Genomic DNA, 288,358 nt, shown 5'->3' on the forward strand with positions numbered 1-288,358 from the left:
GAGCTGAGGTCCTCACACCTTATGAGACAAACACTCCTAGTGGAGCCACCTCCTCGCTCCTAAGACATCAGACTCTTCAGTACCTAAGAGAAGGAATGGAGCAGCCTCAGAGCTGGTAATCGAGTCTGCTGTTAGTCAGGAGATCTGATCTAGGCCTGAGCATAGTCGCATAGGCCTGTAACCTCAGGAGCCTCAGGACTGTGGAGGCTTCAGGGCCAGCCTGGGCTAATCCAAGATAATTCTAGTCCAGGAGCTCAGGAAGTCAGCCCAAGTGGCATTTGAATTTTGTTCATAAGAAAATGGAACAAACTGCTGATTGCAGTAACCCAAGAGGACCTGGAGACGGCCATGTCCATGGTGACAACGATTACAGTGCAAGAGCTCCTACCACATCCACATTCTTTCCTCCCGATTTAGCTCCAGAGCTGGATGGAAGCTGCTGAACTTGGAGTGTCACAGGGCTGAGGCTGGCCCTCCCCAGAAGCTTTTGTGGTCCCCAGGTGGGATGGGCCTGCTGCCTCAGGGTCACTTATAGTCCATGACACACGGATTTGCCTTATCTCTCAGCTATAGCTGACTCCATTCAGGAGGTGTGGGCATCCCAAAGCACAAAGCAGGCCTCCCCTCAGTGCTGGCACCAAGCCAGAGCCCCGAGGGCAGCCCCACACTGTGATAGAGGCCTGAGCCCAGATTGCAGAAGGACAAGACAAAGACAGGCCTGGCAGGTGTCTGGGCATCCACAGAACAGTCCCGGATGCCCTCCAGGACTGGCAGGGCAGCTGTTGAGCCCTGGCTCTGTGGGCACAGTATCTGAGCCAGTCCCAGCAGCTCCCTTCCTGGGCCCAGCACAGCGACCTGGCCAAACCCACAGCCTTTGAGAGCTGGGCAGAGTTTGCCAAGGAAGGCTGCCATTTCTGAGCAGGTGTTCTGGCTGCACTGGAAAGAGACTTGACAGAGCAGGGTGGGAAGGGATCCGGGGATGGTAGGGGCTTTTGAATTGCTCCAGAATATGCCTGGGGATAGAAGAAATGGCTTGGGCAGGTGCACAGGACAGACCAGTTGTTGCCAGGTAAGTCTGAAGGATAATTGCACTGAGGAAAAGTCACAATCTAAAGTCCCTGACTGCATGATTGTGCGAGGGTTAAGGGGACCGGGAACCAATGCCAGCATGTAGTGTCATGGTTTGCTCCCAGGACAGATACTTCTCTAATCCTTGTAAAGGTTGCCAGGCCAGGGTAGGTGGAGGAGAGTCAGCAAAGGCCACAGATAAACAGAAAGGAAAATGTGTGGAGCTGGAGGCCAGTGCAAGGGCAACCAACAACCAAGGCTGTTGGGAACACCCACAGTGGTAAGCCCTCTTCCCCGAGCCATTGTGATGGGCCTGGAAGTCCAGTTATGTCATCACATTTGCTTCTAGGTTTGTGGCTTCTCCATGACTGGTCTATAACCTCTAAAGACCGTGCCTGGGTTTCATCAGTTCTACCAACGCAACCTAAGGTGGTATAGAACTTGTCATTGCCCGTGGGAGGAGCTCTCTGCTCCCCAGCACTCCCCACAATGCATCCTGCTTTAGATGTCTACTACAGTCAGAAACACGGCCAGAGAAACCCCTCTCCTGCTGGTGGTGGGGTGGAAGGTTGGACTTCATTCTCCCGAAGGGCCTCAAAGCTGAAAGTGAAGAACAGCATCCCCTCCCTGTAAAGGTCAGCAGATAGGGTGGCACCACTGCCTGCCACTGCACCTCTAGCTTGAGGCACGCCTCTTGTGGCCCATCCCTGCACACACACACTTGGGTCCAGTGTGCATTTGCCTTGGGTCAACTGTAGCCTGCATGCCCCTCCTCCACCCCAGGCTGCCCTGGTCTCTCCTACGGTACCTTTCCTCCATGGGTTCTGCTCACCTGCCTCTCCCTCAGCCTCCACTGCACCGTCCTCCAGAGCAGACTGAGCTCTTCATGCAGGCCACTGTGCACAATGCTGTGATGTCCCCAGCTGGCAGGAGCAAGCCAATCTATTAACATTCTTCAGTGGCCAGCCTTGAAGGTGCTGCAGCTGACAACTAGTCTGTCACCTGCCCAGACCCGCAGGGACACCTGCCTGGTCGCACCCTAGTCTGCTGTTGTGTTTTAGGATGTGTACCAAAGCTGCAGCAGAGCTGCCTGTGGTTGGCTGGCAGGGTGAAGGTCACTCACCAGCCACAAGTTCCATGGCACACCTGTCTTGTCTCCAAGGTGAACCCAGCACCAACAGTGCCTGGCGACGGAAATCCTGCTCCCAACTCCTACCAGATCCTGTGCAACCTTAGAGGCACACCTTAGAGGTCACCCAGTGTCCCCTCCCTAGAAGCAGAAGCGTGGCTTGACTGAAAATAGTGCCTTCTGCGATCCCCTGCAAACTCCACCCATCCTTGCCCCGCAGCCCCTTAGGAGATCATGCCAAAGTTGGTACTTTCTGTTCTGTGGTCCCCAACACCAACCGCTTTCTGTGGATTTAAGGGATGTGGTTATTCAAGGGGAAATGCACATCTTTGCACAGGCTAGGTTTTGTTTGTTTTTTACGCCTGAGCATCCTTGCTCTCACTAAAAATTCCCATTCACTTCACAAAGCCACGCTTAGGAGCACCTTTTCCCTCCTCACCACCATACCTCTGGCTCTGCACCAGGCTGCACCATGTCCGACACTGCCGCACTGCCCAAATGGTGTGGTATTCTTGCCCCTCCTTGTTCTGTATGTTGATGGAGTCTTCCTCATTTCTCCCACCCCTCCAGCCTGCACCAGACCAGGCTCAGGGCAATTAACTACATTCTAGAATGTTCTGATGGTGCAGTATCTGGAGGAGGGCTAAACCACACCAGTAGCTCTCTAGGTAAAGCAGAGTACAGAGACCGGGCCAGATGCTGGAGAGAGCAAAGTGCTCCCCTAACACACGCATGCATGCCAGGAACCACAGCTTTTGCCTCAGGGGAAAGCAGAGGCCACAGGGGTGCCTCAGATCCCAGGTCAGAGACAGGAGGGACTATTACCCTGCACATTCTTTCTCACATCCCAGTTCTGTCCTTTTCCACCACTGAGGGAGGAAAAATAGAGGAAGGCTAGAGAAGACAGGTGAGCCTCACACCAGCAGACAGGGATGGGGAGCCTGATATCGGCACTTGCACCAAGCTGGGTTTCCCACCTCTCGGAGGACAAGAAGCAGGACACTCCTGGTTGGCCCTGTCTAAAGATTAGGATACATCAGGAGCCAGCAGAAACTTCTGCCACTCCAGCCTTTTCCTGTCCTCTCCCAGTCCCAGCCCTGTCACTGCATTTCTCCAGAAGACAAGTGACCTTGCGATACAGAAAGCAGAGGTGACTTTTGCTACTGATGCTTTTTCCAAGATGAAATTTCTTCAGCGGCAGCTCCAGGCTTGGGGACGCCAGCAGGGCAAGGTTTTTCAACCTTCCTAACGCTGTGACCCTTTAAGACAGTTCCTCATGTGGCGACCCCATACTATACAATTATTTCGTTGTCACTTTAGCACTGTAGTGGGCCTACTGTTAGGAACTGAATGTAAACATCTTTGGAGACAGGTTGAGACCCACTGCTGTAGTAGGTCACCAGGATTTCCCTTTGGCTGTGGCTTCTGCAGGAAAGGGATGGGGCAGATTCATCTCTGGGGTGCTCCAGTGTCCTCTATTCCCTGAGGTTTCATGCACTCGATATGCTGGACACTCTACCCACCTACTACACCCCCCCTTCTGCTTTTTCTCCAGCCTGGGGCAGCCCTAGCCATCCAGTCCTGCACTCTCGGGGCTCCGGGACACTCCCCCACTTCCCTTCCTCTCCCCAGCCTCTGGGTTTTAACTGAATTCTGGTGCAAATGTTCCAGTCTCCTCCCCAAACAGGTTAGTTTCCTCTGTCATCTCTCAGCAACACTCAGTGGCTTCCTTGTCTGATAAAAACTGCCCATGACACTCGTGTCAGCCCAATCCAGATGAAAGATGTTTTGTTTTGTTTTTTAACCATAGCTGGCACTGTGGCAAGTTCCAAAGCAGCTGTGCCCAACACCACCTAGCCCAAGGTTCTTAGCTCTGTTCTCTCCGATCTCAGCCTTGCCAGGGCTCCTGTATGACTCAAGTTCTGCAGGGCCTTCTGCAACTACCCTGGCCGTGACCCTACCCTTGCAGGCCTCCTTGCATGTCCCCTCCAAATGTCCCCTGGCTATACCTGTACCCATCTGCGCCTGCCCTGCCCCAGACCTCTTAGGGCTGGTAGAGATGAAGTGGAAACAGAATCCAGCAACTCCAGTGGAAGCAGCTTTGGCTTTTTAATAATTTAAGACTGACACCTGTCCAGGCATCTAGAGTCCTGAACCCTTGAGCAGCGTCTGAGCTGAGCAGACTGCCCTATGCCTAGGTGGGATGGCCACCCCCCACCCCCCGCTCACAGCCTCCCTACCTGCTGCCCACCCACAGCTGCCACCAGGGAGGTCTGGATAGAAACCCTGCAGCTGGGGGACAGCCAGACACCAGCTGCAGCCCTGTCTCCAAGCTGGACAAGAGAACAAAGACCAAGGCCCGCCCAGGCCAGGCCACAACTAGGCAGGGGTGGAGGCAAAGAGTGGGCTGGGCTGACCCCCCACATCCTTCGTACCATGGCCATACTTGCTGCAAATGGCAATAGTTTCATTTTTCAACTTTGTGTTGGTCGTAAAAATTCCTAGTAATTCTTAATACTCTGGCTCCCAGATTCTTTCAGAAGTTCGCATACCCAGAAGGGGCACAGAGCTCCTGACAGGCCATACTTCACAGAACACACAGTTAGGAATGTGTGCTCCTGGCTGTCAGGCTGTGCCAAGACACTGAGCCCTTTCTGGATCAGAAGCAAAGTGTCATATGGGAACCAAGCAAGCTACGGCTGAAAGAGATGGGGCGCAAAGCCAATGTGGCCACGCTGTGTCTGGTGTGCTGGGGGCTGGGGAGCCTTTTCAGCGAGTGTGGCCAAAAGCTGAAGCTGGCTCTCAAGGGCCAGCTTTCAAGGGCCAACTCAAGGATTAGTCAGTTGCTGTCCTCTCTAGCTCCAACAAAGGAACATGGCAACTTCTGTGAAGGAAGAAACCAGTATTCCCTGTCCCCAGACCTGTATAAATTAGTATCCTGAATGGGCACAGGTACCTCTTCCTACAGGTGGCCCATCAGAACAGCTTCTGCCACACCCAGACAGAGGCTGATCTGTGAACTGCATTTTACATTCATGGTATCTCTGGGTGGCACGTTTCTAGCCCCTCCTACTGTGTGTGTGGGTCAGGGGTCCTGAAGGAGCATCAGCAAGAACAGCAGTACTTCTGGGTCACTGGGGGACAGGCCGTTGTCTCAAGACACGAATCGACAAGCTCTCCACACGCACCAGCAGCTCGTTGATGTGAGCCAAGCCCAGCCCAGCAACCTTGGCCCCGTTCATCTCCAGGATCTCATCCCCTACCCCAAGGAGCCCTGAGTACAGCTTGGCCGTATCCAGGTCAGCCATGTCCTGCACATACAGCCCTGTAAAGGAAAGGGAGGCGGGATGAGAAATCATGCAGAAAACAGTGACATGCCCCTTACAACTGATATCATGTGTCCCCTGTAATCCCCTACCCCACACTTAACCTCATTTCTCTGTGGCCTCTTTCAAAACAGCAAAACCCATGCAAATGATGCTTGAAGACGTTATCCATCTTCTGTTTAGTACGAAGGAACTAATCTTACCCTTTTCTGATAGCAGCTTTTCGGATAGCAGTGTGCACTGTGCTGCTCAAGTGACCCAGGCCCAAAGGCCAAGGCAGGGGACACGTCACTGGAGTATGAAGAGACCAAATCTGGTCCAGAGTCCCTGGCCTCAGGGTCACTCAGTTCCTCACTTGGGCTTTGGTGGCATGTGGCCAAAGTCCATGGAAAATAGATGCCCACATCTACAATGTACTTGCCTGTTTCTTGCACCCTTCGCTCTACCACTCCAAGAGGCTCACCCTGGCCAGCATGATCATTTCTTGGGTTGTAAAATGATCAAACCTGTCAGGGACTCGTGGCTGGCTCCCAAGAAAGCCGTGTTGTAGGAGAGGCCATGGGGGCTTGGGCTGACAAGGCAGGTCTCCAGCCACTGCTGCCACAGCAGTGTCCACCTGAGAGCTGGGCATCTCTGGGGTTCTCCGTCAGCTGCCCTGAGCTGACAGCATATATGGGAGGTTCCTCTGGGGAAAGCTGGAGCCCACTACCATTCTCTCTGTGCGAGCACAGCCAGCCGCTAAGGACAGAGGGGGACAGCCTTTGCGAGTGGCTCTCCAGCAGCTGACAACACAGTGGGGTCTGGGGACAGGTGAGCAGTCCTGACCCCTTCACATAGTGGCTGTCCACATGATACCTTCTCCCAGGCCTTTCCCTAGTCAGGTGCTTGGCACTGGCAGGATGTCTGTTCTGGTGCGTCCATCTCTGGCTTGCAGCATCGTGGACTGTGGGAGGTGGTACCTTGCCTTATGGACCCAGAGGCTCCCCCTTCATTGTAGCCCTGGGTCCCAGAGAAGCCAGCCTCTGAATATGGAGTCTACAAGTCCTTTACTAAAGGTCTGTGGCTATTTGACCCATTTGTCTGAAGTGTGGCTGTCCCTTTTGGAGCCTTTCCATTGAGGCCCCGTCTCCAAATAACCAAGTGCTTACAGTTCTTTGGCAGAAGGCTTTCCCAGTGAGATCCCACCCTGTCCTTGGTCTCCTTTCGTGCTGCTTGAACAGCTAACCTGCTGGGTCTACAGGCTGGTGGCAGGGAGAGCAGAGCCACCCCTACCTCCCATGGGAACCCACAGGAGTGTTTGGTATGCAGCAGGAGAGGCAGGTGGGGAGGAATGACAAAACCCAAAAGAGTGTAGCCACCCAGACCAGACACTGACGTCACTGCAGCCATTTTAGGGAGACCTGGGTAGGCTTCCCAGCTGAAATCGTGACTGGGAGGCAACTCTGGCACATGGTCTGCTGGAGACAGCCTTTGTTAAGGATGTTAGACGCCTATGTGGTAGCTGGTTAGAAGCAGAAGGCAGGGCCTGCTGTTTTCGTGGGTGTGGTGTCAGATGAGATACGTGCCACATTCCTGACTCAGCTTAGCAAGGGGCCAGGGCAGCCCCAGACCACGGCTCCTCTCCTCCGAGGCACAGGGAACTGGCCTAAGCAGGTAGAGGAAGGCCTGAGGTAGAGTGCCAGCAGCCACCACACTGCCTAGCGTGAGACCCCTGTGTGACATATGGTGGCCAAATACAGCAGCAAGAGCGGCGCACCACCTAGTCAGCCTGGATGGCACTCAGTCTGGCTTCCTAAATGTCAGTTCCCTGTTTGCACTGACATCTGACTCTCCCTAGGTCCAGACTGGGGAGGCCCACACCATTCCCAACCACACATGTTTCCTCCCTCCCTCCCTCCCTCCCTCCCTCCCTCCCTCCCTCCCCCCTCTTTCTGTCTCCCTCCCAACTCTCCCAGAAAGTTCAGGTCCCACTAACTGCAATGCAGTCAAATTATAGGCTCCCCCCCCCCACCATCTCCATGGCGACCCTCATGCCATCTGCCATTTGCTCTGTCTCCTGGACTCTAGACATCAGGTCAGTGCCCTTTCCTGTCCCGTTGTGTATTCTCAGCACAGCTAGCTAGCACCTGTCTGTTCTAAAATCTCTTCCAGTAGATGAAGGTGGATCCTCTCCCACTCGGTGAGAAAACTCCAGGTCTCTTAGGACAGGACAGCCTGCAGCCTGCAGCCTCTCTGAGCTCAGCTCCCAGCCAACCTGGTTTCCCTAATGGCAAGGACCATGGCCCTTTAGGACCTTCACACTTGGTTGCCCCTCTCCTCGACTCTCATCTCCTGACCCCACATAGCTCCCCCCTTCTTCTGTCCTGCCTCCACTCGAGTGTCATCTCAAGCCTGTCTACCCAGTTCCGGCCATGCCTGTTTTATTAATCTCTGCTTTTGGGTGCCTTTCACTATGCCGCGCCTGTGATAGAAAACATATGAAACAAACATGTAGTTCTGGCCTGGCACCCTTGCTGGAGTGCACACTTGTGAGGTCTGCTGCGCTGTGACCCCGGCATCCACGAGCCTTACAAGCAGGCACCTGGCACATTCACTGACAGAAGCTGAGTGGTGAACAACAGGGCAGGGGCTAGCACACACGCTGTGCTGCAGAAGCGGCAGCAGGAGGGCTTTCACAGTTAGACAGCCTTGGCCTAGGAGACAGTCGAGCAGGAAGGACTACCTCCCCTCGGCAGGGCACAGCAGCACAGGCTCCTGGGCTTCTCTTCTCAAGTCATCCCTCCCTCCTCTGCCCAGTCTCCCCGAAGCTAAGCCTACCCTGGGGATAGCTTTCAGGGGTTCTTGTACCCAAACACATTCAGGACCATGGGCTTAGCCTGGGCAGGTCAGGTTGCCATGAAGGATTCCTGGATGTAGAGGGGCCAAGAAGTAGTCAGAACTCACCAATATTGCTATTGAATTATCTTACAGTGGGCAACCGAGCCAGGCACCTGGAGCCACCGTCCATGTGAACAAAGCCTCCAGGAGCTGGGGAGGGAGGACTGTGGACAGGACTGCAGACAGGCAGGCCCACTCCACAAGCCCAGACACACCAGCTGGAGGACCGGACGGTTGGAATACATCAACCACATCAAAGCAAAAGCAGAGAACTGGCATGCACAGACAGTTTTCCTCTGCCCCTCTGGAACAGCCTTGAAGGCGCTGATCTCAAGATGTCACAGGGCGGCTGGGGGACATTGGAGTCAAATCTGCCAGCTCCACCCCCTCAGCAGGGGCGGCTCCTGGGACCTGGCACCCAGGAAGAACTTCTGGAAGGACAAGGGGAGCTTTTCCCCATTGCCTAGAAGGAACTTGACCACACCCCAGGTACTTTGCTGAGGATCCCCACAGCATACCTGAGTCTCGCCGGCCACTGCCATAGGCCACACAGAAACCAAAGGTGCCCTCTGGGGGTCGCTGCAGCTGCAGCTGGCTTGTGCCATCTGGGAACACCTCCACCACTCTGCCCACAGTACGAGCCAGGCTGGGGGCACCCACATCTTCTACACTGAGGGCACGACGGGGAAAGGCCTTGGCTGGCCTACAAGGAGACCAAAGACAGTCACGATGGGGTTAGGTAACAACAGTTTTTCTTGTCCCTAAGGTGACCCACATCTCTGATATAGGAGCCTGACACTAGAAGCTGGTTTCTCTGACCTCAGCCAGCAAAATGAGCTCCCTGGGATGGAGACAGGCAGTTCCCACACCTGCTGGTGGCTCCTCAGGCCAGAGAGACTTGAAGCAAGGACGGTGGTCTCTAACATCTTAGAAAGAGACCTCTGAGAACCTGAAGAAAGCTGTATTTTGATACAATGTTTTCAGGAGCCCTTCCCCCACAAAGTCCTTCCATGAAGCCCTGAGTAAAAGCAGATAGCCAAGAGGGCCTGATGTCAAATCTTTGGCTGTGTTTAAACTCTGAACACTGACTTCAGGATGTCATCGGACAAAGGAGAGAGGCTTCAAGGCTGCCAGCACCACCTTCCAGCAAACCTGTGCCTCTCGGTGCTCACCGCACATGGCAAGGGCACAGAGGTGTCATTCTGAGATGTCTGTGTCACTTTGTCTCTCCATATTAGAGATTTGTGGAGGGCAAGACTCAGCTACTCTGCTTCACTTCCTCTTAAAGAGACAAACGGGCTCAGGGCTATGGTACCACTCCAAGTTTATTCTTTGGGTCACTTGTGCCACGCTTACCTGCTGGGTGCACTGCTGTCCCCTGACCCTTCTACCAGGTAAAGGCTAGACCGGTCTCCCTTGCCACCTAGCAGAGAATGGAGGTTCTGGAAGGAAGTTGTTCTCCGATGCTGATGGGAGGGTGACACCTAGTGGGGAAGGCCCAATATTACAGGTGAGAAGAAAAGCCTGGGAAGGGGATTTGCTGGGAACCATAAACCCGAGGTCACTCTAAGAAAACACTGTTTGGTGCCAGCTTTGGTGAGCACACCCGGGTGCCTAGCAAGAGTCAGCAGGTCCTGCTCATGGAGATGGGACTGCACAGGCATCCAAAGCATTCAGCACTAAGCTTGTGCTTATCTTACAATGCAAACTTAACTAGCACTCAGAAGCCTCCGCTGGAGGCTCAGGAGCTTAAGACCAGCCAGAGAGACACAAGGAGATCCTGTCCAAAGGGGAGGGGCTGGGCACGTGGCTCTCTGGTAGCACACTTAAGACACACCCTAGAGCAGAATGCTTTCAGCTGGGAATAGGGTGAGCTAGGTAACGTGATAGCTCCGGGATAGCGCCAGGAGCTTATAACTGGGAGCAGAGAGGCTTTGACCCAGAAGGTATGCGGACAGAGGAGGAGCTGGCCCAGAGAGAGGCTGGAAGCTAGAGCTCACTAGCTGAAAAAAACAGGACAGGTGCCCAGGCAAAAGAAAGACAGCACCAGAGAAGGCATGGGATACAGGAAAAGGCATGGGGACACGGGAGGAGGCATGGGGACACAGGAGAAGGCATGGGACATGGGAGGAGGCATGGGACATGGGAGGAGGCATGGGACATGGGAGGGAGCATGAGACACGGGAGAAGGTGTTGTATGTGCTGGTTAGGGGTGAAGGCTCAGGCATTTGTGCTTCTGGGAGAGACTGGTTTTTCTCTTAGCTTGATTTTTCCCCAGTTTTTGCAAGTTTCTGTGCCATCCTTCCTGCATGTTTTAGCCTTTTTTAACCAGGCTGCTCTCTGCCTTCAGCCACTCAGCTTAAACTACAGCAAGACCTTGGAGACCCAGGAGACATTGTCGTTTGCCTTGAGGGGCTTATGGAGAAACTCCTGTGATAAGAAATGCAAAGGCCACAGCTCACAGCTCCACACCTGAGAGGTCTAACGGGAGTTCCCAGAGGCACGAGGTCATGCTGTGCTGTCTTCATTCCCAGCCCACCCTCGCTTCTCCAGTCAGCTGACACTCACCACACAGGACTTCCACTCCTAGACACTGCCCTGAGTGAAATCAGTCCATGGACTGCCATTCACCCTGCGTTCTCTCCCCTCCTCGGCCTTTGAAATGAAAGATTCCAATGCCTTAGACTAGCAGCTCTCACCCTGAGGGTGGAGGCCCCTCTGAGGGTTGAACAACCTTTTCACAGGGGTCGCATATCAGATATCCTGCATATTTTCACACTGACAGTTACACTGTGATTTGTAACACTAGCAAAATTAGTTACAAAGTAGCAACAAAAATAATTTTATGGTTGGGAGTGGACACAAAATGAGGAACTGTATTAAAGGGTCGCAGCATTAGGAGGGAGTAGAGAACAGAGTAGCTCCGAGCATGGAGCAGGCTTGTGGAAGCCTGGTAGAGGAGAGTGTGCTGAGGTGATTTGCTAGGCCTGGCATGCAGAAGGAGAGATGTTTAGTGCCTTGTGTTCACTGAACCTGAACTGGGTCCACTAGGTACTGAGACAGTCCTGGGGGCAGAGACATCATATTCCAGTGAGGGGAGAGAGGTGTGGAGGAATGAAGCACTGTGTGAGAAGGCAAACAGCAGAAGCCCCTCAGCCTGAGGGCTGTGGTGACTTCTAAAGGAGGCACACCTTGAATACCAAGGAAGGAACTGATAGATGTCATCAGGCAGAGACAGTAGAGGCAGTCAGGTGCAGATTCAGTCAGACTATGTGATCTGACTGCAGAAGGGCAAAGGGGTCTATTCAACAGAGGCCGAGAGTGTTCTGGGAGACTGAGGAGAGGTAAAAGCAGCAGATGGCAGGTCCCCTCACAACACTGGTGGTCTCAACTCTGTTCTGACCATGATAAATGACCAGGTTTGTGCATCCTCAGAAAACCCACTATGGAGGCCACCCGGAGAAAGACCAGAACAAAGAGGCCAGTCAAGGCTTGCTGTGACATTAGAGATCGTAATTGTTGGGGTTGGAAAGATGGCTGGGCAGTTAAGAGCACTGCCTGCTCTTCCAGAGGACCCAGGTTCAATACCCAGTACCCACACAATAGCTCATAACTGTTCATAATCCAGTCCTGAGGGGATCTGATGCCCTCTTCTGGCTTCTGTGGGTACCAGGCAGCACAAGATGCACAGACATATATGAAGGCAAAACACACAGAGAAAATAAATCAGAAAGAAAGGAAGGGAAGGAGGAAAGAAGGAAGGAAACAGGAAACAAAGAGAAAAAAGAAAGCGCATTTGGACTTAAGAGTCACTGTGGCCAAGGAGTAAAGAATGACCAGGGCATGAGCTCTGCAGGAAACAGGCAAATTTAAGGGAGAGAGAGAGAGGACAGTAGGTGGTGGGTGGGAAAACAGAACTAGGGGGAACTCATATACGGTAAGCACAAGCCCTGTGAGCCAATTGTGAGGACACTAGGGGCTCCCCACTGCTGTGACCTGGACGTGCCTCCCCTTCATTCCGTAAGACCGCACCACTGGGGCCACACCCTATCGTCCAGGGCCCCAGGACTCACCAGATGCTGTAATGATGGGGCTCTTTTCACCGCGCTGGTCTGCGGAGCCAGTGCTGAGGGCTGCAGCTGTTCCACACTGAAGCTTCTGGATGTGCCAAGTCTGGGCCGGGGCGTGTGGCCCAGGGCTGAGAGAAGCTTTTTGAGCCCCAGGGTGGAGGTAATACTACCCCTCCTTTTCTTGTTCCCTTCAGAATGAGCAACTGAGGGTGGCTTATGCCCTGCACTGGCCTCAAGAGATGCTCTGAAACACAAGGAGGAGAGGGAGGGCATGAGGTGGTTGGAGAAAGCTTCAAGCAAGGCAAGAGCTGCCGGCATCCTGAATCCTAGGGTTCCACAAGCCCCAAATGGACCAGTACCTCCCTCAGGGAGGACCTAACAATCAGGCTGTAGCAGGGAGAGCCACGCAGACTCTGCCAGGTGCTCTGTGAAAGTAGCTTTGGGAAGAACAGTCTGGGATAGCCCCTGTCATAGCACGCAGGCGTGGGGAGAATCATCCAGGTTAGCCCCGGCCATGGGCTGTCATAATTCATTCACTCCTCTCCTTCATAGAAGCTTAACAACAGACCACATGAAGAAGAGAAGCCATTCGCAGTGATGTGTGGGGTAAAGCAGGGTGTGACTAGGTTCTTGTTTTTAATAGTTTCCAGGGAAGATCTCTTTGGCAGGAAACCATCTTTATACCAAGGGTCAACGACTGGAAAGGATCAGGCCATTAAGCCTGAAGTGAGAAATGCAGGTACACGGGACAGCGGCGGCCTCTGTCTGGGCAGACTCAGGTTTGATATGACAGCAATGACAGCAGCCAGGTATCGAGCAAAGCAGGATGAGGTGCTGTGAGGCCAGGCGGGCAGGCAAGTCCCACCACACCAACCAAGCACTGTCAGCCTCGGAAATGAAGGAGAGGGGAGACTACTGTGGGGCTTTAAGTGGGACAATGATACCATGTAATTGGGTTTTAAAGAAAATATTCCCTCGTGCACCTAAGAAGTGAGGCAGCTTAGACCAGAGGTAGAGAGAGAGGCTGGGGGCTGGAGAGGACTACTGGTGGGTAATGGGGTAAAAGCAGGAGGAGGCGGATTCAGGGTCTAAGCTGTGGGGACAGCAGCATGGCTGCTGGGAAGGGGGTATGGGAAAAGCAACTATGGAGTTTTTATTGAGGGGACAGCTAGATACTTGGGAGAGATGTCCAGGAGAAACTGGCCAGACGGACCTGGCATTCTGGCAACCATCCACCCATGTCTGTGTGTGCCATGTGGTCGCAGGGTACAATCTGGAGCTGGGGAAGCCCTTACAAGGGCCAGGTTTACCTAAACTTTGAACTTGGTCCAAGGAGGTCCTAAGGCAAGGCCTCAGATAGTTAGGCCCCAGCTGATGCATAGAATGGGATCCGTTTGCATCCTCGGAGCACCTGGAGGGCTGTGGTTCTCGGCCATATCAATAGTAGCTGGGGCTCAAGGGTGGGCAGATTCCTCAGTGCCTCAGTGAGGTCCATCAGATAAGAGGAATGGAAAAGGTGGGGTGGGGAGTAGGAAGTGCCTGGCATGTACACCTGAAGACCTGAGTTCAGAGCCCCAGTACCCATTTAAAAGCCAAGCCATGGCGGAGCATGTCTATAACCCCCGTCTGGGACAGAGACAAGTGGATCTGGCGTTCAAACACAAGGTGCAGAGCAATGTAGTAAGGTCCTAATGTTAACATCTGGTCTGTATACATACTTACACCTATGTGTCCCCAGATACTGGACCCGCTCCCCATGAACATATATCAACAACAACAACAACAACAACAACAACAACAACAACACACACACACACACACACACACACACACACACACACACACTAGGAAGGGTGGTTTAGGGTACCAGGATGTGGTCTAGGGACCCTTCAGAACTTGGAAGAGGAAGGTCAGTGATGCAACTGCTGCAGGTGGTACACCCCCGTCCAGCATGCCCTATGTAATCAGGGCTTGCTCCTGCCACTCACCCACTGGGCATGTGGCCTCCAGAGCTACAGTCCATCCTCTGTGGACCTCCTCCCAGCTCCTGGCTGCGCTCAGGCTCCTCTGAGGTGAGGGAGAGGGTGATAGCTGTAGGATTGACAGTGGCGACATCTGCTAATTGGAGAGAGTCCTGGAGCGTTCCTGCAACAGTCACAGTGCCACCCTGCTACACCCCACGGGTCACAGTGGGGGGCGGGAGGGGAAAGGCCTGTTTCTCAGCCTGAGGGGCAGGAGACAATGGGGAGAGGAGGGAGCCATAGATAGGAGCAGAAACAGTAAATGCCCCAGGAAGCACTCAGTGAAGGTAGCCAGGGCCCACCCTGGAGCAGTATCTTCTAAACTGGAAACTCTGAGGACAAGGGTGGGTTATGGACCACTGTTCCCCCTCCCCCACCACCCAGCAGAGCACCTAATAAGTATTTGTTCAGCGGGAAGTTACTTGTGAGATGTCCATTCTATGCCAAGGGACACAGTCAAGAACTGGGGAAAAATCTAGAATTGTCTCGGCTTCTACCATAGCTTCCATTTTAGGACCATTTTATGCACTGGGTGATACGGAGGAAGACTGAGCCCTTCGTAGCCTTGCCCTTGTGGCCATGGGACAGGGTGCACCTTAACCCTCCCTGTCTAGATGAGTGTGGAGAGAGGAAGTGTTCACCCAGGGGTCCTGTCACTAAGAGAACCCTCACTAAATTCTCAAGGAGGTGCAGACCCAGGGTTTCCAGAAAGCCCACTGTGTCTCAGAGGGTCTGCAGGAAGTGGCTGGGTTCACGCCAGCCGCCAGCCTGGAACCCACATGAGAGGGAGCCACAGCTGGGCACGGTGTGGAGGCAGAACACCTAGGGGAGAGGGGCTTTGCCTCAGCGACTTCACTGCTGTCCGCTGGGATCACAGCGGTGGGGATCAGAGCCTGGGTCTGCAAACACAGAATCTGCCCACGGCATGACTCCTCCTCCCAAGGACAAGGGGCCTTGGCAGCCTCAGGATCTACCTGCAGGTCAGGCAGCCAGGGCCGAGCGGGGCTCCGAGCAGCACCTTGCTGTAGCACTCCCCCTGCTGGTCACCGCATCCCACAGACAGCATTAAGGGCAGGGACCGCTGGAGTAATTTTATGCATACCCCACAGTGCCCAGGGCAGGTACAAGCTTGTCCCAGGAGCCTGATCAACAGTGAACAGAGCAATGCAGGGCATAGAAGAGAGATGGTGGGAGAGGCCGGTGATTGTCGGGTAATTACCCTTCTAAACAACAGTTCCTCTCAGTTTACAGAGTCAAATTCCCACACAGCCCAGCCTCTAGCTGTGGACTGGAGCTTCCCTGCGTACCTCAGAGTTCCATGCTCCCCTACCTCCTGCACGCCTGCTGCTGCTCTGAGGGACCCATAGGTGCTGGGGAGTGGGGGGTGGAGGGTATGGGCCTTATCTGAGGTGATTAGGAGGGAGAGTGAGTGACAGCAATCCTTACCATCTCCATTGCTCTCCAGAGGCAGCCCAGGCTCCTGATAACATTGGTCCTTGACAGATCTACCCCTGTGGACAGCTGCTCCTGAGGGTCCCTGCAGTCCTAGAGGGACACTGCTGTTGTAGCTGTTGTTGGACAGGTCCAGCAGTGGATGCTTGACCTGGGGGCTGTAGGGTTGGGTTTGGGGTGGGGTGAGAATCACAGTTCTTGGAGGGGACAGAGGCAGGGGGCTATCCACCTGGTGCTCCTGCCTGTGATTTCCAGTCTGGACTGACCTCCTTGGAGGCATGGGGCAGAGGGATTTCCTTGAAGAAGGAGGGGTTGGCACATCAGGGGGGAGGGGCAAAGTTGGCTGCAAAGCTGGGAGGGGTGCAGAGGGCTCTTCATGGCTCTGTTGGTGGGGTGAAGTGCAGAGAGTTTCCAGAGGCTCATGGCTTTCAGGAACTTGATCTGGTTGGCCTGATCCTGAGGACCCATGCTTCTTGGAAAATGGCACAGCATAAGCTGTCCTGCATGGAGTCCTGCAGTCCTCGGGGTGGGCCCAGTGACTTCCTAACTGTAGTCCAAGCTGCCCCTGGGACCAAGGACTCTTAGGTTCCACGGCAGCTTTAGGCACAGCATCTTCCTTTAGAAACAAAGTCCCCTGAGGTATGGGTCCCCTGGCTTCTGGTACCTCCCCTACAACCACATCAAGCTTGGGCAGGTGAGACCAGGCCTGAAGTCCACAGGGCAGCACCGTCTCCTTTCTGGACCACCTGGGACCTCCCTGGGGCCTAGACCCATGCTGCCACACCCGTGGGCTGCTGGCGTGGATCTGCTCACCTGCCCTGCTGGGCTGAGAGGTCTTGGCATCCTTATTGTCTGTCTGGCTGTCTGAACTGTGGGTGCTGTCCGGGGCAGAGTCCTCCTCAGGGTGTGTGGCAACAGTGTCTGTGATGTGTGTTTCCCGGATCCATTCTGTGTGGAGCCCTGGGAATGGGGAGCTCAAGCCATGGGAATTACAGGGACCCAGCAGTACTGCCTCGGCCTCATAGGCAGCCTGGAGACTCCGGAGGACCCTCAGGTCAGAGGCTGCTCTCCCCTCAGCAGGGCAATGGTCCTTGAGGCAGCTGCCACAGGCTGGACACTTCCTCTCATTGTCCCATGTAGGTGGTGGTGCAGGGACGTTACTGTGGTCCAGGCAGCCCACAGCCCTGTGAAATGAGACATTTCCCACGCTGTGGTTGACGTAGTTGGTCAGGTCCGGTTTGGAGCGTAGAGGTCCTTGGTCCACAGCGTGTAGCACTGCGCTTAACACTTGACGCTGGCGCTGCTGAAGCCGGTCCAGGTACCGGAATTCAGCCTCGCGGGCAGACTCATCTTCAAAACGGACATGAGACAGGGGCATTCCTTGTTTGGGCCACTGCCCATTGCTGGACTCTACACTGGAGGGGTCGTTCAAGTTCCCATTCTGGAGGCTTTCTCTGGAGGCAGAGGTGGTCCTCACATCCGGGGCTGGGCTTCTCTGGCCATTTCTAGTGAAGAGACAGGAGAGAAGTCACATGCAGGAAGGTGGAGAGGAAGCAGCACTGCCCTGGATGTGTTCTGGCCCGGGCCTCACCACTCTGGGGCACACTGTGCTCAGTGGTACTGACATCCACAAGTTTACCCCGAGTCAGCCTCTTGGGAAGACATGGGACAAGCCCCAAGTCCTGCAAGATGAGAACATCTCAAAACATCCTAGGACACACTGCTCAACAAAACTGAGACAGCTTTCTTTATTTTTAACTCACACTCTGCTGCTGGGGCCCAGCATGAGTTAACAAGAAAAGCTACTAAACTAGGAACTGTGCAGAAGAAAGATATGTATATGTGCTGTGTGTGCATGTGTGTGTGTGTGTGTGTGTGTGGTGTGTATGTGTGTGTGTGCGTGCGCGTATGTGTATGTGTGTGTGCACATGTGTGTGTATGTGTGTGTGCATGTGTGTGGTGTGTATGTGTGTGTGTGGTGTGTATGTGTGTGTGGTGTGTATGTGTGTGTGGTGTGCGTGCGCGCATGTGTGTGTGTGTGTGTGTGTGTGTGTGTGTGTGTGTGTGTGTGTGTGTGTATGAGGGGGTGTGAGGTGAGGAAGTAGCTGACTGGGCTGTGATGGGTTGCATAAACATGTACAGTCAGCAGATTTGACCAATCACATAATAAAAATATTTGAAAATAAAACCCTGTATCTGTGTATCTGTACAGAACATGTAGGGACCTTATTCTCTTTGTTACCCCTTAAAAGCAGTAGTTCTCAACCTTCCTAATACTGCGACCCTTTAGTACAGTTCCTCATGGTGTGGTGGCCCCTACCACAAAATTATTTTATTGCTACTTTATAACTGTAATTTTGCTACTGTTATGAATAGTAATGTAAATATCCAATATGCAGGACATCTAATAGGTGACCCCTGTGAAAGTAATTCAACCCCAAAAGGGTTAAAGCCCCACAGGTTGAGAAACACTGAACAGTACAAAATAGAAGAGAGGCCCTAAATACTACGAAGTAGCTACCAGTACGAAGCACTTGTATCACATTGAGGGGTGTGGGTAACCTAGGGATGTTTAAGGTGCACAGAAGGATGTGGCTAATTGAGGTGCAAAAGCAACACTCTTTTATGTCAACAGCTTGACCATTCATGGGCTCTGGTATCCAAGGGGAGTCCTGACCAACCTCCTGTGAACCATGAGGAACAGTTTTAAGGTCAAAACCCTTGTAGGAAGAGGCCTCCATGGCTATTCTGTGTGCCTGGAAGTCTGAGACTTGGAGCATCCCTGATAGGAGATTCCCACTCAGGATCCCTCGGGCCTTGCTGGGATGGACTGCAGACCCTGGTGCCTCTCCTAGGACAACTGCAGAGTTCCTGCTCTAGTCCTACCTCACACACCCACATCTGCCTTCAGATTGCTGTGCTGGGGAATCTTGTGTACCTCTTTTAGCTTTGGATCTGGAAAACACTAGCTGGTGGTCACATCCTGCTCAGCTGCCCACAAGTCCTATCTCAGGACCCCAACAGCCAGGTAACAGAGTTATGTAAATGGGCCCAGACCCAAGGCCCACACTTCCTTTTCTCTCTGGAGCTTTCCCCACTGACCCATGGACTAAGTCTTTGGGACTGACTTAAGTGCAGTGGCCCCTTATCCTGTTTCCCCCAAATCTCCTGACTTTGTTCCTCATGCAGTACAGCCAGTGTCACAACACCCACAAACAGGGCACGGTGACAGCCTTTGGGCTAAACATTCAAGGCCTCTGCTGCTTCCCTGTTTCCTCTCCAGCTCTGGCTCCTGTCCTTTGTAACTTCAATGGCCACAAAAGCCACATGCCTAACTACTGATGGGACACTTAAATACGTGCCTCTCTCAATGGCACACTCAAACCTGTCTCTCTGAGCACGTGCCCTCCTTCCTTTAATAAGCTCCACTTTGCTTCGCAAAGGCTTATCCTAAAATCCTTTTCTACAGAGTAAGTCAAGAGCTTGGCTGAACCTGGGTGGAGATCTCTGAGAAGTTCTCAGATTGTACCGACTACAGGCAGCATCTCCATGGCTGGAAACACAATGGCTGATCTAAGGCCAACTTGGTAGGCTCCAGCACCTAGATACTTGGTCAAACATTGTTCTAGCTGTTACCACAGAGGACTTTTTTTTTTTTTTTTGCAAAATTAACGTTTAACCTGACAGATTTTGAATGAAGCCGATTACCTTCTGTCATGTGGTAGGCCTCATCTGGCAGTTGAGGGCCTGAGGTAAACCAAGGCTGACCTCTGACCTCTCTGGAGCAAGAAGGGATTTTGCCTGCAAGCTGACTTTGGCATCGAACTGCTGGCCTGTCCTGCAGGTTTGGGATTACCAGGATTCTACAAGTCTGGGAGCCAATTCTAAAAGCAAGCCTCCTCATATACAGACACAGCCTATTGGCTGTGCTTCTCTGGAGAACTCAGAATAAATACCTCCTGATGATGTGTCCCCACTCTGAGCACCTGTGCCACCCACTTTCCGTCTGTCACAGAGTCAGATGTTAGTGTTGGAAGAACTACAGCAAACACGTGCTATCCCACCACAGAAGTGGTAACCCCAGCACGCAGGCGGGGTAAGCTGGGCAGTCAGGTCTCTACAGCACAGCATAGCTCACTGAAGAATCTGCACCCGGCTCAGAACCACCCCTTCCACCTCCTGGGATCCAGGGCCAATGCCCTGCTTTGCTGGAGCAAAGTGGGCTGTAAGTTCTGGTAAAGAAAAGCAAGTCTGGGGCTGGAGAGATGGCTCAGCGGTTAAGAGCACTGACTGCTCTTCCAGAGGTCCTGAGTTCAATTCCCAGCAACCACATGGTGGCTCACAACCATCTGTAACGGGTTCCAATGCTCCCTTCTGTGTGTCTGAAGGCAGCTACAGTGTACTTATACATGATAAATAAAGAGATCTTTAAAAAAAAAAAGGCAAGTCTGTTCTCAGGGCGATACAGTAATAGTCTGTATTCCATGAGCCCCCGCCTTAGCCTTAAGTTTACACACAGATGCTGAACTGAGCCATCTCAGAATTCATTTCAAAGAGAGATATTATTTTTTATTTTAAATGGAAAAACAATAGCTGTGTGTGTTGATACATATCCCCAATCTTAGCGTTCAAGAGGTTGAGGCAGGAGGACTTTCTGACTACAAGAGAGCCTAGTCTACAGAGTGAGATCCCATCTTATAAGCAAGACACTGATGGACAAGGTGGTGTCCACCTTTGATTCCAGCCCTTGGCAGGCAGAGACAGATGTAAATGCCTGTGAATTCAAGACCATCCTCAGCTACGAAGTGAGTTCCAGGCCAGCTAGGACCACACAGTGAGAATGAAACAAAACAAAATCCCACAAAACCTACCTCATCATCATCATCATAAGAATAAAATAAAGATCTAATCATGAAAGCCTGCAATGCAATAATTCAGATTCCAAGGCCCTAGGCAGCCACACAGACACAGGCACAGGGAGGGGAGAGGCCTCGGGACACATGCACTTAAGGCAGTGACACCAAGAGCTGCTTTGCTTCTCAAGGGGAAGCCCCGGAAGAACAGGATTCTAGCTGAGCTCAGAGCCTCCGCTGTGGTGCTGAAGGTGCATGGCCTTTGGGAGGAGAATCCCTTCCCTCATGTCAGTGACAGTGCTATCCTGGACACACGATTGATTTGCTGGTTGCCAGCTCTACAGCCACACACAGCCTCTGGTCACACAGGACAAACCTCCCAGGACACTCTCTCAGGATTAATACCAACCTAAGTCTGCCTTTTCCCCAGGTGGCGATGACTTACACTTCCAGGAGCTGCTCAATTTCTATTTGAATTGGCTTCCGGACAACACATCTGTTTCCACCCCTCCCTCCTGGGAAAGGCCAGGATCCAGGCTCCTCTAGGTAGTCCTAGGCTGAAGAGAGTAGTCTACAGATTGGTCTGCCTGCCCCTCCTCCCTCCTCTTGTGCCAAGCTGTTTTTTGGAAGGAGTGGTAAGGAGGGGCTGGGGCAGGACCTTCTGCTTCTAGCTGAGGCCTGGGAGCCTGCACGGCATCCCCACGTTAACTCTGCCTGCCCTCCAGGGTGAGCTGATGGAGCGTAACCTTTTGAAGCAGCTACAGCGAGCCATCTGGTGCAGATTTTTCAGCTCTACCCTCTGAGGATTCACCAGCGCTGCCAAGTCATAGTAATTCTTTTCTGGACACAGCAGCTGCTGAAGTAGGTCACCTTGCATTTTTATAGCATTTTCAGAGCCAGGAAAGCGGGAACCTACTTCACAATAGCTCCTGGGGTGAAAGAATAGCCGGGATGAATTAGGGAAGGAGGTTCCCAAAAGGACAAAGCACATGGAAGTCTGCTTTGCAGAGTCTTGTCTATGTGTGCCTCACCACTCCACCACTCCAGTCTAATTCCATAGAAAACCGGGCAGGAGTACCTTGGCTGTCTAAGACTTCCCTCTGGATATGTGGAAAAGAAGCCGCCATCCCAGTGAGTCCTCTCTAGTTAGAGGGAGACAAGGCACACTGTGGAAAGGAAACACTAGCCTGAAAGGCACACTTACTAGGATTTGGGGTCTCTTGTTCTCCTCTCTTAAGAGTCACAGTGACATTGAATAGAGAGGCCTCTACTTGCAAGGGAGTCGTGGTGGCTCTGTGAATGTCCTGAGCCTTTAGTAAGCAGTTCCAGCATCCCCCTCCCCCGTCAAAGAGCACATGACTCGGTTTTACTAAGAGCCCTCCTTAAGGCAGAGTGATGAAGAAGTCAAGCAGACCCAATACGCCCACCATACCTGTGAAGCCCTTTGCAGAGGTGGGCCTGCTTGGGTCTGGCAAGACATGGCTGCGTTTGTGTGGGGGGAGAGAGAATTCCACATGTAAGCAGTTCTTCAAGGGGTACCATAAAAAGAACAAGCAGGAAGCCGGGGACAGACACGTGGCATGGGCAGTCATATAATGTGGTGCTAGTCCAAGAATCCCGAGCCTCTTCTCTTGGTCTCTCCACACTGGATGCACTCGCCCTTGCAGCTCCAGCAGGATGCATTCACCATAAGACTCACATCTCCAGGTCTGGCCTCACCTCTAATGATCCTGTATCCAGCGGCTCAATAAACATCTCTGATGGCTGCTCTGGGACCCCTCCCCTCTAAAGCCTGAGCCTGAACCTAGGCATCACCCTTTGGCTAGGGGCCCATGAACACTCTGATACAAGTCAGAACTCTGGGCTCTGTCCTGAATGCCTCCTCTTCTTCTGCCCTCCAAGCTGATTAATGAGGTGTTGGGAACCTGGAGCTGGCAGCCCATGGGTCCACAGCACTTAATATACCAAGTGGGCCTTTTGTACATCAGCTCAGGTAACCTCTCACCCTGGAAGATGATCGCTAATAATTCAGAAGTCTCCCTAAGGCACACATGAACTACTGGCAGGGCCAGATCTCAATGTGGGCAGTGTTTGTCTGCTGCCTGGTGAGCCAGCTTGGCCCTGGCTTGTGGGCATCTCTGGGAAGTCACCATGCCTGTCTTCTTGAACCTTCCATGAGTACCATAGTCACAGCCTTTCTCTGTCAGATCCCACTGCTCACGGCCAGAAGGGCACCGTAGAAAGGCACGCTACGCTATCGTGTTCTATCTGTTAACTCCCTCTTTATCCATCTCGGTAGCCCCAAAGCAGTGCAGGAACCTATGAGTGGTTGTTCAGTGGATCTGGAGGTCCTCCACAGCCGGCCTCTATGACGCTCTCTAGCCTTCATGATTTACCTCATAGATTTCTCTCTTCCAAGCTGCCTGGGTTCTGGAGCACAGTGCCTCCTCTCACAGCTTCCTCCCCGAATCTGTCCAGTGAATGTTTACAGCTCCCGTAAATCCCATCTGGGGAGCTACCTCCTTCAGAGCCTCACCTGTCCCTTCCAGGTGCAGTGACACATTTGCCACCTCTGCACACACGCGTCCCTCTTCCCCACGCTAACACACAGAACTGATTAGGTGTTGGTCTGTCGCTCTCCCTGGAGACTGTGATCTCTATGTCCCAGAGAGCACGGGTCACACATTTTATTTACCTTTATATCTCAACCTATGGCACTCCACTGTGGTGCTGACTGACTAAACAACCACACTGCAGATGCTCAACACACAAGTGTGCACACGTGTGCACATGCACACACACACACACACACACACGCATGCGCACACGCACACACAGGAGAGAACAGAGGCATTCTGGCCTTATTTCAGCTATTTGTCCCACTGACCCTTCCCTGCCACAAGCCCTCCCAGGTCAGCCTGACGTAAGCCTCACTCACCGGCTGCCCTGAGCAATGATGGGCACAATATCATGGCTGGCTCGGAGAGGTTGGGTCTTGGCCTTCATGCGGGCACGGCCGAGCAGATGCTTGGCTTCCTCATGCTTGGCGCTCAGCACAGGTTCCAGCTTGGGAACAAAGGTCCTGCAGGGTAGCACCGGCCAGGATGGACAGTGGGGGATTAGGAGAAAATAATGCAGCTTAGGAGGCTTTAATGGTGTCAAGCCGAGCTCTGCCAGGAAAAGCTTTCTACACACAGCCTTTCCCTTCTTACTCATGCACAAGGTTTCCTCTCCCCCCACTCACCCCACCCCGAGGCTGGGAAACACCCTGAGCTCAGAGAGGAGCAACCTGACCTTGGACCTCTGCTCAGGGGCTGGAAAACGGGCATGGTGGTCTGATTATTCTATTTTGGCTCCCCGGGCAGAAGCAGGAGCTTTGAGGAAGAGGGAAGGAGAAGGTCCCGAGGTTATGCATCTGGGCCTGTGCCCAGACAGATGGTCTTTCCATGCATGGCCTCCCTGTCTCCTTCTGTCTCACAACACCTACACAAGCACCCACTGGAGCCCACACAGCACTGTCCCCGGCTCCCATCTTAGCCACGGGGCCAAGGCACCGCCTGTTATAGTCTTGGTCCTTTGGGGGATAACGTTTTATAAATCCTGGTGTTTTCTTGTCATGGTCTCAATCCAGACTTGTCGGGAGGAGTCGACTCGGGCCTCACAGAGTCAGGGCGAGAGAAATTAAGCTGGACTCAAACCAAGCCAACATATGGCTCGACTTTCATAATAACAAGGGTCCTCTGGTGCTGACCCACTAACCAGATGCATTGCCTCCCTGGTCAGCGCACAGCTGCAGAAATGACAACAGCCTCTTTCCAAAGCTGTATCCCAGACGTGACACCCGAGTTCCAGGAGTAAGGACAGCCCACATGTCCCCATGACAAGATGGCTTTCTCCACAGAGTCCCTCTTCACCGCCAGGCTGGACAGGGCCAGGTGTTCCCTGAGCCTGACAGATGAGAGTGTCAGGACTGGAGGGGAATGTGGACACATTTGAGAGCTGGGCAGTGATGCAGACGACAGCCAACCCCATCCGCTCCTAACCCTATATTCCATGTCCTGTTCTCTCCCTCCATGGGTGCCGGGGTGGGCAAGGATGTCTGTGGCTGAGGTCAGACAGGCTTTGATGTAACTCCAGCATCCACATGTGCTTGATTCTGCCTATAGGGAGGGTCCCCAGAAAGAGAACTTAGCCAAAGGCTTAGGAGGGCATAGATCTCACTCCTGGTATACCCCCAAATCCCTCCTTACGCCACACCCTGATCTCAAAAGGTCCCAGGGACTCTTAGGACAGGAGTGGACAAAGCCTCCAGGCTCCTTGGGACATCCTTAAACTGGCTCTGAGCAGATGATGTGGGTTTTTTTTGTGTTTTTGTCCTGTGTTTTGAACATTGCTGTGGGCCAGAGGGGGAAAGGCTGCTAGATAAAGGCACCGTCTGTGCCATGAGCTCTGGCAGGGCCAGGCGGGCCTTCGGAAGGAGGGCTTCACCACAGTGATGCAAAAGCACTTCTGCAGGCCTGCTGCCCCACGAGGCCTCCATTGGCAAGAGAGGCTTCCCTGACATGGCTTCCAGAGAAAGCAGCTCCCCAAACCACAGCTGTGCTCCCGAGGGCTCCAGTTCCAACAGCAGAGATAATGAGGTCACCATGCACAGAGGTGCCCCTGCAGCAGTGGGCCTCTGGCTTCCAGCCGACATGCTCACAGCCTTCCGGTGACAGCTGTGCTTCTGCGACTGTCGGAGGGCATTTGTCACAAGGCCTGGTGGGCAGGCAGGAGGGCCCCTCGGCAGCTGGCCAGATGCTGCCGCCGAGATCAGCCTTGCCCCCAGCTTTCTAAGCCATTTCTAGCCTCGCCGTTTCCTTTTAGGAACAGCTGTCCACCACCCTCCCCCCTTCATCAACTGCCCTGCTTTAGTCTGGCAGACAAAGCTAGTTTCTCTCCACTGATTAGAAAGGCAGGCTTTCTGGCTGCCTGGAGGCATCTATACTGCAACTTGCCAAGCAGGGAGGAGAGTGGCAGCCACCTTCACAGACTGCAGCCAAGGTCAGCAAAGCAAGGACCCCGCCGTCACTGTGCACCCTGGAGACGGTGGCCCTGTCAGCTTGAGAAGGGTGTACCCCCCCTCCCAGTCTCTGTCTCTCTCTGTCTCCCTCCCTCCCTCCCTCCCTCCCTCTCTCCCTCTCCCCACCGCCTCAGTGAAACAAGCTGGCAGCACTATGGGATGCCAAGTCTGCTCCTGCGATCGCCCACCTCCTAACACCACGCCAAGGGTTGCCCACCACTCTAGAAAGATAGGTTCAAACTCTCCCTGAGGAAGACCCCAATCTGACCCTGGACTAAAGAGAGAAAGAAGGGCCTGAGGGACAACCTTTCTTATCATGAACTGAAACCCACAATCCAGTTCTTCTTTTTTTTTTTTTAAACTAAATTGCTAATTTAATAGGATTTACAGAATGTGGGCTTTTCTGATTCTCTTGCTTTCCATATTCTTAGTCAACAGTCTTCTATACAGTAGAACAGCCATCATTTGGACCTATTTGGCTTCCTTAAGATACATTTTTAGGAAGATTTTGGGAAGTTTGGATGTTTAATTTGCTCCTCAAACACAATTTTCAAACTAGGAAGTGAGTGTTCTATGACTTCAAATGAGAACTCGCTCAACAGATTTTTTTAAAAACGCTTTTGAGTCATTCAAAAGCTGTTTCTACCTCCTTCTTTGCAGGTCTCAGAATTCCTGGGAGGCCTTTTGTTTTCCTAATGAGAAATGGTGGAGCAGTGGATGTGCTGACACTGTCTCTCCTCTTGCTGTGCCTTCCATGCAGATGCCTGAAGCCTTGGAGGAGCTGAATGGTAGAGTTTCCTGTGTCTTCCAGTGGAGAAGAAAACACCATCCAGAATCCTTGCTCAATCACAGATGAGTGCTTGACACAAGTGTCATGTTGTCTGTCATCTGACCCATGGGGGCTTCCTCCTCCCTTCACCTTCTTTCCCTGATGTCGGAAGTCCTGGGGTGCTAAACCCTGCCTGTGCGTCTTCTGCCAAGCTGTTGACTGTTGGCATCTTTATTCACCACCAGCCCAGATCTTTATTTTTCTTTGCACGTGCTTTCAATTCCCATGATCCTTCTGTATCCTGCTTACTGAGGCCTTTAGTGCCCCATTTTCCCCAATATGTCCCACAATCCAGTTCTTTAAAGTCCTTTGGAAATTTCCTGGCAAAACCAGGTAGTATAAAGCCAGGCACAGGTAATATCACCTATAAGTGAACAGTATTTATCAGCATCTTAAAGCCTGAATTTCAGTAGCCCATTACTGCTGGGACAGGATGTAGGAATAAGGCAACCAAATACTTTTCCTCCAGGCTAGCAGTTTCCCACCTGTAAGCACGAGCCTTCAGGAGAGAGATGGCTCACATTGCTCTCCTGTGAGTCTGGGTCTTGGACCAGGCAGGCTATGGTGGGGCGGTGGGGGGCTTGGAGTTGCCACCTAGGGGCCATTTGAATGACAAGACTGGCTCTTATGGAGTGACCACCAAAAGAACTACTTATTGGGGGGAAGCTAGAGATCCACCGGTGTGTTAGGCCCTTGCCTCTAACCCTCACACCACCTGCATCCTGAGGACCGAGGGAGCCTGTGACCTCTGCCCTCTGTTCTTGCCCAGGTTCTTGGAGTGGGGACAAGTTTAACGATGACTTTAGCACCCCTCCAGCTAGGCAGGTTAGGAGATTCCAATCTCTCTCACAGCCAAGGAAACCAAGTGGGGAGGGATCTTTCTCTGCAGCTACATAATCCTGGATTACAGTGATAACCCCTTCATCTCAGGTAAACGGATCAAGGAAAAGGACTGGAGACAGACCTGACAAGCTCTGGGCTGCAGGCAGGGAAGGGAAAGTAGGCAGCATGCAAAAGGGGTCGCTTTGACAGTCAAGGACAGACATTACTACTGCTGCCCTGAGAAGTGTGGAGGAAGAGTGGGTCTGAACTGGCTGTAGATCGAGGGTTTGTGAAGGCACACCCTTCTTCAGTCCATAGGCCACCCACAGAATGAAACCTAAAGAAGGGGTTTGCAGTGTGCTCCAGGAATCCTCACCCCTGGACTATCCCTGCCCACAAGTGTCATCTGGTGAGTGCCCTCAGGGGTAAGTCTCAGTTTCTTCAAAGGCTAACAAGGGCTCAGCTGTTAGAAATAGTCCCTCCAAAGACAGTAAATTCCACAAATGTTAGCCCGCATTACTGTTGTGTCTATTATTAGTCCTAGTGTTACTCCCACCCCTTCGCTCTGGGTCGGGGATCCCTGCACATGAACTAAGGTCATCTGCCAGTGAGGCTACACTGCGGCTGGCAAGGAGAAGCCATGGATAGAAGTGAAGTCGGGGGGAGCTTGAGAGGGCTTACTGGGTTTGCTCCAGACCTGCAAAAGCCTTTGATGGGCTCTGTGGAAAAGGTGACTCCCACAGCACAGGGGGCAGGAAGATGCTGGCAGGGAGCAGAGGAAAGCCAATGCCCTTCTCTACACAGAGGAGGAAGAAAGGGCTCCTAAGAAAAGGCCATTGGCAGGTCAGAACTTAACACCAGTAATGTATCCTTCCAGAGAGGGCAGACCAGCTTTGTGCCACGTTCCCAAAGAATGAAGATACATTCCTCACTGAGGCCCAGGACACGACCAGGTCAGCATGGCAGGGGCTCAGTATGGGGCACAGGGATAGCTGGCATAGCAGATGTCTGAGACACTCCCAGAAGGGACTTTCCTTGAGCTCAGCTTAGCTCCCTCCCACCTTGAAGATGTTAACTTCTGTGAGCTCCTCCCAGGTCAGGCAGGGCTGAGCCAGGAAGGATTCGCTGTGTGGAGTGAGTGTGAGTGCAATGGCAAGCTCGACACACATACAGAGCACTTGAACCTTCCGAAGCACTGGCTTTGTGTGGGGTCAACCCAGGGAACAGAATCCTGGACACCATGGAAGTGGTTAAGTACTTAAAGGCTTGATGTGTTGCTTTGCCGGGTTTTTTGCTTTTTTCCTTTGAGCATCTTTCTTTGTGTCTCTGTATCTGCATGGCTGATGCAGGATAAGGGCAGTGGTGAGATGGTGGGTAAGCCAGCAGCATGGGGCACAACCGCTCCAGTGACATCTTGCCCTGGGCACTCCTCAGTGACCTCTGTGACCCCAAAATACCCATCCCCAAGTTTTGCTAGAAAGCTTCTCATAACGAAATCCCTGACACTCTGGGTCCAAAAAATACCAAAAAATGGCCAGTGACTCAAGATGGCCTCCAAACCCTCTTCCTAGGCTCCTCGATGCACCTAGCCCACAGGACTCACACAAACCCACGTAACCAGGAGCTAAAACTACCTTTTGTGTAGGAGGAGGCAACTGGAGCAGGAAGGAGACCGTTGGATGCCTCTGCGTCCAAACGAGATCTCAGTGCCAGGCTCTCCTCGGGCAGCTACCCTCCACCGATTACCACACGTCCCACCTCAGATGCTCCCAAGCATGGCCACAGCTTCCTTCACCCATCTGGATGCTCCTTCTGCCCCGATCCAGACCCCTGCAAGCCCACACAGGCTCCAGCTGTCGGGGACCCCTCTGTCAGCTCTTTCCTGCCTGCCTCTGCCAGACACGTTCTGAGTACCTGTCCCAAAATGGCACAGCTCCTGCCTCCAGGAACTCAAGAAGAAAGACACCAGTGAGCATTGGTGGCAGTAGGGGCCAGCGGGCAGAGCCATGAGAGCAAAGCGGGGTGATTCCGTGTGAAAGCACAGACACACGCAAGCCGGCTCGAATGTCTCTTCCCTCACAGCAGAGAGCAGATCAAGCTGCAGGGATGTAGAAGGCCCCAGATGCCCAGTCCAAGGGGTTGCTCATCTAAGGGATGACCCGTGGAGGCACAAAAAGGGTGGCTCAAGGCAATGTCCCACAGCAGTCAGAGCATAAGCCTTGGGACCTGAGTGCAAGTCCTGACTCCAAGCCCCGGGCAAGTTACCCGGCCTCCCCTAGAGAGCTCTGTCAGCAGAGCGAACACAATGGCTAAGATCTGTCCACAGACTAAGTGAGATGTACACTGCTCACAGCACCTGGCATATAGCCGGAGGACGAAAATGGCAGTGGCCTCTTTCAACAGGCCACAGTGTCTTAGCCCAACAGGGCCGAGCAAAAGCCTGACCCGTGTTAGAGAGTAGGGGACCAAGGTCTCCTGTAGGATCTGAGGTCCTGAGTCTTTTCATGGCTCACCTCCATGGCTGACTCCTTAAGGTCACCTTGGAACAAGCTGGCCCAGATACAGCAGGCCCAAGCACTGGGTTCTGCTATCAATGCAAACTTGTCCTGTCGTCTTGTAGAAGAGTGACAATTGGGAGCCTTTGGGTTAACCTGGCTGTCATGGCTCTGTGATTGTAGCACGGTTTATTCAGATTCTAAATTTGACTGAACGGGAAGCAGCACCTTTTGCTCTTCAAGCCCCGAGAGAGTTTGCAGTGCTCAAAGAACGAAGTGTGGCAGGTACTGATGGGCAGCCACTGAGACAGACAGCTACAAGCACAGACCACTCTTCTGCTTCGGGTCGTCCGCCCCTTAGCACAGGCTCTGAGCCCAGGACCTGAGTGCTCTCTGGCACTCCTGGGGCATGAGCCAAGGGAAGCCAAGACTCTGGGCATCTGTAGCTGTAGCATCCCTAAGTCCATCTCACTGAGAGGGGAGCCCTGGGGCGTATCCAGACAACACAGCAGGGCTGGACTTACGTTCCCTGGCCCTTCAGCCTAACTGTCTACCTAGCAGGGACTTGACCTTCATGCCTGTGGCTCTATATGCCAGGCACTCTAAGGGGACATTTTATTAATCTTGGAACAGAATCTTAAAACAAGCCTATGTCTCCCCTCAGACACATAACACCAATTCATCATATATACACATACATACACACAAATACATATGAGAATCATACAATCTATATGCACACATGCCATTTCTGAGATCTGTCTGTCTATTTTCTAGACAAGGTTTCACTAGGTAGCCCAGGCAGCCATGGGACATGTACCTCTGTTTCCGCAGCCTCCTGAGTGACAGATGGGCTTGCTGTTATGGGCCATCGCACTGGGCCCTCATATTTGAATTCTGATAAAAAAAAACCCCAAGGCTACAGACAGCCTGTCAGGTTAAACCGATCTAGGAGTCTAGTCCTGAGAGCTCTAAATATCCTCACAGGCATGGGTGGAAGTCTTTCTCTAGCCCTGATTGAGCGGCTCCTTTAAGAGAACCAGGTTTTGTTACTCATTTTCTGTGAGCAGGCCAGGGGCTTGCCTTCTTTCTACAAGGACTCTGAGCAAAACCCCAGCAGCTGTGCTTCCTTGTGGTCACACTGGAATGGGCTGGAAGCTGAGGCTGGGAAAGCACAGCAGCTGCAGGGAAAGGGACCCTCTCCATAGCACCCAGGAGCCTTTACAAGGCTCTCTCAGAGGGCTGCAGGTAGAGAGAGCATAGAAGGAGCAGAATACCACCGAGTACCACAGTGGCGGGGTCAGATAAGGATGTGGTCAGAGGCTGAAAACAGCAGCCCGGAAGGCAGAAGAAAAGTCAAGTTAGACGTACATCTCTCCACCTGCCCCCCAAGCTGAGCACAACCCCGACACTGGGCACCCTCGTTTTGCTAAAGCAGGCTACGTTTCCCAATTTTTGTATGGTGACATCTAACCCCCAGTGTGACGGGATCAGAACAAGGGGACAAACTGCCTCCCATATAAAAGGTCCGCCAGAAAACCTTCTTGTCCCTTTCTACACGCGAGGACACAGTAAGAACATGCCGTCTATGAGGAAGCAGGCCCTCACAAACACTGAATCTTCTGCCTTCTCACTCTTGGATTCCCAGCCCCCTAAACCGCAAAAATGGCGACTTTAAGTCGTTATAAGATGCATTCTGATGGGGTTGGGAATTTAGCTCAGTGGAAGAGCACTTGCCTAGCAAGCACAAGGCCCTGGGTTCAGTCCCCAGCTCTGAAAAAAAGAAAAGAAAAAAAAAAAGATGCATTCTGTTGCAGAGGTCTGGCCCGTGTATTGGGCAGGATGAGTCGATCTTAGTGAGATACACAGGGAGTGGCCTGATCAGGGAGAAGAGACAAAGCTACTACTGTGGGCAGACATCATGAGACTCTTCCCAGACTGATGTCATGTGCAGCTGTGGGAAAAGGAGCCCCTCCCAGACCAAGGCCTCTCGGCCTCATGTCCCAACAAAGGCGTAAGGCTGCCAAAGGCAAGGGCCAGCCTCTGAGCGGGCACCAGCAGAGGCTCAGGCTCCCATGGGGCCCCCACCACACCTCAGGTGTGTATTCTCGCTCACCTCTCCCAGCACACTATCTGGACACCAGCGTCCCTAAACCAGAAAGGAAGGGGCTAGAAAACAGTCTGTGGACCTGCTGAGAGGCTGGGTGGGAAATCCTTGGCCCTGAGCCCTGCACACTCCTCTGATTAGGAAAAAGAGCAGGTCAAGTTCAAATGTTGTGTTCCAGGCTGGAGAGATGGCTCAGTGGTTAGGAGCACTGACTGCTCTTCCAGAGGTCCTGAGTTCAAATCCCAGCAACCACATGGTGGCTCACAACCATCTGGAATAAGGTCTGATGCCCTCTTCTGGTGTGTCTGAGGACAGCTACAGTGTGCTAGTATACATAATAAATAATTAATTATAATGATAACATAATTACAAATTATTAATAATAAATAATTCTTTTTTTAAAGTTGTATTCCTGTACTACCCCCAAGGAGTTCCACACCCAAGCCCAGTAGCTTCACAATAACCCTATGGACTAGAAGGTAACTATGACGTCTCCATTTCTCCTGTTAAAAGAGGTAGAAGCCTGCGCAGGGGAAGAGGCCTCCAGGACACTGAGCAGGTAATTGGAAGGCTTTGCTGCAGACCTCTGCACCCAGTGGCCTGGCCCAGACGACAGGCAGGCAGCAGCCTGATACCTTCTATGGGGCCTCAGGAACGATGGCTGGCAGCAGCCACCATCTATGGTGAAGGTCTGCCTTTCTCCACTGGCCTTTGCAAGGTTTCCTACTGCTCTGGGGTACAGAATATGGAGGAACGGTGGTAAGGAAGAGCCCTTACCTGCTCTGACCTGAGTCCTGCTGGGGGTTGCCCGAGTCCCAGTCCACGTCTCCCGCTGGTCGCTCTAGGGCCCAGAGCAGAAGCAGAGATCAGGGCAGAGCCACCAACTGGTGAACACAGAGGAGAGATGCTCTACCCTCCATGTGGGCCAACTGCCTGTGCTCCCCAAGTCCACACACTAGAATCTAATCTGCACTGCGCTGGGATTAGAAAGCTCTGATCTGAGAAGTGGAGGCGCAGGCTGTCAGGCTGTGGGTGACCCTGGATTGGTTAGGAGAACCCATACATGCCCTCGGGTAAGGGTGTCTTCTGGAGTCTCAGTGCACACCTCCAGCAGGGTTCCTGTGGTCCTTGGCCCAGTGGGCAGGACGCTCACCCTCTCGGGGATGTGCTTCTGTCTGCTAGCCCACCAGAGGGCACTTTGCCACACTGGGGATGGCGTGGGACAACATCATTAGAGGGAGTGCAAGCAGCTGCTCTACAAAGAGCTACCAGGCTCAGGGCCTCTGTCCCTAAGCTCAAAGACTAGCCTCGCACTGATCCGATCCGGAGGGCCACAGGATTTGTGGGGCAGTTAGGGCTGCATGTGCCTTACAAAGGACCCTATGTCCCAGATGGACAGTGATTATGTGGGTGACATTACTGCGCAGGTCCTATCTGCTCCAACTCAGGTAAAGTGAGGCTCACCTGATGCATCCTTGTCCCAGGATCGAGTCCGTTCTGGGCTCCCTGTGGTGGGAGGTCTCTGTCTGCAAACCTTCAGCATCTCCTGCAGCAGGAGGCGGTTCCTCTCTACCTGATCAGACAGGGACAAAGCATTTGCAGCAGAGCCCAGAGCCTCCAGGCTGCCAGCTCTCCAGAACATCTCTGGCTGGTCTGTCCTGGGAACTAAATCCTCCTTGGAGGTTAGGGCTGTGCTGCCCAGATCTCCCTTTGTGTTCAGACCATCTCCAAGCGGGTACGGCCTTCCCTTCTTCAGGTTGCTTAAGTGGGTGGTTTTGCAGGGACCAGGCCCCTGTGGCTCTCCCGCAGAAACTTGGTTGTTGGGACTTTCTTGTAAAGAGCCAGCCCCTGGTCCTGGGTCCTCCTCATGATCGGCCAGCATCCACACTGCTTCTGGAGTCCACCAGCTTTGTTCACTCCAGCTGTCAGGAGTAGATGGCTTGGATCCACTGTTCCTGGCAGGTTTCTGCTCATTAACATGGCTGGCCGGATGTCCATCATTAGGGTTCTGAGCATGGGGGACCACAAGGGCATCTGGTAGAGTAGAGCCCTCTGGTAGGCTCCAGACCGCTCCAGGCTTGACATGGTGGCATTTGGATTTTGTGGTGGATGGATGCTCACAGGAAGTGGGACGGGGATTTGTCCCCTGTTTCTCTGCTGTCATTTTCTCCTTCAAGGCCTTCACCTTGGACTCCAGCACAGAAGGACCTTGGTTCTGCAGCCCCCATGTCCTGGGAGGCTTGGGGGGCATCAGGTTAGATGGTCGGTCTTCCTGGGGGCAGAGTGAAAGTCTCTGGAGAGGTCGACTGCTTGGCTGCTCAGCACCATGTCTGGCCATAGCTGGAGTCACTCGCTTGGGGCTTGGGGTTCTGCTCCCTGACCTGGACGCTCTGCAGGAAAAAAGAGAAGCTGAGACCCCGAACCTGGTGGGCTCCAGTAACCTGCTTGGTCTCTACAGTGCCCTGATATAGACCCCCTGCTCAGATGGTATACGTCAAGAAGAGGGGGTGTCCTCTATATAATGTGAACATTGGAAAGGACAAGTCACAGTACAGTAAAACAAGTTACTAGCAAGCTTACTTTCTGCTGGCATGAGTAATGAATGTTCTTTCCAGGGCGTGAGGGGACTGGGGAGGGTGACTACTGGAGCATGGTCAATAAACCCACCGAAGAAAACAATACCAGTTTTTCTATCCCCATCTTTAGGGTGAGCAAAACAGGGCCTCAAGCAGTCCAATGCAAAATGTGAACCGTGATGAAAAGCAGTGTAACCAATGCAAAATGGTGAAAAGCAGTGTAATCCACCGGCCCTGGGCTAAAAGAGGCTCCAGAGGAGAATGGCAGTGTTGGCTAATGGTCAATACTGAGCCAACCCCAGTGCCTTAGACTAGAGTCAAGCTGTGCTCAAAAGGAGATACTGACAGTCACAAACTATAAGCTATCTGCTCTATGTGAAGCAGAGGCTTTCCAAACCTTTAGACGTTCTCTAAAATAATTCCGACATGTCCATGCTAGAATGCTATTTTATATAAATAAAGATACCATTTATTATATAAAATTATTATGTATTATATAATATAGAAATAAAATATTGTTTTTAACAGATGGGGAACTGAAGCATAGAGAAATTACATCACATAGATGCCACAGGGGGAGCCAAGTTTGTAACCAGAACCTTGCCATTCCAAGCCAGGACTCTTCAAGGACAGTGAGCCTTTAACTGCACGCCCTGGTTCTCAGGTAAGAGCCCAGTCCACAGAGATCGCAAGATTCATTAGTATTATACAGCCTTTTGGTGGCTGGGCTGATTCCACTAACTTTACAGAGAATGAAGTGACAACTGTTTTCATCATTGTATAAGCTACTGTGTCTTAACAATTACTCAGAACACTCAGAAGTCTTCCTAGTCTACCTGGGTCCCATATGAAGTAAACTCGGTGTATAAGAATGTGTGCGTAGACGACACATTAGAAGTTAATCATTCCCTTCTTGCAATGGGGACCCACCATAAGATGTTCTTGAAGGCTAAGTCCATTACAGCCATTTACTATAATTCAATTTATATGCTTTTCTGGATATACCTACTTTATCAAGCAAGATACATATATAACGCAAAATTTCACAGCAGTAAATCTGTGAAGTTTAAGAATTATAGAAGTCATCTTTTCTACTAGATCATCTGGAGCAGCGGTTCTTGGCATCACAGGATTTCATATCAGACATACTGCATATCAGACAGATATTCATATTACGATTCGTAACAGTAGCAAAATTACAGTCATGAAGTTGTATCGAAAATAATTTTGTGGTTGGAGATCACCACATGAGGAACTGTATTAAAGGGTCGCAGCATTAGGAAGATTGAGAACCACTGATGTAAAATGTACTAGGTTTCTCTTTGCAGCCCAGCTACCTCTTCTCTGAGATCCAATCCAGAAGCCCAGGTTGTAATATGAGCTTTCAGAAAAATTGGCGGGTAAACTCTGGAACTATGCTCTAGAATTGTCCGTAGACCTTAAGGAGTGAGATCGTCCCCCTGAAGGCCTCCGGACGATCTTCCTGGAAGACCTCGTATCTCCTAGCACGGATGCTCTAACTCAGAAAAAACCTGGAATAAAAATGGACGGGGAGGGCGGGCCTCCTCGACCCTTCCAGCTCTGTGGCGGCGGGAAGTCGGGTCTCCCTGGGTGTGCCCCGCCAACCCGCCCGGCTCTTCACCGTACTTACTGAGAGCGGTGCGCGGGCTTGGTTGCCGCCTCCATCCCCTCCATCCCTCGGAGAGGCGAGGCCCTGCCCCGCTCTCCCTGTCCGGGGCTGCTGCAGAGTCCCAGGCCGGACCTGCCCTGAATCCGGGCCGGCGGGAGGGCGGTAATATGGCCCGCAGGCCTCGCCCGGGGAGCGCGTCCCGCCCCGGGTCCCGCTGGGCGCCAGGAGCCGCAGCGCCCGCTACTTCATAGCTTTGCTTGAAGGTGAAAGGCCCAGCCCGCGGCCTCACGGGCCGACCAGAGAAGAGAGGGCGAGGAAGGCGAGAGGAGGGGCGGCGGAAGGGGCTGGAGGAGCCGCGACCTCGGCCTGTCCCCACCCCCAGCCTTCTGCGGCCTCCCAGGGTCGTGGCCGCTCGACCGGGGCGCACGCCCGGAGCCCAGAGCAGCCGCGGCTCCGCTCCACTCCCGGAACGAAGGCCGCCTAGACGGCTGGAGGATACACCCTGCATTTGGGGCGCACCGGCCGCCACAGGGCCGTGTCCCGGGCGCCGACCAGATCCCGAGGGACTCGGGCGCGAAAGCGGAGGAGCGCTCTGGTGCCTGGGGGGGCGCAGCAGGAGCGCAAAAGGCGGCGAGCTTCAGCCGACTCCACCCGGCTTCGGTGGAGCGGGAGGCTGAGGAATGGCCTTTGTATGGATGGGTTTCGGGATGCATCGGTGGGCTTCTCAGGGCCGCCCCATCACCCTTGGGCGTCCTCTTAGGTCAAGATCATTGGCCGTCGCTCTTTGAGGCAGCAGGGTAAGCTGACTGCTCATCGGGTCCACCAAAAGCAGGGCCTGCATTGCCAACGGAATTGGGAAGGAACCGCTTCTCTGGGAGTGGAGGATTCCTGAACAGACCTGGGTACATGCCTGAAAGAGAGACCTGGCAACTGTGTTCCAAATTCATGGAGCTTTCTAACCAGAAGGAGGCAGTGGCCAAATCTCTACAGGGTCCAAGCCCACGTTGACAGCTCTCCACCACCCCCAAAGGAACAGGAAGAGGAACTAGGGCATTTCAGACATCTCTGAAAAGAGAAAGTGCTCACCCTTCTTTCTTTGGCCAACAAGTTTCACTTCACGTACTCTTTTGTGCTGCTAGAAGGCGAGTATAGCTACTGGAAAGGCTGCGCAAAGCTAAGGTCTGAGCAGGGCACAGGAGGGAAACAACAGTTCTGGCCCCTGTGCTGGTATAGTCCTGTAGTCCCGGTTGTTCCAGAGATTAAAGCAGGAGCGTCTTGCTGCAAGTTCAAGGCCAGCCTAGGCAATTTAGTGAGACACTTTCTCAAAATGAATAGCGAAGAAACATAGTACTGGGCGTAGAGAATTTATCGCGCAAGACGCCCTGCGTTCAAACTGAGTACTATGGAAACGGAAAAGAGGTCTATCTCCCCTTAAGTGAGCAGAATGGGGGAGGGAGCACCTAGGCAGGTAATCCAGCCCACATCTGAGAGGGACTCTGGGAAACTGATTGGCCCAGGACCAATTTAGGAACCAGGAGGTTGTCCAGGGCAAACCCTGTATAAATGAGCAGGTCCAAGGCACACAGCTCTGCTCTGGTGAGCAGGAGCTGAAGCGTCTTCCTGCCATGTTCACAGAATGAGTTCCTCAAGGCACTTTCTGCTCTGGCTTAGTGCTGGTCATATCACATACACTGACAACTCAGTCCACGGAGCGTCTGTCTCTCTGCACAGACACTGCTCTAACCACTGCACACTCATCTTGCGGCAACCTCAAGATCCAGACTATTGTCCCTTTGTACGAATAAGGTGGTCAGACAAAGCTGGTAAGTGGCAGGTCTTCGAGGACCCCTGATCAACACGGCGTTCAGCGTGGTTGTCGGCATCTGCAGCGTTGCATGAAATATTTAGTTTTTGAAAACTCAAATCGAGGGGATGCTTCAGCTTTTAAGAGCACTTGCTCTTGTAGAGGGCTGAAGTTGGGTTCCCAGCGTTCGTGTGTGTGTGTGTGTGTGTGTGTGTGTGTGTGTGTGTGTGTGTGTTGGAGGCAGTCGGCTGGGCTTCTTGCTCCGGCTTCAGGGAATCTGATGCCCGCTTTTGACTTCCAAGGGCACTTCCACACACATGGCATATATACACACAAATAAAAATAAAGATCTTAAAAACAAACAAAACCCCCTTGAATTAGGTGGTGCTTCATGCCTTTAATGCCAGCACTTGGAAGGCAGAGGCTGGTGGATCTTTAAGATGTTGGTTCTGGGTAGCCTGGGTTCCCCTAGCAAGCACGAAGCACAGGTTTGGGTTTGATGCCTGACACCACACTTGAATCATAGCACTTTAGAGGCAGCCAGGCAGTGGTTGTACACACCTCTAATCCCAGCATTTGGGAGGCAGACACAGGCAGGCTTCTGTGAGTTCAGAGACAGCCAAGGCTATACAGGGAAACCCTGTCTCAAACAAACAACATAAAACAAAAATAGGAAGAATCACGAGTTCAAGGTCATCCACAGGAACATAGGGCAAGTCATGGTCAACCTTGCAAATGTGAAACCTGTCTCCAAAAACCAAATGGCAAAACCTCCAATCAGGGCAGGAAAGGTGGCTCAGTGGTTAGGAGCACTGGCTGCTGTTCTGGAGGACCCAGGACAATTCCCAGCAACCATTATGATAGCTCACAAGCATCTGTAACTCCAGTCCAGGGTATTCCACACCCTCTTCTGGGCTCTGAGGGCACCAGGCATGAAGTAGTGCACAGACACACATGCAGGCACACACATAAAACAGTTGAATAATAACAGTAAACATCAAATCATTTGGGGAACAGGGGATTTTTTTTTTTTTAAGATTTGTTTATGAGTACACTGTAGCTGTCTTCAGACACACCAGAAGAGGGCACCAGATCCCATTATAGATGGTTGTGAGCCATCATATGGTTGCTTGGGAATTGAACTCAGGACCTCTGGAAGATCTGTCATTGTGCTTAATCACCGAGTCATCTCTCCAGGTCCAGGATAAACTTTTTAATACCCAAAATGTGCTGTCGGGTGGTCCTACCTGTCTTACCTAATTCCTAATGTCCAAGGTAAACCCTGAAAACGGGTTAGCCCCCTTCCTGTGTTCCAGGGGCAGTGTCATAGATGCTGCTCTCTGTAGGGACCTACAAAACTAAGGCACTTCATAGGCTCTCTTAAATCTCTACAGAATTGGAGGGGGGTTGGCTGGAGAGATGACTCAGTGGTTAAGAGCACTGACTCCTCTTCCAGTGGTCCTGAGTTTAATTCCCAGCAACCACATGGTGGCTCACAACCATCTGTAATGGGATCCCGATGCCACCTTCTGGTGTGTCTGAAGGTCTGAAGCCAGCTTAAATAAATCTTTAAAAACAAAACAACAACAACGAAAAATCTTTACAGAGGGGAATAGTGTGCCTCCACCTTGGTGATGTGGAAATTCAGGGTACAAGAGACATTGGCATGCGCTGGGCCACAAGCTGGCGTAGCTAGAACGTGAACCTAGTCCTATCTTTCTGGCTCTGAGGTGGTCTGCTTTGCTTCTTCCCATAGGTAATTCCCCAGGATTCCTGGTCCCTTCCTTCTGAAGAAGTTAATGATCTGTAAGGCAGATTTCTGAACATTTCAGTGAAGGCTTAATGTTTAAAGGAACCCTGCCTTTCCCAGGGGCCTCTAAGATGCAAACAGTCACCTTCAGTTTACTCATTAAATCTGTTCAGGGAGAAAGAGGAGGAGCCTCCAATCTTAATGATACCAAAGAGCAAATTCTTAAAATGCTATGTTAAATCATCTCATCACGTGGGCACGACAGTGCATGCCTATAATCCCAGTACTCAGGATCCACAAGCAATGGGATTGCTATAAATTTGAGACAACTCTGGGCCATATGTAGCAATTACTAAGGCCTAGCCTGGGCTATATGTAGCAATTACCAAGGCCTGTTAGGGCTACACAGCAACCCCTGCCTTCAAGAAAACAAGCAAACCTTCCCCATGCTATCCCCACTTCCGAGGGAACCTCTCTGTTTGTCTGGGTTCTGCTCATTTCCACAGATATTTGTTGACTTCCTCTGCTGTCTCAGGGACTCGAAGCACCACAAACTGTGAGCCTGAGGAATTTCCACCAGCACTGAAGCGGGAGGGCACAGGCTATACACTTCTGTTGGAGCTTCAGGTCAGTCTAGCACTTAGCATGTAGATTGTTTGCAGGAAGAGCTGAATGGGGGGAAGGCGTTGTGTGGGAAGGGGTATCACTGGCAAGCTGGAGCTCAGAATGAGCAGAGGGTAGCAGGAGGACAATGCATCTGAGAAAGAGTAGTGTGTGGATGTGTAAATGTGCCTGGTGAAACAAACATAGCCCCTCACCACTCTCTAAGAAGTCTTTGGACAGAGCATAGTGCCGTTCCCTTCAGCACCTCCCCTCCCCCGCAACCCAAGATTCTCCACTGTGCTCGGAACCCCTTGCTTCAATCCACTCAGTCAACGATCCTGCCACTGACACCTTCCTTCATGCACTGAAGCCTCGATCTTTCTTATGAGCCTGTTGGGAGATAAAAGCTCTTGGGAGGTAATTAGGTCACAAGGCTGGGTCCCCATGATGGTGTGATAAATGAGAGTAGATGTAAACCAGGAGCAGAGTCCTCACCAGACCCCGGTCACACTGCCTCCCCAATGTGCAGCCGTCAGGACTGTGAGAAAGAAGTGACTGTTCTTCAGCCATACAGTCCATTCTACCTCTTTTTTGTTTGTTTGTTTGTTTGTTTGTTTGAGGCAGAGTCTGCTATAGCCCAGGTCGGCCTTTAACTCTCATGAGTTATAGACATCCTGCTGCTACCGCACTGGTGGTGCAGGGGCGCTCCATAGCATCCTGCATCTGCCACACTCATCGGAAGCATCCTGCCCTTGTCCTAACATCCTGCTCAGTCTGATGACCACACAGGTTTTCCCATTAGAAAACCCACAGTGGTAGCATTTGTCTGATCCTTGCTGTGTCCCTGGCTACACAAAAGGTGTGGATGGCTAAGAAAGGAAGGAAGGATGGATGGATGGAAGGAAGGAAGGAAGGAAGGAAGGAAGGAAGGAAGGAAGGAAGGAAGGGCTGGCTGCTTGCCAGGTAAGCTTGGGTTGCTTTCAAGGGCTTTGAGTGTCCGTTGAGAATAGCCAGTCCTGCCCTCAACTCTGAGAATGGTCAGGGTAGGCATTCAGGTTCTGACTGATATGCACAGGACCCTACCTACACTTGCCTGGGACTTCTCACACTGTCCCTCTCCCTCACAAGGCCATTGAACATAGACAGCAGAGCTGAACTCACATCCCAGTTCTGAGATAGGCTGGAAATTCAGAGATGAAACAGATATCAGGTAAGACAGGAGAGGGAGACGAGGCAACGAGAGAGAGAGAGAGAGAGAGAGAGAGAGAGAGAGAGAGAGAGATGAGAGATGCAATGACAAAGTAGAAGACACCACAAAGGAGTGTGGTCAGCAGTGTGGCCGGCCACTGGGCATCTCCAGATGCCACCATACTTTCTGCTATGTCCCCCTATACACTGCATGTGTGGTGAGAATTCTGGAATTTTGGTTTCTTAGAAACAACAACAACAACAAAAGTATTATAAATGTTTTCGTTTTAATCCCAAGTGTGGGTATATGGGCTGCTTCACAGTCGCTGACTGTGATTTGCCTCATGCTCCAGCAGAGCCATGGTTTTGTGAGCTGCACAGTTTCTGTGACTGTGTGACATTTGGAATTCTGGGAATTTTTCAGGGTTTATATAAAGGCTAGAGCTCCAATAGGTGGGGTGGTTGGCTGCGTTTTGTTAGCAGTTGTGCTCAAAGAAGAAACAAGAAGAAAGAAGTTAGATTCAAGGATCTCTCTCTCTCTCTCTCTCTCTCTCTCTCTCTCTCTCTCTCTCTCATCTGCATCCCTTTCCCCTCTATCCTTCTTTCTCTCCTATCTAGTAATAGGGGGTAAAACATAGTGTGGAGGGGATAAAGGGTGGAAAAAAGAACTCACAAAGTAGCAAAGACCACCAGCTACACGCAAAGAAGAAACAAGAAGAAAGAAATTAGATCGAGAGATAGCTATCTCTGTCTCTCCCTTCTATCCTTTCTCTCGTGATAAAAGTAAAGGTGGGGGGTAAAGGGGTGAGGAGCAGAATTCACAAAGTAGCAGAGATCAGCTACAGCATGCACGCACACACACACTGAGCACACTCTTGCACACTCATGCACCGACTCTCCCATGCCACAATGGCTGCAGCTAAAACCCACGGAGAGCAGACAGGTGGTTCTTACCTGCCCACTGTCAGCCTCTCCTGCTCCCCAAGATTGTCAGGCCAGCAGCTCACCCGGACAGGATCCTTTCCCAGAGACTTTAACTCCAGACCTCACTGGCTGGAATGCTTCTCACCCTGCCTGAACTGATGCTGTCTTTACCAGGCAGCTGCTGCAGAGCTGGAATCCAACTGCAGATTTTTATATCATAATCCCAATCACAAGGGAATGGCGGGGATTAGGAAAGCCTTTTACTGCTCTGCCCCTGGACTCTGCACAAGGTTGTCATTAGCATAGGGAAAGGATCTTTGACCCCTGGGCTGTCAGTCAATAGTCACTGTCTCCAGTCTCAGCTGTGAACAAAAGACTCAGGTAGAAGTGGGTGACACGGAGGGTGACTGAGGGTGGAAGTTGTTACTATGACGCGTTTGACCTTGAGAAAAGACGGGAAAATGCTCTGTGCTGTATTGCTAATTGGCTTAATACATCGCAGAGGCTATGAAAAAAACTATCCTGGCAATGTTCTCACAGCAGCAGTTCAGTAAAAAGCCGGGGCTATTTCAGGGAAAGCTAAAAAAGGTATTTGACAGGTTTCAACACTATGCTGAGTAGAGTCTGCCTAAACAGGATAAAAATATCTTTCTCAAATCCTCCATGCATCAGCCAACATGCTACTAAACGGTGCATTCATCGGTGGCCCCATCAAAGGTGGAAATTGGCTGAGGGCATTTGGAACCACCACAGTCATTTACTGTGGTTTATAAAAAAAAACAAACACATGATCACTTAGAAGGTCAAAATAGTTATACTTCTCAGTGGATAGTGAATTGGATCGTACTTTTTACTTTTTAAAGTTGATGTGAAGTTTTGAGTTTTTATATGTGTCATTCTTTCTACTCTTATTCCCTTTCCTCTCCCTCCTATCCTCCTTTCCCTCCTCACCCCTCCCTCCCCTCCCTCTCCATCCCTTTCACCTTCCCCCTTTACCAGTCACCTACTTCCTCCCAAATAATCCTCCTTCTTTATGTGATTTATACCCATTAAAAAAGGACGCAAACTGAACACAAGATAAATGTTTAAAAATGTAAGTTACTTAAATACAACACTTATCAAACAGAATCAAAAGAAAAAATATCTTAGGCAAAAAAAAAGAGAAAGAAAGAAAGAAAGAAAGAAAGAAAGAAAGAAAGAAAGAAGAAAAGAAAAAAGCAGCAATCAATCCATTAGGAGTCAGGTTTTTTTTAGGATTTATTTATTATATGTATATGAATACACTATAGCTATCTTCAGACATCAGAAGAGGGCACTGAATTCCATTCCAGACGGTTGTGAGCCACCCTGTGATTGCTGGGAATTGAACTCAGGACCTCTGGAAGAGCAGCCATTGCTCTTAACCTCTGAGCCATCTCTCCAGAAGTCAGGTTTGTTTGTGCACAGCTGTAACACCAGGTACTCCAGAGGCTGAGACTGGAGGATCTCAAGTTCAAGGCCAGTTGGGGCTACATAGTGGGACCCAATCTCAAAAACAAATAAATACAAGATAACTGGAAACAACTCAAATGTCCATTGGTGACAGGATAATTAAGGCATAAACATAAAATGAAATGTTGGACAAATAATGGTCGCAATCAAACATGACCGAGTCTTACTAACGTTTTGTTGAACAAAGGAAGTCGAAAACATAAAAAGTTAAATAATGTGTAAAAGGCTAGGGAGAATGCTCAGTGGGTAAAGTGCTTGCCATGTAAGCAAGACGACCTGAGTTTGGATCCCCAGCAACCATAATGGAAGTTGGAAGAGGCAGAAAGGTGGAGACAAGAGATTGATAGACAGCGAGTGTAGCCAATAGGTGAGCTCTGGTTCTATGAGCACCTCTCTCTCAAAAACAACCAAGGGTACTCATAAAATAACACATTAAGGTGGGGGATTATGAGGAAGGCACTCAAAGACAGTTTTCAGCTTCTGCACTTGGATTCATAAACATATGAACCCCCCCACACACACACAAAAACTTAATACATTCCTTAAAGACACATGTGTGTGGGGTACAACTACTGTGGAAAATAAGAGAATTAATTAATACAGATCAAAGTGTCATTCTCAATGGGAGAAGAGAATGTGGGGGTGGCACTTGGCAGAAGCATTAGAGAGTTCTAAAGGCAAAGGTGGAACTGGGGGTGTAGCTCAGAGAGTGTCCAGGGTTCCATTTTTAATCCGTAGAGACACACACACACAAATTGTGAAGGTGATACTTTGTAACTGTGAGTGGTGAGTGGGGTGTTACTCTATGTTGTAATACATCTGTGTATCTGTTTTTCACAATTTAAAAGTGTGCTGAAGCCATGTGGAAGAGCCTTGGGGTGAATACAAGCTCTCTCCCTCTGCCTTGCCTGAGGGTGCTTCTTCTGACCTCCTCTGCCTGCCCGGACACGCCTCAGGCTCTGACCCAGCCTCACATTGCAGAGTTCCAAAGGGAAAACCATCTAAGCCTGGTTGTTCCTGCCATTCCAGCCCTGCTCCTTAGTACTGGCTTCAACATGATGACCCCCAGTGTGCTTTGAAGCTGTGAAGCCAGGCAGGTCTGCTCTATGGAAGTTGTCTTACCTGGAGAAGCTTAGGGGTGGCTAAGTTTATCCATCTGTTCAATCACTACTCCAGTCCATGCTGACTCTTGACCAATGCTCACCCCCATTTTAAAGACAGTACAGGGAGATTCCTCTGGCCACCAGGAGACCAGGGGTAGAAATGACAATGATGACAACAATGACGATGACGCTGGTGATGATGATTGATTGGTTGATTTGTTTCCTGTCTGTGATTTCTTTTTGAATATGTTGCTTCTTGTGGCCTAGGCTAGCAGAATCTGGCCTTGAACTCGTGATTTTCCTGTGGCTCCTGAGGCCAAGAGCATTTATGGCAGAGATTTTAGAGTGGCTGGATCGTCAGGTGAGGGTCCCAAAACCCTCAGGGCACCTTCTGTGAGGGAGCAAGCTCACCTGTGAGCTTTTTTAAGTAGGCACAGCTGAACTCATGAGGACAGTGACAATTTAAAGGACAGTCCCATACCACACTCAATTCCCCTTCTCTTCTGGAAGGTTGCTGTGCCCTGGAGGGGGTGTCATAGGTGGTTTACTATTCTCTTATGAGAATGAGGTACCAAACTCTGGTGCTCTCTCATTAATCCTTCTGTCTCCAGAACATGGCTGTTGGCAAGTCTCGGGCATTCCTTCCACTACAAAACACCGCAGGAAAAGGATGGGAAATGGGAAGTAAAAAAAAAATCAAAACAGACACGGACTGTATGAATAGGCCAGGACTGGAGACACAGATGTGGGGAAGAGCCTTAGCTGGTGCGCCATTTAACCAAGCAATAGCCGGTGCATCTTCCCTGGGCTATGGCTCCCCTGGTCACATGCTTTGTCTAGGTCCCCAGTATTGAATGTGAATGTCTCCCTGAGGAGTGGGCCTTACGTCCAATCAGAAAGTTGGTTCAGTCCATAACCATGTGTGCCAACATTACACCAGCTGGCACATCTCACCTAGCACTTCTAGGACTCCGCCTAAATTCTCTCCAGCATCCTTTGTAGCACATTCCAGCACTGTAGGAGCTGGCAGACAGGGAAGAAACAGTTCCAGCCCAGTCCCAGATTTGTTTTTCTAAGTCCCCAAACCAAAGCATTTATCACCCATAGCTCCAGAATGCAGTCAACCAAGACCTCTGCGACCACCGTGGCCAACAATTCTCAGGGAGGTGACCCACTCCCTAGCACGGGGATTCCTAACAATCCCAGTGCTTCTGGGAGCATCCGTCATTACTCTCACAAGATTTGTGTTTACTCTTTAGTGTTTACAGGCCAAGACTGTTGGAGACTTTCCCTAATCACCTTGGTGGGTAGAGTGTGAGCCTTACATGACCATCACTCTCCCAGGAGCACCACAGCAATACCTGGTTTCCGTATCCTTTCTGAAGTAATGGGCCATGCTCACTCCTACAGACATACTCTTTTCTCTAATGGGTTCCCAAACCTGCAAAACGAGCAAAGGTTGCTCTTATGCCCTTTTCTACAGATGGACAGGACACTGATGTATATCTCTGATCCACTGTTCATCCCGTGACAAACAGTGGCGTTACGCAAACTGAAAGCCTGTTGTCAGTTGCCCTGAACAAGTATCAGGTGACCACAGAGGTTCCCACAAAAAATCTTAAGCCAAACATGAACAAACAGGCCCTCACACACCATGGAACGGTTCTGTCCATTTGCAGCCGTTGCTTTAACAGATCCATGTTGGGTACAGCAGCATGGACAAGAGGCACTAACTTAGCACCCTGGCCATTCTCTCTGAGCCATTCCATGTTCATGACCCAGAGCTCAGACCCAGACCCATGGTGGATGATCAATCCCATGAGACCAGTCAACTGGGCACTATCTGTTGCTTTCCTCACAGCTAGCTCTCTCAGTAGTGCCTGTCACCCACAGTCCTCCAGCTGGAGATAGCTATGGGGACCTCCAGCGGTGATGACCTCTAAGGGCTCAGATAAGCCAGTTCATCAGGGACTGATACCCCTCCCACTGCCTCAGGTTATGTAGCCTACCTTGAGGGTGGATGTGTGGTTGTGTCACTCAGCTTGTGTGTCCACAGCTCTCAGACCTACCCTGTCTGCCCATAGCTCCCACAAGCCAGGCTGTGAGACACACTTTCATGGCTTGTTTGAAGCTTTCCCCAAGTTCCAGGAATTCCAGCGCTGAATCTTCACCGTCACCTCTCACAGCGAACCATTATTAAGAACATGCCTCCCCAGATTTCCCTTTCTCTGTATCAAAGGTCACACCTGAGGGGCGTCTTAGTTACCTGACTCTTCTCATAGATCCCGGATTTGGGGGTTGCAGTGAGGGCTCACTAGTGGAAATCATTTGCATTCACTTTACCCTTCAGCCTCCTGGGAAGGGTAGCCAACACCCCCATCTCGTTTACCCATTAGTCTTTTACCCCATTCTCCTGCCCCTGCAGAGGCATATGTGGAAGAGGCTGTTCCTTCCTTAAACACACAAGCTAAGTCTGTAACCTAGGGTTTTCTATCTCTAGAACCCTGTGAGCTCAGAGTTAGACAGAAAGGAGAAAGTGGAGCTATGGGCTTGGAAGGTAAGTAAGCAGGGCTGAGTCCACCTCCTGATCTTGGGGCCCCATGTGTCCCTTTCTTGAGGGCACAGTACCAGATCTGGGCCTTTGTTTCAAAGCATGTCTTATGTCCTGGAAGATGTTCTCATGCTGATGGAATGTGCTTGTGACCTGGGCACTGTAGGTGTGTCCTCAGTAGATCAGTCCAATACTCATTCGACTGGAAGCTTCTGGATGGTGCCTCTGTGCTACCGTCAGTGAGTGTCGCAGCCATGGCCCTGCTGCAGTTCTTCCTGTGCTGCATGGCTGGCTTTCTGGCTTACGGTGATGTTGTATGGAATCCTGGGCAAATAGATCACTCTCAAGGCAGGGTCATGGTGATAGGCCCGCAAGTCTTTTTCTTTTTCTTTCTTTTTTTTTTTTTTTTTTGGTTCTTTTTTTCCGGAGCTGGGGACCGAACGCAGGGCCTTGCGCTTCCTAGGCAAGCGCTCTACCACTGAGCTAAATCCCCAACCCCGCAAGTCTTTTTCTATAGATTGTATGCTGCTGACTGGCAAGCAGCCGGTCTCCTCTCTACTTTGATAGACACTTCAGTCCTGTTGCTATTGAATCAACGTGGGTGGCCAGTGACAGAGGCTTCCAGAGCTCTGTGGGCTATGTCACTCACTGGACCTGTGTCTGTTTTGTTGTAAATGATAGATGTTGTTTTATGGGAGACTTCCAAGTTCACACCCACTTCCCCAAGTCCACCTACACACTCCTCCCCTCAGTCCCCTTCAGATTGATCTTTCTGGTTTTCTCTGACCAGCTGGTCAGACCATCTCCTGATAACCCGGAGCTGCTGGTCTTTCCTTGATAAGCAGATGAACAGGTGTACTACCCAAAGCCTGCCCCCTACGGGTTTTCAAGGCTTCCGTGTGTGAGTCCGCAGTGCTAACCAGCTGGACCTGCTAATGAGAACCTGGTGAAGAATGTCCAATCACAGGGTCAAAAGGGACTTTGTGACTACAACTGCCCAATGCATGCTGGGTCCTATCAGACAGGCGTAGCAACATCCCATTATAAGACACAAAAGATGTGTGCTCCAGGACTGAACACAAGCAAGCTTCAGGAAGCAGACCAGACCTCTTTTGTGCTTTGCTCATAGCCATGAGTGTGTGGGGATCCTGTGAGACCAGCTGAAGCAAAAGAGAAAGGCCCAGGATGGGTTAGTTCTGCCTGTGGATGACGCAAGCTACCATGAGAAGGTAGGTACATCTCGACCTCAAGGACGACCTGTTGTTTGGACTCACTTAAGGATTGGCGAGCTGGTTGGCGACGGTGCACGCCTGTAATCACAGCACTGAGGAGGCAAACAAGTGGATCTCTGTGAGTTCGAGGCCAGCCTGGTCTACAGAGTGAGCTCCAGACAGCCAAGGCTACACAGAGAAACCCTGTCTTAAAAAAAACCAACAACTAAAAAACGGTATTTGTTCGTCTTTAATTGTTTGGTAGAATTCACCAGTGAAGCTACCTGACCTAGGCTTTTTTTTAATTCAATGGAAGGCTTTTAAGTACTAATTTATACAATTTCAATAATTTTTTCTTGGTTTGCTCAGGTTTTCTACTTCATTATGATTCAGTCTGAGGGAGACATGAGTGTTTAGAAATTTCTTCATCTCTTTTTACCTCCTTTGGCACAAACTGATCTTTTCTCTCTCCGTAGCATCAGTCAAATGTCTCTGGTTCCACATTAAAAGCTATCATTCTTTTAGAGTTATTTATTTTCACTTTATGCGTCTGGACATTTTTCTTGCTTGTATGTGTATGTCCCGTGTTTGAGCCTGCGGTTGGTGGTGAGCCGCCGTGTGGGTGATCGGAACAGACCCTGGGCATTTCGTAAGAACAGGAAGTGCTCTTAACCATTGATATCTCTCTCTAGCACTTTTGTTTTTATTGATTTCTATCTTATTTGTTTTTGTTTATGAGACAGGGACTCACTGTGCAGCTCTGGCTGTCCTGGTACTTGCTCTGTAGACCAGGCCGGCCTCAAACTCACAGAGATCTGCCTGCCTCTGCCTTCTAAACGCTGACATTAAAGGTGTGCACCACCGCTGCCTGACAACGCCCGGAACTGAATTCTGGCTCTCACGCATTTTACCTCCTGAGCTTTCCCCCCACCTCCGTTTTCATCTCCCAAGTCTCTTTTTAGTAATTAACCGAGCAAAGCAATTGTCTCATTTTATCTTTCCAAAGAGCTAACTCTGCTTCATGGGTATTGCATATTTTTGTCTCAATTTTATTTGTTTCTGTCTTGTTCTGCATTTCTTTTACCCACTCCTCACCTCGTCCCCTCATTCTTTCTTGTTCTTGGCCCCCGAGATAAGCTCATGGCTCAGTCTGGTCTAGCATTCACGGCTCCTGCTTCTGGCACCCCCCAACCCCCTGCCTGCCAGAGTTTCAGGAATGGATGGCTGTGCTTGGTACCTCATCTAAACCTGAAGTAGAACGATCTCACTGACCTGTCACTACATTGCAAGGCGTGTAAGGCTGTAAACGTCCATCAATACTGCTCTGTCTGTGTGCCATATATTTAGTATTAGTGTCCCCATTTCTGTTTAAAAACAGTTTTAACCCCTTTGCTCATTTCGTCCTTGATTGACCATTTGAAAGTAAGTTATTTTCGTGTATTTGGTTTTATTTCCCAAGTTTTTATTACTGATTTCTAGCATTTGTGTTTTGAGACCAGGTATTGCTATGTTTCCCAGCTGACCTCAAACTCACAGTCCTCCTGCTTCAGCATCTGGAGTACTTGGAATTACAACCATGCTTCACCACATCTCACTTTTGTCTGGGGTGTTACATCGTCATCAAAAACCACAACTGATGCACAGAAGAAAAAGATATCCCAGAAGAAATGGAAGAAACAAATACTCCTGAATGGGAATAAATTCAGCATAAAATAAATGCAGATAAAGTAAAAAAAAACCAAACAAACAAATGAACAAAAACAAAAACAAAAAACACCAAAAAATGCAACCGATACTATTTTAGTTTCTAAAATCTCAAGAATTGTTTTTATGAACCATGGGTGCCAAGTTTGAGTCCACTAGGACTGTCCAAAGCCTCAGGCTCATGACCAAGGACTTAGGGTGATGAACACTCAGGACCCCTAAAGGTCGACCTGGACGGTGGTTCTGAGTTCACTGTCTCACATCACTTTAAAGATGCAGACACTCATGGGGGATGAAGTAGAAGTAAGCTTTGTCAAGAAGAATTATAGAAAAGTTAAAAGCCGAGGAAAGGGAGATAAACGTAGAGGGGGATTAACAAGAGAGGAAAGCCTTAAACTTCTTTGCCTTGTGTTTCTATAGGGCTAGTGCAGAACCTGGACAAGGCTGAGGCCATTGCTATGCGATTGGTTCGTGGGCTCTTGTGAGCTGAGTCTATGGCGGATCCTCGCTCTATGTCTGTTTGCCATGGCTCTGACAGGTGGATGCTGTTTGTGCTCCGCTTGTCCGCCTAAGGCTGTCTGACTTGTGCTGTGCTAGCTGCTGACCGTGACTGTATGCTAGTGCGAGCCCTGGGCTGACCTTGCAGGTGTCTGCCTGTTAAGTACATTCTGCTTTCCTTGTTCTCCCGTGCTCACGATGAGCTTGGAGCTGCACCACGACCTACCGAGAGTTTCTTCTACCACAGTCGCCAACATGTCTCTGCGATCTTTTTCCGTTACCCCAGCTTTAGCGCCTGGTCTCTGGAGGCCTCCGACGGAGTGTTTTACAACTTGGTCTGTTACAACTGATCGCATTAGAAGCAAGAATATATGAAAGCAGGCTCGGTGACTAAGAATGCTTGTTGCTCTTGCAGAGGACCCAGCACCCACATGGCAGCTCACAATCATCTGTAATCCAGTTCCGGAGGACCCAGCATCCTGTGTGGGTGCCTGGCACACACATGGTACGCATGCAGCATAGGCAAAACACGTAAAATGCAAATACATTTTAAAACGAGAGAATATATGAAAGGATAACAGTGCCGTGAGGGCTCCAGGGTGGAGGGAAGTTGGCTCACCTTCGCTGCCCAGAGCTCTTTTCTTCCCCTCACATGCATAGCTTTGTTGTCTCATACCCGGTGTCGAGCCCTCTTACCCACCTTCCTTTGCGCTCACCTTGCTGTTTTAAGCCCGGCCTCTGCTTGCACTGCAACCTATGTGAGCAGTCTGCAGTTTTCACTACAGGCCCTTTCTCTTGCTATGTACGGAGAGCTGGATCCTGCGTTGCTCTCTCCTGATCTAGTGTAGAGGATGTTCCACGAGCCAATGCTATGTTCCGCGCACTGACATATAGCCCGCGGCTGTTGGACCGGATGTCCTGCAGGTGTCTGTAAGGTCCATTTGGCCTGGGGACCAATTGTACCCTGGAGTTTGTTGCCTTTGTGCTTGTCTGACTGGCCCATTGATGAAAGTGGGTTGCTCACCTGCTTTGTATGGGAGTCTCTCTCTTCCCTTACGTCTACTGATACACGCCTCATATCTGATTGCTTTCTTCATCCCCTAGAGTGGTGAAGTAATTTACTCTAGTAGTGTGTTCTGATTTATTGTGATATTTGGGTTGTCTCCTATGGCTTTTTGCTTTCTGGTTACTATGAGGCTGACAAGGACCTATGTGGGTAGCAATACAATTTTTTAAAATAAAAGTTTAACATTACCATAAAGACCGAAGCACAGAACATACGCGTGAGTTCAACGTCTCCATTTCTCCTAGCGTTCTGAATTGTCTTCCTAGAGCGCCTGTGTGTCATGAGTATCTTTTAATTTTCTTTCTGAAGCTAAAGGTATGGTTTATGCAGTGTGCTTGGAACACTGGAGCACGTTTGCACAGTTACACCCGCTCAGTCAGCAGCATGGTTTCTGTCACTTTGCAACAGCCTCATTAATGATTTATTTATTTTATATGAGTATACTGTAGCTGTCCTCGGACACACCAGGTGAGGGCATCAGATCCCATTACAGATGGCTATGAGCCACCATGTGGTTGCTGGGAATTGAACTCAGGACCTCTGGAAGAGCAGACAGTGCTCTTAACCACTGAGCCATCTCTCCAGCCCTGACCCTGACTTTCTTTTACCCAGCTTTGGGCTCCTTTTCTGTTTGGAGGACTTTTCTGTTATTCCTTTGGATAAGCTTCCTATGCCTTTGGCATTCTTTTTTGTTTTGATTTTTGTTTGCTTTTGAGACAGGGTTTCTCTGTGTAGCCCTGGCTGTCCTGGAACTCACTCTGTAGATCAGGCTGGCCTCCATCTGAGAAAGATCTGCTGCTTCTGCTTGAGTGCTGGGATTAAAGGCGTGAACCCCCTCCCCATTCTCTTACCCCAGAAACCCAGATATTTTTCTCTTAGTGCTGCCACAAAGTTCCCTTTCCTCCCTCCCGACTGTGTATGTTTGCATCGCCTGTCTTTAAGCTCGGAGTCTCTAGTTAATCGAGACCCGAGTGTTGTGTCGTGTTGGTTGACTATGTGACCAGGCTAAGCTACAGCTTCCTTCTACTGTCTTAGATTTTTCCAAATATTTTATTTTTAAAAGTTGCTCCCATGGTGACTAGGTCCTTTGAGTATTAAAAGATTTGTAATTTCTCCTCTTCAACTCAGAGAATCCTTACACAGCTGCTCTAAATGCTCCATCACGCTTCTCTTACTGGCTGTTCTCTCAGGCGTTTCTGGAATTTCTGAGGTAAGGTCATGCTTTCCTCAAGCACATCCTGGGGTCACAGGCACACTAGAGCAGTGGGCATTGATTAGGTCTTTACTCCACTGTTCATCTGGCTTTGTCTGTGCAGGTCTTCCCTGGATTTCTCAGCTGGCTACAGTCACTGTTTCTACACTGGCTTGTCGCTGCCTTGCTCCTGATTTATAGAGTGTGTTGTCACAGCACAAATTGTTCAATGCTACAGGGTAGTCTTTGCCGATTTGTTTCACGTGTACGTAGCTGCTGGTGTGTTGCGGAGAAAGAACAGGAGAGTACCTAGCAACAGCGGTCTGTCTTCTCAAGCTTCTCCCTGTGGCGAGTAGGATCCCATACTTCCCCATGGTTACCATGCTGTGGTCAGGCACTATGGGAGTCTGCCCACCACAGACAGATTCACCAACCACAGCTCAACTACCCTGATTCCTAAGTCAGGGAGCTACCATTGCTACCAAACTGTGCCATACGCTGAGCACGTAGCCGACCAACACAACACTGGGGTAGGATCTCCAGCCAGACCAGCACAGCTGTCTATGAGAGGTGCTTGTGGCTCAAGATCCCGGCCACAGGTGGCGCTCGCTGCAGTATTAGGCCGACGAGGTGGGCTTACATGTAGTCTCGTGGTCATGAGGCACTTTGTGCACAGGCAGACCTGGGGATGGGGTTTCATCTGCCAGCAGATTCCCAGAGCATAGACTTGTGCTTAACCTGCCCTCAGTAAATAGGTATTTGAGGCACAATATACTGCCCTTAGCCTCCTTGGTCACAATCTAGTTAAATGACCACAGGGGCCTGTACAGTATGGGAACTGGCATCAGAATTCATAGCACAGTGGGCCATGATGTGAGCCTACACAGGTCCATCCCACTTGGGTGCAGGTCTTTTCTGGTATCAGGGCATTGTAGAGCCAGTGGGCACCTGCTAATAGCTGTACTGCGTGAGGCTGGAGGAGGGTAGCAGAGGCATCCCCCTGCTCACATTAAGTTAGGCTATCCCCGGATTTTACCATGGAAAGTCTGGTACTGGGCTTCATGCCTAAGGCCTACAGGTTTCATGGGAATTAACTGAGGTGGGCTCCCTTCAGTAAATGGGAAATGTCTCTGCTGAGCTGCCTGAAATATAAGAGGTGCATGGTGGCAAGAGAGTCTCTTGTCCTGTCTTTTTGTTGTCACACTGAAAACAAGCACGGATAACTCACTGGATTTCCTCAGCTCTTGTGTATGTAGTGTTTCTGGTATGGAAACAGCTGCTCACCTGTTATTCCGTAGGGAGATGGTGATTGGAGCGTCTTGGCGGTCATCCTGTTCGGTTCCGCACCTTACTTTTTAAGGGATAGAAAGTAATCAGAATAGGTTTTACTAACATCCCAGGAAAGGCCGCAGAGCCCCTGAAATTGGTAGAGAAAAATCCATCTTACTTTGGGTGCATATGGCTAGGAGTCTGGCTTATTTGCCAATGGTTTCATAAAAGTAATTTATAAACAGCCTTATTACCATCTCTGGTTTATAAAATTAATGAAACCAACTTCCGCTGAAACCAAGTAATGTCGATTAAGCACATGGCAGGAACTTGATGTAAATTAATCTTAAAAAAATGGAAGAATTCAGGGGCTGGAGAGATGGTTCTTCCAGAGGTCCTGAGTTCAATTCCTAACAACCACATGGTGGCTCACAACCATCTGTGATGGGATCCAATGCCCTCTTCTGTGTGTGAAGACAGCTACAGTGTACTCATAGATAAAAATCAATAATTCTTTAAAAAATGTAAGAACTCAGCCAGGCAGTGGTGGCACACGCCTTTAATCCCAGCACTTGGGAGGCAGAATCAGGCAGAATTTGAGGTCCATGACAGCCAGGGATATACAGAGAAACCGATCTTGAAAAACAAAAACAAAACAAAGCAAACCAACAAACAAAAATCCTCCAAACCACCCTCTACAATGCATATATACAGTGCCCTTGTGAGAAAATGTGGGGAGCTGGGCCAGAAAGGACAAATTAACTACTATTCTCATAACCTTTGAAGAAGGTTTAATAAAAAAAAAAATCCAGAAAAAGAACCAGATGACTAAAAGTCCAAGGACTCTGGATGTGTCTAGATTGATCTAGGGTTAGAGATTCTTTTGCTCTAGGTCTTAATTAAAATTGCCAGCTGGTTCACATGTGACTGCGACACTGTGTATTTGGCAAGCAGGGAAGTCCCACATGCTGTGGGACAGGGGGAGGGAGAGGCTACAGAGTTCATACCCATTCACAGCCTGCATGGCAACAGGACAGAGGGGCAATAACAGCTTTAAAGGCAAAGGCTCTCCTGCTCAGCCAGCAAGCCATTCCCTTTCCTGCTGGACACACTCCTCTTAGGGGCAGTTAATTTTGTAGCTTTGCCTAGTCAGACCTCAGCAGCACTAATAGTCCCAGGATCTCAGCAGGAAGAGCCAGCTGCCTTCCCACCTTGGGCATGGACTTGGACACAACAAGGGTCTAGCTTGCCAGCATGTGATTACACATAGTGTTTCACTTAATGCTGGATTGTGTACAAAAAGCACGAAACTTCCTGGGTTGATGTCATTGTTTTAGAGCCATACCTTTTAAAAAAAAGCAATTTAAGAATATTTTATTTAAGGGGGAAGGGTCTCTCTCTCTCTCTAGCCCAGGTAGCCCAGAACTATGTAGCCAGGGCCTGTCTCAAACTCATAACAATTCTCCTACCTCAGTCTGAGGGTCATAGGTATATCCCACTATGCTTGCTGCTTCTTCTTTCCTCCTCTTCTTCCTCCTCCTCCTCCTGCTCCTCCCCCTCCTCTTCCTCCATCATCCTTTCTTCTTCTTCTTCTTCTTCTTCTTCTTCTTCTTCTTCTTCTTCTTCTTCTTCTTCTTCTTCTTCTTCTTCTTCTTCTTCTTCTTCCTCTTCTTTTTTCCTCCTCCTCCTAAATTGCTTTTAAATTTAGTAAATTATGTTTTCCTAATTCACCATTGTAAGCTGCTTGTGTTAGGCCCACATACATGTTAATACTAAGGGGAATAATGGTCAGGAATCTAGGACACACAGAGAGAAAGCAGACAGTGACACGGACCACTCTCTAGGGATGAGTCAGCACGCTGTTGGAAAACAGAGCTTGTAATAATGAAAAAGGCCAGAGTTTTGTAACCAATCACTTTTCTTTTTAAAAACACATAAGCACATTAACTTTTTGCTTTTTACACCATCTAGAATCTATAGAACAGTACCACATTGTGCATTTAACCTACTTATCCAGAAGGAAACTCCACATGTCATAAGAATTCTACCCATATAAGAAGGAAAAAGGAGACAGCTAATAGCATAGTCACAGATACGACATGAGTGCAAGCAAGCATTGATCCGTGGACGTCACCTTTTCTGTTCACCAGAGTGGAGAGTAGGAAAGAAAGCAAGGGTTCAAATGGGGCAAGAGTCACCCACAGAGGACTAACCACAATCATAGTTACTCTTGACAACTATAGTTCAGGTAATCACTGGACAGCATCATTTGACCAACACGGTGTGGAGGTGGGTGTGTGTGTGTGTGTGTGTGTGTGTGTGTGTGTGTGTGTGTACACAGCAGAGGGAGAGGGTTTGAGAAGAAAAATAACAAGTGTCACCCTAATTCCCTCCTAAACACTCTTCATTGATACAAGCTTCTATGCTAACCCAGAAACCCCACATAATGAATCTTCACAATGTAAGAAAGTTTCAAGGGTTTTGTTTTTGTTTTTTTGCAAACTGAAATAGGAGTGGTTTACAACGTTATCTTAACAGTTCAAAACAAATAATCAGGTCACAAACAGTCCTCCTCCTTGTCCACAGCATATTAATGTTGCCAGGGACAACAGGAGAAGTGCGGGCAGGAACTCTAGAGAGAGCGTTGGAGAGATAGCAAGGCAGGACCCTGCCCTTTCTCACAAGTCCACATTTGTCCAGCAGTGCCGCCGCCGCCGGCTGCCCTCTGCCCTGTGGTGGTTCAGATGGACAAGAGTCAAGTGGAAATTAAATTCAAAGGTGTACAAGATGAGACTCAATGGACACTGAATCCAAGGCAAACAATAGGTCATTTGATTGTCCTCCATAGGTGGATGGCACCGTATAGAAAAACTGAAGCTGGCATTGGTTTAATAAAATGAACCCAAGGTTTGCTACAAGAAAACATATTCGGTTGTAAATTGATATCGTTTTCCCCACTTCAGGGCAAACTCATCTCGCCCCCATCACTTCCTCATCCACTATAAGAAAATATATTCTGAAGGTTGTTATTCTGAAGGTTGTCTCTAGGGGGCAGGCGACTCGCTATCAGTTTTGAAAGTTCAAGTAAGAAAGGCACCAGGGGCCACGCCCATCGGCGCCTCTTCTCCATCAGGCAGACTTTGTACTCTCTAACTTCAGCTCTTGCAGGTCTAATGAAATGTTTTTGCGGTGTAGAGAATATTCATTGAGTGGAGTGTGGTTAACGCTGGCTAGAGGACTGACTTCTAACACTGAATACCATCAACTGATGCTACGACATAATCAACTCTATCCCACACGACCACGTGCTCTGGCATTGTAGAAATGGAAAATAGGCAGGCTAGGAGCTTTAACACTCGGTATCATGACTGATACCTGAAATGCAGAAATTCATGTTTAAGTGAATGATTAGCAAAAACCAATTAGAAAACAGATTACCATTTTCAAAATCCAACCCAAATTTCTAATTTCACTTGGTCAGTAATGACACTGGCTCACTAGGATAGAGAAAAGTACATACAGTTTCTGTGGTAGAGGGAGCTCAAGATTTAACACGATCAACGTTTAGTCTACCTTAATCCTAGACCGAAGCTATTGTTTATAGTAAAAAGTCCCTATGGAGAGGGAGGCAAGTTTATTAAACTGGTAAAAAAACAACAATCTAAAGCATATTTATGAAATAGTATAATCACTTCGGAGAATCCCATGGTTTTGATATGTTACAGATAGTGTTATTTCTTAATCCTTTTCCTTAGAATAAGAATTCTCTGCAGTTACTGCTTGCAAAATTGAATTTGGGAGTAAAGAACTATTCTTAAATAATACAAAGTGACAGGAAGTGGAGGCATCGAGGGACAAGAAGACACAGCCCCAGTCACATGATTTACCTAGTGCCTTGTTCCTGCTGCCAAGACCCCCAGTCCTCTCTGTTATCTATGAGATTCTTCTATTACTCTGACTTTGTCAATGTGCTTCTGTTTGCCTCAGCTCTACTCCTGCCTTGCCTTAGGTTCCCCTGTTCAGAAAGCAGGGAAGCATGTTGGAAAGATACCACCCATTAAAAGTGACTTTTAATACTCAGCTAAGAGGTCTCATTTAGAACGCTGGGGAGTCATGGCTCCTAGGAGGGGCCTCCTCTAAGAGTTCATCTGAGTTCTTGCTAAATTACTGGCATTCTTTTACACTGTGACCTTTTTTGTTTAGGGGCCTGGAGACAAAAAGCCTGCACTTGACCATTACACTGAACTATGGGATTGACTGCAGTGCTGATTATGCCATTGCTTCTGTTTGGAGGACATCATCGACGCCCCACTGTTGACATGGCTTCAGGGATAGGCTAATTTACAAACAACAAACTGCTAGGATCTCTTTGCACTGCCTTGCTTTCTCCGTGAGTATGAAAGGTAAAGTGGACTTTAGTCTCTTTTTCATTTCTTTTGGGAGTATTTCAAGCATTATTAAAAATGGGGTTCTCGGGGCTAGGGATTTAGCTCAGTGGTAGAGCGCTTACCTAGGAAGCGCAAGGCCCTGGGTTCGGTCCCCAGCTCCAAAAAAATGAACCAAAAAAAAAAATGGGGTTCTCTTCAAATAAAACTAAAAGGAAGAGTTCTTAGGCTACGGTCAGATAAGTGTTACCTCTGGTTAGTATGTAACATGACATTGGTATCGAGAGTTTCAGGGTACAGGATTATTCAAGAACACATTAGGGGACACTGCTCCCAGTGCCTAGGGCAGATGAAACCGAGGAAAGGAAAACAATTAATGCTATTCATTGTTTTTTGGTGGAGAAATCTCTTTAGAGCTAGGAGATGGAGCTGGAACATCTGAACACACAGTAGGGCATCTGCCATGGTAAGCAGCACAGCACGTAAGCCTTACTTCTGAGTAGTCAACAGGATGGATATCAGAAAAGGAACATACTCTATCACTGTATTGTTTATGAAAGAAATAATACTGATTAGGGTCTGGACTCCTGGCAGGCAGAGAAAGACCAAGCTGGCTCTACGTTACCTGACGTAAAGACAAAGGAGTCAGAATGTCAGGGTTCAACTGTGAGTTTGTGTGTGTCGCCAGACAGGCTCACTACCAGAGAAAGAAGCTGACAATTCACAGGGTTCTGGATACACAGTACCACTGATTTTATTTGTACAGGAAATGACTGGTCACTGAACCTTCCTATATATTCCTAATCATCACTGTGGTTAACCTCAGAAACCAGTGAGATCTATCCCCAGCTTTAAAGTACAAAACCCCAGAATAGTAAGGAAAAATTCTAAGTAGAAATAATGCAACCTTTAATCTGCCACGGGTCTCTAAACCGGTACCACTGATTATTATAAAGTGTACAATTTATTTATAGTTTTGTTTTTATTTTAAATAAACGCTTGCTCTTTAGTTTTGGGGCAAGGGACAAGCTTGGCAAAACACAAAAAGCAACAGAACCTACAACACTGAGTAAGCTTTTGGTGGGGAGGGGGTGTTTAAAATCTCAATTCAGAAAGGAGAAAAAAAATGGAACTTTGTCAGAATAAAAATGTGAGAAACTTTCTAAATGGAAGTTGATGAGTTAATCAGTAGGATTTTAGCAGTGCAGTAACGTTAATGAGTAAAGGTCTGATAGGCAGGAGGAGCTAATGACAAAGCGAGAGTGAGAGTGAAGGGGCAGAAGCCAAGTTTAGAGCAAGTAAGTGTTAACTGCTGCTTTCCTAACCACTGGCTTCTTTGTCTATAGTGAATCTGACAAGGGCAGAAGTGAGCCAACTTTCATGACTCTCCTATGTGGGGCTTTCATCTAGATCTGAGGGTGGGGCCATTTACCTTCCCCGGTATTTATATTAATTTTATTGAATAATGGCTGGAGAGAAAATCCAGGGTCTCAGAAATGCTGTGCAGACACTACTACCAACGAGCTATGTTCTCAGTGCGGACATCACCAAATTTGAAACCAACCATTTCCAAGAAAGTCATATGCTATATGTTTTCAGGCTTCTTTAGAGAATTTATGAGGAAAGGGGGGGGGAGATAAATTAGTAAAGATAGGCATTTATACCCAGAATTTTCTAAGAAATATAATTTAAAAAGTATAACCTGGTTTAGAGGCCCCAAATTTAAAAATAGGCCTTGGGGGAGCTTAAAATGGCCACCAAGATCTTTTGTGTCAATGAATATGAAGGAAGAAGGATTTGTTCTAGATGCTCAAAACTACAGTCCCTACAAAATACTTTTAATCAAATTTGACCAAATTCTGGCTGAGGCAGATGAGGCCAGAAGGGGACGTGTCTAATGAAGGTGTAAGGAGTCTGAAATAGGCCTGTCTTTCCATCTGGCCAATAAAGACTACAGTTCCCCCACATGCAGAAGCACATAGCAGAACTTCATCGTTGTGACTGGAATATGGGTGACTGCATCCTGCACCTGCTCCTCACAAAACAACTGTCAGGACCTTTGCTCTGAATGTCCACCGCTGGGACGCAAGGGGGATGCCTGGTCAGGACAGTGACGCTTGGGACTTTAGGGTAGCAACTTAAAATATAGCAATAAAACTTTGGCTTCAAGTTAAAACAAATGAGGGAAGAAATTGAACTGGTACAAGGTGTTTCCTGAAAGAGGTTTGTGGCGTGACCTCAGCAGTGCCAGCGAGCCTTAGTTCCTCCTGCCTCCCTCACGGGAGTAGCATTCATTTATGGTTACGTTTCATAAATAATGAGAAACTATGTAACGAATACATCATATCCCCACCCGCCCGAACCCTCCCCAGATGAGAAAAGTCACATGGAATTACAAGTAGCTTTGTGGAGGAGGTGCGGCTCCAGCTGCACTTCCCTTGCAAGTGCTGGGGTGCCTCTGCACTGGCTGTGAAGGAAGGGAAACTCTCCATAGAAACTGACAGAAAATTTAAAAGCCGGTGTCCGGCGTCCAACAGTCAGACAGGCCCGGCGAAGCTGAGTTACCCCACGCTGTGCGTCAGAGGCTCCTTCCAATGCTTGTTCTTCATCCTGATGGGTATCTGCATCTTTGAGTGTAAACAACCCGTAAGATATTAAGTTTTTGTTCCTTAAAACATCTTCTGATTGGCAAATGAAGTATTTGTTTTAAAAATAGAAAATGAAGATTAAACCAGAAGGAAAGGAAAGAAACACAGTGAGCTTGCTCCGAGTCCATAGGACCCGATCTGAGGAGCCCGGGAACGTGTTCTGTTTTCTCCTGTTCTCAGCTGGAAAAACGGTGCTGGAGGTTGCGTTGGTCGAGGAAAGAATTGTAGAGTAGGAAATCAAGGATGTTACTGCAGACTTCAGCGGTTCAAGTGTTAGCTTCGTCATCTGTGTCTTCTATCAATACCTTAGTGTCTCGAGCCTTGGATCTAGAGTAATCAGAGGAAACACACAGGTCAGTCACACGCAGTGCTGGGTGTGCGTCCACTCTCCCCAGCACCGAGAGTGCACACGAACTTGATCTACTCAGGGTGAGGAAGTAGGCACAGCAGTAGGGTGTGTTTACACAGACAGGACCTGCGTCTGAGCACTGGCTACCAGGCGGTAAGCAGGAACATCAGTGAACCTGTCAGTCCTGCTGATGTCACACAATCTAGGAGGCTGTGCAGAGACTTCTCTATCTCATCAAAATGAGACTGGGCAACTGACACTCGTCAGCCTCAAGATGACGGCAGTGCTGTGACAGGAGATCTGTTCCTCCCACCTGACAGATGGGGAGGCTGCCATTCAGGAGGCTGAGGATGTGCAAAGGCTGCATGAATCCATGATGCCAGAGCTGAGTCTCAGGTCTCACCTCAGATTCCCTGTGCTCTTTTTACCACAAACCTGTTCTTCTAAATGCCTTCCTCTGGTTGCCATCTAGTTTCCCAGCTTTTCCCTTCAAACACCTGAAATGAACAGACTCTGCACCAAGGAGCCTCCCTCTGGATCAGAAGCCGTGTTTACACTGCCCTCTGCTGGTAGCTATGAGACCTTCAGGTGAGGAGCTCTGGCTTGTCAGCCTTTTCTCCAGGCCACTGAGGCACCCCTCTTCCCCAGCCACTGCTCCTGCACCCTAGGTAGTCAATGCCTTCCAGACAGAAGTGCAGGCTAATTCAATGCGCTTCCCACTGACTTCCTGTGACTTCTGCTACTTTACTTTTCCTCCTGCCTAAGACTCAGTTTCCTGTTTTCTGCTTTTTCTCATCTCTACTTTTTCTTTCTAGAAAACTCCCAATCTCTAACTAAAGCTTTTAGTCTTCACTGGGCTACAGCACCTTCTGTTCACCTCCTCTATGCTTCTCTTAGTCCGACTTTAAGATCCCAATCCAGGCCTTTTACTGTCCTGTACTTGGCAGTGCCCTCCAGGCCATCTTCTGGCCTTTAGATTTCCCTTTCTTACCGCACTCTGCAGTGTCAGGACAATCTCCTTTCCTGTTGCTCCTCTTTGGAAGAACATGTTTTGTTTTGTCGTTTTCTTTTTTGCCCTATAAGATGAAGCTTACAGTTTTCAGACTTTGGTTCTTTGTCTGTTTCTTTGTTTTTGAGACAGGATCTAGTGTAGACCAGGCTAGCCTTGGTCTTGCTGTGTAGCTATGATCCTCCTGCTTTCATGACAACATGCTGGGCTTCTAGGTGTCCCTACCATGCCTGGCCACCTGACAGTTCAGATGAGCACACCCAGCTATATTTTCTCACTCCTGTTCTGAAACATGCGTTTCCTTTCTGCTGCTCCTTTTTTTATCCAAGTACTGCCTTACTCTCAGAGAAGCATCCAACTGAAGTCTCTCATCGTGACCTATGGTGCTATCTATTCTCTCACATGAGTGCAGTCAGCAAATGGTTTACATTTACCATTACCTCTAGGAATACAAAGGAAATGGCCGATAAGAGTCCTAGCTATGTTTAACAAGGTAGCTTCTACTTGTTGGGGTCTTTCTGTGATGATACTGGGTAATGAATTTACTCTTTTTAATCTCCCTTTGAACTATATACATCCTAAAGTACAGAAGACTGGTAAAAGAATTTGGTCAAGGTTACACAAATGATAGGATTTCTAAACTAACTCGAAGGTTATCTGCACACAAAACATGTCATACTCAAGAGTCAGGTAAGTCATTTCCCAACAAGCTTTTTCCTATGGTCTTTCATATTCCTACTTAGTAGGTAATACAATGGGACTTCTCATGTGCTCAGGAAGACATTTCAGAAGTTTGACCACACGGGATAGTTTGTTACTACTGTCTGGAGAGGAAGCATGGCTGATACCAGCGACTTCATCTGGTCTAGTCTAGTAGCTTCTTAACCAGTGTGACCCGTCACTGCTAACCGCACACGAGTGCTCTACGTACTGGGAAGGCAGGCGAGGCCGGCGCAGGGATATGCTCTGGTTGTATTTCCACGACCGGCTCTTCTGGCGGTTCCGCACCCCATCCTCCTGGTCCATCATCTGCTCGAGTAGTGTCTGGTCATCTGCATTGAGGGGGGCCACAGAGATGTCTCGCACGGCACGGAATTCACCACAGTTGTTTAGATGCTCATTCTCCAGGCGGAAGAAGTTCCACACAAATCGCCTAAACAAAACAGGCAAACACATTCACGTTAAGATCGGAATATGTCACTACTGGTGACCTCCAGGAGGCTCCTGCTCACTGAGGAGAAAACACAAACAAATCAGAACAATTACAGGCCAGACTATTAAAATCAGAGAGACAGCTAGGGACATAATGATTCAGTTAGGAAAGCATTTGCCTCCTGAGCATGAGCACATGGGTCTGAGGCCTCCTGTAGGAAGCCAGGCACAGTGGTGCACTTTTGTAATGTGGAAAGACGGGAAGCAGAGACACACAGATCCTAGAGCTAGCCCTGTCTACCTGGTGAAGTTCCAGGCCAATGAGAGACTGTCTCAAATAAAGGAGGTAGGTATCTGTGGAATGACAGTTGAGTTTGCTCCCTGCCTCCGCCTCCCACCCCCCATGCACACATACAATAAATAAAAGGAAGCAGAAAGATCGGTATGAGGACTGGGGCGGGTGGACGGGTGGGAGGATGACAAGAGTTGATTTTGGAATACAATTTTTCTTTATCCAGTAAGTTTATTAATTTATTGAGTACTTATTAAAATGAGGAAGTGGCACTGGCTGACACAGGTGGGTCTCTGCCTTTACTCCAGCAGTAGCTGTTAGATGCCCTGCAGACCTATTAGCAAAGAAAAGAAGCCCAGAGTCCCCTTCTTAAGACTGCTTAGGGAAACTGACTTTGACAGGTGGCATCCAACAAGTGTGAGTGACACCAGAGGCAAGTCACAGGGTCCTCTTGGAGATAAGTGTCTTAGGCAAGGGGACAAGGACAAGAAAGGCAACAAGAAAGCACTGCTGGTGTACTGGAGTGGAAGCAGGGTCTGTGGGGCCAGAGAAGAAGCTGTGGGTCAGATAGCAGGAAGGGAGATGCAGAGGGGAGGAGCACTGACCATCCACACAGGGCCCCATAGCCACAGCAAAGAGCCCACAGCGCACGGTGAGCATCTGAGGAGACTAACAGGATTCCTTTTAAATGGATTACTCTACTGTGGAAGAGCAACTGGACTAGGGAAGGAAAGCCCAGAGCGAGGCCAGTTAGAAGGTGGGGCAGGAGTCTAGATGGCAATGGTGACCCAAAGCTGAGACTATAGATGAAGCTGACAGAAACCTGTCACGTGGTCTGAGTGAAGGTGACATCATTTACTGGGACCAAAGAAGCAGATTAGGCTTCAGCTACCACTCACTAGATGACCCTGTGGAGATCAGCAGGTAGATGGGCACAGTTAGGCCGAGCTGGGCTTTAGCAATATGACTGGAAGACACAAGAGTGTGGAACCCACCCAACACTTGCAGGCGGGAAGGGTAAGGAGATCAGCAATGGAGAGGAGAAAAGAGGCTGGGGAGAATGGAGAACATAGTTTCTGAGAAGCTGAGTGAAGTCAGTGCTTTGCTGAGAGATAAAGATAACTGCAGAGAACCAAAGGTAAGAGTTACCGGAACAGCATCATCCAGGGGCTTTAGCTCCAGAAGACTGACTAGATTTGCATCATGGCTCCACCACTTATTAGCTACAAAGACGATAGGTAAGTCTCCCTGCCTATGCTTCTGTGTCCCCAGGAAACTGGCTAACGCTGGAATTTCATCCTGGTGGTGAAGAGTGAACAACAGTGACAGAGGCACACCTGGTCAGGAAGGCGGCTCAGCAGGTGGAGGTGCCTGAGTGGAGGGAGACACCCTGGGTGTGAACCTAGATCCCGGAAGGCACAGGTGAGCACTAACTACTGAGCCTTTACTCTGATCTCCTCACATGTACAGACACAGACACAGACACAGACACAGACACAGACACAGACACAGACACAGACACAGACACAGACACAGACACAGACGACACAGACACATGTGGTTTTTAAAGTGGCTCAATGTCAGAACTGAGAACAAATACACGAGTTGAAAGGAAGAATGGGGAGAAAGGAGAGTAGAGAGAGCCAAGTGTGCAGAGTGGATTTGGGTCTTAGGTACTTGGGGAAATGAAGAAGGGAGGAGATCTGACAGACAGACAGACAGTCTGTTTAGAGAAATCAATGGCATCAACAAATAAGCCCACTCTTTCGAGGGGCCTCCATCGCCCTTAAGCTTGACCATGTTTGCGCATCTGAGCTCACGAGAATACTAGACAGTAATCTAGAGCATCTGTGTGTGCTCTCATTTGTGCACGCTATATCACGGTGAAGAGTCAACAGAAGGGAGACCTTCATTTTCCCCCAGCACACTTAGAATAACATAACTTTAATGACTTTTACCCTCACAGTTACTGTTGAGTTACCTGCCAGTCCAACTGATACTTAACTTCTCTCAGGCTATACAAAAGAATTAAATATAGGTCAGTGAGATGGCTCAGTGGTATGTGCTGCCAAGCTGGAGGACCTGAGTATAGTCGCTGGGACCCACATAAAGGAAAGAACCAATTTCCACAAACTGTCTTCTGACCTCCACATGTGCAGGTCACATCCACACATATACACACAAGATTATTATAAATATGCAACTAAAAAGAAGTATATCACAATAAAACATACACCTTAAAGTCTGCATGTTAGTGTGTGTGTGAATATATATATATATGGATATAAAAATAAAAATACATTGTGTAACTGCTATCCTAAAACATAAAAAGACATTACTACACTGAATGCCACTTCTAGAGGGCGTATTTGTAGCAACTACTTAGCTCTGGGCTCTACCTGTAACTGATTCTGTAGATGGAATGTGACGGAGTGTGACAGGAGTCAGAATCTTTTCTCCCATACAGAATGTCGGCTGCTTCATGTTTAATGTTCCCTTTTAACTGTTATGTTAGCCCCTTTTGTCAACAGGTGGTGTCAGGATACATATGGGTCTGTCTCTGGATCCCCATTCTGTTCCACTGTACTCACTGCTTATCTAACCTCTTATAAACGTGGTATACTACTGTACACACACACACACACACACACACACACGCACGCACGCACGCACGCACGCACGCACGCAGTCACACTCTACTGTAGAATTGGCTTGTCAATCTTCGCACATATACCAATCTCTCACTAGAGTTGTTTCTGGGTGCTTTAATGAGCCTGTGTTATTAATTGCCCAACCAGGTACTGTTAACAATGACTTTTCCCACATGCAGCAGGGCCCTCCCTCTTATTCTATTATTGTGTTAAATTACACCAATTAATTTTTGAACACTGTGGTAGTTTGAATGAGAATGGCTCCCACAGGCTCATATATTTGAATGCTTGGTCCCCAGTTGGTGGTACCGTTTAGGAAGGATTAGAAGGAATGGCCTTGCTAGAGAAGGTGTCACTGGGGATGGGCTTTAGGTTTCAACAGCCCATGGCCAGAGCCAGTCTTGCTTTATCTGCCTGCTGCCTATAGATCAGGCTGCAGCTCTCAGATACTCTGCCTGCACTGTGACTGCTGCCATGCTCCCTGCCATGGTCACACACCGACCCTCTGAAACTGTAAGCAAGGCCCCAGTCAGATGCTTCCTTTTATAAGTTGCACTGGCAAGGTGTCTCTTCACAGTAAGAGAACAGCAATTAAGAAGATTTGTGTAAAAAGAAACAAAAAACAAACAAACAAACAAAAAAACCAGTAAAAATTTGACTTCAACTATTTGGAAGAATTCTCTTAGTCTGGAGTTTTCTTCATGGAAAGTATTTTGATATGGATTCAAATTTTGATGTCTTCAAAACAAAAGATATCGATTTCTCAGCTTTTCCATTTTCTTATTGATTACAGTAAACTATGGTTTTGTTTGTTTGTTTTGAGGAATTTGACTATTTCATCTGATGGTACTTACGGTCCCTTTAAAAACCCTTCAGAAGCTGGCCCTGAAGACAAAGGCACAGGTGAGCCACCCTGAGGCTGTGAGAGCAGGAGCTGGCCCAGCCTCTCACAGGCGGCAGCACTTGGGAGCTTGGTGCCCATGCCTTGCCTGGGCAGCACAGTGGAGCTAGCTCTGGAGGAGTGGGTGTGGGTAAGTTGGCCTTGAGGGCATGGGCAGCAATCAGGAAAGCTAGGCAGGAAAGCTTTCTCTGCTTCCTGCGGGTGGCAGCACTGGATGGCCTAGCTGGGGCAGTGCTGGAGAGCTCGTCCTGGTGGTGTGGTCAAGGGAGAGTCGGCAGGCTGACCAGCTCAGCTATCATTCAGGCCCAGGTCCAGGGCTTTGAGACTTCCCACCCCAAATCTATATCATCTGTGAACTGTTGATGAGCATAAAACCAAGGATCAATCCCACTGATCCAAAACCGCAGGATCTCCATGACACAGGGCAACAACAGGATATCTGAGAGGAGTCCTGGGTAGAACCCAATATTGATGCTGTCACAGAAGACAGAGGCCTCAGACCAAACCAATGCCTTCTTCCAGTGAACGTTTGCAAGTGAAGATGAATGGACAGAGAATATGCTATGGGACTCTGTGACGTACAAGAGTCATTTGTTAATATCCCGCTGCACACTTGCTTTCTCTTCTGGTGATTCCTAATCTATGTCTTCCCTTCTCTTGGGTTTGGTTTGTCGTTCTGTTTCTATTTGTCTACTCTGTTAAGCTTCTGCTTTCTGATGCACACACTTAAGGTTATGCTGCCAGGGGCTCTTAGCTGTACTCTGCACCTCCTCTTCCCTGTCACTTTCAGTTTTCTTATAACTTTAACCTTGACTCCCCCAGGCATTAGCTGTCACCATGGTCTGAGTCTGAACTCTCCAAGGGCTCATGTGCCGAGTCTCTCAGTATTACTTTGAAGACCGTGGAGCATGCAGGAGGTAGTGCACGGCCACACAAGGTCACTTGGAAGCATGAGCCTCCACCACATGCTGTTACCATGCCGTCGTGTTATCATGCCATGGCTCCCATGGACTCAAACTCTCAGAAACCTTCTCTCTATCCTGTGCTTCTTGGCTCTCTCTCACAGTAGAAAAAAAAAAGCAGCAGATGTTTGGTTCATTTCTAAATGTCTGCTATTTTAAAATCTATCCTTTTGTGATGATGATGATGGAGGAGGAGGAGGAGAAGGAGGAGGAGGAGGAGACAATCTCATTATCTCTGGCTGGCCTAGAACTCGTTATGCAAACCAAGTGGCCTTGAACTCACAGTGATATAGATATACACACACACTACACACACACACTTGCCTCTGCTTTCCTGAGTGCTTGAACTATGCCCAAATAAATTTTTTATTACATTTATCTTGTGTGTATATGTGTGAACCTGCATGCCATGGCTCGTGTGTGTTGGTCAATGACAACTTCCCCTCTACATGCGGGACCTAGGATCAGACTTAATAGTAAGTGCCTTACCTGCTGAGTCAGCATGCTGGCCTAGCACTTGGCATCTTTTAAAAGAACCTTTGGTAGATTGCTCAATAGTTGTTTTTGCTTACCGGAAAACCTCAAGGGGGGCAAAGACAGTAGCTATGATATCCCCAACATGAGGCTTAAAAGTTGTAGCAGTAATAGAGATCTGGATAGTCCAGGCAAAGCGCAGAATCACGTCTTCTACGATGGCACAGTAGTAGTAAGCCTGGGAACACAAACAAACAGCAGGTTTTTCTCACACAGACTCAACAGTGTACCGGCTGCTGAGACGTTACCTGTCCCAGCGCAGACTCATGGGGAACGTTACATAGGTTTAGCTTTCTGTGAGTTCAGAGAGCCTTAACAAATACCACTGATGCTCACGCTGTACTCAGCTTAGACTGTAAGCTAAGTGAGGACGCTGGGGAGCCGAGACCGCACTCAAGGAGAAGCACAGGAAGACGATGGCTACGTCACTAGCACTGCAGGGAACGACAGATCCACTAACGGTACCATCTGTACTTAGAACTTCAAATCTCTCCAGCCCACACATAAGTTTTGCCTTTTATTTTTGATGTTGGAAAATAAAACGAGGCTTAGATTTCAGAAGCATCACTGATCATAGTATCCAGCTAATGCAGTTTATCCAAGAGTCTTAAATACACAACTGCCAACAGATCCCAGAACACACAAGTTACTTATTACTAAGCAAAATTAGTACTTTAAAGTGTATTTCAAGGCTGTGACATTTTGGTAACTAGAACTCCTATGTACTAAGCTGTAGTATTTATTTAATTTACTGTTTAAAAGTATTCTTCTTTTATGTGTGTGAGTGTTTGCTAGCATGTACATGTACAGCATGTACTATGTGTGTGCCTGGTCCCTTTGGAAGCCAGGAGAAGACAATGGGTCCCTGGCATTGGAGTTACAGGTAGCTGTGAGCTGCCATGAGGTACTGGGAACTGAACAAGGTCCTCGCCAAGATCAGCAGGTGTCCTTAGACACTGAGCCATTCCTCCAACCCTATTTTATTTAATTTTAACAAAGTGTATTCATCACCACTAGCAGGTTAACAAGAACCTACAATCAGTCCCCTTGTCTTGCTTTGTCCACTCCCTAGAGACAAACATTTGTAATTATCCATCCCATTTGCCTCCATAATTTTAAATGTTTTGATTAGTCAGTTTTGAATATTATCAATGAGCTGACGATTAGTTTTTAAATAAAAAATTTAAGCCAGCATGAATCAGCAATAGGTTTCAGTAGGGCATCTCCACAGTCTTCATTCTGAATTCTTCAGATTCATTCCTGCCCTCTTGCTCTGACCCCTCTTCTTGCCCCACAATGGCTCCTCTTCTATTTTCATGTCACATGTGGTCATCACTCCCATCCCCTCCTGCCTGAAGGTCTCTTTTTAACCCTTTCATGGTCCCCTTCCTAGTTTCATTACACACACACCCAACCTAGGTTCCCCATTGAGAGGAGGCAGGCAGAATTAGTATGAGGACTGTAATAGGATTTCAGAATGAAGGTAAACTGGACTGCACAAATGGCTTATTCACTTTTTCCTTATAAATTTGCAATTATATTTCAAGAAAGTATAACTTTATTTTCTAGAGCATTAAAATATGTAATAATAAAGAAACTGACTGACAGAATCTATTCGCTAATCCCACTGTATGGAAGTCAATAAATGAGAAGTCTATGACAGAAAACAAACTAACATTGATACAGAGACACTGAACTTACAGTCAGCACAAGAAACAAATGTGTCGCGGTGTTTACCAAACACCACAACAGTCATAAAGAGCACACACATGGTGAACATGAAGCAGCTTTACCTGACCTTCCTTCCTTCCTTCCTTCCTTGCTTTCTCTCTCTCTCTCTCTCTCTCTCTCTCTCTCTCTCTCTCTCTCTCTCTCTCTCTCTAAAACGGTTCTAGGGACTGAAATCTGCACCCTGTGCCTGCTTGTGCCTGCATGCTGTCAGCTGGCCCTGCCCCTTGTTTCCCTTTAGTTGACAATTATAAAAAGTATGTTCAATGCTCACTGATGTTTCCTAAATTCTCATGTGAGGATCAGTGCTTTCACGCAAGGGCTCACCCGAGGCCCCCATGCACACAGCGTCCTGCTCACTCATACTGCTCCCGTCCCTGCAGGCAGCTTTCTCTACCCAGCACCCCACAGTCACATATTTTTCAAAACACAAATCTGACATAATGGTGACATTTTGGTATAGGTCAAAACATTAACTCAGGCTTAGAGAGATGGCTCAGCAGTTAAGAGCACCGACTGCTCTCCCAGAGGTCCTGAGTTCAAATCCCAGCAACTACATGGTGGCTCACAGCCATCTGTAATGAGATCTGATGCCCTCTTCTGGTGTGTCTGAGGACAGCTACAGTGTACTCACATACATGAAATAAATATATAAATCTTTAAAAATTATTAACTCAATCTCTATGCTATCCACAGCAGAACTTTAGGCCAATAAAAATATCAAGAGCTAATGTAGTCTAACACCCTTACCTTTGAGAATCTTCTGCGGTCTGGCTGTCTGAATGGCCTAGTTGGTGTACAGCTGGGATTGGATACAGACAGCTAGATTCCCAGTTCATGGCTTAATGTTTTCAAGATCTAATCACCACATTTACCTTTACTAAATCATCTGTGTAAGGATACTTGTTCTTTTAATTTAAAATTCAGCTTCTCATACCCCTGTAATTCTAATAGTCAGTAAAATCCTAAAATAATATATTACATATAAAATATATTATATACAATATATAACATATATATTTTTCTCCCACTCTGATTGGGTTGGCACTCACTTCTAACAAATGTCCCACTGCATCTACTACACAGCAAACAAACAAGGTAAGTTTTTTTGTGGACTAGATTGGTATCTTGGATAATTGTTTTGTAATCATATTAGTTAACTAGACGTATGTCAGTACTGCTGTATGACCTAACTACAGATATATCTAAGATAAGTGTGAACATTCCATACTTACTTTTTGAGGGTATACAATTTCTTCCCGGAGGAAAGTGTTTTCTCCTGCATTCTTATCAAAGAGACCCCAGTCCATCTTGAGATCCCAGATGAGGGTATAGCAGGAACTGATGATACAAAAGACGACCCACAGGTAAAAGAACACCATGGTGTCAGAGTGACCTCGTTCTGGAGAAAGAGGAGGGAAGAGCAAAAGGGAAGGAGATTGCTAGATTGAATTACAGTTCCTTAGTAAGACCAATTAAAGAGATTCTTCACAAAGCCATAAAGAAATCAAACTGTTAAAATAAACATCCTTAAAAGAATCATTGTCAAACAATGGTTAATAACAAATATGACTTCTCTGAGGTGCCACAACAATCACTGAACTAACAGTATACAAAATTATACAAATGTTTACTAGGGGTCTGTAACACTTCAGTGTACTCTTTGGATGTCTAAACCTGAAATTTAAACTTCTACCACTAGGTGGCAGCTTAGGGTAAAAGATAGGGGAAAATGCAGACACATCAGGAAGAGCCTGCACCACTGTCTCTCCAAGAGCTCCTGGGGTGTTTTTGACTTGGAGCCTCCTTCACACACTGGATCATCAAGAGAAAGTGCTGAGAACACAACAGAGGCTGTGAGGAGGCACTTACTTGCCCTTTATGTTTATGGAGCCGAGCTTCCCTCAAGCTATAGAGTTCCATGACTTTCCCTCCCCCTCTACCCCCCACAGAGACATCACCCATACAAAGGCTAAACTGTCTTTATGCTGGAAACTTTCGGCTTTATTCTGAGAACACAATAAAGCACATTAAATCAGAATAAAAATACATTGTAAACATAGTTATACAATTTAATCTTTTTGGTTTTGAGTGCCCTGTTTGCTCTCTGAAATCCTCCTCTGGTAACTTCCTGAGTCCCCATGATGTTCTCCAGTTTCAAGATATGGCTAGATAACCAATAAGCTGGTTCTGAATTACCAGGAAAAATAATGGTGCACATGATCTAACTTCAAAAAGTTTTAAATTTTGGTCAGTTTCTCAGACTGTCTCATGCATTCTCCACAATTTGTCCTATTAAACAAGTATTTACTGATCATTTTAAAGTTATTAATGAGTTGAGTATGGAATGATCCAAAGGTAACTGGTAATTTGCTGAGTGACAGACGTTTGCTACATAACTGAAGCTGAGTTCAAATGAAGTACAAGGAGCTGCAAACACATCAAGGAGAATGGGAGTTTCCCACAGAAGGAAATGCACATCCGCAGCATTTGTGGTATTTCTAGAAAAAGAAATAAACAGTATCGCGAAAGCTAGGAGGATAAAGTGAGGTCATTCAAGGTTGAAGACATTTTTGAAAAGGCTTTAGGTACAAAAGTGTGTTATGTTTAAAAAGTTGTTTACATCTAGGGCTTATAAGACATAAGACAACGTACAAGATAGTTTGTAACAACTTGGAATAACATTGGAAAAGACATAGGTCTTGACTTCTGAATGCCTTCTTGGGCCTTAGGATCATTATTTTAGTAAAATAAATGCTCAGACATTTGTTGACACCAGAATTGCACAGTCAGAAAGAACTGATACCTTGCAGGTCTAGAACAACTGGAGTCAGTATGTCTTATCTCATAAGATACATAACTGTTTGCTGAAACAATCATTATTAAATGGTAAGGCATATAAACTTATAACTAGGTATATGTTAAAATAATAGACACTCAGAATTTATCACTTCCTCCTGGTGTTAAACTCTGTTTTTCTCTACCCTTCCCAGGTTGCATACATTCTCTCTGCATGATAGAAACACTACATTGCTGGTCATTACTGTACATCTTCTTCCAACTCCACATGCAACAGTCAGTGGCTTAAAACTGGGTCTGATGGAAAAATTTATATCATGGAAATCAAGAAACACTACAACCCAGTGTTCCCAATCTATACTCCCACCCAAGAGCTGGTTTATTAAATAAATATACACCAGCATACCACTTACTTAGCTTCTTTTAGACAGTCAGTAGGAGTTAAAGGCAAATGATTCTAACTGGATCTATCAAAAAAAAAAAAGAAGAAGAAATAGAAGAGGAGGAAGAAGAAAAAAGGAGGAGGAGGAAGAAAAGAAAGATCAGAACAGAACAGAAATGCTCTGTTTGGATAGGAAACAATCTCCAGGTTTAAATTATAATCACTGTGGTTATTTGAATAGGTTTGGCCCAACAGACTGAAACCTTGGTCCAAAGAGAGTGGCACTATTAAGAGGTGTGGCCTTGTTGGAAGAAGTGTGTCACTGTAGAGACAGGCTTTTAGGTCTAATACGTTTACTCTAGGCCCAGTGTAATATACAAGTTTCCTTCTATTCCCTGTGGATCAAGATGTAGAACTCAGAGCTCCTTCTCTAGCATCAGTCTGCCTGTACTCTGCCATGCTTCCCACCATGATAATGGATTAAACTTCTGAAACTGTAAGCCAGCCCCAATTAAATGTTTTCCTTTATAAGAATTACTGTGATGGGGGGTTGGGGATTTAGCTCAGTGGTAGAGCGCTTGCCTAGCAAGCGCAAGGCCCTGGGTTCGGTCCCCAGCTCTGAAAAAAAGAAAAAAGAGAAGAATTGCTGTGATGATATTGTCTCTTCACAGCAATAAAGTACTGAGAAAGTTATAAGAATTTTCTTCAGAAGCATATTGGTCTAAATATTTATATTAGAACACTGAATTTGAATCTAAGTGTCTAACACATAATTAGTTATCTAGGTATATTTGGATTTGTTCAGAGGTCAGCTAAGTAGTAGGAATTATCAGCTTCACGGATTCATTAAAACATGCTCACAATTTATCTACCAAGGTTTGCAAAAATAAAGCAAATTCAGGAATGGAATGAAATCCAGTCTTCATTATTTAAAAAATAAGATGAACATAGAGATTAAAAGACAAGATATTTGGTGATAAATTATATTAGCAACTTTTAAAATGAAATGTTTATGATAAGCCACGTAATCTACAAATTTTCTTCCAATTTTTCTAATAATAATGCTATATTAACTAGCTTGTTCGTAAGTGAGGCCTTGCACAGAATAACAGGTATATATTCAGCAAGTCACACACTGGTGTTGTCAAGTGAGCATAAGTGGTATCAAGTCTTATTACTGAAAGCGGATGCTCTTTATTAGTTACTGAAGAAATAAATATAAGTTATTATCAGAGGAAAATAAATTAATACTGAAACAAAACACAGTATACTAATCTTCCTGCACTTCTAGATTTTTGTCTTTATAACACAATTGTTAAGATGGTGTGAGCAGCTTCCTCTCCCTAAGCCCATTTATTCTATGAAACTTATAGGAGAAACACATGTAGATGTACTGACTTTTAAATATCTTCACAGACTATTCCAGAGTAAGTAATATTTTACCTCAGATTTCAATGATGCACCCATGCTACATTTGGGTCTCACTTTTTATCTTCCCTATTTCCCAAATAAAGAATGTTCCTCCTTTAAGTCCTCCTTCTTCTTTGGTATTCAGAGGACATACTGGAAGGATGCTGCCACCACTTTAGGCAAGCAATTACACCTTATTCTCTCTTGGCTTACCCTGCTAGTCCACTTTAGTAATGGTAAGAATCACAGAAAATCAACTCATTGCTATTCTACTAGAGGAGTCTCTCTCTTACACATCCTCCACATTTGAAACAGAATATATGGAATAAATTTATAGAACTGACATCTATTGAATTTAAAATAAAAATAAATTTCATAAGAGTTGCGGAGCCACAGCCATGATAGGAATGAAAGTGAAATAGGAAGGGAGAGGAGCGAAAGGCAGGACGCCAGAGCATCACACTGCAATCCATCTCTTTTCAAAGGGTACTTAAAGGGGCAGCATGTGAAGGGTGTCTTTTCTCTCAAAAGTCACCTACTCTGATAATTACCACTTTTTAACCCAAATTTAGATAAAAAGTAAAATGGAGCAGACATTGTTTTCAAAGTCCAAACTTTGGAGTAAGCTGAATTATGCCTGAGATTTGCACCTAAAAAATTTTGCATTTATTCCTATAGCCCCCCCAGATCAAACCACTGATTTTTGAGATTACTACTGTTCTCTGAGAAATGAATATACAGAAAATCTGCAACATGTAATAACGTAAAAGCCATATGACCTCAGAAGAAATTATGGCCCGTATTCTGACTAGTTATATGCTGCATGACACCCTCACAATGACAGGCAGCAGCAGTGGGCACAGCTCCAGCAGTCATGAGTTCATGACTTCCAGCAGCTGGTCCTCCACAGTGCACACGCTATGATGTGTGGTCGGCTAAGTGCATGAAATCCACTTGGACCGACCATATTCTCAGTGCGCATGAGTTACAGGGCACAACTTTCTCATCTGTCAGAAGTACTGGTGATCAGTCACTGGTCATCAGTGAGTTTTAGTGCACATACGATTGCACATGGTACTCCTTAGGTGATGACCATCTTCATCTTGGAGTGTGAAAAGCAGCATTCTCATTTTCATTCACAGTTAAAGATACTACAATCCTAGAGACAGGAGGTACAAAAATAACTGGTTCTGATCTGAGTTGGAATCCAGACTCTGTCACTTCCCAACCTTATGGTTACAGCAGACTTGTACTCTTACATAATTGAGACTAAAATGGGGCTAACTAGGCCTAAGAATAAAAGAGGAAAAGGGAAATAGCAATTCTATTCAGACACTTTTGTACCTCAGAGCATGCTTCCCTGAGCCCCTCTCACATTTAAAGTGAAAAGGAAGTTCTAGGAGTATGGAGTACCATTAAAAATATTTCTACGATAATGCAGGAAATAATTTTAAACCATACATAAGGGAGCAGCTCTGTGGTAGAGCAACACTCGGCCTGTGTGAGATCTGGACTTGACCTTCACATCAATAAAAACCCAGCTGGTGGGGATGTGAGCAAGGGGAACATTCCTCCATTGCTGGTGGGAGTGCAATTTGGAGGTTTCTCAGAAAACTGGGAATAGTTCTAACTCAAGACATAGCTATACCACTCCTGGGCATATACCCAAAAGATGCTCCACCATCCCACAGACACTTGCTCAACTTTATTCATAATAGTCAGAAACTGAAAACAACCTAGATGACCCTCAGCTGAGGGGTGGATACAGAAGACACATCTACACAATGGAATACTATTCTGCTATTAAAAAAAAGACTTCATGAATTTTGCGGGCAAATGGGTGGAGAATATCATCCTGAGTGAGGTAACCCAGTCCCAAAAGGACATGCCTGGTATATACTCACTTATAAGTGATATGAGCCATAAAACACAGGATACTCATGCTACATTCCACAGACCAAAGAAGCTAAACAAGAAGGAAGGCGCAGTTGAGAGTGCTTGACTCTCGCTTAGAAGGGGAATAAAAAGTCATTAGTCAGACGGAGAGGGAACTGGGTGGAAGAGGGGATGAGAAGGGGAATGGGGGGATTCAGGATCAGGTGTGGGGAGGAACAGGAGGGATGGACAAATGGCCATGAGAATGAGTGGAAATCTGCAACTGCAGGGGTAGGGGTGAGCAACTCCAAGATGAGACAGACCTGGGATAAGGGAGGTGCCCAAGGTCAATGGGAGCATCCTTAGCTGTGACTCCCAGCACTGGGGATATGGTACCCAAAGAGGCCACCTCCTGTAGCCAAGGCAGGAACCTCGGTGGAACAACAGAGACACCATCCCATCCATAAAACTTGACCAACATCTATCCTGTCTTCAAGAAATGCAGGGGCAGGGGATGGATCAAAGACTTAGAGGATGGCCAACCAATAACTGGCCCAACTAGAGATGCACCCCACGGGCAAACACTAATCCCTGACACCATTAATGATGCTCTGTGGTGCTTGCAGACAGGAGTCTAGCATGGCTGCCCCCTGAGAGGCTCCACCCAGCAGCTGACTCAGACGATGCAGAGACCCACAGCCACACAGTGGACGGAGCTTGAGGACTCTTATGGAAGAGCAGGAGGAAGGATCTGGGGACCAGGAGGGGACTGGAACACCAGAAAAAGACCAACAGAAGCAACTAACTTGGACCTTTGAGGCTCTCAGAGACTGAACCACCAACGAAAGAACATACACAGGTTAGACCTAGGCCTCCCTGCACAAATGCAGCCTGGACTGCATGTGGGTCCTGAACAACTCGGGGTGGGGGTTCCCAAAAGCTGTTGCCTGTATGTGGGATATGTTCTAGCTGGGCTGCCATGTCTGGCTTCAGGGGCAGTGGATATGCCTAGCCTTTTAGAGATTTGATGTGTAAGGGTAGGAGGATACCCAGGAGGAACCCTACCTGGTCAGAGGAGAAGGGGTTGGGGAATGGGGAGAAGGAATGTGGGAGGAGGTGACCAGGAGAGGGCAGTGGGCAGGATGCAAAGTGAATTAAGTTAAAAAAAAAAGTAATAATAAAAGGGGGAAAAAAAAACAGCTGAGAGGTGGTGTCACATGTCTTTAATCCCAGCACTTAGGAGGCAGAGGCAGGCAGTATATAAGTGATAAGTGGGTTCAATATAATTCTAAAATTAGTAAAAGAACGCAAAGAAATTAAAAGAGGCAAAACAACCTGGAAACGAATAGTAAGGTAGGGGGAATCAGTTTACCAAATTGAGATTTAATATGCAGTTCCAGTATTGGCAAACACGAAACACAAAGGAAGAATCTGGGAATGGACCCCACCGCCCCCAAAATGCCTAATTGATCTTGAAAGCTGACATTCAATAGAGCAGAGACAGGTTTTTGCAATAACGTTAGTGCTACTCAAACTAACGGTCATAGATCTGTCTAATAGAAACATTTCAAAACTTATATAGATATTCAATCAAAATAGATCATGGACTTACCTGTAAAACAAGAAAATAGGACACTAATAAAAACGTAAGACTGAGATTAAAAAAAAAGAAAAAGAAAAAGAAAAGAAAACTTCAGACCTAGGCCTAGGTAAAGAGTCATTCACACAAGGAAATATTGATAAACTAAACTTTGCCTGTTAAAGGCCACGTTAGGAGGAAACGCTGCAGCAGAAGCTTATTTGTGTAGCCCTGGCCAACATGGAACTCTCTGTAGACCAGACTGGTCTCAAACTCAGGGAGACACCTGCCTCTGCTTCCCTAGTGCTGGGGTTAAAGGCATGGGCCACCACTGCATGGCTGGGATAATATATATATATTTTTTAAAACTACCAGATTTTAAAAACTACCAGATATATATAAAGAACTCAACAAATTAAAAAACTAATAGAAAATTCAACCAAAGGTGGATTAAAAATATACACTGAGAACTCATCAAGAAACAAGAAGTTCCAAATGAAATGTCTAAATTCCAAATTAATCATCTAGCAGAACAGCACCTGTGCTTGCAAACTGCTCTGCAGAGTGACAGACAGTGAAGCGACCTCTGATCTACTGAAGTTCTCCACAAGTGTGCTAAAAACAAGACAAAACTCCTTTCTGGGACTGGGCCAGGGGTTGAGATCGCTGGCTGTTTGTCTAGAGGACCCAGGTTTAATTCCCAGCATCCATATGGTTGTTCACAACTACCTAAAACTCCAGTTCCAGAAGGTTCCATGCCCTCTTCTGACCTCTAAGGACATCAGGCTCACACATGGTGCAGACATACATGCAAGCACAACGTTCACATTCATAAAAATATTAAAAAGAAGAGAGAGACGTTCTTTAGTATTTTACTTGTGCTTTCTACATGCTTCTGTCACACCACGAAGCTCAACCAACCAAACTCAGACACAGGAGTCTTACACAGAAGTTAAATCTTACAGGTAGAAAAGGAAGGGTATTCCACATTTATAAACCTATAATTTAGATTAGTGCCTCTTTCAGGGTAGCACAGTTCATAAGGGAGCAAATTAAGCCAGTCCCACTCTGTCTATACTCCCAAGGCCATGTTCCAGCTCTTGACACACGAGTGCTTTTCACTCAAATGCTTCTTTAAAATTCTTTCTGGCAGAGGACTTGGTTAAATTGAAAGAGGGAGGTAATGAAATCTTACTGTAGCAATACAAAATTAGGTGGGAGATTTAAAAAAACCAATTAGAAACGTGTAAGTAGTGTTTGTTTGAGGAGGAGGACTCGGGTGGGGAGGTGTTTGAGACAGGGTCTTGGTGTGTAGCTTTGGCTGTCCTCAAACTCAAAATCCTCCTGACTTGGGCTCTCAGGTGCTGGGATTACTGGCCTGTGCCCCCACGCCCACCTGTGAAGTTCTTGATATAGGAAACAGAATAGTGTGTGTGTAAGTGTCAGGGACAAGAAGGACCACCCAGCAGTTTCTACACTTTGTATCAGTTTTCTTTGCTTAGTCTTTCTGTACCAGAGATGAAATATGTTGAGTAGGTTATAATATTTCACTTTATTTGGAAAGTGTTGATTCCCCTTGTGTAAACAGGTAAAAATTTTGCCTTTAAAGAAGATATGCTCTAGGATCTCCTTCAAAACCATTAAAAAAATATGTACCAAGCTCTGAGAAGCCTGCCTGACTCATGCAAATGCTATGTGTCAATGAAATATTAGGTGATGACTAGAGTTTTCTTTTCTTTTCCACTAAATAGAACAGAAGTACTATTTTACTGTATGAAACAAATTTTCTTTCAAAGTTTCAATGAAAATCATATACTGCATACTATTCAGAATATCACTGAAGAGGCCAAGGTGTAGCTGAGTATCAGGATATGCTTAGCATGCTCAAGGCTTTGGTTTCAATCCCCAGCATGTGTATGTGCCATGTGTGCACATTTTTGTCCACTACATTCTAAGAGATATATAGTGACATGTCTTATTTATTAGCATAATAGCCAACTTCCTAATTTTTCCAACACTTCCTTTAAAATGTATTTTATTGGGGCTGGACGGATGGCTCGATGTTAAGAACACTGGCTGTTTCTCCAGAGGACCTGGGTTTAATTCCTAGGACTCACGACGTTGCAGCTCACAACTGTCTGCAACTCCAGTTCCAGAAGAATCTGAATACACACACACACACACACACACACACACACACACACACACACACACATCTCCATCCCCACATGAAAGGGAGGCAGAAACAGACTGCACAAAGTTGTCTTCTCATAGCACATGCACATAACGGCGCACACAGAGCCCCCATTACATATACAATAATAATGAAATAAAAATGTACAAAGAACATAATGCTAGGCAAATTAAACATACTAGCTAAATCATTTCCCACTTGAAATAGCTCTAATTCAGAGATCACTTATTCCCTGGCAGAGGGAGGACTTACTTTCCTATTGGAGCGGACTCCACACTGCCTGAACCAATGCTGTGGCCATTAGTGGGACGGGCAAGTTCCTGGCTCGGCACTCAGTGGATGTGGTGATTAGGACAAGGAAGCAGGAAATGGGTGTATCTTCTGATAAACACACCTTGCATTATTCTTGCTCACTGTACTTCTGTGCTTTCTCAAACACAGCTGTTACATGGAATGACAAGCTCAACACCGTATCTGATTGGTTCTGTTTTGTTTACCTAGATTTTAACACTGTGACATTGGGTAGTACTCAGGGCATTCGGCAAGCTTAGAAAGAAGACTAGTACAACAGAAATGATCACAAGGCCTTGAAGTGAATTCTAGCACTGTTATCCACTTGGTAGTGTGGGTTTTGAAGTTCAGTCTTTTATGCATATTCATACCCTTGGTTCTTCTACTTCCTAGCTGGGGGGCTTGGGCAAATATCTTAACCACTGCTTTAATTCCCTTCCCTATAAAATGAAGATTAAGTGTTTGTCTCTCTCAAAGACTCTCTCCTTGACTTGCTTAGCTAAGTTTCTTAAAGCTCTCCCGGCCTCAATCCTAGCCCTTGTGCTTTATACACGGGGTCTGTATCACCCAGCCGTAACAAGCACCTTGCTAAGGAAGCCTAGACTGTGCAAACCCAACATACATCGGAGCACCTACATCTGTCTTCAGTAAGAATCTGTCAGGTTGGCTTAGCCAGGGTGTCTAATCCAATGTTTTCTTTTAGGAATTTCCTTTCCTTAACTTCTTGGCTATAAACTCTCATTTCTTTGTTACTGATGTAAGTGGAGTTGCAAACACAGGAAGAATAATGGTCACTTTTCCTCAATTGCAATGTTTCTCAATAAAATGCCACCTTAAGAGCTGCCTAGTTCTGCTCTTCATACCCAGGGCTGCTCTGAGTAAAGTTAATTAGTACATGTTAAATACTTCAAACAGTATTTAGCCACGGACACAGTCCGTAAATATCACATTTGATATCAGTACTTTTTGTGCTTCTTCTGTGTGCATAGAGGCCAGAGGACAATGTTAGAGGTCCTTCCTCAGGGACATCCATCTTTATTTACCCCCTGAGATAGGGCCTCTCTTACCCTTAAACTTGCCAAGTAGGTCTGGTTGGCTGACCATCGAGTTAGTTCCATTGATCTACCTGTTTCTACCTGCTCAGTACTGGGATTACAAGCATGTGCCAGCACACCTGACTTTATATTGTAATAATGTCACTACACATTCTTCACCTCTCCTTGCGGGTGATGGCATTATCCTTTGGCAGGCTACCATGTGATGTTTCATGTCCTGCAGCTGCTAAATCTATTGTAAACCTGTTACACGCTTTCATTTTCTTACTGTAGAATGCCATAAGCATGTCTTAACTTTCCCCAAGTTCTCTTCTTATTCTAGTTATGGAAAGGGATTTACTAGATGAGACAGGGTTTCTCTGTGTCAAATTCACTCTGTAGACCTGGCTGGCCTCCATCTCAGAGATGTGTCTGCCTCTGCCTCTGCCTCTGCCTCTCTGCCTCTGCCTCTGCCTCTGCCTCTGCCTCTGCCTCTGCCTCTGCCTCTGCCTCTGCCTCTGCCTCTGCCTCTGCCTCTGCCTCTGCCTCTGCCTCTGCCTCTGCCTCTGCCTCTGCCTCTGCCTCTGCCTCTGCCTCTGCCTCTGCCTCTGCCTCTGCCTCTTAAGTGCTGGGATTAAAGACATGAGCTACCACACCTGCCTAGAAGACATTCAGCTGCCTGAGAATGAATGCTCACCGCCCTGTACCTTTACTGGCACTGACACTGTCACCCAGCAGATATTACCTTAACTTGCATTTTCTGCTACTAGTGAACTGAAACACTGCTCATGTGCTTATTCTGCAAAACTATGGTTAAGACCTTTGCCAATTAAGGAGTCAATTTGGATTGTTTTCCATGTAGAGGTCAGGCTGCAGCTGAAATATCATTCCTTTCAGCTACCCATTCCCAAGGCAAGAGTTTTCTTTGCCTCAGTGATGACGGGTTTGGTGATGGCTTTTGCGTTAGGCAGGGCAGGCTTACTTTGGACCTGCTGTGTGATTTCTTAGGCGGCAAGAAAAGAGGCTTTAAAAGCATTTGTGCTATAGGACTTGCTTTCCTCAGTGCCACACGGGGAGCTTCCCTTGGCAAGGCTTGCTTCATGGGGTGGGGCTCCAGAATGAACACACATGGAACAGCCCCACTCCCAACTGACAGTTAAGAGCTAAGCACAGATAAAACAGGGCAGAAGCAGTTCTACTGGACGAGCTCAACCTACTCCAGTGAGATTCCAGCTGACCTAAAGAGGCTCCAGCAAGAATAAGTTACAATTATTTAAGTTACAAAATTTTGGGTGGACTTATATGTGGCAACAACAGCTGATGAGTATTCTTACTATGGTGAACAATAAAACTTGAAGAGACTCATAGACAGTCTCGTCTGCTCCCAGAGTACCACATATAGTAGAAATGAGGCCTTATTGTCTATTTGCCTGCTCATTGCTTCTGCCTTTTCTTTTGCAGCTAAAATATGTCAATATAATAAATTCATTGGTTTTCACTGATAGCATCAATATGAAGTTATATGTATAGATTAAAATGAAAATTTAGGATTCTACCAAGTCTCAACTTTCTCTCCAATCAGACATTGTTGTATAAGTTGAATTCAAATAATAATCACCTTTGCTTCCTTCAAGCATCAAAAATCTTACAACTTCTGAACAATAAAGCATTATAGATACTTTACAATCTTTAAACTATTTTGTATGAGTATTGCTAAAGCTACATAACTCATATTAAAATGCTGGGTTTTTTGTTGTTGTTTTTGAAACAGGGTTTCTCTGTATAGCCTTGGTTATCCTGACCAGGCCTTGAACTCACAGAGATCAGTGCCTCTGCCTCCCAAGTGTTGGGATTAAAGGTATGTGCCACCACTATCCAGTTGAAATGCTGTTTTTATTATAAGAACAATTAAGAAAATCAATGTGACAAGAGAAAAGAATCAAAACAGAATTAAGGTGTCAACACAGGTGTTACTTTTTACAAGTCTTCAGTGACAAAGAAGGTAAAGGTTTAATTTTTTTCAAAGCTATAATTAATATTATATAGAGAAAATATTTTTATTTTTTTATTTTTTGGTTCTTTTTTTCAGAGCTGGGGACCGAACCCAGGGCCTTGCGCTTCCTAGGCAAGCGCTCTACCACTGAGCTAAATCCCCAACCCCGAGAAATTATTTATACATGAGTTTATATATAAAAACAATTATAGCTGTTTAAAAATCAGCATAACAGCCGAAAATGGCAATTACTAATTAGGAAAAAACCCAGTATATTTATATTTTGGTTTCCTGGTATCAACAGGTCTTTAGCCAATTTTGTTGAGACAGATTGTAAATCAGTTTCTTCCCCTGTGAGGGCATAACAACAGAATATAATAACTTCCAAAAGAGTTAATGTTTTGAGCTACTTTCAATAGTAAGGCAAAAATGAGAACATTTATCCAAATGAGTTTTCTTTTGTTAATAGAACGTATATCTTTTAAAGTTAATAGAACAAAAATTTCCCTAGAGAATTAAAAACCACAATTACCATTTCTATTATAGTATAAGCAGATTAAAATGTGGACTAGAAGCCTATTATTCAGGGCAGTAAAAGGGTAGCAACTGGCTGAACCCCAGAGAAGCAGCACTTCAGGACTAGGCGTGCTCACTCAGAATAATGAAGTGGCTACTTCTGCAGAGGTCCAGACTGGAGCCGAGAAAAACTCTCTGAGAGGATCAGCCTTCAGAGTGCACAAAGGGACCCAGACAAGAACTGGGCACCAGTAACATGGATGTGAGTGAGCTCTACAGCCAGTCTCCTTCGAAAATATAATAGCTAACCCTATCTCACCCTAAGAAGTGTCAGCAAACATGAAATGTAAGTCCCCCACCCTCACCCCCTACCAATCCCTGTTATTTATGTGAACAGTAAGGTTCTAACTCCACTAGGAATTTAGTGTCTTACAGAGCGTTAGAAGCTACAATGCCACACAATGCAATGCAATACTCTCTCCTTACAATTTGTAGAAGCGATAGCGTCACACCTTTCTGCTCCTATACTTCCCACATACCTGTCTTTGCAAAGCAAAGCAATCTTAAGGGAACCAGAACCCATTTAAAATACTTCCCACCTCCTCCAATCCCAATTTCCAAGAAAACACTTGTAGGAGTTGTTTCAAATGTGGTCATGAATGAAATATGAATCTTTGAACACAGAGATTGGCTGCTAGCTGAATTCTTTTGTCTCCAAAAATCAATGATAGAAAATAACTTATTTCAATTAAGTTTCTTTTTTAATATAACAAAAGAGGCCAAATATTATCATGATTAATCTCCCTAGATAGGCTGCCTAACTCCTCACCTACAATGATCCTAGGTGCAGGGTAATGCATACACCTCTATCTTACAACTCATGCAGCATAAGTAAAAACAACCTCTGTAACAATTTTAAAAGTGCACTTAATACAATGCTGTTACTATGGTAACCCTGGCAGACTAGTTCTTTGAAAAGAATCACATCAGAGTCTGAACAAGGTTATGTCATGGTCTTTTACTCTTCTTTCCTCATAAATGTTTCTTTTGCAACAGCCTCAATAGAAAAGTATCTACATAATTAGTCATTTTGACTTGATTCTTTTGACTCAGTAATTATTTCTAAAGTCTTTGTTTTTTTAGGACACTGTCCAAGAAAATAACCTAACTAGGGCTGGGGCGATGGCTCAACTGGTAGAACGTCTGCCTAGCACACTGAAGCCCTGAGTTTGATGTCCGTCACCACATAGAACTGGTTGTTGTTGTTGCACATTCCTGTAATCCCAGCACTTAGGAGGGAAACAGAAAGAAGGGAGTCAGAAGTTCAAAGTCATGCTTGCTACATAATGAATTTGAAGCTAGTCAGACCTATGTGTGGCCTAGCCCTGTCTTTGTTAATTTTTATGTGAGACCTTGTCCTTTTGTTTGTTTGTTTGTTTGTTTTGTTCTGTTTTTTGTTTTCTCCTTCAAGACAGGGCTTTTCTGTGTAACTCTGTCTATCCTGGAATTCACTCTATAGACAAGGGTGGCCTTAAACTCAAAGATCTACCTGCCTCTGCTGGGATTAAAGGCATGCACTGATACCACCTGACATGAGACCCTATCTTAAAGAAGGAAAAAAAAGGAAGGAAGGAAGGGAGGAAGGGAGGGAAGGAGGGAGGGAAGGGGAAGAGAGAGGGGGAGGGGGAGGAAGAGAAAGAGAGAGAGGGAGGGAGATCTACCTGCCTCTGCTGGGATTAAAGGCATGCACTGATACCACCTGACATGAGACCCTATCTTAAAGAAGGAAAAAAAGGAAGGAAGGAAGGAAGAGAGGAAGGGAGGGAAGGAGGGAGGGAGGGGAGGAAGGGAGGAAGGGAGGGAGGGATATGAAACCTGATCACAATTCAAATGTCAAAATTTTGCCATCCCAAGTTCTAGACTTTTTGGTACAAAAATTATTTATGTATCCAATATGCAGCAATATTAAAATATTTAAAAAACTTTAGGGATATGATCAACAAAAATAATAAATGGCCACTCCATTTTTCTCTCCAGGGCATTCATGCAGCAAGCACACCTATAAAGTCTATACTGTGATTTCAGGACAATTCTTACTGATTCTGTGAAGTAAGTAGATATAGGTATTATTATCTTCACTTTAAAGATACAGCTATGTGTAAGACAAAACAGCCGTGACAAATGGGGTCAAGGGCAACAGAAGAAGGAAGCAGAATTACTTCTCCCTTACACTGCAAGGTGAGGCTGGATGAGCCCTGTGGCACAGTGACTGCCTGGCACACCGCACGCAGGGCCCTGAGCACGATCCTGGTATCACAAAATAGAAATAAAGAGCCAGGCAGGGCAACTCACATCTGTAATCCCAGAACTTGGGTGGTTAGGGCAGGAGGATCAGACCTTCATGGTCATTCTCAGCTACATGTGGTCTGAATGTCATCTTTTATCTGTGGCCTAGCAGGCTGTGTGAGAGATTTGTGCTATGGGTTTGTCTGATCACTGCTTATACAAAATAGTATAATAGAAGCCTTTCAAAAATATGTGGTTTTAAACCTCTATAAATTTACCATTCTAACCATTCCTTAGTATATACAGCTAAACAAAGCTCAATAATTTTAAGTCAGATATAAGAAAACTTCTCTTAGTACCTTGTAGTGAAAGAATATTGTAATCTGACTTTTTTTGTTTTTGAGAAAAGAATATAATTTACTATCAGTTTACATATATATGTAGCAGATAAGTCATCAATGCATCAAATATATCAATGTAAAACTGTACCACATTAAACTATAGTTAAATAGGAAATATATATATTTACTAGTACAGAACTGTTTCATTTAAAGATAAATTATGCTGGGTCAAACTTCTGTTCACATTCCCCAGCCCCCTGTGATACTGGGGACAAAGCATTCATTTCCACATAAGCCAACTATGCAAACACAGAGGTCAGAAAACAACCTGACAGAAGCAGTTCTTTTTCTCTACCATGGGTACTCAGGGACTGAACTCGGGCTGTCAAGTTTTGCTGCAGGTGCCTTTACTTGTGAAGCCATTTTGCTGGCCCATCCCAACCTTCTTTGTACTTTTTCTTACACCATGCTAAGGACTGAACACAGAGCTCCACACATGACAGGTAAGCTATATATTTCTTATTTTGAGACAGGATCTTACTATGTTGCTAGACTGGCCTGAACTCACTCTGTAAATAAGACAGGCCTTGGATTTGTGATCCTTTTGTGTTGTTAAAGGTCTTTATGTAAACGGAAGTTCCCTGGGGTGGGGGCAGTGTTAAAAAGATTCCACAAGGCTGAATCTCACCGCTGAGCTTTAAGATTGTAGATGGTGTGAATACCGGAATCAGACTACCTTAGACTGTCCCTTTGAAAGCCACTCACTGTCCACTCCTGTGCATGACCGTGCCTTTGACTATCCAGACCTGTCAAATGTGTTCTCTGTGTGTGTGCGGGGAGCTTGGCATCGGTGTCTTCCCAGGCATTCTCTACCTTATTTTTTGAGTCAAGGTCTCTGATTGAACCTGGAGCTCAGTGACATGATTACTATGACTGGCAAGCAAGTCACAGTGTCTACCTCCCCAGAGCTGGGTTATAGATGCTTGCCGCCATGCACAGCCTTTACATGGGTGTTGGGGACCAAGTTCACTACAGCCCTAAAATGTATGCTTAGCAGGGCACTAGCCCTTACCAACCTAAAAGCTAAACATGTTATCAGACGTCCCAGATCTATACAGAGTTTTGCTGTAGCCTGCAGTCACCACCAATGTGATAAATGCACTGATTTATGTTTTTCTTTGTTCTGTAACAAATAAAATATTATGTGATCTCCTCCAGTGGTTATAACCTGAGTCTGTGCTCCCAGGCTACTGCCACTTAGGTTTGCCTCAAGAACAAATTATCTCTTATTTCCTGAGGTGAGTGCTGTATTTTGTGTCAATAGCACCTAGTGGCAATTTTAAGCTTCTTAATGAATATATTACTAGTATAATCTATCCCAGCACTCATTTATACCTAAGATGGGAGGCAGATATTTCTGATAATTTAGTAAAAGAAGCCACATAGCATCTTGTACCAAATCAACTGTCAAATCTATAAATCATGGTGCATACTGGTATTGACTACTGGCATTCCTTAGCAAGAACTAAAATTATGGAAGTCGTGGCGATGTGTTTCCTTCACTGAGGTACTCAATTAAATTCTATCATTTAACAAGAATGGCTACATTTATCAATACTATTCTAGCACAGACTCTATGTCATAATGTGCATGCTCAGTGACACCAATATCACGGCACTAACAGTGCCCTCATCTGTCATGGCATCAGATACATGTTAGAGCAACAGTAGTTTTGTACTTCTGAATACATCTCCCAATAGAGCCTCACAGAAAAGGTTACTAAGAACAATTTACCTGAGTATTTAAAAAGCACTCTACTAGTCTGCATTAGTCACAGCTCTTTGCACTGTCTAAGGTGTGGGCTGATGCTGTCTATTCAGCAGACAAAGAAGGAATGCATTTTAGTACAAGGACGGGAAATCACTGATTGACAGTTCTTGGGAAAAGGTTAAAAATTCAAAAGGAGTGTCTGCATGTGGCTCTGAACTTAAAAGCTTTTTTTTTCTTCCCAACAGAAGCAGTAGCAAGTAATAGCAGGTTGCCATGGAGACGAGAAACTAGAGGGATCAGAGAACTCAATTTGCAGTTAAATGGGCTGGAAACAATCCTTACAAGTTGGTGAAAGAAAATGATTAAAAATATACTTGATTGCCAGAGGGATTCTTGTGCACCTAGCCATTTCTTAACCTCATTAATGAACAAGGAAATCTCAACCTCCCCACCCCACCCCCAAAAAACATCAACAACAACAACAAAAAAAAAAAAAACCCCAAAAACCAAAAAACAAAAAACAAAACAAAAAAAAAAAAACCACTCTAAACCACTAAATGAAAACCCAAGGCATCCATAGGTTAAAGCCACTAAGCATCAGACAGGATTGAAACAGCATCGCAATTCTTACTGAATGACTGCGAGTCTTATTGGTAATAACTGCTAATTGAAATGAGATTAAAACTGTATTCAAGGTTAAACTGAGATGACTGGGGTCTGGAGCCTCAGCAGAACCAGCAGCAGGGATGGCAGAGTCCAGGGCAACAGATTCCAGTAGTACCGGCTCAGATGGGAGACGTCGGCATACCTTTGTGAGTGCTGTAAAGGGCTGCAAATGTCACGGTGAAGAAAGTCGTAGAGTATTTGCCAGCGTTTACTAGATGAGGAAAGGCTCTTCTTGTGTCACGGTACCGGCGCAGGCACTGGATGAATCGAAGCCAAGCAGGAATGCACTGAACAATGGCTCGCACACCGTACGTATATCCGTGGCAAAATTCTGGTTCTGTGAAGATTTCAAAGAAGAAGAAAAAAAAAATCACAATTCAAATAAATTAACTGTTCATACCATTTAGTCACACAGTACAACTACCCATCAGCATATCCATAAAACCCTAACCCATGGGTTCACAGTCACTTTCTCCTATGTAGACGCTCCTTGCTCAAGCTCTTTAGTGGCTGAGAAGCCGGGAGAAGCCAAGGCGACTACTGGGCAATGAACAACTACTGGGCAATGAATGGTTTTTGAGATTTCTGAATATCCTAGGACCAACTCGAGCGATTTTGCACTTTTTTCAAGTGTAATAAAACTATAAGAAAAGAGTCTATGAATAAAAGGAAAAAAAAACACATGCTTTGTTCTATGACTTTAAACATAGGAAAACGTAGAAATATCACGGGTACTGAGACAGCTTTGTAAGTGACAAGTCACTATAAACATACACCCAGAGCACGCGTTCTGTGGCCTCCTCCTAATCAGAGCAAGCTTATGGCTCATTATTGGTTTTTATGGCTGCTTTGCAGTAGTTTTTGTTTTGGGGACAGGATTTCATTTATGCACCCCAGGCTGACCCACCATCCTATGGTTTCAGCCTCCCCAGTGCTGGGACTGCAGAGGCGTGGTGGGCTGCCACACCCAATTTGCCATTATCTTTTGTGAGTACATGCTAGATCGTCTACATTAGATCTTTGTTATGAATGCAAACTTCCTAACTAAATGAATGTGCGTCACCCAAGCATGGGTAAAGAGCCAGAAGGTCAGGACTCTGAACTGACCAGGATGTTCTTCCTCAAGGCACCCAACCTGATTCTAAGCAATCGGTACTTGGATCGCTGGCACCTACAATGGCGTCCTGAGCATTTCCATGAGGACAAGTTGCTGGCACTCTAGCAGCTGTGATACAGCTACCAACACATATGAACATTGAGAGATAACTGCAGAATTCTTTAAGTGTAAGTTGTAAATTTCTTGGCAAGTGGTTGACTAAAATCTTAACACAACTTAAAAGCCAAATAAATGATTTCAGATAAGGAGATTGCTAACAAAGTGCCAAGCACATTTAATTACATGTGTAATGCTATTGGATGAGTTTTCATCATGACCTTAACTGTCGTAGTTATCATTCCCAATAGTTCTTGGTTTATGCTGGCAATTCAGTAGTGTGAATACAAAATCATACCCTACCTTGCGGATCATTTGGCAACAGGCCCTTACTCTCATCCCATTTAAGCTCAAAACTGTAAAAGCAGATCATATATTCCAGGTCCATGAGAATCACTGACAGGCTGTTCAGCTGATCGGCCAGCCAGAAATCAGCAAAGCCTACCTTATGGAAGGGAGCAGTAAATACTCGAAACTGAGAAAAAGAAAGAAAAAAAAAATGAGAAAACATAGAAACAGTTCTCTAGTTCAAGGCTGACCATTCAGAGTGACTGCTGATAAAAAGGAAACCAATAAATCACACACATACACAAAGCCCAGACAACGAGGGTGGGTTAAGTAGTAAAGTAGGAAAGAGTTGAATGCAAAATTGGAAGGGAAACAGTGGGTGAGTGTATGGCTGTTGGTGGGGAAAGCAGAAAGCAAGAGGAGGGAGAACACACTAGCCATAGTGGTTCATTTCTGAAGGCCTTCACTTAGGAGGCTGCGGCAGCAATGCAACAAGTTTGAGGCTAGCCTGAGCTACGGAGTAAGACCCTATCAAGAAAAAATACGAAGCACAAGAGGCAACCTGGTGTTAGGCTACAAAGCATTTGGTGGACAGGGGAACACTCGGCAGACTACAAAGCTCTTCTTTGCCTATAAAAGACAGGAAGGCCAGACAGTGGTGGCTCATGCCTTTAATCCCAACACAGGGAGGCAGAGGCAAGTTGGTGGCCAGCCTGTCTACAATGTGAGTTCTAGGACAGCCAGGGCTGCACAAAAAAACCCTGTCTCAAAAAATCAGGGAGGGAAAAACAGGCAGGGAACATGATTACATCATCTGAGGCCTGTCACATTCTCTAACCTAAATGACACTCTTAGAGCGCTGGGTTTCAAGCCCAGGATCTTATGCATATGAGGCATGCACTGTACCACTTGACTGCACCCCCAGACTATATAATATTGATTTCACTAATGTAATGGTAATGACTGTGTTCGCCTTGTAATTTCCACAAAAATCACCTCTGACCACTATTCTGAAAATAATGATAAATCTATTAAGCAACTAACTTATGCAATATATTCTCTTAGAGTTTATAGAATGGTATAGCTCAATTCTTATAACAATTCTCTTAAGGTTGAGACAGACCTCACTATGTAGCCCAGGCTGTCCTCTAACTTGAAATTCTCCTGCCTTTACTCACTAAGTGTCAGGATCATAGTGTGTACTAGCATGCTTAACTTTCTCATAGCAATTCCAAAGCTAGTCCTTTGTTATTCCCATTAACACAAACTCACCTTGACTTGTTCTCTATAAACCTGTTATAATTACAAAAAAAAAAAAATTCCTGGCATTGCAGAGCAGAACCAGACACTGGTGCAATCATCAGGAATAAACTCAAGTTGTGCAGGGGACCCGGATGAGTCTGCATGGAGGAGTATGGATAGAGATAGCTTTTACCTTTATCCTCTTAGACTCCCTTGACTTTATCATACAGAAGAAAATGCATAGATAATAATGCATTCCTCTGACACAGTAGTAATTCTGAAAATGAGTTTAAATTCCTAGCTCTCTGGATGTATAGCTGTATTCATTTAGTAGACACATTCAACCTGGGAATCTATGGCAGCCCTCCCCTCAGATGTGGCTGGTTCTTTCTCTTTATTCTATAAGCATTTCTCTTCAGAGGGATACATGACTATATAGTATGAATCAATCCTGAATGTGATCTATAACAGATACTGTTTGAAGCTAGCTATGGAAACAACAATAACAAGTTTTGAGATACTGGTCTCTGGAGCTGATATATTTTGATTCCATGATCCTCTGGAACTGGAATTACAGGTGAGTGCCTGTGCTCTTAACCACTGAGCCCTCTCCAGGTCCCTTAAGTTCATGTCCATGCACACACAATTTTACTAAAAAAAAATTGGTAAAACCTGATCTGTGCCCAGGTGGTCGTGGCACATGCCTTTAGAGGCAGAGGCAGCAGATCTAGGTGAGTTCAAGACTAGCCTGTTCTGTAGATCGAGCTCCAGGACAACCAGGGCCACACTGAGATACCCTGCCTTGAAAAATAACAACAAAACAAAACAAATTGATCACTAAATGATATAACTAAGGACTATATTTTAAAACTTTAGCTTACTAGAAGAATGAGGTAATGTTACTATTAGAAAGTCTGGGGCTTTGCGCTTTCTAATTGGATTCCTAGTTGGGGCAAATACAGAGATAGGAAAGAGGACAAAAGACTTACTGAGTATAAATAGACTGCACTAGATTTGACATACTAACATTGCAGAAAGTTAGTACTTAAAGTTCTTAAGTTTTTTTTTTTTTTTTTTTGGAAGGGAAGGTAGCATAAGTCAATTTCAAAGATTCCCATATAACTATGAATATAAGTAGTGAGCAATCTTTTTTTTTTAAAGATTTATTTATTTATTATATATAAATACACTGTAGCTGTCTTCAGACACACCAGAAGAGGGCATAGGATTTCTTTACAGATGTTGTGAGCCACCATGTGATTGCTGGGAATTGAACTCATGACCTCTGGAAGAGCAGTCGGGTGCTCTTAACCGCTGAGCCGTCTCTCCAGCCCATGAGCAATCTTTATTATTAAGACTAAGTGTTTTTCAGTAAAAATAAAGGTAAAAAACAATGGAAATAAGATTTTTATTTTAGGACAAATCTTTACAAAACATTTTCAAAAAATAAAACTATGGTGAAAACATTCTGTTAATTCTCTGACATACATTTTAGGGACTAATTTTATCAATCAAGTTTGAATAAATAGGTCAACTGATTTTAAATGACCTATACCCAATAACACTTGTGTTCTAGTAACGATATTACAAAAGCAACAAGTCACTGCTTCAAGGAAGACGTTTACTAGTGTGTTAATCCTTTTTATACATCACTCCAGCCTATTCAACCAATCAGTCTAAATTTATCATCACACAGTGCAGTCCCAGATACATATCCACTCAACAGGGATCATTCTACTCATCAGAGAAAGTAGCCATGCATGAAATCATGGCTTCCTACTTAAACAAAGGACTCACCGGGGAACTGCACACAAAGTACACATCTCCACCATCCTGCTATTGCAACATCATCACAGCAAGCTTTCTGAATCTTCCAAAAACCTCATTTAGAAATAAGTTTATAGGAAAGCTAGAGAGGTGGCTCAGTAGTTATGTACTGCTGCTCTTGTGGAGGAGGGGCTCAGTTCCCAGCACCCATGCTTGGTTCACAACTGTCTACAACTCAAGCTTCAGGGATCAGATACACTCATTTGGCTTTCATGAATACCAACCACACACGTGGTACACATGCATATATGTATATGTAGGCACCCACATATATGAATTAGGCAAAAATAAACACTTCATAGGGACTTATAGTTTATAGGTAATCTAAGAGGATACTGAGGTAAATGCAGTATAAAGTGACCTTAGACTTCTGATCCTTCTACCTTCAAATCCTAAGTAAGGGATTACACAATGACACTCTGACTGGCTCTTTTCTTTAGAAAGAAAAAAAAGTTCTATATATTACCACACTGGTTAATTAATTATAATATGTACAATCAATTCACTATCTGGCTACTTTATACTTCATTTTAGTAGGGAAAAAATGTAAAGCACTTTTCCAGGGCTACCATGTTATAAACGTTATATACCAAGGTTATCTGGTATCCAACAAAAGCACTTACTCCTGAAGCTGGACACTACTCACTTGTCCCAGTGTGAATCCTGCCTCTGAGGCTGTGCAATCCAACAGTCCCGTGAGGCATTTGAGGAAGTCAATGCTAATGTACTATTCTAAAAATGTTGTGCATGCCTTCTAGACTTACCAGAAGTTTAAGCAGCCAAAATCTGGATTTATAGTAGAAAGTTTTGGTGGGGTTGATAAGAAAGAAGACCATAAACCCATAAAGGGCAAGAGGATACACATATATAGGGATGATACTAATTGGAGCAAAGAAGCATGCCAGAAGGCTCAGGCACCATAATATCCCCAGGAATCCAGCAATCTGTAAAGCAGAGGGAACACAAAAGAGAGAAAGTTACTTCTTATCATTACACAGAATAGTCTTTAATAAACAAAGATAAGAAAAACGATTAACAATTCAATAATCCTCAAGTGGGAGATGGACTTGAGCACCCATCAGGTTATTCATAAACACCTCAGTAGTCAGCCACTCAGAGTGGAGTACATCCATGAGACTCTCAGTGAGTCAGCCGCTCAGTTAGAGTGGAGTACACTCAGGAGACTCCCAGTGAGTTGGTCATTCATTTAGTGAGGACATGTTCACAAGACTCTGTGCTTTATTACCTCAAAGAGATGCTGATGAGACAAATTGTTTCTTGGATTAAGTTCAAAGATGAGGACATGATTTACTCCAGCTTGTCTCCAACCATATGTGTTGATGCCCAGTAGAAAAAGGAATTCAATCAGAAGAAAGCCACCCCGATAGATTCTTATCAAGGGCCATACAGTTCTATCTGTTTCAAGTTTAAATACAGCTGAAAGAAAATGTATTGGTTAGTTATCTACAATGTTCCCTTTAATTATCTTTTCTCGTCATTCTCTAAGATACAGACCCAGCACAGAATGTTTCTACAAAGGCAATCTGTATCTAGATTATCTTAAGAGTCAATAAATATGCTCTAGGTATATTTCTTGTGCCTCTTTACGCTGCAGAGTGCCATTAGAATAATTTCCCTCAAACTTTTTTAATCATGTTATTCCATTGTTCTATATGTTTTTTTAATTTTGATTTATTTTCTAAATTATAGGACAGCAGGGCTAAGTGGCATTGAACAGTAAGACCAGCCTTTGTTTTTGTTTGAGACATGCAGTCATGGCTATGCTGGAGCATGCTATGTAGACCAGGCTGGCTTCAAACACAGGGATCCTCTTGCTTATGCCTCCTGACTGCTGGCATTAAATATGTGCCATGCCTAGTATAAGACTAGTTTTGTCAATGGGAGCTTCTTGTATGATACAACCTCTTCAACATTGCATTCTCTGTCATCACACTACATTAACTTCTACTGCACAGATCTGTTGTAAAATTCAAAGATACAAAACAAAAAGACAATGTGGGAATCTAAATGTCACAAAATAATAGTTGACATCTATGGAATGTTTACTACGCTAAGGGTTTAGTTTTGTTCTCGGTGCTTTTACATGTAATAGTTTGAATCATTATAATAGTCTATGTTTACTGAGGAAACCGGAGCACAGATAGGTTGAGTAATTTCCTCTGGATTATTGACCTAAATGTAGCCTTTGGTTGGCCTGGCCTTGAACTTGAAGGAACCCATCTGCCTCTGCCTCCACACCTGGCTGCAACCTTTATCACTGTGCATGAAGCTGGTGCTCTTCAGTACTATGTTGCTCGTATGCCCATTCGATCCACTCGGGACACTACTGATCTATAGCTTCCTGCAATTCTGATGTTCAAACGCCTCAGCTCTGGAGCCCGAGCTCTTAAAGACATCTACTCTCCAAGGCACTTTTCCCAAAGCTGCCCTACACTACTCCCAGTGACAGGCCCAATGCATCTTATCTTTTTAAAAGTGAGCTTTCCCCCAGCACCTACTATGCTCTTTCATTCCATCTCAACCAAATTATACTTACTTAATTTAAATAACCATTTATTGTTTATAAAAATATTTAGTAACTTAAAAATAACAGGTCAGAGAAAGTGTTGCTTTGAAATCAAATATATAAATCAGATATCAAATCCTAGTAGGATAAATTATTTAATTTAGAATTTCTAGCTCTCAGTTTCCTCTTGGTCAATGAAAAGATCATCTGTTCTCATACTGGTCTAGAAGAAAAATGCTTAAAATGATTAGATATTAGGAAAATGCAAATTAAAAAACTAAGACAATACCTCACATCCACTTGGATGGACTTAACAGGACCCTCATACATTACTGGTAGAAATGGAAAGTGGTATAACCTCTGTAAAAAACAATAAGATGCTTTCCTATAAAGTTAAACATGCCCCAAGCCTGCACACCTACCTGAGTTCCATTTCTGGCCCCAATAGGAGGGAAACAACTCACTCACCTACGTCACCCGTACAGTATTTTCTGATCACTACATGTGAGCCATAGCAAGCACATGCCCATGGCTCCTAATATAATAATATAAACAAAGAAAAAATTAAGTTTAGAAGACCCAAAGTATCTATGAATGGACGAATGGATAAACAAACTGTGGTATGTGGAATGTAGCACGGAATGATGCCACAATGTGAATGCATGTTGAGAACACGCTAAGTGAAAAGGCCACAAGACTTCAGTCACATGGACTATCTACAGGAGGTATATCCATAAAGACAGAAAAGGACAGTAGTTGTCAACAGCTGGAGCAATAGGCTTCCTTCTAGGACGATAAAAGGTAGACTGTGCAACAATATTGACTTCTTATTGTAAAATAGTTAATTCTGAGGTCAGAGAAACAGCTTAAGCAAGCATGACAAAGTGAGTTTGCACCATATAAAAGCAGGCTTGGTCATAGCTGCTTATAACTTAGTGCTGTATCATGGAGTCAGGCAGGCCCGGAAAGTTCATTAACCAGCAGCCTAGCAAAACCACCAGCCTCAAGTTCAGTGAGCAACCTGGCCTAAGGGAATAAAGCAGGGATAGGAAAGACACCTGTTATCCTCTTTCGGCCTTTCTACATGTACACATGCTGGGTATACCTGTATACAGGCATCTGACACACACACACACACACACACACACACACACACACACACACACACACACAAAGAACGAGTGTTCATCTTTTATACACTTCATTTCACTAAAAGAAATAATTTCAGAGGGGAAAGTAATAAAATCTTGAAGTTGACATTGCAATTCCACCTTAAGTTTAACTGTTTTAACTGTTTACCACTCACAGATTTGCTCTAACATTCCAAAATTTCTAATTCTGTCTAGTCAACTTGACATAACCTAGAGTGACCAGGGAAGAGGTACCCATATTGAGAATGTGCTTGCGACTATGTCTCTGGGAGACTGTCTTGACTGATGGCTGATGTGAGAGGGCCCCCAAAAAACTTCAAGTAATTATGGAATAAGCTGAGTTAATATAATCTCTATTTAAGAGTAAGCAGCCACCTCTGTGAATAATGGATCCATATAACAAAAGCTGCAAACTGTTCCATCTAGACTCTCGCGTACTTTAAACTCTTAGTGAGAGGACACACGTTCATTGGCAGCTCCTGGGCTAAGTGGTGCTATGTGCTGCTTGCTGTGTATAATTTTATTAATTTTCACAGTAAAAACATACATTTTTTTTTACAGGAGAAAAATGAAGAAACAGAGTTAAATCAAGTGCCCCGTCTAAGGACACAGAAATTTAATCTCAGTAATCTGGTTCCAGAGCCTTCTGGACTTGTATGTAAGTTATACACAAATCACCACATGTCTGTTAACTCACAACAGAAAGCAACGCCCCAAACAGGAGTCTATTCTAAACCTTTTCATCATAGTCTTCGCTGCACTGAGTCAAGTTGCTGGACATGTTTTCTTTTGCCGTTCTGGGTCCTGAATCACTGTTGAAACTCATCACAAAACAGTGCCTGCGCTTTGGGGACATTAACATAGTACAGTTACTAATGTTCTCAAGTGCTTACTTGTAGATCTATGCGCTCATCTCTATTCCTAGAGACAGATCATAGGTTACTGCACACAAACATAGGTTACACCTCCGTTTTGGTAAATAGTGCCTAGCAGCTCTCTGAAGTGCTGTGCCTACCTTTCACTTCCAGCATTACCCCCGAGATGTGCCACTATACAGGGCAATACAACTCCTGTACACACTCCACAATCAATGGCTATGTGAGAGGCTTCTTCTTCTTTTTTTTTTTTTTTCTTTTCTATTTTCTTTTTTTTGGAGCTGGGGACCGAACCCAGGGCCTTGCGCTTGCTAGGCAATTGCTCTACCACTGAGCTAAATCCCCAACCCCATGTGAGAGGCTTCTAAGATGCTACTGTTGTAGGGAACACGGCACAAAATTATTTCTTTGTATTGTAGCCTCTTAGATTGTAAACTACATTTATAAAAAATAAATTAAAATGATTGTAACATTTTACATATACTACCAATTATTCTCAAAAAGGATTTCAACAATCAATAGTCCTACCATTAATTTACAAGTGCTTATTTTATACCCTTATATCTACTGCAAATGTTAAGTAGTAAGTGGAATCTGGCATACTCTGATTATTTCAAATTGAGCAAAGGTTAATAGAAGAAAAACTAAAAACCAAAAATCTATATAGAAAAATTTTTATTTTCGTGAAACTAAAACTCTGGGATATGAGATTTTTTTCTGGCAAATTATTGAACACTAGGCCATGTCCCCTTGAGAGACCACAGCAATTATGCACATAATTTTTATGTGAATGCTCAAAGAAAAGAATCGTGCTTGTACATGCATTACTGCTGCTGCGTCTCCCTCTGACTCTCAGCACTGCTCTCTTCTCAGTACCCGAGGGGAGATAAATAAAGACAGACAGCTGGCCTTATCTGTTTACCCTCCCCCTCACCAATACACAGAGAAATCAAACAAAAAAGGGTTCTGAGGTTAGAGTGCAATGCACAATGCTAGATATATAAATTGCATGCATTAAAAACAAACTCACGGGGCTGGGGATTTAGCTCAGTGGTAGAGCCCTTACCTAGGAAGCGCAAGGCCCTGGGTTCGGTCCCCAGCTCCGAAAAAAAGAACCAAAAAAAAAAAAAAAAAAAACAAAAACAAACTCACAGTAATACAGTCTATGTTTACTAAAAACTCAGCTTGTCCTAAGTTAAAAAATAAAAAACAAACAAAACCCCCCTTTCCCTTTAATTCACATGAAAAGAAAGACATCTGCTTCTTCCCTGACTTACTTAAGCTCTTAAGGATTGACTTCTCCTGGTTTTTCAGTACTGGGGACTGAACTCAGGAGTCCGTTTGAGACAGGCAAGCATTCTGCTACTGAGCTACACAACTCCGTCCTTCCTCTGCACCCCCACATACTTTTTTTTGTCTGAAGACTCATGGGGATCAAGGGCAGTTACTAGACACATAAAGGTGACTTGTGGGTTAACTGGGGAGATGGCACAGTAAGCAAAGAGCTTACGGTGCAAGTGTGAGGATCTGAGTTTGAATGCAAGGAATCCACATAAAAAGCAAGATTTTATAACACGAAGCTATAATCCCTGTGCTCCAGCACTGGATGGCAGGGGAGAGAGGAGAATCTTAGGTGCTGGTAGGCCAGCTTGTCTGGCACTGCAGAGGTAAACAATAGAGAAACCTGCCTCAAAACAAGACGGAACAACGCCTGCCTGGTCCTCTGCTCCTCTGCCTGTGCAGGGGCACGAGACTGCTCACATTTACATTTATGCAAAACACAAACACAAAGGTTTTAAGTTACTTATAGATGAACAAATAAAGATAAATTCTCAAGTAATCCTATAAATTTAAAGTACTGAGTTCATTGAATAAATGAGGAAACTGTTTTAGAAAAGACCAGTTGTCCATACGACCATAACAACAACCCACCAATGGTGGGGCTGGAACTGAAACTCAGGCAGAGTTATGCTCTTCCCACGGCAGCTTAGACAAACTAGGTGGTCGTGTGTACTGTAGATGTTTCATGTATTCTAAACACGTAAACTATAATTACCCTATATCCACAGAAACAGGTTACAAAATTATCATAAATTTCAGCAATATTAAATTGTATGCTATGGGTGCATAATACTTTTTAGCAACTAGTGGGAAGGAGAACCTTGAAGTTTTGGTTGTAATGGCTGAGCTGTCTTTCTAGCTAGAGAACTCTAATAATACAATGAAAACATACAGTCAATAGGAAAGTTCATGTAAAAGCCCTTGCAACTAGGGTTATAACTTTATGATATAAAACAGGCAATGCTGAGGAGAACGCATCCAAGAAATAATAAAGTTCTGTACATCACTTAATTTCAACTGGTTTCTCTTCGATCCATTCAGACTTCCCCAAATATTGTTAAACTCCTATTATGCTCCATGTAGTATTCTAGTGCTTAGAGACAACAGCCCAGGCATAGCGGTGTTTGGGACCAAGTCCAACTATTGCTTACACATTAGTAGCAAGTAGAGGCAGGAGTATGCACTGTCATGTCACAAGCATCTGAAGAAAGCTAATGTGGGTCAAAGGGATAGAAAAATGAGAGGAGACCATTTCAGTATAGTGTGGTCACAGAAGGCCTCACTGAAAAGACAGCATTAAACAGAGATCTAAATGAAGGGAAAGAATAAGGCAAAGAGACACCCTGGGAAAGAGCTCCCTAAGCAACAGATGTGTTCAAAGACTAGTGAATACAACTGAGTGAACATGGGAGAAAGACAGGATAGGAAGTAACCAACTAAGGTGCAACATCCTTAACATCCTGTTTACTATGGTGGGGGAGGGGCTGAAGAAAGGAGAACAGAAGAAAACCACCTTTCACAGACTTGTGGTTAGAAGAAGCTCACAGTGGATGCACACTGTTGTACAGTAAACAAGAAACGACTCTTGAGACAAAGACAGTACTAATGGATGGAGTGAAAAGTGATAAAATTCAAACAATATGAAGACACAGTAACAAGATTTCTTGTATGTGTAAGTGATGAAATACGAAGGATGTTGTTTGGAATCTAAGTGTTGGCCAAAGGTCATGTGTCATGTGTGCTGTCCCCAGCTAGTAGTGTTACTAGTAGTAACAGTGAACAGCTGACTCTCAAACACTGTGACCACAGTGATGTGCCTTGCTACAGGCCCGAAGTGTTCAAGTGATCAAGGACTAAAATCTTTACAACCATGAGCCAAAATAAGCCTTTCTGTTTTTTTTTTAACTTGATGATTTCAGCTAACACAGGGGTAAAGAGGGACTTAAAAGTTTGGGCTTTATCTTGGTGACTTAAAAAAAAAAATCAAGGGTCCCTTTGTCTTACTTAATACCTGTTAGATAGTCAAACAGCCAATTAGATCTTTTTCAGAGGAGAGAGAATATATACCTGCAAGTCATTAGCATATAGATAGCATTTGTAGCCATAAGCTTTAATAATTTGCCTAGATAGAAAATTAACATAGAAAGTAGAAATATGAGAACTGAATATGTTGGAGTTATCCAACATTTCAATGCCACATAGAACACTATGACTTGGGAAAGAAACTGGCAAAGAAATACTGAAGAAATTTAATTAGAAAAACAGGTGGGGCATTTGAAGGGTTTCCAGGTGTGATAACTCAAAATGCTACTGAAAGGCTGCTCACGCTCTTAAGAGGCTTCTAAGGCTGCCTGTGGCTAGGCACTGTGCTAGTTCTTAAGCTGGGACTAGTTGCTCTTACAGAAGAATCCGTTTGTAACTTCTTTGGGTATGGGTTGTTTTATTTTTTGAGATAGGACCTCATTTATCCCAGGGTGGCCTCAAACACACTCACACACTATGTAGTTGAGGAAATTCTTGAACTCCTGATCTTTGTGCCTCCCCTTCCTAAATGCTGGGATTATAGATTTGTGCTACTACACCTGGATTTGTGCAGTGCTGGAGACTGAACACAAGACGTCATATATGCTAGGCAAGCATTATGACCTAAGCTCCAACCCTAGCCCTAGTTTTGGACTTTACTGATTTGAAAGCCTCATAGCTAAGCCTCTAGAGACCGCGTGCAGGACAGTTATTAGCAGATTCTGGGGGACGTGAGGGTCTCTAATAAGCAGAATAAATAAGGGTTAGTGTATGAACTCTGTAACATATTTATTTCCATTTATGACCAAGAAAACATAATTACACTTTTTACATAGTGTGTGTTTGTGTGTATGTGTGCATATATCATGTCATATACAAACATGTCAGAGGATAATTTGTGGGAGTCAGCTTTCTTCTTCTAACATGTAGGGGTCAAAACTCATGGAAGTCAGGCTTGGCAGCAAGCATCTTTAACCAGTGAGTCACCTTCCTGGCCCCGGGTTAAGTTCTTAATAGCTGAACTCTAAATCTCTTGAGGTTAAAAAAGACTAGAAAATGATAGGAAATAAGAAGTCGATGGTCTACAAAATTATATCCCAAAGGAAAAACAAACAAATGTCTAAAACCACCCCACAAAACTTCTTACAGTACTTTAGGTAGCCATGCTTGACTCTTTACAGAAGGGCAGAATGTGGCATAAATATAATAAGAACAAATGAATGAAAAGGTTAAGAATTACCTGCAAACACAAGAGTAATATTCAGCACAATGAATATTCCAAAAAACAGGCCGACTCTAAAAGTAGTCCATGCTGGTGCAGGCTGTGAACAGAAAACAGAAATCTGAGTAAATGACAAGAGAGCAAGCACATGCAATGTGTGCCACAGTAGAGTAACTTAGTAGCATAAACCTCGAAGTTGTATAAAGACAGTATATTGTATTAGCCTAGCCTTTATAACTCTGAAGCAGAAGATCACTTCCACACCACCATTCTATGCCAACTACAACAGGGGTACTATTGAGTTCTTTTACAGAGATCTGAGTCATGGGTTGGGGAGATGTCCATCTAGTTAAGCACTTGCTGTGTCGGCATGAGGACATGAGTTGGATACCCAATACCCATATAAAAAGTCAGGCAGATCCCACATAAAAGGCTGGGCACAGTGCATACTTGTGCCATGTAGACAAATGCAGACAGATCTCTGGACCTCCCTGAACAGTGGACCTAGACAAAACACTGGGCTCTGGGTTCACTAGGAGACTGTCTCCAAACCAAGCTGGAAAAGGACTAAGGAACACACTCAGTCTCCACCTCTGGTCAAAACACATGCACCCGCATGCACGCACGCACACACAGGAGCAAGAGAGAGAGAGAGAGAGAGAGAGAGAGAGAGAGAGAGAGAGAGAGAGAGAGAGAGAAAGGGGAGGGAGGGAAGAAGGAAAAGAGACAGAGAGATGGGGAGAGAGAAACAGGTGTCATGAAATAAGATGGTAATCTTAGGCTTCAGATTAATACAATGAAGTAGGTTTTCTCTAAATGATTTAGAATGCATTTAAATTTTATAAAAATAAAATGCATTTATTTCTACATTTTGAAGGTCAGAATTACTCAATTTGAGTTTACTCTTTTGTAATATGAATAATGAAAAGACAAGAACACAAACTATACTGAGAAAACTTAAATAAAAAATGTAAAGACTTATTTATTGTTTTATTTACATGTATATGTGTCTGTCTGAGTTTATGTACACCATGGGTGTTCAGGTACCCACAGAGGCTAGAGAGACTGGAGTTAAGGTGGTTTTGCCTTTCCTATGTAGGTTCTGGAAGCCAAAATAGGGTCCCTTGCAAGAGCAGCAAGCATGCCTGACCTTGGAGCCATCTCTCCAGCCCGTCAAATGACAACTTTTAAACTGTGCTAGAGTTCTTAAGAGATGGGCACATAAAAACCTCTAGTGCAAGGAACAATTATATTCTTTTTTGTCATAATTTGATTTTAAATCTATAACTGACCTTAAAATTACCTTTTTTCTAAAGCAAACAGAAATTTCTTTTAAGAGATGGAGGACAGAGATATAAACATGAATTTTTTAGTGTTAAGGATAAGTGAGTAAACTTAATTAGACCTTTAAAACACACACATATGTACACACAGACACACACACACACACAGACAGACACACACTCACAGACACACACACACAAACACAGACACACACACAGACATACACACACAGACACACACACACAAACAGACACACACACAGACATACACACACAGACACACAGGCACACATACACATGCACAGACACACACGCACACACACACAGACACACAGGCACACATACACACGCACAGACACACAGACGCACACGTGCGCGCGCGCGCGCGCACACACACACACACACACACACACACACACACACACCACATCGAAACTCTAATTACTTGTCACAAGAGCTAGCTGTATTGTCAGTTTCAGAATGAAAGTATCTAGAAGGAAGACAGTAACTTATCTTTTCTTAAAGCTACTTTAGTTTCAACAATTGCACTCTACATTCTCTGGACAGAAGGATGCCTATCACCACTGAGAGTGCTAGACACGGCTGTACAGTGAACACAGGCAGTGCATGCCCTGTCTTTAGACACCACCCTCTTAGAGGTCCCTCCGCTCTTACTGCGCACCTTCCCTCCTCACTGAAAACCACTTCATGTTTTCCTCATGCCTCCTCTAAACACATTCTTAAACACTTGAATTTTTAAAATTAATTTTCTCCTCTTAAGGTTTTATTCTCATATAAATGATGTAATAAACTATATACATTTAAAGCACAAGTTCTATGTTTGTTCTTCTGGAGCTTTTATAGCTTTTCTCTCTCTTTTAATCGGTCTGACTGTGATGTGTCTATGGTTTTGTTAAAATACTGTTTTACTGAATTCACTGGCATACAAGGAATTGCACACACACTAGATTTAAAGTATAAAATGATAAGATTTTTACAAGATTTCATACATATGGATATTGATGAAGTCATAACCACAATGAAGACGATCAAAGGCAGTATTTGAGCAAGGCATGGTGATACATGTCTGTAGGTGGGGCACTCCAGAGGTAAGGGCAAGGGCATCAGGTGTTCAAGGCCAGCCTCGGCTATATAGGAAGTAGTAAAGGGAAGTGAACAAAACCAAATCACTAACACATTCACTACCCTACAAACTTCTTTATGCCCCTTTTTGTTTTCTTTCCTTTCTACCCAAAACCTAATCTCCACCATAGCAGCTTAATTGGGAACCAGTGATTTCTTTCTTTTTTCTTTTAAAAGATTTACTTATTTTTATTTTATGTCCATTAGTATTTTCCCTGCACATATATCTGTGTGAGTGTTTCTGATCCCCTGGAGCTGGAATTACAGACAGTTGTGAACTGCTATGTGGGTGTTGGGAATTGAACTTGGGACCTCTGGAAGAGCAGCCTGTGCTCTTAACCACTGAACTATCTCTCCAGCCTGATTTGCTTTTTTCTTTGGTGTTCACTGGTTTACATTTTCTAGAGTATTAAGTAAATGGAGTAACATATAGTATATACTTTTTAGAAATTTGCCTTCTTTCTCTCTCTTGATTCACATACGTTGTGGAATGTATCAACACATTATTTTCAGGTTGGGTAGAAATGAAGTGTTCAGATACAGCACAATTGTTTATCCATTTACCACGGATGGGCATGAGTTGTTTACAGCTTTGGCCATTATGAATAAAGGTGCTATGAAAACTTATATAGACGTCTTTTTGAGGATATACACTTGCGTTTGTCTTGGATAAATACCTAGGAAATACAACAGCCAATCATATGGTATATACACTTAACTGTTTAGGAAACTCCTCAACTAAATGCTAACGGTAATATCATTTTATTCCATCAGCAGCAGAGGAGATGGGATTCTGTTCCTCTAAGCATAGGTGTGAGCATCTCTTGTGGTTTAGTCTGCACGTCTCGATGGTCAGGACCGCTGACCTTGTGGACCTGGCCTTGCTCTCATTTTCCACCTGCACAGCACTGACGAAGTTCAGGTTATTTTCTCACTCCTAAGTATTGGTGTTCTCCATATGTCCTCAGTAAAATATATTGTCTACCAAACATATTTTAATAAATATTTTCTCCTAGTTTAATACACTTCATTCTCCTTAACAGAGTCTTTTGAGGATCTGTTGATGACTTAGATGAGGTGCTTTTGATGTCCTTTCTAAGAAGCCTTTGAGTCTCCCGAGATTGCCATGGCTTGTCTCCTATATTTTCTTCTAAACCTTTTTAGTTTTAGGTTTACTTTAGGTCCACGTGATGTCTAGGGATATGCGGTATAAAACACAAATAAAGGCTCATGTCTCGTTTGCATAGAGATCCAACTGCCCGGCTATTTGTGGAACACATTACTCTTCCTCTGCTGGCCGGCTTTATGTCTGTACTGAAAGTTAGATGTATACATATGTTCATCTCTGTTTAGATTCTATCCCATCCCAATGAAGTACTGTCTATCATGCCCTACCTTGATTACTCCAGCCTTAACAGATTTTCATACTAGGTAGTGCTAATATTTCAATCTTTTAATTTGCTCCAAAGATATACTGGCTAACTCTAGGTCTTTTGCATTTCCATGAATTTTAAAACTAGTGTACCAACACACACATACACACACACACACACACACACACACACACACACACACACACACACTCCACCCCTACTGACAGTTTTTTAGATGGATTATTCTATACATCTAAAATTAAGAAACGGCTTAATTGAGCTTACCCAATACGCCATAACTCAACATGTCTTTCATTTAAATGGCCTGTAGTTTATTTCAGTTCTGTAATTTCTAACGTAAAGGTCTTTTGCATCTATTTCGGTGGCATTATTGGGTAAGTTTGTTACTGTCAATTGTACTTGATGTGCAGTCACACTTGATTCTTTGTAAACTGGCACTGTATTCTGAAGCTCACTAACCCGATTAGCTGTGGTAGCTATATGGATCATCAAGTCACTGATGACAAACAAACAAAACAGCAAAACAACAAAACCTCCAGCAGTTTTACTTCTTTCTTTCTAACCTGAATGCCTTTTATGTCCTTTTCTGACCTTATCACATTGGCTATAATAACCGGGAAAGAGTTTAATGACAGTCCTAAGACTGAATATACAATTTGCTTCTGGTCTTGTAAGGGAAATCTCAGTGTTTTCCTGTTAAATATAACATTAATTCTAATTTTAATACATGTTGGTTATTATATATAAACTCTTCATTATTAATTTCAATACATTGTTATCACATAAAATACTCTGATAAAAATTATTTATTGAGACAGGTTTTATGAGACAGAGATATGACTTCAATGCTATATAAATAGCATTTAATAGCACCACCCCCCGTCCTCTTTTATAGGGGATAACTGTTGTTTTGGAAATGCTATATTGTAACCCAGTACATCTAAATCTCCCATATCATGAACAACAACAAAGAGCTTCATCTCAGCAGATAATACTAAGAAGCAGGTCTGTATAAGAACACGCAGGGGAGGGAGCTAGGGCAGCACTAAGAGAAAGGGGCAAGGCTCTGCAGCTCATTATGATATGAAGGCTCACATCGACTTTTTCCTTCTTTCCTCCCCCCCAACCCCCCTCTTTTCTTATCCTGGCTTAGCCTCCTAAACACTGGATTAAAACATGTGTCACTATGCCTGGGTCCTAGAACCTAATTTTTTTCTGAATGAGAATAGTAGCAACTCCTTACAAAGCCCTTTAAGGTAACGACACCAGACAACAATATTGTGTTATTAAACATGCAAAAGGAAACAAGCTCTGGAAGCAAGTTCTAACCTGAGCAGCTCCCAACGGAGGGACCCGTAATCGCTTCATAGCCTTTTGTCTGTCGCCATCTTCAAGTTCATTGGTGACCACAGCCTGAAAGAGAAATGATCAAGTTCTGTGTAAGTTATTCTAAATGAAAGGGATATGCATACATACGCATGTGTGTAATGTCTTGCTAGCCTCTTAATAAGTGTACTGATAAGCAAATAAAAAGACCTTAAATAAGAATATATGTACTCTAAGCCAGCAGTTTACAAAAGCCTGCAGAACAAAATGGCGAACTACTTCTTTAAAATACACACAAACAAGACTGAACGCATATGGCAAGCAAGTGGGTGCTGTACCTCTGTCTCAGAAATGAGCTGGTTGATTTTCTTGCATATATAAAATGGGGCCACCTCCACATGAGCCACTCGCCAATCTGCTCCACGAGATGTTTCCAGGATCTTGTCATGCTTTTTAAGGATTTTTCGAAACCCTGTAAAATTCAGATTCTACAGGAAGAAAAAAGAATTACAACTATCACTCGTGGCATCAATAAAGAAGATTAAAACAGTGCAGCAGTAGACACTGACTGAGCTGACGGAGCGCATTCTGAGAGCCCGGGAGCACCAGCACATTCCTAGCAGCATCCCGCACTGCCCACAGCGGTAAGGCTCTCTGGTCACAGAATACAAGGCAGAAGCCCACGAGGAACATTATTTTTCGTCCAAGTAAATTATTGAAAATTCTAAGCTCCAAACATTTTTATTTCCAACTTTTCCACATATAACCATTTCAAAATGGGTTGTTTTACTGCTTTAGCCAAAAGAGTCCTTTCAGAAAATGTCTTGTGGGGTTGGGGATTTAGCTCAGTGGTAGAGCGCTTGCCTAGCGAGCGCAAGGCCCTGGGTTTGGTCCCCAGCTCCGAAAAAAAGAACCAAAACAAACAAACAAACAAAAAAAAAAAAAAAAGGAAATGTCTTGTGTTCATCATTGACTGAATCCATTTCTTTTAATTCTTTTTTTTTTTGTGAGTGTGTGTGAGAGGGTCATTTCTTATTTCTTTTTTCTTTCTTTCTTTTCTTTTTTCAAATGGTAAAGAAGAGCATGTTCCCTCCTACAGGCATGAACACCGTGAGAACAGCAGATAGGTATCCAGGTCTCTTAACTTTTGCTTTCTTTCCATTCATCTCAGCTTCGGGACGAAAGTGAGAAGGAGAAAGGACCACAGCACAGGGCAGTGACAGTGGTGGAAGTTCCACCTTCCTTCACCTTCTATAGAATCAAAAGACTGCGTTTTCCCACATTCTAGTCACTTGTGCTCACTTGTGCTCGTTATCTGAAATGGCAGGAGAGCAAGAATTTGCAGGTCCTGATTAGATCTATGTGAGGCCGTCTGTGTCTGCTAAGGTTTCTTGTGCATTTGTTAGAATCTATTCCTTGTACCATATGCATGATGAAACTGGTGTGTGTGTGTGTGTGTGTGTGTGTGTGTGTGTGTGTGTGTGTGTGCGTGTGCGTGTTTGTGGTTGCAGGCAGCACAGTATGTGCTCATGCATGTGCGTAGATTTCTCCATCTTTCCTTCACTGAACCTGGAGCTCACCGATATGGCCAAACTGGCGAGCCAATACTCCCGAAGGATCCTCTTGTCTTCCTCCCCAAACCTGGGATAACAGGCCAGTGTGGCCAAACTTGGCCTTTTTACTTTTGTCTTAGGAATCTTAAGTCAGTTCTTTATGTTTTCATAAAAAACACTTTACCCAACCCTAGATATGGCTTTAAATTTTTCCTTTCTTCCTCATTTTAAAACAGAACAATTCTTGGGGCTAAAGAGATTGCTCAGTGGTTAAGTATATGTGGTGTTCTTGCAGAGGTCTGGATTCAATTTCCAGGATCTACATCAGGGAGGCACAGCTGCCTGTAACTCCAGTGCTGAGCACCTGATGCACTCTCTGGTCTGTATGGATACTGCACGCATGCAATGTACATACAGACCACCAGGCACGCCAACATATATATATATATATATATATATATATATATATATATATATATATATATGAACTTTAAGACTTGTAAATAGAATTATTTTCATACAGCAGAGACTTGTGACGCTTCTGGTGTAGCTACTGGGAAATGAATTCAGGTTCCCTAGAAGAGCAACAAGTATTCTGAACAGTTGAGCACTAAGTTAAGACTAAATTAAAAACCTATGGGAAAGTATTTTGTTTCTTTAATATTTAGCTATTGATATGAATTTTAAAAATTAAATTACAAAGCTATAGAAAAATATGTCAAAAAAGGGGCCTAGGTGTGTGTCTAATTAACCAAGCACTCGGAAGGCCAAGGCAGGAGGAATTCAGGTTTCAGATCAGACTGGGGAATCTAATGAAAACAAGGGAATTTATCATTTATTTCTTCCACATTATTACTTTTCTGCTGAATTATTTCTCAAGTGGGTTCTTCTTTGAACGTTAAAACATTGAATCATCAAAGAAACTATGGGGCTGGGGAGATGGCACTGACTGCTCTTCCAGAGGTCCTGTGTTCAAATCCCAGCAACTACATGGTGACTCACAATCATCTGTAATGAGATCTGATGCCCTCTTCTAGTGTTCTGAGGACAGCTACAGTGTGCTCATATACAAAATAAATAAATAAATCTTTAAAGGAAGAAAGAAACTATGAAATTGATGGGAAAGGTACCCATATTCACAACGTGATCATTGTAGAATGGATTTTAAGTACTTTGTATTTAGAAACTTGCCTTTCTTTTGTTTTATTAATGCCTGTTATAAAAAGAGCCACTGCTTTTCTGAACTTTAGCTATTGGTTAGGAATAGAAAGATTAACATAACCAACACTGTGACAGACATTTATTTTTATTCATTGAAGAGTTTAAATATGAAGCAAACTGCCAGTCTTTCAGTCAAAAGATACCCCTAAGAACTGCATACATTATTTTTTTAACCAAGTGTGTATGGGCTCACAGTTGATTTGAGTATCTTCCTTACTTGCTATCCACTTTATATAACTGAGGCTGGCTGTCTTGCTGAGTCAAGAGCTCTCTGCTTCTGCTAGTCTGGCTAACCATACTCTTTGAGAAATTCTTGTCTGCTTCTTATATGCCGGAATTACAGGGGGCTGCCATGCCTGCCTGGCTTTTATATGGGCTCAGGGAACCTGAACTCCAGTGCTCAGACTTGAGCAGCAAGGGCTCTATCTGCTGAGCTATCCCTATAAAATACACACATACACACACACACACACACACACACACACACACACACACACACACACACACACCTTAAAAAACAAGTCTTGTTAATAGTTTTAATTCTAGTACATGGTTGTTGGTTTTTGGTTTTTTTTTTTTTTCCACAAAAATATCTAAATTCCAAGAACCTCAAGAATAAAGATGATTTCAGTCTTTAGGGGATTTGGTATACACCAAGGTAATTCTCCTTCCTGGAGTCTTATTTCACAAAGCCATTCTGTGGGGAAGACTAAGCACCTGATAGTTCTGCAGCAGGATGAGACTGAGGTAGAACTCGCTGAAGGCCAGCTTAAGGTCTTTAATATTCCTATGTTGGACACGCTCCTCATGGGACAGGTGGAACACTGGCTTCCTGCGTTGCCGCAATGTTGTGACACCAGTGCTTTCTTTCTGCGCATCCAGTGATGACTGAAGCTCATTCTGAAGTGTAGCAAACCTGCGCTGAGCTTCCGCCAGCTTCTCTATAAGGAAAGAGCATTATCCAAACAGGTTAAAGATACATATGCAGACAAAACACCCATACAGATAAAACTTTTTGAAAATCTAAAAATAAAATAAAATGTATTCAGCTACTAATCTTATATTATAAAAGTGATAAACATGCTCAATTTTGAATCATTTTTATTTTATTGAATTCTAAATTTTTCTTGATTATACTAATTTTGCTTCCCTCGAATTTCTAGGGAAAACATTATACAAGATATGTAGAATACAATAAGAGAAAGCATTTTGGCCTAGAACCTGTGCATTCTACCTCAAACTTTCCTCCCTGCAAAACTGTTACTGAATCCTTTCTTTTCATAGATAAGACAAAGTTGAGTCACTAAGAGTAAAAACATTACAATGAATTTGGAAAACAGTTTGGAGTTCTCAAAAAGTTAAACATGGAATTTATCATGTGATCAGCTACATGATCCTAGCTATATATCTAACAGAACTAAACATACAAAACCTTGATACATAAATAAACATGTCCTCCTATCAGTCAAATGTCTCTCAGTTGATAAATGGGTAAACAAAGGTAGTGTGCTGTATATGCAAACATATACACAGAACAGATCACAGCCATACAGAAAAGTAAGGATCAGACTCTACCTACAGGAATTGTCCAGAATGGGGGAAAGCACAGAGACAGAAGGTACATTAGCAGTAGGGAAGGAGAACTGCAGAGTGACAGCTAGCAGGAATAAAGGGTAGTATGTCTTTAAAGGATAACAAGAATGCTCTGGAATTAGATAGGGTGATTTACAACATTGTGACTATACTTGAAATTACACACTCTCAGAGAGTAAATGCTGGTACTAAGGATATAGCCCGGTTAGTAAAGTGCTTGCCTGTGTGCATGAGGCCCCGGGATTTATCCCCAGCACTTAAATAACAAACAAACAAAACTGATTTTTTTGTGTTATGTATCTTATTTTAAAAGAGCTTTGTAAGACACATTTCTGAGGGTCTAGCAAAGGGCTAGAGGCACTTGCTGCCAAGCCTGCCAAGTCAATACCCAAGGCTCCTCCAACTTATCCTCTGCCCTCCACAAACACACTGAGGTACATGTGCACGCACTAAATAAATGCAGCTTTAAAAAAACACGTTTAAGAAAAACTTTCTGGTTGTACAACTTCACACATAAACAGGACTAGAACTAGAACTTGAGGCTGTGCCTGCTGTGTCTCCCATTGTCCCTCATAACTTCTCTACAAGTTCTTTAAAACCATACTAAAACTAATGCACTGTGTGTTAAAAACGAGACTATTTCTGGATAAATGTGTTTTTGTTAGACATATACAGTGTTCCTCCGTATAACACGGACAGGTTCTATGACCCCAAATCTGCAAGTGTTTCTAACAGGTGACCTACACAAATGCAGAAATACTTCAAATTACCTTTCGGTTACTTAGATTTATACAGCCTTTTAAACTCTGGGTCATAACCAGGTGGAATTATGTAGTTGAATATGAGGTTTTCAAAACATCTGGCAACAGCAAAGCTTTCTGAACACGTAATGACCAAAATTTAACTCAAAGTCAAACAAGACAACAACCAGTAGTGAGCTGACAGTGCTCATCCAGGGTGCAGTACACAGCTTCATCTGAGCCTTGATCGTGAGTACACACATCTGCTCAGACACGAACCAAGACTACTTGTGTTAGGAAGCACAGTGCCGTTTCTGTGAATGTACACAGGCTCCCTGCTCCTTGAACACAGCCGAGTCAGTACAGGAGAGACTTTGGGCATTTTCCTGCCACCATCCCTCTAAGTATCATTTAAATATCAAAACAGTGTATATTCAGGCTCCACCCAGCAGCTGACTCAGACAGATGCAGACACCCACAGCCTAACAGTGGATGGAGGTTGGGGACTCTTATGGAAGAATGGGAGGAAGGATTTTGGGTCCAAGAGGGTACTGGAACTCCAAAGGAAGACCAACAGAGCCAACAAACCTGGACCTTTAGGGCTTTCAGAGTCTGAACCATTAACCAAAGAATATATGTGGACTGGACCTAGGTCTCCCCCGAATATATGTAGCAGATGTGCAATGTGGTCTTCATGTGGGTCCTGAACAACTGGAACTGGGGGTGCGGGGTAGGAGCTGTCTCAAAAGTTGTTGCCTGTACGTGGGCTATGTTCTTCAAGCTGAGCTGCCTTGTCTGGCTTTAGTGGGAGAAGTGCCTAGCCTCATAGAGACCTGAAGTGTTAGGGTGGGGGAATACCTGGGGGCCCCCACCCACTCAGGAGAAGGGGTGAGGGCTGGGGGAAGAATTGTGGGAGAGGGTAACTGGGAGGGAGTCAGTGAGTAGGATGTAAAGTGAGTAAGTAAAAAAGAAAAGATCCTTAAGGAATATATGCACTTGAGGCTACAATGCAGCCTGGATGGACAGAAGCTAATCAGAGGCCAATGAGCAAGTATGTGATAGAGAGATGGGAGAGAAAGAGAAAAGGTTGTGCACTATGAAGAGAGGCAGAAACAGTGGTGAAGAACAGCCTGATGGGAGGAGGCTGTGCTACTAACTGAGACCATGGTGATATCTGGGCCCATGTTGCCACAGAGGGCCATGTCTGGGTCCATGGGGTCTGTATCAATGTCTATGGCCTATTTTATCACCAAAGTTCCATGTAGACGCCAGTAGTCTGGGCTGCTGCCTGGAGCCATGTTGCTGTCCTAATGCTGAGTAAGCTAAGCTTACCCTAACGGCGTGACCATGGGAGAGCTGGACCTGGCCTCTGCCTGTGTCATGCAGAAGTGGCCCTGATGGCATGGGTGTGGGAGAGTTTGCCAGTCCCTCACCTAAGCATAGGGGGAGAGGTGGCCCTGGTGGATGGGTGCAGTAGAGCTGGTGGCCTGATCAGCTCAACTTTCATGCAGGCCCAGATCCAGGGCTCTGGGTTGGTCCACTCCAACATCTACTCCATCTATGAGCTGTTGGAGCCTGTGAAGGGGCAGTCCTGAAGATCCAAAGCTGCAGGATCTCCATGACCCAGGGCAACAACAGGCCACCTGAGGAGTCCCAGCGAGCATCCAGTATTGATAGATTGTATAGCAGAAGCCAGCGGCCTTGAACCACACCAACGACTCACTGGAATGAACATTTGCAAGTGTGGACAAAAGGGCATACTGTGTGACACATCCCAGCTTCCATATGAGATATTTCTTGCTTGTTTTGTAATTTTTTGATTTCTTCCTGGAGAAGGGGTGGGTTGGAAGGGTGGAGGGTTCATATGGAGGGACTGAGAGACAAGTGGGATTGGGGTATATAATGTGAAATTCACAAAGTATCAATAAAAAGTTTTTTAAAGTTTCTTTAGAGGCATTTACAGAAAATATCTTGAAGTGTTTAACTGAAACAACAATCTAACAATCTAAACAATCTAAACGTACGAGTTATAACTGATGGTCTGAAATGTCTGGAGACAGTTTCAAGAATTCTTATCTTTAAATTTTGATTATAAAAAAAACTATGTTGTTCAACACAATAAGAAGAGATAGATACAAAGTCCTACCCTCAAATCAGAAGCCATTTGCAATTGATACTAGGAAAAGGAAAATCAGTTTTTTTCCAATAGAGAATGTATCAACCACAGGCCCCATGCTAACACAAAACAGACTCCATGTTTTCTTGTGTGCTTTTTTTGTTTTGCTTTGTTTTAGTATTTTTGACTTATTGGGGTTTTTGTTTTATTTTTGTCTTTGTTTTCTTTTTCTATCTTTCTTTCTTTCTTTCTTTTTGTTTTAAGACAGATAGACATTTGCTATTTTTTTGAAACAGGGACTTTCTCCATGTAGTCTTGGCTGTCCTAGAGTTCCTTATGTAGACTAGGCTGGAAGAATTCATATTTTTAAAATATCATTAAATTGATTTCAGTTTGAGATTAAGAAAAATTTCTAACAATTTCTAAGATAGCCCTTATACCATTGTTTATTACACATTTAATGTGAAACAAGTCATTGTCATTGTTGACAATTATAAAGTCACTATAAATTATCATTAAAGACAATTATAAACTGTTGATAAGTGCTGAAAAATTTTAAGGTTGCTCTATTTCCTACAGTATCAGAGAATGAGCCAAGATTCAATTAATTAGAAACAGTTAAGTAAGCACACTTATCATTAGTATACAAATCAGTATTCATCCTTAACAAGTGGTAAAATGAATCAAAGTATTGTTTTAAAATCTATTTATTATTTATTACCAGTAAATATGTTATCTGCCATCCTATTTTACATATCTTAAGTTGAGTAAAAATTTGGGGCATATACCAAAAAGATGCTCCAACATACAACAAAGACACATGCTCCACTATGTCAGAGCAGCCTTATTTATAATAGCCAGAAGCTGGAAAGAAGCCAGATGCCCTTCAACAGAGGAATGGATTAAAAAAAAGCGGTACATCTATACAATGGAGTACTACTCAGCTATTAAAAACAATGACTTCATGAAATTCATAGGTAAATGGAATGAACTAGAAAATATCATCCTGAGTGAGGTAACCCAATCACAGAAAAAAGACACTTGGTATGCACTCACTGATAAGTTGATATTAGCCCAAAAGCTGGAACTACCCAAGATGTAATCCACAGAGCACAGGAAGCTCAAGAAGAAGGATGTCCATAATGTGGAGATGCTCCCACTCCTTCTTAAAAGGGGAAAAAAATATCCATAGGAGGAGATATGGAACCAAAGTTTAGAGCACTGACTCAAGGAACAGCCATTCAGAGCCTGCCCCACATGTGGCCCATATATATACAGCCACCAAAACTAGATAAGATTGATGAAGCTAGAAAATATATGCTGACAGGGACCGGATATAGATCTCTCCTGAGAGACATGTTTTGGAGGTGGGAATTAGAGGAAGGATTGAAAGAGTTGAAGGAGCTTGCAACCCCATAAGAACAACAATGCCAACCAACCAGAGCTTCCAGGGACTAAACCACTAGCCAAAGACTATACATGGACTGACCCAGGGCTCCAACTGCATATGTAGCAGAGAATAGCCTTGTTGGGGCACCAGTGGAAGGGGAAGCCCTTGGTTCTGCCAAGGTTGGACCCCCAGTGCAGGGGAATATGGGGGGGGGGAGCAGTATGGGGGGAATAACCGTATGGGGGAGGGGGAGGGGATGGGGACGAATAGGAAGCCGGGAAAGGGAATAACATTTGAAATGTAAGTAAAGAAATATATCTAATAAAAAAAAATGAAAAAAAGGTATCATGAGTGGGAAAAAGGTTTAAGTTCTAACTTGCAATATTAATACAATGTAAATGCTTGTTATAGTGTATTGTTTAGAGAATGACATTAAAAAACTGTAGGTACATCCTCAATATAGATTCAATTTTTCCAGGGAACAAAATCAGGGTGGGGGCTATGTAGGTCTCTACATATACACATACCCCACACAATCTGCTGTGCTAAGGATGGACCCCATGGTCTCATATATGCCACTCAAATGCTCTACCGCTGAGCTATGCCTTTTGCTCTCCTGATTGTTTTCCTAAATGTATTGGTTGATTCACAGATGCAGTATCAGTTGGTAGGAAGGTCAATTACTTGTTAAAATTACATTCTAAGGTCATAATTTAGTGTATGGAATTAGGCAGATTTATGTTAAACTCTTTGCTATCACTCTTATAATTTTAGTTCAGTTTATTTCAACTCTTGCAAGCTTTTCACAGGTGAAGTAAAGATATAACAACTCTCCTAAAAAGTACTTGTAAAGATTAAATGAACTGTAAAAATGCCATGGAGCAGAGTTAGCACTTGGCAAATAGTGGTGAGTAGACAATAATGATAAAAAGGAATTCTCTATGACCCATCCTCTCAGAGTCCAGCCTTCTTTGCCCCGAGACTATTATACATTCAGTCTTTCTGTATTCTCTAGTACTGCTGCTTCCTTTGCATGATTGATTCTCAGAAGCTATTTCTATTGGATGCTCCCAAAATTCATCTCTGTTCTTAACCACCTGACTTTCATTTTCATATGCTTGATAATTTATTTTTCATGTTTGTCTGATGATTTTAAACTATACTAAAACTAAAATCGGGTTTCACTGCTCTTTCCAAATTGACTTAATCCATCCTTATAGTTCCATTGATCTGGGATCTATAAACAGATCCCAGAGATCACTCTCTCCATCTCTAAAACCAACTACATTCTCTCCCAGGAGGCCCAGAAAAATCCCTTCAGTAGGAAGTAAGTCACTGAGGAAAGCACCTGTGTCGGTGAAGAGCTCTGAGTCTGCTTTCCACCACAGAATAGGCACAGTCATGAACCCATCATGGTTCTTTGATTTCAGTGGCAACAAAAAGACTCTGGAATAGAAGGGTGAGGTGGTAGCGTTTAACCACCAAAACCAAAGTGGCCGTGCTTATCATAAAAGGCAACTGGATGAAGCACTAACTAGAAAGGTTCAGCCACAAGATTTTTAGCTGTGGTTAATTGAACAAGGTTTTTCTTAGGAATGAAACAATGGGCAAACTATTAGAATATAGCTTGCTCACTGCACAGTCTAGTGACAGCTGGTTTAGTCAACTGAGCACGTGTTTTCAGACCCAGAGCTGATTCACACACAATTAGACCCCTGACTGAAACACAGCAGTTGACTGCTCTTGCCATTCTCAAAGTAAAACATGATACACCTTTTCCCAATCCTTCCTCAAAAGGCCTAGTGGCCATCTTCTAGAATGACTGTGCCTTTGAGGAAAAGGAAACTTCCAGACATTTCTAGAATTACAGGCACTGGCTTTTGTATTAGTTTTGTATTACTATATAACGAATCACTACAAACTTAGTTACTTGAATGAACCAAGCATGATATAGCTCCGTGTAGCTCAGGGCCATCTAGAGTTCGTGTTCCTCTTTCTTACTCACTGGGATGTAGATGAATTTAGTTCTTTGTAGCCTTAAGACTGAGATCACCACTTCTCTGTTGAAGGTCACTGGAGGGTTGCTTTTAACTCCTAGAGACCTCTCTAACCTCTCTACATCTTCAAAGTCACCAATGGAGAAACTCTTGAGTCAAGTCCTCCTTTACTTTCTATTCCCCCACCACACCCCCCAGGGTTAGCTCAGTCCCTTTTAAGGACTCACCTAACAAGTTAGACTAATCTGGAATAATCATCATTACTAAATAAAAAAATAATTTGGAACCTTGATTATTCCTGAAAAAAAATCTTATAGCAGGAATTCTGTGCTTGAGGGCTGTCTTAGAACTATGCCTATGATAACAATGAACTGACACAAACACTACTGTGATTTAACAGTCAAACCAATGTTCAAACCATCAAGTACATACCCAGGTTTAGCTCACAGCACACAGTTGGCCTACCGACTCACCCTATGGCCCTTCTCAGTCCCAAAACGGGCAACCATATAGATATTAGGCTACAAGTAAGATTTCCAGCCTGATTGTGATCCAGAAGTAAGAAAATGCGGTACAGGGAGCTAAGTGTCAGGTCCCATAGCTTCCCAATATCACAATAAAACTTTAAAGGTGCCACAATCACACAGCTGAAAGACAAAGGGTGGTGATCCCTATGTACACTGCCACTTAAGGTGACACTTGACTTTGTAGAGAGTTGGATAACTTGGGAAATACAGATTTTACTGTTAACCAAGTGTTTTGTCCCAGAGCAGCTGCTCTTCTAGACACAGCACCTTCACTGAAACAAATCAATACAGCTCCTAGCTCCTAGTACGCACGTGCATACCCAATAATGCAAACATTCAACCACACTCTTGGCAGCACAGCTACTCACCAGGTAAAGACTACTCTTGACCCAGGTACAATCCCCACTACCACTGGGCCCACCTAGATACTTAGGAGCAGGTCGTTACATTGGTAAGTTTTCAATAATATACAGGATCAATTAAACCACCCCTGTAACCAGCTAATAAAAATCAATATGTATTTACTCCAATGAACTTAGTTTTTGCTAGAACGACAAAGCAATTACATTGTTGTAAAAATTAAAGATTAATCCTTTAAAATATATAAAATATAACTAGTATCTTAGACTATTTTTATTGTTTACCAGCTTTGCAATGTTACTATCTCACTAATTTAGTGTAGACTTCACTGAATTTTCTAAATGCAAGGGAAACTTACATTGGGCCACTATAATCATTTAATACAGTTACTCTTATTGCATTATATGCAATTTTTATATTGCTTTCATTTGGGCTCTGAACACTTGGTACTGCACACCTTAAATACCAAAAGACCTAAACGCACTGTGTTTGTGTATTGTAATGGGGCCCAGCTTTAGTAGGCTGTGAGACCTCAGCACAATGACTCCACGACGGAGTGTGTCACTCAGGCTGTAACCTCAGCACGCAGACAGCACCACCTGTCAACACTTACACAAAGGCCTGTTCCATCCACATCTAAATGTTGGTGTGAATAGCTATGGCCCCCATAGACTCATGTGTTTGAATGCTTGGCCCATAGGGAGTGGCACTATTAGGAGGTGTCCTTATTGGATACATGTGGCCTCGTTGGAAGAAGTATGCCTCTGTTGGAGTGGGTTTTGAGGTTTCCTATGCTCAAAGACTGTGGAATCTAGTCTCCTCCTGGCTAACCTCAGATCAAGAGGTAAACTCTTGGATCTTCTAGCACTGTGTTTGCCTGCACGCTACCATGCTTCCTACCATACTGATAATGGACTAAACCTTTGAAACTGTAAGCCAGCTCCAATGAAATGTTTGCCTTTCTGAGTTGCATCGGTCCTGGTGTCTGTTCACAGTAATAAAACCCCTTCTGGTAAAGTCTCAAAATGTACTTCTTGGCTTCTATAGTTCTGTTTCTAGCTAACTATCCTTGTTAACTGCCCAGAAGTATATCAGCCCAGAACACGGTTTTTGTGTTTAAAGGCTCACCGTGAGAAAGGTTCAGGGCCACACAGGGATCCCAAACACCTATTATAGCTGCTGGCTGACTAAAAAGGACTTTCCATTGTTTTAACCCCATGTCTGAGCAGTCTTCTCTTGTGAATAACCTACCATATGCATCACATTTTATGGGCTGATGGACACCCAGGATGACTGTAACTCTGGTGTGTAGTACCTCAGTAAACATGTACATGCAGGTATCTGTGTAAGCTAACTTGACTGTTTTAGGTGTATATCCAGAAATGTTAGAGCTGGACCACACAGTCTTAAGTTTTACTGATAGACCTCCATTCTAATTTCCATATTAGCTAAGCATCCTCACCAACACTTGTTGTTTTCTTGATGATATTCTGAATGGAGTAAAATGCAATCTAAATTTAGTTTTAATTTCCATTTCACTGGCGGCTGAAGCTGCTGAACATTTTCTCCATCAATTTTTGTGCTATCTCATTTGATCATTGCAGCTCAGTTACCTTACCTAACGTTATAGGTTGCTGTTTTCACTCAGATGGCTTTGTATACTGGGGTCTAGTGAGAGTTTTCATTTCCTTAAAAACACAGAAATATTATAAGAATGTTTTCATTTTAATCCCAGGTATGGGATATGGGGCTGTTTCATACTGTCCACAGCTGATGACTATGTTTTGCCTTGTATTCTAGCAGGGGCATGACTTTGCCAGCTGCAGATAGTTTTTGGGAGTGTGTGATGTTTGGAATTCTGGGGAATCTTCAGAGGCTACATAAATACTATACTACAACAGGAGCTGGGGAGCTGTTGGCTGGTTGGTAGTTGGATGCTATGGATTGTGATTTGTTAAGTAGCCACGCACAGAAAAGAAAGCAGGAGGAAAAGGAGAAAGAAGAGGAAGAGGAGGAGGAGGAGGAAGAAGAAGAAGAGGAAGAAGAGGAGGAAGAAGAGGAGGAAGGAGAGGAAGAAAGAGAGGAGGAAGGAGAGGAGGAAGAGGAGGAGGAGAAATAATAATAATAATAATAATAATAATAATAATAATAATAATAATAATAATTAGATATCCTGATAATGAAGATCAAATTTGCTTCAAGGAACTCAATATCCCCCATCAGCAACAAGTAGTTGGGAGTGGGGTGGTTGAAAGAAAAGAAGAGAGGTGGAGAAGGGTGGAAGAAAAAGGAACCCTCAACGTAGCCAAAATTCTGGTTACAGGTGTCTTTTGTATTTCACATAAGTTTACAATTGTTTTTCTATTTCTGTGAAGAATGGCATTAGACTTTTGATAGCATTGCACTGGGTGTAAAGACTGCTTTGGCAAGTCTGACCTGCTAGTAATAGTAATAAATCTGCTACCTCATGAACATAAGAGAACATCCATCTTGTCTTGTTCTTTCTTTGGGGTTTCAGAGTTTCACTGCAGAGCTTCAGCGTGTGCAGTAAGCTTATGCCTGTCCTGTTCTCACATTCACACCCCCTCTTCTCCCACCCTCTCTGATGTGAGGTAACTATGAAGGGACTGTATCCCCGGCTCTTTTTAAGTGAGCTCACTACTGGCTATACAATAGCTACCTTTTCAATGCTTTCTTTATATCTTGCTACTTTGCTCTATTTATCAAACCAAGAATTCTGGTAGAGTCTTTAAAGTCTTTCCAGTGTAGGACTATATCATCTTCAAACAAGGACAATTTGACTTCATTTTCTTTTTGCATCCTGTTTACTTTCTCATGTCTTAACGGTCTGGCTAAGAGTCCACACTGAGTAAGAGATGCCCACCTCTCACTTAGAGAAAATGCTCATTGTCCCCATTTACTATACTGGCTATGTACAGGTCCGCCGTATGCCACCTTCATTGTGCTGGGGTATGATCCTTCTATTGCTACTTTGTTTTATTCAGGGTTTTTATAAGGAAGGGATGGATGTTTAAGTTTATCAAAGGATTTTTTTCTACATTTATTGAAATGATCATGTGATTTGGGGCTCTTAATTCTACTTATACTGAAACATCCTTGCATTCCTGAAACGAAACTAACTTGATCATGCATGAACTTTTAAATGTCCTGGTGAATTTGGCTTGCAAGTATTTTACTGAAGATATTCATATTTGTGTTTATCTAGGAAATTGGGGTCCCCATTTTTAAAACTTCCCTCTTTACCCATGGTCTTTCAATTGCGGAAACCTTTTTCTATAAATATAAATAATTGCCCTTTTAAAATTAAACAAAAACATACAATAAGAAATAAGAAAATAATTTATGTCAGGTTTTCAATTGAAAATGGCTTCTTACTTTTAACAAGTAGAATTAATTTGTTTATTTTATAAGCAAGTATATGTCAGCTTAGGAAGGTTAAATCATTTTTTTTAAATCTTAAAAGTAAACTAAAACAAAAACTTAAGGTTAAAAATTTCAAAGTGCAATCAGTTGATGGAACTAGCACATTTATTTTTGTCTTTTGGATATGATTAGACACAAAACTGGGAGGAACTGGAAGGTTTGGATCATGGCTCAGTCACTTAAGGCTGACCACTTTCAGGTATTAAGTAATTGCTGAGATCTAAGTGGATGAAGGTGAGCTGATAAAAATGAGCTCTACTGCAAAGCTCCAGTCAGGAGGACGGATCCTTGGGTAAACAGTGAGATCTCCTCTCAATTCTTAACAAAACTCACCAGTTACCTGAGTCTCTGAGGACCGGAGTCTATAAGACAATCTGTAGTGCGGGAAGCTGCTAAATAGGGAGGAAAGTGATACTGTCTCCAACAACTGCCAAATTCTATTTCTGCCAACCATGTTTTCATATTACTTACCATTTCCTGACCTGGCAAAAATTCAGTCAGTAACTATCAATTTGTACCCCAATGGCCTTGCCAATACACACAGATAAGTCATTAACCCACAGCGTCCAAAAAAATTTAATAATAGCTAACCCAAAAAAACTTTTGAAAATTGACCTACTCAAAGATATCACGTTTTAAACTGAATCTTGCAACACAATATGGGTCAAGACCAGCGTTCAAAGCCAATTTGGGCTGGTTGTGTTAGTATATGCCTTTAATTCCAACACTCTGAAGGTCAAGTTAGTCCAAACTTGTGAGTTCAAGACCAGCCTGGTCTATGTAATAGCAAGTTCTAGGTCAGTCAGAATTGCACAGTGATACCTTATCTTAAAACACAGACACACAGACACACAGACACACACGAGACACACACACACACACACACACACACACACACACACACACACAATTTAGTAGACTATAATCAGCATCTTAAAAATCAATCAGAAAAAGAAAAGTATAAAAACAAAATAGATTAAAAGCAGATACAGTGCTGTTCGATTAAAAACGTGTGTATTCATGCTCAAGGGTACGTTTAAGTACTCATGAACCATGAAGGTGTAGCAGGGTGCAGTGGTGCTCGCCTTAATCCCGGCTGAGGCAGACATATCTCTGAGTCTACAGAGCAAGTTCCAAGATTGCCAGGACTACAAAGAGAAACCCTGTCTTGAAAAACAAAAAAACCAACAAAAAAAAAAAAAAAGAGAGAACATCTGTATATTTGCATGCTTAGTCATAAAGTAGATTTTTTTCTATAAATTTTTTTATTACTAAGAGGAGATATTTATTTTTCTCTGTAAACTAAGAAATACTGTTGTAACACAAACTACCAATTAGATTCGATCAGGGAGCCCTCCTAAAAACATCACAGTGAACGAAAAACATTAGTAGACCTGACCTCACATGCTTTTCATTTACAGCCTTAGATCTTACCTAACAGCATTGTCCTAATGTAGACCCACTCTTTCCAATTCTCTTCCTCCTGCATCATGGCAACCAAAATACAAGACAGAAGCAGGAGGTAAGATCTGTCTTGCTCAGGGGCTCAGATTTGAGCCCAGCAGTGGGAGGGGTGGCAGAGCAGTGTGAGGTGGAGACTGTTCACGTCACCCGGAGCAGGAAGTAGAGAAAGTAGACTACAACCAAGAGCCAAGAGTGACCATCAAAAACACCCCAGCGGCCTGCTCTGCTGTCCATGATCCACCATGATCCTGAAAGGTTCCTTAGCCACTCAAGACAGCACCCCACCTCAGGAACGAGTTTGTGAGAGGCAGTTAAGATTCAAACCACAGAGACCTCCCACAATAGCTGTCCTTCTCTCTGATTCTGTGGCTGGTTCTTCCTTGAACCATCTACCTTGAAACAGGAAGTCACATGTGTCCTCGGGACACTGCAATTCTTTCTGCACAATTCTTTCTTGCAGACCTATCCATTTCACGCTTTCAAACATCCTGGGACATATGGTCATAGAAGCTTACACTGAGATTTATTAATGTGGAGGAGAACAATTCTGGCCAAGTATGGCCAAGAGAGAAATAAGTCAAAGTAGAGTGGAACCCAAAGCAGACTGTCCACACAGGTAATTAAGTCACCAAGGTTATGCAGAAAGTTGAGATAAAGCTTTAAATGGGAGATGGACATCTCCATTCTCAGGGAGCAACCAAGAGTTCAGGAGTAGCAAATACATAGGAGTATCAAACTCCATAGATAACAGATGCTCAAAAATCCATTTTGCAGAAGACACAGCAGTGCTGATGTTGAAAAACAATGGCACCTAAAAGAATGTTGGATTTAGCCTTTTAGGGTTTTGGCACCTCTCCATCCAATCTCCCACTGTGCCATAAAAAGAACAATCAGGCCCATCTGGAGGCTGCTGAGATCATCTGAGTAAGATGATTCCAAAAACTGTATACAAGATAGGAGGAAAAAACTCATCCTTTGAAAAAGAGTAGTCATCCCTGGACTAACCCACACAAGGGGGACAGGGGGTGTTGTTTTTGTTTGTTTGTTAATGAGTATGATAGTACTAAGTCTTTAAAGGGTATTTCCAAAGTCTTTGCCAAGAGTAGAAATTCATTATTGATCATTACCTCCAGTAGGTGATTCATAGCAGGAAGGGGTAAATTCCGCAAAGTACGAGGGAATACAGGATGAAATCTCTGAGAATCTAACTCACGGATTTGATACTGTACCCACAAAACTATCTAATTATCGTCTAGGCTCCACAAGATCTGTGATGCCTAAGGCAGTGTTCTAGGCGATCCACTATAAGGACATCACCTTACTAATCTCTACAGTACAGTAAACACAAACCTATAAACAAGCTGCACATACGAAAATACAAGTTAATACTTTTTTCTCAAACTCCAATAGCACTGTGCAGATGACACTCTGGGGACCAGTACTTTAAAGAGATGCAGATAGTGTGTTAGCCAATGAAAGGACATAAAGTTAACCTAAGCAATAATCTGGAGGTAGCAATAAAAACTTATAAAAAGGTAAAATCAAGTCTATAACTCTGAAGGTCTTCTAACTGTAAGGGGACCTAGGTAACTTTATATAAAAGTGTAGGCACGAAAGTGCCAGACACGTCCTTAATCCATCCAAACAAACCTATCATTGCAGCAGAAGCTAGCATAAGGTAGCTTCGAACGACACTGAACAAGTCTGAGGGCACCACAGGATGTGTCTTCTCTGTGTGACTACTCACCTGAATAAAATGTGTTGATTTTGGCAAGTTCCTTTTCACAGGTTTGGAAAAACTTTTCTTCAAACTTGGCAAAATATCTCTTAACTGTATCCTCATCTGTAACTGAAAAGCAAGAAAAAACATTCAATTTTAGGTCAACTGGACAAAGTAGGTTAAAGATAAGACTAGTTTTCTTAGTCTTCCAAACTCCAAGTAGATGTCTATACAAATAAGTACCTGGAGTGGGAAGAGGGCAATGCAGGTGCACTACTGCTATAATAAAGGTCACCACATCGAGAAGAGAGATGCTCTAAGACTTCATAAGAGGGAGGCAGTTATCAAGAAGGTTCAAGGGCTGGCAGTTGAACTGAGTAGAACTCACTTAATCAAAAGGAAAATTAAATGTTTCAAAGAAGAAAAAAATACAGTGAAGACATAAAGAAAAGAAAGTGCAGAGTGTTTCCAAAAAAAATTGGTTAGATTTATTTTATATTATGTCAGTATTCACTTGTTTTTATTTTAGCCGTACAGAGAAGGTGGTGTGGTCTGATGGTCCACAGTGTTGGTCAGAAGGATCCTAGTATCATAATGACTCAAAAAGTCACCTGTTCAGTGGGTGATGACAGCTGACACCTTCAGGTCAGAGGATGACTCCTAGAAATACCACCTAGTCACTTTGTGTGTCCATATGGCTTGTCAGAGCATTCTGTCTTCTGGGATCATAAATATCTGTAGCATAAATCTAGGTATTTTTAAACATCAGGTGGGCCAATGTTCTATGACTTTCTGTAGGCTGGATATACTTTGTGAGTTTCGTCCTAGACCAACAAACTATGTGGAAATGCAAAATAAAGAGCTTCAGGGGCATCCAAGACCATTTTTTTTTTCCATGTGAGATTTGACTAGACTTCCTGGATGCTAACCAAAATACAGAAACTTTCCATGTTTGGACCTAGAATAGTACCTTAACTTACGATGTATAGAAAAAGAATAGGCTCCTTTCCATCCCCAAGACCCTTAGAATGTTAGTGCAATCCCAGAAACCTTTAAATATTCAACCTGGGTAAAAACTAATGAAATTGTATTTCCCTAGGAAACAGGAAACACAATGCACCTAACACACACACACACACACACACACACACACACACACACACACACACACACACACAAACACACACACAGAGCACTAGAAATACTTTAAAGAGAGATAAAAGAGCCTGACAGTTTTAAAGGATTGCCAGTCATATCTGATCAGTGAGATGCCTCAGTGGGCAGAGGTGCTGGCCACCAAGACTGATAGTTCCTGTGGTACCAAGTGGAGAGAGAACAGACTCTTCCAAGCTCTCTACATGGTGGCAAGTGCCCCCCCCCAATAATAAATACAATAAAAGAACTTTTTAAAAGGTTATCGAATCCATTTATTTAACTTAAATCTAAGCATAACTCTGGAATGTTGTATTGATTCTTCAGAAATACACGGCTACTTTATATTCTCATGTAAACGTAGCAATTAAGGTATAACAAGGCTAGCTGCTCAAGGCCACTGAGAATCATCTTCTCAAAGCATAAAGCCCACCCCAGCTTTTTAAGGAAGCTGACCCTGAGTTAAGGAAATTCCATGGTGACAGATGCTATGCTTGGAATAGCTAGCATTTTGCTCCAGCTAATTGAAAATAAGAGCAATAAATTATTTTCCTATATTTTTCATTTTAATTTTACTACCTATTGTTAAAGAAATCACCAGAGCAGTGAGGGCTCGGTTATACTTTCTGCACTTTTCTACTAACATTACAATGAATGAACGTAGCAAAGTCCAGCAAGGAAACTTAAATCTAGCTTCTATTCTTAACAATAATCTTAAACACATTAAAGTTTATATAGAAGTTACATATTCAGGAACATCAACTGTGTAACATATTGCCAAGAACTTGGAAACAAAAACATCTGCCTATGCATTAATTGTGAACATTCTGTTTGTTTACTTCAATGGCTATTCTAAAGTACAGCAGTTTGTTATCTCTACTCACACACAACTTAAAGGCCACAAATCGGAACAGAATACAGTAAGACTTCAGCAACACAGGGAAGTCAGAGCTGAGAGCCAAGAAGAGACACCGGAAGTAACAATAACCAGGTCAGCTGTGCAGAAGAAATCAATGAACGCTGCTGCCACTGTCCTCTTGGATTCCAAAGACTTGCTACATACAGGAAGTGGAGGCAAACCACTGGTCGAAGGTTAGGAAATGACAGAACATAGACCCAAACAGACTTGCACATAAAAGAATAGATTATACTACACAAAATACGGAAATCATAAATAAATGATTAACATGTCTACAAAATGAACTATCTCATTTTAAAAATGCCGTAAGTGCAGTCAAAAAAGAAGCAGGAGAGGGAATTTTATATGTGCAGCATTTGATAAAAGATTTATATTCAAAATTTATACTCAGAGTGGGGAAATGGTTTGGCAAGTAAGAACACTTGAGTTCAGATCCCCAACACCCATGCAAAATTTATTTTAAAAAATGTTTATAAGTCAATAGTAAAATGATTTTTAATTTCTTAATAAAATCTGCCAATTAAAGCACTTCATAGAAAAATGACAAGCAGCCACCCCCCTCCTGAAAAAAACTGAAGAGACTCAACATCAAAATTCCAAATAAATTCAAGATCTAAAAAAATATAAAATGTAATCTCACCGTCAGATTGGGAGTGATTTTAAAATAGTAATATCGCTTTGGCAATGATAAGGGTAAATCAACACTCTCGCACCCCGTCGATAGCTATGTGAATCTGTAGTCTCTATAAGAAGATAGTTTGGCAGTAGTTATCAAAATGTTCAGTATGCTCAATCCTACTCATAGAAAAAACACTCTAAAGGAATCTGCACAAAGAATGTTATCTGTACAGCTATCACTCATCTTTTTTTAATAATGAACAGGAAGAGATATGGGTCCAGTTAGTTATACGCCTCTAAGGGGGTCAGTTATGTCAGATAAGGCTGAGTATCTCCTTCCTAGCCACCAACCATCAGAAACTCATTAACAAGGACCATGAACACAAGTTTTGTACTCTCTCCCGAATGGCCACGGGAGTAACTGCTGATGCTCTGGCTGAAGCCTGGATGGGTTGTGTGGTCCAAATCAATGGTGGGAATGACAAACACAGTTCTCCCATGAATCAGGGTGTCCTGACCAATAGCAGAATGTGCCTGCTGCTGAGTTGGGCATTTTTGTAATAGACCAAGGAGAACTGTAAAGAGGAAGCAGAAATCTGTAGATTTCAACTGAGTGTTCTTAATTTTATTATTGCTAAAAAGAGGGGCAGGGGTGGGGAGAAGGCTCTCCTAGGACTGACAGATATCACTGTGCCTTGGTGGATAAAGCCCCCCAAAGAGTCTGCATACTCTGAAGCTTTTTCATTCTTTCTAAAGCTGTCCTCCAATATTGTCTGACAGGCCTTAAACAAAAAAGGTAAGAGGTCCAGGACCAAAGCACCTACGTATGGTTCATCATCTTCTTACTCCACTTATCCAGCAATCAGGTGCTCTCCAAGAGAAGTACGCACTCTTAACCTGGCAGCTATCTCCTCAGCCCTAGGACTAGAAGAAACCTTAACTCCTAAAGAAATAGAAGCAGTTATTAAAAGTCTCCCAACCAAAAAAAGCCCAGGACCAGATGAGTTTAGTGCAGAATTCTATCAAACCTTCATAGAAGACCTCATATCAATACTGTCCGAACTATTCCACAAAATATAAACAGAAGGAACACTACCCAATTCCTTCTATGAAGCCACAATTACTCTTATCCCTAAACCACACAAAGACCCAATAAAGAAAGAGAACTTCAGACCAATTTCCCTTATGAATATCGACTCAAAAATACTCAATAAAATCCTCACAAACCGAACCCAAGAACACATCAAAACGATCATCCATCATGATCAAGTAGGCTTCATCCCAGGAATGCAGGGATGGTTTAATATACAGAAATCTATCAACATAATCCACTATGTAAAACTCAAAGAAAAAAAGACCACATGATCATCTCATTAAGTGCTGAGAAAGCATTTGACAAAAGTTCCAAACACCTTCATTTAAAAGTATTAGAAAGATCAGGAAGTCAAGGCCCATACCTAAACATGGTAAAAGCAATATACAGCAAACCAGTAGCCAACATCAAACTAAATGGAGAGAAACTTGAAGCAATCCCACTAAAATCAGAGACTAGAGAAGGCTGTCCACTCTCTCCCTACCTATTCAATATAGTACTTGAAGTCCTAGCCAGAGCATTCAGATAACAAAAGGTGGTCACAGGGATACAAACTGGAAAGGAAGAAGTCAAAATATCACTATTTGCAGATGATATGTTAGTATATTTAAGTGACCCCAAAAATTCCACCAGTGAACTCCTAAACCTGATAAACAACTTCAGCAATGTGGCTGGATATAAAATTAACTCAAACAAATCAGTAGCCTTCCTCTACTCAAAGGATAAACAGGCCGAGAAAAAAATTAGGGAAATGACACCCTTCACAATAGTCACAAATAACATAAAATACCTCGGTGTGGCTCTAACCAAGCAAGTGAAAGATCTGTATGGTAAGAACTTCAAGTCTCTGAAGAAAGAAATTGAAGATCTCAGGAGATGGAAAGACCTCCCATGCTCATAGATTGCCAGGATTAATAAAGTAAAAAAGGCCAAAGCAATCTACAGATTCAATGTAATCCCCATCAAAATTCCAACTCAATTCTTCATAGAGTTAGAAAAAGCAATTTGCAAATTCATTTGGAATAACAAAAAAACCCAGGATAGCGAAAACTATACTCAACAATAAAAGAACTTCTGGGGGAATCATCATCCCTGACCTCAAGCAGTATTACAGAGCAATAATGATAAAACCTGTATGGTAATGGTACTGAGACAGGCAGGTAGATCAATGGAATAGAATTGAAGACCCAGAGATGAACCCACACCCCTATGGTTGCTTGACCCTTGAAAAAGGAGCTAAAACCATCCACTGGAAAGAAAGATAATAATTTTCAACAAATGGTGCTGGTTCAACTGGAGGTCAGCATGTAGAAGAATGCAAATTGATCCATTTTTATAGCCCTGTACGAAGCTTAAGTCTAAGTGGATCACGGACCTCCACATAAGACCAGATACACTGAAACTAATAGAAGAAAAAGTGGGGAAGAGCCTTGAACACATGGGCACTGGAGAAAGTTTCCTGAACAAAACACCAATGGCTTATGCTCCAAGATTAAGAATTGACAAATGGGACCTCATAAAACTGCAAAGCTTCTGAAAGGCAAAGGACACTGTCATTAGGACAAACCGGCAACCAACAGATTGGGAAAAGATCTTTACCAATCCCACATCTGATACAGGGCTAATATCCAATATATACAAAGAACTCAAGAACTTAGACTCCAGAGAGCCAAATAACCCTATTAAAAAATGGGGTAGTACCTAATGACTGAGAAGCACCTAAAGAAATGTTCAACATCCTTAGTTCTCAGGGAAATGCAAATCAAAACAACCCTGAGATTCCACCTCATACCACTCAGAATGGCTAAGATAAAAATCTGAGGTGACAACAGATGTTGGTGAGGATGTGGAGAAAAAGGAACACTCCTCCATTGTTGGTGGGATTGCAAGCTGGTACAATCACTCTGGAAATCAATCTGGATGTTTCTCAGAAAATTGGACATTGCACTACCTTAGGACCCAGTTATACCACTCCTGGGAATATACCCAAAGGATCCTCCAACATACCACAAAGACACATGCTCCACTATGTTCATAGGAGCCTTATTTATTTTTTTTATTTTGCAAACATTCTTTTTTTTCCTCCATCTTTATTAAATTGGGTGTTTCTTATTTACATCTCAATTGTTATTCCCTTTCCCAGCCTCCAGGCCAACATCCCCCTAACCCCTGTCCCTCCCCTTCTATATCAGTGTTCCCCTCCCCATCCTCCCCCCATTACCGCCCTCCCCCCAACAATCACATCCACTAGGGGGTTCAGTCTTGGCAGGACCAAGGGCTTCCTCTTCCACTGGTGCTCTTACTAGGCTATTCATTGCTACCTATGCAGTTGGAGCCCAGGGTCAGTCCATGTATAGTCTTTGGATAGTGGCCCAGTCCCTGGAAGCTCTGGTTGGTTGGCATTGTTGTTCATATGGGGTCTCAAGCCCCTTCAAGCTCTTTCAGTCCTTTCTCTCAATCCTTCAACGGGGGTCCTGTTCTCAGTTCAGTGGTTTGCTCCTGGCATTTGCCTAGGTATTTGCTGTATTCTGGCTGTACCTCTCAGGAGAGATCTACATCCAGTTCCTGTCGGCCTGCACTTCTTTGCTTCATCCATCTTGTCTAATTGGGTGGCTGTATATGTATGGGTCACATGTGGGGCAGGCTCTGAATGGGTGTTCCTTCAGTCTCTGTTCTAAACTTTGCCTCCCTATTCCCTCCCAAGGGTATTCTTGTTCCCCTTTTAAAGAAGGAACGAAGCATTCACATTTTGGTCATCCTTCTTGAGTTTCATGTAGCAGCCTTATTTATAATAGCCAGAAACTGGAAAGAACCCAGATGCCCTTCAACAGAGGAATGGATACAGAAAGTGTGGTACATCTACACAATGAATTACTATTCCGCTATCAAAAACAATGACTTCGTAAAGTTTATAGGCAAATGGATGAAACTAGAAAATATCATCGTAAGTGAGGTAACCCAATCACAAAAAAAGTAAACATGGTATGCACTCACTGATAAGTGGATATTAGCCCAAAACTCAGATTATCCAAGATATACAATCCACAAAACACACTGAAGCTCAAGAAGAAGGACAATCAAAGTGCAGATACTTCAGGCCTTCTTAAAAGGAGGAACAAAAATATTCATAGGAGGGGATATGGAGACAAAGTTTGGAGCAGAGACTGAAGGAATGGCCATTCAGAGCCTGCCCGATCTGGGGATCTAGCCCATATATATACAGCCACCAAACCCAGACAGTATTGATGAAGTCAAGAAGTGTATGCTGATAGGAACCTGATATAGCTGTCTCCTGAGAGGCTCAGCCAGAGTGTGTCAAATACAGGGGCGAATGCTAGCAACAAACCGTTGAACTGAGAATGGGGTTCCCGTTGGAGGAATTAGAGAAAGGACCGAAGGAGCTGAAGGGGCTTGCAACCCCATAAGAACAACAATGCCAACTAACCAGAGCTCCCAGGGACTAAAGCATCATCCAAAGGGTAAACATGGACAAACTCATGGCTCCAGCTGCTTATGTAGCAGAGGATGGTCTTGTTGGGCACCAATGGGAAGAGAGGCCCTTGGTTCTGCCAAGGCTGGACCCACCAGTGTAGGGGAATGTCAGGGTGGGGAGGCGGGAAGGGAAGTGGCTGGGGAGGGAGAGGGGATGGGGGCTTATAGATGGGAAATGGGGAAAGGGAATAACATTTGAAATGTAAATAAAAAATATCCAATTAAAAAAGGAGGAGGCGGCACTGGAGAACTCTCTCCTTCCCCCAACACACAGTGGAAAGGCAATGCTAAGGATTGTTTCTTGAAGCCAAGAAGCTTCACCAGAATCCAACCCTTGTGGTATTTTGATCTTCATCTTTGATCCTTTAGAATGATGAGATAATAAATGTCTTTTTCTTATACCATCTAGCCTGTGACCTTCTGTAATAGCAGCCTGAGCAGACTTAATAAAATGAGTCAAATGTGTCCTAAGCTTGATAATTAATCACACCCCCCCAACACAAACACATAAGCCCTAAGCTTAATTCAATGAGAGCTAGCATGAAAAAAAGTACAAATCTTGGTAAGACATAGCAATATATCTTTTGCTGATTAGCATTAGCATAACAGGAAAAAGTGAAGTGTGCAAAAAAAATTGAGAACTGATAAAAATTCAGAGAGCATTCCTCTGGGTTAAGCAGTCAATTATGCTGATATAGAGAACCTGATTTCTACATTTCTACAATTGTCTTATACCTACTTCACAATGGTGGGTGACAAACAATGTTTCACCCAGCTGGCCATGCTCTCTAAGAATTTCAATCAAGGCAAACAACTACCGCTGCTCAGAAATCAAGTGCTTTGCAACCACTCTAAGGAATACTTTAATTTTATACCAAAGAGATATCATTTACTCTTTTAATGCAGTACCTGGGTTAGCTAGATCAACACCAAACCTCTCAACCACAACTCACAGCTTCTGTGAATTCCATTTCCTTTCTGGTGTTTCATGATATTCTTATACAAAGAACAGTCCTAATTTCCAGATTTGTGAGATACCTAGGCTAAGGACTTTGCCTCCATCATTTAAGTCCAATGTCAAACATATTACCAGCATGTGCTCCATATATTATTTCTGAAATGTAGATGTTGAAATTATATTAATATTATGACAATTTATTTTGCTTTTTACCACAGCGGCTAGGAGACAGAAAAAGGACCTCTGAAGCAAGCTGGAACTGGCGAATACAACTTAGGGAGTTGGTTCTTTCCTTGTATCATAGGGGTTTCAAGAACCCAAGTCAGGCTCACTGGTTGGAAGTGATCATCTTTATCTGCAGAGCCTTCTCGCACTCACCTCCTGCGCGCTCTCTCTCTCTCTCTCTCTCTCTCTCTCGCTTGTGCTCTCTCTGTCTGTCTGTCTCTCTGTGTGTGTGTGTGTGTGTGTGTGTGTGTGTGTGTGTGTGTGTGTGTGTGTGTGTGTACTAAAGGTATTATTCTCAGTAGTGGAAGATCTGCTTTCTAGAGAACTTTTTGGTTGTCACAATTGACTTAACAGGTTTCTATATTCTAATTTCTATATTCTAATGGGTAGAAGCCAAGAATACTGCCAAAATATCCTTCAGTGTCTAAGACAGCAATCTTTCCCTGCCCTTGCAAACAATGCCTCCAAATGTGTGAGGCTGAAAAACTGTTTTACAGCAAGAAAGCTTTTCTAAACTAGTGAAGGGTACTTGGGCTATTGCTGTCCGGGGTTACACTAACAATGCAGTCCTGAGGAAGTCTCCAAGGTCAGTACCCTAGAGAATACTCCTTCTGGAGGCATTAACTTTAATGTCACCATGACTACCTCTGCATTTTCATTGTAGTTTACATGTAATCTCTTAGTTTATTCTTATGAGAAAGCTTTAAAAATTTTATATATGACAATCAAAAATAGGAAGAATACTTAGTGTTACTGGTTTCATGCTTTTAAGAAAACTAGTTGGAGTTTTTAAGAGTGTGAAATTTTTAACTAGAAATAACTAACTTGAAATTCTATTTTTTCCCAGAAACTACACTACATCCACAGATGGGAGGATAAATTATAAAAAGCATATTGCAAATAAGATTCCAAAGATAAAAATGTTACTCTAAAGTCACTGGTGTAGTAGAAATGGGAATCGACTGGGAGTTATTCATTCAACAATACTAGGTCCCTCCTACACACCAAGCAATGTGGTGGGTGTGATGAGCAAACCGTATTAACTCTGCTCTCAGAGAGTACAGCCTACTTAGGGAAAAGATGCCAAGTGATGTCAGTATTGATTTTTGAAGAAAAGAAAAAAGAGAAAAACAAACTAAAAGAGCTCCAGGAGTGAGACCACATCAAGTCTAAAAGGACTGGAGAGAGACATGGGGTCTCTAAAGAAGTGTCCTCAGAGACGAAATCTGCAGTATATTTAGTCAGTCACTGGGGCAGCATCTAAGAGATGATAAAGTGAATCTGCGAGATGAGTTTGTGAGGAGACCAGGGAACCACAGTGCTTGTGGAAGCTAGGAGGCAAGCGGGGCCTGACCAGGCAGGACTTCAAGAAGACTAGCTTTCTTTTTGAGAAAAATGATTACCACAGAGGGGTAATTATGAGCAGATACGTTTTCTAAATGAGCGCTAGGGAAGACCAATCAGGCACAGCACAGAAAATATCATGAGGGAGACTATGGAAGTGGAGCGGTTCACAAGCCACTCTCCAGGGCGGGGCTGGGGTGCAGGTAACCGGACTGTTGTCAACGAACCGTTTATCAGTTTCTTTTCTCAATGTAACCACACAGAATAAATCCTCTCTTTACTGCAAATTAAGAGCTGTTTTACAGGTAAAATCAATATTTTTCACAACAGTCTTTGTTGTCCATTGCCTAAGCATTTAATAATTCTCTATATTCTCTCTTTAAAAGGGTAGAATTTGAATAGGTAATCTCAAAAATTCTTATTTTCAACTTTTTTATTCCATAATTTAAATTGCTAATTTGTGCAATCCGATCTGAATTCTGCCTGGCTTCTGTGGCTCTAAACAGGAATCTCTGAGCTGAGTCTGTCTTTGAGGTTTTATCACATAAAGTTTTAACCAAATGTGGTTTTAAATATTCTTGGCAGAACACAGACCAAAAAGTCTTTGAAATCATACTAGTGATATGTAACGAATGAAATTAATCTCATCTGTAGTAGCTTTAATACAATGTAAAATATTAATTATGTTAATAAATGTGTGCCTAATGTCTGCTAAATGAACAAGTATCCCATGTGAAAATATTGACAAATATATCCCAAACGGCGTCACTTGACAGTAAAATGAGCTGGTGAGCCAAGTGACGTTCACAAGTTTTTTACTCTTGTAACCCCTAAGAGATTTCTGGATATATTTTCCACATTTCTAAGCTAAGACAAAGGATTTTTAACACATTTAAGTAGTTAGCAACAATGTAATTTCTGTTGGATTGTGATTAAAATAACACTGGAGAAAAGATATAATGGACTTTAAATGCCACAGTAATTTCACCACTATTACCAAAATTCACTGTTACTTTCAAGTACATAAATAAAAGGACTAGGGACACAGATCAGCAGCAGAGTACTTGCCATGCAAGCCTAAGGCCTTGTGTCAACAGTCAGTACTGCATAAACACCCATAGCACTTGCCAGACACATGAAAACAATCCTTTAGAACTAAAATCCATATATATTGTCTTCTTGAACTTATATTTCCACTCTATTTAGATTACAAATTTTATGTTAATATATTTTTACATTTAGTCATTTACTGAACCATCATATTTCCTGGGTATTAAATATTCATATGAATTAAAATTTGAATACCAAAACTTTTTTACTATGTTTTAAATATTAAAATTTCTTTTACACTGAGCTAACACAATTATTAGAATGTACTACATCAAAACAATATTAATATTTACAAATATTAAACATAAAATGGCATCGCTGAGGATTGGAAAATGAATCTTATATTGAAATGGATGGAGCTCCTTCTCCAAACTCATTCATAAATCCTTTGATAAGTGTTATATGGTTACTAGAGAGATAAATATTATATTTCTTGAAAGAATAATGGATATTATATTGCCAGCACATTATAAACAGTGTGGAAGATCATCTATTCCATTTTGGAAATCCTATCCATGTGAGGAGAAGCTTTGTACACATGAATGATTAGTATACACAAGCAAATAATAACAGGCTTCCTCCTACCCACAAATGCTGGTTATGTGCCAAGCACGGCCCTGCTGACTAGGGACACAGTGATTGAGAAAACAAACTCAGTCCCTGTACTTTAAGAGAAAACATACACTAAGTAAGTAATCAGAAGAGCTTTTAGTAATGGAAGAAAAGCGCAGGACAGGAGAACACATGCCCAAAGGCGCTAACCCATAATGAAGAGTTCAGGCAAGTCTTGCAGAGGACATGACATTGCAGTTGAGGTATGAAGGAGAAACTGAAGGATGTGAGTAGGAAGAACTAAGAGGAATGAGACTAGGCTAGACTAATAATAAAGTCTGAAGCAATTTTAGAAAGTCATTATGACTAGTAGAAGGTAAAGACACTGAGCCTCATAGTACAGAATGCCTAAAAGTGCTGGGGCCTTGCCCACCAAAGATTCAATTGTTGAACTCCAAACCCCAATATATGATTTAGAAGTGGGGCCTTTGCAATTAATTGGGTTTGGGTAAGATCAAAAGGATAGAACTCACATTAGAAAACAGGAAAAATAAAATTACTCTCTGCTGGCACAAACCAAGGACATGTCATGTGACGACATAACCAAGAAGAGAGACTTACTTCACTAGAACCCAGCCACTTCTGGTACCCTGAGATCTTGGACTTCAGCATCCAAAACTGTGACAGATAGATAAATGTATATTGTTTAAGTTAGTGAGTCTGTGATGCTGTGACAGATAAATGTATATTGTTTAAGTTAGTGAGTCTGTGATGCTGTGTTTCAGCTACCATCTCACTAAATGTGTAACTAAGAAAGAGCAAGGAGAATGTTCAGGAGCTGACAACATGGAGGAAACCCCTGCGAGTGTAACGAGCACTGACGCAAAGGACTGACAGCAAAGGTGCCTGAAGACACTGCTGGCGAAGTGACAGAGCCACCCAGACCAGACAGGGTTCAATGGGGTAAGGACCCACCTCACCTCAGACTATCGACACGCTTTCTCTGAAGGCGCTTCACCGACCACACTGCTAGGGACAGAGTGGACATGTTCTTTCCTGCTTGCTGTTCGCACTCATTCATCCTCCATTCTATGTGCTGCCATAATAACCTTTCAGTGACCTTCATTTTACTTGGTCATTCAGCTTTCCAGTAAAAGAGCACACCTTACTGCCAAACCTGAATATACATAAGCCTTGAATCCATGCAGAAGAATTGATATCTACCTCTGGGTTAAGTTTCTGTCACCAAGTGAATCTGTTTGTGTGTAGAGAAGTTCAAATTAAGAGCTTAATGTCCATGGTTAGGCAACTTCTGCCAAAGACATAGGACTATATAACCCCTGGCTCCCAGATTCTTTGTAGAAGACTGATGTGTGAGCATGTATTTATATCTGATAAGGCCTAAAACAGAACATAGTTGTTCCAATCAAGATTGTCCTTAATTTGAGAAGAGAAGGTACTTAATCCTACTTTTTGCTTCATTGATTGATCTTAAGTTAATAAAATACAAAATGGAAGGGCGTACTCAAGTACGAAGGGCTGAGATTCTTACCTTCACTGACTCTTCCATAAAATCAGATCTTTTGCTTAATGTTTAGAAAGCACCCGGTTTTTAAAAAGTAGGTAATAAGATATAGAGCATTAATATGATTTCAAGTAAGCAAAAGAATATGAATTCTTTGGAAAAAGACAAAACCTATGCAAATGAGTATCCAAAAAAAAATTAAACACACAAAATCAAAGACACCACCAAAATGTACTCTTAACCAGAGAGTCCTAGACAGACTTTAAGGATTTTTTTTTAATTAAATGTAAAACATTGAATAGCCTGAAAACTGTCTAAGTTTTCTTGAACTGTTTAAAAATCATTCATTTACCCCAGAAAGCACTGCTCCAGACTGCTGAAATCCTAAGAGGAGTAGTGCAATGCTTCACTGGGCTGTGGTGCCTGGGACAAGTGAGCATCAGCAGACCAGAGCGCTCAGCTCACTGCCACGGGGCAGCAAAGGGTGGCTTTCCTGAGCTCATGGATGAGAACACCTTTAATCCAGCACTTGAGAGTCAGAGTAGTTGATCTCCTTGAGTTCAAGGCCAGCCTGGTCTAAATAGCTGTGGGCCTGGTAGCATTTACACAGTGAGACTCTGATTAGAAACAACAACAAAACCTACTAAACATATACTCAACAAATGACCAAGCATTCTCATGCCTGACTATCCAGGGAAATAAGATTAATTCCTATAAAGACACGCATATAAATGTTTAAAGTAGCCTTATTCACAACCACTGAAAACTCAAAACAACCGAATGTCCTTCAGCGGGTAAGTGGATCAATGGGATGCTGTGACAACTACACACGCTGAGTTACTGCTGTAAGCTCCCATCCAAACCTCAAAGGAGTTAAGCTGTATGAAAGGTGCAAGAATTGGAATTAAATATTGTACTCCTCTGCTCGACGTTATTCCTACAAAACTAGTAATGAACAACCTCGGTGGCTGATGGGATTATGTGCAGATGTGTGCAACTACAAAGGGATAACTCAGAGCTGTCTCTGTTGTGCAAATAGGAGCACAACTTCTACATAGGTTAAAATCCATAAATTGTAAGAAACAAAAGCTCAATCTTACTGTTACGTTTACTTAAAAATATAAAAGCTCGTCAAAAGTCAAGCAACTACAGTATTAGTGTATCTGACTATAATTTTAAGATGCTAATTCCTAACAAAAAAGGGGCAGAGAGGGGAATGAAACAAACAGGCAAAGTAATTTAAGTCAAATACTTTGTTTTACAAAACGCCTGGTTAGGTCTAGACAGTTCAAATTTTCCTCTGCCTTATCAGCTTGCAGTACTAAACAGCTCCAATGTTTACTGCTTATTGCCTTTGCATGTACAATACCTCATTATCTCCTCTTTGCTTACAGGAGGCCCAGATGTCTCGTGGTGCTCCTAGGTTTTCTTCTCTGTTTCCACTGTGCTGCTGTCTGCCTCCTCTACATCACTTACAGAAGAGAGCATCACTAGAGGTGCTCCCAGCTTCAACCTTAAAGGGTTCCTTATTTCTCAACACTCAGACCCAAGCTAGCGTCCTGCAGAAAAGGACAGATGCTTTCCCACTAGAACTGTATGAGGTCTTCAGTGTGCCATGTTCCCAACTCCAGATCTTCACTTACACTTTTTTTTTTTATCATGAAAATCTTCCCGCTATTCCTAGCTAATTCATCCTTCAAATGTCAGCTAAAACACATATACCTTAAGGCAACACTCTCTGACTCTGATATATTATATGAAATTCTCCTATTAAAACTCTGGTTCTGAACCAGTGCAGGAAGCAGAGGCAAGTGGATCTCTGAATTCAAGGCCAGCCTGATCAACAGGGAGTTCTAGGACAACCAGGGCTACATTTAAAAACAACAACAACAACAACAAAAACCTAGTCTGAAAGGTTACAAAGGAACAAAACTCCCTACATTCCTTCTTTACAGAAGGATGCATTTAAAAGCCACTGCTGAAACCAGAGAGATAATATGCTCAGTGAGTGAAGGTGCTTGACATGCAAGAGTTTCATCCCTGAAACTCACATAAAGACAGAAGGAGAAAACCAATCCCACAGAGTGGTCCTCTACCCATGCACTCCCCTCAGCGTAATGCACACACAGTAACTTAAAGTCCGACCTTGAGCGTACGTGTGGTGTACAGTGCCTGGGAAACTAGCACAGTGGAGATGGAGGTAGAGGTTTACAAGTCTGAATCTTACCTGGTATCTACAGTGAGTTCTAAGTGGACCTGAAATGTAGTGAGACTCTTATCTCAAACAGGAAGAAAAAGTCACCATTAGGTTTTAGGCTCTACGAAGATAAAGCAAGTGTCTGCACTGCCCATCTCTAAATCCTTGATGTCTCCTGTCGCATCAGCACTTGCGACTGGAAGGCTATATAATGGGCAGATGTGAAAATAACACCATGTAACCACATCCATCCAGGAAATACTTAAGTTTTCATGTAAGGGATGGAATTAAAACTAAATGGTCTTTAGAGCCCTTTGCAGTATTTTTATTATAATAAAGATTTTAACATTTCAATGGGGGTACATAATAAAACAATTCTGAACAAAATCTATCATTTATTCCTATTTTCAGATCTGTTTTTTTCCAGGGCATGGTAGTACACAACTTTAATTCCATTTGGGAGGTGGAAATAGGTGGATCTCTGTGAGTTTGAGGCCAACCTGGTCTACAAATCAAGTTCCAGGACAACCAGGGCTACACAGAAAACAGTGTTGAAAAAAAAAAAGTCTGTTTTTAAAACTGTTGTGGTTCCAAATTATTAAAAAATCTTAATTATCATATTACAAATGTAGAAAATGAAGAATCCAAGTTAAGAGAATGCTTCAGTAATCAGATGCCATTGTTAGATCTAGCTATAAAAGATTAAATGTAGTGATCATCTATCCACAAACCAGTCATTCACTACATATTAAGGCTTTGTTCAGTGATGGGCCACATATACCACAGTCAACCCTTCTTCACATTATAATGAAGCTGAAAAACTATCACCCAAGGACAATGAAGCCAACATAATATCCTGGCACATCATATCATTTATGTTAGTGGTAGTGGTATGTAAACAGATTGCCTATATTACATGTGAAGGCATAGATCAGAATTGTGCACAATATATAGTCACTGATGGTAATATGCTACTAGCTTATGCATTTATTGCACTATACCTTTTACCATTATTTGAGTGCCTTCCTACTTGTAAAAGTTTACTATAAAACTTTCCTTGAGTGTTGTTTATATCTCTGTGAGCACACACTGAGTACATGTGTGCTCATGTATCGTAGAGTCATCTCAGGTGTTGCACCTTGCCTTTGTCTTCTCCCTGTTTTGAGACAGGATCTCCTGCTGTTCCACCCATTCTGTCTTGCCTGCCATCTCACCTGCCACAGGAACACTGGATTATAGGAACACTGACTGCATCCGACTCCACACGAGCTCTGGAGATACAAGCTCATGTCCCACACTCAGTGCTTGACTCACTAAATCATCAGGGTTTTTCATTTTATCAAGAGACTACATTAAGTAACTGGCCTATGTCCTCCTTGCTTATGTAAGTACTCTTATAATAATCTGCACAATTCGATCACCTGATGACACATTTCTCACAAGTATTTCTGCTATTAGAAGACACATGCATGATGGCATGTGTGTGGTGGCACATGCCTTTGATTCCAGCACTGGGAGGCGGAGGCAGGTGAGACTCTATAAAATGGAGTAAGACTTTGAGACAGACAGACAGACACAGAGAGAGAGACACACACACAGATAGAGACAGAGAGACAGAGATGGAGAGAGACGGAAGCAGAAAGAGATGGGGGCAGGAACTGTACTTTTAAGTTCTGTGTAGTGGTACTATTTAATAAAGGTACTTAAAACATACTTGACGGGGCAGGAAAGATGGTCCAGCGTTAAAAGTACTTGTCTTGCAGAGGACCTTGGTTAAACTCCCAGAATCCACCTGTCAGATCACAACCATCTAGTTCTAGGGTATCTGATGCCCTCTTCAGAACTCCTCATGCACCAAGTATTTCTCAGAAATATATGCAAGTGATGCATATATGTAAATGCAGGTAAAACACTCACACATAAAAATAAATTTAAAAAATTAAAAATAAGGTCTCACTATGTAGCTTTGGCTAGCCTGGACTTCTCTATGTGGTATGGGCTTCTCTAATGGTATGGGCTGGCCCCATACCATTCCAAAATAATAAATAAATCCTTTAAAAAGCATACTTGAAATAAAATTCTAAGCAATGCTTAATTAAAGACTCAAAAGGATTTTCCTCCTACTTATATTTCACTGACTTATTAAACTCAAAACTATTCTAGTTTAAAAAAAAATAGTAATAGGATCAAGCCCAGTCTTGTCTTCCCAACAGAATTAACAGACGTGCCTGGTTTTGTTTGGAATACATGCTACTTGATGGAATTGTTTAGCTAATATTTTCTTTCTTATGAAATCTGGTGTTAATTGGAAATCAATTTTTCTTAAGTCTAAACAAGTTAAATGTCTAGAGAGAACCATAATGTAATACTCAAATCTGTTTAAAACCATTTTGAAACACTATTTAATCAGTTTTCAAATAGACTTGAACTATTAAATACAGAACAGACACAGTCTGTCTGACAATATGTACTTCTGAACTGGTGTGTATCTGCACTCTAACAGACATTACTGAGAGGAGTCACAACATTCCCTGAGTAGTCAAGGTGAGTGGCTCATTCAGTTTGAATCAGGGTCACTTTATGGTCACAGAATAACATCTTTATTGCTAAGATAATGGACCCTAGGCTGCATGCATTTCACAGTTTTGACCACTCACAGCTCTTGACCACATTCCTGCATGTTCATTTCCATAACACCAAAACTCACTGTAGGTGCTTCCCAGGGAAGCCTACCAACTAATATGACTGCAGAACCCTAATCTCTAGCCTAGCACTTACTGAGCCAGACTAGTCAATTATACTGATCCCTGGCCACTGTATCTCATCTGCACTTCAAGTTCAAAGAAAGAAAAAGGTAAATTTCTAACTAATATAACCAAACAGTGTTGAGGCATTTGTATTACACTAGATCCCACCCATTCACCATAATTTTCTGAGTTCTCTGGGTTGTTCTACATGCAAGTCCATGTTTTTAATGTGTGTCTTCTATTTTCCTGTAAGTTTGCAAAAGTAAGTATGCTTATGAAATGAAGCGTCCAGTCAGCACTCTAGGTTTCTAGTCTCGGGCTATCTTTTGGGATCCTTACCCAGAATCACCCAAAGACTTCATGCACTTTCTTTCGCCATCAAGTTCGCCCTTACTGTGACAAATGACTGAGAGAAACCACTGAAAGGGCTTCCAGAATTCGCCCACAGTCACTGGTTCTTTTGAATGTGGGGCTACCAGGAGGCAGTTCACACTAGCAGAAAGATGTTGTATTTACTGTATCTAACATCTGCCTCCACTTCAAGTCCTTGAGAAAGATAAATAAAGTAGGTAAATAAAATCAGGGTTGGTTCATTTCTTTAGCTCTTCTTTGATCTCCTTCCAAGGTTGCTGTAGCCTTTCTCCTCATGTTACATTTGGTTTTCTTTTCTTTCAGTGTCTGTCACCATACTTTAATGCTTTAGATGACCAAGTTCATCATTCTTATTTCTCTTTGGTGTAATTGTTGGGAACAAATCTGAAACTGCTAACTTGGTAGACTAAGAACAGATGCAGGTAGTCTCAGAGAGAACCCATAGTCCTCCCCATTTTTATAGAAATAAAGGTAAAATAAGAATTATATGATGATCTGAAAGGAAGGAAGGAAGGGAAGCAGGCAGGTGGGGAGGCAGGCAGGCAGGCAGGCGGGTGGGTGGGCAGCCAGGGTGACTGAAAAGATAGAAGGAGAACACTTACTGCTCTTGCAGAGGACCTGAGTTTAGTTCACAGTACCCACTTTGAGTGTCTCACAACTACCTGTACCTGTAGCTCCAGGGAATCTGACACCCTCTTCTGGCCTCCTCAGGTACTTGTGTCCACACATATACATACTTCCAATACACCATACCTATGATGTAAAAAATAAATCTTTTTTTTTTTAAAAAAGGACTGATGAGAACTAATGATCACAGAGAATATGCACAAAGAGATTGTCAATCATGTAATGCAAGACTGTGAAAGAGTCACCGACCGTAAGAAGTTTAACAAGAAGGGAGGCCTAAGTGAGGATGCTTCAATCCCACTTAGAAAGGAGAATAAAATAATCATGGGAGGCAGAGGGAGAGACAGACTTGGGTGGAAGAAGGAGGGAAAAGAGAGGCAGGATCAGGTATGGGGGAGGGGACAGGAGAGAAGCCCAGAAGGCCAGGAGAATGAATGAATGAAAATATGCAGCTTCTGGGGTTGGGGAGTTGGGGGAGGAGGGAAACTCTAGAAAGTCCCAAAGACCTGGGAATGTGAGAGACCTTTGCCAAAATGCCTAACAGTGGATTGATGGAACCTAAAGAGATGACCTCTAGTAGATAGACAGGGCCCCAGTGGAGGGATGGAATCACCAATCCACCTTTACAATTTCTGACTCAGAACTGTTTCTGTCTAAAAGAAATACAGAGACAAAAATGGAGCAGAGACTGAGGGAAAGGATGTGCAGTGACTGGCCAAACTCGGGTTCTATCCCATGTGCAGGCACCAGTCCCTAACATTATTCTACATTGTGTTTACAGACAGGAGACTAGTAAGGCTGTCCTCTGAGAGGCCCTACCAGCAGCTGACTGAGACAGAGCCAACCACTAGACTGAAGTGAAAGAATTAGGGAAAGGATTGAAGGAGCTGAAGGGGATGGCAACCCCATAGGAAGACCAGCAGTGTCAACTAACCCAGACCCCTGGGAGCTCCTAGAAACTAAGCCACCAACCAAAGAGCAAACACAGGCTGGTCCGAAGCCCTTCCACCTCCCCAGCACATATGTAGCAGAGGACTGATTGCCTTGTCTGGCCTCAGTGGGAGAGGATATACCTAATACTGTAGAGACTTGATACTCCAGGGAAGTGGATTGTTGGGAGGGGGCACCATCTCAGAGGCAAAAGGGGGAGAATGGGCAAAGAACTCTGGGGGGGGGGACCAAGAATGAGGGCAACATTTTGAGTGTAAATAAAGTAATTAATTTTTAAAAAGACTACAAAAAGGCCAATGTCTCAAGACACAAGCTGTTTTTTCGAATAATGTGTTACAAAAAAGAAAGATATGGAAAATTTAGAATTTTAGATGGCTCTTGACTATACATGGAGAGAGATGAAGACATAGAAGAGAAAAGAAGACCCACTTTACATTATGGTACCTAATCTCCTCACTGAATGGAAAAGACTCAAAGCTTTCAAAAAGTAATAAAAGAAAAGGAAGAAATGAAAGTTTCAGAAACAGACTCTTACTAGGGAAGATAGAGAGATTAGAAGAGTTTTATTTGGTTTATTTCATGTCCTTTACAGCAACGTGGTCCTAGTGTAGTAACTGGAGGGTCAATTCTAAAGCTGCCTAATTAATATATCAACAGTTTTAAATATAAAAAAGTGGTACAAAGGTTAAATGTTTTATGTGTCAAAGTTCTAGTTATATATTAACTAGCACAGTATCAGTTTTAGTACAATACAGTTAATTTAGGATTTTGATGACTACAGACACCTAAGAATGAGAGACATTGAAGGCTTCTATGACAACCTCATCCCTCCCATCCATCAAAAGAAGAAGAATTAGAAAAGAAGGAGGAGGAAGAGGAAGGAGAAGAAGAAACAAACAGTTTAGACATAAAGAGAGGAAGCTGTTGAGTCTTTAAAAACTGTGATAAAGGGGGTTGAAGAGATGGCTCAGAGGTAGAGAACGCTGGTTGCTCTTCCAGAGGTCCTGAGTTCAATTCCCAGCAACCACATGGTGGCTCACAACCATCTGTAATGGGATCTGATGCCCTCTTCTGGTACATGTAGGCAGAACACAGTACATCTAAGAAATAAAGGTATCTTTAAAGGAATAAATTGTGATAAAGATGATGAAGTGTAGCTCTTCACGGGGCTTCTGGCAGGGTGGGGAGTGGGGAAAGGACTCAGTTATCCCTAAGAGGCTGGACACAGGAAGTTGACCATGTTGCAGTGAGCAACACAAATTGGACTTAGTGTATTTTGGGAGGGCTGAGGAGTGCAAGGGTGGACCTAGGGGAATGGGAAACAAGTGAGATTGGGGCACACCATATGAAATTCCACCAAAATTAATAAAAATATGTTGGAGAAAAAAGAATTTTACCAAGAGTCTCAAAAATGCATGATAAATATTTCTACAGGTTAGTTTCTTTAAAATATTTCTATCATATGAAACCAAGAGTATGAGAGGAAAGAGAATGTTTGGAACTGATATTTTCTTTGCAATGACACAAAAGTAGTCTTTAAAAACCTTATGACATGGGGGAACACCCTCATAGAAGAAGAGGGATGGGGAGGGGATGGGGTTTATGGACAGGAAACTGGGAAAGGGGATAACATTTGAAATGTAAATAAATTAAAAAATATCCTATTTAAAAAAAAAAAGTCATGACAAGGCCAGGCATGGTGGTCACATCTCTAATACCAGCACATGCTGCAGACCTCTGAGATGTAGGCGGCACAGTGAGACTCCATCTCAATACAAAACAAAAATAAAAACAAAATATAATCCAAAAAAGAGAGGAACCCTCCCCAAATGATACCCTTGGTCTATCCACACAGTTGTTCTTGTCTTTTAATTACAAAAGGTGACGATAAAATAAACTGTTCTGACACTGGACGGTCTCGGGACATTTGATAATTCTACTGATCTATGTAAACACAGCACCTGTCCAAAGCACATTAGTCTATAAATAATCCCAGTTCTTCCAGTCCCCAATGGAAACATTTCAGGAGGAAATGTATCAAGTTGAAAAACAGTCTGGACCCTATTTTGGGACCAGTATTCTGATGGTCAAGCATTTAGCTTTCTTACCTAGGAAACAATGCATTTACAAGTTAAAAACAAACCTGATATAATTACATCTGTGTTAAGCCTACATCTGTACCAGGCCATTTTACCACATACTAATCAGCAATGCACAGTTTCATTCATCTCCTTCTATAGTTTCAGTTCACCCTTTCTAAAAATCAAGACACTAAGTAAAATAATAGACACACGTTTCTAGTTTAACCCTCTTGGTAAACACTAACACGATGTTTTTAAGTACACATTTTATATATTAGGACAATGATGTCAAACTAAGACTCACACACCAGGGGCAAAAACGACGATCCTAATGCTTGCTCAAGACAAGAATATCTCTTCCCTCATCTCCCTCAGGACTTATTCTGACACCATCCCAAATGACATTCTAAACTGACCAAGATCAACTAACAGAGTCTACCTTCAGTTTGTCAAACCCAGCAGCTCCATTAGTCAACAAATAATACCAAGAAAGAAAAAAATGAAATGATAAATTTATCTACAACACCAAGATCTGACAATCTGTTTTCTCAAACATGGGAGCACAATTGGGGTCTCCTCTCAATCTAAATGGCATCTAATATGTTATCATTTCTCCCTCTGGTCATTCTGTTTATTTTGTTTTTTAGGTTTTTCAAGACAGGGTTTCTTTGTGTGGCCTTGGCTGTCATAAAACTAGCTCTGTAGACCAGGCTGGCCTTAAACTCAAAGATCTGCCTCTGGAGTGCTGGGATTAAAGGTGTATGCTACCACTGCCAGGCATGGTTAATTCTTTTAAACATTCTAATATAGGTGGTGTCAACTGGTTGAGACTTTCTATAAATGCCTAACTCCTGAATGACACAGAATCTTGTTTCCTGGCAATAATATTGTAGGTCTTGGGTTTTCAAACTCAACAGAAGACCCAGATCCATTCCCTGGGTTTCTGAGTCAAGTCTCTCAATTGATCAGACATGTTAGTAATTTAGTTGGTCCAAAGATGAAAGTTATTGATCTAGTAAAATGCTAAATCTGAATTTTTAAGTTATACATCTGCTTATTTTAAATCACCAACTTATAAATGTTGCTTCATGACAATTTCTTTATTGGATAATATACAATTACCATGCTCTATCTCCTTAAGAATTTTATAATAAACCCCTATCAAAAAGAACAGCTCCAGCTAGAAAAGGTGGCCCATGTCTATAATACTAACAGTTGACGGCTGATGTAGGATGATTCCAATGAGTTTGAGGCCAGCCTGAGCATCAAAGAGAGAAGTCATCTAGATCAAAAGGGATGGGGCACTGCAGACAGGGCATAGGCCAGTCTTCCCAAGGACCCAGGTTTGATCACCAGCATCCAAAGGGTGGCTTGAAACTGTAACTCCAATTCCCCACACCTTCGTCTAGCCTCCTTGGGCACCAGGTACACATGTGGCACTTAGACATACATCCAGGCAAAACATCCATACACATAAATTTTAAAAATAAAAATGAGGGGCTGGAGAGATGGCTTAGTGGTTAAGAGCACTGACTGCTCTTCCAGAGGTCCTGAGTTCAATTCCCAGCAACCACATGTGGCTCACAACCATCTGTAATGGGATCCGAAGCCCTCTTCTCAAGTGACTGAAGACAGTGACAGTGTACTCACATACATAAAATAAATGTTTAAAAAAAAAAGAAAGAAAGCTAGGCAGTGGTGGTACATGTCTTTAATCGCAGCACTGGAAAGGCAGAGGCAGTGGATCTTTGAGATCCAGGCCCACCTAATCTAAGAGTGAGTTCCAGGGCAGCCAGGACTACACAGAGAAACTCTGCCTCAAAAAGAAAATGAAAATGAAAATAGAGGGAAGTGAGAAAGGAACGAGTCAAAGCTAAGATACCAACTACTTCAAGACAGCACAGTTTGAAACCGTCTCTGAACTCTACTCCACACCAGTGTACTACAGTTATTTCTCCTTAATCAAGCTTTTCTTTAAAGCATTCCAGTCTAGCTCAGGTGAATTACAATTGCATTTCTTCCTTTTAATAATTCTTGAAATACAATCTAATGATGTTTATTACTATTTTTTAAAAGTATTTCTTGTTCCTTTACAGTCCAGGAATGGGTTAAAAGCGCCTCCTTCCCTAGGCCTTAGCACTTAACCTCTGACCTATCAGAGCCACTTACCTTGTTATAAACCATGCAAATACTCTGGCTCTACTGATTTCTACAAAATACAACATGGATACTAACATGAACCAATACTTCTTAAATATCAAACTAGATGAGCCCAGTATCTCTCCAATCTTATCTTTCGAATGCCAATATATCCATTCCCTGCCTCCCAGCTAACATCTTAGGTATTATCCTTCTCAATCATTAGTACCTCAATGCAGTTCTTTTTACATAATTCACTTATTTGTATTTTATATACATTTGTGTTTTCCCTGCATGTGTCTGTGTGAGGGTACCACATTCCCTGGAACAAGAATTTCAGTTATGAGCTGAGAAATAAACCTGGGTCCTCTGAAAGAGCATACGGTGCTCTTAACCTTTGAGCCATCTCTACAGCTCTTGTACCAGTTCTAAAGTACATCTGAATCGAGTATCAATTCACTCTCCTCTTACTATAGTCACTGATTTCATATAGCCATCTCAACATTCCTGATCTATAAGTATATATTGAATTTGAACTATCATTGTGCTTTTAGAAAAATGCTTTTTTATGTAACTCTGTATATATTTGTTTCCCTTATTCCTCCAAAACCCTGAATTTCTTTCACTTGTTCATTTAAAAAAGTTTATTCAGTTAAAAAAAAAAGGCATTTAATAAATGCTGGCTCAATATAGTAACTTGACAAATAAGCAAGTTTACTAAATATAATGGAAAATATTACTGATAACTAGTGTAGCTGTCTTCTCTTCTCCCTAAGCACAATAATGCACAAATAAATTACACTTATTAAAAATGTATTTATTGGGGCTGGGGATTTAGCTCAGTGGTAGAGCGCTTACCTAGGAAGCGCAAGGCCCTGGGTTCGGTCCCCAGCTCCGAAAAAAAGAACCAAAAAAAAAAATGTATTTATTATTGTGTGTATGTATAGGACATGTATGTTGTTGGCAGGGCAGGTAAAATCCCTTGTTTAGCCTACATTTTGAATGAATCTTCTATTCACCTACAATTTGATAGTATATCATATTTGTCATTTGGATATTTATTTACTGAATTATGTAATTCTTCCAAAGTCAACATATTTTACCATAAATGTATTTCCTGCCAGGACTGAAAATGTGAACCCAGGGACTTGTGCATGCTTGAAAAGTGCTCTACCATTTAGCTGTATTCCCAGCTTCTTTTTTAAAAAAAAGATTTGTTTTCTTTTTATGTGTATAAGTGTTTTGCCTGCATGTATGCATGAATACCACATATGTGCCCAGTTCCCTCAGTTCCCCTGGAACTGGAGTTAAGGATGGTTGTAACTTGCCAAGTGGGTCCTGGGAACTGAACCTGGGTCCTCTGCAAAGTACTAAATGTTCTTATCCACTAAGCCATCTCTCTAGCCTCAACCAGGTTTTACATGTTAGTCTGAGACACTATCTATCTAAGTTGCCTGGGCTGGCCAAAGATTGCTGCACAGCCTAGACAAACCCTGAATTTGCCTTCTTCCTACCAAGACCTACTGGGGTTATAGTACATACCATCACACCAGCTTATGTAATATTTTTTAAATGACAGTTATAGCTTAAATAATCCTAAACCCCAATGTGACAGTATTAGGATCTGAGGCCACTGGGAAATGGTCAGTCATAAAGATAGGATCCTCATGATTAATTCATTAGTTATTAACCCCTTTAAAATGACAAACCAAAGGCTAGAGGCAAGAGGGTAGGAGTTCAAGGTCATGACCTATATCTACAATTTCAGGTCAGATGCAAATTCTGTCTCAAAACAGCAATAAAAAGAAACAACTAAACAAAAAACACTGCACATTAACATGTTTTATGAAAAGTAACTATTTTCATAGAAGCCTCTCATAAGAGACAGCTGAGTGCAATCTATTCTTCTCTATGCTATATGTCAGTTCTGCGGCCTGGGAGATGCCCTCACTACACCCAACCATTTACTCTATTCTGAAACTACACATCAGAACTCTGGGAGACAACGGCACTGGTCAGTAAAACTATTGGTCACGAGGAAAGTATGAGTGCACTACCAAACTCACAGTAGCAGATAAAAATATTCCAAAACAAAACATTTCACTTAAAACCTCAAATTTTATTATTGGCAGCAATACTATAGGTTTTTCTTGAAGTGAGAGACGTATATTACTACTCCTATTTTGAGAAAATGCCTGCCAAACATCCAAATGTGGACAAGTACAGTCTACCCATCATCTGTTCTTATAATTTAAAACAGATATATAATTGTTCAGATGAGAACATTGTCACTTAGAAAATTTGGTCAGTAAACATTTTTTCAGGAGGTCTAGTTATATTACTCAGTTTGTAATGTAAATGTACAAATGTAAAGGCATCAATAAAACATTTTTAAGATGAACAATTTGTGCCTATATTTTTAGGGGGAAAAAAAGAACTTTCAAAGTGTTATCAACTTGTCAAAGTTTTTTCATGGTCATTATCAAGCCATTCTTCCTTGAGCTGGAGACTGGGGCACTGGGGAAGCTGAATAAGACAGTAATGATGTCAGCAATCAAGTCTTTAACCATCAGATTTTTGAACATAGTACAATGCAGGATTTTTATTTTAAACTTCATTTCTAAACTCCAAGATAAGCAACTTCTCAGAAACACGGGTGCTGTGGCTCCTGTGAGTTGAGTTTAACTGAGAAGGTTTCCTTGGCAAACACTGGGTCTGCCATTTTCTCCTCTATGGCAGAGACAAACAGTCATACACAGATACTACTAGACCTAAGGAAGAGAAAACAAATAAGCAAAAACAAACAGTGGTCACTGTTGGGGGTGGTCCTCAGCATTCAGAAAAATGGGATTTCTGAGAAGACATGGGCATCAGTGACTAGACATTAATGGTTCACATCCATCAGACCCCCAAACAAATGCAGAGGCCGAGTCTCTCTAAAGTTCAGAAGCGTGACAGCAGGGGCACAGGAAGGAAGCTAATGGCGTACCTGTCTTTACCAGCACACAGCCATGGATGGAGCTCCTCTGCTTTCAACCACCACAGGGTTCCCACCACCTCATACACCAAACTTTAAAGCTAAATTCAAACAGACGGAACAAAGACGGTCCCGGGGCGTAGGGTCCCAGGAGGCACAGCAGGTTATTAACAAGCAGAATAATCAGAATACGTAAAGAGAACACTGAGTGGAATAAAACGCTGAGAGGACAAACTGAGTAATATAACTAGACCTCCTGAAAAAATGTTTTCAACTTCTAAAAATTATTATTTTCTGTATCAAGAATAAAGCAGAGATTTAACATCCATGTCGAAACTATGGCTGCAAAGAAGATGCGATAGGTATCTAAGCACAAAGCCTAAAACAAGATAGAAACAACAACAGCGGACAGGTTCAGGAGATCTTCGTATAAATAGCAGGTATCTAAAAGGAGATCCAGCTTTTATAACAGATTTTATAAATTAAAGGGACTCATTTTTAATAAAAGGGGAATTCCATAACTAAACAAATTCTAGTAAAATTCCTATTCTCTAAATGTTACACAAGTCTGAGTATTACTCCTTTCCCTAGTTCATCTGTCAGTAAAACAACTCCCAAAGTGACAGAGGCTTGGGAGAATATTTAGGTGACACCTCACAAATGGGACTTGGATCCTTTATAAGGATCCCACCTCTCCTACCATATGAGGACACCACTAGAAGTAACCATCAATGAGCTAGAAAACAGACCTTTATCAGATATATCCTAGGAATCAGCCCAGTAAAATTACAAGCCAATAATAAAAATGACTTTAGAAATCACAACTACTTATAAAATTATATGAGTGATGAAACTTTCAGGTAATCCTTAGATTTAAGAAACTATCGAAAGAAGCAGGAGGGGCAGTGGAATGGGCTGAAGCACAATGTGAAGAGGCAATGCCTCAGAGAATTGGGAGGCCGGGAAAGGTTGGCTGAGTAAGCGTCATGCTGAGAGAAAAAGTAACACATTCAGACTCCTTATAGCAAAACTGCTAGAAAGTAGACAAAAAGGCCATCTTTCAAAAGATCCACAGCAAAAGAAGCAAATATAAGACCAGTGGCTGCCTGTCCACCAGAAGGCTGTAGGACAGTATCTGTGGCGTGTACACAAACCAGCTGGCAGCTTGTCTTACATTCATGGTGAAAGCATCTGCAAAAAGTGACGGTGAGATAAAAGGTATTTTACTCTTTTGCTTTAAGAAAAAACCTAAAAGAATCTGTTGTCATGAGCTCTTCAGTCAAAGTATTACAAAGGGCAGCTCTTTAAGGAAGATTATCCCAAGCTGAAAATCAGAAATTCAGAAAAGGAGAAAGGATATCAGAAAGTGTAAATGAATAGTAACTATAAGATCTATGATGCTCTCAAGAATTTAATATATGTAGAACTAAAATCTGTGCCTAATAAAGTTAAAGGTTCTGAAGTTGTACAGAGAAGTAAATTTAAAAGCACTAAGTCATACTAGACCCGCCAGTAACTCAAGATGCAATCTGTACTGATACAATAGGGACAAGTCTGTACAGGAGTAGCCAACTATGTCCAGCTTTATATGGGTTCTGGGAATTCAAACTCACACTTCCATGGTAAGCACTTTACCACTTTGCCCATTCTAAAATTATGACCCAGCCCAGGGACATAGCTTTATTATCTCTCTGAATCACACTAGTTTTTCCTAAGTTTTGACAGGAACTCTAAGCTCAAAGAAATGCCTTACATTTCCACTTACTTAAAGCAGTTAAGTGTAAGCAGCTTAATAGATAGATCCCATTGGTTATACTCTATGAAACTTCCCAGACTGAAATCACTGGACACCACCAACCAAATATCTTGATAATTTTTTACATAGTATCCACATTTTACCCCCAAAACTCATCTTTCAAATATAAGGGAGCAACAAATGAAATAGGAAAATCTAATGCTGTAAAACCAACTTGCATTAACACTTTGCACAATGTAAGAGTTCTATTAATATTCCTTTGACGCCCAGGACAAGTCTGCAGTTTGGGTACCTGAAGTACTTCTCAGCAATGCCTCTCACCAGTGAGAGAACACAGGAAAGGTGAGTGCAGGCACCAGAGGTATCAGCAAAAAGGAGAAAGAAAAAGAGTATGGGGGAAAAGGAAAGCAAGCAAGGGCACAGGGCATGCAGAAATTCAAGGAGATCTTATAGCAGAGCACAGGAGAGGAAATAACACAGGGGAAAACGACAAAGACAGAGGAGACAGGTGGCCACGGGAAACAGAAAGACATACAAGGAGCGTGAAAAACAAAACAAAACAAACAAAAAACCCAGAGACCAAGGGGCAGACAGGTGAGAGACAGAAAAACCAAAAGACAGACAGGAGGAGACTGAGCAATAGTCAATCAAGGAAGCAGATGTAAACAGACAGACAAACTGAGGGAACAAAGGAGTGGATCAGACAAAGGTGATACAGAATGAGAAAAGCAAAAAGAGAACTGGCTAAGAGGGAAGCAGAAAAGTCGGTGCTGGCAACAGAACAGGGCAGGAGTAGCTGAAGAAATACAGTCAGGGGCCACAACCTGAAAGACGGGAAAAATCTCAGGTGAGTAAGGCTATACCACCATGAAAGCATCAATTTCATCAATCCTGGAAGACAAGAAGGGTAGGGCTGTTTAGTTCTTGAATAAGAACAAGGAACTCAGGGGGAGGAAAAAGCTTCCCTACCCACCCCCCTCCACCCTGGGGAATAAGGATTGCACCCATTAATCCATTACTTAAAGGCATGATCCCTATAGTCCACTAGTGCACGAAAAAGAATTGTGAATTATCAAAACCATTATTAATGGCACTGAGCTCTGCACACTAAGTTTCTTCTAGCTGGAGGGTCTCTTTCTGCATATTACAAGCAACTATAATCCACAGTTTGTTATTTCAGATATTAATACCCTCAGGGAGAAGCTATATGTGCTTCCAAGGGTCTCTGCTCTAAGCACTCAGTATAGTATGCCAATAATTCATTTATTCTAAAAAAAATTATAACCACAGAAAATTATAGAGGAGCTACTTTTAAACGGAGGAAAATAATAAATGATAAAAGCAGTTTATCTCCAGGACATATCGGCCTCACATCCCCTTTCACTGTGTTGTAAGACCAACCCTAGAGCTTCATTTTGCTGGGGGATGTGTGTGTGTGTGTGTGTGTGTGTGTGTGTGTGTGTGTGTGTGTGTGTGTGTGTGTGTGTGTGATGCGTGAACACATGTGTATACGTGGGTATGTGTATGTTATTATTGTGGGTTTTTTCTATCAAATTTTAAAACCAATAAAGAAAGCTGTAAAGAATATAAGCCCAAACACGCAAATGTCATTTTGTCACAATCTATACACAGGAAATAAAACCCTAAAAATAAAACTTTTTCTTTATTGTTTCGTGGATTTTAAATGTATTTTTATTTAAATAGGAACCTTAAAATCAATTATTTTTTGTTATCTATTATTAAACCACCATACAGACACTTAAGTAGTTTCTAGAATGAGAATTTCTGTCCTCAGATTTAATAAATCTACATCTAAGCAGTTCCTGGGTACTCATATATTTCAGGTTTCTGTGTATTTACAAAGCAGATCAGGTCATTCAAAGTCCTTTCCTGGAAAACAAAGTGAGGCCATTGGGTAGCTAGCTATACTTAAACTATGATCTAGCCATTCTGATGATTCTCCAGCTTGGTTGTGCATTACAAAGTCCTGAAAAACCATGTGAAGACATACAGATGCCAGGTCCACAGGTTCGGATTTAGGCAGCTTTATAAGGTACATCAAGCTTCCTGTTTGTTTGTTTGATTGGTTGGTTGGTTTGGGTATGTGACAGGGTCTCACCATAACCCTGGCTGTCCTGGAACTCACTTTGTAGACCAGGCTAGCCTTGAACTCAAGTGATCTGCCCAACACAGGAATGCTAGGGTTAAAGGCATGTGCCCCATACCAGACTACATCAAGTTCCTTTTTTGGACATTTTCTGATAATTCTGATGTGCAACCACAGTTAAAAGTTATCAATTTAATCCATCTTCCTACCTACAGCAATTTCTCTAAAATCCGTTTGTAGTGGCTACCTAACAATCTGTGATCTATATATCTCCAGCCTTCAATTTAATTTCAGAGTAATTTCAACTTCTTCAAAGTTCCAAAAAGCAAAAATGGCCAGTCAACATTCACTTCTTCATAAACCCCATTTTATGTGGCCTACAGAATGGTTCTCCTTCTTGTTCATCATCCAGGCTCTGCTCATTATCCGTGTACCCCAAGTACTCTGTGCTAGACTTTTCTTAAACCACTACTACTCGGTGCCTATTCCCATTTGCTGATGGCTCATTTCTAGAAAAGTTCAATCATCTTTTAGATCATGGTACCCATTATCACACCCAATAGTCCAGACATGGTTGGAGAACACTCTGCTGTTGTTGTTGTTGTTGTTGTTGTTGTTGTTGTTGTTGTTGGGTAAAACTGACGGAGGACTTTATCCTTGGCTTATGCCAAGGAGACAGTTAAATCCTTAGACCTCCTTACATTATATGTAACCATGCTACTATTCTTCATTCCTACAGGCTTTTATACCGTCACATCTATTCAATCTTATTCAGTTTAACTAATACTGTGCTTGTAATTGTTCTCCAGAGTGATGAACTAGTCTGTAGCCCAATTTTTATGATAAAAATAATCCCATCATGTCTAATTTCAAGCTACCAATACTGATATGAGGTTGAAAGGAGATTCAGACAATGATCACAAGCTTGTATGAGACAGCTCAGGGACCACACTAAGTTCAACTCATCATTTTAGCTAGAAGTCCCATCATAGTTTCTACCAATGTATTTTGAAAGTAACATTGCCCAACTGGTCTCTGATTCTAATACAGTGAGTAGAGCATGGAACTCAGGTACATGGGCATTCTTAGCAATCCTCAGGTACCTCTAAGGCAACATTCAGATGAAAATACTTGTGGCTTCCGTGGATCTGCCAATACTCTTTGAATAGAATTTTTTCAGCTAGCTAAGAGTTCTTCTAATTATATTTCCACTCATCTCACATTTTATCCTCCCTAAGCAGAACCCGACAGGCCTTAAGGATCTGACCTGAAATGACATGCCTCCAGCACTCGCCCAGTCAATTAGGAAAACCAACTTTAAGAGAAAATTAGGTCAACAGTCACATGACTTGCTTTTGTGAGCCAAGTATGAACTGCTAGGAGATTTGTTCAAATTGCTGAAAGTCCAAAATTCATCTGTTTTAGAAGGGTCACTTCTAGGTAAGAAGCAGCCAGAGTCCCAATCAGCACTCACATGGCTACAACTAGAGAGTGTAGTTTACTTTAAGCATCTGCAAAAAGTAGAGGTGGAGTACCTAATTCTAGAGAGAAGAATCAAAGGCACGTGACCTTCTGCCCACTCGGACTTGCATGCTTACCAATTTAGCTCTCAGGCATTAAGCCTGGGCTTTTGCACATGCAGGGAGAGCCTCATAAAGAAAGAATTTTTTAGCAGACAAAAGCTTACACTTAAAAAAAAATAGGAAAAGGGTAAATTAAATCCAAGGAATCAAAAAATTAATAAAACAAAAATTCAAAAAACACATGATTATAGAAAAGTGATAGTTTGACAAGATCCATAAAACTGATAACATTTTCTTCATACTAGAAAAAAAAAGATAATGCTCAAATTCCCAATATCAATAAGAACAAAATCTGTAACTACAGGTCTTAAAGGCATTAAAAAAAAAAAAAAGAAAAAGAAAGAGGCCAGTTGTGGTGCCACACATCTATAATGCCAGCATTTACAAAGGAAGATAAAGGAGGACTATGAAAAGAAACAAGGGGCTGGGGATTTAGCTCAGTGGTAGAGCGCTTACCTAGGAAGCGCAAGGCCCTGGGTTCGGTCCCCAGCTCCGAAAAAAAGAACCAAAAAAAAAAAAAAAAAAAAAAAGAAAAGAAAAAAAGAAAAAGAAATATACAGTAAGAAATAAATGGAGCATGTACCTCAGGGATCTTTATTGAGTACCTGGAGGGAGGCACTAGTGAAAAGGAAAACTACAAGGCCAAATAAGGTTTCATTAGGAATTTAACATTTAAGGAAAATACTACTCTATACACAGGATTCTATAACCAACACTGACCCAATTCAAAAGAGTGGGAATTAGAAGCATGACAACATAAAACCAAAGACCAAACGCCTTACACACACACACACACCACACACTCTTCATGCAAACAATCTCAGACGCATAGGTATTCATGTCTTTGGCTGACTCATTATGGTCTAACAACCATGGCCTCCCAGATTCCCAGGAACTATTCTACCATGTGGGACACCAAAGCACAGGGTACCAAGCATCTCTTCAGCACTCAATGTTCAGGCACTTTCTCAAGATGAGTCAAAACCCTCAACACCACAGAAGCCAATGTGGCTTGGAGAAGAACTTGAACCCTGTCAGTCTTCACATCTGGGTTCTGTTCACCTAGATGCTAATCTGTGACTTCCCAGATAGAGACAATACTTTACAAGAAGACGGTGACCATTTAACTCACTCCATACACTAATAGCCCAAAACCTGTTTAAAATGCTCTCCCTTAGGCAAGACTAAGCCTGCAGAGCTCAGGGACTTCTGGGAAGCTGTTCTGCATCTCCAGGTGTCAGAGGTTCTTCCTCACTCCCCTCTGTCCCCTCTACCCTTCTCTATCCCCCTGTGTCCCCTCTGTCTCCCAGAAAACATTTTTTTCTTTTTTTAAAAACAAAAACTTTCATTGAGACTGGGTCTCACTGTATCAAACAAGCTATCCTCAGACTCCTGCCTCACTTCCCAAGTGCTGAGAGCAGATCTTCACCACACCACAGCTCTGGACAGTTTTTGTTTATTTGATTTTTGGTTGGTTGGTTTGTTTTTTGAGACAGGGTTTCTCTGTGTAACGCTGGCTGTCCTGGAACTCACTCTCTAGACCAAGCTGGCCTCAAACTCAGTGATCTTCTCTGACTCTGACTCCTGAGTGCTGGGATTAAGTCGTATGCTACCATGCCCACCTCCTGAACAACTTTTAATCACTCTGGAGTCTGGAGTCTGGGGTAGCCTAGTCTAAAGGTATGGGTAATGGTTTGCAGTTCTCCAGGCTTTGCCAGGCACTTTTTTTTTTTTAAGGAAAGCTAGGTTAGACAGTCTTGAACCCCAACCCAAGCTGACTTCACATCAGGGTCCTCCTGCCTCCACTTCTGGGCCACCACATGTAACAGCACTGTAATTTCATTCATTTTTCTGCTTTAGTCACACGTTATATAACATGAGCTGCATTAAAACATATCTGGTGATACAGTTCACCATAAACTCCTTAATGATAAAAAAGGACATGACTTTTAGCTCGGTTTTAAAGGAGTAGGAGTTGCTGGTAGCATTTTCTGAGAAAGCACATTCTCTAAGACAGACGAAGCATGCATGAATGTTAAAAATGCAAAGTAATTAGTTTGGCCAAAGATCACAACTGTAGTGCTGACTATATTCACAACATGTGAAAGCAATACAGAAGCCAATGACTATACTACCATTGCCAAAATTACAATTATTTCTACATAAATATAAATCTGTTTAACAAGATACAACAGCATAAAGACAAAGTTAATATGTCAGGCAACCGAATGATTTGACAAGTTCCATGGTTACTAATTACTGTAGGATTTGTTTGTTTGTTTGTAACCTGTTTCTTAATTAAAATTGTTTTCGAGACACAATCCAGCAGAGGTTTGACCTTGAACTAACGATCGTCCTCACTCAGTATCCCAAAGTGCTAAGGAATTGGTTTTTGTATGATCTCTCTGTGCCTAGAATGCCTTCACCTATAAATGTAAAACTGTTAGCTAGGATTCAAGATCTGATTAAAAGCCCACCCCTCTACTAAGCATTCTCTTACCTTACACAGAGGAGGCATCTTCCTAATCTACAATATTATTTTTGTCTCCCTGATTTTATTTCTGTCATAATGTTATCCATTCAATTACTTCCCACGCCATCCACACCATAAGTGAATCATCACATTGTTTTAAATGAAAAGTAGTTACAGCCTTAAATGATGACAATATATTTACTAACACAAAAGAGATCTGTACTTTTTATTTCTTACAGAAAAAACTAAAATAATGCATTTTACCATATGAATTATCTTTTTCTGAGAAGATATGAACACAACCAGTTATTTTTTCTTATTACAATGATAAAAATATTCCTTTATAGAAAATTAATAAAAACTTCATATTCTAAAGTTGCACAATGATTATAGAAGAACAGAACTCTAAAATATATTTATCACACTATGTCAGAGCATAGATATTTCATGTGCCTCTGGTGTGCATGTAAATTAATTGCATGTGATAACACACTAATATAAATTCAATTTCCTTTACCAATCCCACTGATTGCACCTCTTGTAATAATAAAGGGTCAGTTTCTCATCAGGAGCCACAAATTGCCACTCAGTCTCCTAGGTGATAAACAATGTTTCACCTCTCACCCTATGACTAAGAAAATGAAATTTTAATCAATATATATTCCCCATCCTCAAGACTCCAGCCCTAAGAGCTGTGCTTGTGGTTGCTATGCTTGACAATATTATCCAATCTAAAACAAACAAACAAACAAAACCACATTTCAATTGAGTCACACTTTTTCAAACCTAAAGTAGACTTACTAAACATCTAACAGATAAGCATGTACTTATCTTTGCATGTTTTCAGGCGTATATGCAAATATTCAGTCTAACGAATAGCCCAGCAGCAGTGATATGCTCAAACGCATACCCACCACTCAGTTTTTAAAGAAAGAATCCCTTCCTGGAAGCCACTGAAAGAGTCAAGAAACCATGATAAAATGGGAAGCTCTATCTGGGTCCCAGAGTAGAATTAAGTGTGATCAATTTATCATATCATACAGAAAGGCTAGGAAGACTATAGGATTACATCAAAAGGTCTTTGCAGATGACATAAAAGAGACTCCCACCGGCCAAGGTTGGGAATATGATAATTAATAAACATAAAATCCACACTGGACCAAAACACACATATATGGACTTGTTAAAATACTTTAAAAATAAGATACCTCATTGTTAATTTGAGGAAAATGGTAGAGAGCTAAAATTATTTTTAAAATTGTAAATAAGGACAAAGAAACAACTATACTATATTCTTAGACAAGCTGTGTTTAAGAACAATCCACTGAGAGCTAAATTTCTCTTCCTAGAACTCTAGCTAGAATCACTCTGTGCCTCTTAATTAACGGAGCTAATGCTAGGCAACTGCCATGAATACCTAGTAACATTAATACAAAGCGAGACAAAGAAACCCTTGATTATCATGTGTGTAATTTCCAGGATTGTTAAAGAATAAATTTAGGCAGTCCAGTTTGTAGTAAACTGTATGGCAGCCAAAAGAAACTATTTTTTTTTTTTGGTTCTTTTTTTCGGAGCTGGGGAAGAAACTATTTTTGAAAGATCAACTTTTAAGTTTTACCCATTAAAAATAAGTTCTACTAAATGAGTTTGAACGTATGATAACCAATTATTTCAAGGAAATGTCTTGCACTGGTCACTAAAAATCTATAGTTGTAAACGTTCAGAGTTGTCAGGGTTTCGGGGGAGGTCTTCAGGCTCCTTCGTCTCCTGCCAGCACAGTTGCCATGGGTGCTTAGTGAGAAAGGAGCATCAAGAAAGGTGGAACAAGGCAAGAGGTACGAGCAGGGAACAGTTTGTCAGACTAGCACAGAACATTTTACCTGAAGCCAGCACATGTATGTGCCTGGTATGTTAACATTTTCTCTACAGTACTAACTACACCAATAATTTCCATTTTTCTGTTTCCTTTGTTTCATTGTTTGATGTTTTGTAGCTATTCCTTCTTTATTTGATGACCCTCCTTCAAACAATTTTTTTTTTTTTTGGTTCTTTTTTTTTCGGAGCTTGTGCTTCCTGGGCAAGCGCTCTACCACTGAGCTAAATCCCCAACCCCTCAAACAATTTTTAAATAAAAGAAGGGTGTATTCATAGACGCTGCCACTCTCTAAAGCCAGGGCTTCCTATCTAGTTCACCAAGCTCTAGCTAAAGACCTTTACACTACGGCTTCTACCCAGTAGACTGCTGCAAAGCCCACTCCAGAAACAACTGATTACAAGAGCTGCTGCTAGAAAGACTGGTCCCTCTAGTGGAGGAGTGGTGGAGTAGGCTTGCTACTGTGGCTCTCCCCAAAATTCACAATGGTATATTCCAGCCTTGGGTGTGAACAACTGCTCAAGGCTTCAAAACAGAGCAGCCAACTGGTGCTTTGCAAAAGGCAAGTGGCTTTTTTGAAGGTACCAACCTGTGTGCTACCCATGTCAAAATACAATAATTATGCCAAGAGACACCCACCTAGCCCAGCCATCTCCATAGAGAACATGCTTAAGAATACACTGAGGAAAACAACTGAATCTAAACAAGTTTTTCCTAGTCTTCCTATTACTGATAGTTCTAAATATTAGATCTCTCCATCCCATGGGGTCAAAAAGTACCTAAGTCTATCAAAATAGAGGACAAAAAATAATCAGCTATTGTCTGTGGTTTCATTTGTGTGTCGATTTTTAATATAAATATGTGATGTAAAGCATTAATACAAGTCAGAATGTTTTAGTACATTTCAAACATCATAACAATTATAAATAAACCTGCTGTCTTAGTTTCTTTTTCCATCACTGTGATAAAATACTCTGACTTAAACATAGCTTAAAGGAGAAAGGGCTTAATTTAGTTTTCATTCTATCTGCTGGTGGTTACAGTCTAGCATAGCCTGGAAGTCACGGCCAAGAGAGCTTGAGGGAGCTGGTCACATGACAAGCACAATCAGGAACAAAGAGTAACTTGTGACATGCAAGTAATCTAGGGCTCAGTTCCCTTTCTTCACTTGTACTGATCAGGTTGTGTCCATAGTTGAGTCTTCTCTGTCAGCTGTGGTGGTGCTTGCCTTTCATTATAGCACTCAGGAGGCAGAGACAGATCTCTGCGAGTTCAAGGCCAACCTGATCTATATAGTGAGGACAGCCAGGGCTACACAGTGAGGCCTTGTTTCAGTAACAAAACAAACAAAAGATGGGGCTTCTTATACCTGTTAATGTAATTAAAGCAGCCCCCACAGACATGTCCAGATACCCATCTCCCAGGTGATTCTAAAGTCTGCCAAATAGAGAACTGATACCAACCATGATAACTGCTACAGTTTTCAGGATAATGCCAGCATTTGGATTTTTAAAAGATTTAATTTTTTTTAATTTTTTGGTGTATGTTTGTGTATGTATACATGTGCATATGCACATATCATGCATATATGATGCGGAGGTTAGAGGACAACTCTTAGTAGTAAGTTGTATGGATCATGAAGACCTAACAGCTCATGAGTGCTGTGCACCACCTGCTGACCATCTTGCCAGCTCTGGATTGTTTTTTAACATAAATTTTGTATTGATGGCCAACAAACAGTGCTTGTAATATTTTTATCATACAGTAAATTCCATCCACTCACTCTATTTTTCTAAGTGTCCTACATGCAAGTACATGTCTTTCGCATTGTCTGTTCTGTTCCTGTAAGTGAGAAAACAGCACTGCGTGATTAACAGTGACTCTGCATGTTATCCTCAAAGTCTTCCCTCTGCAGGATCACCAAGATTAAAAACCTGCATTGGAAACATTTCATTTCCTCCTGCATCCCATCTATAGTCTACTTAGTTGCATTTATTTTTATAATAGAATTCTGTTACCTATTTATATGATTAGCTAATGTTTAAGAATGTGCATTAAATTATCTCTAATTCACTTTCTGCAAAACAGTAGATATTTCTTCTGCTGGAACACTATAATGTTATTTGTTCTTTGGAAGCACTTTATTATTGAAACACACTGAAGTTGATGGCATCTTCAAAGAACATACAAGCCCAGTTTTCTAGGGAATAATCATTTTCATCTACAAGCTGTCGCTTCACAATGAAAATAAAATAAACATGTAATCCTTTTCCAAAATGAACAGGAAATAAGGATAAATAAGACATACCCTAAATTCTACTTCATGACTCAGAGTATCAATCAGGATGTTATATCCTTTCTAACAGAAGTTAGTGAAAGATTTTTTTTTTAATCCTTAAAGAAATAGTAATAGATGGCTTGACTCTTCCTATCTCAATTTCCAACTCTTAGTCATTTATTTCTTCATAGTTCTCAAAGTTGCTAGAAATAACCTGGGCATTCCATTACCACTGCATGGTTTAGTCTTCTCCTACAACAAACTCATCCCAAGCACAGGGACGGAGAAAACATAATGACAACATAGCACCAGGGAACAGCTACCCTTTGCAGCTGCCAGCTTAAAAGACAGCGGATTAACACAGCATTCTTTTATAAATGTCAAAAATTTTATTTTGGGTCATAAAATTATAAAAAAATAATTTTCAGAGATAATAAGACAACCTAAGAATAAAAGGAAATAGAGACTAAGAGACTAGATTGTAAACATCATGAAAAGCAATATATCATAAATGCAGGCTTGATAGTAATCCTACACATGCTGAAGCTACTTCATGAATTTGGAAATGCACTCCAATCTGTAGAGGAAAAAAGGGCTTACATCTGTTAAAACAACAAAGATCTAGAGACAGAAGTAAGACACAAGAAAATGCCCAAAGTGGACTCTGATCAATCAAGCAGATAATCAGAATGAATTATTTACAAGCATACTTTTATCTTCAATACCAGTAAGAGCTCAATCCTAAGGAGCTTAGGGAAACTGAAACACATCTACTAATCGAAAATAAACAAATCAAGAGTGAAATGTTCCAAAAAAAAAAAAAACCCCATGAATAAGACTGGAGGGAAAGTGGTGAGATAAAAGTAAAAATGGTAGAAAAACAGAATAGTTAATTTAGTAAACAGTGCCTTACATCAAGTCGTATAGTTATAAATGAACTAGCTGTATATACCTAAGGTTAATCTAGTAAACAGTGCCTTACATCAAGTTGTATAGTTATAAATGAACTAGCTGTATGTACCTAAGGTTAATCTAGTAAACAGTGCCTTACATCAAGTTGTATAGTTATAAATGAACTAGCTGTATGTACCTAAGGTTGGCTAAGTATGTTTCCCACCAAGACGAATGCATTGCAAAACAATGTGAAGAAATGCCACCATTCTATCTTAATTCAATGTCATTTAAATTTTTAACTAGACTGAGTAAACAATGCAAAAAAAAACAAAACAAAACAAAAAACCAACCAACAATTCACGTGTGACATTTCAAACCCTTACCTACATTTCACATATCTCTGAAAGGAGACATACCAAACATATATAAACCCAAAAGAAACTTAGTGTCCTGCAAAGAAAATATAGTCTCAATAATCTGTCATGCCTTGGGCATCAATGCAATGCAATGTCACAAAAACATAAGAACTTTAAAATTAGGATCTTGTTTTATGTGTTTTACTAATGTTAAAGAAAGCTAGTTGTCACATCAGACAATATTTTCTGATATTACAGTGTCAACATTATAAAACACTAACAAACAAAATGTCTGATCATCTGACCAGCCAGCAGGTGAGATGGTATATTCTAAAGGAGAACAAAGCCACAAACAATTACTACATAAAGAAGCAAACTAGGTTTGTGTGCCCTTTTCCCCCAATAACAATAGTTTGGCTTCATATAAATTGAAGGTAAAGTATTCCTACTCATCCGTGATTCAAGGAAATGTATAAAGGTCATGTGTATTTTGAATACTAAATATAAAACAGTTTAAAAAAATCTTGATCTCAAAAGACTTTTATTCTTTTTGAATATAGGCATGTGGCCCATACTTGTAATCTCAGCTAAGATGGGAGGGTTCTGAGTTCAAAGGCAGCCTGAACAGCATATTGAGACCTTGTTTCCACGAAATAAAATATCTACAAGATATTAGATAGTGACAAGTGTTATGGAAAGCAATAAACCAGATGGTGTAAGATAACAGAACTGAATGGTTATTTTAGGTTGGATAATCAAAGGGTCACTAGGAGGACACAACTGTGGTTCAAGAAAGGTAGAGAACAAAGCTCTAACACTAATACAAGCTTTGCCAGGTTTAGATACAGAAACGCAGGCAACATAACTGGAACCAGCAAGCAAGTGGAGAATATGTGAAGTGAAGTCAACATATAACTAGGCAGGGGACTTGTAGGTCATAGTAATAAATTTTTATATTGCATTCTTGGATCAAAGGAAGCAACCTTGTTAAACTCAGTGTCTCGAGCTTTCTGTGAAACTGCTGGAAGAGATCCTACCCACCACACAATCCAAGCATTCTTCATAGAGGCAAAAGGAAACTTCTTTCATTTTTTGCTCAAAGTTGACCTTTCCTGAGGAACAAATATGTATCTACCTCATGCACATTTAAGATTTAAAAAATGTAATATTGTATGTTTGCATGACATGTGTGTAGAAGCACATGCTACAGCACATGTGTGAAGAGCAGAGAACAACTCTTGTTTTGTTCTCTCCATTCACCTTAATGGGTTCAAGAAACCAGACTCAGGTCGTCTGGCTTGCCTGGTGAGCACCTTTACTCCTTAGCTCTCTCATGTGCACTTGGAAATTATGTTCTCTTCTGCCCTATCCTTGGGAGTCTAGAAAACCTTAGAGTTGAATCTACATTTAGTTTCTAGCAACTGTATAGAACCTTATGGTATTTATTGTCTTTTAAAATAACATTTTCATTTTAGGGTAGTTTTGAATTTACCAAAAAGTGACAAAGAGTGTACAGAGTGCCCCTACATACCTCCACTCATTCCCTGACACGGACGCCTTATTTAACAACACTCCATCACAATCAGTAATAACGGCACATCATTATCAGCCAAAGACCATAATTTACTCAGATTTCCCAAGCTTTTACTGTTTTCAATATCTGTTGTAGTTGCTGTTATATAATTCCTTATAATATTTATTAAAAGTCTGCTCTAGATTGCAGACTTCAAAGATTGCATTTGGAAAACAGACAAACAGAAATTTTATAAATGTTCTTTAATCTTAACAATAAGCTACAAACATATAACATATCTAAATAACACAGCTCAGCCATTACTTATATCCATAATGAGCATTGTAATTATTTATTTCAATAATTATTTAAGTATTTTTAATTGTCCATTAGATACTATTAAAAAAACATTCTTTATATGACCAGACATTGTGACACATACTTATAATCCAAGTGTTCAGGAAGCACAGGTAGAAGGGTCCAATTTACGGTAGTTTTGGCTATCTGGTGACTTTGAAGCCAGTAGGTGCTATATGAGACTCAGTCTCAATCAATCAACCAATAATAAATACATTGGTCCTTATATGAATAAATTAACAAATTATCAATGAACTTAAGAAACCTACTAACCTTTTAGCTAATTAATGTCTAAAGGAGGGTTAGCATTAACCTTACTGACCTAAAAGTATTTAACATTTATGGCAGAAGTTCTCAAGGGTCGTTACACACACACACACACACACACACACACACACACACACACACGAGAACCACCGGGAGATGGCTTACAATCTATACCACCCCAAGCACTGCAATACCTGTGTCCCACCCCCAAGATCCTATCTCAACTGGTGTGAGGTATGGACAAAGGACTATCTTTTTTTTTATTGTTTTAAGACCCGACCCTCCCTTCCCCATTTGCTGAATGTGAGGCATAAATGGTAATCACCAGTTTTAAGATAAAAATATTCCTCTCTGGCACCAAAGCTTTTAACTCTACTAAAACTTAAGGCCCATGTGTCACAGAAAGAGAATGAAGACAGAAATACTTTTTAGATGTCATCTATTTCACCAAATATTTTCTCAAAGCTTAGGGGCTGGTGAAATGGCTCAGCAGGTGAAGATACTTGCTGCCAAGTCCGACAACCATAGTTCAATCCCTGGAACCCACACAGGGATCTCTGTTTAAGCATACAATGGTATGCCCCACCACTGTGATATATAAATTTAAAAAAATGTTGAAGCTAAAACCCTGTCTTAAACTTTGTTATTAAACTTCATGTACTGTATGAACAGAAAAGTTGTATTGCCTAACTAATTGTAAACTAAGACTGGATGGAGGGATATAAACACTGAGGGAAGAAGGCTTCAGAGAAAACATTGGACTAAACAGTATGATTTACGGTGCCAAGATGACGTGTTTATTGGGTTTTTGGTTTGTTTGGTTAATGTGCCAATTTAAAAGGAAGAACGATTTCCTTTGGCTCAGTCTCTGAGGCTTCAGTCCATGGCTCTGTTGTTTCTGGGCCGTGGATCGTGGCAGGTAGCATGTGAGCAGCGGCTCAGCTCTCGGCAGAACACTGACAGACTATACAAGGCCTGTCATCCTAGGGCGCATTCCCAGTGATTTGCTTGCTCCAAATAGATCCCAGTCTATCTCTATAAGTTGTCAGAACTTTTTATTTCTACACTAGTGTCACCAGCTAGGATCAAGCCTTTATATAGGAACCTATGGAAGGCACTTCATATCCAAACAATAGCACATGATTCAAGAATATAATCCAAGATCCATCACAAGGTTGGGTGTGAAGCAGACAAACAAAAACTAAAATACTAAACTACTTAAATAAATAAATCCAAAACCAAAAGGAATATATATATATATATATATATATATATATATTAGAGCAAATTACAGTATTTATTTCATAGCCTGGTACTTAAAATATTTTTCCTTAAAAAAAATAAACCAGGGGTTGGGGATTTAGCTCAGTGGTAGAGCGCTTGCCTAGCAAGCACAAGGTCCCAGGTTCGGTCCCCAGCTCCAAAAAAAAAAAAAAAAAAGAAAAGAAAAGAAAAAATAAACCTAATCTGTGACTAAGATAATTCAACTTACCTTCCACAGAAGGTGCCTGGTCCTGAGCTGAATACAGCATATCCTTGAATGCCTGTCAGAAAGAAAGAAAAACAACACATGAAATCACGAGTTAAAGTTATGCTGAAAGCATTGGCTGAACAATTCTTTCTCATTATTCAGTAACTATATTTAGTTTTCTAAATAAGGAATTTAGTCAGTATTTCAAGTAACTTTGATAATCCATCAGTGTTGTGTAATCTATAGGGTGATTGCTCATTTATACACTTTAAAATGAAAGGACATGGGAAAATAAAGACCTCTGGACTAAGACAAATGCCCTGGTGTGAGACTGGATCTGCGGACAGAAATATGTTCCCAAGCCCAGTGAATGACCTGGGTTTGGGAGAGAACCAACTCCCAAAAGTTATTCTCTGAGCTCCACATGCCTGCATATGCACACTAAATAAATACAGTGTAATAATAAAAACATCCTAAATTTAAACACTGGACCTATATAGTAAAACGTGAAACACTAGAAAACCTCTGTAGGCTGAGCTGGCCTAGAAGTCACAGCAACTCTGGCTTGGTCTCCTGAGTGCAAGGACACGAGGCTTGAGCCGCCATACCTATGCCCAGAAATCCTTCTATTTTAGATATAAATCTTAATCAATGAAACTCTGAAAAGCTTAGGACTATTAAAAAACAAAAACAAAAACAAAGATGTTATTAGATTTTTATAGATTAGCTAACTACACATTTAGGTAATTTGAATAGTTAAAGTGTACTTTCTCAGCATGTAGGTGGGAAACAGGAATAAGAAGCATTTCTCAGGTCAGAGAGATGGCTCAGCAGGTAAAAATGCTGCTACTGTCAAACCAGATGACCTGAGTTCAAACTCCAAGACCCACATGGTGGTAGAAGAGAATCAACTCCCTGACTGTCCCCTGACTTCAGTAAGTGAACTGTGGCACATGCTTCTCTTCCCCTCAAATGAATGAATGAATGAATGAATGAATGAATGAATGAATGAATGAAATGTCTTAGAAAGCAAAAGACCACAGGGCTAGAGAGACGGCTCAGCAGTTAAGAGTACTAGCTGCTCTTCCAGAGCCCCTGAGTTCAATTCCCAGCAACTACATGGTGGCTCACAGCCATCTCTCATGAGATCTGGTGCCCTCTTCTGGTGTGTCTGAAGACAGAGTACTCCCATACATAAAATAAATTTTAATTTTTTTTTAAGCACAACAATTTAAAGAGAAGAGAGTCTCTTTTCTTTATATAAATCAAAACATTTAACCCACCAAGTGGATAAGATTCCAGGGCTGAAGAACTAGTCATAATCTTAGCGACTTTAACTAAACCAGCTAACTACTGCCAATTCCCAAAGTGGTATATGACAGAGTTCTTCAAGCTTAATATAATTGACATTTGGGACTAAACAATTTAAGAGGAGGAGTTCTCAGCATCCCTAGTGGCATCTAGAGACACCAGCATCAATCCTCACCTCCCAGCAGTGATACTGCTAAATGTCTCCTGGCAAGCAAAATCACGCTTCCCCAGAACCACCTGCCCACACTTTTCAAGCATACGAATACTGAAAGGAAGAAATAAGCCTTCATGGTCGCCTGCTCTCTTTAAAGAGTATTCACATCTAGCACATTATAAGTATAATTATATACTTGCTTTTCTCTAATAATCAGTCTGTTATTCCACATCTATCTGAGCCAAACTATATATAGAAAAAGAAATCTCTGACAAAACAAAAACATTTTAAATTCTTAGATTAATTCATCTTTATTTACTTTAATGTTTTAAAGTTTAAAAAAAAACTTACCTATTCAAAAACCTTAATGTCACATTTAAGTGCAGAAATATCCAGTAAGATTCACTGTACGGAATGAGTCCCTTCTGAGGTATAATAAAAACGTGTATCTGGTCTTTATGTGTGTAGTACTGAGTCAGCATTCCTGAACCCTTTGCCATGTGTTGTCCTTTACATACTGAGATCTCTCAAGGTGGAGGACTTAGAGGAAAATCTCACCAGCTTCAGGAGGAACATTAGTCAATGGAAATAATGAATGACTGGTATTTTAAACTTTCAGTCCTAGTTCCAAACCTCTGGGGAGGGCAAGTGTTGGAAATAAGTTCTACCGCCGAAATATACATAGTCAACTATGCCTGCGCAATGATGCCTCCCAAATGTGTAGAAAAGAGAGGGGCTTGGGAGGAAGGAGAAGAGTTATTTGAGTTTCTTTCCTGGGTCCTTGAAAACTAGAAATTGCTAGCCATATACACCAAAGGATGAGAGGACCAGTTCACTTGCAGACTCTGGTTTATGTTGACTGAGTATCTACTGGACAAGTGCCCAGTGTCCTTCAGAGCTATCTGCACAGCCTCTATTGTCCCTCTTTGAAGTGTCTCAAGGGTCCAATGTAGCGCATGTGTTATTCATGTGGCAAACTCAGACACAACAGATGTTAAAACATGGTACACAAAGTATTTTCTTTAATCATAATGAAAATAGAAATCAAAAAATTAATAAAACTGCAAAATTCATAAAATGTAGAAATTGAACAATGTTCCCTTAAACAACTCATAGATCAAACAAATAATAAAGTAAATTTAAAAAAAAAAAAAAAGGAAAACACTGGGCTGAGGAGATGGCTCAGCAGTTAAGGGCACTGACTGCTCTTCCAGAGGTCCTGAGTTCAATTCCGAGCAACCACATGGTGGCTCACAACCATCTGTAATGGGGTATTAGGATATGATGCCCTTTTCTGGTGTGTTGAAGACAGCTACGGTGTATTCACATATATAACAAATAAATCTTTAAAAAAACAAAGGAAAGACAAATTTATGAGTCACAGTGAGAGTAGTTGCAAAGAGGGAAATTTATGCCTATAATAGCTAAGAAAGCTCAAGCCAGGAACTTGACTTTGTAATCTGAGGAACTATAAAGAAAAGAACAAACCTGGGCCAGCGGAAGGGGAAGACCTTGGTCCTGCCAAGGTTGGACCCCCAGTGCAGAGAAATGTCAGGGGGGTGTTAAGGGGAGGTGGATGGAGGGGGGAACACTCTCACGGGGGAGGGGGAAGGGATAGGGGGTTTATGGACTGGAAACTGGGAAAGGGAATAACATTTGAAATGTAAATAAAGAAATATATCCAATAAAAAAAAAAGGAACAAACTAAATCCAAGGCTCCCAGAAAGAAATGCAATTATTAGAGTAAACCAATGACACAGAACAGAAAAACAAGAGAAAACCCAAGGAAAACAAAGACACTTCTTTGACAATATCAACAAAACTAGCAAATCTTTAGCTACCTGGACAAGAAAACTGAAGTTAATAAAACCATAAATGGAAGGGAGGGCACTGCCACAGGTTCTATAGCAATAAAGGGGCTACAGGGGTGGAGACACTGCAAACAATCGTACTGACCGGGGGAGTAAACCAGATAAATTCCAGGAAATGTATAACACCTACCAATATTAAATCATGAAGAAACAGAAAATTGGAATAGATATATAATGAGTAAGAAAGTTAAATCAATATTAAACCTCCTCAAATATTTACAAAACTAAAGGGAGAAAAATAACAAGAACATTTCCCAGCCAGTATTACTATGTCAAAGCTGAAAACATTACAAGAGACTGAAGAGATGACTCAGCAGTAAACAACACTGGCTGCTTACCAGAACAGTTTCCAGCTCCTCACAGAAGTCTACAACAGTCTGTAATTGGGTCCCCGGGGATCCAATGCCCTCTTCTGGCCTCTGTTGGCACTAGGCATGCATGTGACACATAGAGATAGATGCTGGGGGAAAACCCATACAGAAGGAAGGAAAGAAGAAAAGAAAGATGGAAGGAGGAGGAAGGAGGGAGGGAGAAAGAGAGGGAAAGGAGGAAAGAAGAGAAAGAAGGGAAAGAAAGGAAGGGAAGGAGAGGTGGGGAGGGGAGGAGAGAGGGAAGAACAAAAAGAACAAGCAAAAGAAAACACCCACAGAAACTCACAAATGAGTGTCTCTTATGAAAGCTAATGCAAGCATTTTCAAGAATGTACTGGATGTATAACTTCCGTGCAGAGCATTTGCCTAGCATGAATAAGACAGGGTTTGATTCCTACTATGACCAGACACCACTTCGCACCACCACCACCACCATCACCACCACCACCACCTCCCACCCCCCCAAAAAAAGCCATGCTGATTCAAAGGACTTGAAGATAGATGTATATCTTCAAATAAGAGATACAAAGAGCTGACAGCCACATAAGCAGACGCTAACAACATTCACTGCAAAAGGGCTACAAAACAAAGCCACAGCAAGACAGTGTTACTATAACAACAGCAACAGCTGTTCTTGGTAAAAATGTAGACAAAGTGTATACTGTTGGTGGCAACTGCTAGCAGGAATGTACAGTGTTGGTGAGAATGAAAAATGGAGAGACTGGGGAGATAGCCCAGTTGGCAAGTACTTGCTCCACAAGTCCTAAAACCTGAGTCCAGTCACCCAGAACTCACATAAAAATGCCCTGCACAGCAATGCACACCTGCAATCCTAGCACCGTGGAGACAGACACCAGGAGGATTCTGGGTATTTGTTGTTCAGCCAATCTTTCAGAATCCATCAGGACCAGATTCAGTGAGACACCTACCTCAAAAAATACAATGAGGAAGAATAGGAAAAGACACCTGACATCAATCTCTGGTCTCTAAACACATGTACACACACAAAAACAAATAAATATAAATGGACAGACAAGATGAAGGAAGGAAGGAAGGAAGGAAGGAAGGAAGGAAGGAAGGAAGGAAGGAAGAGAAAAGAAAAGAAAAAGCTACCAACAGTTTTTAGAAGCCAAAACATCTGAAAATAAGTATGTCTGAGAATCATTGATTTAGGAGATAGTTTTACATATGTGTTAGAGCTAAAGATATGATAGACACAAATACCAGTCAATAACTGTAAGTCATTTTTTCTCATTTCTGTGATATAACACTACAACTTACATTTCACCTTTACAATTTTATAAGATGACCTCTCACAGCACCCTGCCACAGGAGGCCCAGCTCCTATGGCTGTCTGGAATCTTGGTAGAAGCCTCTCTAAGCCCCTATGTCTAACATTCTGCGTGCATGCAAACCAGCACTCCATGCGCAGCGCTGCCAAGTTCTGCTGTCAGCTCCAGTTGTAATCTGGCCGGCCCCCTTTCTACCACAGCTATGGTACCTTCCGTAGACCTGGGAAAATACTTCCCTTGGCAATTGAGAAGGGCATAGAGGAGTCACAGGCCCTCTTCTGCTAACTGGACACAGGATACAGCTGACTCCTGGTGACTTACCATTATACCCATGGATAAATGCATCTCTCAAGTCTTATCAGAACAGCTTTTATGTTCAGTACATGGTGATCACCGTGGAGGCTCACAACTGGCCTCGTACACAGGGTCTCCTCAATGGCATTCTCAATTTAGTCTCTCCTTTTAAATGAATTTGTATTTTGGGTTATTGTTTTCTTTTGTTTTTGGAGAACTTTGTACAATGTATTTTAATAATATTTACCCTCCCTTCCCCAAGTTCCTCCCAGATTGACATCCTCTTCCCTACAGACCCACTTTTTTGATGTTGTAATTTTTTTTTTTTTTTTGGTCTTTTTTTCGGAGCTGGGGACCGAACCCAGGGCCTTGTGCTTCCTAGGCAAGCGCTCTACCACTGAGCTAAATCCCCAGCCCCGATGTTGTAATTTTTACTCAACAAGTTCAATGTGTGCTGCCCATACAGTCCTGGATACATGGTGTTCCACTGGAGTGCGGTCAATTTATCAGTGGCTCCACTATTAAAACAAAAGTGTCTTTCCTTCCCCCAGAAGCTAACAATTGTTCCACACCTAGGAGTAGGATTATGTGCCAGACTCCCCTCCCCATGCTGGGAGTTGGTGTGGTTTAAGCTTGCACAGATTTTGTGCATGTTGCCACAACCACTGTGAGTTCATACATACAGCTACGTCACTATGTCTGGAGACACTGTTTCTTTGTAGTTATCCACTACCTCTGGCTCCCACACTCTTTCCATCTATTCTTCCACAGTCATCCATGAGCCTTGGGAGAAGATATCACAAAGACATCCCACATAGGGCTGAGCATTCCCTGGCCTCCTAGTCTATATATACGAGGCCAGTTGTGAGCCTCTCTGTTAATCACCATGTACTGAACATAAAAGCTGTTCTGATAAGACTTGAGAGATGCACTTATCCATGGGTATAACGGTAAGTCACCAGGAGTCAGCTGTATCCTGTGTCCAGTTAGCAGCATAGTAGAAGGCTCTCCTCTAGAGCCTATAGCTTTTCTAGCCATAGGTTCTTGGCCCAATAATGGTGCCAAGTATGAGTTTTATCTTGTGGAGTAGAATTTAGATTCAATCAGACAGCAGATGGTTACTTCTATGATGTTCATACCTCTACTGCCTCAGTAGGCATGGCTTGCCAGGCCAGTTGTTATTGGACAGGCTTCACAGCTATGTGAGATTGATGGCTACTTTTCTCCTACAGTAGAATACACAGTACCTTCCATCATTAGCTTGATTTTCTGCATGTTCTTGACTTAAGAATGTAGTATCACTGAGCAGTGGTGGCACAGCCTTTAATCCCAGCACTGAGGAGGCAGAAGTAGGCAAATCTCAGAGTTCAAGACCAGCATAGTCTACAGAGTAAGTTCTAGGACACCCGGGGCTACAGAGGGAAATTCTCTCTCAAAAAATGAGGGGGGGGGGGAGGCAGGCAGACAAAGGCAGACAGAGAGACAGAGACAGAAAATATGTCTTCAGCAATAGTTTGCAATGTCTAGGGGTCCATGGGACCTCACCTGCCAACAATGACAAAAGACACTGGATTTTTATTTGTTAGCCTGTGGCACCTAGTAGGGACACTATTATTCTCTTATAGGATAACTCCATTTTAACTCTTTTTCAATGTGTTTATATGTATGTGTAATATATATGTATATATATATATAATATGGAATATATAATATTATATATGGAAACTTGTATATTAGGTTTCCATATGACTTTTTTGAAGTCTTTATTGTTATCTTATTTTTATTCCCTCCTCTACCCCAATTAACCCTCCTTGTTCCACTACTCCCCTTTAAGCTTTAATATGGCTGCATTCTATCTCCCTCACACAGTAGTTTGAATGAGAAACGTCTCCCAAAAGTTCATACATTTGAATGCTTGATCTCAGCAGAGCGAACTGTTTGGGGAAGGACTCAGTGGTCTTGTTAAAAGCTGATATCAATGGGGGTGGGCCATGCCAGGCCCATAATATTCTATTTCACTCATATTCCCCATCCCTCCGTTTCTCCCTCCCTCCTTCCCTCCCTTCCTCTCCTACCCCCTCCTCTCTGCCTGATGTATGTTAATGAGCTTGTAAGCCCTCAGCTACTGCTCCAGCACCATGCCCAAGTGGGCATGTGCTGCCATGCTCCCCACCATGACGGTCATAGACTCACCCTCTGCAACTATAAGCAAGACCCAGTTAAATGCTATTTCCACAGGCTGCCTTGGTCATGGTGTCTCTTCACAGAAATAGAAAAGAGGCTGAGGCAACTCCCTTGAAAGCCCTCTCCATGGCCCCTTACTAACTTCCTGACATCTGTGGATATTTCAGATTGAAACATATTTATCTGAAGATTTGAATACATACATGTAGGCAAAACACTCATAGAAACAGTATTTGTACTCATAAATTGGAGCCTTTGATGGGTATAGTCTTGCTTTCAAGACACCTTTTCTATTGTCCCAGTGCAAAGCGCAAGGTCTCTCCTTCACTGTGCTGTACACATTTTCTATGCAGTCTCCTTGCTTTCAGCTTGAAGCCCAATCATGCTCCTTTCACCAAATATTCTCAGATCTTTCAGTTCCACTTGCTACTTTCTCTATCAACCAGGTTGAGAGTAGTAAGCAGTGACCGCACCACTGCTCAATGCTAGCCTGTCTTCACACTTCCTCTACCAAACAAATTAGATTATTACTCTGTCTCAAGTCTTGCCTAATTTACCAGAACTCAGGCAGATTGTAAACAGCTCTTTGCCAGCATATAACATGAATGGCCTCTAAACATCTCCCCGACAGAATCTTGTTCCCTTCTGAAACCTGTAAGCCCTCCAACTGTCCTCATTTTTCCTAAGTTTCTGATTTTCTAAACTCCTCCCCAAATGGCCCAGTAAGCTCCCCTTCCAGCATAGAGCTCCACATAGAGGGTTTGTCTCTGGTCCATAGTTCTAAACACTTGCATATTTCTCACACAAATAACTCCTCACCAACAACTCACATAGTCAACCTTAGCGAGGCAATAATTACACTCTGTGTACTAATTTTGTTACTTTTTTGCTTGCTGTGACAAAAGCAATTTAAAGAGGGAACGAGGCTAAGGTGAGAGTTCATCTAGTGGGAAGGCACAGCACCAGGAATAGGAAGTAGGTGGTCTTATGACATTCACAGTCAGAAAGCAGTCAGGGATGGATATATGTTGTTTCTCAGGCAGCTTCCTCTTCTCTCTCCTTTTATTCAGTCCAAAGCCCCAGCCCATATAATGGTGATACCAACTGTCATGATGGGTTTGCCCTGTTTACTTAACCCTTTCTGGAAATACCCTAACCAACACTCCTAGAGGTATGTCTTTTGGATGAAAATAAATTCAGTCAAGCTGTCCATGAAGATTCCAATTAAAAATTATAAAAGTAAAAATACTTATATTTACTGAATGCCTACCATCAGATGAGTATTATAATTTACTATTTTAAGAGAAACTTACAAGTCTCTCTTAAGTATATGACTCCATTTAACCAAATATAGATATGAGACTCAGAAAGGTTATTAAAGTGGTTTGCCCAAGTATAGCTAAGTATCATTCACTTTGCAACCAACATTTCTTTGGGAAAGATAATAAATAGTTCATGACTGGGAGCAGGATTTTATTTCCTAAAACAAACTTATTTTTGACCTTAAATTGTTCTGACTATTCCCATATATTTCTAATTTTTGTCTGTGTCTTTAGTTGATTTTTTTGTTTGTTTTATTTCTTGTAAGAGGTGTGGTATATAGTCTCTGATGATCCTTGCTTCCTGGTAGGAGCGCTTGTGTGTAGGCCTCTCTAGTACTACAGACAGCAGGCTGGTGTAGGCAACTGAATATTGCAAAGACGCCAGGGAACAGCCTGGGAAGACAGATGATAAGATAGGATGTTTTTCTCCTTGTTCTGTCCAGGACCACCCACTCTGGAGACAGCCAGCCAAGAGAACCTCAAGTAGCTCTATCAAAGCCCCGTGTAGTAGAGCTGAGGACTCAAGAGTGCAGCACAAACTACAAACTCTGCGGTCGAGCAGCCCACACACTGTTCTCAGTCCAGAAAAGACTCACAGTTTCATAGAACTACCTGGGTAAGCCAAACTCTTGTCACACAGAAACTGTGGGAGTTTTGTAACAATGTACCATAGATAGATTAATATCCAATTAATATGGCAATAATAGATTACCTGCCAACAGATAATTAATATAACAAGCTAGAGTTGAAAAACCTGTTGTATAATCAAATGTACCTGTAATAGATTCTAAGTAACAAACATCTTTGCTTTGTTCTGATCAAAGCTTAAATTTTTATTCCTATAAAATTAAAGAGTATAGAAAAAGTCATGTTGGAGAGAGGGCTCGGTGGCTAAAAGCACCTGCTGCTCCTGCAGAGGACCTGGGCTCACTTCCCAGCACCGCACCACATAACTCACAACTACCTATAGCACCAGCTCCAGGAAATCCATCATCACCTTAAGGCCTCTGTAGGTGCCTACATACACATGGTACACAGACATACATGCAGGCACGCACATAAAACAAATAAAATCTAAAATTTTAAATTAAAAAAAAAAGAAACTTATTGAGGCTGGGCAGATGAGATGGGTTAGTGATGAAGACACTGGCTGCTCTTCCAGAGGACCTGGTTTTGATTCCCAGCACCCACGTGGTGTATCACAACCTACTGTACATCCAATCCTACTGGACTTGATGTCCTCTTCTGGCTGTGGGTATCAGGCATGCACATGACGCATAGACATATATGGCCAAAAACTCATACATATTAAATAAAATAATTTAATTAAAAATAAAAAACAGAAGGAAAACTATGGCAACTTCAAATAATTTATTTAGTAATAATGAAAAAATACATTCCTATGTCAAAGCTACCACTACCACAATCTAACTTTCTGGTGAAATTCAAATGCCCTTGAAAAATTACTCTCAAGCTAGAACAGCTCTGCAGAAGACTAAGACAACACTGCCTTTGTCTACGGACCTTATTCTGGTAAAAAAATGAAAACTGGTAGGATGCATGCTCCTACCCCTGAAATCTGCATGGCTCACTCCTACATTCCTGGGCACAGCAATGCCATGTCAACCTTTATGAGCCACTGCAGCTAACATAGTACAAGTTCAAAATATGTACTTATAATCTATTCTTACTCACCACTCACCACTGATTTTAAGTGTTCAGCTGATTATTAGTTTTATTAAGCTATTGACAGTATTTCCAATTTCATGAGATATCAAATTGTAAAGTGTTTCTCAGTAATCTCAAATTTCATTATCTTTTCTTTTTGTACAAAATTCAAATCTTTTTCACTACACACAGAAAATTTGTTCAAAGCTTTGCCTTCAAGAATTCTTAAATATAAGAGTGTGTGTGTGTGTGTGTGTGTGTGTGTGTGTGTGTGTGTGTGTGTGTGTGTACTAAGACTATTCAATTTAGTAAAACATATTAGATTTTGGTCAAATATAATAGTTTCACCATGTAATACTGCTAACTGCTCTTCTAAGTAAAAAGCTGTCATTTTATAGGGTCAAAAGCCAAAAAGTAAAAATAAACTCAAAAAGGAACTAAATTTTACAATGCTACTGCCTAGATGCCTATACATTCTTTTTTTTTTTTTTTTTTTTTTTTTTTTTGTTCTTTTTTTCGGAGCTGGGGACCGAACCCAGGGCCTTGCGCTTCCTAGGTAAGCGCTCTACCACTGAGCTAAATCCCCAGCCCCTATACATTCTTTTTAATCCAGGGGTCTCAGACTACTTCATGACCAAGTTTAAATGTTAAAACCTTTAAGAAATTATGCATTACCTGTAAGATACTGTTTCCTACAAACTTACTACTACACTTCGAGACATGTGAAGATATTAGCATTAATAAAATACTACTTCCGAAAACCTGAGTCACTGTCAGGATGCATGGTTATTTTATGTATCATACAAAAGGAAAGCATTGTGGCAGGCGTACGACGTACCCCACTGTTGGATATTTAAATGTGGCAGTGCCACTGTTGCTGCTGCTTTAGGAAATGCACGGGAACAGGAACTTCCATTTTTAAGAGTTTATGAAGCTCATAGTTCTGGAGTTGCAGAAACTAGGCACTGGCATCTGCTCAGCCAGGGTGAGGACACTGGCGCATCAAAGCATGACAGATGGTACTGTGTCAGAGCACATGTAACAGGGAAAGAGCACATGATGACATAGGAAGCCAGAGGGCAAGGCAGGACCTGTGTTGGTCTTTTTATAGCAACGTTCTCATAAGAACTAACCTGAATCATAGGAGAACTACATTAATCTCTATCTTCAATGACCCAAAGACCCTTAAGAGGCCACACCTCTTAAAAGTTCTAAAACTTCATCCCGCCACCAGACAACAAGACACCACACCTCCAGCACACGATGCTTTGGCACATCCCAAGCACAGTAAATGGAGTCGTCTCACAGCAATGCTAGCAAGGTGAGCGTACTACTGTGCACCCAGACGTGTCCACATGCTTTACCCCTATCCGAACACCTCATTTCATAGAGCCCTTGTAAAGACAGCTTGTGACTGACAGATGAGAAGATTGTAACACAGATAACTCAAGGCCTGCCTAGCTGAGCCACCACAATTTCAATTTCAGTGAGGTCAGAAATCAACTGTTCTGCTTTGTTTTGTTTTTCGACAGGATTTCTCTGTATAGCACTGGCTGTTCTGGAATTTGCTCTGTAGACCAGGCCCAGCACTCAGGAAGCAGAGGCAGGCAGATCTCTATAAGTTCCAGACTCACAGTACACTCTAAGCCAGTCAAGGCTACATGGTAAAACCGTCAAAAAAAGAAAGAAAAGGAAAAAAATTAAAGCCTTTTGTACAATTTATTCAAATCATATAGAAAACGCTTTCTGTCCTTTCTGGGAAATATCAATAGCAGAACACTTTGAGGCTTTATCTTTCAAAGCATAAGCTTATTCTACACAGAAAAGTTTATTCAAAAGATGTATGGACTATGTAATTATACGTGCCAATTCTTCTGTTTATTGGTAGTTTTGCTACCCACTATTATAAAAATACTAGAAAACTGAGGAGATCAAAAGTCTAGTGCTAAATACTGGTTCACTGAGTAAAAAAAAAATTAGAAAAAAATTCTCTAAATTAATCCCCAAAGCTCACTTACAGGCAGAAGACAAACACAAAACGTTCCCTCCACTGCCAGCTGCCTTCAACCTCTTTTCCTCTTCTAAATTGCTCTTCCTCACTGTGTCAGAGCTCCCTGACATTTAGTCATTCTAAAGAAGTGTAAAACTTCCATGTGAAATAAGATTAATCCTGATCCTCCTCTTCCTCCTCCTCCCCTCCCTCTTCTCTCCCCTCCCCTCTCCCCTCCAGACTTTGGAGCTCGGATTAAAGACAGGCCCCTCCCCATGTCAATCACACAGTCTCACATATCCACTGTCAACAAATCCAATGATCAATTCTTTGTTCACTTTTTCCTTCAACATATTGTACTAAACTTTGTCAAACAAATCAAGAGTTTGTGGAAGTCTTGATACTAATTTGGAGCAAATTACTAATTTACCTTTAACTAACACTAAATGGGAAAAAAAAACCCCACCTACCTGTACCATAAAGCTTGAAAGACACCACCACTCTCCATTTTGGGGGTTGGGGGCACACTGGGGACTGAACCTAGAAGTCTATTGTTCGACACATGCTCTACCAGCTATGATTCCCAACCCCAAAAGTGCTTTTTAAATGGCGCTCCTAGCCACTCCAAATAATCTAGGTAATAGAGTAACTCTACGTTAACAGTGAGGAAGTGCAGAGTCCAGTTATATGACATGTTGATTCCATATATCTATCTCCTTTCCCTCACAAAACTTAATGACAATGTGGAAATTATTTTAAGTATAAACTGTAAGAAAAAAAGAATGGAGAGGGACATAGCAAACAGCAGGTTTAGCACATCTGACAAAACCAGAGAGCAGTAGAGGAGTAAACTGATTTTACCACACACCATGGAAAGCTTGAAATACCTTCAGAGTAGGATTCCAGCAAGAAGCAAGCCAGTGCAAATCTATAAACCCAGAACAGGCCAGGATCTGGAAGTACTGTGTGGTTGAGAAGGCCAGTTAAAGAAGAGGTTAAATATAGGATTGGAGAATAAAGTAGTTAACAGGTCCACTCCTGGCTTACCACAATACTTTTCACACACACCCCACCAGACACCAACTTCATTTAGTCCAAGAAATAGAATTAAAGAGGAGAGGAAGGATTGGGATGCTGTCTCCAGACAAAACAGAGGACAAAAGTGACAAGCATTGAGTCGAATAGATAATCAAGTCTATTCACTATGTGCTAGGATCCCAAGCTGGTTTCTCTCCACTAACTCTCATAACTAAGAACATGTCAACTAGGAAAATGTGAGTGCAGGGGCTGGGAATGGGCTCAGTAAGGAAAAGTGCTTGCTGGGCAAAGCATGAAGAACTGAGTTCAAATTCCCAGTACCTGTGTGAATAGTGAGAGGTAGCTATATGCACAGGTAACCCCAGAACTGCAGGGGATAGACACAAGAGGATCCCTGGGGTTTGCATGCTGCTGGCACAGCTCCAGACTCAGAGACAGACTGTGTCTCACAAGAATAAAGTAGAGGGTGATAGAGCAGGACACTGATGTCCTCTGACCTCTTGAGCATGTGCAGGTACAAGCACCAGAGAACATAACTGGAGGAAAACTAGAGCACTGCCTCCTGACTCTCCGTCCAATATGTATTATTTAAACAATGACGTGAATATAATGATGAGTATATAACAGCCTCAACAGAGCTCATTTGCATGTGTCACTCAAGAGTAATCTCGAGCACTTACTATTTTATTTTAGATAAAGAGTCCTCCTGTGAGTTTGCTTTAATTCTTTATAGAGGCCATCAACCTTGTACTAGAAAGTGCTATTCTAGGTTAGTTTCACTAACAAAGGAGTTATTCTTCCTATATGCCTACAGGAATTGTGAGACATACAACAAAATTTTCAGGAACCTAGAACATGAGCAACATTAGAAATTAAGTCTCCCCAATAAAGATGCTAACTGTAAAACTACACACACACACACACACACGCACACACACACACACACACACACACACACAGAGAGAGAGAGAGAGAGAGAGAGAGAGAAATAACAAATGTATAAATCTTGTAAATTTTCATAAGTGAAAAGAATAGATGTAATTAGTTTAATAATAAGAATCATCTCAAAAAGTTGGTTTTTTGTGTGTGTTTTGTTTTGTTTTTTCAATTAGAATATGTGGTCTTAAGGCCAGAAATTCTACTTTCCATAGATTTAGCAGGATCTAGTATTTCTGCAGTTTCAAAATTACCCTCTTTATTTTAATTTTTTGAAGCTCAAGAACAATCTTATTAGCGTCTAAAAGAAAACCACTCTGGAGCAGACAAGCTATGCACCTAAGCAGCTACCCAGAGGAGTAAAATGGAGGAGAGAAAGATAAAAGCCATGCCACTCGCCATAGAGGCACGCAGCCCCGAGAGATAAGGGAGGTTAAGAGAGTGTGAAGAAACCCAAGCTTAAGTTCTGGCCAGCAGCTTAAAAAAAAAAAAGATTCAAAACAAAAGATAAAGGAAAGGTATACCCTTCTGAGTCAAAATTGGCTTATAGGGACTGTGTGTGTGTTTGTATGTAAGTGTGTGTGTGTGGGGGGGTCTGTCTCCATCCAGGGTGGGGATCCCACAAATGCCAGTGTGCCAGCAGAGGACAGAGGACAATTTCCAAAAGTCAGCAGCTCTCTCCTCCAGTTATGTGGGTCCCATGTATTAGACTCTGATAATCAGGCTTCTCAGCAGTACCTTTACAGGAACCTGCATTTCTGCTTTACAAGCAGCCTGAGTGACTCTAAAGCAAGAGTCATCGGACCAATCTCTGAGAAACAATCTCCAACAGTCCAAGTGTGAGACCTTGATTCAACAAGCCTACCAACACTGGCATCTACCACCATGGATGCTGGGAAACCCAGACTCAAGGACTGAGGTATATCAGCAGCAGTAAAAGGAATCTAAATTGGGATACTCTCCCCTTGTCACTGCCATGAATAATAAAAGTTTTAGAGCTTTGCAGTAGCCACTAGCCACATGTTACTATTAAATTTTTAACTAGCTAAAATTAAATATTCAGTTCCGTGGTGTCAGGAACCACATTTCAAAGACTCATCAGTCAAATGTGACTTGTGGCCACATACTGGACTACACAGATACTGAACATTTCCTGTATCACTGCAAGTTCCCTTGCACAATGTAGTTACAAATCAAGATGAGTGCCCATGCTGCTTTCCTTAAAACCAAATAACATCCCTTCTAGTGATAAAAGCTATAGTAGTCAAGTGTCTGCCCTAGTTTGATAATCATCATCATCATCATCATCATCATCATCATCATCATCATCATCATCATCATTGCCTACAATAACATACAGACCAGGTGTTTTGCATACAGTATCACAATTACTGAAGAGCAATTTACACTGTTCTACAGGTAGAACCTTAAGATTCAGAGAAGGTTTATAACTATTAAATAATAAAGCCAGACTTCAAATGGCTTAAAATCCAACTAGGCAAAAGCTGGAGATGTAGTTCAGTGATAGAATACCTGTATAGTATGCACGAGGTCCTGAGTTCAAGTCCTAGTTCTGGAAAAAACAAAGCTATAAACAAAACATGTATATGCTAGGACAGGAATTAACACTGTCTTTTTAAAACAGTCTTTAAAATGTGTGAGTGAATGCATATCTGTAACAGCAGTGTGTGGAGGTCAAAGAACAACCAATGGGAGTTGGTTCCCTCTACTATGTGATTCAGATCATCTTTGGGCTCACAGTAGATTCCCTTTCGAGCCATCTCTCTAGCCCAGCACAACACTAACTTAAAAAAGAAAAAAAGAAAAAAAAAGAAAAGAAAAAAAATAAAGTAGGGGAGAGGTCAGTAATAAAAGTAAAGGTGAAAGTCATCTCAAAACAGTAACCATGGCAGCATATCCAAGCATATTTCAGTAAAAAAGATATTACTCAACAAATTAGATGTACCCAAACAGCACAAAAACTTGGGCTTGTAGAATGAAATGAGTGTACCATAACTCTAGCTAACTCTAATCACATGCTCAGCTGGCCTCATAATTTACCTCCTCTCAACAGGCTGGTGAAGAGAACAGAGAACAGAATGATGGCAAGGAAGGCCTGTTTTCACTAGCGTATGAGTGCTGAGTGCATTCCCCAGTGTAATGAGTAATTCGGCACACGAGTATTTACACATTATCACTCCTTTGTGAGCTTACAAAATCCAGTCAACCACTTAATTGTATACCATTGGCCAAGCCCCATCAATCTAGGGTCAGTGAAAAGATCAAATTCAGACAGAACTTGGGGCACACTGAATTTACCAAAGTAAAGGCATTCTGTGAAGCTTCTTAGCAACCAGTGAAGAAGTGTTCCCAAGTAAGGCACTGACCTCAAATGACACCTTTATTCAAATTCCAGCAGCATTTATTAGTCCCTGTGGCAAATGCCCTGAGAGTCCTAACTACCAAGTTTCTCACAAACCCATTCTTCCTCTTCAACCCTTTTAACACTCAGCAGAACCAGTGCACAGGAAACCCACCATAATCCTAGCAGAATTGAATTTCAGGGAAAGCAAGGGGATGGAGTGCATAAAATGGGGTGGAAGGAGGAAAGAGAAGGGGGAAGTGACTATTTATAATTTAAAAAAATTGGGGCTGGGGATTTAGCTCAGTGGTAGAGCGCTTACCTAGGAAGCGCAAGGCCCTGGGTTCGGTCCCCAGCTCCGAAAAAAAGAACCAAAAAAAAAAAAGTTTATTTTAAATAAAAATAGAATCTGGACTGATACAAATGAGTTCATAATCTTGATTCATCCTAAACTACTTGTGTGACATTGTACAACTACTAAAGTATGATTATCTTTCTTCAAAAATAGGTTAAACACTTATATGTCAATAGGACTGTTGTAAAGATCACACAAGAACTTCATTCAACAAACATAAAGAGCAGTTATGACAGAGAGTGAGCTAGATGCTAGATGGACAATACTACCTGCTTGACACACAGTACACATCTGATAAATGTTACTTTGTAACATCAAATACTAAAAAGCCACTAATGACAGCACACATCATTGTCTTATGTAGTAACACTGAAACACTATATACCAACTGAAAAAAAGATATAGCATTAATTTTAACAAACACCAACTTCATTTAAAATGTAGACTATATATAAAACTGATTAAATAAAACATTGGTTCAAGTCTTTATAATTTTTACTATACTATTTGATAATGGTTTTCCTGGTTTTGATCATAATCTATATCATAAAGATCATAAAGCATCATTTAAGATACAAATAATGCACATATACCACTTTGTGTCATCTCTTTAAATTCTTTTATGGTCCAAGAATGGAAATGCATGCCCATAATCATAGCATTTAGGAGGCTGAAGCAGGAGGATGGCATCTCTGAGCTACAAACTGAGATTCTGTCAATAAGTAAAGAAATGTTTACAACTCACAACCCGGAAAATATCTTAGTGTTTTCACTAAGTGTTCTAGGCCCTTTAATCCATCCCAAGATCCTTTCCAAGTTCATCCTATAAACTGTCCAATATATTTACTAAAATCAAATACATATGTATTATACATGTAATACTTGTATACAATAATTAAAGACCATGTCAGTTAAAAATTCCTCAAAGGCTAGAAATTAGTGCTCAATGGCTTTACCTTCAGCACCCCCATGATCCCAACTGCTCATCGCCTTGTTAGAAATAGTCACTAAAATAAAACACACCTGCTTTTGCATTCTAGCACTGAGGGCTTTGTAGCTACACTAACTTGGCCAACCCGCTCAGCCTAAAAATCAGTGTTTTCTAACAGAACTAACAAACCTACCTTGGATACTAAATGTAAAATGCCCGGCCCACCAGAGCACTCAATAAACATTAGCTATGGTTATTATTGTCACTATTGTCTTACTGTTGCTTTAAAAGGAAGAGGGGCATGCATGAATAATAAGTGTGCTTAATGCACACTCTAACATCTTCTAGACCAGTATTTCTCAACCTTCCCCATGCTGTGGCCCTTTAAATATATATATATATTTTTTTTTCTCATGTTGTGTGAACCCCCAACCATAAAATTATTTTTGTTGCTACTTCATCACTGTAATTTTATACTGGCATGAATCATAATGTAACTATTTTTGAAGACAGAGGTTTGCCAAAGGGGTCACAGCCCACAGGTTGAGAACTACTGTTCTAGACACATTTGCCATGACTTTGGCTTGGCAACTTGGGCCGTAGGAGGTGGGAGATTTAGTGTCATATAGCACATGTTACCTATGTTTCAAAACAAACAGCTATGTTATGGAGGGATATGCAATCATTTTTAACCTTCCTGAGTCTTCCCTTTATTTCTACTTGAACCCTCAGGTCTATAAACCCTCCATTCTATCTCCTAATTCAAATGGCTTTCTACTTGTGATCATACCTTATAAATGGTGCTATGGTTATTTTATGTAGATAAGTAAATAGCATCACTGATATCTGAGTCTTACCATTCACTGAATTTTTTAATTAGCATACAGAAAAAGCATTTAGTTTGTTAATTTGATCTAATAATGTGATGGTTTGTATATGCTTGGCCCAAGGAGTGGCACTATTAAAAGGTGTGGCCTTGTTGGAGTAGGTGTGTCACTGTGGGTGTGGGCTTTAAGATCCTCATCCTAGCTGCCTGGAAGTCAGTCTTCCACTAGCAGCCTTCAGATGAAGATGTAGAACTCTCAGCTCCTCCTGCACCATGCCTGCCTGGATGCTGCCATGCTCCCACCTTGATGATAATGGACTGAACCTCTGAAACTGTAAGACAGCCCAATTAAATGTTGTCATTTATAAGACTTGCCTTGGTCATAGCAGTAAAACCCTAAGATAAATAGGTTAGATTCAGATAAATGTATTAGCACAGAACATGTATTACTTTGTACAAAAAAAAAAAAAAAAAAAAAAAAGCAAAAAACCCTCACTGAAAACAACAACAAAAAGGCACTATTTCTATGACCATGCTAAACCTCAGTGAGGGTCAGCCATGGGCAAAAGGCCAGAGTCCTACAGCCAGCTCCTCAGCAGCTCTTTGCAAGACTGATCCCATGCCTTGGCCTGCATGCCCTCGATTTGTCCATTCTGAAAACAAAGACATTGAGAAGGTCTTTTCAATTCTAAAACTAATTTTAAGGTAAAATATTGTTTTTTCTATAAAACTGCAAAGAACTAAAGTCAGCCATGAGAAGCTCACTTAAGACACCTGGACACATTTAAGAATGTGCATGTGATTTTCATCTCAATTTTAAAAATTAAAGAATACCTTGACACAGGCTAGCTAAAATAAATGCACGGTCACGTCTTCATTGATGCCTGGTTTCCTCAGTGCCCATAAAAACAGCTAAGAACAGTTCATTAGAACGAATACTAGGCACGGTGCAAGTATTACCTCAAATGAACACAGCCATTTCCTAGAAACCCTCCATCTGACATCTGACATCTGACATCTGACAGAGGCTTCATTCTCCTGATATAAGCAGTGCTAAGCAAGCGCTGTACAACCTTGAGCTCTTTCAAAACAAGAAAACTAACAAACGTCTCTACTGTATCGTTGTGCCAAGCACTGTTCTAAGAACTCTTAGTGTTTAACTCATTTAATCCTCAACAGTATATGTGCAATTGCAGGAGTTTCTCAGGAGGCTAAGACTAGAGTGTCAAGAGTTCAAAACCAGCTTGGCTGTAGTTCAGTAGCAGAGTTCCTACCTAGCATGTCCAGACCAGACTGAATTACACAGTGAGACTATTTCAATGACTTTGGAAATGTCAATTGAACAAATGAACTGTGGAGATGACAATTTTCATAATAATCCTATAAGAATTGTACTATCATTATTGCTAATTTACACAAAAGAAACCAAAGCACAAACATGTCAAGTGATTTGGGACAGGGAGGTGGCTCAGCAGGTAAAAGCACTTACCATGCAGACTGGGAGTAGTGGGACATGCTTTTAGTCCCAGCACTCAGGAGGCAGAGGGAGAAGGATCTGTGAGTTCTAGGTCAGCTTGGTCTACAAAGCCTGTCCAGGCCAGTCAAAACTACACAAAGAAGCCCTGTGTCGAAAACACAAACAACAAAAGCACTTGCCATTCAAGCCTGCTGACATAAGCTCAGTCCTCAGGACCCAAGACAGAAAGAGGCAACCAACTCCCAAAAGTTGTCCTCCGTGCTCAAGTGTGTACTCACCACACACACACACACACACACACACACACACACACACACAAACACACAGAAAAAATAACGTCAAGTGACTTATCTGAAGCTGCTGAGCTTCGATTTGAACCTGCTCAGTCTGGCTTTAGAGACTGTTCTCTGCCTAATCACACAAACTAATAAAATAAATCATGGTAACAGCTCAGCCACTGACCAAGCCAAATGACTTTCATCATTTAATCTCTATGATTCCATTCTCACCTGAACAAAAATGGGAACTGAAAGTTCCTTTAAGGTCTAACACCCTATGACATAAGCCTTGAAGCCAACTGCCACAACTGAGGCGAATCAATAGCTCATAGTGACATAATTCACACCTACCTTTCTCCTTTTACCATAACTCAGCCCCCTTTCCCTTCATTCATTGTCATAAGATCCTTTATTAGCTGGATAGCCATGTTATGATCACTTTGAGGAAATAGGGGTGAGTTCTGTCCTACTGAGGGCTCTACTACCTTCCAACCCAGCTGATATGCTATAGATAAGAGTTACAGCAACAGGTCAGTGGTACTGAAGAGCAGGTCAGAAGAGGCCTGAATGCACGTATGTATGAATGTATGTATGTATGTATGTATGTATGTATGTATGTATGTATGCATAAACATTTATTTTCGTGAAGCAATACCATGTAGGAATTAAGAACACAGGCTCCTACTGTCTCATCTGAGCTACCTATAACTAGGAGCACCAATATAGTTACAGGCTCAGCCTCCCCTTCCTGAGACACAGCCTGCTCTTAGGAGAAATGTTTTTAAAATGACTACCACATTGCCTGACATAATGAGCCCTCAATAAACAAATAGATAAATAGATAAATAACAGCTGTCCTCCTTACCGACATTACTGCGACCACTGCTGCTGTTAACACTCCCTCACAAAAGTAAGAGCTCCACAGGATGACAGACTTGATTTCAAATTCTAGCGCTACTGACTTAGAGACTAGCCCTGTGAAAGCTGACTAATTTTTCAGTTACCTCATCAAGTAAAATGGAGATAATATGTGCCTTGCAAAACAGTGTGAGAACATAACAAAGCAACTAATACCTAGTCCCTAAGTACTCAGTGCTGAGTAGTTAGCTCTGTTCCTAAGACAGGCTGACCATATTTCTGCTACTCAAAGGAACTAAAGATGATGAAACCCAGGGAAGCCGAAGTTTTCTTCTCCATGGACCTTCACTGTGTAACAGACACGGGGTAATTCTCACCCTACTGGAGTCTTTTATCCTCTTGTAAGAACTGAACACTTTCTTTCAGGCAATCTCCTAACTTTCAAAGGAGACACTTCTGAGCCCAGCACAATGGCACATGACTTTAATTCCAACACCAGGGAAGCTCCTGAGGCAGAGGCAGGAATATCTCTGAGAGTTCGAGGTTAGCCGGGGCTACATGGTGAGACCTTGTATTTAAAAAAAAAAAAAATCTTCATAATCCTATCACTCATTTGTTTTTTTTCTTTCTCCCACAAGTACAAAAAGTAGTTTCAGGTGCTGCATGAAATGTAAGGTTATACCCCCAGCAGCTAGTAAAAAGTGTGCTTGTATATTGTATATTAAACATTCCTGTTTTAATTTCTAATATTCTATATCAATAGACATTGGTATCCTCTGTAATTTTAAGGATTCCAAACAGTTTTGGCATTTAAAAAAGAAAAACATTGTTCTAAGGAATAAAAAACAAAGTCCCTATAAAGCACACTTTCTGGGGTTAGGGATATAGCCTAATTGGTAAGAGTGTTTGTCTAGCACACATGAAAAACCTTGGGCTCAATCTCTAGTAAAGCATGAGCTGGGAGTGGTAGGTCATACCTATAAACCCATTACTTTAGAAGTAGAGGCAGGAGGATCAGAAGTTCAAGATCATCTTTGACAACACGGGGAGTCAAGGTCAGCTAGAATACATCAAATTCTTTCTGGAAACGGGGAGTGAAGAAGGAAGAAGAGATGGGGAGAGGAAGAAGGGAGGGGAGGACAGAGACAGAGACTTTTCTACTTCCTGTGACTGCATCCCATCTTTCTATCTTCAAAAGACCACTAGCTGGGGCTAAGGACTGGAGACATGGTTTAGAGGATACGAGCTCACTGCACAATCATGAAGACCTGAGTCTGGATCCCCAAAACGTATGTAAAAGCTCAGTATGACAACATGCATCTGTAACTCCAGGACAGGGGCAGTGAAAGCAGCTGGATCCTTGGGGCTTTCTGGCCAGCCAGTCTAGGCAAATCCACAAGGTCCAGGTCCAGTGAGAGACCTGTCTTCAAAACATAAGGCGGAGCTCTGTGTGGTGGTGTATACCTTTACTCCCAGCACTCAGGAGGCAGAGGGCAGAGGGCAGAGGGCAGAGGGCAGAGGGCAGAGGGCAGAGGGCAGAGGGCAGAGGGCAGAGGGCAGAGGCAGAGGGCAGAGGGCAGAGGGCAGAGGGCAGAGGCAGAGGCAGAGGCAGAGGCAGAGGCAGGCAGATCTCTGTGTTTGAGGCCAGCCTGATCTATATAGTGAGTTCCAGTACAGCCAGGGCTATAAAAGAAAGAAAGAAAGAAAGAAAGAAAGAAAGAAAGAAAGAAAGAAAGAAAGAAAGAAAGAAAGAAAGAAGGAAGGAAGGAAGGAAGGAAGGAAGGAAGGAAGGAAGGAAGGAAGGAAGGAAAGAAAGAAAGAATACCATTAATTCTAGCACTCTGGAGGCAGAGGTAGGTGGATCTCTGAGCTCTAGACCAACCAGAGCCACATTTTAAAACCATCTCAAAAATAAATAAGATGGAGATGGATAGGAGAAGATACCCCAAGTACACAAGTAATGCACACCTGTACCTACACATGACTACATCTCACACACACATACGACCATTTATTCACTATTTATAAATAATGATAGAGCTGTACCTTATTTCTGATCTAACTTCTTTCTAATAGTGTAGACCTCCTTCAGTAAGTAGGGCTTTTTTATAAATCTCTCCTGTATGAGTATTTTTGATCTAATAATTTATCATAGTATTTCAAAGGTTCAGAACTGTTTATATTTTGAACTAAATTATGATGGATATAAACTGAAAACAGAACTTAGCAAAGCATACTTGAGATGTGTGTTAATTGCGAATGCCAGAGGATATAAACTCTGACTTCAAAGGGTTACCATAATAAAATAACTGAAATATTTGAGACCTTTTTGTCAGCTCTAACAAAGTACTGCTACTTTACTTGTGCTGAGGGCTGTTTCTAGATGTGTCAGCTGTCATCATGCTGTCACTGTGCTTACACTACTGCTATTACTGTTAGAGCATCTCTATATGGGTCCTCTTAAGCTGACCAGTTAAAACTTACACATCATCCACTAACCTAGGCGATAGCTGCTACCTGCTGGCCATGAAGACTGAGCAAATCCCTCACAACACTGACTCCCTCAGAATTTAAAACAAGTGGGTAGCCTCCTTAGCAGAATACTACACCAATCCATTTACTATACATTTAGAAAACTTTATTTCATCCTTCTCATATGCATAAAATTAAACTAACAGTTTTAACACTTTCTTCACTTATTCTGTAGAGTTTGGGGTATACTGGTTTGGGGCCTAAAATTCAAATATACCTGAAACCTCCGGCTAGTATAACTCAGTCTCTCAAATGTTTTTCCAAATGAGGAGTGAAGTCAGGGCTGGTTTTCCATGGTCACCCCAGGTCAAATAAGAGTCTTAGGTTCTTATGATCTGGGCCTTCACCCAAAAGCTGATCCAAAGCCAACCTCAGGAATGGATGGACGAGTGTAATCTTACCAGGATACTTACCCTAACACACTTTACAGAGACAATAAAGAACAATGAGAACTTTGATTCACTCGTTTAAATCCTATTTGTGAATGCCAAGCATCTCACTAAGAATCATTTACAACACTATTTAAAACATACTACACTATTTTTATTTGCAGAAGTCCTGTAAAGGAAGAGTGTGGTTTGTGCTCCATCGGGTGGCTGAACTGGAAATATCAAACAAGTTCCAGCAAGGCATGTGAACCCTAACTAATCAACATAATACCTTTGAGACACTGAAGCCTGCAACACAAGTTTTCCCATGGGAGGGTTCTAGACATGAGAATCACAACAACACAGTGGCAATGCTTCCTGACACTGAAAAATAAGGAAGTGTACTGCATGCACTGCATCTGCCATATCACACAACAGAAAACCAGCTCGTGACCATTACTTGTTTATTTAAGTTAAATAAGGCTTATGCTGGGGGAATAGCCCAACGGTATGGCGACTTGCTTAGCATGCTCAAAGTCCTGGGTTCAATTCCCAGCAAGGGAAACAGTTTCACTGGGTTTTCCAGTCATAGAGGAAAAACACAATTTTAAAAAGTTAGTGTTTTAATGTATTTATTTATTTATTTATTTATTTATTTATTTATAGTTTTGTTTTTGTTTTTTGTTTGTTTGGTTTGGTTTTTGAGACAGGGTCTCATTATGTGACTTTGGAACTCACCATGTAGATCAGGCTGATCTCAACTCACAAAGATTCTCCTGCCTCTGCCTCCCTGGTGCTGGGAGTCACTATGACTGGCGTTTTACTAAAGTTTTTGAAAAGGTGATTTTTAAACATTAATTTCATATTAGAATTTAAAATAGTTTCCTAAATTCTCTCTTCATAAACTTAATTAAACCATAACAAAGCACAGAACTTTAGATGAATGGTAGATCATATGAGGCTTACTCAGAATCCATCAGTGTTCAATCACACAGCTAATGTGACCTGTTTCCCAATACTAAAACATACAGTGCTCAAGAAGCTAGCTGAGTGTGTGGGTGTGTGAGTGTGTGGGTGTGTGAGTGTGTGTGGGTGTGTGGATGTGTGTGGGTGTATGTGGGTGTGTGGGTGTATGTGGGTGTGTGGGTGTGTGTGGGTGTGTGTGTGGGTGTGTGTGGGTGTGTGGATGTATGGGTATGTGGATGTGTGGGTGTGTATGGGTATGTGGGTGTATAGGTGTGTGTGGGTGTGTGTGGGTGTGTGGATGTGTGGGTGTGTATGGGTATGTGGGTGTATGGGTATGTGGGTGTATGGGTGTGTGTGGGTGTGTGGATGTGTGGGTGTATGTGGGTGTATGGGTGTGTGTGGGTGTGTGTGGGTGTGTGGATATGTGGGTGTATATGGGTATGTGGGTGTATGGGTGTGTGTGGGTGTGTGGATGTGTGGGTGTATGTGGGTGTATGGGTGTGTGTGGGTGTGTGTGGATGTGTGGGTGTGTGGGTATGTGTGAGTGTGTGGATGTGTGGATATGTGGGTGTATATGGGTATGTGGGTGTATGGGTGTGTATGGGTATGTGGGTGTATGGGTGTGTGTGGGTGTGTGGGTGTATGGGTGTGTGGGGGTGTGTGGGTGTGTGTGGGTATGTGGATGTGTGGGTGTGAGTGTGTGGATGTGTGTGTGGATGTGGGTGTGTGGGTGTGTGTGGGTGCGTGGATGTGTGGGTGTGGGGGTGTGTGAGGGTGTGGGGCTGTGTGGGGGTATGGGGGTATGTGAGGGTGTGGGGGTGTGTGGGTGTGTGGGGGTGTGGGGGTGTGGATGTGTGGGGGTGCGCTTGCGAGCATGTGCACACATTCAAAAGATGACAAGTAGCTTAACCTTCATATACCATAGCTTCTTTGCCTGAAAAAGCAAAGAGACAGATAATCTTTAAAATTCCCTTTCAATTCCTGAACTCTAGAGAGCTCATTGTTTTAGTACCTTATGCTTTCTACAGTAGTTACTGAAGTCATTCTTAGTCCTAAGAAACCAATGAGCAGGACCCTCGAACGAAAAATCACATCATCAATCAAAGGCTTCAAACATATTTGCCTCCTTTGTTAATATTCTATAAAATATTAACTGATCATACTAGTCTGTTTGGATGAAACTGGCCTGGGTTAATTTTGATTAACCTATTATAGACCTCTGAACTATACAACCATTGATTCCACATTTCTTTAAAGTACTGTTAGAAATACTTGTTGATGTTCTACTTTCCACACTGAGATTTGTACTTGGGTTATTAGAAACAAAGAGAGTGTCTACTCATTTGTGTTTATTCCCAGTAAAACTACAAAGTATCGCCTAGATGTCCTGTACATGGTCTTCCCATGCCTCTCTATTCCTTTGTACTTATTCTGCCTATGAAAGCACACATTTCTAGTGGAAGACTAATAATTTTCAGGATATTATATGCTACTATCATTAATAATTTCAGCAATTCAAGAATAAAAAAGAATTAAAAGTTAAGCCAAACACTTGGGAAGGCCTTAAAAGGTTCTGGCCTCATATGTATTTTTTATAAAGAAGAAGAAAGCAGGAAGAGCAGGAACATTCTCTCCAGAGCCTCACAGCTAACATACACAAGAGCCAGCTTACAGTGCAGCCGTGTGTCCATAATATTATATATAATTAAGTGTTACATAGAATTATAGATGGAAAGCTCCTCCTGATTAAAGTAATATTTACTAAGCTGACAGACAAAGAGGCTGAACAGTTCATGTTGGTTCAGAGTACTAGAAGGCAGCCTAGGCTTCAACGAAGGGTAATACATCAAAATTTCATCAACAATGCTTGAAAAACAAATCCAAGTCTGTTCTGCTGTTTTAGAGAGCATCATTTCCCCTATGTAAAAATACATACTACAAAAAATTAAGTGAAGGTCTTTTTCCCTAGCAAAAGCTGACTTTTAAATATAGATACTTTTTATCCCTGGCAATTTTTTTTTTTTTGAGTCAGGGTCCCTTCCCTAACATTTTAAGGAAGCTAACATTCTAACATTTCCAGACCTCAAAAATTCTAACTTATACCTCTATGCTATTTTTAAAGGAATAGCACCAAATCTTTGGAAATAATACACAACACAAAGACTGCAATCCCATGCAAATGTCTTTAATGGTTCCAACTTACAAAGAAAAGAGCCCCTTATTTTTCACCTCGCCTATGGAACGATGAATTTACTGAGGTAGGAGGTACATAGTAGGGAAATCTCTGTAGAATCAAATTTCAATTATCCACAATAAATGAATTTTTCAAGAGTAATTTATAATTGGTCTGAGAAAGATAATGCAGTCGCTCAGAAGCATAGGAATTCTGTCCCACTGTGACCAATCTAGAGTAACCATTTAGAAATAATAGTAACCAAATAGACTGTAAATTGAGGAGTCCCAGAGTCACTGTTGTTACTCCAGCCACAAAGCTGACATTACAAATCAAGGGTTAATTGCATTTTTTTAAACTAAATTAGGCTTCCCCTTCCAGCCCAAGATAGTCCACATTAATTCTGTAAAATAGTCAAATGTTGAAATACTTAAAAAGAATCTCAGGATATGTCCAACCACGGCTCCTCTGACCAGAAGCAAGCATTCCACACTGTCCGCGCTCCAGCACTAAGCTCTGGGAAGAACTGGCAGCGGTGCTGAAAGTGCTGGTAGGAAGATGAAAACCCAATGCCCTTGTCTCAATGAAACCCACCATCTGGACTCTAGCCAAGGCTTTAAAACTGACTGAATGTTATTACAGACAATAAATCAACAATTCCACAGCCTGAACTGTTAGGACCTTTCCTCACAGAATGTGGCAAGGGAAGATTACAAGGAAACTGACAAGAGAGCATTAGTAATGAGCCGTTCATTTCTGGCATTAAATACAATATATTACAAGTAAACTTATTTTACACTCTTCAAGATTCTGTTTAACCTAACTATCCCTTTCCCCGCTCTTCAATTATTACAATGGCTACATGAATAAATGAACTTGCTGCTGTTGCCTAAACATCCTATCACTAAATTTATATAAAAGTTAAAAAGGAAATCCAAAATATCTTAATTCATAAAACCTAGTTAGTATGTGTGTGCATGTTCCTATTGATTTTATATTCTTTGTTCCTGCTCATACCATAGATGTGAGTTCCTGGAGGTCACAGATCCGCTGTCTTTTCTCTCTCCAGGAGCTGATCTACTAGCTTCTGAGAACAACCTATTGAAGCTTAAAAAAAAAAAAAAAATCCCTTTCATTCAGGTATTCTACCTTTTAAGTATGTAAGTGGTTTTCACTTCTTTACTTTTCCCAATATTGATGCAAGGTCCCTTACAATGTGTATTAAAAACCGTCCAAAAGCTGTGCAAGAAGAAGAAACTGAAAGGAAGAACACGACTTGTGTAATACACAAGTAAGGTACAGTATTTATATGACAGTGATTTTTTTCTCCCTACCAAAAACTTAGCAGAAAAATCTGAAATTTTAAATAATTCTCCTCCCTCCTTCCTCTTCCCTCCAGTCCCAAACCAGAGAAGAGTGAAAATCCCAAAGATGTGGTTATTCTGTATAGTTCGTGCAATCAGTACAAAGACGAGGCACCGTCTCCTTATCAAAACAGAACTATTGGTTCGATGCGTTTGAAAACTATAACCACTGCATTAGATGATACACATTTCACCAAGTTTCAACCCTGTTACAAAGCCTTTGTCAACAGTGGGTAAGTGGAGGTAAGCCGACGGGCTGGGTGGAATGAAGGCAATCGCTGGAGGGGTTTTTCTTGCAAGAGCACGGTTCTCTGGCGAGAGGTGAGCAGCGAAAAGCACCTAACCTTGGCAAAGGGGGTGATCTTCCGCGGTGGGGACCAGAGGTCAGGGTGAGTGCGGAGGGGGTGACGCCGAACCGCCGCGACCCCGGGCCGCCGTCGCACCTGCGGCTTGGCCTCCCACCACTATTCCCCAGCCCCAGCCCCAGCCCGGCTGTGCCCTTCCTCTCGCCGCCGTCTGCATATCCGTTACCCCGGCGGCAGAGGGCTGCGGGGGAGGGGAAGGACGGCCTGGCCGCCGGGGGCCAGCAGCGCCGGGGATGCCGCAGTGGCTTCCCGCGGCGGTGGGTCAAAGTCCGCCCGGGCCGGGGAGCTCAAGGCAGCGGCGGAGGTCGCGCCTAGGGAGATGGCAGCCCCTCCGAGCCCGCCCCAACCCCAGCAGCCGCGGGTACCTCATACTGGATGTACTGCTTCCTCCACTCGGGAGTGATGTGCGCGGAGAGGTGCTCGGCGAACTTCATCCTGCCGTGTCCCCCTCACTCCCACCCGGCTCCAGCAGCTACAGGCGGCGGCGGCGGCAACAGCGACTCCGACTCCTCCCCACATGGGCCCCGGCGCTGCGCGAAGCTGCGCTTCTCTCCTCCTCCGCCGCCGCCGAGGTCTCCTCAGAGCCGCCCTCCCGCCATCTTCCTCCTCCTCTCCATAGCCCCGCCCCGCCCCGCCCTCTAGACGTCATCGCCATGGTAACCGCCTACGCCGCTCCGACGGAGGGGGCAGAGTACGGGGCGTGGCCTCGGGGGCTTTCCCTCATGCTCCGCCCCTTTGGGCCGTACTGTGAAGGCACCTCCCCTGACCTCTTCCGCCTGCCTCCAGTCTGCCTACAGCTGCTTTCCACACTGTGCCTGGGAAACAGCACTATTGTTACTGCAATTAATCTTGGTACTGGAGCAACAATAATCCACACAAGACAGACACAAGTTTGCAGAGAACTGTGCAAACATTGTTTCCATTTTAATATTGATTCTTCATAAAACCCTTTAAGATGAATCAGCAGTAAATCCAAATTGAGCAGTTGAAACAGTTAAGAGTCAATTGTATTTAAGGGAACTGTATTCACACGCTCTAGGTGCTCAATAAATGCTTGTTGAAATCAATTTAAATGTCAGTGCCAGAAAGTTTGTGTTGCTTCTGTATTTCAATGTAGTTGTCTAGGTAGTCCTAGAACTACCAGAAAGGCCAAAACATCTGAATACAAACCAGGACTGAAACTTTGCGATCCAGCTAACTGGGACTGGGGGCAAAGATTGAGAGGGAAAACAATGTTGAGAGGAAAGAGAATTCTCTATGCTTCCTCTCCCTGTGAGACAGTCCTGTATCCAGACTGACCTCTGGAAAGAAAGATATCACTGAGACACCAAAGTACCACATTCAATGTGAGAGTGACTACCCTGAAGGACTTATCTGAGGGAAAAGCCCAGGTCCCATCCCAGGTGATGGAGCTCTGGATAACGCAGTGGCTGACATTTTTTTCCAGTATGTCTATCCTTGTCCCTGTAGCAAGCACTGTTCTAAACCCCCTACATGTACTTTATCCTTTAACTCTTACAACTTTCATGAGACTCAAAGATTTGCTAGGGAAGACCTGTGCCTGGGACAATATAGATCTCTGTTGGCTTCTGAACACACACATACACACGCACGCACACACCACCACCACCACCATATTTTTTTTTCTCCTTTCCTTCCACTAAATTTCAGCCAATTTCAATTTCAGGAGAAAGATAGAGTATGAGGTAGGAAAGAGCACATCTTTCTGGCAAATGTTTGTACAAAAGCTTCAACCTCTGGGTCAAGAGTAATCAGAGGGCTGGAGAGATGGCTCTGAAGGTAAGAGCAGACCTGAATTTGATTCCCAGAACCCTTGTCAAGCAGCTCCCAATCCACCTGTAACTCCAGCTCTGTGGGTATTCGTGGCACCCAAGGACGCTTGCACTCACATAAAAATACCCACACATGGGCCCACACATGTATTCATAATTAAAAATAATAAACGCATATCTCTTTTAAGGAGATAGCAAGGATAAGCAAAGCCAAGGAGAAGAGAAGGAAGAGACAGACTCCTGCAGCCTGGTAATTCTCTGCCATCAAAAAGTGGCCCCTTCTAAAACAGCACAGTGCCAGGAGAAAAACAGGGGCGAAGGGGAGCATTATACACTGGGTACACTGTTACCACAGAGCAGCCCTCCCAAGCCTTAATTGTATATAAGATTCAGGAACTGTGGTCCGATTGAAGGAAAAATGAAATCCTTAGTACTAGCTCTAAAACCAATAATTCCTAGTTCTTCTCCAGCCTGACTCAAAGCCCAGATGCCTAGCCAGACACAAAATCTTTATTTATCCACACATGTGGATAAGGAAAAATAAATGAGACAAGGTCTTATTATGTAGCCCTGGCTGACCTGGAATTCTCTATGTAGACCAGGCTGGCCTCTAGTTCAACAGAAATCCTCCCCTACCTCTGCCTCCTGAGTGTTAGAATTAAAGGTACACACCACCATGTCCAGCAGAAATTTCTTTATTCCTAGCATTATTACAAATACTTCAACAAATACTTGAATGGCATTTGCTGAACACCTACTCTCGGCAGAGAATAAAGCCAAGTGCTTTAAGAATTATCTGAGGGGTTGGGGATTTAGCTCAGTGGTAGAGTGATCCCCAGCTCTGAAAAAAAAAAAGAAAAGAAAAAAAATTATCTGAATAGTTTTGCTCTGAACCAGATGGGCCCTTTGCTTAAGACTTCCCTTGTAAGTATAACCAAACTCTGATGAATGAACATTACAATATTCCAGTCATGCCCTTTGGGAATGAAGGAACAGTTCAAAATGACATAAAACTGTCTTTTCTTTGAAGGAAAGTCTGGTCAAAGCCACGGACAGACTGATGGCCGACGACATGATCTATACTATAAGGAGACAAGTGTCTCTGGCTGAGGAGAGAGTAAAAGATGGCACATCGCAGCGATGCTTCTGAGATCCAGTCTCAAACAACGATCTGACAAGCGGAAGAAGCACACCTCGGAGATCTCAAGGGCAAATAGCAGGATGCCAGAGCTGCTTAAGAGTGTCACAATGTTACCTGACCCAAACAGCCTCCAAAAGGTTGAAACTGTCTGTGAGGTCTCCGCACGTCCTTGGTCGGTCTGATCACTCTCTGCTCACCATAGGACAAACTGCTCATTTTTCTTGTCCTCTAGAATTGAGCACAGTGCCTGGCCCTTGGACATTCAGTAGTCACCGAAAAGGAAAGTAGGGGAGGAAAGAAGAAGGAGAGAAAGGAAGGATGACGAGAAGGGAGAAGGAAGGGAGGAGAGATGGAACAGGAAAGCAAGTCAGGCCACACCACCTGAAGGAAGTCAGAACAAGATTGTAAAATATGACCATGACACCAACATGGAGTCTCTGAAGAATGTTTAGCAAGTACCTAACTTGGGTCTGGGTAAGCAGTGCATATAAATGTTCCCAACACTGGCTCTAGGAGTAGCTCTTAAATAAAACTCCATATGGTCCTGAGCAAGGTATCTTAGCCTTAAAGCCCCAGTTTCCACAGCTCTCCAAAGACAACTAGAATACCTCCCTAACGAATTATTTTGAGGACTAGATGAGATTCTGCATTGACAGCCCTTTTCGGGAAGCTGGGCGTTCTTCCCATCCATAACTGGAAAGTTCCTATGGGTCAGCAAGCACTTTCTCTGCACTGGCACTTGTCCGGACACCTGCAAGTGCAAAGTTAATCCTCATGAGAACCTGGAGGAGGTAGGTGCTATCTTCAACCTCTCTTCGGAGCCAGGTGAAGGCAGGGAAACATCTTACAGGAGATCACCCACCTAGTGAGCAGTAGACCTGCATGAGCGCCCCTGCCGCCCAGCCCCCAGAGTACCTTTGAGCGTCACATTATGCTTCTGTGGATGCAACAGTTCAAGCCAGATGTGGCCTATGAATCTAATGACAGGGGAAGACGGTGCTGCCCTACACGGAGATGAGGAATGTAAGCAGAGAGTAGGTTTGGGAGTACCACTGACTTAGGCATTTGGAAGTCTCCAATTCTAAGGGGTTGAGCCTGAAGACTGGGAAGTGGTTCACACCTAAATGATATTTAAATCGAGAAAGCACAGACCGGAAGGGCAAAGAGGTCAAGGGAGCATCCCTGTGCAACGCTGATGAAGAAAGGTCGAGGAAGAAGGCTGAGATGTGGCCAGAGCAGGCAGCAAGACAGTTAGGAGTGAGTGATGTTGAGACAGCTGTAAAAGGTGGTTTCATAAAGGAGGCACCGATCAATAAACCAAATGTCACAGAGACATTGAACTGTATGACTTCTAAGCTTCTGGGGTTAGCAAGTCCAATGTCATTAATAACCCGAAAGGAATACATGAAGAAAAGGATAACACGAAGGCTTGGTGGAGGCTAAGTAATGCAGAACCCTCGTCCTTCCCATGCTGTGTTTATTCGCTGAACCTGTTGTAGAGTGGCCAGGAGTGAGGATCTAATAGTATACCCAGCAATTTATTTAGAAATTCATAAGTACTGGCTCTGAACCCTTTATATTTATCACACATAATTCTAAGTTTGGGAACAATTATACTTCCCACAAAGTAACTGCTTTAAACCTTAGAATTATGTGTGATAAATATAAAGCCCAACTGTTGCTCGGAAAAAAAAAAAAATAAGACCAGTGATCAAGCCGAATGCAGAGGAATTGCCCAGCTGAGAAAGTGAACCTTAAGGTACACCTCCTGCTGAGGCTGAGAGAGCCACGGTATCACGGGAGTAAAGATCATGTCCAAAGTCCAGCCTAGATTCACCCTCATGCAGGACCCGGTGCAGCTTTAAAATGGGATCAATTTACAGACTCAGCAGAAGTTTGAAATTTGAGCTTTCAATGATCTGTGACTCCTTTAAAAATGACATGAAGAATGCCCAATTTTTCTTGTTATTTAAATATTTTCTTAGCAAGACCGCACATCTCGAAAGTTTGCCCAGTTCAAAAACATTCATCCGGAGAGTGCCTGGGCATCAACTTCCCTACTTATCTCTAAATAAAAGCACATTGGGGCTGGAGAGATGTTCAGTGGTTTCAGAGAGGTCTTCTAGAGAACCTGGTTTCAATCCCTGCACGCAAATGGCAGCTCACGACCATCCATAACTAGCTCCAGGAAATCCAACACTGTCTTCGGGGCACTGCATACATGTGTTACACAGACACACACATGTAGGCCAGACACCCATACATGTGAAATAAAAATAAATCTCAGAAAATAAAGAGCCAAACAACACTAGGAATTTCAAATACAGTTTCAAGGTAGTCAGTAAATGGTGATTTCTAGAAAATACTTTTATTTTAACACGACTGAAATTAGATATACCTCACTGGGGTGTGTGTGTGTGTGTGTGTGTGTGTGGTATATATGCATGTATGTTTGCATGTGTGCTTGTATGCCTATTTAGGTTAGACGTTGACATCATTCGTCTTCCTCTATTACTCTTCTCCTTATTTTTTTGAGACAAAATCTCTCCCTGACCCTGAAGCTCAATCATTTGGCTAAGCTGCCTGACCAATGAACGCCTGGTGACCAGCACTGGAGTTACAAGGCCTAGCTTTTTTTTTTTCTTTGGTTCTTTTTTTTTTTTTTTTCCGGAGCTGGGGACCGAACCCAGGGCCTTGCGCTTCCTAGGTAAGCGCTCTACCACTGAGCTAAATCCCCAGCCCCACAAGGCCTAGCTTTTAAATGGGTGCTGGAGAGTCAAAACCGCATGCCCTCATGCTTACATAGCAGCAGGCACTTTACAGCCTCCGCCATCTTCCCAGACCCTTGAGCGCTTTCTTGTTGTTGTTGTAAGGTATTTTGCAACTTACAAAAGAGCATTCCTGTATGGGGCACAGCTGCATGATAGAATGCCTGCTTGGCATACGTTGGTAGTTTGAATGTGCTTGGCCCAGAGAGTGGCACTCTCAGGAGTTGTAGCAGTGTTGAAGTAGGTGTATGGTCTTGTTGGAGGATGTGTATCACTGTGAAGGTGGGCTTTGAGGTCCTATGCCCAAGCTCTACCCAGTGTGAAAGAGAAAAGACCCCCTCCTGGCTGCCTTTGGAAACCAGTCTCTCCTGGTTGCCTTCCAAGCAAGATGTAGAACTCTCAGCTCCTCCAGCACCATGCCTGCCTGCACACTGCCATGCTTCTCACCATGATGATAGTGGCCTGAACCTCTGAAACCAGCCTCAATTAAATGTTTTCCTTAACAATAATTGCCTTAGTCATGGTGTCTCTTCATAGCAACAGAAACCCTAAGTAAGACAGGCCCCTAGTTTTAATCTACAGCACAGCACACAAACACACTCAAAACATGTATGACATTTGTTTTTATTCAACATCCATTCAACAAATCCTCATTTAACAAGTATTAGCCACCAGGCTCTCTACAGGGCACAGTGGCTAGGGCAGTGACTGAAAGTCTCTGGTTCAGGAGCTTGCCAAAAGTCAAGCTATACAAACAGGATGAAGCAGTGTATAACAGGTTACCTGGGGATCCACATCTACGGAGGAAAAAGAAGATAGGGTGGGGAGAGAAAGAATACTGTATAATTTCATATAGGGCGGTGAGGCAGGGCCTTCCTGATGAGGTTAGTTCAAGTAAGAGACTTGGGGGAAGGCAGGGTGAGAACTATGTAAGCAGAGGTTGGAGATGGCGGTGGGAGATGAGAGCAGCCTTCAAAGCTGAGGAGTCTGCAAAGGGCAAGGTCCTGAGAGTGGGATGTGCAGAGAGCTGGGAGAACAGCAAGTACACCAGTGTGGTGAGTGTCCCCGGGAAAATGGTACCGCCCGACCGGGAGGAGGGAGCTGCTAAAGAGAAATAAATTGAGAGCCTTGAGGCCTTTACATGTTTACCTTTTGGGGAGAGGGGGAACTTTACATGTCATAAGAACCTCTCTTCTGTCACAACTACACATTTAAAATTAGTGGTACATGACAAAGTTTCCCTTTTATTCACATGCACTTATCGATGGCACTATGAATGTTTAACGCGTTGCGCGGTCAGCGTCTGCACTGTCAGGGTCACTAATCGAGTCCCAGAGCTTTTTCTCAGTCTCAAACTGAAGCCTGTCTCTGTTAAACAGCAACAACTCATTTTTTCTTCCCCCAGCCCCTGGAAATCTCTGTTGTACTTTCTGACTTCATAGAATATCCTTTTCCTAGTTCCCGGCTGTTATTTTTTTAGTCGCTGTTGGGTTTGGTTTTTTTGTTTGTTTGTTTGTTTGTTTGTTTTGTTTTTTTCACTTAGCGTGTTTTTTCCACGGTTTGTCCATGTTGTAGTATATGTCAGCATTTCACTCTTTTTAGAGGCGGAACATATCCTATTGCATGCACGGTTGACCGAGCTGTCTGCTGCTGCTCCTTCGTTCAGGCTGGTTCTATGCTTCGGGTATGGTGGCTACTGTTGCTGTGAGTGTTGATGTCTGCATACCAGCTTCCAACTTCTGTGAGCCTCCAGCAGAGTTCTTGAGTCAAATTATGCTTCCGTGTTGAGCTTTCTGGACAAATATCTATCTTTTGTATGTTGTCGATCAGATAAGGTATACTGCTTCTGTTGTGTAGAAAAAGAAAGAAAAGAAAGGAAAAGTGAGGGTGAGTGTGTAACAGAATTTTATCTCACAATTCTGTGGGCTAGGAGTAAAAGTCCCAAGGTTCCACTAAGACTGTGTCCCCTGAATGACACCAGTGGGAAATCTGTGCTGCACCATCCCTGAGTTCCTGATATCAGATGTGTTTGGTGTTCTTGGCTCGCCACTGTGCCAGTCCCTCTCTTCCTCCTTCACCACATGGTATTCTGCCTGCCTAGGTCTTTGTTTCACAAGACACTCTCCCTCCTTTCTGCCTTCTCTTCCTCCAAAAATACCAGTCTTATTGCATTAGAACCCATTCGACCCCACTATAAGCTCATCTTTACTTGACCTATAAGCTTACTGTGGTGGCTATTCCTGGCTGTCAATCTGACTATATCTGGAATGAACTACAATCCAGAATTGAAGGGCTCACCTGTGATCCACATCTTGAGCCTGGAAGACACAAGTTTCTGACCTGAATCTTGGCATGGAGATCTTGAGGCATAGTGGCCATGAAAAGCTTAGGCCCAGGCCAGGTAATACACTTCTTTAATCCCAGGAGACTAAGGCAAGGAGATCTCGGGTTCAAGGTCAGCCTGGGACAAAGCAAGTCCCAGATCCAGGCGTGGTGGTACACACCTTTAGTCTGAGCCACACCTGGCTACCCAGTCCTTCTACATAAGAGCATTGGAAGAAGGAAGATTCACTGTCACCTGCTGGCATTTGCTTGCCAACACATCTGTTGGAATCTGCTTCTACTGAAGACCAGGTGAAACGCTAGCCTTGTGGGACTGAGCAACTACCAAATTCTTCCATTCACAGCTGCCTATTGTTGGGGGGTGGGTGTTGGATTACAGATTGTAAGTTATCATAACAAATTCCCTTACTATAGAGACTACCCATAAGTTCTGTGACTAGAGAACCCTGACTAATACACTCACCTTAACTTGATTATACTAGCAAAGGTACTAAGTCCACATAAGGTCATATTCTCAGGTAGGATTTTAATATCTCCCTTCGAGGGGTTACAACTCAACCAACAACATAGAGAGGTTATAAATACACTACTGAAGAGATTATAAACACTCTCTCCAAGAGAGATCAGGAGGCAAACAGTGAAGGCGTTGAGATGTGGTAAAAAATTGAAATATATTTTGGAGACAGAGCAGATAAGACTTGGTGTAGTAGCTGTGAGAGAGGTATCAAGGCCTTTGGGAGGCCGTCCTTTTTCTGAGGAGACAGGGAGGGGGAGCTGATGGGATGGAGGGGAAATGCAGTTGGTGTGTAAATTAAATTAATTAATGAACTAATTTTTAAAAATTAAACTTTTTTTTTTTTTAAAAAGTGAGGTATCAAGGAAGACTCCAAGGCCTTTTGCCCGAGGAACTAGAAGGATGGGGCTGGGAAATACAACAGGAAGAGTAAGTGTAGAGGATAGAGCACGGAGACGTGCTATATTGAGAATGTTTGCCAGACGTGGGGGTCCACATGTCCAACAGCAGAGAAGCAAGGCCTAGATGAAGACACGAACCCATATAAACTTCTGAATTGACTGGATAAAAATGGTATTTGAAGCCACAAGTCTCCAGTGGGTTACTCAGGGAATGAGAACAGACAGAAAAGAGAAGACTCTAAGGACGGTCCTTGGGGCGCTCCCAGGCTGACTGATTACAGTGAGGGGGAGGAATCTGCAAAGGAGACCGCAGGAAAGAGAGGAAGTCAATACAGTGGGAACTCATCATTGCTTCAAAAAATACTTCCTTAAAAGGGAGCAGAATAATAAGGTGACCATCAGGTTAGAATGTACTAATAGAGACTCTCAAACAGGAGAAATAACAGCATATATATATGTATATGTATATATATATACATATATATATATATATACACACACACACACACATATATACATATATATGAGAATGATTCAGCCTACAGCTAGGGGAGTGATTATTCAGGAAAGAGAGGACACATAAATTTTCTTGACATAAAACAAACCATAAATATCTTTGTGTTTGGCTAGACAGACAGGAGCAAGGCTTTCTTCGGGTTAGAGATTAAAAGTCACTCTTACTCTTTGCATGTTTTTGTATTGTTTTTAATTAAATCTACAAAAGCAATGAGTTCTATTTTAATAACTGCAGAGTCAGTGACATCCAATGAGTGTGGGAATGTGTCCCTGCAGCATTTGATTGCACAAGCTACAGGGCAGAAACCAGTGGATGGAGAGAGAGAGAGAGAGAGAGAGAGAGAGAGAGAGAATATCCAGGGATGAAAGCTTAAGCTGAGGCTCAAGGAAGGCAGACTAGCCCAGTCAAAGGAGGGTTTGAGCAGAGGAGGAACCTGACTTCAGTTCAGTCTTGGGGGTGGAGATGATGATGATGATGGTGGTGGTGATGATAATGATGATAACAATAACCAGGGCAAGTGTAGTTAACCAATGTGGGGAGGGAAGCTAAAAGAACACACATATAAACTCTTTCTGAAGGACACACGTGAATCCATTTGCTCAGGGCAATGAGATCTGAGTTGAGCAAGGCTTGTAGGAGCCCTCTGAAGTCTTCTGAAGCAGAAAACTAATATTAGGATAAAGACTGTTATAAAGGGCAAGAATTCTAAAAGACTATTATGGTCTCCATTGTACAGATGAAGAAACTGAGGCTTAGAGGACATGATAGCTACTCACCAGGTTTTGGTTATCTTCACTGATGCTGCTTACCTAGACCGTAAGTCTGCTGAGTCCGATGTCAGACAAGACCAATACCATCTCTAAGCTTAAAACAAGCACACCCCAACTCTTGACAAGGAGCACAGATTTGGCCAAACACATGCTTCTGTCAGGGATTTTGCCTCATGGGAAAATAGCCAAAAAACATGGCAACAGCTAGAGCATATCCTCAGAGGGTGAAGCAAACTCAGGAGTCCAGCAAGGAGAAATGAGAGTGTCCAAAGTGCTAAAGATAGGGTACCATGCTGCCGCATCCTCTGCTCTGTTCTTGGCTGTGAGCTTTTCTTGGCTTCTGCCTTTTTCTTAGATTTGTTTACCTGCTTCCACATGGATGCTGTGAGCTACCCAAAACCATGCAATAAAATCTATTTCTGTTTAAGGTAACCAGAGTCCAATTTTGAAGCCAAGAACATTGAACAGGGGATAGGAATTCAGGACTGTGCCCACGGCTGCTGCTGCAGAGTTAATAGCCACACACAGAGTGATTTTCAATGGATGTCAGTCAGCCCCTTTCACCAGCCACTCTGGGGTTTGCCCAAGGGGCTCATGAATAAAGTGGTCATTGTGGCAAGGACGGAGGAGTCCCTTCATCAGTGAGATCTGGCAGCCAACGAGGAGCAGTGCTGAGCCCTTAACACACTGTTATATAGGAATGGGGTTAGGCCAGTCAGTAACAAGGGAGTACATTGAGCACATCAGTCTTCTCATCCTGGGGGCGGGGCAGAAAGGCAGTATCTTCTCACTGGAACAGATACTTGCCCTGGATGTGAGGTTTTGTCCAGTTTCGTTTCGCCAGTAGTGAGCCTGTGAACAGCAGTAATCACCATTCACTATTGCTTCTGCCAAGAGGAGGGAAAGAGATAATGACTTCACTGGTCTCACCATGTACCTCGTCTCCTACAAGCATATGCAGGTACAGAGTGATGGAATAGCTTGTTGGTGACTCAGTTATAGTTGGGAGCTGTGCTACCAGAGGAGATGATGCTCTTACCGAACTTACCAAACCCATATCATTATGTTTACAAGGGAAACACTTCACCAACTGCACTCTAGATAGATAGATAGATAGATAGATAGATAGATAGATAGATAGATACATACATACATACATACATACATAGATACATACATAGATACATACATAGATACAGAGATACATATATAGATTGATAGATAGATAGATACATACATACATACATACATACATAGATACATAGATACATACATAGATACATACATAGATACAGAGATACATATATAGATTGATAGATAGATACATACATACATACATACACACAGATACATAGATACATAGACACATATGTATCTATGTATCAAACTCATTGTAGCCCTGGCAAACCTCTAACTCAAGGCATCTGTTCCTGCTTTATACTACACAATGCTGGGACTGCAGGCCCAATATAGGTCTTCCTAATGCTAAGTCAGCAAGTAAAAGAGCATTCATTTGCTGGTGAAGTGATTGATTCTGACTTTCATGTTGAAATAGAGGATGGAATGGGTAGGTTGGAGTGCATCTAAAAACAAGGGGCCTCTGCAGAGCACCCCTAATACTGCTTCTTCCAACAGTAAAAGTTGAGTGTGTTCCGTCTCCTAGCAGCAGGAGCTCAAACCTCTTGGCTAAGGGTTTCAGAAAGCAGGTAAGGAAGTATAACCAGCCCATGTGCTAACTGAGGAGCATACACAGACGTAAAAGAAAGCTAGAGATCGGAAGCCTGGACTTACACAGAAGTGAGAAGTGAGTTCCTCTGTAAGAGCTGCTGCAGTGTTCTTCCTGGTTTTGTTATTGCTATTTCTTTCCTCTCTTTTTCCCCTAGCTTTCCGTGTGTGTGTGTGTGTGTGTGTGTGTGTGTGTGTGTGTGTGTGTGTGTGTGCATGTGTGTGTGCGAGCGTGTGTGTGTGTGTGTGTGTGTGTGTGTGTGTGTGTCGTCAGAATCGAACCCAGAGCCTTTCACATGGTAAGCAAGCACTCTACCACTGAGCCACATCCTTAGCCTGGTAATTTATCTTATTATTCTGTTGGAAGCAGTGAGCTTTATGTTAGCCCTTAGGTTAAAAGTATTGAGACCAAATTTCCACCTGCTCTTCCAACCCTCCCAATTGGAAGTTGTAAACATCCAATTCCCTGAAGTTAGCCTCACCTGCTTTAAATTGCTAGGGTAGTTTTCTGTTATCTGCACATAAACCCTGAGGGGGGGGGGGAAGCAAAACAAATAAAACATCCCTGAATGAATGAAAAGGCACAAGGCAGGTAGGTTATTTTGATTTAGGATCAAAATGACTAGCAAATGGTGCTTAGGTTATTTGTTTGGGGTTACGTACAAGAGCCTTTTGCTTTCTGTTCAGACAATAAAGACTGCTGCAGGCCACCATGTAGTTCGCTTTGACACGGCTTTGTCTTTCATTACACTCACAGATGTCTGGATCAAAGGAGAAGAATCACTATTTTCTGCTAATGCTTTAAAGTTAGAGAGAGATAATCTTTCCCAGATTGCACCGGCTCCTTAGGGACAGGTACCATGACTATCTTAACGGCACTTAACATAGCAGATGCCACGAAGCAATATGAGTAGGCTCTTTAATGCATGAGATTTCATTCTTTCTCCCCCCCCCCAGGAGTGATCTGAATGACAAGTTTCAAATCTATGAAGATCCATTCTTTTCACAAAATATATGTGGTTAGAATTCAGATCAACCCCCAGCTCATACGCTAGATGAAATTTATGTTAGAGTGAGAAACCTACAAGTGTAGTGGGAAACTGAGAAGTCTGAAGCATTTACCTGGTGGGCCCACGACAAGGTGTTCCCCTGAGAAATCATGCCATGCAGCAGACCTGGTATTAAGGTGGTGTTTGGGGGAAGGAGGGGAGCGAGGACCTGGAGAAGGGGTAGAGGCAGACAGACAGGAGCAGAGCCATGAGGACAGAGAAGGCGGGATAGAGAAGAACAGAGGGGGAGGAGAAAGAATGGCCAGGAACACTTGAGAGCAGAGAGAGAACTGGGGTGGCGAGCAGTTTTATATGCCGCCAACACCTGATGGCGGCAGGGCATCCCCTTTGCTAAGGTCTAAGCCTTTGCTAGGTCTGGAGGAGCCTAGCTAAATCTCCTGTAACCTTGGCCTCATAATCCCTCGTAAAAGGCCTTGGACCAAATTTACTAAATTCATGAGTTGTCATGTTTAGTTTCCAGTACATTCAATCAAAAATACCTGTCCGGCATCAAAATTTAAAAAAAGTATCAGGCTGAAAAGATAGCTCAGTGGGTAAAGGTGCTTCCTGCCAAACCTGATGACTTGAGTTCTTTCCCGGGATCATATAAGATAGAAGCAGAGAGCTACTCCTACAGATTTTCCTCTGCCTCTGCATGAGAACCATGCCCGAGCATATGTACACACACACACACACACACACACACACACACACACACACACACACTAAATAAATGAAAAGATATAAAAAGAGAAATTTAAGGTCTCAGTAGCTGAGCAAGGCACTGGGTTAGATCCTCAACGAATGAACGAATGAATTAACAATGTAATTAATTGAAAACCCTTACCTCGCAGAATCTTGGTTTTAATGCATACATGGTTTCTTAATTACCATGTTAATATTAGTATATCCTAGTTGTAGAGACTTTAGAATGTCTTAAAAGTATAAGGCAACACACACACACACACACACACACACACACACACACACATACACACTGCACAGTAAGCTCCTATGAAGAAAATAATATCAACATTTGGACATACTGGTTATGTCTTTTTAGATTAACATGGATTTTGCAATTGGAAAAGTATAATATTTGGAGCAGAAGCAGAGCCCTCTTTCTTAAATCTTTAGTGACCCCGACACCAGGGTACATGTCTCTAGGGAAGAGCTGCTTTCTTCATGGACACTTCCACAAGCTACTCCAAGCCTCTGACTTGAACAGGGAGAAGAAAGCCCTTTTAGCATGACAGACTAGCATTAGGAAAACCAGTCAGGGAAGGCCAGCACCTCCGGCAAACACTTTACAATTCCTCATAACACATAGGTTTTGTTTGTTTGTTTTTCCCTAGCTGTATCATTAGCGCTAAGAATCAGGGTAGAAGTTGGTGAGAAAAGGGCTTGGAAAAGAAAAAAACAGTTAGATCTGGGCAGATAGGGAGAAGGGTTTGCCTAGTAAAGGGCAGTGCGTCCAAAAGACTGAAAGAGTGAAGGAGGAAAGATCTGAAGGCTTACTGTACATGTATGTGCATATGAAGGCAACTTCTGTAGGCTCTTGCTAATGAGAGTCAAGGAAGACGCTATGAATAAGGGAGGGGGTACCAAGAAGGGAAACACCTACTTTAAAAAACAAAAACCATGGGCTGGAGATGTGGCTCAGTGGTTAAGAGCATTGACTGCTCTTCCAGAGGTCCTGAGTTCAAATCCCAGCAACCACATGGTGGCTCACAACCATCTGTAATGGCATCCGATGCCCTCTTCTGGTGTGTCTGAAGATGGCTACAGTGTACTTATATATGATAAATAAATCTTTAAGAAAAATTAAAAATAAACAGAAACAAAAACCATTATCTCAATCTGATGTCCCTTCAAGGTGAACTCTGATGACAGTCTTTAAAAATAACAAACCAAAGCATTTGTTTATTACTCCCTGAAGTCCTTATAGACTACATAACTCAGGAAAGGCATCCGTAAAGAAGAAACCCAAATGCTCCATCTGGAGATAAATCAGGCGCTTGGTCTTGCTCAGTGGTATATTCTTGAGAAGCATTGAAATAGATCCTCTGTGGTGAAGCCAGTGCTGATTTCCAGGTTGTTTGGATTCAGGCTGGAATAATTCAGTCACCTACATTGTTAATACTTTACTTTCAAACTTCTCTGGAAAGAAACTTGCTTACTCTGTGTCTAAAATACCTCTTGCGTCTGTCCCTATCTCTACAGTATCAGCCACTGCAGTGTTTTGAATGAGAACAGCCCCTGTAGACTCATATGCTTGAATGTTAGGTCCCCTCTTAGTGAAATTCCCATGCCCACAGCAACCATCAGCACTTGTGGAAGCCCATACCCTGCCAGCTCTGCTCCCCTATCATATGGCACAACTAAGATATAATAGATGCTCAGTCAGTCTATCTATCTGTCTGTCTGTCTGTCTGTCTATCTATCTACCTATCAGTCAATCAATCAATCTATAGATATTTTTATCTTTATGTCTCCTTTCTTTCTTGGCTTTTCAAGACAGGATTTTTTTTCTATGTAGTCCTGGCTGTCCTGGAACTCACTATGCAAAACTTGCTGTCCTCAAACACACAGAAATTTGCCTGCCTCTGCTCTGCCTCTGCCCCCTGTGTGCTGGGACTAAAGGCTTGTACCACCAAACTTAGCCTCAGTGTTTCTTGAATGGAGGACTTAGGTAGTCTAGATCTTTTTAAAAACAGGTTCCTGAAAGCTAATTTCTTTCTGTTTTCTGCTAGTACAAGGAATATAAGGAACACTCAACTCAATAAGTCTTTGTACATAGAACGAGTAACAACTAACTTAAGATTGATACCTTGTGTGGGAGGCAAAAAGGAATAAAGACGTGCAGGTATAATTATAATCAAGCCTTTGCTTTTTGTGGTGAAAGTGAAAATTGTCATGGTGAGGACTAGGTACAAACATTTATAATTACTTTAATAATAGGAATACTCACAAGAAGAATACATCAAAACATACTCTTGTTAAATATTGCTGGGCATGGTTGTGTTATCCTACAGTGACAGACGTGGACTGGTATTAAGCATCTCAGTCAGTGGATTTAGCAGATTTGGCAAGAGACGTGTTAAAATTAAATGTGTGGTACATAGGAATAGCCTTTCTAAAGGGGAGAAATTCTTTTCATCTCTTTAGCAGCAGGTCCAAGAACTAGCACAACCTAACAGTTACCAAGGAGAAACCTTACGTTATAGTTACATTTTTAAGGAAATTAGTTCCAACGTCTATCAGAGGAAACCATGGTCATAGCTTGAAAAGCTAATTGTTACTTATTGTAGGGCTCCTGGTGGGAAAGATTGTTCAGAGAAATGCTGCTTGTAGCTTGCTTTTTACTAATCAAACTCTCACCCAAAGTTAATAGTATATTGTTTAGAATGAACTGATCTTTGAAAAGAAACAATGTAGCCAGTCTTTGGATTCCTGATGTAAGTGTCTCTCATAAGCTCAGATGAATGTGTAGCATTGAATGCTTCAATCCTAGTCCATGTTCCCTGCTTCTCCCTTCTGAACCATTCATGCCCCTGATTCAGAACATTATATGTATGTGTAAAATGTGGTAATTAGACCTAAGGTCACTGGCTGGAAACAGAGAGATGTTGAAAACATGCCCACAGAACGTGTTTAAAACAGCATGTGGTCTTGGAGTGAGAACATGTTTGTCTCTTTGTGTTCTGTTCTGAGCTAATAGGGTCAAAAAAAAAAAAAAACCAATTCTTGCCTTGTGTGACTCCTATAAAAAATTGATCAAGACAAAACTTCTTCCTCCTTTTTCCATAGCATATAGCATATTTGCTGTGCTAGTCAGCAAGGAGAAAGGATGCCCTTTGTTTGAAAGACTAGAACTCAGCTGGGTGTGGTGGTACATAACTTTAATTTCAGTACTCCGGAGGCATACGCAGGTGAATCCCTGTGATTCTGAGGCTATTTCCCTGGTCTACATAGAGTTTCCACGACAGTCAAAGCTACATAATGAGACCCTGTCTCTAAGAGAGGGAGAGGGAGAGAGAGAGAGAGAGAGAGAGAGAGAGAGAGAGAGAGAGAGAGAGAGACTTATTTTAAATGGTCCCCCCAAGAGTTTAGACTCTTATGAAACATTTCTTCAGTTCCTGTTGACTTTTGGACATGTTTGGGAAATCGAAGTTTTACTTGTGCCAACTGATACCAATAACTACCATCAGACCAGGTGGAAAGAAAGGTGAGACTCACAGGGTTGCTTGCCTCAAGGACATTGGTTCAAGGTCAGTAACAGCAGGAGGGATAAGTAGTAAACCTTAAGCAGCAGCTTCATTCTGACTGGTCTCTAGCCCAGCTGAGCTTAGGGAGCAGACCTACAGACATGTGAACAGAGTTCAACATGGGGTAGAGCCCTGTTTTGCATCTACAAAGCAGGTGGAGAGGTACAACTGTGGGGTTGGCAAGGTAATGATGTGGCAGATGTGAGAGTTCAGAATGGACAGAATAGACCACCGATTACCAGATCAGAGATGGCTCATGACAGCACAAGAGGACGCAGTGACATCAAAGACATGGCCACTCTTTGGGGGAGCATCATCCATCTGAGGCTTCTTTGTTGGTCGATTTTGTTGTACTATATTGGCTTTGCTACCACTGTGAAAGGCATCATTGTAACAAATCAAAGCTGGAGAGAGAGAGAGATGCACAAGGACACAAAGAGTCCAGTGCGTGTGCATGCAGGAGGCCTCCTGTATGTGCTTTCAGAGATAATTGAAAGAACTGGTACCACATTGTGTGCCCTAAAAATAATGTATTGTACCCAGGCCCTAGAACTTCATAATGTGACTTTGGAAATAGGGTTGATGTGGATGTAATTAAGTTATGAAAAGGCTTTAGGGTGGACAATAATCTAATGATACTGGTGTCCTTATAAGAACACGGGAATGGAGGCTGGCAAGTACTTGCTGTGTAAATATTAAGACCCGAGTTCAATCTCCAGTACCCATGCAAAAAGCTAGGTCATCCCTGGGAGGAACCAACAGGAAGATCCCTGGGGCTTCTACCCAGGCAGTCTAGCCTGAGCAGCAAGCTCCAGGTTTAAGGAAAAATTGTCTCAAAAAAATCAGGCGGAGAGTGATTGAGTGAGGCACCTGACATTGAACTCTAACCTACACACGCACACACACACATACACACACACACACACACACACACACACACACACACACACACACACACTACAGAAAAAAAAAAAGAGCGAGGTAATGCTATTCGACAACAGAAACACAGGCAGCATGGCTGTGTCCGAAGAGGCAAAAAATGGAGTAACTCAGCCGCAAGCCAAGGGACACCGAAGATCATCAGCAGTCGCCACTGGAAGCTAAGAAGAGCCCCTCTGTCTCTTCAGAGGAAGCACTGCCCTACTCAGCACCTTGCTTTCAGACGTCTAGCCTCCAAAACTGAGGAACAATAGCTTTCTATTATTTTAAGTCACTTAAGTCATGACACGTTGTTGATTGAACAAAGCAAGGTAAAGAATACAGGACTGGAGAGATGACCTAACAGTTAAGAGTGAGTATGAAAGCATGGCTCACTCTTGCAGAGGACCCAAGTCTGATTCCCAGACCCACATTAGGAAGTAGATTCCAACTGTCTGTAACTCCAGCTCTGGGAAACCCAGATGACGCTAGTACCTGTGGGTTCTGTCACTTGCGTGCCCTTATCCACACAACACACATAACTGAGACTAGTGTATTTTCTTAAAAGCATGTATTCCAGAAAAAAACGGGAGTGGGCTACCCTGAAGAGGTGGGGCAGTGTAAACTTAGCAGTGTGTTAGGCTCTGAATTGTAGATTTTTGTTGTTGCTGCTATAGTTGTTTTTCAGGCAGGATCTTACTATGTTGCTCTCACTGGTCTGGGACTTGCTGTGTAGACCGGGCAGGCCTCACTCTACAGTTATCCATGCCTGCCTCTGTCTCTCGAATGCTGAGATTAAAGTTGTACACCAATGTATCTCGCTTGTGTCGTAGATTGTTAAGAAGTTTTTTGAATATTTATGAGGTGAATAGTATATCCATATGGACCAGGTGACCCTTTTTCCCCTCTTAAATTATGGCAGGCCAGATCTCCCATTTAGAGTAATTCTTCCCATGATCAATCACCTTGGATAACCCAAAGGAGGTAGGAATGGGGTTGCATTCAAAATCCAAATGATATTATACTGAAGCCAGGGTGTTTTGAGGAGGGAAACCTTTTTAGCATGCAGGTGTGACAAGCCTTAGTGCACACCTTAGTCCCAGCACTCGGAAGGCAGAAGCAGGCAGATCCATGTGAATTGGAGGCCAGCCTGGTCTACAGAGTGAGTTCCAAGACAGCCAGGGATACACAGAGAAACCCTGTCTCAAAAAAACCAAAAAACACACCAAACCAAAACATGTACTCATGACAACTGAGAAAGTGCCCTGGTGCCTTATTTTCTGATCTACCAGAAGAATCTAACCTCAGTTTCGAAATTGTTCAACTACAAGGAGACAGTCCAGCCTTCAGGAGACGTGGCGGCCAAGATACAGCTAGAGTTTTCCTTGGGTACTTCATTATCTAATGCCTTGCCTGCCTGGTCTCATGCAGGAACACATGAAAGACCTGCATGCATCCAATTAAATGAGATAATGTCTACGAGGGTCTTAAAACAGCACGGAGTACGGAGCAAACCTTTAATAAATGTCACGATACTGCAGTGTCAGTGACAGTGTTATCTGATGTGACTCCCAGAGGCTTCTGTCTCCTCTCCATCCAGGAGCGGCTGAGAGCTGCTGAGCAATGCTTACCCCTAGGCGATATGGTGCCAGTAACACTCAGACACCAGCTGACTCACAGATTTTCATCGATGCCTCAATTTCCCCAGGAAATCCTCTTGTTCGCTGTCTATAGCTTGGCTTTCATTCATCATTTTCCATACCACCAACATTGCTCAGCTCACCTCAACAGTCAGACTAGGAGGGTTCGTACCTCTGAGAAACACAAGTCTAGGAAAGAAAAGGGGGGAAAAAGAGTTCCCCCAATCTATCAACCCACATACATCCACAATTATATTGTTCCTCTCCATTATTTGAACATAAGAGATTTGCGGGCTTTCTTTTATTTTTCCCTCTTCTTCATTCACAATTTCAGTCCATAGCTAAATGTTCTCTGTTTTAGGTATCTGCAATCTACCCACTGCCTATCCCCCTCGGCCTATAGGAATCATATCGTGTCACTGGCCACTTAAACCTTGTCAATGACTTCCTGTTGCTGCCCAGATCAATAAACTCCTTCCCATGTTTACATGACTGCCCTCTGGACTGGGTTCTTGTAATCCGAGCTCTGTCAGCTTTCCTAAGCTCAGTTCTTATTCTGTATATTACACTCCAGGCAATGGGTAACTCAATATACTTTCACTGTCTTGTTTAAAGAACTAGCATTTTTACAATGCTTACCATGTCCTGGGCACACAGTAACTCATTTAACAGAGCAACAGCTAGCTTAAGTACAGCTGCTCTATAGATAAGGAAATAGCTGGGCGAGGAGCTGCACCCCTGCAATCTTAGCATTCTAGGTGGAGGCCAGAAAACGGGGAGTTCAAGGTCGTCTGCTCTCACATAGCAAGTTCATTCTCTGCTGTACCTCGGGCCCAGCCTTGGCTATACTAAACTGTCTCAAAAAAAAAAAAAAGAAACAAAAACAAACAAGGAAATAAGAGTGCAGGGTTAAGTGACTCACCTGGGGAGTGAGCAAAATGACAAGCCAGGTTCTGAATCAAGAGTGCTGTCTGTATGATCCACATCACTCCCTCAGGCTCTTCACTGTCCACCGCATCATCTCTACCCTGCACACCTGCCGGCTTCCCATACCTTCACATCTCAGTGGAAATATCTCATCTTTCCAGGTCAGACCTCCTTTTCCACATCTTATGTCTTCCTTCCCTTCCCTTATTGTTACTTACAATGCGTCTTCTAGCAACTTTGGGAGTTCCATGAGTCCAAAGCCTTGTCCGCTGTATTCGCAGTCACATCCAGACTTCTTGACATATAATAGGTAAGTATTTTCCGATTAAATTAAAGGACAGATAATATTATCAATTACCTCAAAGCACTGCTGTGTATCTAGGACACATAACACAGTCTCTGGACCAGAATATAGACCTTATAAGCATTTATTTGATATTATGTTCAGTTAATGGCATGAAATCTAGTTTGAGTAATAAGGAGGGTCTGATTCGTTGCTGTAGCAAGCAAAGAGAGTTGCACAATAAAGGGGATTATTAACAGTACATAATCTTACAAAGGCAAATATTAGCATTTCAAAATGCCTCCTTCCGAGCCCAAGATGGTTTTGGATTTTCATTTAAGTACCAGGTTCAACTTCATTATTGCAGACTTCAGCAAAGTGTAATTGGTGTGCTCAGGGGATCTGGGCATCGTGGGAGCCGTGAACTAATGACCCAGCTGTGAGACACAGATCAATTGTGGTGCACTTGGGTTAGCACACACAGCCATGCCCCACTCAAAAAAGGGTCTGGCTATTTTAAAACCTAATCTCTACGAGCACAATTGAAGATTTCCTATTCCTATCTGCTTTGGAAAAAGTAAACAATTTATTATCCTCAAAGGGCTTCCTGGGTACAGGCTTGATCCTTTTAAAAGGATACATCTGGACACTCTAAATTCATTACAATTCTAGACTTGAATGCTACCTGCTACTTTTTTTGCTCTTCTCTGAGCACAGTGGTGCCAGAGAGTCTAGAGGCAGCTGCCCGGCTTGCCAGGTTCAAATCAGCATTTCTCTCGGGCTGTGCTTTGGCCAACCACAGCAACAGCAGGCTCAGCCTTCAAGGAGCGTAAACCTGTCACCTTTGAGTGACCCTCAATGGGAAAATTTGAAGAAAAAGAGGATGACTTCCAGGGAAACCGGCAGACCCACCACCTGCACAAACACGTACCTAAGTGGCTTGCTGGAGGTGTCCTCTGGGAAGGGATGTGGGAAAGCTGAGGAATTGTCAACATGTGGAGTCAAGTCACTGCACCGGACCCCTGCCAGAACCACAGCCTTAGCTGTCAGAAACCACCAGCATCAGACAGCTGCTTTATTCCACAGTGTTCTGTAAAATCATGTCCCCGCCGACTAAAGGGTAATGGTTGTCCAAGACTTTTGTCATAGGATCAGCATCTTTGGTCCTGTTTTCCCACCACAGGAGGCATCTCCTTTTTTACAACATTCTGATCTCTGGCGAGCTCTTAATTATATTTGCCGCCAAGAACCAGTTAATGAAGGGGATATTTCATGGCCTCTAGCAGAAACCTCAGATTCAGCAACCAAGACACTGAAAGCCCTGACCTCAAGGCAATCCCCACGCCAGTCTCCTGCCTGATGCATATTTCAAAGGTTTCCAGATTTTAAAGCATGGATTATCTTTGCAAATGAAAAATTCAACAAGCAAAAGCAGTTAGTGCAGGTTAGTACAGCTCCAGTGCCTTCCAAAAAGGTTTCTCAGGGTAACCAGAGACAGCCTTTCAAATAAAAATAGAAACAATTATGCACTATTTTTTCATAATTCTCTGTTAACTCTGCTGCCGTGTGTAGTGTATATTGATTCCCACCTAAGCTTTCTTGACATTGTGACAAGCATATATCAACCTATTGAAAAAAATTAAGCATATTGATAAAATATTTAGTAGCTTCAGGAACATTCAATACCCAGCCACCTCCCTGAATTCGTTGGTTGTCTTTGTCTAACGAGGGTCTTTCGAGGCAATAGTTATTTAAGCTTAAGTCAAAAGAAAGTCTTATTCTTCCAAGTATTTCAAATCTCCCATTTATCAGGACAATAACTTAACCAGAATGTAAGCAAAACTGTTCTATCTTTACCACTAAACACATACCGGATTTATGAATGTTATATGACACCTCTACATTAACAATTTCATTGGTATTAAGATTAACCCTAGATTAAGTTAAGCAAAGATACCAAAAAAATGGTATAATGCAAACTGGGGTCAATTCGTCCCCCATGGGCCTTAAAAATACATATAATATCCATTTTCACTTCAACAGGGATAAAGCTGTCATTTGTCGCTCCCTTAGAAGGAAGATTAAAAAAAAAAATCATGCATCAAACCAAACTCTCAAAGTCTTCTATGGGCTTGATCCCAAAGAAAAGAAAGAAAATGAAGGGGGGGTGGAGGTGTGTGCCCCCAAATCTGGTTTTAAAAGGCCAATGGTGCAATACATTCGAGGTCTAATCCAACTTTATGACAACTTTTCTGTGTGACCATCACTTCATCCAGGAAACAAGGACATTAGTCCATGCATCTGACAAGAATGCACAGTTTCTATGTCAGAAACAGTATCTGAACACATGAAAATAGAGACTATAAAAATCCTACTAGTTTGTTCTGCACATTAAATGACAAGTTGCAATGGGTCAGTATTTTTTTTTTTCACCTTTACAGAACAAACCCATTTGCTGTAGGGAAATGAGAGCGTATTATAATGCTTCTAGTGCCTTCTAACAATCTCTGCAGTAACAGATAGGAGCGAGTTTAAGTCCGGGTGCACCCGTTTCTGACTCCCGCCATGGTGTTCCCTGTTACCGGGTGCACCCGTTTCTGACTTCCGGCATGGTGTTCCCTGTTACCGGGTGCACCCGTTTCTGACTCCCGCCATGGTGTTCCCTGTTACCGGGTGCACCCGTTTCTGACTCCCGCCATGGTGTTCCCTGTTACCGGGTGCACCCGTTTCTGACTTCCGGCCTGGTGTTTTCCGTTACTTCCCCCCTGCCGTACTTCTATCATAATCTCATAAGCATTTCTATTTCTCAGCTTTTCCTTTAAAATAAGATTCTGTTTATCAAATCGCAATGGAACCCTTCGAGTGAAGAAAAAACAAAAACAAAGAAACAAAAGGAGACAAAACAATACAAACCCCCACATCCGCTCTTGCCTCTGACAAACCCTGACCTGGGTGCTTTGAGAACATCCAGACATGGCTAAAAATGGAACAGCTTTTTATTGGGTCTCAATGGACTTATACTTCTCTGGACCTGTCAAAATGTTAAATAATAAATTGTTATCTCTGAAGAGATTCCTCCTTGCCCAAGATACAGTTAGAAAATCTGCTCCAGATGAGTCACTTAACTGGAATAATTTTCCTTTGGATTACCAGAGTCATTAGCGACAAAAAAAAAAAAAAAAAAAAAAAAAAAAAAAGTGAGTAATTTTCCATGTAGCTAGGATTTAATATCTCAGATGCTTCCCTTGCCTTTTGTATCACAAGGCAGTTTATTTAAAAATACAGGCACAGCCCCCTTCTCTGCTTCTCCATGGCCCTTCCTCTTTAACAACTAAAGGCAGGCTCATCAGAGTGTCAGCCAGCACAGTGCCCCTTGTGCTTGTGTGTCATCATCCTGAGCTAGGAACCGCAAATCTAAAAGAGCCACACAGCCTTCCTCCTGTCACTCTAGCCTTTTAAGAATGAATACGGGGACAACAATAACAACAGCCATTAACGGCAATCAGAATCGCCATGTGAACCATGCAGAGGTACAACCTCTGTAGCTATGTGGAGCGGCAGCCAGATAGCCTCCCACACGTTCACTGTTGTTAGCTGGGGGTAGGGAGGGGGAGAGAATGTGGCTTAGGCTCTAAGAGGGGGAGGAAGGGAGGAGGCGAAGCAGGGCAGGAGTTAGAAGCTTGTGTTTGACAGGAGTATTCCAACTGAGAAAATCATTTCTCACCCGCAGTAAGAAGCAGGTGTAACGCAGAAGCAGAGTGGAGAGTGTGGGTGACCTCTGCCAGAAATTACAAGGCCATCGGGACATTCTTCAGGAGGGGCAATGCCCTGCATGGCAACCTCCAGCTTATTATCATCTTTTCTTTTTTTCTTTTTGTAAAAGGAGACAGTTTTTAAAAGTGCACGACTAATATTTTCTACCATTCGCTTGTCTTGTTATTGTATATTGCATGGATACTCTTCAAGGAAAATTTGATCAATATATTAGATTCCTGGCAGGAAGATGCTATCAGACAATGCATGTATGCCTTGACACAGCTCAATTTCCATCTATCCAAGAGGGTATTGATTTTTCGCTCACAGAAGCACACACACACATACAAAGAGGGCTTAGGGAGGATGGGGGCTGGGCAGGCCCTTATTCAAGAACATATAACTCTGCCATTCCCCGAATGCATTCAAAACACCCTCTGGCTTGGTGACTTAATATCTGGATGATCTATATAAACTCCTCACATCGGGAATAAATCAATGTCTGATGAACAAAACCAGTAATTCCAATGTGCATTCTGAATGCTAAGAACTGTATCTGAATCGGGGACATTTCAGGGAATGAGGCTTTCATCGAAATCCTGATGCAAAATGCCTTCCTGAAGCCACATCCTCCTGACACAATACGGAATTAGTCCTATATCACTGGATCACAGCCTTTTTACCCAGCAGCTGCGGGCATGTAAACACCTCCTTCATGTTTCTGTCTCTTTCACCTCCTTGTTCAAATCTGTCTCTTTCTAACGTACACTATTATGACAGCAGCTTAAGCCTCTCACAGAGTCTGTCCTATTGTTCCCCTTCTGGATTCCGGCTGTGGCTATACTTCCTAAGCCCTCTATGGGAGGATGAGGTTGTGGGACCATTCCTTATCAATGAGTTGTAAGCAGGCATTACCTACGTCATTCCCAACTTCATCATCAATGGCCAGTTGAGAGACCATCTAGAAATCTCTTCTCTTTCCTTTGCCAGGGCAACTAGCAGTTTTCAAGATGGCAGTTGCTCCATCGGCCTGGGAACCTGAGTGATTCTGACGAGAGTTTATACGCCACGCGTGGGACTCCCTGGGTGGGGACACCAGCAGTAGTGTTTCCATGAAGACCTCAGAAGCAGGGAAGTACATGGAAACAGGGTGGGGTGAGGGCATGAGGGAGTTGGGAAAGATGCGCCCAGCCTCTAAAGGGACCGCCTGCCGGAAGTTACACACTTGAAATTCCCCAGCGCTGTCTCTCTTAGTCTAAAACTGGGGAGAATGATCGCCCTCCTCCCACGATGTAGGTTCCATCTTAAACGTTCATAGATATTTTCTTCAAATCTCATGGTTGCTAAAGTTTATACAAGTTTAAACCAGAGGTGGTTGAAAAGTATTTTGTCCCACACCCGCGGATCCCGGCCCGCAGCAGCTCTCTGCTCCCAGACCCGGTGAGAGAGAGACCCAACCGCCTGGTCAGGTGGGCACTCCTGAGGCTGCAGAGCGGAAGAGACCACCAACCCTGCTCACCCCTGCCCACATCCCTGGCCCAAGAGGAAACTGTATAAGGCCTCTGGGCTCCCGTGGGGGAGGGCCCAGGAGCGGCAGGACTTCTGCGCCTGAGACACCGCCGGAACCTGAAAGAAACAGACCGGATAAACAGTTCTCTGCACCCAAATCCCGTGGGAGGGAGAGCTAAACCTTCAGAGAGGCAGACAAGCCTGGGAAACCAGAAGAGACTGCTCCCTGCACACACATCTCGGACGCCAGAGGAAAAAGCCAAAGACCATCTGGAACCCTGGTGCACTGAAGCTCCCGGAAGGGGCGGCACAGGTCTCCCTGGTTGCTGCCGCTGCAGAGAGCCCCTGGGCAGCACCCCACGAGCGAACCTGAGCCTCGGGACCACAGGTAAGACCAAATTTTCTGCTGCAAGAAAGCTGCCTGGTGAGCTTGGGACACGGAAGCAGAATTTCTCTAGGAGGCACGGTCTGTGTTTACCGGAAGTCCCACACCCGCGGATCCCGGCCCGCAGCAGCTCTCTGCTCCCAGACCCGGTGAGAGAGAGACCCAACCGCCTGGTCAGGTGGGCACTCCTGAGGCTGCAGAGCGGAAGAGACCACCAACCCTGCTCACCCCTGCCCACATCCCTGGCCCAAGAGGAAACTGTATAAGGCCTCTGGGCTCCCGTGGGGGAGGGCCCAGGAGCGGCAGGACTTCTGCGCCTGAGACACCGCCGGAACCTGAAAGAAACAGACCGGATAAATAGTTCTCTGCACCCAAATCCCGTGGGAGGGAGAGCTAAACCTTCAGAGAGGCAGACAAGCCTGGGAAACCAGAAGAGACTGCTCCCTGCACACACATCTCGGACGCCAGAGGAAAAAGCCAAAGACCATCTGGAACCCTGGTGCACTGAAGCTCCCGGAAGGGGCGGCACAGGTCTTCCTGGTTGCTGCCGCTGCAGAGAGCCCCTGGGCGGCACCCCACGAGCGAACCTGAGCCTCGGGACCACAGGTAAGACCAAATTTTCTGCTGCAAGAAAGCTGCCTGGTGAACTCAAGACACAGGCCCACAGGAACAGCTGAAGACCTGTAGAGAGGAAAAACTACACGCCGGAAAGCAGAACACACTGTCCCCATAACTGACTGAAAGAGAGGAAAACAGGTCTACAGCACTCCTGACACACAGGCTTATAGGTCAGTCTAGCCACTGTCAGAAATAGCAGAACAAAGTAACACTAGAGATAATCTGATGGCGAGAGGCAAGCGCAGGAACCCAAGCAACAGAAACCAAGACTGCATGCCATCATCGGAGCCCAATTCTCCCGCCAAAACAAACATGGAATATCCAAACACACCAGAAAAGCAAGATCTAGTTTCAAAATCATATTTGATCATGATGCTGGAGGACTTCAAGAAAGACATGAACACACTTAGGGAAACACAGGAAATCATTAATAAACAAGTAGAGGCCTACAGAGAGGAATGGCAAAAATCCCTGAAAGAATTCCAGGAAAACACAATCAAACAGATGAAGGAATTAAAAACGGAAATAGAAGCAATCAAGAAAGAACACATGGAAACAACCCTGGATATAGAAAACCAAAAGAAGAGACAAGGAGCTGTAGATACAAGCTTCACCAACAGAATACAAGAGATGGAAGAGAGAATCTCAGGAGCAGAAGATTCCATAGAAATCATTGACTCAACTGTCAAAGATAATGTAAAGCGGAAAAAGCTACTGGTCCAAAACATACAGGAAATCCAGGACTCAATGAGAAGATCAAACCTAAGGATAATAGGTATAGAAGAGAGTGAAGACTCCCAGCTCAAAGGACCAGTAAATATCTTCAACAAAATCATAGAAGAAAACTTCCCTAACCTAAAAAAAGAGATACCCATAGGCATACAAGAAGCCTACAGAACTCCAAATAGATTGGACCAGAAAAGAAACACCTCCCGTCACATAATTGTCAAAACACCAAACGCACAAAATAAAGAAAGAATATTAAAAGCAGTAAGGGAAAAAGGTCAAGTAACATATAAAGGGAGACCTATCAGAATCACACCAGACTTCTCGCCAGAAACTATGAAGGCCAGAAGATCCTGGACTGATGTCATACAGACCCTAAGAGAACACAAATGCCAGCCCAGGTTACTGTATCCAGCAAAACTCTCAATTATCATTGATGGAGAAACCAAGATATTCCATGACAAAACCAAATTTACACAATATCTTTCTACAAATCCAGCACTACAAAGGATAATAAATGGTAAAGCCCAACATAAGGAGGCAAGCTATACCCTAGAAGAAGCAAGAAACTAATCGTCTTGGCAACAAAACAAAGAGAATGAAAGCACACAAACATAACCTCACATCCAAATATGAATATAAAGGGAAACAATAATCACTATTCCTTAATATCTCTCAATATCAATGGCCTCAACTCCCCAATAAAAAGACATAGATTAACAAACTGGATACGCAACGAGGACCCTGCATTCTGCTGCCTACAGGAAACACACCTCAGAGACAAAGACAGACACTACCTCAGAGTGAAAGGCTGGAAAACAACTTTCCAAGCAAATGGTCAGAAGAAGCAAGCTGGAGTAGCCATTCTAATATCAAATAAAATCAATTTCCAACTAAAAGTCATCAAAAAAGATAAGGAAGGACACTTCATATTCATCAAAGGAAAAATCCACCAAGATGAACTCTCAATCCTAAATATCTATGCCCCAAATACAAGGGCACCTACATACGTAAAAGAAACCTTACTAAAGCTCAAAACACACATTGCACCTCACACAATAATAGTGGGAGATTTCAACACCCCACTCTCATCAATGGACAGATCATGGAAACAGAAATTAAACAGTGATGTCGACAGACTAAGAGAAGTCATGAGCCAAATGGACTTAACGGATATTTATAGAACATTCTATCCTAAAGCAAAAGGATATACCTTCTTCTCAGCTCCTCATGGTACTTTCTCCAAAATTGACCATATAATTGGTCAAAAAACGGGCCTCAACAGGTACAGAAAGATAGAAATAATCCCATGCGTGCTATCGGACCACCACGGCCTAAAACTGGTCTTCAATAACAATAAGGGAAGAATGCCCACATATACGTGGAAATTGAACAATGCTCTACTCAATGATAACCTGGTCAAGGAAGAAATAAAGAAAGAAATTAAAAACTTTTTAGAATTTAATGAAAATGAAGATACAACATACTCAAACTTATGGGACACAATGAAAGCTGTGCTAAGAGGAAAACTCATAGCGCTGAGTGCCTGCAGAAAGAAACAGGAAAGAGCATATGTCAGCAGCTTGACAGCACACCTAAAAGCTCTAGAACAAAAAGAAGCAAATACACCCAGGAGGAGTAGAAGGCAGGAAATAATCAAACTCAGAGCTGAAATCAACCAAGTAGAAACAAAAAGGACCATAGAAAGAATCAACAGGACCAAAAGTTGGTTCTTTGAGAAAATCAACAAGATAGATAAACCCTTAGCCAGACTAACGAGAGGACACAGAGAGTGCGTCCAAATTAACAAAATCAGAAATGAAAAGGGAGACATAACTACAGATTCAGAGGAAATTCAAAAAATCATCAGATCTTACTATAAAAACCTATATTCAACAAAATTTGAAAATCTTCAGGAAATGGACAATTTCCTAGACAGATATCAGGTGTCAAAGTTAAATCAGGAACAGATAAACCAGTTAAACAACCCCATAACTCCTAAGGAAATAGAAGCAGTCATTAAAGGTCTCCCAACCAAAAAGAGCCCAGGTCCAGATGGGTTTAGTGCAGAATTCTATCAAACCTTCATAGAAGACCTCATACCAATATTATCCAAACTATTCCACAAAATTGAAACAGATGGAGCCCTACCGAATTCCTTCTACGAATCTACAATTACTCTTATACCTAAACCACACAAAGACACAACAAAGAAAGAGAACTTCAGACCAATTTCCCTTATGAATATCGACGCAAAAATACTCAATAAAATTCTGGCAAACCGAATTCAAGAGCACATCAAAACAATCATCCACCATGATCAAGTAGGCTTCATCCCAGGCATGCAGGGATGGTTTAATATACGGAAAACCATCAACGTGATCCATTATATAAACAAACTGAAAGAACAGAACCACATGATCATTTCATTAGATGCTGAGAAAGCATTTGACAAAATTCAACACCCCTTCATGATAAAAGTCCTGGAAAGAATAGGAATTCAAGGCCCATACCTAAACATAGTAAAAGCCATATACAGCAAACCAGTTGCTAACATTAAACTAAATGGAGAGAAACTTGAAGCAATCCCACTAAAATCAGGGACTAGACAAGGCTGCCCACTCTCTCCCTACTTATTCAATATAGTTCTTGAAGTTCTAGCCAGAGCAATCAGACAACAAAAGGAGATCAAAGGGATACAGATCGGAAAAGAAGAGGTCAAAATATCACTATTTGCAGATGATATGATAGTATATTTAAGTGATCCCAAAAGTTCCACCAGAGAACTACTAAAGCTGATAAACAACTTCAGCAAAGTGGCTGGGTATAAAATTAACTCAAATAAATCAGTTGCCTTCCTCTATACAAAAGAGAAACAAGCCGAGAAAGAAATTAGGGAAACGACACCCTTCATAATAGACCCAAATAATATAAAGTACCTCGGTGTGACTTTAACCAAGCAAGTAAAAGATCTGTACAATAAGAACTTCAAGACACTGAAGAAAGAAATTGAAGAAGACCTCAGAAGATGGAAAGATCTCCCATGCTCATGGATTGGCAGGATTAATATAGTAAAAATGGCCATTTTACCAAAAGCAATCTACAGATTCAATGCAATCCCCATCAAAATACCAATCCAATTCTTCAAAGAGTTAGACAGAACAATTTGCAAATTCATCTGGAATAACAAAAAACCCAGGATAGCTAAAGCTATCCTCAACAATAAAAGGACTTCAGGGGGAATCACTATCCCTGAACTCAAGCAGTATTACAGAGCAATAGTGATAAAAACTGCATGGTATTGGTACAGAGACAGACAGATAGACCAATGGAATAGAATTGAAGACCCAGAAATGAACCCACACACCTATGGTCACTTGATTTTTGACAAAGGAGCCAAAACCATCCAATGGAAAAAAGATAGCATTTTCAGCAAATGGTGCTGGTTCAACTGGAGGGCAACATGTAGAAGAATGCAGATCGATCCATGCTTATCACCCTGTACAAAGCTTAAGTCGAAGTGGATCAAGGACCTCCACATCAAACCAGACACACTCAAACTAATAGAAGAAAAACTAGGGAAGCATCTGGAACACATGGGCACTGGAAAAAATTTCCTGAACAAAACACCAATGGCTTATGCTCTAAGATCAAGAATTGACAAATGGGATCTCATAAAACTGCAAAGCTTCTGTAAGGCAAAGGACACTGTGGTTAGGACAAAACGGCAACCAACAGATTGGGAAAAGATCTTTACCAACCCTACAACAGATAGAGGCCTTATATCCAAAATATACAAAGAACTCAAGAAGTTAGACCGCAGGGAAACAAATAACCCTATTAAAAAATGGGGTTCAGAGCTAAACAAAGAATTCACAGCTGAGGAATGCCGAATGGCTGAGAAACACCTAAAGAAATGTTCAACATCTTTAGTCATAAGGGAAATGCAAATCAAAACAACCCTGAGATTTCACCTCACACCAGTGCGATTGGCTAAGATCAAAAACTCAGGTGACAGCAGATGCTGGCGAGGTTGTGGAGAAAGAGGAACACTCCTCCATTGTTGGTGGGATTGCAGACTGGTAAAACCATTCTGGAAATCAGTCTGGAGGTTCCTCAGAAAATTGGACATTGAACTGCCTGAGGATCCAGCTATACCTCTCTTGGGCATATACCCAAAAGATGCCTCAACATATAAAAGAGACACGTGCTCCACTATGTTCATCGCAGCCTTATTTATAATAGCCAGAAAATGGAAAGAACCCAGATGCCCTTCAACAGATGAATGGATACAGAAAATGTGGTACATCTACACAATGGAATACTACTCAGCTATCAAAAACAACGAGTTTATGAAATTCGTAGGCAAATGGTTGGAACTGGAAAATATCATCCTGAGTGAACTAACCCAATCACAGAAAGACATACATGGTATGCACTCATTGATAAGTGGCTATTAGCCCAAATGCTTGAATTACCCTAGATCCCTAGAACAAAGGAAACTCAAGACGGATGATCAAAATGTGAATGCTTCACTCCTTCTTTAAATGAGGAAAAAGAATACCCTTGGCAGGGAAGGGAGAGGCAAAGATTAAAACAGAGACTGAAGGAACACCCATTCAGAGCCTGTCCCACATTTGGCCCATACATATACAGCCACCCAATTAGACAAGATGGATGAAGCAAAGAAGTGCAGACCGACAGGAGCCGGATGTAGATCGCTCCTGAGAGACACAGCCAGAATACAGCAAATACAGAGGCGAATGCCAGCAGCAAACCACTGAACTGAGAATAGGTCCCCTATTGAAGGAATCAGAGAAAGAACTGGAAGAGCTTGAAGGGGCTCGAGACCCCAAAAGTACAACAATGCCAAGCAACCAGAGCTTCCAGGGACTAAGCCACTACCTAAAGACTATACATGGACTGACCCTGGACTCTGACCCCATAGGTAGCAATGAATATCCTAGTAAGAGCACCAGTGGAAGGGGAAGCCCTGGGTCCTGCTAAGACTGAACCCCCAGTGAACTAGTCTATGGGGGGAGGGCGGCAATGGTGGGAGGGTTGGGAGGGGAACACCCATAAGGAAGGGGAGGGGGGAGGGGGATGTTTGCCTGGAAACCGGGAAAGGGAATAACACTCGAAATGTATATAAGAAATACTCAAGTTAATAAAAAAAAAAAAAAAAAAAAAAAGAAAAGTATTTTGTAAACCAAAAAAAAAAAAAATTTTTTTTGATCCAGTGATTTTCAATCAAAATGCTATATATCCATCCATGTGATGGTTTGCATATGTTTGACCCAGGGAGTGGCACTGTTAGGAGGTGTGGCCTTGTTGGAGGAAGTGTGTCACTGTGGGGTTGGCTTGGAGACCCTTCTCCTAGCTGCCTGAGGATGCTCCGTCTGTTCCTGGCTTCCTTAGGGTAGAACTCAGCTCCTCCTGCACCATGCCTGCCTGGTTGCTGCCATGTTCCCGCCTTGATAATGGACTGAACTTCTGAACCTGTAGGCCAGCCCCAAGTAAATGTTGTCCTTTATAAAACTTGCATTGGTCATAGTGTCTGTTCACAGCAATAAAACCCTCACTAAGACAATCCACATACTCAAATGTAGGCCTATGAGGAGTCTAAACAATAATTTCGATTTTGCAAATTTCACCATTATGATAGTGTAATATTGACAGATTCAGCTAGGTGAACTGTGGTTTGGATGAGCATAAATGTCGAGTGTAGTAGGTTTGCAGATATCTGTACGTCTCAAACGATGCTGTCAATGCTTTCTTTACTTGTGCCAGCGTAAGATATAAGCGATGTCAGAAGAGAAGACTCTAATACAGAAATAGGATGAGAGTTTCAGAAATGTTCACAGTATCTAGAACACAAGAAACCTTTACAACTACGGAATATAAGCCAGGCAGTGGTGATGCACGCCTTTAATCTCAGCACTCTGAGGGCAGAGGCAGGTGGATATCTATAAAGTTGAGACCAGCTTGGTTTACAGTGTAAGCCCCAAGGCATCCAGGACTATACAGAGAAACCCTGTCTCAAGAAACAAACAAAAAGAAAAAGGGAAAAAAATTAATGCACACAGTATACATGACATTTCAAATAATTAAGGAGAAATGGATTAGAAAAACTGGCTATTTACATAGAAAAAAATCAGTTAAATGTTGCAGTAAAAATAAAAAATAGGCGGAACTGGTACCCACAGGGTCTCACTCGGCCCGGTCCCCGTGAGCCCCGTGGTCCAGCTATTTCTCTCCCAGCCGCTTTCACACATTGTCCCTTTGGCGGGTTGTTACCACGCCTGACACACATATCACATTCTGCGGGCCATTCTAGCATGGCGCCACACCACACTAGCCCCAGGCATTCTGTAGCCTAGCAGAACTGAGCTTCCAGAACTGAGACAGGTTGTCTCTCTGCCCACCGGGAACTTTGCTCACATCTCCTATAGCCCAGTAAAGTCAGAGCTCTAGAAACTTGTAGTTTAACAATTAAAGTCATATGTTAAATTCTCAAACTGTAATACATCCGCAGAATAAATTCACTACCAATTAATAAAGATAGAAACCACCCACCTAGACAAGATAAAATTGACCTAGACCGCCTGGATCAGAATCCTCCTCCTCCTCTGTTTCCATCTATCTTCCTTTTTTGAGCTCCTCCTCCTCTCTCCTTCCTAGAGCTTTCCCCGCCTAACCTTCTTTCTCATCCAATGATAGGCTTCACCTTACCCTGGACCTGCCTTGCTGCATAATGACATCATCCTACAGTTAAATTCTAACCTTAACACAAAAACAAACTCCCACTAGATTACAAAGACAAATTTAAAAAGTTATAGAAATATCAGGAAAAATACAGTATAGTTTTGTATTTATTTTTTAAAATTTATTCTACGTGTGTGTGCACTCGAGAAGGCCAGAAGAGGGTGTTAGATTCCCCCAAAGCTAGAGTTACAAGCAGTTGTGATCCATCTGACCTGGATGCTGGGAATATAACTGAGTGAAAAGACTTTTAAAATATGTACTGAAATGTTATTAACAAAAAAGTTTGCCTGAGTCATGGAATTTTCATAGAAGGAGAAATAAATATATCAAAAGACACAACCTCAGGAGTAATTAGAGAAATAGAAAGCTTAGCAGCAAGGGACTGGAACCATGGCTCCATTGGTAAAGTGTATGCTATATATGCAAGAGAACTTAAGTTCAAAACTCCAGAACACTCATAAAAACGAAGAGCCGAGGTTCTGTATGCAATCCCAGTACTAAGGTAAGGAAAGGGAGGACAGAGACAGGTTCATTCCTGGAGCTCATTGGACAGTCAGGCAGAGATAGGTACATCCCTGGAGCTCATTGGACAGTCGGCCTAGCCACTTGGTGAGCTCTAAGTTCAGTAAAAATGTAGACAGCAATGGAACAAGACATCAACCTCTAGTCTCCACACATATGTGTACACACATGCAAGGGACCTGCACACATACCTGCACAGTCCCACACAAACACCCACATGCATGTAACACCCACATCACACACACACACACACACACACACACACACACACACACACCACACACTTGGACGTATAGCAACAAGATACTATTCTTATCTATGAGGCAGATAAAATCATAAAACCTTAACGGTTTCCATAATTGACTAAGCTGTGGGGAAAGAGACATTTTTCTTCTTCCTTCTGTTATATATTGAATGATTATTATTATCCTTCAAAATCATACGTACGAACACTTGACTTCAAATCCTATTTCTAGGAACCTAACCTGTAGAAATATTTATGTCTAATACTAACATGTGGATATGCATCATGTATAAAGTCCCATGTAATGGCTCTGTTTACATTAACCAACCGTGGGAGCCAAGTTCTATTCACGGCTCATTTTCTAGATGAGCAAACAGGCAGAGACTCAGTGAGTCACTTAGTTAACAGAACCATGAAGCCACACCGGAACGACTCAAGTACAAAATGCTCCTTATTGTACCGTCTCCCTCAAATAAATGTGCACGAGCGTTTACTGCCTTATTACTATAACAAGTAAAAAAAATTATACAACAAATTATCACGGAACACTAAAACACTATACAGGATTCAAAAGAATGAAACCCAAAGAATTTAAAGTACACAATGTCATAGTAGCATCATTCATAAAAACGAAAACTGGAATCAGCGCAAATGTCCTCTAATTAAGGAATGGGTAAAAAAAAAATAATGGTACGTGTGATGGATGTTAGTCAGCTGTAAGAAGGAATGAAGTTATTATTCTATGCTACAACATGGATGAGTCCCACAAACATGCAAACTGAAAATAGTCACACGCAAAAGCCCGCACATTTCCTTGCCGTGTTTGTAGGAGATGCCCACAAAAGGCAGATCAAAAACAAAAACAAAAACAAAAACAAAAAACAAAAAACAGTCGAGTTTATTAGTTGTGAGTTGAGAGCCGGGACAAACAACTAACAGATACAAGGAGTATTTCATTTTATTGTCAACTCGACTGTGGGGTGGGGGTGGTGGTGATACCACAGCCGTTTCATCCAATCATGGCATCATCCTATGGCCAATTCTAGAATAGAGACCTCCTTGGCCCGGTAACCATGGTAACATAATAAACAGAACGATACAGCTATGGTAGAGAAGAGTCACAGGAAACTCACCCACCTTTTCTCCCCACCACCACTCCCCTCCCCACTACTTGCAAATGATTTTGGGAGGCAGCAGACTATGTAGGAAGTGGCAGGTTCACTGAAGGTGGGATTTCAGGATGCAGCTTCCGTGAGGTCCGCGATGGGCGGGCTGGGACGTCGTGAAGATGCAGCTGTTACCCACACTCCTGTATGTAAGCCCTCACCCACACTCCAAGTAAGCCCACCAAATGCGTTGGTTTGTCATATCTGCCGTTCTTGGGTGAACAGAAGCTTGTTCACATCGCCCCAGAAGAAGTTATCACAGCACTGGGGTAAGGGGTTCTCTCTGGCCTCCCTGTTCCTCTAGCTTAGTGAAGGCACACTGTAGGACATCTAGCTCTCCAGTTTTGTGAGCTGATTCCTGTAATTCCCCCTTACCTACCTATATTTACCCACAAAACTGTATTTATCTTATAGCTTTTCTTTCTCTGGAAAAATGCAATACATACCATGCTGCTTCTGCTGTTTTAGCGTGCATGCGTGCGTGCGTGCATGCGTGTTGTGTTGAAGTGTTCTGGAATTAGTGTGGTGACTGAACAGTGTACTAAAAGCCATTGAATTGTGCATTTGAAAATGAATCTTATGCAATATCTTAATTTTAAAAATAATCAGTACCTGGGTATAGTGGCACATACCTCAATCCTCCCAGAACTCAGGAGACAGAGACAGAGGATTTCTGAGTTTTGAGGCCAGTTATGTCTACACGGCAAGTCCCAGAACAGCCAGGACTACATAGAGACCCTGTCTCAAAAAAACAAAAACAGACAGGCAGTGGTGGCACACAACTTTAATCCCAGCACTTGGGATACAGAGGCGGGCAGATCTGCAAGTTCAAGGCCAGCCTACTCTACAGAGTGAGTTCTAGGACAGCCAGGGCTACACAGAGAAAGCCTGTTTTGAAAAAAAAAAAAAAAAGATAATAAACAAACAGAAACAAAGAAAACTGTAACTGCATGCTGATACAAAAACATAGTAAATGAAGCAAGCAAGCCTCCAGACAACATGAACAGCACCCCTCCCCCCTATGAAACAAAAAAGAAAGATGTGCTTGTAAATGCCTAGGAGAAACTCGAGGAGAGCACGCTCTGGTTCACTAACGGAAGTTTCTACTAGAAAGAAACATGCATTTGGGAAACTCAACACTTTACACTCTAAACTCCTGTTTTGAATTTCTTTACAGTAAGAAATGTATCACTTTCATAATTTCAGAGTCAACAAAACGAAAACAAAAGCATTTCAACATAAATAAGTGAGTGAATATACAAACTGGAAATAAAGCCTAGGCAAGCTTCCAGACAGGGATGGGAAAGGACTTGCAGCTTAGGAAACGGCTCCCGGCCCAACTCTGCCTTAAGGACCTCTGTGTTTTCAGAAAAGCCATCTGGCATCTCTCATCCACAGTTTCCTTGTCTGTCAAAGGAGGGCACGGGACCAAATGGCCACACTGGGATGCTCTCTGCTGAAGGATCTGTGGATTCCACAGGCCTTTCTCCTTCCTTGTTTTGTTGCCAAGGTTACTGGCAGCTCCATTCTTTCAGAACATATTTTAGACAAGACATCAAATATGGCCATGAATTTACACGTATTCCAAGACCATAACCTTAAGGGAAAAGATCACCAATCTCATTGCTCAGCTGCCTGTGTAATTGTGACCCTTTCTGCTATATCCATTAGCCATTACACACCCGGACCGTATGGCTTACATGGGCTGTATGGCTAATTAGAGGAAGAAAATTCTTGGACAATAAGATAATTGGCCAGACAGCTCAATTTTTTTTTGGTTGTTGTTTAATACACTGAAATTTCATTTTCGAAAGCATGTTATCCTGAAATAATTTATTTTGCTTTCATCATGGGCATAACCTCTAAGCTGGCTTTTCATTAAATTCTGCTGGCCCTGGACAGACGAAGAAGATTTTTAATAGAAGGAAAGAGAGGGAAGAGGAATTGCCCTGGGGATTCTGGGATGCAAAGGAGGAGGGGGTCGATGAAATATCTTACCTGAATGAACACACATGGACGAGAGGATGAAGGACACTTCTCGTCCCTTCTCCATCAGTTGGCCAGCTCTGCTCTGCCTAATGGTCAGCCTGCTGAGGCGCACAGTGGAGACTGTGCATAACTGAAGAGTCAGGAAAGGATCCTCCAGGAGCTGCGGTTCCCCCTCCAACAGCTGGATCAACATCCTCAAGCGCACTACAGATGCTCAGCTCGGAGAGCGTCAGCATCCTGTCCCATCTCTTCCTCCAGGGGCAGTGAGAGAAACACAGTAGAGAGAACACAGAGGCTGCAGCCTGTAACTTCTGAGCTCAGATCCTGTCTCTGCCTAACTATGGTTTCTGTGTGATCCTATAAAACTTACCGAAAACAAAAAACCCTTAACCAGTATTGACATGAAAGTTAAACGTGAGCAGAAAGCCTATAGCCCTTGAGCCATTGAAGACCATGAGGAAGAAGCATGCTTGCTTTCTGTCTCTGAATGCCTGAACTGAGCCTCAAGACCCAGGCTTGTTTCTGAGAGTAGCAACCATCTTTTTTCTTACTAATACAGTGAGAATACTGTTTCCCCCTTCTGCTTTTTTAATCAAGGACTCCTCAAGTTTGCATCCCCCCCACGCCGGGGGTGGGGGGGTGTCACAAATCAGTTAGCCATCTATCAGGAAGTGTCACTGCATCAAGCTTTTTAAACATGGAGTGGTGGTTTGAATATGCTTGGCCCATGGGAAGTGGCATTATTAAAATGTGTGGCCTTATTAGAGAAGGTGTAGCCTTTTTAGAGGAACTGTGTCACTGCGGGGTGAGCTTTTGAGGCTCCTATGCTCAGGCTCTGCCCAGTGAGGAATGAGAATCTCCTCTTGGCTACCCTCTGATCAAGATGTAGAACTCTCAGCAATTCCAGCCCGGTGTCTGTCTGACAGCTGCCATGCTTCCTGTCATGATGATAATGGACTGAACCTCTGAAAGTGAAAGCCAGCCCCAATGAAATGTTTGCCTTTGTAAGAGTTGCCTTGGTCTTGGTGTCTCTTCACAGCAATGAAACCCTTAGTAAGACATACATTCTGAGAATCGAACTCTGGTCCTCATTTGTGTGTGGCAAGCACTTTATATATTGAGCTATCTTCCTAGCCCTTCCCCTCCCCCTGCCTCCTTTCAAGCAATAAGCACCTCCTTGGTCTTTTGCTCATCACTTTCCCGTGTTGCTCATTAACTCAGAAGCCAGGTCAGTCTGGATCGAATGGGTCTTATATGTTTGAGTTGTTCCCAGATCGTATGCCTGACCACTCAGTATACAAGATATGGTATGTCACTCACTGGAAGACATGCCAGGTTCAACAGAATATACATATAACACTGTCAAAACTATGACCATTACGTGATAGTGATATGTTACATATGATCTATCCTGACCATCGGAGTAGCCATAGACATGGGCATTCAATCACCCAAGGGAGAAGGAAGTCATAAATTCTGGTAAGCAAATACTCTTGTATCCAGTTCATCATGCAATAGATAGCAAAAAGGATCCGTTGAATTCACTGAGTTTAGCGTGTAGGGAAACGTTGGGCCTGTGGCAGGCACAGGAGTGTCTTTTTTAAGGAAGGTTTGTGGACAGTCAAGGGAAGTAAGCAGGATCCCTTCAGTTCTGGCGCCTTTCCCTGGTGGGGAAGCACAGTATTTCTAAGAGGAGGATGTGGGGTTTCCCCCAAACAGGGCACCCTTGTATAGAGTAATACTTTGCCCCAGAAGAGTGGCAGCAGCTCTGCCTTCAGTCCCTGGGCATTTTCAGACACTTCATTCTAAGGGTTCAGCCGGGTCACGGAATAACACTCAGCAGTTACTCTTCCAGGCAGGTCATGGGCCAGCATCCAGAGTCTTGCTGCAGAACAGCTGACACGGATTTAACCTGCTGGAGCTTGTTAATGGCTTGGCCAGTGCATGCCAATTGAGTCAAACTTTAGCGTTCGAAGCTTGGCCTATGCAATAACATCCCATGTTCGTCCATGTGACAGAGAGACCAGGAAACCCATATACTTCGCCTCCATTAGGGGAGGAACAGCTGAGTCATGAGAACCATGGAAATTTCCAGTTATAGCAGGAAACAGGCTGGGTCTAGATTTGAGCTTAATTGGAATGGAATTGGTTATGCAGCGAGTAAGGATTCAATCATGTAAAATAACATTTCCTGCATATCATATACTATTTGTTCAGATTCATGTATGTGGCATGCAGGGCACCTGCTTCCTTTCATACGACACAGAGGTGAGTTGCAAGGACATTAAGGACCCTTTCACGTGGACCCTTGCAGAGTCCTGAGGTCAGTGTTGCAGTGTGATTTATCTTGTGTGCCTGGCCTTTTCCTTAAAGGATCCCCAGTTGCTAGTCAACTGGCCCTTTAAGAGGGTTGGGGAGCTCAGTGGTAGAGCGCTTGCCTGGGTTCGGTCCCCAGCTCCGAAATAAAAAAAAAAAAAAGAATTATTAGCTGTTAGAATGGCTTGGCCTTGTGACCTTCAGAGTTGGTTGCCTCTTGGATTTCTGGGAACACGATAGGTTATATATGTATATATGTATTTGTATGTGCATGTCTTAGTTAGGGTTTTATCCCTGTGAATAGACACCATGGCTAAGGCAACTCTTATAAGAACAACATTTAATTGGGGCTGGCTTACAGGTTCAAAGGTTCAGTCCATTATCACCAAGGCGAGAACATGGCAGCATCCAGGCAGGCATGGTGCAGGAGGAACTGAGAGTTCTACATCTTCATCTGAAGTTGGCTAGTGGAAGACTGACCTCCAGGCAGCAAAGATGAGGGCTTTAAAGCCCACGCCCACAGTGACACACCCACTCCAACAAGGCCCCACCTACTCCAACAGGACCACATCTAATAGTGACATTCCCTGGGCTGAGCATATATACAAACCATAACTGTGTGTGTGTGTGTGTGTGTGTGTGTGTGTGTGTGTGTGTGTGTGTGTGTGTGTGTGTGTGTGTGATGAGTGACTGAAGGAAAGGGGGGATTGGGCTAGCAGACAGAAAAGAAAAGGCAGTTGGCGCAGAAGATACGGTTAGGAGACAGCTGAACCAGGAGAAGCTGAGCTGAGCAGTTGTTATAGTTTGGAGCTGCTAGGATTGATTGGGAAAACTGGGACAAGGGTGTGTTTAAGCAGACTGTTGGGGAGCTGATGGAAGTATGGTTGGGAGAAATGTTTGAAGGGAGTGGGCTGGAAACTGAGAAGAATGCTGGCAGGGAGCTAGAACTGGCTGCTGTTCTAAAATAGCCATTTTACAGTGTGTCTGGCCCTTGGGCAGGCTGTGTGAACTCAGGCTTTAACCATCAGAACCGAGTCGGCCGGGATCTTAGGAGACAGCACCGGGAGACAGCCCTCAAGTTCTTCACGCAGTGATTACCACTGCAAATGTTAAGTCTCCAGTTTCCACCAGCCTCATGAGGCTGCCTATAACCTTGTTTCTTGCTTAGATCACTCTGCCTTTCCCATGAGTGACTGTCCTAGCCTTAACCAGCCCTTAACTGTCTTTCCCAGCCTCCCATAACCCTCACTCTCAGAAGAACCCTCACCTACAAATTTAACTCTGCCTAGCCTACCTCATCGCCACCTCTTTCCCTCTTGTCCACTCACCTACATCCGTAAGCCTCTTCTGCTCTCTCTGCACACTTACTTGTCCCATCAGTCTTTGCTCCTCTTTTCTGTTCTTCATCTACTGTTCCTTTCCCTTGACTGCTCTCTCAAGCAGACCTCTCTTTGACTCTTCGTCTACTGTGTGGACTCTGTACTCTTAGGAACTAAGTGCGCTTTAAATTTGGGCAGAGTGAAGGCTGAGGGGCAAACCCCTAAATGCGCAGACTTGGAGGGGATGGTCTATAGCATCAGACAGAGTAAAAAGGTCACTGAGGCAGTGTCCCAAGCAAAACAGCACGAGAACATGGCAGTCACATACTGTACCAATCCAAAATGTTCTAGGCAGAGGGGAAAAGACATGAGTTTAAGGATCTATAAATAAAGACAGAAAAAGAGATCCGAGATGGCCTGGGTGAGGGCCCCAGAAGAAAGATTTCCAAATTACTGAAGGAAAGGGTCAGGTCTCCATTGCAAGGAACATGACACATACCCTATAGATGAAAGAGAGAACGAGGGATGGCAAGCCCGTCTGGCAATCTTAAAAGGGTCATCAGTGATGGCCATTCGATTTTTTTGAATCCTGCCTCTACCTTCCTACCTATTGATCATTACCAAAAAGTGGTGTGTGCATGTGTGTATGTTGTAAGATGGTGTCTATAAGTTTGCACAATTATAATTGCGCTCTATAAATGTGTATAATTATTGTGTCACCCAAAAATTTAAAAAAATTATAACAAATAAAACGAAATAGAGGAACAGAACTTTCAACTTCCACTCTTTTCTGTGAGACCAAGTACAGACTTGTCTAGGGCACGGTCATTAAGGGAATTCCTGTCTGCAATGGTCTTTTCCATCGACAGGCAAGTCATTGAATTCTGTTGGTTTGATTTCCTCAAAAGATAGGTACATTCTGTTAGTTAGGCCTTATAAGAACGCTGAGTAATGCTGCTCATCCTAATGCCTTGGCTTCAAAAACTGGAACTCCAGAGGGTTAAGAGCGTATCCAAAAGCAAATAGCAAGAATAGTGAGGGAGAAGTAGGTTCAAGTCTTTAAAACCAAGTACTACTCTACACAGGGATAACTCACAAACCACAGAACAAGTCTGTTAGACCCGAGACAATGAAATAAACTATGCCTACCAGCTAGTTGCCATTAGGTAGTACTGACCAATATTTCACATTTCACTTGACATTTTCCTAAGCTGCTTCATGTTACGTAACAAAATAAGTATTCTTCCAAAATAATTCCATTTACTGTTGTTTTTATTACTCCTGCTCCTCCTCCTCCTCCTACTGTTGCTGGATGTATATATGGTATGGGGGGTTGCACATGTGTCACCTTATGTGTATGGAGTCAGAGGACTCCTTATTTGCTCCTTCTCATGGCATGAGTTCCAAAGAATCAAACTAAGATCACCAGGCTTGCACATTGAGCTCTCTCTCTCTGTGTCTCTCTCTGTCTCTCTGTCTCTGTCTCTGTCTCTCTCTCTCTGTCTCTCTGTCTCTGTCTCTGTCTCTCTCTCTCTCTCTCACACACACACACACACACACACACACACACACACACAGGCACACACTCACACACATGCATGCACACGAACACAAACACTGTCTTAGGTTAAAATGCTCCTTGGGACTGTGGTGTTAGATATGGGTCTGGGATCCCAAGAAGGTGACCACAGAATCTGAACTCTTTCAGCATGCCAAAAAGTTTTGCTTCTGTGGACAGGTTAGTACAATGCCAAGTGAAGCCAGCCTGCACACCCAGCAAGGGTCCTGGGCCACACTCTCTAGATGGTCAGAGCTCAGCCTCCCATTCTTAGGCAGCTGGTGGACTTGAAGAAGCACAGTTGATAAGTAGAAAGCGATTTGAGCACTGAGTGCAAACTTGAGCACGTGTTTTGCTGCCGACCCTGGAAGAATTTGAATCTCTGTGATGCAGCTTCTTTGCATTTTTAAATGAAATTTTTGCTTTATTTAATTAACTCCTTGATAGAAAAGACAGTGTATTTCTTTCACACTTACTCAGTGGAAGAGACGGGTTCAGCAATTAAGAGCGCTGTCTGCACTACAGACAGCCTGAATTCCACCAGGCACCCATGTCAGATGGCTCTTATCTGCCTAAAACTCCAGCTCCATGGGGGTCCTAGGCTCTCTTCTGGCCTCTTTTGGGCACCCATACACATGTGGCAGAAGCATGGGCACATACATACAAGTAAATTTTTAAATTAAGAAGCAACATTTCCTTAAGCCGACTAAATAATAAGCATGCTTGTTTTCTTAGATATTTTTGTTTTGTGTGTATGGGTGTAGTGCTTGCCTGCCTGTGTGCACCAAGTGTGTGCCTGGTTCCCTCAGAAGTCAGAGGGTGGTACTGGATCCCTAGAACTGGAATTACAGACAGTTATAAGCCACCGTGCGGGGCTGGAGAGATGGCTCAGCAGTTAAGAGCACTGACTGCTCTTCCAGAGGTCCTGAGTTCAATTCCCAGCAACCACATGGTGGCTCACAACCATCTGTAATGGGATCCGATGCCCCTGAAAACAGCTACAGTGTACTCATATAAATAAAATAAATAAATCTTTAAAAAAAAAATAAGTCACCGTGCGGGTGCTGGGAACCAAACCCAGATCCTCTTGCAAGCATAGCAGAGTGCTTTTAACCACGGAGTCATCTTCCCAGCTCCGAGTCTGTTTTTAAACAAGAGTTTGATTTTCATGAAAAACAGAAAATTCTTTTTTGGCATTTGCCTCTTTCCTCTGCCCAAATAAACGTATACCTGATACCCATTCATCTGAAACATGTTCGTAATATTTATTAATCTGTAATCTGCTGCCTTTTACCCCAGGTACAGTTCATGCCCGGCTGTTGAACGGTTTCTAACTGCGTTAGTTAGTTGAGCCTGTTTGATGATAAGGTTAAGAATTCAACAGACTCCTTCTGACTAACTTTATTTTGATGTCCCTCTTCCCATTTGGATTAGAAAAATAACAGACGCGCATTGTGAAAAGGCTCAAATTCCAGCTGTCTTAAGAAGAAGCCCCGACGATCCCACCCCCAGGCTAACAGCTATTGAAAACATGGTACATAGGCTTTCATCTCCTTTACTCATATACTAACACATGCTGTATTTCCACATATTTTATATAAGTGGCATCTGCCATGCCTACTATTTGACCATTTTTTGTCTGTCTGTCTGTCACTTAACAGCTCAACCATCTTTGTCAGGACCTATAGACTAATCTTAGCCTTTTGACAGAGGAAAACACCCACTTTACAAAATCAGAATACATGTCTACTATTTTTTACCAATGTGTACATTAATGAAAGCAAGGTCCAGGTGAGAAACTGATGTTATTGTGGGCCAAAGGCATGACTTAGCAGCTAAAGGCACCTGTCTCCAAGCCTGCACACACATACACTATGGCAAGCACACACACACACACACACACACACACACACACACACACACACGGGGTGGGAGGGAGAGGTAGGAGAGAGAGGGAGGAGAGGGGGAGGAGGGAGAGGAAGAGGGGAAGAGGAAGAGGGGAAGGGAGGGAAAGAGAGAGGGGAAAGGGGGAGGGGGAAGAAGGAGGGGGAGAGGGAGGGGGAGAGGGAGGAGGAGAGGGAGGAGAGGGGGAGGAGGGAGAGGAAGAGGGGGAGAGGAAGAGGGGAAGGGAGGGAAAGAGAGAGGGGAAAGGGGGAGGGGGAAGAGGGAAGGGAAGAGGGAGGGGGAGAGGGAGGAGGAGAGGGAGGAGAGGGGTAGAGGGAGAGGGGAAGGGAGGGAGAAAAGGAAAGGGAAAGGGGGAGGGGAAGGGGGAGGGGAAAGGGAGGAGGAGAGGGAAGGAGAGAGAGAGGGGGAGGGGAGAGGGAGAAGGGGAGAGGGAGAGGGAAAGGGGAGAGGGGGAGAGGGAGAGGGAGGAGAGGGAAGAGAGAAACAATGTAGCAAGAATGAAAAAGAAACTGATGATGATGTTGATATTGATATTGATATCTAGGGTACCAGTCACCATTTCCGGGGGAGAAGGCTCAAAGGCCATTCTAGTTGCTACTACAAAGCAGTAAACTGTAGCAACTAAGACTTTGAAAAGCAATTAGGCAATTAAATATGCCTTTTGAATGAACAGTCGATGGACAGAAGCTGAAAGGAGGGGTGCTTTGGAAAACACCCTCCTGCGGAACTGCCTTTAGGTGATAGGATGACAGGTCCAGGCATTTTCAACAGCTTGCTATCAGCTAGAAACGCGCTTCTCAACACCTCCACTCTGAGCTGTTAAAGCTTCCCATTTAGTGAGAAACACAAGACAGATGATTCAGTGTGCCCGGCAAGGCAATTCATTAACCCATCAAGGGCTTTTCTTCTTGAGCAGGGAATAACCCATAGAGAAAAGAAAGTAATCCGTAACAAGAAATCATCGTCACTGCTGGAGGGAACACACACAGACAAGGTTCAATATGGGCTTTCATCTTCCGTCTGGAGTGACCAGTTGTCCCTTGAAATCACACAGATTTCCAACAAGAATTGATCCTGCCTGGGAGTCAAATAAGCCCACCCACCCCTCAGCTGTCTTGAAAATTGGAAGCCATCTACTTGCTAGAACATACTGGCAGAAGGCAAAGAAGCATCTAGTACTCCAGGGCTTTGGACAGTCCACAAAGAACCGAAAGAAGCAAGCCAAGCCATGCCAGAACTGATGGCGATAGAATCCAGATTCTCAGTTGAGCCCCACAAATCAGCATCAGTCCAGGGAGCACCTGAACTCTGGCCTGCTGATGCCTCCAAGCCTTAGACCTTGAAAACAGGATCTGTTCTTGCCTGTGCTTATAGGGAATGCTGGGGGTTACATAAATGTTTTGTGGCAGCGTTCTACTTCCCCAAACAGCTCCCCTTTCCATATTGAGGTTTTCTTCCACAAAAAAAATTTAGATCCTACTGTAGTCCTTGGTTCAAGAATCTCCCTTCTCCAGCTGAGAAGTTTAACAGTGCAAACCATTTGGAAGTCAATTATACCCACTCATGTTTCGTTCGTGCCATTAACACAGGTTCCAACAAGCAGATTGCTAGAAGGTTCACATTCTCTCTTGGTGCAATACTCTGGAAGGAATGAAGCAGGTTTGGAGGTCAGAGAGGAAATGCCTGAAGTTTCTTAAACTGTTTACAAGAGCTGTCAGATCTTTCAGAGACTCCATTTTTATCAGTGCTTGTATTAGTAATTATTAGAAAAAGCAATTGTTCCACTTTGCCCTACATTTGTCTGGCTTTGGGTCTGTGTTTCCAGTCTAATAATGAATGGCATCTACCTTCTCTCACAAACATTGTTTCGGTTTAGCTGCCGTGAGATTAGGTTACAAAAAAAGGGCGGGGCAGGTCAGTATGAAGTCCAGGTGGAGATTATTAAGAAACTTTCCAACATTTAAACACTGGCTATGGTGGAAAGTGAGCTGTTTAGGTAAAGAAAATACATAACCCACTGGTGGGCGTGGCTCCTGTGAGAAGTATGCGTTTAGCATTTTACCAATAACCATGTGTATGATTTTGGTTACACTGGCCACAAGGATTCTTATGAGAGATTCAGGAGAGGAATTGGGTGAGATCATAGGCTGGTATGGTAGAGGCACAGTCACCAGGTTTGCATGAGCGAATTAAGGCATGCTTTCATACATAAGAAGTGTATAGTGTTGTGAGATTCCCAGACTATTGCAGGATTACAGCTGAGTAGGAATAAGGCCACATCTATTTGGACCTTAATCATGGCTCACTGCCATTTTAATATTAATAGTGTTATTGTGCCAGGTGGTGGTGTGCACTCCTTTAATCCCAGCACTGGGGAAGCAGAGGTAGCTAGATCTCTGAGTTCGAGGCCAGCCTGGTATACAAATGGAGTTCCAGGATAGCCAGAGCTACGTAGAGAAACACTGTCTCAAAAAATCCAAAAACCACACCCCCTAAATGTGTTTGCTTAATTTGCATCTGCTGTAGAGTCTTGGCTCCAGTGTCAAGGTGAAATGGTTCAGGAGTGGAGGTCAGCTTTGCAGGAGGTGGGTCTTGCCTTCCGCCTTGTAGGGGCAGCCTTCCTTGTTTCTGTTGCTGCACTGTGTTCTCTAGGATATCCTGCCTGTGAGTTTCTGGACGATTCTCATTTCACCACGGGAATGGTAGGATTACAGCTTCATGTCACCACCTCTGTTTTTTCACACATGTTCAGGGGTCTGAATTCGGGGTGTCAGGTTTTTGAGGCTAGCACCTTTACCTATTGAGTGATCCCCCTGGATGTATTTGAACATTCTTACTTGAAATACGTAAAAGGAATATTTCTATGAAAATAACCTTCAAGGCACATCTATTTATGCTGGATTTATTTAGTTATTTTATTTGAGCATTTGGCCTACATGCATGTCTGTGCACCACATGCATACCTGTCACACGTATGTACGCTTGGTGTCCACACATACCTGGGTGCCCACAGACGTCAGGAGAAGGCATTGGATCGCCTGGAACTGTAGTTCCTGATGATCATAAGCTACCATGTGGGGACTGAGAACAGCCTGATTCTTCTGCAAAAGCAGCTAGTGTTCTTAACCGCCAAGCCGTCTCTCTAGGCCGGAGACTTTTTTTATTCTGAGCAGGCAAAGAGACTCGAGCATAAGAGTTCCATTCCCTTCCATGTACCCTTAATTTCCTGTCTTTCTGCCCTGCCTCAGAAGCTGCCTTACACAGGTTCTATTAGTTAACGAAAGACAGCATTCTACCTTCACAACTGCAGAGCCATTGAACGTTGGTTCACTGGGCTGTATATTAACAGTGTATTAATTAATGACAGTTTTCTGTCTAAATTTGAAGAATGCCCAACATTCATCCTAGAGATGTCCCGGTTACAGAAACTGTCACTATGTAGTTTGTATTCTGTATAATCAGAATACAAAACACACACACACACACACACACACACACACACACACACACACATACACACACACACCCAAGAATGTTTAGTGGAAACGGGATGGAAAATCTAAATGCTTTATCCATAAAAGGTGAGTTAAATATAGGGAAGAGTCTATGCAATTATCAAAGAAAGTGCCTGATTAGTCTGCTGATGGTACAGTGAAATGTTTGGAATATTTTCAACTAAACACATATGACAGCGTCTGCAGCAGTGTGTACCATGGCTAGCTCCAGGAAGCAACTGGCTTGTCCCATTGTTTCCTTCTCCAGCCCCCATTTCACAAACTCATTCTAAATAAACATCAACCTAAATACTTAACTGCTTACTACAGGATGTAGTTTCTCCCTTAATCTTCACATCTTACCAGATTGCCTTTCCTAAGACTCACAGATACATTCTCCTGATGCCACAAGGTACAATGTATCCTGTTGTGTCTCATCTATACTGGAAGCGGATTCACAAGGCGCTGACTGGGATCATCTCCCAAGAGTGAGTGGGGCTGACTGCCTTCTGTATTCTCATCCATACACACATATCATTTACCATGTTAAAAATTAATTCTAAAGGAATACAGGCGCAGCCAGCTTGATTTGTGCAGGGTGTGTGAGAGCCAGTGGTGTTTTTCCCGTGTGAGTTCTTGAGTGGATATAACATGTTCTACTTCATCTCCTAATTATCAGGCTAATTGAAGAGGGAAGCTTGAGGAAATCATGGAGATGTAGCTTGTCCTTTCTAACCTTTCCATGGCCATTTTAACCCAATCAGTCCAACAGATACATTAACTGTTTCCTCTAAATGTCATTGGAAGTAGATTATAAAAACATAAGCCAACTACTTAAGGTGGGGGCTTTAGCTTTTTTTCCTGTCCTTTCTCTGATCCAGCTTGTAGGATGAGGGCAAATCCAAAAGGCTAAGAGACAAGTGAAGATTCCCGGAAATACCTGTGTGGAGGCCATGGGTTAGATTGTTCCAGTTCCATTTCCAAGGGCTACAAAATGTGGCCCTCATTTACTTGTGATTTTAGAGTAGAACAGGGAATGAAGAAAAAGATATAAACAGTGGTGTTGACTCTTCCTTCAGGGGGAACACACGCTGACTGGTGATCTTCCCTTCCTCTCTTGACCTCACTTCCGCACCCTGTCACTAATTTTTCTTGAAGATTTCACTGCAGGTTCCCCTGTTTCTTCCTCCCTAAGAGCATCCCTCCTCCCTACCCTCCTCCCCACGACCTGTCTCCCCTCAGTCCATGAACACCGAAGCACTCTTCCTTCTGTCTTTGTTCTCTCCCACCCTCTCTCAGGACTTCACTAATGAAGGTTTTGCTTTGTCATTTGCCCCAATTCCCTTTGCCACCTGCCACTAGATTATAACTTCACTCACAGTAGGAACAGAGCATGTAGTGGGTCCTAACAAAGGTTTGCTTAATGAACAAAACCTAGAGATGTTTCCATATGTCTTCATATCCCAGGATGTGAACAGAAACCTCACATTTACCTTTTGGTATGAGATGATGGGTCGTGTGGCAGAGGGGACAGAGAAGTCTTATGATTACCTCTCGGGGAAGAATTCGATAGCCCAGGAGCAGCCTTGCTTTGGGTTTGCTCAATGGCTAGAGCTTAGAGGCTGATGCACATTTCTGCCTCTGTCTGAGCTTTGGTTGGTAATGCCTCTTGTAATCGCGCTGCCTTGTAGTTTCCCTAGTCACTTACATCCCCCCACTCCTACCCTGAGAAATTGGAGTAGATTTTTAGAAACACAGATTTCATATACACCTATTGTTGGTGGTGGCAGTTTTGTTTTGCTTCTTGCTTGGCTGTACACATTATTCTGGATACGCTGGTTATAGGAGATGCAGTCGTTTCTCTGTAACCAGGGTGACCTGGAGCACTTGAGGCTGGGAGGAAATTGGTTTCTGGACTCAGTCGCTCACACGGCAGGAGTCCGGGCACCGGCTCAGCATCCATCAACATGACTGAATTAGTTGCTGGTCCATCTGATATTAATAGTGATGGCGCCTGGCTACAGGCGACCTTCCCTGCTTTGCTAAAAGAGGTTGTGACCTATTTGCACACAAATTCAATGGGAGCGTGAACATCTGCATTTGACTGGAGCTTTGACATCACTAATTAGAGACCAGGTAATGTGAACCGGGCAACCTCTTTTAAAAACCCGGCGAGTATGAAGCTATTAACTACTCAAATATCGTGCGTGAGCTTACTTTGTATGGGCTCCGATTCTAACATCAGACTGATGTCTGCAGGGGAAGTTAGAGAAGGGTGGGGAGGGGGAAGAGGATGGACAGCACCTGACCGAAAGTGATTTGGAGACACAGGAATTAGTGATCAGTTAGACCACAGCCCTGGCTCTGAGGAGAGGATCGGAGAATGGGGGTCGGTCTGTGCTGGGCACTTGGGAAAGGAGATGAATCGTGGAGAATGTTTAGTAAGGAATTCTGAAAGGGCCCCCTCTGTGTGGAAAGGGCAGCTTCGTTGGGTCTGTGACCACCTACCTAAAATAAAGACTCATAAAGCGCTCTGAGGTGGAAGCTCCAAAAAGCGCGGTTGTGCGCGGGCAGGATGGATGGAATTACGGACACAAAAACCCTAGCTCTCATCTTAAAGTTGTGAATAAGAAGTTTATTCTAGGGACATTTTTGAGTGACTATGGCCCAGGAAGACAGACTTAGGTTATCATAAGCAGTTTTATAAGGTTTTTCTAGCTTTATTGAAAAAAAAAAGTCATAAATCAAGGTAAACTGAGTAGAAGTGGCACACACCTCTAATCCCAGCCGTCTAGAGACAGAGGCAGATGGATCTCTGAGTTCAAGGTCAGCCTGGTCTACAGAGTGAGTTCCAGGTCAGCCAGGGCCACCCAGAGAAACCCTGTCTTGGAAACCAAGGCAAGGCAAGTGTAAACTACGTTGGCGAGTCCATCAGAGAGGCAGGTACAGAGAGACAGGAACATCTTTTCTCCAGGCCCAAAATACTCTCTGAGCTTTTTGGGTGAGTGGAAGTTAGTGGTCTGCTAAATTATAGATCCCACAGGATATTTATCTATTAGTCACAGGATGATAATTCTGACACAGAGGTGGGCAAGGAATGGCTGCCAGAGGGCTAGAGCTAACCCAAGCTAAGATAAGTAGCCTTGGTACTTGCAATGTTTCAATCTCCCAAGAGCACCGCAGTTCTAATCAATCAGTCTCTGTAGGATTTCCAACAGGACTGTTGTGTTTGTTTGTTTGTTTGTTTGTTTTCTGATAATGTGTATGCAAAAGCTCAGAAAACATAAACAAGCATTAAGGACTCAATAAAACAGCCAAAGCAGAAGGTAAAAGTCTTGGCCCTTTGGGACATATAAGTCTTTTATCTACCTGTGTTTGTGCATGTGCAGTCTCTTACAAGAATTAAACTATACTTCACACACACTCTCTCCTCTAGCCTTGGCATGGTACGTCTTGAAGCCTGCTGATGAAGCGTCTGTGAATGATTGTTTTTCTATCTTCGTGTGGTTCCTGTGTGTTCTGTCCTTCCCACCCCACCTGCTTGGTGGGCTGCAGGAGGCCAGTCTCACCAAGGCTGATGGCTGTAGGTGGACCCAGGAGCCCCCTGTTCGCTGATAGCATGAATGGCTCAGCTTACAATAACAGCAAGGTTCCGCTCCGTGCCTCACTTTGCATCTATCTTTCTAAGTATGAGAGGCTAAAATGTAAGGAGGTGCGATAAAATCAAACAGCTCGATTATCGTGGTCCACAGTCTCACACTAATCACATTCAGCCAATGCACGTTCAAAGCATCCCATCCGTGAAACTAAACCTTGTAATCATAGCCTGGGGTAAGAAAGCCAACTCCACAGGTGAAGAAAAAAGCTGAGACACTTGGTAGACATTCCTGCCTTACGGCTTAGTCTCCCATCTTTTATGTTTCATACCCACACCCCTTGAGATGGGAATTTAACTCTACAGCTCAGGCTGGCCTTGAACCCACAATCCTCCTGCTGAGCTGTGAAATTATACCTGTGTATCACCATGGCTACCATGTTTTGTTTTGTTGTCAGGCCCTCATGTGGTTCAGGTTAGTTTTGAACCTGGTCCTCCTACCTGCACCTCCCGAGTGTTAGAATTACAGACCTGTGCCACCACATCTAGCTCGTTTCATACCTTGGATGTGGGTCAGAAGTAGGCCTCCTCTCTCTCCCCGACTACCACTGCCTGAACATGACCCTCATTTCACGTGCGAATTTCTACAAAAGACAGACATCTTGTCCTCCTGCCCCTAGAGTTGATTCCCAACCGGACCCCTCCCAAGTGCAGTTAGAGGAACTCTCTGATATGAATAGTTAGGTGTAGTCTTATTTACTGCCTCTGTGTAACAATCCACCAAACCCACACTGACCTAAAACATCCATTAGGTTATTACACTTGCAGGTGCCATGGGTCAGGAATTCTGAGCAGGCACAACAGGAGTGGCTCTTCTCTGTCCTTGTTAACTAGGCTTCATGTGACTTCAGCTCTGTGGGGGTGGGTGTGTGTCTGTGTGTGTGTCTGTGTGTGTATGTGTCTGTGTGTATGTCTGTGTGTGTATGTCTGTGTGTGTCTGTGTGTGTCTGTGTGTCTGTGTGTATATGTGTTTGTGTGTGTCTGCGTGTGTGTCTGTGTTTCTCTGTGTGTGTCTCTCTGTGTGTATCTGTGTGTGTGTGACTGTGTGTCTGTGTCTGTGTGTCTGTGTCTGTGTGCATCTGTGTCTGTGTGCATGTGTCTGTGTGAGTGTGTCTGTGTGAGTGTGTCTGTGAGTCTGTGTGTGTGTATGTGTCTGTGTGTTTATGTGTCTGTATGTATGTATATGTGTGTGTGTGTGTGTGTGTGTGTGTGTGTGTGTGTGTGTGTGCAGAAATGCTGGAGTTAGACGGTGCCTCTCCATTTGCTTGAACTGTCCCCCGGTCTGCAGAGCTGAAGAGCCGGACTTTCCGGGACAGACCCAGTGTCACAGCTTCAGAGTGGTCATGTTTGTTCTGTGGTAGTTCCATGCCTCAGGTGCTGTAGACTCCAGGGAATAAAAGCCTCATGACCTCCCATGACCCTGCCCCAGAAGTCACAAGCTATATTCCATTGGTCATAGTAGTCATACCATGCCTTGGTTCCAGGAAAGGGAGTATAAACTCCACTCTTGGTGGGGGGGAAATGTCAAAAATAGTGTTCTGTGACTCAGAACGGACTATTATCTCTCTACTCAGTAGTTAGGATCTCCTACCTATCTGTGTACACATTCAAGGCGGTTGAAAGGACGCACACCAAACTGTCTTAAGTTTATGCTCACTCTTTGTTCACCACACTTCCTAAGGAAGAAAGGAACCACGAAACAAAACAAGCAAAAATGATGGGGCTTGGGGGATTTTCATTTTCTAAAGAAAATTCCATCTTCTGTTTTCTAAACTCAGCAAAACCTAGCGCACCACAGTGGGCCGTGGGTAGAGCTGGATGTGGAGCAGGCTGAGAGGGCTCGAAGTACAAGCCCTCCACCCACCTAAAGCACACGGAAGAAAGCCAGAAACCTCCATAGGAAGGTTGAAGAAGTCAGTGCAGGAGCTGGGGAGAGAGCACAGCTGTTAGAGCATGTGCTACTCTCCCAGAATACCATTCCCAGTGCCCAGGTCAGGTGGCTTTCCCTGTGACTCCACACACATACACGCACACATATTCATAATTTGAAATAATAAAAAAAAATTCCTACTGCTCTAAAAGTCAAAGGTGGGTCTTCTTTATAGGGAGTGGTTCTGGATTCTCTCTATAACCTACCCACCTACCTGTCACGGGAAAGACTTTCTCATTTTAAACCAAATGAGGAGGCCTGGTGTGACCATTTGGAGACCTTGACCTCTGTCTCCTGGAGTTTAGGGGGGGGCATAGGGATAGTGGCCAATTGAGAGAAACTCAAAGGCTCAAGGCTGGAGCAGAGGAGAGAGAGAGAGAGAGAGAGAGAGAGAGAGAGAGAGAGAGAGAACGAGAACGAACTCAGGCATGGAACTTCCTGTTCATGAGTGAAGGGGCTGACTCTCGGGGCATGTTAGAAGGGACATTTCCGAAGAGAACAACTTTCAGGGTACAGCAGCCTGACAGAAGATCCTAAGTTACCCACCACACTAAACAACTGTATCAGTCACGTGTCTCCACCACGTCTCCCAACCCTTCCTCTGCCCAAGGGACTTGAGTGGGAAAAGAATCTGGTGGGTAGAAGAGAAAGAGGGAAAGAGCTGGTTCAAATCCCTTCCCTACTTCAGGTTTCCAAGACTGAAGCAAGCAGGGGAGGGGATGAGAGATGCTTTAAAATGAACGAAACTCTGAAAATGTGATATTCAACGTGACTTGGCATTTGCTGGACTTAAATGAGACTATTCTTTTTTTTTTTTTTTTTTTTTTGGAGCTGGGGACCGAACCCAGGGCCTTGTGCTTGCTAGGCAAGCGCTCTACCACTGAGCTAAATCCCCAACCCCAAATGAGACTATTCTTAGGACTGAAGCACACCAGAGATGCTAAGGAGTTTTCTCTAGAAGAGCACAAATAAACAAAAAAATTGGCAAAGAGTTAAAAAAATGTGTCCACTATATTCAAAATACACAATATATACACATAATACACACACACACACACACACACACACACACACACACACACACACACATATATATATATATATATATCTTTCTGATAAAAAAAAAAAAAAACAAACAAAACTTTTTGAGACATGGTGGCTAGCCAGGAGCTCACAGAGACCCATCTGCTTTCTGCCTCCACTCCTAGCAAGTACTGACATTAAAGGTCCATGACAGGACAGTCAGCCTGATTTTCTAACTTTTATTTTGATCATACATTGTTTGCAATTGATTAAGAGGCATGGCTGAAGCTGGGCAGGACAGCTTGCATCTGTAATACCCGAACTTGGGAGGCCAAGTAAGGTCAGAGGCTTCCTTTGAGTAAAAAGACAGTCTGGGGGCTGGGGAGATGACTGCTTTTCCCGAGGTCCTGAGTTCAAATCCCAGCAACCACATGGTGGCTCATGACCATCTGTAATGAGATCTGATGCCTTTTCTGGTGTGTCTGAAGAGAGATACAGATACAGTCTCAAGAAACAAAAATTAAAACAAAATAAACAACAAAAGAGGGTTTTGGTGGCACACCCTCAATATGAACACTCCAGAGACAGAGGCAGACAGACTCTGTCTTAACAAACCAAACGGGGCTGGGGATTTAGCTCAGTGGTAGAGCGCTTGCCTAGGAAGTGCAAGGTCCTGGGTTCGGTCCCCAGCTCCGGGAAAAAAAAAAAAAAAAAGAACCAAAAAAAAAAAAAAAAAAAAAACAAACAAACCAAACAAACAAACATACTGCACATCAAATTGAACTACCTCTGTGCTTAAAGGCTTTGATATCTTTACCTTGTCAGAAAATTTAAAAACTTTTAAATTTTTTTATTTTTAGACAGTCTTACTATGTAGCCCAACGTGGCTTGGCGCTTGTAATCCTTGCCTCAAGGCTTGCCTGGCTACTCACTTTCGGTAGTCCAGTGATACTGAAAAGAATATTCTAAACGAGTCATGGCCTCCGTTCCTTACTCAGGCTGTTTGTTAGACTTAGAACACATAACTATCCTGCACCCTTGCCCCTCAGCCCACGGACAGGCTCCCAGACAGCCTTCAGCTCAGGCACCACCTTGGCAGACCAAGCCTCAGTCCAAGACTTTCCAGATGGAATCTCTGATCTTGCCAAACTGAGAGTCTAAGAACTTGGAACCAGATAACATCATGAACACTCTGCTTCCTTGCATCCTATCATCTAAGGAACCGGCAGTGTGCTGTCCATGTTTAGTAAACAGGGAGAGTCAAGAAAGGCCAAGAAGCATTGCCTTTGAGCATCAGGCTGGACATGACCAAGGGTGTTTAGGTCTTTGCCTTTATAAAGCAAGGTAGAAAGTGTCAGGGAGAGCTTTGGAAACAGGATGAGCCCTCAATATCAGATTCTTTACCAGACTACAGGCCTGACCACTAGTCTACCTAAACAGGGACAGCTCTAATCTGCCATAGATCTTGAAATCTAAAAGTCCCCGGCCTTCCTGCAGGTTGGCACTCTGTTTTAGTCTTGTCTCTGTTAAAGTGTTCTTTACATTATGGTCTTTCTCCTGAAACTGTTGCCCATGGAAACAATGTGATCGCACTTAGGGAGCTTAAACGGGAAGTGCTGAGGACCCCATGGTATATGTTACTTGAGACTAAAACCAAACCAAACAAGACAAAACAACAAAAACAAAACAAAACAAACAAACAAAAAACAAACAGACTAGAAGCTCCCTTTAAGAAAGTTGGCCCATACAGAGTTTTGGTAACGGATTCTTTTGCTTAGAAGCTCTTGTCAAACATTTATCACACAAATTTCCATCCAAAGTACATTAGTGTTCTGCTCATTAGTCATTTTCCTTATTAACGAGACAGCTGTTACATGGTCAGAATCAGCCATTGACGGTGACTTGAGCTCTAACTGGATTTGTTACAGAGCTGCCTCTTGGTGCCCTGTTAAAACCAACAGGCTGTTGGGGACTTCTCAGATTCCTGGCTTGGGAAGATTGAAATACTTCATATTTATACAATGCTTTTAGAAGGGAGTCTATTAACGCGATCTGTGTGTCACAACGATCTACAGAGATTTATAGATGAATAAGTCTGCAGAAATAGACTCCCGGCACCCAGTGGAAGAACAGCTGTCCAAGGTCATCTGCACTGTTCAAGGTCATCTGCACTGTCCAAGGTCGTCTGCACTGTTCAAGGTCGTCTGCACTGTCCAAGGTTGTCTGTGGCCACAGGTGAATTAGAGACTGGCTAGTTGGGGATTCAGGAAACTTCATTTGAAAAATAATTACTTTTAGGGGCTCAAGAGATGACTCAACAGTTACCAACACTGGCTGTTCCTCTAGAGAACCCAGGTTCAGTTCCCAGCCCCCACATGGCAGTTTACGACTATCTGTGACTCCAGTTCCAGGAGATCTGACAGTCTTTGAGGATACTAAGCATTTGCCTGGCACACAGACTTACTTACATGCAGGCAAGATACCCGTCCACATGACATTAAATGATTTTTAATAGTCGAAAACTAGAATCCGTAAGGGTAGACGGTTTATCTCATCCTACAGAGTTCCACAGCCAGAGCTACACGGAAAAACACTGTCTCAAACAAACACCAAAACCCCACAAAACAACAACAACAAAATCAGAACAGCTCAGCCGTGACAAGATCTCTGAATGGCTATTTCAAAGTCCCCCCCCAGGAGGCAGCTCAGTCCATCCAAGATTCGTGTGGAAGTAAGTGCTATGTGAAGAATTCACCTAGTGATTTGCTTTTCTTGAAGCCTGCACAGTGTTCAAATTGTCCCAAGGATGAATTCAAAAGCAGCCCTGTGTCTTTAGAAACAGCTTCTCGTTCTCTCCCTTGGCAATGTAACTTGGCTGTGACTACTGAGAAGACAGTTGTGTCTCCTCAGAGGGTTTCTTCTAGGCTGCCTCCTGGGACAAATCTGCAGGACAAGTTAAGGGAAGATTTTTCATTATGGAAAATTTGACTCATTCACTCTAATTACTGTATTTTTGTTTTTATTTAAAGATCAAACAGGTTTCCTCTGAATAAGTGGAACAACAGCTATAGCTTGTTAAATATGATAAATAAGGATTCAGCTCTCTGTCCTGACAGTTTCTAGCAGTAACCTTTGGTGAGTTATGCAAACCCCCTGCTGGAACCACTATTTTCCCTCAGTCAAACTCAGCCTAACATGTAGCGAGGTCATGCATGTTTCTTATTGCCTTTTTCCATAATTTCCATTTGAGGATCCTTCTCCCCTTCTCTCTACCCCGTGCTCTGCTTGTGCTCCAACCAACTTAATCTAGGGCTTGACAGGACCAATGTGAGAGCCCCCAGTCACAGGGTGGTTCAGAGCTGGGCCCATGACGGTTTTCCACTGAGAGCTTCTGAGTACTCAAGCTCAACCGAGGTCTTGAAGGCTGTTTTCTACTGAAATGCAGACTCTGGAGAAGTTGGCTGGCCAGCCATGTGCGTCTATAGGGAACCTGAGGACAAAGTCAGCACAGGAAAGAAGATGGATCCCTGATGGAGGGAGACAGGTTCTGGTGATGTTTAAGTCCCACCACCAGGAGCCATCCCTTTGTCTGGCCCTCCCAGCTTGTTATTAGCCAAGAAACACTCTTCAATTCTGCCCATTCGATTTAAATCAGCTGAAAGAATCCTGAATGGTATTCTACACAAATGTGAGAGTAAAAGAAAATAATGGCTTATATAGTACTTAGCACACAGTAAGTGCTCAATAAAGGTAGATTTGATTGCACGTCCATAATAGCTCAGTCCAGAAAACAGCAGACATGGTTTATTTTGAATTGCAACAATCCTTTCCCAAACCTGGTAAAGAGGTATTCTGTGGTAAGTTGAATTCTGGGAAGTATAAAATCTTAGTTTCTAAGAAAGCTTTTCCTATCCCCCCAAACCTCCCCCTTGCTTTCTCTGACTTGTCTTCTCTCCACTTCCCTTCTCCCTCCCCTTCCTCCCTCCCTCCCTCTTCCTTTTCTCCCCCCCTCCCCTTACCTCTCCAGTACTCATTGTCTTAGGCGTCCAAATAATCATGAATCCCGTTACAAGCTGAGAGGTAACTTTCTTCTTTCGCCTTAGCACCTGTAGTGAATCAGTTCATTAACTCCGTTCCTGAAGGCAGATTCGGATAGTGGCCTGTGGTATGAGTTCATTAACTCCGTTCCTGAAAGCAGGTTTTAATAGTGGCCCGTGGTGATAACATTTCCACTGAGAATTAAAGAGGGACAGAGTCACACCCAGAGACCACAAGGCTGGAAAGCCAACAACTTCTCTGCAGGTTTGCTTTGCCCGTGTTAGGCAGCCTTAGCCGTCCCAATCTGATATTATAAAAGGTGCGTACTGTATTCAAACGTAGAGAAGGATCCTTGGGAAAACAGCCATGCAAACCTTCGTTAAACACATCCTGTTACTCGACCCTCCTCTGCCCAGGCAGCCCTAAATCTTGCCCTTAGCTGCAGTTCTAAGGACGGAGTAGAGGACGGAGTAGAGGAGTAGAGGACGGAGTAGAGGCACCGGACAACGAAACCGTGGGACGACATAGTTACCTCGGTCCTGTAAAATAGATGACCCAAGACAAAGAATGGAGAAGCTGCCTGATCCATACGAAGTAAACATTTTAAACTTCTGTCAGAACAAGGATGCATTCATTGCTCTAGAGTAAGGATGCGAGTTGTAGTTCAAAGAAATGAGGCGGGGCTTCCTAGAAGCCGGAGCTCCAGGGTAAGCAATTTCAGACTCCATTAACTCTGCAGGTGGCAGTTTCTCCCTTCTCTTCCTCTCCTCCTTCCTTGTACCCTCCTTCCCCTTTATTGCCTTCGTTTGGGTTTGTTTGGTTTTTACTGTGTTTGTTTTTCCCTCATAAGATGCATGCCGTCCACTAAAGCCTTATTCTCTGGGTATAAAAAGATTCCACCCCAGTCCCATTCCGTCATCATGTAGGCATTTTCTGTCTGTCTCCATGTGCTAGCTGACACCTGTCACACAGCAGAGGGCCAGAGATTCCCACTGCCCGCTTCCCTCCAAAGGGTGGGAACCATTGCCAGTCAGACCACAGCATAGTGCTCCCCAGTCGGATGCCACTTGCTAAGCCTGGAAACTTGTGAAAATGGATTTTTTTACACTTGAGTTTGAATGAATCAGAGAGAGTATAAGCTTTTTGTAAATTAACATTATTTAAATCTGAGTCTAAATACCTCTTCCACCTAAGATGATTCTGTATTTGCTTCCCCTGCCCTGGGGTCAATTGCATTCTATATTTTATCTTCTTCTACTTAATATTTTTATCCCATTCCTCTATCCCACTGCTTTCATTTGAATATTTTTTCTGTACACACACCCTAACTAGTATTAGTCTGATACAAATTAGCATTTCTAAGTGTCCCTATCGTTGGATAGCATGCATGATCATTTGACAGCAAGAAAATGTATGCAAAATGCCCAGAAGCGAAAGAGAATTATTTATCATAGATACCATGGGACAGGATATTATGAGATTAAATATCAAATTAGGGGGTTTGAGCTTGCACAAAATTACATTCCATAGAAAACAGCTTCTGGCTCAAATTCATTAGCAACTCAATCCCACTATTTAGAAAGATTATATGTACTAAGGACACTTTAAAGTGACTCTGTGATAAAAAAGATGATTTAAGGTGTGAGCAGTGGCAGAGATCTGAAGGCTCAAAGAAGAGACACGTCTGAATGAAAAAAAAGATTCGTTCAATCAGTATCCTTCATTCAATCGATGTTTATTGAACAACTGCAAGGTATAACCAAGACCAGGACAGGTCAAAGGTGAATGACCCAGAGTGCACTGAGGAGATTAGGGGAGGCTTCACAGAGCTAGAAATCCAAGAAGGTTGGGAGGTGCTGGGTTAGCAGAGGGTGCTCCGGGTGGTAGAGATGGCGACTGCAAAGTCAAGGAGGAAATTTGATTGCTTCTGTCAGATTGCAGTAAAAGGAAGTGACTGACATAGGGCTAACAGAAGTGATAGAGACCCACTTACAAGAGCTTTCCTGGGTTGAGGCTTACACTGTAGACAGACATCCCTTAGCCATTCATTTCTCCTACAAAGCTTTGAGCTTTGTTCCAACGGCAGAGCATTCAAAGCAAGAGACCCAGCTGTAACTAGCCTAGGTCTATTGCCATATTATATGTTGTGATGATGTAACAATACCAGAGACCAGTCAGTGCCTATTTTAAAAGAGAAGCATACCTGGGCATGGTGGCATGGGCCCTTAGTCCCAGCACTTGGAGGGCAGAAACAGGAGAATCTCTGTGAGTTGAAAGCCAGCCTGGTTTACATGGTAAGTTCCAGGCCAGCCCAGAGTAAGTACATAGTTGATCCTATCTCAATAAACAAAACCCCAGAAAATAAGTGTGTTGACATTTTGAGAGACTGGCAAAGACCAAGGAGGTGGCACCTATCTTTTTCTGTATAGTGTCAAGAGTTTTTGAAAAACTGGCAAAATGGCTAACTGGGTAGAAGCCATTGCCAGGCAAACCTGAGGGAGAGAAGCAGCTCCCCAAGTTGTCCTCTGCTCTCCATACATGTGGTATGGTATGTTGATGCATACATAAATGCACACATACATACACACACACATAAATGTAATAAAAAACTTTTAAATCTTATAAATAGAGAAAAATCTTTAAAAGATTTTTGTTGTTGTTGTTAACTGTTTTTGTCTTAATTAAAGAGCTCAGAATCCAAACATGGTGGTGCACACCTACAATCTCAGTCCTTGGGAGGTGGAGACAGGAGGACCAGTTCAAAGCCAGCCTGGGTAACAGGGGTCTCTAGCTCAAGACCCAAATCAAACCAAAACAACAGAGAAAGCTCGCCAACACTCTTTGCCACATCCCCTTGAGTTTCCTAATGAGCACAGATACCTTTATCCCTCAGACCAGCTTCCTGGGAAGAGGATCCATTTGCAAACAAACAAACCTGTTCTTTTTTCCAGGAGAGGAAGAAATAATAGAGCCCATTAAAAGTGATGCTCTTACCCTGGGGGAGATGATGCAAGCCCGGCATAAAGCCCAGAGGCTGTTGCTAGGATACATGGCTGTCAGGTAGCAGAGGTCACAGGACCTCAGAAAGGGTTTCATAAATGACTAATTCATTATTGTTTTATTTAGTCCTTATAAAAGGATTGCCTCGGGTTCCCTAAGAATTACTTCACTTCAAATATTCCTCCAGCACATTTGATATATGTTCTTCACATGGTCTCATGAGGGAGAGGCTGAGGAAGCAGAGGTCCAGACCCTTCCTGTACTTGGGGCATCTCTGAAGGACCACTCCAGCCCTAGAATTCCTCGCAGGATCAGAGGAGATCCTTGCAGCATTTGCAACATAATTCAGCATATTTCTCTGCCAGTCAAGTCACCTACACTGATTAGAGGTATTTACTGTTCCTGCCAGTGATCCCAATAACCTTCCCATGAGTATTAAAGAAAAACCAGAGCTGGACAGTTATGTGTTAAAAACGGGTGTCATTCAGGAGTTACCATAATGAGTAGAAGCAACATCGTGCTCAATTCTGAATTCGACAAGGACAAATGGGGACCTAGTGCCATAGAAGAAAGAAGGGGTTCAGTGAATAGGACGTTAAGATAAAAATGGGGTCTGGGTTAGGGGAATGTTGGCCAAATTGACTTGACAGAATTATTCTTTCAAAAATTTGTTATTCGTACAAGGCAGCTGCGACACATGAACTCACAGCTTTGGGACAGAGTGCACAAGACTTGGGAAAGCTGAAGCCACATGAAATCCAGCATGGAGGGGGAGTGAGCACAAAGTCTCAGCCTTTGCTCGTTGCAATTGGTAAGTCACAGCTGCCAATAGAGGAAGAGATATTTTCTTTTAAGGGCACGGCCTCCAGTGGGTCAAACACACTCCAGTGTGTAGCCCACACACCCAAAAGTACACAGGCAGCCCAAATTGAACTTCATGGTTTAAAGATGATGATGATGATGATGATGGTGGTGGTGGTGGTGGTGGTGGTGGTGGTGGTGATGACGACAATGACAATGATAAAGACACAAAGTTGGATGGGAAGGAGATGTGGGGTAGATCTGGAAGGAGATGGGGAAGGGATAGGTATGAGCAAAATACAATGTCTGAAGTTCTCAAAAACCTAAATGATATTTTTTAAAAAAATCACATAGTTTTGTGCGTATAATATGTGTGTGCCACTGTGTGCATGTGGAGGCCAGAGGAAGGATAAATTTTCTCCTTCCAGCATGTGGATCCTAGGGCAACAGGCTTGGGGGCAAGTTGCCTTTATCTGCTGAGCCACCTTGGTGGCCTTAATTTTTAAAATGTATTATTAGAGTGTGTGTTCTTCAAACATGCCACAGGACTCTTGGTGCTGATATCGCTAGTTGATACCGACTTTCTGGGAAGGACAACAAAAACAGAGTCCACAGTCCAAGCCACTTGAGTACCTAGAAGTGAGAACAGAAAAACAAGGGATTGGTTGGAGTAACCAAGGAAACCATTTGATGGGGTAAGCAAGGAAACTGCAGCTGTGTCTTGGTGGCTTTGTCATCTGGTGGTCAGAGTGCCTCTGTGTGGCTAAACTTCCTTGAAGTTGTTCACAGGTTCTTCCTGTTCTATCAAAAACTAAGGCACCATGGAACCTTCTCAGTTGCCGTATACACACACACACACAAGTCTGTATCCCCAACTCTGGCTTCATCAAATATCACCCTCCTTCTGTTTTTTATCCTCCCCCTTTTGTGGACATTTCTTTCTCCTCCTCTTTCTTCTTCCTCCGTCCATCCCTCTCTCCCTTGTCTATCTGCCTGCCTGTCTCTGTTCTCTTCTGCTCCCCCCCCCCACCATCTTTCTTTCCTTCTCTTTCTTTCTCTCTTCAGCTCTGACTGTTCTGGAATTCACTTCGTAAACCAGACTAGCTAGCCTCAAACTCAGAGAAATCCTCCTGTTTCTGCCTCCCAGGTGCTGAGATTAAAAGTGTATACCACTGGGCCTGCCCCTGTTTGGGCTCTTCAAGAAGATCATGGGAGGAATTACTATAACTGGGAAATCTGATCCAACATGATTTGGGAGGGAGGTGGGGGAGTTCCAGCCTAGCCCTATGAGTGCCACCCACCTCGTAAACATTCACAGAAAAAGTTCTTTAAACCCCAGTGTGTTGCTACATACCTCCTCCCACCAGTCCACTCTGGGATGTATGTATTACTTTGCTTTACTAAATAAAACTCTTTCCTGAACAAAGTTCTGTCATAGCTATTGGTATGTATTGGTTAGTGATTTCCCTGGAGAAGATGAGAACCATGGAAAAGCCTTCTTCATGCAGTAAGGCAAGAACCTGAGAGAGTGTTGTTTAGAACAGTCTTCTCCGTCATATGCAAATTTCTGCCTGTATGCTGGACACACACATACACAAACACAAACACACACATACACACACACACACAACACACGCTCACTTCTATCCTGATATCATTTTATTATGCTCTAAAATTATATTAATTCTAACAGAAGGAATCTAAATCTTGGAATTGGTTTTAAATGCTTTGAATTAAGTATATTTAATTTTCAAAACAGCAGAATCATTAGTCAAATGAAGATTTATTGATATGAGCTGGAGAGATGGCTCTGTGGATAAAATGCTTTCCATAAAAGTATGAGGAACTGACTTCCAATTTTCAGAATCGGTGTAAATGCTGGGCAGGTATGGCAGCCCACTTGTAAGCCCTGTAAAAGACGTGTGATCAAAGACTACTTTGAGTTTCTAGACTCACTAGGGCTATAGTGAAACTCTGTCTCAATGAAAAAACAAAACAAAAAATATTAAATCTTAAAAACAAAAATTAGGGGCCAATAGATGGCTCAGCTGCTACAGATATTTGTCACCATGACAGATGACCTGAGTTCAACCCCAGAATCCACACAGTGCAAGGAGAGAGCCAACTCCTGGAAGTTGTTCTCTGACCTCCATACTTGAGCCGCAGAGTGCATGTGTGTACACTGTGTAACACAACAAACTGAAAAGTATCGTTTATTTTTTGTATCATCACCTTCATCATTGATAGATTGATACTGATTGAATCAAGACAGCATCTCACTATGTAAATCAAGCTGACTTTAAACTCACAGAGATCTTCCTGCCTCTGCTGCCAAAGTCTAAGGATTAATGACATGTCCCACTATGCCCAATATGGTAAAAGTAATTTTTTTTTAAATGTGGGGCTGGAGAGATTGGCTCAGCAAGGGAGGCACTTACTGCCCATACATGAGGACCAGAGTTCTGATCTCCAGCACTCACATAAGTACCCAGTGGGCCTGGTGTGCAGCCTGTGGGAGGCAGGCACTCCCAGGAGCAAGCTGCCTAGCAAGACTGACCATATTGGCAAGCTCTGGGTTTGACTGAGAGATCCTGCTTCAAAAAATAAGGTGGATAGAAATTGAGGAAGCCCCTTACAGTTGGCTTGGGGTCTGCACAGGTAAGTAAGTGCACATGTGTGCTGGCTCACCTGTGCCCATACACATAGGTCCACACCTGTAAACACACAAAAATATATACATATCACACAGACGTAATCTGAATAATAGAAAAAAAAATCTGAACAAACTCCAGATTACCAGCAACTGCAGCTTGTGGATGTAGACTGGGGATGGATGAGCAGGGAACAATGACTTTTAAGAAGATGTATTTATTTATTTATTTATTTATTTATTTATTTAACATATGTGAGTACACTACAGCTGTCTTTAGACACACCAGAAGAAGGCATCGGATCCCATTACAGATGGTTGTGAGCAACCATGTGGTTGCTGGGAATTGAACTCAGGACCTCTAGAAGAGCAGTCAGTGCTCCTAACCATTGAACCATCTCACCAGACCCTGCTGGGTTTGTTTTGTTTTGTTTTTAGATTAAAAATCCACAGATATAGGCTAGAGAGATGATTTTAGGAGGGAAGGGCAGAGTTACTGGAGAAACAAGGAGATGAATAATAGACTAGGAGCCCTACTTTAATCCGAATTTGGGAGGTTTAGGGCTCAAACATTTGAACACGTATGTGTGTGCTTGAGTATATGTGCCAATATGCCATGACACACATGTAGAAGTCAGAGGACAGCCTTGGGTGTTGGCTCTTGTTTGCTGTCGTCTTTGGGACAGGGTCCCTTGCTAACCAGGAGCATGAAGAGATTCTCTGATCTGTGCCCCCCACCCCCATCTTTCTGTAACTGAGATTACAGATCCATTCTACCACTCGTTTTCTGTGGGTTCTGAACTCAGGTCCTAGCATTGTATGGTGTTTTACCCACTGAGCCATCTCCTCAGCCTAAGGTTTCAAAGCCAATCTTGCTAGTGCTCTACCTCTGTGTTTCTTGGAGTCATTTGGCTCTCCTTAGACTGGTGTTTATACTTGGTAGAAGACGATCCAGTTTGTGTTGATCAAACAACTTGGATCCCAAAGAAAACAAAGGAATGAACTCTGTCCTCTGGGGCCCGTGCCCGCCTCCGACATTTCTTCTACACAGTCCCACCTGTGCTAGGAGAAGCAAAGTCACATTACAGGTAGACCAAGAGAGTGACTTAAAAAAGTGGGCTGGATTTAAAAAAAGATGCCAGACATGGTGGCATACACCTGTAGTCTAAGCACTCAGGTTCAAGAGGTTGATTCAAGAGGATCCCAAGTCCAGGGCCAACCTGGAGTACATCGTGAAACCCTGTCTCAAAAAGCTACAAACGGAGAGAGCACCTAAAGAACTGGCTTAGAGGGTAAGCCCTGGCTGCTCTTTCAGAGGACAAGGGTTCAAGTCCCAGGACCCACACATGTCAGCTCACAAATTACCTGTAACTCCAGCTCTAGGGAATCCTTCTGTCCTCCTCAGGTCCCAGGAATGCCATAGTGCACAGAAGTGCATGCAACCAGAACATGCATACACATAAAATATTTTTTTAAAGTTTAGTCAAGAGAGAAAAGAAAAAAGAAGGAAGGAGGGAAGGAGGGAAGGAAGGAAGCGAAGAGAGAAGAATGGGAGGAAGGAAGGAAGGAAGGAAGGAAGGAAGGAAGGAAGGAAGGAAGGAAGGAAAGTTGGAAGAAAAGAGGGAAGGGGAAGCAGGGGGTGGCATCCTTTTAACCAGTGTGATTGATAGACACATCATCCAATCCATTAGGACCCAAAGAGAACAAAAAGGCAGCAGAGTGGCTGCTTCTCCTGGAGCTTGGATTCCCATCTCCTCCTCTCAGATATTGGGCTTTTGGTTCCTGGGTTCCTGTACTCCTGAATTTACTTCAGTTTTTCCCCTAGTTCTTAGGTCTCCATATGTGTCTGAGTTATACCTGTTTTTCTTCTTGCTCTCCAAGATCACAAGGGTCAATTCCCATATATATACATATTTTGATTTTTGTATTTCCCTTGTGGTATGTTTTCCTGGAGGGCATTGATATGACTTGTTTTGGGAGAGATATGAATGATTAATGATGAATGAAATGTTGAAAGATTAGTGTTTATACTAGGGAGGTAAAGGCAGTCAGACAAATTAGACCATTTATAGGATCCAGGAACAGATTCAAGGATTGTCCAGCTATATAAAGGTAGGAGATGCTAAAATATTCTACCCCTTGCTCAAGGCACAATTCAAAAGATTATCTATAAAACTGTACACCACTGGAAGGTCTGGCACACTCCTCCAAGCTCCTTGGCATTTGACCCCACTCTTTACGGTTCGTATCATGTTTGTCCAGTGTGAGCCACCCTGATGGCCAGCTCACTCAGATCCGAGTCTGGAGACTGAACAGAGTCCAGGAACTGATTATCTGAGGATCCCGAGTTTGGGAAAGCAAGTATCAGAGATTTTGATAGAGACACATTCCAAACATGTCAGAATCCATTGGGCTACTGAGGTCAAATAATAACTTTGTTAGTGAGTAAAATAATAACTTTGTTAGTGAGTAATACAGTTCGTGTGTGTTTGATGTGTGCATGCACATGTGCCCGTTGAACTGCCTGCTGTATTAGACTCTCCCGAGGACAACTCTCTTATCTGAGTAATTGTCGAATTTCTACAGGTCCTAAAAGTTCTTTTAACAGGCTTCAAGCCCAGTGCCTGCTATATGGATAAGTAAGTAATCTCAGTCCTCGGGATGCAGAAGGGCAAGCCCAGTCTGGGCTACAAAATGAGTACTAGGCTAGCCAGGACAACATAGCAAGACCCTATCTCAAAACCAAAACACCACCCAAAACAACAACAGAAACCTTTCCTCATTTCCTTTCCCTTCTTTTCTTGGTTTAAACTCACCTTTCCTGTTCCATTCAGGTCACCTACAAAGAACCGAAAAGAATAACTGGGGCCACTTCCAATCGCAATGACAACCACCCACTTTTTCATTCTCCTTTGCTACCCCTCCTTTTGGAGACAACCGCCCGCCCCCAGGAGACGGATGCTGTGGCTTGTGTAAAACATCCTGGCTTTGAGTCAAATGGGCAGTGCAGGAGCGTGTAAAATGGCTTTGCTCGCCACATGAAAGCATTCATTTAAGCAGCATATGGCTTCGATCTCTTTATTACCTTTTGGGAGGGTAAAGCATTAGGGGACATAAAGGTATCATTACTGTTGGAAAACTGCTGAATAAGGAAAGCCCAAGTGGTAAGAAACAACTGCCCCGGTGAGCAGGAGATAAGGGAGGCTATTGTTCACTGTATTTGCAACCTGTTTGCCACACAGGGGCTCTATGGGTCTTGCTCAAGCAGGAGCAATAATGACATTGTAGCCTTGAACAAACATTTACAACTCCACCACTCGTTCTCCATTTGTAACTGTATCTTTAGACAAGGCTGCAGCGCCTTCATTCCAACTAAAAGATTAAAAGATTTCTGAAGCCGTCTGTGAAGCCTTTGTTTCTGCATGTTTATGTGTAAATTAGGCTGACATTAACACGGAGTCGGTGTCTGATAAATATTCATCGAAGGAGTGGGTGAGTAGAGACAGGCTCCACTAGTAAGGATTAATAAAAACATTTTCCCAGGGGGAGGCAGAGAAATACTGTCTTTAGACTCTGTCATTTGCAAGTCCCCGAGAATCGTGTTAATAAGCTTGGAGATTTGGAGGAAGAGATATACCACACACCTCGGAAGATGGAGGGTTAGCAAGTCAAAAGAAGAGGCCGCCATATTCCAATTCAAAACAGCTGCGTTTTTTGTCTAGCGGCGAACACACCAGCAGGCAAGAACATTGGGTTTAATTTCCATGTGTGCTGCTCATTATCTGTGGGTTTTCCCTCGTCATACCATTCTGAGTCTGCTTCCCCGTTTGTAAAGTGCATGCATCTCACGGGGGCTTTCTGAGAATTACATATTTGGCATAATTTGGACCTTAAGTGCCTGCCAAAGGTCTGTGGAAACTTTTAACAAGTGGGACCTACTGAGAGGTCTTCTACTAATTGGGAACCATGTCCTCAAGTGGATAATGAGACTTCCGCCCACGTCCTCTTCATTCCTACCCATGCAGTCAATGGTTTTGCTATGCCATGGGCTTGCACTATAATATACCACTACGGGCCCAAAGACTGAACTTCAAAAACTAAGCCAAATACAGCTTTGGTCTTTTGAAACTTTTTAATTGAATGTATGATTTTATATATATGTGTGTGTGTGTGCGTGTGTGTGTGTGTGTGTGTGTGTGTTTTGTATATATATTTATATATTATATATTTTAATTATATATTTATTAAATATATTTAAATATTTTATATATATATATTTTGTTAAGTATATATTTGTTGTAAGTGTGTGAGTGCATGCATACCACAGTCATGTGTGGAGGTCAGAGGACAACTTTTAGGAGTCACTTCTCTCTTTCCATCATGCAGGTCCTGGGGATCAAAATTCAAGTCATCAGGCTTGGCAGCAAACACCTTTACCCCTTGAGATATAACTTGACAGCTCCCATAAACCTTTGCTCTTTATAAGTTAATTGTCTCAGATATTCCTCTGCAGTAATGGAAATCTAACATGATGTTATATGTAAATTCATGAAAGTTTGAGCCCAGTGTAGTCATCCACACAATGAATATAGGTCTGGCACTAGGGACACAAGAACAGAGAACATTCCAGGCCTTGGAGAAGTTATAGCTGTGTGGGGAATATATAAATAATATATATATATATAATATATATAAAATGAATGAACATCATGAGGTTATTATGGGTACTCTATTAGGGGAAGAATGTCTAAATGGGACTGGCTAACTGGAGAACATTGTTTTATTTGGGGAAGCAGCGATCAAACTGAGATTTGAAGAAGAAAGAAACAGAAAGTTCATTTCAGACCAATCAGCGACACGTGCAGAGGTAGTCTGGCAGGAAGCAGCAGACTGTTTGAGGAACTGCAGTTGGTTGAAGCAAAGGTTCAGTGTAGCAGACAGGTAGAAGAAGGCAGGGGAGGCAGGAAGCAACCAGATCTTGAAGAGTATCAGATGCTAGAAAGTAAACTTTATCATGAGAGGCATGGGCAAGAGTTTTAAGGAGGACCAGTCAAAGGCAGACTCACATTTAGAGAGAAGACTCTGATTGAAGGTGGGTGAAGAATTTAGGGGATGCAGTCTGGATGTAGAAGGCCCAGTGTGAGGCCTCCAGAACAAGCCAGATGTCAGAAACTGAGATAAAGTAACAGAATGGGAAGAAAGATGTGAGGCAAGTTTAGCGGAGTACAGAGCCAGCAGTGAAGAAACAAGAAGAATTTAGAATGATTTCTAGCATCGAGGTGGTTGGATTTCCAGCAAGATTGGGAGATCACAGGAGGAACAGAGCTGGGGTGGGGCTGGGTATATAATCACAGTTCTTCCAGGTAGTGGTATTGAGGAATAGTCTGAGGCTATGTATTGTAATGCTAAAATCTGTACCGGAAGGTACGGTAAATTCTAGGAGTGAATTCTCACATCCACGTGCTTTTGCCGTGCAAACCTTGTTCCTTGATTTTAAACTATTGGTTAAATAAAATTGGCCAGAGCCAATTGCTGGAGTGGGTTTCGAGTGACATGGTTGGGGGTGGAGAAAAGAGAGGAGTAAGGAGAGAGTAGGAAAAAAAGGAGGAAGAACAAAAGGAAAGGAGGAAGCCGCATATGGACCATGAGGCCGTGGCCAGGAGAAACAGCAAGTATCTGGGGCACTGTTAATAGCCAGATTAACAGGTAGAAAAGTAGATTAGGGGTTTGCCCCCTCCCCAATAATCGTCAAAGCCAAATAAAATAACCATAGTCTGAGTCTCGTTTATTTGTAGGCTAGACAGGGATAAGCTTAAATTGGGGTTTGATTGTTACCATCGATGAGCTATCTGTATAAACACATCCGGGATATCCTTGGCTATGCGAATTTTAATAAGAAAGAAGTTTGTCCAAGACTTAGTCCTCTAGTACATATTGCCTTTGATTCAATGGTGATAGAATTTCCCCCTTCCCTCTCCCGTTTGTTTTTCTTTTTTCTTTTCTTCTTCCTCCTCTTCTTCCTCTTCCTCCTTCTCTTCCTCTTTGTTTCTCTTTCCTTGCTCGCTGAGTACACAGACATACATTGCACATGCCACTTTCCCTTGCAGCTGAGCATGGCCATAGGACTATGAAAGCAAGTGGACCCTCATGCGGGAAGTTCTAACACCTCACTTAAGATTCAGCCCATGGGTACCCCAAACCCTTTCTTTTGAACCATTCCCACCATCATTTTCCTGCCTGGAAGAGAGATGCTGCCATCTTGAACAGTGAGGCTGAGACAACCCGAGAGGATGGAGTTGTTTTTCGGCTACTCCAGAAGGAGCCAGACCTATGGAACAGTCAGTAATGCCTGCTGGAGCTGTGGGCACACAGCCTGTAAGGCCCAGGGATGGATCTCTGACCTCATGGAGTTTCTGAACTATTTATTTATTTATAACCTTTTATTTTTTTAATTTAAAGAATTATATTTATTTCTTGTGTGTGTGTGTGTGTGTGTGTGTGTGTGTGTGTGTGTGTGTGTGTGTGTATGCATGCATGGGCCTTCAAGGCTTGGTACTTTGTCCACTGAGCTATCTCTCTGACCCTACTTAGAATTCTTCTGTGGGAAGGGAAAAAAAAATTAAATCTTACCTTTTACTCACATTTTTTTGGTTTGTTTTTGTTTTCATTTTTGATAGCTCTGAGAACTGAACCCAGGGCCCAGTTCTACCACTAAATGCATGAACCATCCATTCTGAACTCCCATTTTCAGACAAGAGCTAAATTGCCCAGGCTGACCTTAAACTCTCTTGGTAGCTTAGCTGATCCCTGGATTTAATTCTCCTGCCTCATCCTCTCCAGTAGTTAAGATTACAGACTTATGCTGCCAGGCAAGACCTGTTTAAGATTAAAAAAAAAATTCTCGGTTATATTAAAATCTAATCCTGAATTATCACACAACATATGGGAAGGAATTAAAGCCACAGAAAAAGGGCCTGGTCACCAGGGGACTGAACCTGGAGACCAGAAGAAACCACAGCAGGTGGAGAGGGCAGGACTCAGTGTCCCTTCTGTATTTCCTCCAGCCACTCCAGAAGGGTTTTTTGTTTTTGTTTGTTTTTCCAGTTAGAAACAAGAACGTCTTCCCTACAAATCAAGCAGTTAAATAATTCCTTGCTGTCACAGGCTACTTTGCTCCAGAGAGGAGCATGGCTGAGTGTTGGTAAGGGCAGCAGAGGCAACGATTTTCATATTGACGTATATGTCACATACCATCTAATCCAACGTTTTCTTTCACCGTCGTCATGGGGACATTCAGCAATCCCCACAGTCCAAGGCTGGAGCATTTTTGTCCTGCAAAAAGAAATGACAGCCGGTGTCCATTTGCCATCCCTGCTATTCCACAATAATGACTTTTTAACTGTTGTCGTTTCGAGTTCTTTATAAATTACAAGGAAGCCAATATCCCTTCCCCCGGAGGCATTCCCTCAGGACTCCTTAAGTGATGGGGACAGTGGAAGAATAATTCTGTGCCCTTTTAAATTTCTCCACTCAGAAATGATTTCAAACATTGCCAAGAACACCACAAACACCTATTCGACCTTGACCCAGATTCCTCAGTTGTTAACGCTCTACCACGTTTGTTTTGGGCTCACATTTGTATGTATTGTTTTCCTAAACAGTTCAGGAGGGATTTATGGACATAATGCCCTATTATCTCCTAATATGTTAATACTTCCTAAGCATAGGAACATTCTCCCTCCTAATTACAATGCAAACATCAATACCATCTAATTCACAGACTACACTGCAGCTTTTCCCTACATATCCCAATAACATCTTTTACAGGGCCGGAGATTCAATTCAAGATCACGTGGTGCTTTTAGTTGTCATGGTTCTCTCATTTCCTTTAATTTGGAAGTTGGTCAGCCTTGGCCTGCATGCCGCTGGCTTTCAAGGAGGTCAGCCGTTTGCTCTGTGTAGCATGCCTAAGTTTGGTTTTGCCTGGTGTTGGCCGATGCCTGGACTTAGTCATGCATTTTTGGCAAGAACAGCACAGGGTCTTGATTCGGTCTTCTCATCGGATCCTGCCAGAGCTAGTGATGGTGATTTGTACTGGTGTTGCTGGATATGGTCACTTAGCTAAGCGATATCTGCCAAGCTTCCCTTCAGAAAAGTTAATTAGCAAGCATTTTGCACTTGTTAATAAGGAAATAATAATCACGACGTAAATACACAGTTTCTCAACACATTTTCCTCTGCTGAGTTTTTAATCCATTGAGGATTCTTGCCTAGATTAATTAATTAATGGCAATTTTCTAATCCTATCATAGTCTAATTTCATCGTGTTTTCTATGTTTATTAGCTGGCTTATACTGTATGGTATGAATTTCTGTGAGGTATTATTTATTCAATAAAACTTGCTTGTTTATATCACTTTGGACTCTTATTTATAGCAGACAGTAATATATAATTATCGATATCTGATTCTTATTTCTCCTCAGCTGGGCCCATGGAAGCCCCTTCCCTTTAGTTCCTGCAGCCTTTCGCCTTAGATTCCCGGATACTCCTTCCCTTTCCAGCAAACAAGATGCCCCCAGCCTGTACATTAACCACAGACTTGGTGGCTTAAAAGAACAGAAATTTATTTGTAAATGCTTGTAACCAGCATCACTGGGTTGAAATTTAGATGGTGACAGGACCCTGCTCCCTCCACACAGGGTCTAGGGGAGAACCTGTTCCTGTCAGCGGACAGATGCTGGCATCCTAGGCTTGTGGAATTGTTCCATCTCATGTTCTGTTTGAAATCTCCCTCTTTCTTTCCTCCTTTCTTCCTTTCTTTCTTTTTCTTTCTTTCTTTCTTTCTTTCTTTCTTTCTTTCTTTCTTTCTTCCTTCCTTCCTTCCTTCCTTTCTTACAAGGAGTAGCTAATCTCTACAACCTAAGACCTTTAATCGAACCACATCTACAGAGACATGTGCAAAGAAAGTGACCTTCACAGACTCCAGGAATTAGGATATGGTTTTGAGCCTACTGCACCCTGTAGTCTACCAGGTCTTGAAGGAGCCCTGTCCCCTTCAGCTGGAGAAGGAATTTTTAGGTGCGATGTGAATTCAAGGCAGGCCCATTGCCACACCAGCGCCTCTACATCTAGCTGGTACACACAGAGCTTGAAATGTATATACGTTAAAACAGACATGTGTATGTATAGGTATATATCTAGGCGTATGTACAGACATAAATCTACATTAATTTGTCTGTTTACATTTTAAAAATCAAGCCTTGATGCTTATGTCTTTAACCCTAATTCACCCTCATGGGATTCACCCTGGTCATCCTTTGTAGTCAGGTTATAAAGACTCTAACAGTAACAGATGGGGCTCTTGTTATCACAACAGGTTTCCTTCTTGCCTGGTTCCCTTAGAACCAATTTCCCGACTGCACCACCTGAACCCACTCGGTCCTCAGGAAGCGCGGCTAGCACAGTGTGCAGAAGCCCGGCAATTTTATTGGAGAAATAAATTGCCTGTGCCGGATGGACCTTTCTTCTATTGAGCTCCAAGCATCTCCATTTGTGATCTCACATTTGTTATGCCCAGAGAGATGCCATCAAGTCCCAGAAATGAGAGAGTGGCTTTTACAATCCGCTGTCTTCAAGTGCTCCTTTGTGACTGGCTTCAGGGCGAGGACTGGAAGGTTTCAGCACCAAGACACAGCGTGGATATTCACATCGTATGCTGCCCCCTCTCATCCGTTAAAACATGTGATTATTAGACATGCTGAATCTCACACTGCTCACAGGCATAAAATGTTTTCAGTTAGAAAACATCTTAAAAACCTAGGAGATGCTCCCCTATCCCCTGCCCCCTCTGGGGAGAACAATTTTAAAATCTACTCAGAGACAATAACAGATGATTTTGCCCCTCACCAGCTCCCTTTCTGATGCTGTGTTAATGGGAGGAAGGGTGGAGTTCAACACAAACACAGGATTTCTACATCTACTGTGGACTAGCACTGTCTAGGCTGGGGTGGTGAGGAGGCAAGCCAAGAGAAATTGGTGAATTGGAACTCGTTTACTGATATCTCTGGACAAAGTTCTCTTTTCTTTCTGTAATGAAAAAAAAAATGTGTGAAGAGAAGTGACTCTCCTTTCTCTCTCCCTCCTTCCCCCTCCTTTCCTCATCCGCCCGCCACCCCCCCCCCCCGCCCCACCTCCCTTTGCGCTACTGCAGTTCTTGGGCTGCTTTAAGCATTAATAACGTTCCAAAAACACAACAGATTTTGTTTCTGCTGCTACGGCGTATGCCAGGCATCTGGGGTGAGATGAGGAAAACGGGAACCCGAAAGCCTTTGAAACTGCAATAGTTATGGAAGCTTCTGGTAGCAGCAGAGACAAGTCTGTTTCCCTACATCGATGACAAAGGATCAGAAACCAAAAGGGGGAAATTAAGAAAGGGGAGAAAGAGTATCTCTGGTTACTACATGCTCCCGTCCTGAGAAGGAACACGTGTGTCTAGACATGGACAAGTCAGATCTGTGAACATTAAACCCTGTTTGTAGGGCTCATGTATGAAACATGAACATAAAGCTAGGAGATTTTCTCGAATTATACCAATTGGCTTACACAGCCAAAGGAGTAGACTCTGAGTGGCTACCAATGAACCTATACAGAATTCCAGGCGCAGTGTGGATCCTTGGGAATCTTTTGGAAATATCTTTTGGCGTTAACTCCGGCGTTGTGTAATAAACTGCTTATAATTTTAACCTTGTGACTATGGAAACGATTTTCCCCTACCCAGACTGGGGTCGTCAGCCCTTTATTACCCAGTTTTATACTCCTAATTTGACTTTAAAAGATTTTGATTTTTTTTTTTAAGTCCCTCTTGAAGATCTTTCAATGCAACTCAGAACTGACACTAATACCAACCTACCAGGCTCCCTGGGAAGTGCAGACATCTTGTATTCGGTTTTGCTTATTATTCTCTCAAGACACAGCGGTATAAAGCCCAGGCTGGACCTGAGCTTTTTATGTAGCCAAGAACGACCTTACATTTTTATCCTCCTGTTCCACACCCTCTGTGTGCAGTGGGCAGCACTGTGCTTGGTTTAATGAGGTGCTGGGGATCAAGCCAGGGCGTCGTGGAGGATAGGCACGTGCTCTTCTGACTGAGCTTCACCTCCGGCCGCCTTCTCTCCCTTTCCAGATAAGAACACTGAGGCTCAGAAGGCGGTTGAGCAACTTGGTCCAGGCGGTTAACAGCAAGCAAAGCCAAAACAGACTAAGTCCGACTTGCCACAAGTCATCTGTCTCCAGAATTCAGGTTTTATTTTTTGGGGGGACCATACCAATGAGTACCCCACAATTGTTCTTAAGCAATAATAACACTCACCCTAGAAACTCTCCCTGCTCTCCAGCTCCTCCAACAAGGCCATTCCAAGGCCCGGTGCTTATTTGCTGCAGAAATTCCCGTTCTATTTATTTAAAAGCCGTCTCGTTACTTTATTGGCCCTGTCTTGTATTTTATTTCACAAAGAAAATGTTTACAACTGAAATGCTGATGGAAGGTTAGACACGAGTGAGTATGGAAAGTGTTTTGTTGTTGTTCTTGTTCTTGTTTTCAACTTCTTTTATCTATTTTATGTATGAGGACACTGTCGCTGTCCTCAGACACACCAGAAGAGGGCATCAGATCCCATCACAGATGGTTGTGAGCCACCATGTGGTTGCTGGGAATTGAACTCAGGACCTCTGGAAGAGCAGTCAGTGCTCTTAATCACCGAGCCATCTCTCCAGCCCCACAAGTGTTAACATTGCCATTTAGAACAATGATTCTCCGGCACCGGAGGTGGAGGGTGGGTGTTTCTCCACATGTGCACAGTCTAGCGTCCCAAGGCAGGAGAGGAGGGTGGCTACAGGCTTGGTATAAAAACAAAGCAATGCTTTCTTTGTTGTGTTCTGGGGCCCCCTGATGATTCCCATTGAATTTCGGAGAGTGACGAGAGGGCCTTAGATAATTAAAAGTTTATCAAACGGAGCAGGGTTTTAAAAGCGGGTAAAATACAATATTCCTGCACAGTCTGCGTTGCGTTATACACATCCTTGCTGTGTACAAGTACACAGTACTGCACAGTACAAGAAAGCTCTGGCTGGTAAAAGCTGGGAGTATCAAGATTAAGGAAAACATCCTGTAGCGTCCATTGTTTAATAATTCAATGCAAACCCTCTTTATTATATCTTTAAAAAGATTTAAAAAAAAATCATTGTTTCAAGAGGAGAGCTAGGGAAAGAAGTCCCTGCCCCTGGCACAGACTCAAGTTCAGCATGCAAAGCTGCAGGAAGCCGCACACACCTGCCTGCAACCCAATTTGTGAGACACACTGGGCCCACTGCTCCAGTGCGTCTGCCCCCCACCCCCACCCGTGGCCCAGTCGTCAGCGACAGGAGGATTTCTGAGCAGATTGATAGCTGTTTACCCGTGTAAACAGTCGGGTGTAAGAAGTCGCCCCATTCGCACTAGCCTGTTGTTTGCTTATGGAATTTGAGCGTGTGGCCTTGCACCTGACCGAGGTCAGGGCGTTGCATGTTGGCATTGTGAAATGCTACATTTAAAAGGCACTGAACAAACGGCGGGGGTGCCTCGGGGCCGTCCTCGTTTTATTCCAATATCTCTAACCCCATTTTCTTTCACAGTCTTCTCCTTTTCAATTATTCATGACTCGACGGTAAGATTCACGGGCTTCGGGGACCATATCTGTTTGATTCAGCAGCACACCTTCAGCAGACAGCACAGTATGTGGCCCGCGGCTGATTCTCAGCGGCTCAGAAGCCAAAACTTCCCGCTGTACTGGGCTCCAAGGTGGCCATTGCCTGAAGCTCCTCTGAATTGATCCGGCTGAGTTAGAGGGATGGGCAGGAGGTGCCGCCACCTGAGGCCCTACTGGGGGCCATTTGGAAAGCAGATTTCTTCCTTTCTTTCTTTCTCTCTTTCTTTCTTTCTTTCTTTCTATTTTATTTTTTTTTAACTTGAGTATTTCTTATTTACATTTCGAGTGTTATTCCCTTTCCCGGTTTCCAGGCAAACATCCCCCTAATCCCTTCCCCTTATGGGTATTCCCCTCCCCATCCTCCCCCCATTGCCGCCCTCCCCCCAACAATCACGTTCAGTCTTAGCAGGACCCAGGGCTTCTCCTTACACTGATGATCTTACTAGGATATTCAATGCTACCTATGAAGTCAGAGTCCAGGGTCAGTCCATGTATAGTCTTTAGGTAGTGGCTTAGTCCCTGGAAGCTCTGGTTGCTTGGCATTGTTGTTCATATGGGGTCTTGAGCCCCTTCAAGCTCTTCCAGTTCTTTCTCTGATTCCTTCAACGGGGGTCCTGTTCTCAGTTCAGTGGTTTGCTGCTGGTATTCGCCTCTGTATTTGTTGTATTCTGGCTGTGTCTCTCAGGAGCGATCTACATCCAGCTCCTGTCAGCCTGCACTTCTTTGCTTCATCCATCTTGTCTAATTGGGTGGCTGTATATGTATGGGCCACATGTGGGGCAGGCTCTGAATGGGTGTTCCTTCTGTCTCTGTTTTAATCTTTGCCTCTCTCTTCCCTGCCAAGGGTATTCTTGTTCCCCTTTTAAAGAAGGAGTGAAGCATTCACATTTTGATCATCCGTCTTGAGTTTCATGTGTTCTAGGCATCTAGGGTAATTCAAGCATTTGGGCTAATAGCCACTTATCAATGAGTGCATACCATGTGTGTTTCTCTGTGATTGGGTTACCTCACTCAGGATGATATTTTCCAGTTCCAACCATTTGCCTACGAATTTCATAGAGTCATTGTTTTTGATAGCTGAGTAATATTCCATTGTGTAGATGTACCACATTTTCTGTATCCATTCCTCTGTTGAAGGGCATCTGGGTTCTTTCCAGCTTCTGGCTATTATAAATAAGGCTGCTATGAACATAGTGGAGCACGTGTCTTTTTTATATGTTGGGGCATCTTTTGGGTATATGCCCAAGAGAGGTATAGCTGGATTCTCAGGCAGTTCAATGTCCAATTTTCTGAGGAACCTCCAGACTGATTTCCAGAATGGTTGTACCAGTCTGCAATCCCACCAACAATGGAGGAGTGTTCCTCTTTCTCCGCATCCTCGCCAGCATTTGCTGTCACCTGAGTTTTTGATCTTAGCCATTCTCACTGGTGTGAGGTGAAATCTCAGGGTTGTTTTGATTTGCATTTCCCTTAGGACTAAAGATGTTCGCCATTGGTGCTGTCATGCTTCCTGAGTAGGAAGCACTTGGACACATCACCCTGGAAAGGCTCTCTTGCTGCTGCTTTGGGAAGATAAAAGTGAGGTGTTTGGGGTTTTGTTTCCAATAGCTAGATATCTGGAATTCAGCCTCGATGACCATCACCACTACTGAGGCAGAAGCCAGGGATAGGTGGAGCCCTGCATAGCAACCAAAGCCACCAGTATGGCCTGCAGGTTCTCCAGAGTCCTTGGTCTGTGCAGAGAGACCAGCCGCTGGCACAGTCTTGAGAGGGGGAGGCAGTTGGTTGCCCTGGAAATAAATGTGCCCTGAGCAGGGCAGGCCCACTCATGTCACCGTTTCTGGCATAGAAAGCATGCTAGTCATTTTTTTCTGGGTTGTAAAATGCCATACTATTAGGGAGGGTTTTGGAAGGCTAAAAAGTCAAGCCAGCTTCACTGAGAACAGAGTGAGGAGGCTGGGCTGTCTTGGAACATGCAAGTCAAGTCACCTGGAGAGCCAAGTCTGTCCCTAGAGACCTCCGTTTAATTGGCCTGGAGGGCCGTCCAAAGCATCAGTCATTTTTAAGAGCTTTCAGGTACTTCTAGTGTGCAGCCAAGGGTGAGAAGCACTGTGACGGGGGTGGGAGTGGGGGAATGGGGAGTGGGAATGGGGGGGGGGACACACGGACACACAGGACAAGAAAGGATGCAAATCAATTAGGGAAAGTTGTTAACCCACTTAGCTCCTCAGCCCATGGAGTATGGAGTACTCTCACCTGCAGGTCAGCCCGTCCCAGGCGCTGGGACCTTGGTCTAGCCTATCACTAGTTCAGAGAAACTTCAGGATGCTGATTTTAGTAGCTCAGATAACTTGGCTATTTGAGATAGCCTTCTCTACCCCACCCCCTTGGCAACTAGACCATGCCCTAAATGAGTAGAAGCCTAAAACCCACACGTTGTCAGCAGGACTCGGGGTGTAACTTTCAGTTTAACTTTTGGCTGGGAGTGCCAACAACAAGTAAAACTACAGGATTCTTGGTTAAATGTTAATAGTAAGTAAGACATTGATAACTTTGCAGTATGTTTCATGAGATATTTTGGACCTGTTTATACTGAAATGTACTTGTTTATCTGAAATGTAAACCCACAGAGCGTCGCCCCCTTTAATCTTTAGGCCTAAATGCTGTGTTCAAATTTAAACAAGTATGGTAGAGGCTGTGTTTTTTCGTTTTGATCTTTTGTTTGTTAGTCTGGGTTCTTTTGAAATGGAGATGAAGAATTACATTACGGTGTGTGAGTTGGGAGGATATATTTCTCAACTGTCTATAGAGGTCCAAGTTAACACTCTAGTTACAACATGTCTTTTGCACTCTCAAAAATGTTCAGATCGAACATTTGGCTAGTACCCTAGAAATTTCCTGTCATCATGCTGGAAGCTTGAGATACCAGAATGTGGCCCCTGAGTTGCTGACCCAGTGTCCCCTTCCCTGACTGGACGAGGTGGACACAGACCATCTAGGAGCCCAGAGGAGGCTGGGATGGCAAATCTTCTCCTTGCCTTGAGCATGCCCCATACTTTGAGAGGTGTAGGAAGCCCTGGACACTATCCTGTTTTGGGTTAGGGAACCCCTCCTCCTTGCCCACCAGGTCTTAGAATTAAGGGTCGTAGTGGTGAAACAGTTTTGGTATTTACCTCTGGCTGATGGCTTTCATCCTTCTGCTAAGGCTCACTTAGAGAGAGGAAAGAGCACAGCTACCTTGGTTTCACTAGGGAGCTAACCGTTCTTCTCTAGAGGAAAACATTCAGTGCTAAATGGACTCTGCTCATCTTCTAATCTGTTACTGCACCGTCCCTCCTACCGTAGTGGCCTGACCACATGTTCCACTTTAGGCAGCAGAGGAAGTTCAGCTCTGATTCCTGTTTGTCCAGCCCGCATCCCTGTACAAATCCCATCTATGTAGTTCCCGAGTACTTTAGCTGTACATGCAACACCTGACATTAACCTCAGTTGCGCCCTTGTGATGGCCGCCAGTCTTTCTCCTCTGGCCTTTGCCATTCTGCAGCCCCTCCCACCTATTCTGCCTAATTTAGGATCGTTTAAATCCCTGAGTTACAGCATTCTCTAAGATATGTTTTATTGTGTTGTGTATGTGTGTGTGTATTCAAAGGGGGCAGTTTCAGGAGATAACGTTCTGGAGTTGCTTTCTCTCTTTCTACTGTGTGGATTCCAGAGATTGAATTCAGATTGTCAACTGGGTGGTGGGTGCCTTTACCCACTGAGCTATCGCATCCACATCTCTTTTCATTTTTCTCTCAGTCCCCCTGCCCTGCCGAGTTGCAGCATTCTTAAATCTATGTATGCATAAGATGCCCACCTCCCACTATCCTAGCGTCTCTATGATGCTCCAGGATCTCATACCTGAGGAACACACACACACACACACACACACACACACACACACACACACACTCACACTCGTGCTCATAAGCACATATACCCTCTCAGGTTCTCTTCTATGCACCTGGTTGGGCTGACATTCTGTGGGGAAATGACATTCACACGATAGTCACAGCCCTCAAGTGTCTTAGATCTTGCCAGCTCTAGGGTGTGATTCATAGTCACATTTCTCTGTCTGGCCAGTACATCCGCCTCCTGGAAACAAAAGAACAACTCTGGTAAGTCCTGGTCCTTGGAAGCCAGTTTCCAAACCTACAGACTTCCAGAGGGCCAGGCAGCCTCGCTACCGTGCCTAATATAGATAGCTGATCTTTCTGCACATTACTGGACAGTGTAGGAAGGTCAGAGAGAAGTCTAATCCAGAAAACCCTAACTATTATGACTACAGTCGCTGATCTTTGTCTTACCAGACTGATTTGATATTTCCTCCTCCTGCTTAGCCTTGAAGGGACATGCAGTTTCTCACAGATCAGGATGCACAGAGAGGAGCCTCCCAGGCAGCCTCAGCAAGGCTGCGTACCCAGCCACACCATATGGCCCATGTAGAGTCCCTGCTCTGAACTGCCTGTCAGACAACCCGACTCAGGGGATTGTCTGGACGTCTGGATCTCCACGGGTCTCTTGTTCCCCAAATCCCTGCTGTGTGTTCCACCTAAAACACCACCTGCTACCCTGGTGGGATGGTTCTGACAATCAAAACCAAATTCCCAGGCCCCACGCCATCTTCTATGATCCAGGGGACGCCTGGCTTTGGCTCTGCTTCTTGCTAGGTTTGCAGCCGGGACTGCCACTGTGCACCCGGTCGTCATGAGGTCTAGGTTTGCTCTTTCCAAATGTCCCTCATCCAAATGTGTTCTAAGCTCCCATCCCAGCAGACGGAAAACAACAATAATAATAATAATAGGAGGAGGAGGAGGAAGGAGAAGAGGATGACAAACACGGCTGAAGAGGAAGAGAGACCAGAAAGATGTTCCAGGGAGAGCAGGGCAAATATACCAGAAAACCTAGACACGAAGAACCTTCTCTGCACCTTTTCCTGTTATCATTAATTCACTGGAGCCAGAACATAGTGACTCAAACCCCATTGTGGCACCAAAAATAGAGAAGCCAATCCAGATTCTCTGTGCCCTAAGATGACTCACTACATTATACTAGTAAAAAGGTGGCATAATGTTCTTGCAAGACCGAGTTGGATTAAGCAAATACTAATATAGTTTAATTTACCAAAAGCACTAATGGTCACACCTTTAAAGAGGGGACTACTGTGCAACCTAGACACTAACTTAACTCCTTGGAGGGGAAAGAAACACCTTGTAAAATAAGAAAATGGTAGATTTAGTGAGAAGAAATGTTCTTTCTGTTAATGTAGCCAGTGAAGGTGTCGGTCACTCAAAGTCATCCTAAGGAAGGCCAAGCACATAGAGCTATTCCAAGACAAAAACAGCATTTTCATTAGTTAGAGAGCCAGGGAAGAAACTTACCTTTATTCTTTATGGACTATGGGTTGTGGCTGAAATCTAAATGCCAGGTACCCCTACATATAACTCCTTGTGCTTTCTTACATACTGGGACAGCTTCAGAGGAGAGTCTGAACGCTGTCCCGTGGTGGCCTTGCACAGTGCAGGTGGTTGAGATTAACAGGGTTGTGGTGATAGTCACCAATGCCTTGGGAACTTCAGTGTGCTTAAAATTGGCAGTTCCCTCCAGTCACACAGTGGTTTTGTTTACTCTCCTACTCTAGAGGGATGGTCCCAAACACCCTGTCACAGTAGCCATTACCTCTTGGGTCAGGAAGCCAGAGTGACAATCCCACCATTATTTAACATATCTGTTCCAGTCAAACATGGAGGAAACAGGGAAATAGGCATATGAAGATCCAGGACCTTTTGGGCTCGCTGTAGGATGTCCTTGGGTTCAAACGTCACTTTGTCGTTTGTGATCTGACTTCTTTCACCTCCCTGGTGAGCTTTTGGTTCTTTGGGGTTAAGTATCTGAGTTTCCTGATGCAGCCAGGACAGGTTAGTGCAGCGGTTCTCAACCTGTGGGCTGTGACCCCTTTGGGAATCACATATCAGACATCGTGCCTATCAGATGTTTACAATACTATTCCTAACAGTCACAAATTACAGTTATGAATTAGTAATGAAATAATTTTATGGCTGGGAGTCACCACACAGCAAGGAGGTATTAAAGGGGAGCAGCAATAGGAAGGTTGAGAAGCACTGGGTGAGCCCATTAGTTAGCTGTAATAACAGAAATGTATTCTCTTGACGATGCCTGCATCGTCACGACACTGAGAACCAGGCGTACGCCTGCAAGATTTAAGAGGAAACACATACACGGGTCACCCGTTTTCACAGAGTGCCACCAAGGCTTTACTGGGATCTCCTTATATACCCGAGGCAAAAGCTGTGGAAAAACAACAAAGCAGGTGAAAATCCCCAACCAGGAGAAACAGGAGAACAGGAAAAATCTGTGTTGTGGAAAGTCCTGGCCCTAAATCAGGGCCGAGAGCAGCTGCCAAGGGTGTAAACAACTTCTTGCTATTGCAGGCTAAAAGGCTCAGCGAGGGGGAAGGAAAACACCCCAAGGTAGGGCCCAACATTCTCTCATAGTTCTGGAACTCAGACATCCAAAATTAAAGTATTGGCAGTGCTGTTCTTCCCTGACAGGGAAGGATTGTCCAGAAGACAATCCTTCTTGACACGTTCCTATATGGCTATATAGCTCCAATCTTTGGTCCCATCTTCACATGTCTGCCTTCCCTGTGTGTCTGTCCCTTACAAGAACTCTTCCACTGGATCTGAGTTCCATCTTAACCCAGCATGACCTCTTCTCCGTTCTTTATATCTGCAAAGATCCTGTTTTGAGAAGGTCAGGTTCTGAGGTTTCCGGTGCATATGACTTTGGGGGGCACACATTCAATATACAACAGAACATTGTCTCTTAATCCCATGAACGCTTTGTTTCTCCCTTTTTTCTTGAACACGGATAACCTAGAGATGCAGCTCTTCCACGGAAGGCTTACGAAGAGATTGTGAAGTAACATTCTGTTGTAGTCTTCTTCAAAATGGCCGGATCTCACTTCTACTCGAGGGGCTGTGGCTTACAAATTGTCTTTGCTATGGGAACTGACTGAGGGAGCATACAGAAACAGTTCCAGGAAAGCAGACACTAAAGAAATGCAGCACACTCCGAAAGACCTTGAAACTGAATCTTTACAAAGACCTAACAGCTTGCAGAATCCAACAGTGGTTTTGTTAATTGTCTTAACATGTTAGTATGGAAAAAAAAAAGAACAAAAATGGTAGCCATAACAAAAAGAGTGCAATGGTTACAACCACAGCAAAGACAACGAAAAAATATTCGAACTAAACAAAACAAACAAAAAAGGCCATGGCTTTTGGTCTTCAGGGGTCTCTCATACCCTTCTACCCTGAGCTCCCTAATCGCACATCCCTTCATCCTGATCAAAATCTGGATTAAGGAATATAGCAGCTGGGTAGACGCCCAGAGCATCAATTAATCAGTATGCAGTAAAACATCAATAGAATACATTGCTTATCTGGTGTCAGTTAATGCGGGCCTTCATGAGAGAATTTTTTATAGAACCGGCTAAAAGGTAGTACGCTTGTGTTCTCATCAAACAAGACAGAGGCCTCAAATGGGAGCTTCAAAATATTTTTCTCCCACTAAGTAAATACTGAATGAATCTTTAAAGAGCATTGATTTGAAAGGAGGCTAAATTATTAGGCTTCCTGACCTGTCTGTATCCAGCACTGCCTACCTGTCCTTACCTGAATCCTGCTTCTCAACTGGTTTCCTCCAGTCTCAGATATTCTCAGACTTGCTCTGAGTAAACAAACTCGTTTTCATTTGACACTCTAGTTAACACTCAGGGGACAATTAAAGGAACAGGCCAAAGATTATGGGATTGTGTAAGATTATGGGATTGTGTGAGTTCACTGCTACGCCCCCTCCCCCTTTTATTTTCAGACAAGAAAATGGTATTTCTTTTAAAGGGCAACAAAACAAGTGCCAAACTGTTTTATATCATTTCATGGGACTTAGATAGTACGCCCCACTGGAAGCTGGTATGTAGGACTTTGCATGTGCTGGTTGCTTCCTGAAGCTTTCAATGATACCTTAAAGCAAGCCAACTTCCATTTTGGCTTTTGGTGGTAGTGGTGGGGTTGTTGGTTTTCTTTGTTTTGTTTTGTTTTGTTTTGTTTTGCTTTGTTTGTTTGTTTTTAGCTAGGGGCCCATCCCAGAGCTTGCTACATAAGTGCTTTACCACTGAGCTAAATCCCCAACCCCTAACTTCCATTTTAACTGACCTATCTAAATACAGAAGGGAAGAATCATCCATTGGAGCCCCTTTTTGATGGCCAATTGACTGTGTACCTTGACGAATTTTCAAAGCTAAATGTTTGGGTCCAATCTAAAATACTGTAAACAAAGTCAAGGACAGCAGACAAAGAAGGACCATAATATGGCATAGTAACGTCAGAGAAATAGAAGGGAAATGTGTCCCCACAGGCCACTGTCAGGGACACCGGCTAA

At 43.4% G+C, this 288,358-nt stretch overlaps 2 protein-coding genes and 1 long non-coding RNA gene across 12 annotated transcripts; 1 reads left to right on the forward strand and 2 right to left on the reverse strand.

The window, feature by feature from the left end:
• Positions 1 to 4,282: 4,282 nt before the first annotated feature.
• Kiaa1614 (KIAA1614 homolog) lies at positions 4,283 to 42,758 on the reverse strand. 8 transcript variants are annotated; one of them, XM_006250087.5, is made up of 10 exons: positions 42,617 to 42,758; positions 33,576 to 34,501; positions 32,889 to 32,952; positions 23,735 to 23,878; positions 15,938 to 17,448; positions 14,459 to 14,615; positions 12,474 to 12,714; positions 9,757 to 9,884; positions 8,919 to 9,103; positions 4,283 to 5,522 (listed from the first exon to the last, which is right to left on the reverse strand). In XM_006250087.5, exons 2-10 carry the CDS (start codon positions 34,447 to 34,449, stop codon positions 5,329 to 5,331), a joined length of 3,498 nt encoding a protein of 1,165 aa, XP_006250149.1. In that variant the 5' UTR covers positions 34,450 to 34,501; positions 42,617 to 42,758; the 3' UTR covers positions 4,283 to 5,328. The 8 variants fall into 8 exon arrangements, with proteins under 8 accessions (XP_006250149.1, XP_017454474.1, NP_001414573.1 ...); XM_017598985.3 differs by lacking the exon at positions 42,617 to 42,758 and adding an exon at positions 36,339 to 36,790 and having other exon boundaries at positions 14,459 to 14,561; NM_001427644.1 differs by lacking the exon at positions 42,617 to 42,758 and adding an exon at positions 36,339 to 36,612.
• Positions 42,759 to 56,571: 13,813 nt separating this feature from the next.
• On the reverse strand, positions 56,572 to 201,304 carry Xpr1 (xenotropic and polytropic retrovirus receptor 1). 2 transcript variants are annotated; one of them, XM_039090615.2, is made up of 16 exons: positions 201,056 to 201,304; positions 199,979 to 200,068; positions 171,426 to 171,477; positions 127,425 to 127,526; positions 112,764 to 112,987; positions 109,611 to 109,760; positions 109,276 to 109,359; positions 104,145 to 104,226; positions 96,235 to 96,425; positions 95,753 to 95,932; positions 91,935 to 92,106; positions 90,561 to 90,755; positions 72,518 to 72,684; positions 69,593 to 69,732; positions 63,994 to 64,215; positions 56,572 to 62,031 (listed from the first exon to the last, which is right to left on the reverse strand). In XM_039090615.2, exons 2-16 carry the CDS (start codon positions 199,979 to 199,981, stop codon positions 61,971 to 61,973), a joined length of 2,025 nt encoding a protein of 674 aa, XP_038946543.1. In that variant the 5' UTR covers positions 199,982 to 200,068; positions 201,056 to 201,304; the 3' UTR covers positions 56,572 to 61,970. The 2 variants fall into 2 exon arrangements, with proteins under 2 accessions (XP_038946543.1, NP_001099462.1); NM_001105992.1 differs by lacking the exon at positions 199,979 to 200,068 and having other exon boundaries at positions 61,747 to 62,031; positions 201,056 to 201,219.
• A 35,177-nt stretch (positions 201,305 to 236,481) lies between these two features.
• Positions 236,482 to 265,889, forward strand: LOC102553685 (uncharacterized). 2 transcript variants are annotated; one of them, XR_595513.4, is made up of 5 exons: positions 236,482 to 237,607; positions 263,850 to 264,051; positions 264,351 to 264,473; positions 265,010 to 265,158; positions 265,611 to 265,889. It is a non-coding gene; the product is annotated as an uncharacterized LOC102553685 (long non-coding RNA). The 2 variants fall into 2 exon arrangements; XR_001840872.3 differs by having other exon boundaries at positions 236,486 to 237,607; positions 264,347 to 264,473.
• The last annotated feature ends 22,469 nt before the right edge of the window (positions 265,890 to 288,358 follow it).

Source organism: Rattus norvegicus, chromosome 13 (genome assembly GCF_036323735.1).
Source record: "Rattus norvegicus strain BN/NHsdMcwi chromosome 13, GRCr8, whole genome shotgun sequence".
Lineage (NCBI taxonomy): Eukaryota > Metazoa > Chordata > Mammalia > Rodentia > Muridae > Rattus > Rattus norvegicus.

Bases quoted from the DNA above. Each gene is read 5' to 3' on its own strand.
- Kiaa1614 (NM_001427644.1), bottom strand. From the start codon at position 36,382: ATGGAGGGGATGGAGGCGGCAACCAAGCCCGCGCACCGCTCTCA. The intron at 17,449-23,734 runs GTGAGTGAGGCT...TCTCTTCACTAG, and splicing joins ATCATTGCTCAGGGCAGCCG to AAATGGCCAGAGAAGCCCAG. The intron at 9,104-9,756 runs GTAAGCGTGGCA...GTCTCCTTGTAG, and splicing joins GACAGCAGTGCACCCAGCAG to GCCAGCCAAGGCCTTTCCCC.
- Xpr1 (NM_001105992.1), bottom strand. From the start codon at position 201,124: ATGAAGTTCGCCGAGCACCTCTCCGCGCACATCACTCCCGAGTGGAGG. The intron at 104,227-109,275 runs GTTAGAACTTGC...TTCTGTTCACAG, and splicing joins CTCCGTTGGGAGCTGCTCAG to CCTGCACCAGCATGGACTAC. The intron at 92,107-95,752 runs GTAAGTCTAGAA...TCTTTTTCTCAG, and splicing joins TTTGGCTGCTTAAACTTCTG to TTTCGAGTATTTACTGCTCC.